Below are 288,358 nucleotides of genomic sequence, written 5' to 3'. Positions count from 1 at the left end.
TTTGCCAGGCACTGTTGTACATGACTATGTGAATTATTTTGCATGTACTAATAAAACTGTAATATGCGAACTGGTTCTGAGGTACATTGCACCTTGGAGACGTTATAATGCATCACATTTCCAAAGTAAATGTTGCCCATAAAACAAAACTTTTCTACCTCTACTGAGGCATCTATTGATCGTTCATATCCAACTTAATGAATCCCCATTTTCAGAAGCAGTTAAGCTAAGTCTTCTAATTCTGTTTAAGATCCAGGGCTGTCTTTACCCAGGGATGCAAGGGGTGAGGGGCACCTGGGCGCCGAATTCTGGGGGGCATCAAGTGCCTGCTGCTCTTAACTATCTACCTGTTATGAAATAATAATTTTGATCAAGCTAGAAAAACAAAATATACATATACCTAGGTATTACCAAAATGTATGCCTACTGTTTCACTAAAGGACTTTCGACTTTGTGTGCTCATTTACCAAAGACGTGCCGTGCCAGCGGCAGCGCTTGTCATTCACAAAGGCGCATTTTAATTTCCCCACTTACAGTTCAAAATTGTTTTGATTTATCGTTAAAAAATAATGTTTATTTTCGCTAATTGTCAGCATTTTCTTTGACTACTTAGTACTTAGGGCTCTACTACACATGCGTTTCAGCATGCAATTTTAGTTTTTCATTTCCACAAAAACATGCCTAGAGCACACATCACTGGTCAACAACAAATTTGTTGTCTGCGTTTTTTCAGCTGATTTAGGACGAATCTGATGTGCTGAATCCAAAAATCACGTTGGTTTTGCTCAATCAGGTCAAGTTTTTGAGCTATGGCCACATGTTTTTTTTTTACGTTTTTGTTCACATGTACGCTTGTGTGGAGCATTTTAGAAGAAGTTGGTGGGGGTAAAATGCCATGTCGAATAATTGTTTTGATTGGAAATGATTATTTTAATGACAAGAAGTATTCAGGTCCGATAGTTCTGGGTGATTATGTCGAAAAGGGATCAGTTTGAAGTCATAAAACCTTGAAATCTTCTATAAATTGGTGCGGCAAAGCATAAAGTTTGGGGATCAAAACTAAGTTAATGGGGCAGCCGCCCCACGAAGTGTATAGGAAACTCCACCCGCACATGCACCAACTTATAACTAATTTGTACCTAGTTTTGTTTTGCAGGTGAATGAGATGACTTCAGCCAGAAGATCGTGCAGAAATAAGCCCAACGTGTTCTGCTACATATGTGGAGAATACACCATTGCTCCTAATAGGAAGCCAGTCACAAGTTTCATAAGGCGTGCTTACCATGCTTGGTATTAAACTTGGTGACCAGGATAAAGCTTGGGCACCACACATGGTGTGCAAGGCATGCACTGAGACTCTACGTGGGTGGACCAATGGCAAGAGGAGTCTGAACTTTGGAATTCCCATGGTTTGGAGGGAGCCGACAAACCATGTCACTGACTGCTACTTCTGCGCTGTTGATGTGACTGGGATCAACAGAAAGAACTGGAGCAGCCTCAAGTATCCTGATCTTCAATTAGCAGGTCGTCCTGTAGCTCATTGTGATGAAATTCCAGTGCCTATCTTCGGAGAACTTCCTGGCATTAGTGACGAAGATGCCTCCAGTGTTGAAGGACATGAAGAAGAAGTGGTTCTTGAAGATGATGCTCCACATCCATTTTCCCAAAAGGAGTTGAATGATCTAGTTCGTGACCTCAGCTTGTCAAAGGACTCTGCCGAACTGTTGGCATCCAGATTGAAGGAAAAAAACCTCCTCTCTAACAGTGCTCGCATCAGCTTCTTCCGCAACAGGCATCAAGAGTACCTCCGTTTTTTCTCGGAAGAGAAGGACTTGGTGTACTGTGCAGATATTGCGCAGCTTCTGCTCAAGCTTGGAGTGCCACAGTATGAACCCAAAGATTGGAGACTATTCATTGACAGTAGCAAGCAATCACTGAAAGGTGTTCTGTTACACAACGGCAACGAGTTTGCCTCTATACCCCTGGCTCACTCGAGTACACTGAAGGAGAACTATGAAGCGGTGAAGTATGTGCTGGAGAAAATTGGTTATGATCAGCATAAGTGGTTTATTTGTGTTGACCTGAAGATGGTGAACTTTTTGTTGGGACAACAGTCTGGCTTCACCAAGTACCCATGTTTTCTGTACATATGGGATAGTAGGGACCGTGCTCAGCATTACACGAAGAAGGACTGGCCTGTGCGGGAAGAATTGGTGCCTTGCAGAAAAAGGAACGTCATCAACGACCCTCTAGTGGACAGAGACAGAACACTCTTCCCACCGCTGCACATCAAGCTCGGCTTAATCAAGCAGTTCTCCAAGGCTCTGGACAAGGATGGTGACTGCTTCACTTACTTGTGCCAGGCTTTTCCAGGATTGACCATGGAGAAGTTGAAAGCTGGCATCTTTGACGGTCCTCAGATCCATCAGCTCATCAGAGATCCAGAGTTCGGAAACTCAATGAACAAAGTGGAACTAGAAGCATGGAAGGCATTTGTTCTGGTAGTGAAGAACTTTCTTGGCAACAATAAGGCCAGAAACTACACAGAACTTGTCAACAACATGCTGACTGCTTTCAGAAACCTGGGCTGCAACATGAGCGTCAAGATGCACTACCTATTTTCACATATGGACCGGTTTCCTGAGAACCTGGGTTCAATGAGTGACAAGCAGGGGGAGAGATTCCATCAGGACATGAAAGAGATGGAGACCAGGTATCAGGGTCTCTGGGATGCAGTCATGATGGCTGTCTACTGTTGGACTCTGAAGAGAGACCTCCCTGCCACTGAGCATTCCAGGAGTTCCAAGAAACGGAAGTTCAAGCCCTGAAGTTTGAAAAATGGTGAAGCAACATGCAATTTATGTGTACTTACCTTTATCAATGCCCACTATTCAGTTTACAGTAATCAATGTTTCTATCAGGTAATCAATATATGTTGTTGGAAAAACATTTTTTTCTCTTAAAAACATATTTAGGATGATATGTGTTTACAAAAATCAGCTGATAATGCCACAAAAATGTAATCGATTTTGTCACAAGATCTGATTTTTTTCAAATCAACATAGCACAAAAACCTGACCTGATGGAGAGAAACGGATGCCATTTCCTGATTCAGCAGTGCAAAAATACCCTAAATCAGTTGTAGAAATCTAGACAGCATTCAAAAAGTAAAAAATTGTTGCCCAGTGTTATGAATTCCGCTTTGCTGTGTAATATGCAACTGTCAACCGAATACTTTTGGGGTCTTTTGTTTTGTTTTGTTTTTGTTTTTTAAGACATTAGGGTGTGCTGGTTGGTCTGAAAGCATCTTCAGGAATGGCAGTGAGAACTATGTGAGTTATTTTAGCACAGACTTTGTTTGGTCAAACTACTGCTTGCTGTTTAAAGCAGTGCACATATGAATGGCACTTGTTTTCCCCTGTATTGGGTGACAAACACTCTGTTTCCTGTGTCAGTTTCTGCCAGAATGTTGCCTCTTCCTCATCTCTGAGCAACAGAAAGTAGATTGATGGTCAAGTCCAACACCTGTGATTGACTGAAGAATATGCTTCCCAAAGTGATGGCTGTGTTCGGGTCTCTGTACCAGCACATCCACGGGAATGAAGATCAATTCCTGCTATTAGGAAATTGATAGCCTAAAGTCAGCTTAGAGGCCATGGGGCAATAATGAGATTCTCCCTGTGGCTGTCTGGAGTCATACTAAGTGGGGGAGGTTCAACTCCCAATATTATGGCTGCCCTAGCCAAAGAAAGATAGGCAATAAATCACAATGTGCTCGCATTTCTGGCCATGTAAACTATCTACATAAGGCCTTGCATTACACATGAAAGGTATAGATCAGTGCTTGCCATTTGGCCAGGGCTTTTCCTCCCAAGAAGGCTCTACCATTGCTATTTCCTTCCTCTGGCAACTTATTAGCATCAGCAGTTCTGCTAGGACATTTCAAGACGACGACAGGTGGTAAAGGAGAACCTATTAGAAATGATGGTATCAGCACATCAGAGTGTAGGTGAGAGAGTATGGGCCACATCCACACTAGCATGTGGCCTTTGGACCCAGAAAGGTTTACCACAAGAGCTGAGGTGAGAACACTTCCAATGTTGGCCGACTTCTGATGAAACCATTAGGAAGACCATCAGGACTTTAAGAAGATGGTTGTGTTCAAGGGCACAGGGCCTTAACAACAATGGTTTAGAATTAGCCTCAGTTGTTTGCTTATGCATCTGAGGTGGCTTATGCATCTGAAGTAGATGAATAAATAAATGTGGCTAGGAGACTGAGCTATGAATCAAGATTCTCCTATCACCTCTTGCCACTTTTGGGCTGGGGAAAACATTATCTCAGTGAGCTTTGCTCTGCAGTCTGGGGGGTTGTAACTCCAACCTCTCTTACAGGGTTGCTATGAAAGACTTACAGCTAGATAATGCTTGTGAGGTGCTTGGAATATTCAAATCTTAAGCATTATTTTCTCTCCAATGGGTTTGTTGCTGTTTTGGCCTCTACTGCTATGCCAGGCCAGGTGAGGAAGAAGAAGAAGAAGAAGAAGAAGAAGAAGAAGAAGAAGAAGAAGAAGAAGAAGAGGAGGAGGAGGAGGAGTAGTAGTAGTAGTAGGAGTTTGGATTTCATATCCCGCTTTATCACTACCCAAAGGAGTCTCAAAGCGGCTAACAATCTCCTTTCCCTTCCTCCCCACAACAAACACTCTGTTAGGTGAGTGAGGCTGAGAGACTTCAGAGAAGTGTGACTAGCCCAAGGTCACCCAGCAGCTGCATGTGGAGGAGTGGAGACATGAACCCGGTTCCCCAGATTACGAGGCTCTTAACCACTACACCACACTAGCTGGACAGATCTGGGGAGTTCTTACCTGGTTCAGAATATGATCTGAGATGGAGAAGAAGCTAGAGGCAAGAAGGGAAAGAGGAACAGCACTGAACAGCAGGGCTTGACAAATTTGTATCTCAAACCACTCCCAACTTTCTCTACTTGAAATGTGCAATGGCCATGCCACATATGCTGGGCTGGCATATCTGCAAGGCAACCTACTCTCACATTAATCTGTCCAATAACTTAGATCACCATCTGAGGCTCTTCTCTTTGTGCTGAAGGCTGCAGAGGTTAGTAGGGTGGCCATTGGACAGAGGACCTTTTTAATGGTGGGACCCTGGTGATGGAACTCCCACTCTAAACACAGGCAGGGAACCAGGCAGAGGGCCGTCTCGGTAGTGGCACCCACCCTGTGGAATGCCCTGCCATCAGATGTCAAGGAAATAAATAATTATCTGACTTTTAGAAGACATCTAAAGGCAGCCCTGTATAGGGAAGTTTTTAATGTTTGTTTTTTTTTATTATGTTTCTGTATATGCTGGAAGCCACCCAGAGTGGCTGGGGCAACCCAGTCTGATGGGAGGAGTACAAATAATAAATTTCTTCGTCTTCGTCTTCACCTGGAATCTTCTTTAAGTATTTTCCCCCCAATACAAGACTTAGTCCATACTGTTTCCTGTTTCCTCACCCTTTTAAGAGTAATTGTTTTTATTGACTGTACACCATTTCTTACTTGTATTTTCTACTGCCTTTGATTTCTACAGCATGTTGCTGCTTATTCAGGTTAAATTTTGTGCTTAATGATTTACTGTGATATTTTAGATTGTTTTTTATCGATTTGCGGACCACCTTGGGGGTGATTGTAGCAGGGGGAAAATTGTGGGTTTAAAGTTCTTAAGTGAAATAAATATTTGGACCTGGGAGTTCTGATTTCAGATTCCATTGCAGCCACATACACTGGGAGCCCTTGGAAAGTTGCTAACTTTCCAATGCAGTTCTCTTCTAGAAAGCAGAAAATATACCTGTTCATCCTTTTTAGGAAAACTCGCCTCACACAAATTGAAAATGATTACCTGTTTCTTGTGTCCCCACACTCTCATAGCTGGGCACACAACTTGCATGATCCTTCCCCATTTCTTTTTACACCAGGCTGAGAGTGCCCTCAAGATATAAACTCAAAAGTATTTAACTTTATTGCTCAAATAATTCTTTACCGAACAGTCAGGTTTTGATTGTACAATCTGTTTAAAAACCTGCAATTATGGGTGATGTTGGTTGCTGTTAGCTTTGAAGAAATGCAATTTCTGCAGAGGACCTTAATAATTTGTTCGGTGGACATTTTATGGAATACTTTACAGGAATGTGTGTGGGAGAGCAAGCAATCATGGAGGCGGCTGCACACAAAAATGGCATACCTGACTCTGTGCTGCTCATGGATCATAGAAGCAAACCTGTTTAAGAGATGCAGGCTGCCTTAGAAATGCCCACAAGATCATTTTAGGTCATAAAACTCCCTAGAAAAGTTGCTGCTCTTGCTGTACACACTCAAAGCCAATTTGGAATCATAAGACCCGCCACTCAACAAAACAAAACAAAAAAACACCTACAGTTGCATTTGTGGGATACTGCTGGAAAAGCTATGTTATTTATTTATCAAGAGCCAGTGTGGTGTAGCGGTTAGAGTGCTGGACTAGGACCCAAGAGATCAGAGTTCAAATCCCCACTCAGCTCACTTGGGGGGGGGGCATGGACCAATAACTGTCTCTCAACCTAACCTACATCACAGGGTTGTTGTGGGGGTTAAATAAGAGTGGGGACAACTATGTGTGGCACCTTGAGCTCTATAGACCAGGAATGGGGAACCTGCAGCCCTACAAATCCCATCATCCCTCACCCATTTGAACACATTGACTACAGCTAATGGGAGTTAGAATCCAATATTATCTAGAACACCACAGGTGCCCCAGTCCTGCCATAAACCTATGTCTAATCTAAAGTTTTCTCTCTCTCCCAATTGATTTAAGAGGTTTCTGCTGTAGTTTTTGTCTTTTGTACTTTTACAAGGCCATTACCCTTCCTTTGCCTACTGTTACAGCATGTTTCCAGAATTCCCATTATTGGAAAAAAGAAATAAATCATCTCACACAATATCTTTCAGAGGTATATACCTTTGCTTTGTCAGCAAGGCTACTTTATAGTTTTTAGCTTCAGAAGTGCATGTAACCAAATGATTGAATTTCCCCCTCCTTTGGATGTGCTATTTTTCTTCTAGCTTTTGAAGCATGCCTCATTCCCCTTATAATTCCATTTATTCAGTATGTTGGTTGCACTGCAGGAAGCTACTAATGTTGAATTACAAACTCCCGAACTGCTCTGAAATATTTGTAGCATATACAAAAGGCAGCTCTTGCTTCCAAGTCAACTTAATATTTATCTGAGGCTACACAGAGAGTGCCAATGTGCATGGGCTCCCTTATTTATTTCAATGCATGCAGTCAATTTGCACATGCAGTGGAATTTATACATAGATTGGTTCTTCCATTGAAATTGATCAGGAAACCCCTGCAATTGTATAGTAACAAAGGCTTTGTGCCCACGAGGGGAGGTTGCTTTATGGTGAAAGTACGATAGAATTTAGCCAGGCAGGACTGGATGGAACAGGACCTAGGACAGCTCCCAGAAAAGATGGGTGTTGTTCCAATAAAGACCAGTGCTCAACGAGTTTCTAATTTGTGTAGGAGGTCTACTGAATATCCAGCCAGGACAAAACTGAAAGGTACAATATCCTGGCTTGAAACCTGGCAGTCCAGCATCACTTGATGTTAACGACTGATGGGATGATGAGAAGTGGTGGGAGACTCCAGTTGGAGTGCCCCCTAGGGACGTCTCAGAGGAGGAAGAATCAGAGCCAGGGGAGTGGTGGTGGGCCACCAACGACAAGTCAGGGGATGAAGGGCAATGGAAAGGGGGCAGAATTATAAGCGTTTTTGGCTTTCTGCGCTATCTCTGGAAGTAAGTCCGCGTAAGTTGAGAGTTGCCTGTAATTCTACAGGTGTGTTTTAATGGCCTAGCAAGGGAATGAAAGGATAGGGCAGATGTGCAAAAAGCACAATAGCTAATATATTTTTAAATGAGCCAAATTGTCAAGGGGTTGTCACTGGAATCAATAGACTGATTCAGCCTGGAGTGATTCACAGGTATTTGTACTTCCCCCTGCTAAATAAAGCTTCCATACCTCACCCAAGAATTATGTACTGTCAGCCGAGAGAGAGAGAGAGAGAGAGAGAGAGAGAGAGAGAGAGAAATACAAATGTACAACAGAAAGTATATAATTTGGTTGCGGGGGAGGGAAATGTTGCAATAAGCATCATTATACCTGAAATGCAAGAACCTTGAATACTTCCATCTGTTTGCAACTGGTTAATATTTTTCTCAAGTTTCAGGTTGCATTGCAAGCTGCTGTCTGTGCAATCTTTCCTCTCTTTTTTTTGCCTATTTTTCTGCCAGCATCCGGACAATAAAGCTGTCAGTATCATTACAGGCCCATCTTTCTTGGCTGGCAAATTGTCTAGTGAGGGCTATAACCTTCTGACTGCTGCTTTGTATAACATAAGTATCCTGTCTTAACCAAACAGAATTTAAATATTTTTGCGATACGAAGCATGCACAAACATCTACACGGAAACAAGCTCGATAATATATTTCCCGAATACCTGCTTTAGCATCAATCTTCCTCCAGTGACAATAACACAGATATCCATTTGTTGCTGGAAATGTATTGACATATTTGGGTGCGGGGGGTGGAGTGGGGCTGTTATATGGCTGCTCAACTGAATTATCTTCAGGGAAGATATGGCTGCTGCTTTTGGAGCCAGGAAAGGGTGATTACAAACTGGATTAAGACAACTGTGTACTATAGCACAACTTTGGGTATCCCTGGGATTTAGGGAGGGGTTGAATGTATGGAGTGCAGAGGTTGAGCCCCTCTCTCCCCATGTTTCAGACCTATATATCTAGTTATTATGGAATAAGCACAACTAATACAGTCCTGAACCCTCCCGGCACCCCCGCTTTTGCAATTAAGTCTTGAATACACCCAGCAGTAGAACCCGTGAACCTTGCTATTGAGGTAGAAGGGGTGTCTGTGAGCTGTTTCTCAAAGTTTCTCACCCCCCCCAATACTCTACAACAATTTGTGATTAAAAATATATATACAGTCATACCTCAGGTTGAAGTAGCTTCGGGATAAGTATTTTCGGGTTGCGCACTGCAGCGACCCGGAAGTAACGAAGTATGTTACTTCTGGGTTTCAAGCTCACACATGCGCAGACAGTCAAAATTACGTCACGCGCATGCGCGGAAGTGGCGAATCGCAACCCGGGCACACACAGACACGGGTTGCGTTCGCTTCTGGATGTGAACGGGGCTCCGGAACGGATCCTGTTCACATCCAGAGGTACCACTGTATATTCATGGAAATTTGTCAACACTTTAATGCAAATTTCTCCTAATAAACATTTTTTTTTGTATGCAGTTTTGACTAATATACGCAACAGGCATATTTTTGCAAGCAATTTCCCCTAATACAATGACTAATTGGACCGATTAGCCTGTTTTACAAACCTCCTTCACACTGACAACAGGGAGGGATTGGGATCCAGTGGAGGCTTCCCTCTGCCCAGCCTTGCTGGCTTCCACCAGCCTGTACCCATGGAGTTACTGTTGGGATACTGCCAGGGAGATAGAATCCATCTGAGCCCCCAAGCTCGGTGCCGGACGATCCATCGACCTCTGGTAGTCAGGCAATATCAGCAATTCAGCGACACTAAGCCTCAGGCTTAGTGCACACTCTGACAGCAGAATTCACACAGCAGGAAGTTGCACAGCGTGAGAGCAGAACATGCATATTTACAGTTTTATTTGGCGTTGGTCAGAACAAAGAAGGCATGACCGTCTGCTCCGACTGCTCAGGCAAAACAGGCAAAAACGAAACGAACTTACAACATAAACATCCTGTGAGACAGGAACTTACGCAGGCTGTTATACAAACATCCTGCTCCCTTTTAAGGTGGAACGGAAATATCCTAACATCCTCCCCCTTTCCGTGTAACCTGTAGTACCTGTGGTTCAACCCAATTGCAACCTTTGTGCGTAAACCTTCAGTTGTTCTCTGTTAACAACCTTAGACAACAGATCAGCAGGAATTTCATTTCCTGGCATGTAGGACACCTGAATAAGTCCTTTCTGAATACACTCTCTTGCACGATGTAGCTTAATCTGCAAGTACTTGGTTCTTTGCTTGCAACTCTCTGAGTTCAGCAAAGCCAAACAAGATCTATTGTCTTGATACACTTGTATAGGACATTTCACAGAAACCCCAATGTCCTTAAACAGTTGCATCAACCATTCACAATCCATGAGTGAAAATGACAGAGCATTGAGTTCTGCTTCACAGGAACTTAGGCTAACTGTCGTCTGCTTTTTGCACAACCAGTCAAACAGGCAGTGGTTGTACATGTAGCATACTCCAGAAGTGCTTGTACCATCCGTGGTGTCACTTCCAAAACTTGCATCTGCAAAGATTTCAAGACCTCCAGTCTTCTGACTGGTGAACCTCAGCCTGTAGTGCATAGTCCCTTTCAAATACCGGGCTATGCGCTTCAGAGCTTTCCAATCCTGAACAGTAGGATTGTTAGCATGTCTGCTAAGCAGGTTAGTGCTTACAGCAATGTCAGGTCTTGAACATCTAGCAATGAAATTCAACTTGCCTAGAATGCATCTGTACAGCGTTGTGTCAGAAAATGCTTCAGCAGTACTGTCTACCTGGTAACCTGTCACCATCGGTGTGTCTGCTGGGTTTGTATCAACCAAATTCAACCTGGTTAATACATCAGCAATTTTCTGTGTTTGGTGTACCAGAAAATTACCTGCTTGGTCTCTCTCCACCTGCAGAGAAAGATAGTTGGATACCTCACCAAGATCCTTCATGTCAAAGTGCTCCTTCAGCTGAGCTAGGGTGCTTTGGTAAAAAGCCTGATTCTTCCAAAACATCAGAAGATCATCAACAAAACATAAACAATACAGTTTGTTTTGCCCCTCCTCCTTGACAAACACACATGGATCAGCTTTGCCCTGGTGAAAACCTAGAGAAAGCAACGTTTCAGTGAGTTTTGTGTTCCAACACCTGGCACTCTGCTTGAGACCATATAAGGATTTCCGCAGTTTACAGACCATTCCCTTCTGTATCTGCATCCCGTCAGGTGGAAGCATGTACAGCTCCTCCCCCAAAATCCCGTACAAAAAAGCTGTATTTATGTCATGATGGGAAACACGCAGTTTCTCCTCCGCAGCGATCTTGAGCATCAGCCGAATGCTCTCATATTTGACCGTGGGTGAGTAGGTCTCGTGGTAATCCTGCCCTGGTACCTGTGAAAAACCTCTGGCAACCAATCTGGCTTTGTGTCTGACAACCTTGCCATTCTGGTCTGTCTTGGCCTTGAAGACCCATTTGCTGCCAACCAGTCTCATTCCTGGGACTACCGGTACCAGCTCCCAAGTCTGGTTCCTGTTTAAGGAATCAACTTCAGCCTTCATGGCATTAAGCCAAGGCTCAGCATCTTTAGAGGTTAACTCCTGGACCTCTTTGAAGCTTGAAGGTTCCCACACCTTCTCTGAGCTACTAAGAACAGCAGTTGCCATCTTAGCAAACTCATCAGCAAATCTCTTAGGAGGTTTGCCTTTGGTCGCCCTTTCAGACCTGCGAACCAGACGCAAGTCTTCTGGACTCATCTCCTCCTTCTTAGGAGAAAAACGACCAATGGTGAACAGTGGTTCTTCCAGTTCATTGTCAGACTCATCAGATGGTCTGACTGAGGCCTTTGCGCTCTTGTAGTCTGCTGTGTCATCACTGTCACTGACAGCAGCAGCAGCGCCGCCCACTGAACTGGAATCCGAACTCTGATCATCATCATCATCATCATCCTCATCCTCAGTTTCCTCAGCTTTCTCAGCATGATCTGGTTTCTTCACATCACCTTCATCCTCCTCTGGGTAACTCTGGAAAATTCCCACATTTTCCCCCCATTTAGGATTGTACTCAACACTCCTTGTGAACTTTATGGATTTAGAGTTAGTCATCCATACCCTGTATGCACCTTTTTCGTACCCCATGAACAGACCATGTGCCCCACGCTTCCCAAGCTTGTTGCTTTGTGGGGTGTGTACCCACATGTCAGAACCAAAGATTCTCAAGTGCTTGGTGTTAGGTTTCTTACCAAACATTTTCTCATAGGGAGTGCAGCCAATAGGTGATGACAGTCTGCGATTAAAACTGTAAACAAAATTCGAGAGAGCCTCCCCCCAAAACTTCTCAGGGAGGTTGGCATCATGCAACAAGGTTTTTATTCCTTGCAGCAACGTTTGATTTGCTCTCTCCGCAAGCCCATTCATCCATGGCGATCTAGGCGTTGACAAGTCATGCTGGATTCCCTTCTCAGTCAGGAAAGCTTCAAACTGCTGAGAAGTGAATTCCCCGCCTCGATCAGTAAACAGACAACCAATACGTTTACCATGAGCATTCTCCAACCAAGCACAGAATGCCTTGAACTTAGGAAATGCTTGCGATTTCTGCTCGAGCATAAACACATGAATGTACCTGGAAAAAGAATCAATTAGAACCATGAAGTACCTTGCTCTACCCAAAGAGGGCGCTAGAGGACCTACCAGGTCTGCGTGAACTAGCTGGTAGGGTTTGGAAGCCTGCCTGCTAGACTCCTTGCCTTTTGGAGCAACCTTCACCTTGTTCTCTGCACAAGATACACATTTCATGTGAAATTTGCAAGGTTTGATGTCCAAACCTTCAACCAACTCAGGCATCTTGGCTAGCACTTGCCAAGAGAGGTGACAAAATCTGCGATGTGCATCATGAATGCATCCTGCATGAAGAACCTTGTTAGTTTGTGCAACACAACAAGAATCAGCATTAGACACAGCAACATCATCATAAGTTAGACAGAACAAACCATCCATCAACTTTCCATGCCACATGTCCTCTTTGCCTTTTCTGATGACACAGATAGTCCTCTTGAAGGAAACCTCAAAACCACGCCCAGTCAGCTGTGGTACACTAATCAAATTGTCCGCAGCTCCTGGAACAAAAAGTACATTGCTAATGGTCGTATTCAGACTTGCAAGTTTCACAGTTCCAACTCCTGTAGCTTGCAAAGTCCTTCCATCAGCCAGCTGGACCTCTCCATCTTGAGGTGTGAAGGAGATAAACAGATGGCGGTCTTTGGTGAGATGGCGCGTGGCCGCAGAGTCCACAATAAACCTGGCCTTCCCCTTCGAAGCAGATTTGCTGGCAAACAAAACCTTGTTTTCCACCAGCGTGGGCTTTTGCAGCTTGCCTTTAGCCTTTGGTGAAGCTGTGCCAGCAAACATAGCCGTGTTTTCCACTGGCGAGGGCTTTTGCAACTTGCCCCCCTGCTCCTGGCCATCAGACATGCCTTTAGCCTTTGGTGGAGCTGTGCCAGCAAACATAGCCTTGTTTTCCACTGGCGTTCCACTCCCCTTCTGCTTCGGGCCATCTGCAGGCTTCTTGCTCTGTTTACATCTGGTCTTCCGGCCTCTGCAAAGGCTCTGACCTTGGTTCTCACGGGAAACAGAGCTCTCAGCTGCCGACTCCTTGGCTCCCTCTGGAGGCTGGAATGCTGCCTGGGATGACATCACAGTCAGCTCCCCCTGCAGCTTGCAACCGGTGCCCTCGGCATCTCTGCATTCACTCGCATTCTGGGAAACAGCCAGGACCTCCGATGCATTCAAACACTGGGCTGGGATTATTGGCTGGTGGGCCTTTTTCAAAGCATCCCACATGTCACGTGCCGTGAGATTTCCAGCAAGCGTCTTTATTTCCTCCAGAGAGACGGACAAGACTATTACGTCTATGGCTCTCGAATTCTGAGCCTCCCATCTCCCTGTCAGAGGAACTGGAGGGGCTTCACAGACAGTATGCCAGACTCCAAACTGACGCAGCAAACTCTCACACCATTTTGCCCAGGTCTCATAATTGTCCCGATTTAATTTTGGGCACTCAGCAGCTTCAGAGGCTTGGAAAAACTCCATTCCACCTCTTAACGCCAGCCGTGAGTCTTCTTCACTTCAGAGACTCCTTATCTTGGCACCCATAAATCACGAAGCCTGCTTGGCTTGGTTCCCAGGCCAATTAGGCCAGCCGGACATCAAAGAGGCTGCCGCGGCAACAGAAAAGCCTCTGCTTTCGCTTTTCCCACACATACCTCAGCAGTCTGTCGCAGTCTTACTCTCCTGCAAGTGCCGTGAATCTGGGCCCGAAACCTTGTTGTTGGGATACTGCCAGGGAGATAGAATCCATCTGAGCCCCCAAGCTCGGTGCCGGACGATCCATCGACCTCTGGTAGTCAGGCAATATCAGCAATTCAGCGACACTAAGCCTCAGGCTTAGTGCACACTCTGACAGCAGAATTCACACAGCAGGAAGTTGCACAGCGTGAGAGCAGAACATGCATATTTACAGTTTTATTTGGCGTTGGTCAGAACAAAGAAGGCATGACCGTCTGCTCCAACTGCTCAGGCAAAACAGGCAAAAACGAAACGAACTTACAACATAAACATCCTGTGAGACAGGAACTTACGCAGGCTGTTATACAAACATCCTGCTCCCTTTTAAGGTGGAACGGAAATATCCTAACAGTTACACCAATCTTACCCCTCTGGTACAAAACTCTCCCTTCTGTCAGAGACATTACCTTTCTGACAGACAAAGAGGAATCAGAAGGGGAGGGGGAGGAACCAGAGAGTAGTAGGAACCTGATTCCTTCACAAAGTGAGAGTGAGATAGACTTATCTCACTCAGGAATGCAGCCTGACAGCTCTGAAAGTAACACAGAGCAGAGAGAACTGGATGCAACAGAGGAGGGGGGAGGGCTTGGAGGACCAGAGTCTCCATTTAGCAGAAAAGTGCATGACAGGGAAAAGGAGGGGGAAGAGGTGGAGAGTATCATACTTCCGCCGGAAAAAGAAGCTAGATCCGGCAACAGACTGCTGAGCCCATTAATTGCTGAATAAATCTGAAGTAATAAAACTGTCAGAGGTCGCGTCTTGTGCGGGAGAGACTACCAAACCTGACACCTTCTGCCTACCAAACATGCTGGCAGTAGCCCAAGGAAAGCCCTAAAACAGGGCATTCTGGGGTTGGTGGGTCCTGGGATCCACTGGCCCCTGAGCTGGGCTCATTGCCATCAATATGATGACATTGGACCCAATTATTGTGCTCGCTCCAGGATGGTGTCGCAATTTGCCTGCCTCTCGCCTTCCACCCCAGCCAGAATAAGCACCCACAATATTGTGGGTGGGGCAATATCTCTGCCACTTCGTGCCCTGGCAGTGGTTGGATTGTCCTGCTCAATTCTCAGATAAAATGGTCATAGGCCTTCTGGCACTGAGGCAGTGGCGTAGCGTGGGGGGTGCAGGGGGGGCCGGCCGCACCAGGCGCAACATCTGGGGTTAGGGCAAATCCACGGGTTAGGGGGCGCAAATCCACGGGTTAGGGGGCGCAAATTACTTGCCTTGCCCCGGGTGCTGACAACCCATGCTACGCCACTGCACTGAAGTACCCATTTAGCCATGAAACCACACAATCCCTCCTCAATCTAACCTGTCTCACAGGTTGTTGTGAGGATTAATTGGGGGAAGTGGGTGGCATCATAAATCCTGCTGTTTGGTGTCCAAGTGTATGGAAATCTTGAACTAATTATGTTGATAATGGGACCTACGTGGGATTTCTCCATTTCCTTGTGCGGATTTGTTGGAGTTTCTTCTGCCTTTTGATTGGCCCAGTTCTTCATAAACAAGGAGGACCAAACACCCAACCAATCAAATCCCAAAGAACTAAAATAGCCCTCAGGACTGTGCTATTGACAACTGTGTGACGGTTTGTGTGTGTGTGTGTGTGTGTGCATTCAATCCCTGGTACCTCATTTTCATGACAAAGACTGTAATGGAATCCTTACTCCATACAATATTATTCAGAAGAGTGACAAACTGCATAACTCGAATGATGAGTGGTAGGAGCTTAAAGCCCCTCTCAGATTGGATTTCATACCGGCAATATAACTGAACAGGTTATCGCAATTTTCACCCATATAAATTGTTCCCTCTGAAGCAAACAAATGCACGGTGCAGAATGCTGGGGCTCTGATGCAGAGTCTGTAAACAAAACTGAAATGCGGTGGCCAGCCTGAATTTATTTGTATTCCACTTCTCTATCTAATGGGATTCCATAAGTACCCAAGGTTTGACCAGGCTAGTGTTATCATCCCACAGCATCTTGAATCGAGGCACTATGGAAGCCAATCAAACACTGGCACAAAATCTAGACAGATAGATCTTAACAAAAAGGACATTTGCAGCACTGCCTGTTCTTGAAATAAAATGGGTGGCTGGTACATTCACATTTCCAAAGCTGCTACTGTGTACCTGAGATTTAATGGGTCTCTCTGGAAAAGCTGATATAGGGAATTTCACTCTGGTTTCATAAAAAAGTGTTAAAGCATTAAATGGGCATTCTTAAACAATCAGAAAACCTAATCACGTTTATGTTTGGTTTTTTAAAAGGGCAATCTTTCACATGGCAACAGTGTTAGAAAAAAAATACCTCTCTGTAATCATTTTAAATCATCGTCTGCTCAATAAAATAGCTGAAAGAGTCTCTTACTCCACACTTCTAAACACATAGGTTGTCAGTATTTGGCAGGAGGGATTTGAGTGCAAGTAAATTTAGGTTAAATTAAAGTGGATGAATATACTCTTGTTAGCCTAGTGTAACAAATCTACTTAAAAATGCAGAGACTGTTTGCAGTTAGGAAAATGAAGGGTAGATCATAGAATCATAGAGTTGGAAGGAATACCAGATGTCTTCTAGCCCAACCCTGTGCAATGCTGGAATCTCAACTAAAGCATCTAAGACAGATGGCCACCCAACCTCTGCTTAAAAACTACCCACAACCTCCCAAGGGAGACCGTTCCACCGTTGATCAGCTCTGAATGGTGTAGGATGGGGTCTGAATAATGAACAAGATGATGTCTAAAGCTGCACAAGCAAATCACGATGAATGCTCATCGCCGTATAACTTCCACACAAGCAAATCAAAACAAATGCCCGATAAAGTCCTGACATAGTCTAACCTTGGCATAAGCTTTGTGCGAGTAATTCAGGATAAATAGTCAACCAACAGGTCATCTGGAGGAGCCCACAGCGATGGGCTTACTTTAGAAGGATATTTGTAGAAAGAAGTTGTCACGTCAGCATTTCCTCAATGATCGTTTCTCATCTTGAGAAATGGGAATGGAATCAAATTGAGGCAGGGGCCTCAAGCCCAGTAACTGAAAGACAACACCCTTTTGCTGATAATGTTCAAGAGGGTGAAGTTCACAACACTAAATAAAGTTCAGGAAGATGGTTTGCTATCATTAAAAAAGGATACCTGTTTTTCAATTTTCTGTGTCTCCTTTTTTTGGCTTCCAGGCTTTTTCTGTCTCCGGAACACTTGATGAGCAAACTACACACAAAGTTAAATTCATATTTGTGTCAAGGATGCAGTTTTATTTGGGTTTTTTAAAAAAATGCAAATGGCATGAGTGGAAGAGACTGATAATTAATGGAACAGTAGTAGAAAGGGAATTGTAACCTTTCTACCTAGGGGCAGTCCTGAGGAATATCCTTCACATTTGCTTTCAAGTAAAATCTCTTGTTGGCACCAATGGAAGATTTCCCCCCAAAATAAATACCAGCTTCAGAGGAGGGATTTCTCTCATGGTCAAAGTTGAAGCAGGCAAGAGTTAAATTTCCCTCCAGGCCTGCTCTGGTCCCAGTAATTACCCTCACCCAGCTTATGCTATTTGCATTTTTAAACAACCCGGCAGATTAGATGCAAATTCAAGCAAATGGCTGTTGCCTGCACGTTCAGACATGCAAAGAACCTGCAAATGTAGTCTCATGTTTGAAAAATACAGTGAGTAACATTTACTGGCTGTTTTCAATATGTTGGATGCTGATATGATATATCACTTCTAGCCCCTTAAAGGCATAATTTACATATTACCAGTGTTAACAATCTTCTCATTTACAAACGTGAATGTGATCAAAGCTACCTTTCTTGTACAGTGGTACCTCAGGTTAAGAACTTAATTCATTCTGGAGGTCCGTTCTTAACCTGAAACTGTTCTTAACCTGAGGCACCACTTTAGCTAATGGGGCCTCCTGCTGCTGGACCTCCGCCGTGCAATATCTGTTCCCATCCTGAAGCAAAGTTCTTAACCTGAAGCACTATTTCTGGGTTAGTGGAGTCTGTAACCTGAAGCATCTGTAACCTGAAGTGTCTGTAACCCGGGGTACCACTGTAGTGTGAATGTGCTCAAATAGTTGGATAGTTTAAAAAAGTGATGTGGCTAATTAGTATGCTCATTTTGGAAATTAAGACCAAAATCATCTCAGTATTGTATTCTTGTTTGACCACTCCCCTTCCGGGGGGGTGGAGTTGTGGAAGGGCATCCGGGACCTCACTGTGACCCGACAGGGGGTGGGGTGATGCCGCCTGCATCATTGGGACTCCCAGCCGTGTCATGCCCCATGGCTGACCAATCGGGCTAGCCAGGGGGTGTGGCTGCTGCCATTTAAATCATGACGCAACTGGGAGGCAGCCTTCTTCGTTGGATCATCCAGCCCACCTGCCCTCTTTTTATGCATTGCTTGACTCTGGCCTTGCTATGGACTAATGTCGGTCGCCTTATTGTTGGGGCCAGGTAGGAATTTTTCCACTAGGCAAATTGTCACCAGCCATTTGGTTTTCGCCTACATTGTAGCAATTGTCACAACTTTGAAAGGTTAGGCAGTTAGGCATTGGACAAACCTTGTTGATGGGAGGGGAGGTTGCTGCCTCCGGCTGCCCCTCCTCGTTAAGGGTATCCTGTTAAATGGATCCGGGGGCGTGGTTCCTGTTCGAAGCCTGGGCTAGGGCTAGGGCCATGCCACAACCCCATCAGGAACCCTGGGGGTGCTCTCTATGATGTATATCATAGGGCTCCCCCTACTGGTGGGTGAGCCTTCAGAGACTTCCTGCAGACAGGCAGGAGTCAGGATATAGTCTGGTTTCACCCAATGCCTAAGCCAAACTGCTCACATCTGTAACCAATAAAGCTGTGGTCTTATTTATCCCATTAACTCAAAATATTTGTGTCTGTGTGTTTATTATCTAAGGGGAACTTTGAGCCCTGGGGCCTTGCCACACAAATGGAATCCTTCACATGGAGTCTTAGATTTAACTAAGATAAAATGTAATTAAGAGGACTCCTATTCACAGGTTCCAATAAGCCAAAAATAAGGCCAGCTGCAAGACTATAGCCAGAACCTATCCTATTATTTTATTTTACAATGAGGGTATCTCAAGTTTAAATCAGTGATAATAAACAATTTGCCCTTTATATCTGAACATTCATTAGGGCATTAGGTGTTTTCTCAAGCATCGTTATGCTCAAATGATTTAATCTAATCTCTAGCCTCATTCCTGCCCCTAGACTGCTAAAAGTAACACACTTATGGATCCTAATCATAGCTTGAATCTCCCCAGAAATCTTATCATTTAAAAACAGATGGATAAGGGTGAAGGTTAACAGAGAGGAGAAATATTTATTTATTCCATTTAACTAATTGCCAGGCCCCTTGTTATGAAACACTGGAGTGTCAGATTTTTAAAAGAAAGATTACAAAACAAAGCAGGAATGAAGCACTGAAACCACAGATCCAGACCAAATTTGGAGAGAATCTGTACCCATCTGTACTGATCTTTGGTGTAAGCAAAGCTGTGGAAAATAAGATCATTGTTTGGGCAACTACCTGCCCATTGTCAAAAGCCATGTGCAGACAATACTGATCACTGGGCTGTTTTAAATACGTTGCAACATATTTTAATTATTAACTGGCATGTCTTTATCATTCTGTATTTTATGATTAATTCTTTTACAGTGGTACCTCGGGTTAAGTACTTAATTCGTTCCGGAGGTCCGTTCTTAACCTGAAACTGTTCTTAACCTGAAGTACCACTTTAGCTAATGGGGCCTCCTGCTGCCGCCGTGCCGCCGGAGCACGATTTCTGTTCTCATCCTGAAGCAAAGTTCTTAACCTGAAGCACTATTTCTGGGTTAGTGGAGTCTGTAACCTGAAGTGTATGTAACCTGAGGTACCACTGTAAATGTAAACTACCTTGAATCCCAATTGGGGAGAAAGGCGAGATATAAATATATCAGACCAATAAGTAAATAGCCTGAGATCCAAAAAATCATTTTGACTTGAGGTCTAGTGTGTTATGTGTTTGTGTTTCTTCCTAGATACAGTGGTACCTCAGGTTACAGACACTTCAGGTTACAGACTCTGCTAACCCAGAAATAGTACCTTGGGTTAAGAACTTTGCTTCAGGATGAGAACAGAAATTGTGCTCTGGCGGCAGCAGGAGGCCCCATTAGCTAAAGTGGTGCTTCAGGTTAAGAACAGTTTCAGGTTAAGATCGGACCTCCAGAACGAATTAAGTTCTTAACCCGAGGTACCACTATATATGATGCGAGTCTTTGCACTCCACTGTTTATGCAGGCAATGTTGAGGCAATTTCTTAAAGTATGCCTCACCCCAAAGTTTGCTGCTTTTGTGCTCTCTGTATGTTGGCCTTGACCCAGTTATCCAATGGGGAAGAGTGGAGGAAACTGCCATTCAAGCACCATCTTCTGCTTTGTCTTGATGAGGTTTACAGGGTTGCCCTGGGCCAAGCAGCTTCTGTCTGAGACATTTCTAGTAGACTTCACTTGCAGGTTTCCCCACATAGACTTTTCTGGAGGCCTGCTCAAAAGCAAACCAAAGCTCACCTCTATATCAAAATTAAAAACAATCCTGATCCGGCTGAAGTTAGTTGTGATGAGCTCCCTCTGAAACCATTTCCCATCACTTCGTTGCAACTAATTTGATCCATTCACTTCATTGAAACTTAACAGCATTCGACAGGAACCCTTTAAACAGTGCAAATGATAAAACTTTATGCCCCCCTTTTTTTGGATACCAATGAATCGGGAGCCCAGCAGATGTATAATAAAAGGAAAAGAAATTGCCAATGAGAAGACCCGAGCAAAAGCTCTTAAAATACTAAGCCATTTTTATATTGGTGGCAAGTTCTTCATCCCATCATTTATCTAGGTAATGGGCCTTTATTGCTTGCAAGAGATGCTGTATTTGCTCACCGAAGATGATGAGATGTGCTCTGTTTGTATGAATATTTGGTCAAGAAGATACCGCTCCTCTGCCACGCGTCTTCCACCCACCGTTCCCCAGTCATAATGTATTTACTCTTGCAGAACACAGACAGAGCCCCACTTTCCTTCCTTAACAGCTATTCCTATCTGAGGGGATTGTGCAAACATAGACAGACCATCAGACGGTTTTAGCCAAGTGAAAGGTTAAGGTTGGAATAATTTCAGTCAGAATACATTTATTTCAGCAATGATGATGCTTGATGCTAAATGAAACTACCTGCCCACCCCCCACCCTGGATAATGCTAAAATCCTTCATCAAGGCCTAAATAATAGGAAGACTTAGAGGGGCATTGTGGATAAGGTGTTAAACTTAGCTTGGGAAGTCAGTTAGTCGCAGTCCTTTCCAGTCATGAATCTCAAGATACTAGTTGTTATCCTTCAGCCTTATATATCTTTAAGCCTAGAAGTCAGTCTCAAGTAGGGATGAGGAGAAATTCCTTGCAGTTCGCATTTCAGTGTGAGCTGAGCTACCTCTTGCTCTCTGGAACAATATGTGAACATGGCTGCCCTTTGAAATTCACACACCTCTGAATTTGGCGATGCTGTTCTCCAAACAAAAAAGATGTGTATAAAAATCTGTATATTAGGGAGAAGAGTGCAACGTGGAAATGACACACACAAAATGTATTATTTAAGGGGAAATGGCTTGCCAAAATATATTAGACAAAATTGCATAAAAGTGTGCATATTGAAAAAGATGCCCACTAAAATGCCAATGAACTTTTGGTGAGGACTTGTGTTTTAATGTTGTAACTTGCTCTGGGACCATAGGGTGAAAGAGAGGTAAGAAATTGAAGAAGGAGAAGAAGGAGAAGAAGGAGAAGAAGGAGAAGAAGGAGAAGAGAGAGAGAGAGAGAGAGAGAGAGAGAGAGAGAGAGAGCAAACTGATGTGGAAATGTGGCATCGTGGTCATAAGACTGGAAAAACAAGGAACTGAGACAAATGGGCATTGGCAAAGTCTTCCACCTCTAGTCTCAAGAGCCAAGCATCTATGCTGGCCCCCAGTACCAACTTGAAATAATGGCCCCATCCTGCACAGATAAGACAATAATAATAATAATAATAATAATAATAATAATAATAATAATAATAATTTTTATTTATATCCCGCCCTCCCCAGCGGAAGCCGGGCTCAGGGCGGCTAACAACAATAAAACAATACAAAAGTACAACACAAACAACACTCTAAAATCATTCGTTATAAAATTAATTAAATTCAAGCCACTGGCCACCATTGGGCCAGAGCTCCGCGAAGATTGCCGAGGGATGGAGTCAGGCTGTGCCCTGTCCAAAGGCCTGGCGGAACAGCTCTGTCTTGCAGGCCCTGCGGAAAGATGTCAAGTCCCGCAGGGCCCTAGTCTCTTGTGACAGAGTGTTCCACCAGGTCGGAGCCACAGTCGAAAAAGCCCTGGCTCTAGTTGAGGCCAGCCTAACTTCTCTGTGGCCTGGGACCTTCAAGATGTTTTTATTTGAAGACCGTAAGTTTCTCTGTGGGGCATACCAGGAGAGGCGGTCCCGTAGGTACGAGGGTCCTAGGCCGTATAGGGCTTTAAAGGTTAAAACCAGCACCTTAAACCTGATCCTGTACTCCACCGGGAGCCAGTGCAGTTGATATAGCACCGGATGAATGTGATCTCGCAGCGAAGACCCCGTAAGGAGTCTCGCCGCAGCATTCTGCACCCGTTGGAGTTCCTGGGTACAATAAGAAAGTAAGAAGAGCCCTGCTGGATCAAAACAAAAGCCCAAAGGAATGCAGCATCCTTTTCTCATAGTGACCAACCACATACCTTTGGGAACTCCACAAGCAGCACCAGTGCAACATCATTTCCCAATAACTGGTATTCAGAGGCATCCTTCCTGTGATGCTATCATGGCTCCGTGATGACCCCATCCCTATGTTATGAAAGTCAAGCTTCTATTTTAATTCTGAAATTACATTTTCTCTGTTTCTGAAATTGTATGGCGGTTCACACTGCTGCTTTTCTAATGTGCTCTGAAACACAAACATCCCCTTTGCCATTTTTGTTTAATAAAACATGCAGCCGGAGAAAAGCACAAATATAAATAAATGTAGACTATTATGCAACTGTTTAAGAATGATTCGGTTTAAGAACGATTTGGTTTACAAACTCCACAAAACTGGAAATAGTGTCTTGGTTTGAGAACTTTACTTTGGTCTAAGGACGGGATCTGAATGGTGGAAAGGCACCGGTGGCAGGAGGCCTAATTAGGGAAAGTGTGCCTCGGTTTAAGAATGGTTTCGGTTTAAGAATGGACTTCCAGAACGGATTAAATTTGTAAACCAAGGTACCACTGTAGTTGTCTTCGACCTTTAGGAACACAGGAAGCTGTCTTACACTAAGGCAGACTACCAATCCATCTCAGTTTTGCACATTGGCTGGCAATTCCTGACCTTTAACCAAGCTGGCTAAGACTGATGGGAGCTGGAGTCCACAGCTTCTGGAGGTCCACAAATACTAGAAAAAACCCCAAAACACCTTTGGGCTTTAGGTTTTATTTCAAAATTTAAAAAAAGCTTTTATTACTTGCTTTGAAGATAGCTTTCAACAGATAAAGCAAAACAGAAATGCGTAATCTTAAAAGTAAGGTTTCTGGCATATTCCTTTTAAAAAAAATGTGAAAGTTGTGGCCTGTTAATAGTTGGTTTCTAAAAGATAGCTTATTTTATCTTTAATCAGTATCAGGTTTTTTTTATGCTCCTTACCTCATTGATTGGCATGTTGCCATCCATTTTGGGCCGAAATGCAATTTAGACACGGATTGGCTGTGATTAGATTTGCTTCTGCTCGGATGGAAGGAATGGCTTCCACGTTACTCCTACTAATCCTGCATGAACTACAATAAAAATAAAAATAATAAAGTGTTTACATTAGTATGAGGCACCATGACGGCTACCCTAATTGAACTGAAGTTCTAAAAATGCTCATTGGTGTTATACATGCCAAGAAAAAGTGTCTTTCCTAATCTCCCCTGCTAAAAAAAAAAAGCACATGGAATTTTAGCAAATAATAACATGCCCCATTCAAATTCATGACATGCACAACTAAAAAAGCTCAAAAGAATGAGGACCCTGGCTATTTATTTGCATGAAAAAGCTTCAATATAGGATAAACTTTGGCTAAATTAGTTTTTAATCTAGGTGACTAGATGAGAGTTTGACCCTGAACTGTTTTCAAATTGACCTGGGAGAATTTATTCAGCGAGAAGGCTGTGATGCTGATGTTCCAGACTGGCATAGCTTGCTTTTTATTCATTAATCTCAAAGCGTCTCTTGCACAGCAGAAAATCACCCTTATTTTTTTAAAAAAGACTCACCTTATGTGAATTTTCGTTTGATGAGACACAATAATAATAATAATAATAAAAGGCTGTTTGAAACCTTAGCAGGAATGCATTCTTTGAAAATTTGAACAAGCAAGGAGGTAGAGGCATCGATTCAGCATTCATTGCCCTCGCTTGACCTGCATAAAAGAGAAATCTACAACTGTAGCCCTTTATGAATACATTAAAGGAAGGCAGCTCGCTGGTGCATCAGCACTCTATTACCCAGAATGATTGTTCTTCGCTTTTTAATAATAAATGATCTGACAAGTCCTTGACACAAAAAAACAGCTTTTAAAACACCATTGTTCAGGGGGCTGTCAGAGGAAAAGAGGAAATAAACACGATGCTAATATTTCCCATTTCCAGGTTGAGGAATAACCTTTGCACATCACCAGAGGTGAGGGATATTGCTAACTGCGCTAGGCCATTTATCCATGCTGTGTCAAGACTGTTCAAAACTTTTGGCTATGGATCCCTGGGACTCTGGCATACGGCACTGAGCTAAGACTAGGTGGAAGACGAGGTCACAGCACATGACATCTGGGATTTGGGATTGGATTGAACGCATGAAGTAACCTTGTTCCAGTATTATTCAACTTTTTCAGCTCCAGGACCCAGTTTTAACCAAAGCATGCATTTCTTAAGGGTTTAACATATACTTATATGGTGGCTGTGTGTTGTGACACACCTTAGATCAGACTGCAACCTGGCTATAGGTCCTGACTAATCAGTTTAAGACCTATCTCTAGGTCAGGCCATTAGCTTGTCCTACACTCGAGTAGGACCCTGGCAGAGACACATGCCCAACTGGCATGTTCTCTCCCTCCTGGTTGATTGTTCGAGAGCTTCAAAAGCTTTCTTCAGCCCAAACATCACAGCGACTGATGCCAACAGACACCGGCACACTTAGGGATCTGCAGAGTCTTTGCAGCTTGTGTAACAGACCTCAGCAACTCAGCATTTTGGCTAATCTACTTTATTTACATATAAACACACACAGAGCACTGCAACATGGCTCCCTGTCTCTCTAGTATCAGACAGCAAAGAGAAATGACAAAGGACAATAGTCCCACTTCACGGAAAGCAGTAACACAAACATCCTGTCTACGTCACTTCCCACTTTGTGGAGTCAAAACATACACCGTCATGTAAAAGACAACTATCCCATGACTGCAGTCACGGAGCAGGAATTCTAACAGTCTAGCACAGTGCTGCTTACTCCAACAGGTAGTGTTTCTATAGACAGAGGTCTGCCTAAAGCAAAGATGAGATTCTATGCAGTGCCGGATTTATGTATAAGCTAAACAAGCTATAGCTTAGGGACCCACTCTCTTGGGGACCCCCAAAAAAATTAAAGGAAAAAAACAACTGAATGTACATTTCCAAAATATAAGATAAAAAACAAATAAAATAAAACTTACATACAGCAACAGTGTTTTGGGTTGTGTAGGCTCCTATGATGTAAATAATGCGCCCCGCCTGCTCCCTAAAATATCACTGGTTTGCTCATTTCTATATATAGGGTGCCTACATTCTGCATGGACTGGTTGCAGGGCAACATGTGCAAATGGCTATTAGGTTCTTAAATTACAATATACTGTAGTATATATTCATCACAAAAAACAGCAACAATTTGTTGTTGACAAAGGACAGCTGAACATATAAAGGGCCCTATTGCCTTCAGTAGCTTAGGGCCTCATCAAACCTAAATCCGGCCTTGGTTCCATGTCCCTCCAGATGTAGCTGATATCCATTCCGTTCTGCCTCAGCCTGCATGGTCAAGGATCAGGTGTCATGGGATAAGGCAACAGAGCACAGGTGCCCCATCGCTGACCTCAGGTCTTTCAACTGGAAATCCTAGATTTTGAATATGGATGGGAATTCTTGCACTCAGCAAGTGTCATTTTAGGCAATATGAAGGGAATTGTGGAAAAGTGTGTTCATGCAAAACAGTCATAACCACAAATTAGTACAAATGGCATACAGGAATCTCAGAGATAGCTGTAGAGATGAAGCTGATAGAGAATTGCCTCCACTGACTCTCAAAATCTAACACATTCACCAGTCATTGTTTCTTCATTACTGGATGATAATGATAAAATGCAGCCAATTGTATTATTATTTCCCTTCTCTCCTCCCATTCCCACCCACTTGCATCTCGTTTCCTTATTTGATTCTGCTTGATTCAGTATTATTACATTCCTTACTTAATTTTGTGATATATATTTTTAATATTTTAAATATATCCAGCCCACATAAGATTGCTGCCTTATTGGTTAATAATTCAAACGTGTGCCACATGCATTACCCAAGATGTTATCTTTATTAAATTCCAGCCTATTTGTTTCGGGACGGAACTTCCAATTTGTTGAGGTTGCCTTGAACTATTGTTCTTATAACTGCTTACAACAACCTCTTCTGGTCTGGTGCCAACTCATACATTTTAGAAGTCTACATTGGAATATAGAATTGCCCAAGAAATGTTCAGTATCTACACTGTGTTGCTTGGGAACAGTTTCTTCCTGCTGTCACTTTTACAGGGTGTGTGAAACGGAGAGCAACATTAAAAGGAGACATGGTGATTGACCAGGAAAAATATAGTTGCTTGTTGTAGTATTTATGGTGCCGCAACAAGTGGATCTATGTGGATATTGTCCCTGTGCTGTAGAACACTGTGTTGCTAACATATAATCAATGGGTTAGATGCTATCCGGTGGCTTGTGTGGTTCAGAGGTAGCTAGATGTTGTTGGATTCCAGCTCCCATCAGCCCCAGACAGCATGGCCAATGAGCAGGAATGATGGGAGTTATAGTTCTGTAACAATCTGGAGGGTGCCACATCAGGTAACCTTGTGCACATGAACACCACATGCCTTGGAATTGCTAATTGCTTCTAGTGTGCAATGCATTGTCTCTACTGAGCAGATGGTCACCCTACTTCACTCAGTTACACATCCACTCCCTCCTCCTAGCTGAAAAGCAAAAATCTTGCACAAGAAGTTGCACAGGCTGGGAGAGTTCTTGCGGCCAGAAGTAGTGCTTAAGGCTGTTTGTCACATGCAACAATTTCCTGAACAGCTATAACTTTCATCTAGTCAAGCTGTGCATAGATAACCACAGTCATTGTAAAAGAAAGCCACCATATATGCACATAAATTGGGATGATATGTTTGGTTGCGGATTTTCATGTTAGGAGAGCAAAGTGATTGCTGCATACCCATAGCTCCCTCCTGTCTGCATAGTGATACAGAAACTGTGTTGGGATAGAGCCAAACAATATGTTTCCTTGTATGATACAACAACCTATCTTGTTTTCCCTTAAATAATTACATGCACAGTTGAGCCTAATTCTTACTGGAATAGCAGCACAGGTTAGGGGACTCTGATGTCTTCACTCCCCACAGAAATCAGATCTACCTCCACATGGCTTGGAAAGTTAGAAAAAAGTCTCCATTGGTTATAAATTAAATGAACCTCTAGTTTGACACTCATTCCAGCCTAAGGGCTGCTTCCCATGCTGTGTCTCAAGTATAATGGACTCTAGTCTCCGAAAATATATGTGTCTTAAAAAATTGTTTGTTTTTAAGATCCAGCAAGACTCTTTGATGTTGCTGGAATAACAAGCTAACAGGGCTACTGTTTTGAAACTCACATAGATTGACATTCTATAAGTCAACTCAATAGATGCAAGGATCCATCTGTCTAGACACAAAGCCCTTTTGTAATAGCATCAGTTCTTCTCTTACAAATAGATGAAATGAACGCACTTGCAACTTTCACAATCTTTTTATCTCTCAAACCTCTCCTCTATTGCGTTTTGAGAGAGAGAGAGAGAGAGTTATCTAACCCTGTCTCTTCTTCAGTGTTGTTCATGGAGATGTAGCCATAACAGTCAAGTCACTTTCACACAAAACAAAATGGAGAATGTAATAGGCTACCGCCCATGTGACCAAAGTTAACCAATCACACAAGAGTTACTGGGGAGCATTTTGGAATCGAACACACAGTAAGGCATGTAAGCATTCCCAATTTCAGTAAATTAAATCACTATGCTTAACACGATGTTTCACCGCGGATATTAATTATAGTTGCTATGATTATTACATAGCCATTTTAAAATCCGCAGAACACAATGTTTATGGATTGCACCATGCATCTGATTTTTGTGGGAACAAAAGTTGAGAAGTAGTGATAGTGTCCAAGGTCATGGCATAGAGGAGTGAAGAGGATCCAGTATGACTCCATCTCTGTCTCTCTGTTTGCATTCATATCTACTTATCTATCATCTATCTATATCTGTCTATCTATCTATCTATCTATCTATCTATCTATCTATCTATCATCTATCTATCTATCTATCTATCTATCATCTATCTATCTATCTATCTATCTATCTATCTATCTATCTATCTATCATCTATCTATCTATCTATCATCTATCTATCTATCTATCTATCTATCTATCTATCTATCATCTATCTATCTATCTATCTATCATCTATCATCATCTATCTATCTTTCATCATCTATCTATCTTACAATACACACACACACTCTGCATGCACATGAAAACTTATACCCAGAACAAACTTAGTTGGTCTCTAAGGTGCTACTGGACATTTTTTAAAAAATTTTTAAATTTATTTCGACTGCATCAGACCAACACGGTTACCTACCTGAATCTACTCCCTCTCTTCTCTCTCTCTCTCTCTCTCTCTCTCTCTCTCTCTCTCTCTCTGTGTGTGTGTGTGTGTGTGTAGTTTAGGAGATATGTTTCAAAAACTGCAGGGAAGAACTTAAAGTGGAGCCTAATGTGATGTCTCTTGGTGTTCCTTGAGAGTCTAATTGCTATGCAGCCTCATGTTTGGAGCCCGAACTGTAGGGGGAACGAACTGGAAGGTATGTGCCAGAACGACATTGTCTCATTATGCCACATGCTTCCTCACTTGGAAAAATCAGCTGTGACAAGCCACTTTCGTGGGTGAAGTGCTCAAAAGACATTGGGGAGGCTTGGGGCTGGATGAAAGGTATTTGATGTCAATAGCATTTGACATATGCAGGTTTGATATGTTCCCCGCTTCTAAGCGATGCCACAGAATGCAGCTTATGAGAATAATACAAAGAAAGAGGACACAGAGCTAAACTCCTTCAGATAATTGCTCTCAGTTGTTGCAAGGTGACCTTCCCTTTTCTCTCAACACACAAGCAACATATTGGGCAGAGCATGTAGCACAGCACATTCTCCTTCCCTCTCCTCATAAGGTGGTAGCTGTTCACAACGCATCAGATGTTGCAATTATGAAGCCCAAATATCTTGCTCAGAGAGGCAATGCAGATTATGTCCAGGGCTGTATTTTAAAACACAACTGTTTCTAGGACTGGAGGAATCTTGGATGCATGCATATATTTAAGAGCCAGTGTGGTGTAGTGGTTAAGAGCGGTAGACTTGTAATCTGGGGAACCGGGTTTGCGTCTCCGCTCCTCCACATGCAGCTGCTGGGTGACCTTGGGCCAGTCACGCTTCTCTGAAGTCTCTCAGCCCCACTCACCTCACAGAGTGTTTGTTGTGGGGAAGGAAGAGAAAGGAGAATGTTAGCTGCTTTGAGACTCCCTAGGGTAGTGATAAAGCGGGATATCAAATCCAAACTCTTCTTAAAGCACAGAAGAGGCAGTGGCCTTCAGTGACAGCACCAAACAGCTTCAATATAGAGTGCCCTTTCTCCAACAGAAGCTCTGCCGTCCTGTTCTCAGATAGTTTGCTAACAGCATCTGACTAAAGAGAGTCATGGAAACACAGAATTGTAGAGTTGGAAGCGATCCCAAGGACCATCTAATCCCACCCCGCCCCTCCGCAATGCAGGATTCAGAAATAAAGCATCCCTGGCAGATGGCCAGCCAACCTCAAATAAATCCACTACCTTCCGAGGTAGCCTGTTCATTGTTTAAAACTATTCACTCAAATCCTGAGGGTTAGAAACTTGCTTTTAAATCCAAATCTGGTACCTCTGAGAAAACAAGATGTTTTAATGCTATGAAGCACAACCATGGTCCTGCAGATTCTTTAGAACATGTGACGTACGTAGTTGTCTTCATTTTGTATTTTAGCTGCCTTTTCCATTTTGCCTCAGGTGGCAGAATAGGATGTGCTGCCCAGGGCTATGAGGTAGTCATAGGCTCAGTAGTGGTAGCAGATGGAACAATGTGGGGTGGGATGGCTTTCCTAGTTTCTCAACATGGAGCTCTCTGCCAAAACCCTAGGAAGAGGAGGGACGATGTCCGTGCAGTGTGAGTACAGCATTGGGAGTGTTGGATTCACACTGCTGCTGTGCCTGCACTACACTGACCTCCTCACTGCCTCACCCCTGTAGCGACCTCCACATTGGGAAGCCAGGTAAGCAACGCCACTCCAGCCAACTCCACCTTGCCAGCCGCTACTGGCTATAGGCTCAATATGATGGATTCCATGTTGGCCTCTGTAAGCTAAATGTATGGTACGATACAGCGACACGGGTGACGCTGTGGTCTAAACCACTGAGACTCTTGGGCTTGCCAATCAGAAGGTGGGTGGTTCAAATCCCCACGACAGGGTGAGCTCCTGTTGCTCTGTCCCAGCTCCTGCCAACCTAGCAGTTTGAAAGCATGCCAGTGCAAGTAGATAAATAGATACCACTGCAGCGGGAAGGTAAACAGCATTTCTGTGCAGTCTAGTTTCCATCAGTGTTCCATTGCATCAGAGCGGTTTAGTCATGCTGGCCACAGGACCCAGAAAGCTGTCTGTGGACGAAAGCCAGCTCCCTTGGCCTGAAGCAAGATGAGCGCCGCAACCCCATAGTTGCCTTTGACTGGACTTAACCATCCAGGGGTCCTTTAGCTTTTTCTACCTTATAGCCTCAACATGATTGATCCCATGTTAGCCTCTGTAAGTTAAATGTATGGTACGATACAGGTCAAAGCACCCCACCTATTAGTATTACATGCAGCAGAAATTGTGCTTCTTGTCCCCACCGATAGAGTCACCTAGCAATGTCTCGAGTCCAGATGTGCAGTCCTCAAGCAATACAAGTCCTCACTCCTCGCTTTGGATTACAAACATAGGCTATTCAGTGGTTCTCAACCTGTGGGTCCCCAGAGGTTGTTGGACTACAACTCCCATCATCCCTGAGCTTTGGCCTTGCTAGCTAGGGGTGATGGGAGTTGTAGTTCAACAACATCTGGGGACCCACAGGTTGAGAAAGGCTGGACTATGTGCACGCCAACAGCAGTGCTACGCTCTCAGCTTCACAGTGCAGGCCACAACCACCTTGTTTCAGAACCCATGACAAGAAACATCCAGCTTTATCATACGGAACACCCAACACTTTCGGGAGAAAATTAACGTCTGGCCATTTCCCTGGCCTTTTTGCCGCAGGCGGGAAGCTGCTTTCAACACGCCGTCGCCGGAAGCAGAAGCAAACAAAATGAAATAAATAAACAAATCCCCACAGCGTACCATTTTACAGCTTCATTTTACTCGAGTTTGAAACCTCAGTCAGTGGCAGAGACACTAGAACATGAGTAATGTTCTGTCTGAGGGACTGGAATGTTCCGGAGGCCCTTAGCCCCTTGTCAAGTGTGTGCATTTATTTTATTTTTTAAAAAAATATAAAGTACAGAGGCGATGAGAAATAGGCCTGGTTTATTGTTGTATTCAGGGAATAGTTCCTTCTCCACTCCCCTCTCTTTTTCTATATACAAGTCACCGCCACAGAATGTCCACGGGTAATTTATTTTCAAGCTCCAGCCAATATTAAGTTTGGTTCTGCATCACAGAAGCGTGGAGTTGGAGGGTTTCTCTTAGGCCATCTGCTCAAATATCCTCTGGACGTAGGGCAAAGTAACCCAGTAAGACAAAGTTGTTAAATTGTTATGCTGTGTCAAACTATATGCAGGTGCTGTCTGCAATCTTACTTATTTATTTCTATCTGAGTATTTATGTGCTGCTCTCTTGTAAATTATCAGGGCGCTGTACAACGATAGGTGTACAATAAAATATAAAACCCATTACTTTCTAGTTCTTTGGCTAGTTCCCTTAAAGCGATTATAAGAAGGTTATGAGAACTCAGGCTTTACATTTTTTTCAGCTCCATTTGCAGTCTTCTGCATAAACATTCGCAGGACTGCATTGCACACCGTGTTATGCAGCTTGAGTATTTGTCTAATTGTGCACATCCTACTTATTGTTTCCAAACAGACACAGTTGTGAGAATTTAGAAATGGCATTCCATTTGAAATGAAATGAAACACTGTGCTTAAATATGGGGAACGTTTAAGCATTAGTTAGGGTTCAGGGTATTTTACTGGAGCAGGCACGACACAAACACTGTTTTCTTAAAAAGAGAAAAACAAAAAAGCTTGGCACTGGTGGGGTGGAAGGAATCTCTACAGCCCCTCAATGCAAATGTTATATACTTGCATGTAATTATTTTTGCATGCTTTGTTCTGAATTTCCTATTGAGGGAATTTGAGGGTTTTTATAGAATTTGGAGAATTATTTCAAGGAATAAAGTGGTAAGAGCAAATCGTAATAGGAATCCTGCGTTTAAGAGAACTTGACAGGAGAAGCTTGCGGTCACAGTCACCCAACCCACCCCTCTTTTGCAGGTCTTGCTCTTGGATTGTCAGCCACTAGAAACATGTTTATTTTTATAGCATTGCTGGATACATTCAGTGGTGACAAACAATGGTCATCATATAAACATTTAATTGGTTGCTTATTAGTGGCAGAAAGAATATTGATAGCTAGAAATTGGAAAGAAGTGTAGAGTTTAAATGTATAAAATGCTATAACAAGGCAGCCCCGTATTGGGAAGTTTTTAATATGTGATGGTCTGTTGTGTCTTTGTACAGTGGTACCTCGGGTTACATACGCTTCAGGTTACATACGCTTCAGGTTACAGACTCCGCTAACCCAGAAATAGTACCTCGGGTTAAGAACTTTGCTTCAGGATGAGAACAGAAATTGTGCTCTGGCGGTGCGGCAGCAGCAGGAGGCCCCATTAGCTAAATTGGTGCTTCAGGTTAAGAACAGTTTCAGGTTAAGAACAGACCTCCAGAACGAATTAAGTACTTAACCTGAGGTACCACTGTATATTTGTTGGAAGCTGCCCAGAGTGGCTGGGGCAACACAGATGGACGGGCACACAAAACAAATTGTTGTAGTTGTTGTTAATGTAATTTGGGATCTGAAAACCAATGCAAAAACTTGTGTAGCTAGAGGGCAACAAACCTGAGACTTTCAGGGCAGACTGGAGCCATTCATCCAGCACACAAACAAGGACAAAAATGTACTTGCTTAAATTCCTTAATGCATATGGCTGTATTAACTGTTTCCTTCATATTGATATTAGCAATTTCCAGTCTCTTGCCACTTCAGTGATTGTATGAACTTACTGCTATTGTTTACATCTGAACCATGCCTTTGGGTTGGGGAAAAGGGGAAGGGAAAGTGAGGATATTCAGTTTGTAATTCTTTCCCTTTCCCTTTTTCCTTTTTCTAAAGCTAGAAACACAGCTATTTTTTAAATGAGCATTCATATTTCCAGGTACTATGCCAGTGCTGGATGAACCCCAAAATGTGGTCAGGTGACATCATTGCTTGGCTCCCACAGCTCCTGTACAGTAGAAGAAATGGCTCAGTCAATATGTAGCACATATGGTTAACGTATTTAAAGTGAATTATTGACCTGCCATTCTTGAGCATCAGAAGCAGAGATCCAGGTAACCAGCCAGTTCCTAACAGGATGCGACATAATACAATTAGGTCTCATTTGATTTTACCTTCGAATACTCTCAGCATTAAAGTTCATAGACATCAATGAAGGATATAGTTGAAAGATCCAGGAAAAAACAGGGTTCTTGCCTGCCTCTTTATTAGCAACTAGAAGGGAGAATTCTGTTGACTGCAGCTTCTCCTGTCAGAGCACTGGAGTAAGTGAAGGAGGCCCTGTTCAAACTCTCCTTTCTGTGACTTAAAGGAAAGTCCACTTACGTGTGGAAACTGTTGAGCATATATCCCACATGTTGTCTCTGAACGGAGGGCACCAGAAGGCATGGCCAATGGTCTAAGATGATGGGAACTGTAGCCCAGCAACATCTGGAGGGTACCATATTGGCTACCCCTTCATTCACAATATCCTTCTTAAACCTAACAATGATGCTGTGAATGGATGAGTAGCCAGTGTGTTGCCCTAGATTTTAGTTGATTGCCATTTTTTTTCTTGCAAACTGCTGGAGAACGGCATGGTAAGCACTTGTTTGCTTATGCTACAGCATTAGGTCACTTTGAAGACACTCAAACTCAGGACAAAAGGGAGAAACATGCTAAAAGGAAGGCACGTTTGGCAAACCCTCACCATGATCAACTTCCGCCCGGAAATCTATGTCCCCACTGTGGAAGGATGTGTGGATCCAGAATCGGCCTCCACAGTCACTTACAGACTCACTGTTAAGACTGTGTTCATGGAAGACAATCTTACTCGGCTATGAGTGATTGCAGAAGAAGAAGAAGAAGAAGAAGAAGAAGAAGAAGAAGAAGAAGAAGAAGAAGAAGACATCAGTTGGTTATTCCTCTACGTAAGTGCCTATGGATACAAATATTGCAATGTTTGCAAAATAATTGGAAATCAACACTAATGTGCCTGTTTATAACTCGAAAGTTTGAGACATATAATTTATTGTGCCTGATGTCAAAAATGATCATGCAGTGGGCCCTTTTTAGATATTAAAGCTGAATCCAACAGCTTCGTGAGACTCGCGCTTTACACATGAAGATCTGATTGGCGTTTATTATGGAGGAAAACTGGCTGGCTGAAAAGAATGATAAAATGATGGACGAAAATGGGGAAAGCAGTGGAATGGATCCCATTCTAAATGCAGCTTCAGGCTGAACAGAAATCTTAAAGAGTCCAGTCAAGTAGAAATATGCAAGAAAGGAACCCCAGCACTTCCCCTATAACAAATCAAGGGAGACTAAATCTTGCTTTACCCAAGCAGTAGATCTAGAGCTGCCAACTGACCAGAAAAAAGGGCCTGGCCTGCTCCTATGCTGCTCCTTTAACAGCAGCTTCATTTGCCAAAATGAGCAGATGAAACCTAGGATATGAGCATCATCACATGCAAAGGTCTGTTCTTAGGGAGCAGGGGGCTCACACAGACCAGCTACATCTACTGGCGGTGGTCTTCCCCAGAACTACTATCCTCTAGCTGGAGATGAAGGGAATTGAAAAGCATGTAGTCTTCCACTGGGCAGTGCCTTCAAAGAATTGTAGAGTTGGAAGGGACCTAAAGGGTCGTCTAGTCCAATCACAGTTTCCTTCTAAGCTTTCTCCACCCAGGAACAGTTTTGTCTCTTGATCTGCTAGTTGTGTAATGAATGGACTTTTTCGTCTCAGCCAACAAGTCCATGCTACATTCAGACATCAGTAGTCTACTCCTGGAGGCTTGGCAATACTAGACCAGTTGCACTCAGTTGTCTTGAGCATTCAAATGCAGTGAGAAAGTATGCTGGAGTTTCTGTTTACAAGGAAGAAAGTTTCTTAGAAGTTCATTTAATGGCCATCAATCAAGGCACAATATCTTTTCAAAGGAAGCCTTCCTCATCATTCAGGGTATTTCCCCCCTAAAAAAAAGAGCAGTGGAATAATAAATGGCTATTTCCGACCAGGTTTCTATTTGAGGCATGCCTTGTTGAGCAGCATTGCTCCCCCTTCTCAGCAATTCTCGCTCCACAGCACCAGTTTTATTTGCTGGGCCCTCCAAACAATGGTCTATCCATCCATGTCATGCATATAATATCAAATTTATTACAGCAGCTCCTCAGCATATTTTCAGCCGAGGCTTCATTCTTCTCGCACATTCTGCAAATGAACAACAGTTTTAGTTACAAATGTTTCCCGGCGAGACGGCGGACCTGACGGTAGAATGAAACGCGGTGCATTTCTTCCCGACGTCTGACTCCCATACAACCAATCATTATGACACACTGCTGAGAAATGCCATTCCTGCCCTGCACCTGATGTATTTCCACTCTAAAGCGAACAGTCGTGGAAACTGAGAGCTGCTGAGCCCTTGATTAGCACTTGAGCAGAGCCAACATATATATCTCTGCATCACTCTTAAGGACAGGAGAATTAAAGTCCCATGTGACCAGGAATCAAGGAGAGGCTGCAAATGGAGCGGATGATGGATCAGGAATCATCTCCCACTTTGGGACATTGAAATGCCATCATTCACAGAGACTGGGCTGTCGTGAACATGCTTCAACTGTGTTCTTGGCCCCACTAGATTCTGACTGTGATATACATTGGTGCATTGAGCTAACCAATAGTCTGGAAACTCTCCCTGTGGAAGTTCCTTCCATGCTTGATGAAGAACCTCTCCATGTCATCCATAGAAGTCCTGTGCTTTGTGAGGATTCTAAGGCATAATATGGGATGTACACAGTTTGCACATGGTAACTGAACAAGCTGGGCCTCATGTCACACAGTGGGTACTGAAAGCATGGTCTAGAACACGCCCAAAATGCATCTGAGGCTATGAATTTCACGGGCATATCAGGAAGCTCTTTATGATAGAAGGTTGTCAGGAAGCCACGCAGAGTGGCTGGGGCAACGCAGTCAGATGGGTGGCATATAAATAATAAAATTATTACTACTACTATCTTCTAACTCACAGATGGGGAACCTTTCTCCATCCTAGGGCCACATTCCCTTCTGAGGGCCACATGGCTGTGGTGGGTGGGTGCAGAGGCAAAAACAGGTGGAGCAATGAATATATATGTTACCTTTATATAGTACAATACAGTGGACACTCGGGTTGAGAATGTGATCTATGTGGGATGCATGTTCGCAACCTGCAGCGTTCGCAACCTGCAGCGGTGCGTCTGTGCACACGCGGGTTGCGATTTGGCGCTGCTGCGCATGTGCAACCACCGAAACCTGGAAGTAACTGTGGCGATCACACAAGGTCTCCGGACGTTTCACCGTCTATTGATCCCTGTGCCACCACTTTATTTCTCGCTGCCAACACCCAGGCCCTACCTGGTACAATACTGAGTCCAGTCAGGGTTAAATTGGAACATAAACTTTTGTTTATTTATTGCAGTTTAACGGGTGTGTGGTTTCATAAACTGTATCGGTCAATTACAATCATGGGGTGCCTATCCAGACCTATAACTTTCGCTACCTGCTCTCACTCACTAAACCACCTCTCAGATATTTACTTGTCTTCCTAGCTCCTAACTGTTCCTGACTCAGCTTATTTCTCTACACTTAACTCAACCTACCCACAGACTCTATCCCAATTCACTCCCACTCCAACCAACCACCCAACTCCCAACGAACTCCTCCCTTCACCCCTCCCAGAGCTGGTTTTATAGTTTCTCGGACTCCACCCCCCTGGGTTCTGATTGGGTAACCTGTTTAACCGGTCCAGTATACCTGAAGGAGTGTCTCCACCTCCATCATTCTGCCCGGACACTGAGGTCCAGCGCCGAGGGCCTTCTGGCGGTTCCCTCGCTGCGAGAAGCCAAGTTACAGGGAACCAGGCAGAGGGCCTTCTCGGTAGTGGCACCCGCCCTGTGGAACGCCCTCCCACAAGATGTCAAAGAGAAAAATAACTACCAAACTTTTAGAAGACATCTAAAGGCAGCCCTGTTTAGGGAAGCTTTTAATGTTTAGTAGGTTATTGTATTTTAGTGTTTTGTTGGAAGCCGCCCAGAGTGGCTAGGGAAACCCAGCCAGATGGGCGGGGTATAAATAATAAATTATTATTATTATTATTATTATTATTATTATTATTATTATTAAACTATTTCACCTCCAGCACTCTCATATGTTAACGTCACAGTAAACCATTCCGGTACTTCCGGGTTTTGGCGGGTGCGTAACCCGAAAAAATGCAATGAAGCAGCTGTAACCCGAGGTGTGACTGTAGTGTCTACACACACTCACACATCCCTCTCGATACTCCATCCAGTCAAGTCAGAGGCATGATCAGAGTTCAAGGATGGATTCCAGCTAAGCAACAACAGCCATAAGGGGTGTGCTAGGGAGGGGTGTAGCCTGGGGAGAGGGTGTGTGGCCTTAAAGAGTTGTATAGTAATAACTGGTTTTTATTTTCATTGTATTGAGTTATTTGTACACTGCTTAGGGATGATTAAACAGTATGAAAATTGTCGAAATAAAACAAAAAATAGAGTGGATTAGAGAGCAACATGTGGCATCCAGGCCTGAGGTTCCCATCCTTATTCTAACTTAACAGTGCAGACAGACTTCCAAGCAGAGCTTTTCCCCCTCAACCGGAACTCACCAGAACTCTGTTCTGGCACTTCTCAGGTGGGTACCATTGCCATTCTAAGAGAATGAGGTGAGTTCTGGCACTTCTTTTTCTTGAAAAATAGCACCTCTTCCAAGGTTCCTCAAGCTGTTGTCAAAACATGGTTTGGAAGCCACTCACATTAACTGGGCGATGCCACGATTTATACACTTATACAGGGCAAAAATTGCTACCCACATACAATATACAACTTAAGCTTAAGCTTGCACCAGCGCAACAAAAAAGACTCAATTTACTCAGTGAGCAATATAACAAATACATACAAAAGGCCTTGTAACTTTTGTTAAGCTTCACTGCATTTCTTTCCCACACAAAACCATCACGCTAGGTCAAAAACAACAACACACCAATCTGGGATTTTATTTTATTTTTTGCTGCCTTTATTTTATTTTTTTGCCAGTGTTACACTCATAAGATTTCATGCTCCACTGCTCTAATCATTTGCTCCAAACCAGTATTTCTTATAAAGTGCCTCAGATTCAGAGAAAGACATTAAGGTGATTATTAGCCCTAAATGAACCGAGGAAAATATCTTTCTGACTAGCGTGCATGTTGACTTGCTTTTCGTTGCACTCCCAAACAGGATAATACCCAGCGGGTGTTTTTTTTAACACTTTGCATTTCAAGAAACCAGGGACTGGACTTGGAATGGTGGAAGTCTGAAATACTTCAGTTTGAACAATGCCCAGTTTGAAAAAGTCCCAACTTCTCCAAATTCAGGTATAAGCTATTCTCTAAAGTACTTCATCACACAGGTCTTTGTTATGGAACTTGCACCCACAGGAGACAGTGATGGCTACCAACCTAGATGGCTTTAAAAGAGGACTGGACCAATTCATGGAGGAGAAGGCTATCAATGCCTACTAGCCATGATGCGTATGCTGGAGGAGGGGAGAGTGCTGGTGTGCTTGGTTCCTCCTTAAATGTTTCCCACAGGCATCTGGTTGGCCACCATGAGAACAGGATATTGGACTAGATCAGGCTTCCTCAACCTTGGCCCTCCAGATGTTTTTGGCCTACAACTCCCATGATCCCTAGCTAGCAGGACCAGTGGTCAGGGATGATGGGAACTGTAGTCTCAAAACATCTAGAGGGCTGAGGAAGCCTGGCCTAGATGCTCTCCTTTTATTGTTGAACTCCAACTTCCATGAACCCCAGCCCCCAGCCAGCATGGCCATTGGTCAAGGATGATGAGACTTGTAGTCCCACAGTATCTGGAGGGAACCACACTGGCCGTCCTGCCCCATGGCTTCATTTGGACATAACCCCTATCCATGGTTTAGTTTAGGGATCATGATGGTCCATGGAAATTTCTACCACTTGACAGTTGCCTAATTTTTGTTAGTATTGTAGATGATGCTTCGTTTTTGGAGTTGTTCTTTTAAAAAAACAAAGCTCAGAGAGATGGTTAAAATGCAACCATAGTTTTCAGAGGCATCTAAATGAGATAACTTGCAGATTACATCAAAAAGAGGACAAAGAATTCTAGGAAGCTTTTCAAAGTGAGAACTACCACGAATTTTTTAGCTCCTCCTGTGCTCATGCAATGACTGTGTGCGTTTGTTTTTAAATAAAATTCTACAATGTCTCCAACATTACTGAGGCACACCAGAGATATGAACCTACCCCCCCCAAAAAAAATGGATGAAAAGGAATATATTCTTAGTGAACATTGAATATTTGAGAGCATCCAGGATTCATATCAAGTTACCACCTTTCCTTCCAGGGAACTTAAAATATCCTGTAAAAAATTCATGGCTTCTTCAAAATGCTTATGCAGCTAATGCACAAGCTCCTCTTGCCTGTTCTTTCCGTTATCTGGCCCAGTCAGCCCATGTTTCCTGCCCTGTATTCCCCTGGGGTGTTGCAACAACACTCAACATTTTTTTAATGAGTTCCAATCCTGCTTTACAAGTCCCATCCTATTACAATGAGTGGCCAAAGAAACAAATGTCACAGAACACAGAGTTGCATATTCTGTGGAGAGAAGCAATCCAAACAAAGCGGTTCTAACCACAGGTCATTGAAATCAAAACAAAATATGCAAGCTACGGTCTTTTATACACATTTACCCTCTGCTTGGCAGGCTTCCTCCTTGGAGAGTGAAGAAATGGAGAAGACTTACGGAGACACCTGTCTCTTCTCTCCAGGGATCCTGTGGGCTGGTTCACACACCACAACAGCCTCCACAAAAATTGCTGCAGGATTGTGAGGAGGGGGGTGTTTGTTCAGCTAGCACAGGGATGAGGAACTTGGGGTCCTTCAGACGTTGTTGGACTCCAAGTCCCATTAGCCCAAGCCAGCTTGGCCAATAGTCAGGGATGATGGGTGCTGTAGTCCAGCAACATCTGGAAGAAGGCAGGTCCCCAGTCTCTGAGTTAGCAGCTCTTACCATGAACATAGAAAGCTGCCTTAAATGGAATAAGACCTTTGGTCTATCCAGCTCAGTATTGTCTAGACTAGCCTTGGGTCCCCAGGTGTTGTTGGACTACAATTCCCATCATCCCTAGCTAGCAGGACCGGTGGCCAGGGATGATGGGAATTGTAGTCCAACAACAGCAGGGACCCAAGGTTGAGAAAGGCTGGTCTAGACTCACAGCAGCCTTCCAAGTTTAAGATGGGGGCTGACATGGATTAAATCTGAGGCCTTCTGCATGCCAAAGTGATGCTCTATCACTGTGCAACAGCCCTTCTCCACAGAATTCAATTTTAGTTTTATTATTTATATGCCTCCCATCTGACATACGCTTCAGGTTACATACGCTTCAGGTTACAGACTCCGCTAACCCAGAAATAGTGCTTCAGGTTTGCTTCAGGATGAGAACAGAAATCGTGCTCCGGCGGCGCAGCGGCAGCAGGAGGCCCCATTAGCTAAAGTGGTGCTTCAGGTTAAGAACAGTTTCAGGTTAAGTACAGACCTCCGGAACGAATTAAGTATTTAACCCGAGGTACCATTGCACAGTGAAGCACTCTTTGTAGAAGCTGATGCTTCGGTGTGAGTGTATGTGACTGGGCCAACCCAGCCATTTGGGTGGGGTATAAATAATAAAATTATTACTATATAACAAAATTGTTCTGTAGAGCCGCTGAGCGCTGCATCTCAAAGAAACCAACTGATCACCTTTCACCATTGCAGACACCTTAGAGGAACAACACTGTAGAAGTATAGTTGTTGGTTCACAAAAAGAGCAGCCCTTTACAAGAGTGGCCAGACCAGAAGTTTAATGAAGACCTGGTACAGACCTTGGGCAATTACATGAGGACTGACATCATCATCATCTATTATTATTATTATTTTTTTATAAATTTTTATTGATTTTCCAACATAAATTATAACACATTACAACTTACAATACAAAGACAAACAAACATATAAACATGTATAATTTCATAACCTTTTTTTCTTAAACCCAATTTCAGCGACTTCCCCATGCCTCCCTTTTCTGCATCCCCATTTTAAAATTTTTTAGCAACCCCTACTCTCAATTACTTATAATTCACTTTCTTTAACCTTTTTCTCTTACCCAAATCATTCATCGCTGCAAATCTGCTTTGCCTTACCCAAGACATTTTAGCAGTCAATACATCATCATCTATTATTTATACCCCGCCCATCTGGCTGGGTTTTCCCAGCCACTCTGGGCAGCTGTTTAATAGGCGCAGAAGTGCCAGAAGTAGTGGCGGATTGAGGTTCCTTGTGATCCCACCCACTCCCACTTGCAATAGCAAAATGAACACTGCAAACAGCACTAACACAGGCAACTTCCACCAAGGTTGCACTTTTAATGTGCACTTATGGGCTAGTGATTAAACCTAATAAGACAATAGTATATCGCCACCTACTGGTTGGAGGTCCCACAGAGCTAGTCATTGCAATAAATATTTGGATAGGTCTGCGGCATCACCCCCACCCCCTGCCCAACCCTTTCCCCATAATGATGTATCGTAACTCCTTGGTTTCTTTTTAAAAAAATGTTCTTATTTATTGTTGCTCAATTCCTAACAGAATTGGTTCCATGAAACCAGTCTGGTTTCTATTCCTTTTTCTTTTTACGAGAGATAATTTGTTACCAGTTTCCAGCAGCCTAATTTGTATGTCATAATAAACTCCAGAAGCTTCACTCTATTAGCTATAGAGAGTAATACTGAAATATATTGCTTGAGAAAAAAGAGACCCAATGCTTCTTGGCTAAAATTTATCAGAGCAGATGTATCCCTTCTATTGGGCACCATTTGCTTCAATTATTCTTAATGCTTAACGGCAGAATAATTGGGACAAATATTGATGGATATTCTAATAAAAACACTTTCGTCAAATGCTTTAATTGCTGGATCCCGTAACTACGGCATAAAACATTTTGCTTTGCCTATTGACATTTGACAGACTGAAATACGAACCCATCACGTTCATATAAATCTCCAAGCTTGGTTTCGACAGACATAAACACTTGTGCCAACAGAAACACATCTCCAGCTGAAAATAGGCTGCAGGACTAGAGCCATAGCCCTTGGTGGGAGAACCGTAGCTCAGTGGTACAGCTTCTGCTTAGCATGCAAAGGACCAGCTTCTATCCCTGGCACCTCCAGGGAAATATTGAGGGCCTGTTTGGATGTAACAGTCCTGAGTTCCTAAACCAGGTGTAGAGGAACCTTTTGCCCAGAAACTGAATGGGTCTCTTTATCCAGACCATGGAATATCCCATAGGTCACACCATTAACTGAACACCCTCAGTTTCCTCAACTGTTTTGCCTGGCTAGCATGTGGTCTTGAATTGTGATGATGATAGTGTGTGTGGGTGTGGGTGAGAGAGGCCTCTGAATTTTGGAATGTCACATTCATTACCTACCCCACTTTTGCCTCAAGCCATGCCCACCACCAGCAGGTGACTCCAGGAAGGTCCTCGAGCTGAAAGTGTTTCCTCAACCCTGCCCTAGACCATGGTTTACGAAGCCAGAATAGACTGTCAAGCTGATGTACTCCTCTTAATCATATTAAAACACACACACATACACTGCCCACAGCTTTCTTGCAATGATAAGCTGAAAGGCCCACATGCACAGAACTGCTAAAGAAATTCTAATGTGCTCCGAGAAAAAAGCAGCAAAATGGAAGCCTTTTTCACAGGGGAAGGAATTGGACAGATTTCAGAAAAGCACTGGCTGTGGGCATGTGATGTCCCTCCTTAAGTACAGAGAGCTCCTTGTTTGCTCCCAGATTTTGCGCAAACTTATGATTATCTTCCACGCCCCTGTCCCTAGCAGCTTACGAGCTGAAATTTGACACAGGGTGACAAATGGAAGGGAGGGTATACAGGGGAATATGCATTCAGCACAGGATGAGTTTCAGTAGGAAATGTATTCTGAAGCCTCGGCAGAAGACCTGAGATTTGAGATAACAGCTTGAAGGTTTTCAGGGAGCTTGTTCCAGGAATAAGGGGGAGCAAGGGAAAAAGAATGGAGCTAAGCAGCAGGAGACCCAAGCACTCTGGTTTCAAACTACCATGCTGAAGGATGCAAGACTGGCGCCAACATTGTACTCTTTCCAGCACCAGATTACGGCATTTTTATTCGCCTAGGTTTTTCAGATTTTTAGCTTGATGAATAGCTTCTGGTCCTTACTTCTCAGACCTTGCTATATTTTGATTTTTGTTTATTAATATTGTGCTGATGTTTTAATGTTTATGTACACTGACCATGTTTGGATTCTTGAAATATTACTCTGTTTTGTAATTATACTATAGGAGTTTACTATAATCATTAAATAATTAAAAATAATTTGGAAAAAAAGGTTGGTGGTGATGCAATAGGTGAGAGAAGTTTGGAGGTGTCAGGAGCTGCCAGAGCTTGGATTGGGACCCTTCATGTGTGGCTGCCCCATGTGGTGAGTCCTTGAACTGCACCCTGTAGCAGCTCCCAAGGAAGCTTCGTCTCTTCAGAGCCTGGATTGTCCATCCAATCAGGACAGGTAGACTTCCTGTTAAGCAACAAGGTTTTCCTAAACCCTGGTGTGCTCCTGTGTCCTTTGGCCCTGAATTCTGGCCAACTCCTTGATCATGTATTGCCACAGGGAAACAGTAAAGAGTCTTAGAAGTATCCAAAACTGGCTGGTTTGGTTGTATTGGCCAACAACTCATTGTGTCCATTAAAACAGAAGATCTGTTGTCATCCTGGTTCCCTCCAGATGCTTTGGACCATAACTCCCATTAGCCTCAGTTAGCATGACTGTGCTGGCTGCAACTGATGGGAGTTATGCTCCAAAACATCTGGAGGGAACCAGGCCGGCCATTACTATGAAGGAAAGATCACATCTCTTTTTCCTGCTTGTGGAATTTGCGGGAGGAAGTCTGTCTTAACATGGATAGTCCTCTGAGCCTTGCCGTCCCAGAAGTGTTTACAGATGCTTTGTCACTGTCAGCCTGCCTCGCCATGACCTGCTTTTTTCCAGAAGCGTCAGTTTACAAAATGTAAAAAGGTCTGCCTCAAACTCCCATCATGTCATCTCCCTCAACAGCAGCTCATTCGCAGAGTAACCTACTTCTGTCACCGACTGGCCCCATTAGTTTTCAGAACAAATTAGTCTTGATTTCAATAGGAATTTAGTGTCAGATTATCAGACTACTTTCCGACACTGTTCCTGTACATCTGCCCTAGGGGAAAACGTTGGCTCCACTCCCCCCTCCCCCCTGTAAAATCTGGAGGAACAAACTGGCTATAGTCCAACAGAGTCAAGCGAGCTATTAATGGCAGGTACACTTTTTAGCTATGCAGATAATACATCCTGCATCAGGGCATTGGTCCAGGACTAGAAAACCAGTTAAGGTAACAGGGCTGCTACGCATTTGCAATTTTAAAGGGAATCCTTGTTGTCCAAGACTGTGATCAGAAGTGCACTCACTAGGAAGCTCTGTTGGAATGAAACTGCGATATAAATTAATGTTGGGGGAAAATGAAGGAGGACTGGAAGCTGCCTTATACCGAGTCAGGCCACATGTCAGAAGAAGAAGAAGAAGAAGAAGAAGAAGAAGAAGAAGAAGAAGAGGAGGAGTTTGGATTTGATATCCCGCTTTATCACTACCTGAAGGAGTCTCAAAGCGGCTAACAATCTCCTTTCCCCTTCCTGCCCCACAACAAACACTCTGTGAGGTGAGTGGGGCTGAGAGACTTCAGGGAAGTGTGACAAGCCCAAGGTCACCCAGCAGCTGCATGTGGAGGAGTGGGGACGCGAACCCGGTTCACCAGATTATGAGTCCACTGCTCTTAACCACTACACCACACTGGGTCTCAGGGTTGGAGTCAGGCATAGGTCAGCAACAAAAACCATAGATCACCTGCAGTTAAATCTTTATTCAAAGGAACAAGCCACAGCTCAGGCCTAGTGTTCTTAGCAACTCTTCCCAGGTCTTGCCCCAATGAAGCAGTTGCGAGGACTGAAGGTCGCCGCCTTCCCAGTGTCCACCTGGAGTCCTCCTCTCCAGGGTCTTTCCCATGCAGTCTCATGCTGTGTCTGTGCACAACCATCCTCTGCTCTCTCATTTCGTTTCTTTGTTAGTTCTAGGAGACCAAGGGGGAAACTCCCTGGAGCAGCCTGTCTCCGCTCCGTCTCCTGGCTGCCCTCCTCTCCAGCCTCAGAGTCAGAGTCTGAACCAATCTCTGCCACAGCCTCTTCCTGTTCACTAAACCCTGCTACCTCTTCAGCTTCCGAAACCACCTCCTCCCAGTCTGCTCTTTCTTCCTCTGACCACTCATCACCGTCCCACCACCAATTCCCTGGCTCTGAGCCTTCTTCCCTTGGGGGTTTCCTGGTTGGTGCATTCCATCACTCTTTTGTATCCCCCCAGTCCATGACATCCAGCCAGTCCAGACGTCAGAACGGCTTTTCCAGCCCTATATGCAAGAGGCTAGGACCTTCTGGTTGTGAGAAAAATGTGTGATCTAACATTAATGGTACAATTCTGTGGTGTCTGGGAGTGTGTCCCAGGGGAGCATCAGATTTCACAGTGGTGGTGGTGGTGGTGGTGGTGGGGAGAGAGAAAATAGAGATTTCCTCCCATCTTGCTAGTATGGGTCTAACACAGCTTTGGAATTGGCGGTTTGCCTACGACTTCATGAGAATCTTGTATAAAAAAAAAACAAACCCACTGCATTAATTGGAACTAATGAGATATTAACAATGAAAATTTTATTAGATAATTTTCACTTAAATTAGTTTCAATAGTCTTTCCTGAACATTAAACAAAAAAGTTCAGCACATGCATTTGTGGTTTAAGTTAGTTAGACAATGTGGCGCATACTTCTGTTTCCTTATTGTAGAACTTGTGTGAATTACCAGCACCAAAAACAAAGTAGATTTCAACAGTGAACATTCCAGTTGTTGTTCTTTTTAAAAAACAAATCTTTCCATTGTGAAATAAGCATAACAGTTATTGAATCAGTTCAACAGCTTCTGCACCTTTTTTGCATACATATTTTCCACAAATCAAAGGCACAATAAAGCCAACGTTAAGTACTTGAAAGCTCAATTTATTGCAAAATGAAAATGAAGCACATGATTAATACCTTCTTCACAATTAACAGAACTGGAAAGTTCTTATCTCAAGCCAGATTATGGCCTAATAATTCTCATTATGGTTTATATTTTTTTTCACATTCTTTTTAATGACGGCAGGTTCCCTGACAGCTCATACTAGGCAGGTTTGACTAATCTCAGTGGGATAACAGTATAAATGTTTGAAGAAATGTCATCCCCCCACAAAAAGATCTTCAGTACGCTATGTCGATTCTCCAACAACAATGCACATTGATTTAGGAAGGTCACAGTCAGTATTAAGTGGACACACAGTTATCAAAATAACATGGCACTATGCATTGCATTCGCCCTTCACTGCTTAAGTATTCACACGAGAAACTCATTCATTCATGATATGATATATCAGTATGGTTTCACACAGCTACATTTTTGAGTTTTCTTCTGATGTGAGGTATACAGTGGATATCAAAGCACAAACATTTAATTTTAAGGCATGTGTGAAACAGGTACACATCTTCTAAGTGAAATATCCAATTCCTGTTATTTTGGCTCAAATGACATAATATAAATGTAACCATTTCTCTAGCCCTAATTGGAAAAGCTTTAAAAAAAATAAAAATGGCCAAGATTCAGAAAGCTGTATCTTACACCCTGAAGGCTTTTGGGCATACCCAATTTGGAGTCTTTTTTTTTTTTGGTCTTTTAAAAATCCAATTGGCAAGTCTTGTCACAAATGGCATTTGCGACACTTTCAAAAGTTTCTTGCCATGTTGGAAGGCTGCTATTTTTGAGAAACAAAATTCCCATTTTGTGCTTCCTTGGATCCTGGCCATGATGACCAATAAAGACCGAACCATTCTCTACTATTCCTCCAGGACATTAAAGATGTACCAAAACACCTTACAAAAATTACAAGTCACTAACAATGGCATATTATATGAGGAAGAAACCAGAGTGGAAATAGATAGTGGTTACTCATCATATTGTACTCGCAGACCATTGTGAAAAATCACTGAACAACAGGAGCTCTGTGTGAAGTTCCAAACAATTTTTTTTTTTACACACCAAAAAACTCGTAATTTATTGTGGATAGGTTAGGCTGACCAAATAGAGTTTTACTCCTGGCCGGTTAAAAGAATCCTAAATATGCATTTGAGACAACTTGGGGAATGTTGTGTGTTATATAAAGTCCTTTGCTGGAAGTGTCTTCTATTTCTTCGTCACACTGGCCACTGCCTTCTTGGCAGCATCTTCAAGGTCACTTGCGGCAGTGATTGGGAGCCCACTTTCAGTCAGAATGCGCTTGGCTTCATGAACATTTGTCCCTGGTGGGAGAAAGAGGAGGGGAAAAGTTAACTTCTAGTTTTTGCCTTCTAGATTTTGCAGGTTCAGAAGAAGGAGACCAAATGGAGATCCTATTTTACACCTAATGAACATTTTGATGTGAAATCACCACACACACACAAACAACAACAACAACAACAACAACAACTCAGCAGGTTTCCAGTATTCATGACTGCACAGATAATATCAAAACACAAAGACGGGGTCTGTTAAGGTTTCAAGAGCCACAGAAATACAACTTCAAGGACAGTCTTCTGAAACTTGGAGAGTCCCTGCCAGTGTATACAATACTGAGCAAGGGGTAGAATAATAGAATCGTAAGGGTGGAAGGGATCCCAGGAGTCATCTAGTCCAACCTCTTGCAATGCAGGAAACTCAGCTAAAGCATCCATGGCAGACGGCCATCCAAGCTCCACTTAAAAACCTTCAAGGAAGGAGAGTCCACAACCTCCTGAGGGAGACTATCAAACAGTTCGTACTGTCAGAAAGTTTTTCCTGATGTTTAGCTGGAATCTCCAATGGCCTGATTTGGTAGCTGGATTTCGAAAGGGCAGTGGAACCAGAGACCAAATTGCAAATGTGCGCTGGATTATGGGAAAAGCTAGAGAGTTCCAGAAAAACATCTACTTCTGCTTCATTGACTATGCAAAAGCCTTTGACTGTGTCGACCACAGCAAACTATGGCAAGTTCTTAAAGAAATGGGAGTGCCTGATCACCTCATCTGTCTCCTGAGAAATCTCTATGTGGGACAAGAAACTACAGTTAGAACTGGATATGGAACAACTGATTGGTTCAAATTTGGGAAAGGAGTACGACAAGGCTGTATATCGTCTCCCTGCTTATTTAACTTAAATGCAGAATTCAACATGCGAAAGGCTGGACTGGATGAATCTCAAGCCGGAATTAAGATTGCCGGAAGAAATATCAACAACCTCAGATATGAGGATGACACAACCTTGATGGCAGAAAGTGAGGAGGAATTAAAGAATCTTTTAATGGGGGTGAAAGAGGAGGGCGCAAAATATGAAGCTCAATATCAAAAAAAATAAGATCATGGCCACTGGTCCCATCACCTCCTGGCAAATAGAAGGGGAAGAAATGGAGGCAGTGACAGATTATACTTTCTTGCGCTCCATGATCACTGCAGATGGTGACAGCAGTCATGAAATTAAAAGACGCCTGCTTCTTGGGAGAAAAGTGATGACAAACCTAGACAGCATCTTAAAAAGCAGAGATATCACCTTGCCAATAAAGGTCCGTACAGTTAAAGCTATGGTTTTCCCAGTAGTGATGTATGGAAATGAGAGCTGGACCATAAAGAAGGCTGATCGCCAAAGAATTGATGCTTTTGAATTATGGTGCTGGAGGAGACTCTTAAGGGTCCCATGGACTGCAAGAAGATCAAACGTATCCATTCTTAAGGAAATCAGCCCTGAGTGCTTACTGGAAGGACAGATCCTGAAGCTGAGGCTCCAATACTTTGGCCACCACATGAGAAGAGAAGACTCCCTGGAAAAGACCCTGATGTTGGGAAAGATTGAGGGCACAAGGAGAAGGGACGACAGAGGACAAGATGGTTGGACAGTGTTCTCCAAGCTACCGACATGACCAAACTGCGGGAGACAGTGGAAGACAAGAGTGCCTGGCGTGCTCTGGTCCATGGGGTCGGACATGACTAAACAACAAAAAGTTTTCTATGTTCTCGTAGAACCTTTTTGATTGGAGATGCCAAAGGTTGAACCTTAGACCTTTGGCATGCAAAGTATATGTTCTACTGCTGAGTAAAAGGTCTTCCTGCTGTATCTTCAAAACAGGCCAATATGTGCTCAGCAGTAAATTGTTTAGGTTAGGGCAGGAAACTCTTGGCCCTTTAGACATTGCTAAGTTACTACTCCCATCACCCCCAGCAAGCATGGTCAATGAGCAGAGACGCTGGGAGTCACAGTGCAGCAACATATGGAGGGCTAATTTTTTCCTACACTGATTTAGATTAAGGTTGCTGCAATGCAGTGCATGTTCCTTGGAACAACAGAACACACTTTTGAGCCTAAGGCTGCAATCCTGTGCACATTTACCTGGAAGTAAGCTTCATTTAACAGACAGTGGGACTTAATTCTGAGTAAATACGCACAGGACGGAATAGTAAGAGCCGCATTAGCTGATGCACACTTCATGTTCAGTCAACAGCAGCACTGCTTTCCCTTTGAAAAAAATATGCCATAAATTAAGAGAGACATTTCAGGGAAGTGTGCGTTACACTCTGTCAAGCTCCTATAAAAGGCACATGCATAGCTAAATGAGAGGAGATTAATTAAAAGAGATGACTGATTGCTGCTCACATCCTGTAGCTCTTTGCTCATTAATGCTGGAAAAAAGATAGGCGCAGTTGAAATGTTCTGGCAGAGTGATCATACAAATTCCAGCTTTCCCAAAAGCCTCCTATGCGCTTTGGGCATCTCCTGACAATGATGGCACCTTTCACGGGGTAGCAGAAAGGGCAATGCACAAGACAAAAAGGTCTGTCAGAAATTGAGACAGGTGCGCCCCCCTCCAAGCTCTGGAGGCTTTAATAAGCTCAGGCACTGAATGTCAATAAGGAAGATCAATACAAAAATGACAAGTGCCGTCTCGGAACCATCCTGGGAGTGGAGACCTCATTTGGGCCTTGGGTGAAATATCCACACGTCTATGTTGGGACTAAAGCTAGAAAGAGGACAGTCACCTTTATGTTTCATTCCTGGAGCAGTAAAGCGTGGCAATAAATCAACGGGAAGGGGATCAGTGTCTGGCTGTAGAACGTGGAACAGATATATTTCCCCCATGTAAGTCAGGATGGCAGGAACATCAGAGCTGTTTTAGTCCATTGTCTGCACTGATTGGAAGAGGCTCTCCAGGGTTTTGGACCAGGGACATTCCCAGCCATTCCTGGACATGCCAGAGGATGGACCAGGGACCTTCTGAATGGTCTACCAGTGATCGGCAGCTCTTCTAGTTAAGTAGGGCTGGCTGGCTAAGTCTTATGCAACAAGTGCAACAAGCATCAAAGCGGCTCAATAAATATGCACCAATGAAGTATTATTCAAATGCCTATGCCTTGCAGGAGCTGGTCTGCTACTATGCATTTATATTAGAGATGGGGAATGTGATCTTCCAGATGCTGATGGATCACAATTCCCATCATCCTTGCTGGATAGGGCTGATGGGAGTTGGAGTCAAACTGTCAGCATGGTCAATGGTTAGAGATGATGTAGTACAGAATATCTGTGGGGGGCATCATGTTGGGGGAAGGCTGGTTGAGAGACTTATTTTTATTCAGAGCGGATGCTCAAGAAGTTCAATTCTTGTGAGTCTTCAATTTCTACACCTGAACACAAAATAAGCAAAGGCTTACGCCCGTTCGTTAAGTAACTACATTTCAATTGGATGAAATGAGTTTCACATACCAGGAATATTAGTAGGTGGCTTAAATCACCACTAACCAGGGAGCTGAAGAATTATCTTAATTGTGGCAGATGGAAAAATTCTTGCAAAATCTTTCCCTCAAATTGCATGTGAGCGAGAACATTGATCTTTAAGTTTAAGAGCCAATGGTTTCACAGTCCCAACAGCAGGTAAAATCTCTCCATCTCAATTGCAGGAAGGCCAGTTCAATAGTGTTTACTCAGCTTCGAACTGTAAGTAACAAAACCACTGAAGACCACTTACATTAGTCATTTACCACCCCCTGTGATAGGTTTTTCCTGTTTCTTTGTTCAAAGTATCGCCAAACTTGCAATACTTCTTGTTATAGAATGTACTAAATGCACCTTTGCACTGAATATACCCATGAAAAGATTATCTTGATTCAACTCATTCACCTCCAATCAAAACTGCTTGATTGTGATGCACAGTTTTCATGAACAGTGTTTCAAAATGACATGTTTGAAACTAACCAGAGTTAAACCAAGATAAACCATGGGAAAGGGAAGAGGAAAGCTTCTGAATTTCTCCTCAGGAGGAGAGGCTGAGAGGGAGCATGGAAGCTCAGGAGGCGGCCATTTTGGACTGTGCATGAGCAGGGAATTATCCTTATGATTAATTGCTACAAAACACTCAGGAGTTATGAATTGACTTATCTGACATTTCAAAGACTGGGATAGCTCCAGCTTGAACAAAACTCTTGAATGTGTAGTGAGGCCCCGTGGAGTCTTAAAATGCAATCAGGCGACTTCAGGCCAGCTCTAGTTAAAAGGGACTTCTGACGCAACATTTTAAAGGGAAAGTGAACCTTGGCACGCAGTGCCGGCGCTCTGGAGAGGTATACATAAAAACCTTACAATAAGTTTTACTTTGATTATGCACCAAGTGTGCTGAAAAACACAGAAATAAGGTCACGGAAACTTCTTCCAAAGAAGAGCTTATCTGGGCCACTTTTTGTTGATAATTGGCAATCTCTGAAAAACTATCACTTGGCAGTGCTCAGAGCTTCCTTCTGCTCTGTTTTCTTTCTGCACACATAATGCAGTCCCAATGCAGCTTCCAAAAGACAAACACAGTTTTGACCTTAACTCCCTCTTCCTTTGCCACTAGAATGTAATTAATGTCATCTCAATATTTAACAATTTGTGCTGCTTCAGCCCTTTTAATCGGAGATAATCCTAAATGAGAGCAGAAGGATGTTAGTCATTCTGGAGACTACTGCTTATGCTCATGAAATGCCAGGACGTTTCCACAGAATGTGAAGATAAATTATAATCAGGTCACTTCAGGACGAGAATGGGGAATTTTTAAACGGGATAAGATGCTGAACCAATTTAAGCTTCCAAATTGCATCAAGATCATTTTAATCTGGGTGTGTGTGCCAAATTCTTTTTATACTTTCATAGAGGGATTTTAAGATTTTATTTTCCTGCTCTTGATATCCCCTTTGCCAACTTTTGTATCAACAATACAGAATCCCTCCTGCAGTATATTGACTTTCAGTGTCTTCAGTTCACGTAAAATCTTAGGTGAACTTTTCATTCACTAGGTAAAGTGGTTGACGTCTGCAAAAGAGCCACAAACGAGTAGCTTTTAGGTTTCCGGTACACTAATTTCTCTAACTTTTCATGTTTGAGTACTCAGAACATTGAAAATTGCAGAGGCAACTGCAGCTGATAATCATGAAACTCCTCTGCTCCTTTTAGGGAATGAACAATATGCTCTGAGAGAAAAAGATTCCGCAAATACATCCAATGTACTGTGTGAAATGTCTTCCTGCGTTCCACCAAGATATTGAAGCAAGTTTTGAAATGAAATTGTTGAAAAACTGGAGTATCACAGATCAGTTGGAAAGCATCTCAAAAGCCAAACTGTCCATCCCCCTATCAAAGTAGGAAATACAGCTTCCCTGACAGGTGACCACCCAGCCTCTGCCAATAAACCTCTAATAAAAGAGTCTATCACCTTCTGAGGCAAACTGTTCCGTTGCTCAATAGCTTTCCCCATCAGTTTCCCCCAACGCTTCGTCAAAATCTTTCTTCTTCTGATTTGAACCCATTGTTTTAAGGTTCTGATAGCCCTGGGTTGGGACGCAGGTGGCGCTGTGGGTTAAACCACAGAGCCTAGGAATTGCCAATCAGAAGGTTGGCGGTTCAAATCCCCACGACGGGGTGAGCTCCCGTTGCTCTGTCCCAGCTCCTGCCTACCTAGCAGTTTGAAAGCACGTCAAAGTGCAAGTAGATAAATAGGTACCGCTCCGGTGGGAAGGTAAACAGCATTTCCATGCGCTGCTCTGGTTCGCTAGAAGCGGCTTAGTCATACTGGTGCGGAAGCTGTACGCCAGCTCCCTCGGCCAATAAAGAGAGATGAGCGCCCCAACCCCAGAGTCGGCCACGACTGGACCTAATGGTCAGGGGTCCCTTTACCTAGCCCTGGGTTCGTCTTATGACATGTGGTGGTGTTGTGCTAAAATAGTGGTCAGCACGTTCCACCTTGAGAAATTGTTTGCTAATGCAAATAAGGGACCCCTGATAGTTAAGTCCAGTCACGGACGACTCTGGGGTTGCGGCGCTCATCTTGCTTTACTGGCCGAGGTAGCCGACGTTTGTCCACAGACAGTTTTTCTGGGTCATGTGGCCAGTGAAACCAGAGCAGCGCATGGAAACGCTGTTTACCTTCCCGCCGGAGCGGTACCTTTTTATCTACTTGCACTTTGACGTGCTTTCAAACTGCTAGGTTGGCAGGAGCTGGGACAGAGCAACGGGAGCTCACCCCATCGTGGGGATTCGAACCGCTGACCTTCTGATTGGCAAGCCCTAGACCACAGCGCCACCCGTGTCCCTTTGCTAATGCTAGCAGGCCTCAAAACTGAGGTGCATGGCTACAATTGGCGATACATTGAAGATGGTTGCTGGAGCTGTCTTCAGGGAAATGTCACTGAGAGATCACTCTGAGGTTATCACTCTGGTGTATTACAGGCTTGGCACTTTTGAAACATCATGAAACATCAAGCCAGGACATCTAAAACCATACTAGTGCCTTGCTCCCTCTTTAATCGGCAGCCTTCCCTAAACCAAATTCCTTGTTCATTTTGCCACATCAAAATGCTTAAGGGAATGTTAATGAGATCCTCCTAAAAGAAAGCTAATTATACTAGCAGCTTTCTTCTAATGACACCCCTTAGCTTTTAACCATAAAGGATTATTTCTGCTACATAGATGAGATATTTCTAAAACATGTGGGAGAGCAATATGAGCAGTGCAAGAGACACCCGGGCTTGTATGCAACTAAGTCACTGCATGAGCGAAACGGCATTGTGCAATGGAAAACCACCTGCACCCACCCCAAATCTGCTCTGAGATTTTACTTAACCTTTTTCATAGAATCATAGAATCATAGAGTTGGAAGAGACCACAAGGGCCATCGAGTCCAACCCCCTGCCAAGCAGGAAACACCATCAGAGCACTCCTGACATATGGTTGTCAAGCCTCTGCTTAAAGACCTCCAAAGAAGGAGACTCCACCACACTCCCTGGCAGCAAATTCCACTGTCGAACAGCTCTTACTGTCAGGAAGTTCTTCCTAATGTTTAGGTGGAATCTTCTGTCTTGTAGTTTGGATCCATTGCTCCGTGTGCGCTTCTCTGGAGCAGCAGAAAACAACCTTTCTCCCTCCTCTATGTGACATCCTTTTATATATTTGAACATGGCTATCATATCACCCCTTAACCTCCTTTTCTCCAGGCTAAACATGCCCAGCTCCCTTAGCCGTTCCTCATAAGGCATCGTTTCCAGGCCTTTGACCATTTTGGTTGCCCTCCTCTGGACACGTTCCAGTTTGTCAGTGTCCTTCTTGAACTGTGGTGCCCAGAACTGGACACAGTACTCCAGGTGAGGTCTGACCAGAGCAGAATACAGTGGCACTATTACTTCCCTTGATTTTTTTCCATAGCAGATTTGAGTGCGGGACAGGGGGCACGCAGGAGAAATAAAGGGAGGGGAATTCTGTTATGTTATCCAACTACTTAGTTTGCTAAATGACAGTTCTGACCCAGGCATGCAAGTATATCTCAAAAGTTGCCAAGGGACAGCAAACTCATGCCCAAATGGCTCAGTCGGTACAGCATGAGACTCTTAGTCGCAGAGTCAGGGGTTTGTGCCCCACTCTGGGTGAAATATTCCTGCATTGCAGGGGGTTGGACTAGATGTCCCTCGTGGCCCCTTCCAACTCTACAATTCTATGATTCCCTTGCCCTTCTTTCTTTGGAACAGGAATGATTATACATGTCTTTCCCCATGGGGAGCTGGTTGGCCACTGTGGGAGCAGAGTGCTGAACTAGCAGGGCTCTTTGTATGTCTTGTTCTAGCTGTATGTGGAAATCATTCGCAAAATGCACAGTGACTTCAACAGTGGTCTCCTAGTGCAGGCAAAACTCTTGGAAGTTCTGCATCTACAGAGCAGGCAAGGAGGCCAATACGGATAGTATCTCAACAGGAAGCAGAAGGGATATTCACTGGAGCTGAAATTCATGACGACACAAAACTGGCAGTGTGAGTAGGTGCAGTAGTGTAAAGTATTAGAACTTGGGCCATGAGGATTCTTCAGAAAACATTTAGATTTCTATAAAAGCTGAAGCGAGGCTCCTCTCGGGGTCTCTGCCATGGGAGCAGTGCTTTACCAGTTGCAGTGGCTCCTGGTGGAGTATAGGGTCAGGTTCAAGGTGGTGGTTTTGACCTTTAAAGCCCTTTGTGGCTTAGGGCCCTCATATTTATGGGACCGCCTCTTCTGGTATGCCTTGCAGAGGACCTTAAGGTCCATGAATAACCATAGTTTAGAGGTCCCGGACCCTGACAAAGTCAGACTATCCTCCACCAGGGCCAGGGCCTTTTCAGTGATGGCTCCAACCTGGTGGAATGCTCTGTCCCATGAGACTAGGGCCCTGCAGGATTTAACCTCCTTCTGCCGGGCCTGTAAGACAGAGCTATTCCGCCTGGCCTTTAATTTGAATTCAGCCTGATCATTTATTTCCCTTCTCTTCCCTCCCTCTCCCCTTTTATGAAGATTACCCGCTCTGAGACCCCACAGCTAATTCTCCCCTGGCCTCCTCGCTGGCCCATGTAGGACTAATTCAGCCAGCTAGCCCTGGTGACTAGCTAATGCTTATTGGATGGATTTTCCCCAAAATTGATTTTTGAACTTTGAATTTTATTGTTATTCATGCTTTTATACTGCATTTTATGCTGCTTCTATCTTGTATTACAATTAAGTGTTTAAAATTTGTTGTTAGCTGCCCTGAGCAGGGCGGGGTATAAATAAATTATTATTATTATTATTATTATTATTATTATTATTATTATTATTATTGCCATTAAAATGAGTGAAAAGGGAAAGTAGTAAAGATTCTCACTAATGGCAAGGAATAATCAGCGGTTTGTTTTATCCGAACCATTTTTTTAAAAAAATCTCCTCTATGGTGTTTTGGTTTTCTTTTTTTCTTTCTTTTTTTACTCAAAAGTTACATGCATCTCTACAAAGGACAGTAAACAGAATTGATGTGAGTAAAAGTTTCCATGCAAAAAAGTAAAATGGACAAAGTCGTGTGTTCTCACGAGGAATATAAACGCGTGTGAGTAGTTCATATGATTATCAGTCGCACAAAGCAAACACTTGAATTAAACTGTCTTGCAGAAATGAAAGGAAACAGGCAAATGATGTACAGGCAATAGATAGACTTTGAGCAAAATTAACTATGTACAGCATGGTGAGGTTTATTTAAAATCAGAGGAGACATTTCAAGGATGTCAAGAAACAGAAATGTAAGCTAAAAGCCTTCCATGAACTAAAACAGGTGGAAGCAACCAATTGTTTGTGCCACGTTCCTGCCAGAAAGCACAGGAATTTGATAAACCTTGCTTATTTTGAGACATGAATGAGAATATCACAAGAAAGCATACCAAAGACTGAAACATTTGAAACCTAGAAAGCTCAAGAAGCAGGCTTTTTTTTTTGGGGGGGGGGAGAAGCTTCCCCCTCTAAACTAAACCAGCATTAACCTCCTGCCACTGGATGGTGTTAGAGAACTGTAAACAGGTTTCCAACGCAAAGCTATCAAAATAATCTGCACTTCGCTTGCACGAAAGCAAGTTTGGCAGAGAAAAGGCATGGGATTTGAAGAGAGATTTATACTGCCTTACTCCAGTCACACCGGATAATAGGGAAGATTTCCCTCAAATTTTAACTCTTGCAAAGTGGGGCAAAATGATGAACCGTTTTATTAAATACGCTGAGGAGCTGGGCACCAAACAAATTTGGGCCACTGATGGCCTGACAAATATACATCTGTTTTCTACATTATTTATTTACTATTTTTATATATCAATTTTACTTCTAGAAGGCACAGTAAAGTTATTTTTAGATGCATACTTGCATCTGAAGATGAAAGATATGGCAAATGTCTGTGAATTTTCATTTCTCAAGTTTCAGATAAGTGTCCTGAATTATAAGAATAGGTTCCCAAACATTTATTGCAGATCCATGGAGAGATTGAAAAAAGAAAAAAGGAAAACATGTCAAATTTTCATGCAATATGCTGCACAGAATAAAACAATTATACAAAAACAGGGGGAGAGGCACAAGATCGGCAGTGCAGATCCATATACACTTAGGTTCCGCTATGCAAACCTAATTCGTTCCTGAGAAATGGTTCGTAGGGCAAATATTTGCATAACGAGTCGAGCATTTCCATTATTTCCTGTGGGGAAAATTCTAATGTGTTCCCAACCAAGGAAGTTTAATTCTCAAATGATTTTAAAAAGTCCAGCAAAACCCTAAACAACAGTATTATTATAAGGAGAGATCGTACTCACATTACCACTGGCAGAATTATTCAGGATGCTGAACAATTTCTTGCTGATTTGTACGAATGCAGGTCCCATCGTTCAGACCGGGGTAGTCAACCTTTTTATACCTATTGCCCACTAATGCATCTTTCTTGATGGTAAAATTTCCTGACCGCCCACCAGTGCTTGATGGAAGCTGTAGAACCCCCTACCGCCCACCTAGAACTCTGAAACGCCCACTAGTGGGCGGTAGGGACCAGGTTGACAACCCCTGGTATACGAACTGAAGGTTTGTAGAATGAGTGTTTGCATAGTGAGACCTGCATGTATGATGATATGTACCATTTGCACAAGGCAGATGTATGCCCAATGGCTAGCTGGCCCTTGTTTTGAATGGAGGACATGGGGGAACACAAGTTAAACTGGATGGATGCACATTAGGTAGCTGAATGGATGATTTGATCAAATGGAAGAAGTTGGGTAAGATATTAGTGGATAGTGCAAAAATATGGCCTGTTTTATTTTGGGCGGTATGATACTGTGCTGAGCACTGTGGCACTGGGAAGTAGTCAAGAGTCTTATCTAGGCATTAACACAATTAGTATCATATACGGGGGAAGTGGGTATGCATTGTTTAGCTCCGCCCCCCTCCACTGCATCCCCATTACATAGTTTTGCGGTGGGAATCCCTTTCAGGCAACTGCAGTGCCTAGAGACAAGCAGTCAAGTCACATACTGTATTTTTTCCGTGTATAACACGCCTCCGTGTATAACACAACCCCTATTTTTGGGGACTCAAACTGAAGAAAATGGGGAGAGATTGCCCAGAGCTGTTCAGCTTTTCTTTTGAGGATGATTGACCAGAGTTGTTCAGCTTTTTTGGGGTGGGGGCGGTGGACCAGATTTGTTGAGCTTTTTTTTAGGGGGGGATATTGCCGAAAATTGCTCACCCATCTGAGCAGCGCTGCCGCCCACACTCCACAAAAGCCACCTATCAGCTGTTCCTTCCCCACCCAGAAATAGAAAACACCAGCCCTATTACCGCGGCAAGAGCAAATAGACGCCAGACCTTGTTGCAGCCACCAAAGACACTGCAGACCAACCAATCCCACATCAACAAAGTGCACTGAGCATGTATAAGACGACGCCGCCCCTCTAAACATGATGTTTTGGGGGGGGAAACCTCGTCCAATACATGGAAAAGTACGGTATCCACAGGAGGAATGACTGCTGGGAGGAGCACAGAGAGAAGAAACACCACGGGCATCCAGCACAACTGGATGCCTTCATTTGCCCCAGCTGCAACAAAACAGCATCAGTCTCTACAGCTGCAACCTTCCAACGGTTTGACTTCACACTCCTCCATTGAAAGACGGATGCCCACAACAACATAGCCCTGCTACCCTCCATGTACTGGGGGGGAAGTGTCTGCAGCAGGGCTCTGGCTGTACTTGTGGTGGATCCCCAAGTGATCCAGGAACCCTCCCTCTCGAGATCCTAAATTGTGCAAGGAACCTCTGTAAGCACAACAGGCTCCCCACCTTACGTTTGTCTCTGCAAGGCGGGGAAAGTGGCTGGGCTAGGCAGGGGGGTGCGATGGGGCTTGATCCTCACTACGCCTCGTGGTGTGTGCTGCACACCTGAACAGGGCTAAAGAGTAGCACAGCTGCTTGCCTAGCAATTAGTCCTGGGATTCGTCATCTCTATATCTGGCTGCCATGAAGACACATACAAATCTATGCCTTACTTGATACAGTGGGACAGTTAGTAACATCCCTCGGCTTGTTTTCATTAGAGCTCCCCTACTCGTATTCCACACTCCATCTTTTGTAGCATGTATCCGAGTCCAAAAGGTATACCTTCACTATTAAGCATGGATTACTCAAAAAGGTGACTCTTAAATCAGGCTTCCTCAACCTTGGCCCTCCAGACGTTTTTGAGACTACAATTCCCATCATCCCTGACCACTGGTCCTGCTAGCTAGGGATCATGGGAGTTGTAGGCTAAAAACATTTGGAGGGCTGAGGTTGAGGAAGCCTGTCTTAAATCAATAACAAAATTTTGATGTGGAACAGCAGGGAAACGTGCTCAAAGGCATTTTCACCATGCTTGATTCAACCATTTATTCTGGAGCTGCACATCTGCATTTGTCAGATGTCAAATTTTAACTGCCTTGTAGTGTCTTCTGTGGGAATCTGGTATCTACATTCTGTAATTGGTGGACGTTCATCATCTGCATATGTTGCACCAATGCATGGTGTAAGTGAGGCAGAAATGGAGGTGGGATGACAATGATCCTGGTGTGCCACATGCACTGAGTTTATGTGAATTGGTCCCTAACAACAACAATTTATTATTTATACCCTGCCCATCTGGCTGGGTTTCCCCATCTGGCTGGGTTTCCCCAGCCACTCTGGGCAGCTTCCAACAAAATATTAAAATACAATAGTCTATTAAACATTAAAAGCTTCCCTGAACAGGGCTGCCTTCAGATGTCTTCTAAAAGTCTGGTATTGTTTTTCTCTTTGACATCTGGTGGGAGGGTATTCCACAGGGCAGGTGCCACTACCAAGAAGGCCCTCTGCCTGGTTCCCTGTAACTTGGCTTCTCGCAGTGAGGGAACCGCCAGAAGGCCCTTGGCGCTGGACCTCAGTGTCCGGGCAGAATGATGGGGGCGGAGACGCTCCTTCAGGTATACTGGATCTAGGCCGTTTAGGGCTTTAAAGGTCAGCACCAACACTTTGAATTGTGCTTGGAAACGTACTGGGAGCCAATGTAGATCTTTTAAGACCGGTGTTATGTGGTCTCCTCAGCCGCTCCCAATCACCAGCCTAGCTGCCGCATTCTGGATTAGTTGTAGTTTCTGGGTCACCTTCAAAGGTAGCCCCAAGTAGAGTGCATTGCAGTAGTCCAAGCGAGAGATAACGAGAGCATGCACCACTCTGGCAAGACAGTTTGCGGGCAGGTAGGGTCTCAGCCTGCGTACCAGATGGAGATGGTAAACAGCTGCCCTGGACACAGAATAACTAAAGAGAAAGAGTTTGTGGTTTGTTTATTCATTCAGTGGTGTATTGAGGAGATTTCCTATTCATTTAATACGAGGGAACAGGTGTGTCCCTGCATAAAAGTACACCTGCAATCAGAACTACTCCTTTCACTAAAACGAATGAAGATATAGGAATTTTGTGTGTTGTGTGTGTGTACACAAGTATGGAACCCCAGCCTGGAGACAGCGACTTACAGAAAGCTGGTAACAGTGGGTTGTATCTAATGCCATTCCTACTCAGGGTAGACCCACTGAAGTTAATGGAGATGGCTAACTTCTACTCTGTGTAGAACTTAAGTTGGATACAACCCAGAGCATCATGACTGAGGAAAAATCCTGTATTATTTTGCAATTGTGTCTATACTTTGTGTGAGCAATGCATATCTGGCTTTAATCCAATACTTTTAACTATTTGCTATGAAAATCCTGTTAACAAAAAAATGCTAACCAGGAGCTGCTCTCTCCCAGCACAAACGACTACTTCAAGTTAAAATGCAAAATACACAGTTCTGGCTCCTAAAAAAAAAAGGAAAAAAAAGAAATGGCTTTTCTGCTGGAAAATTCATTCTCTCTCTCTCTCTTTTATCAAGCAAGAAAATACATGTAATTATAAAGTTACCATTTTCAAACGGGAGAATAATCCTTTCTTTATCCACTGGTAAAACAGCTGGTAATTATTATATAGCTGGGAATAAAGATGTGTCCAGAAAATCCAGCTAAATCAAGACAGATCTGACTGATTAAAACTTTACTCATCCAGACATTTGTAATACATTGCATGTGGGCAAATAGTCTTTAAAGTCCAGGGCACAAATCTGTAAAGATTTATGGGAATAATCACGAACCTTCGGTTAGGGGGAAATGTGCCAAATGGAAAACACAAACCACACTAGGTCCCTCTTCACCATCGTATGAATCTGTATTTTATTGTATCTGTGGACTCCAGTCTCCCCATAAAAAAATAAGGAATTATTAATTTTAATTAATTTTAATCTTGTTCCACGCGTTGGGAAGTTCAAAGAAGAGCAGATAATACGATTAAGGGTCTGCGATGGAGGATCAGCTACAAGGGAAGATTAAAGAAACTAAATCTACATGCATCTCAGCCAATGATTACGAAACTTGCGGGTGGATGTTTGGTGTCACACGATTTTGGCCTACAAGTATAGTGCTGTTCAGATGCAGATTGTAACAAAACGCTGCTTCCAGTAATCCGAAAACCCAAAATAAAAATGAAATATAGAAGGAGTAAAACATTGGAGATCTTTAAATGTGGGACATCTTTCCTCAATGAAAGGGATGTTCTGGAAGACCAAGGACCTTTTTCACAAGTTGTAGAGATGGCCACCAAGATGGCTTTAAAAGAAGATTAGACGAATAAAGGATAAGGCTATCAATGGCTAAAAGTTATGATGGCCGCGCTCTACCTCCACTGTCAGAGGTTATGTTAGCCAGAGGACAGAGCCCTGAATGCTATTTGCTGGGAATCACAAGTGGGGGGAAAAGGCTGTTGCACTCTGGTCCTGCTTGTGGGCTTCCCATAAGCATCTGGTTGGCCAACTGTGAGAATAGGTTGATGGACTAGACAGGGTTTTTGTCTGATGCAACAGGACTCTTCTTACATTTCTCACCCACATCTGCTCTAGGATGCTCTCTACAGGACGCACACAAAATTAAACAAGTTATGTACAGTGGTACCTCGGGTTACATACGCTTCAGGTTACAGACTCCGCTAACCCAGAAATAGTACCTTGGGTTAAGAACTTTGCTTCAGGATGAGAACAGAAATCGTGCGGCAGTGGGAGGCCCCATTAGCTAAAGTGGTACCTCAGGTTAAGAACAGTTTCAGGTTAAGAACGGACCTCCAGAACAAATTAAGTATGTAACCAGAGGTACCACTGTACTGTTCCTTCTGTGTTTGTGTGTGTGTGTGACAGAGAGAGAGAGAGAGAGAGAGAGAGAGAGAGAGAGATCTCATTTCAAAGGCACACACACACAAATCTGGACAGACTTTTCAGTAATTTGTCAAATTTTATCCACTCGGAAGGGCTAATACGCTTGCAAATTTTATCCACTTCTGTCAAACAGAAATAAGTTATGGGCCATAGTGAATGGGGGAAGTGTGAAGCTTCTTTTCATCTGAATCAAACTGAGACCCTGAAGTTTCTGAATGTTGCTCCTTTCTGAACCACTGAATTGGAGTCAGAACTGAATGTGTGGTAGGTGTGCACAATGTTGTAGATTTCAAACTTACCTTCAAGCCTGACCACTAGAGGCACTTTCAGTTCAAGCTCTCGGCAGGCTTTGGTGATGCCATTGGCTATAATGGCACAGTTGACAATCCCACCAAAAATATTGACCAGAATTGCTTCAACCTAGGGGAGAAAAAGAAACATACTGTCAAATTTGTTAAAACATGTGCCTTTTAAAATGGAGGTGTAAGGCAGTGGCAGTTGATGCAGCTACTACTAGAAGTGGATGGATATGACCTGAGCCAGTGGAAGCCTGTGAGATTCAACATATAGTGTGCTGGAAAAGTTAATGTAGATTTCTCAATATTATGCAGTAATGGGTGAACTCCCCACAGTCTGAACTGGACAGGCTTAGATAGAAGTTTGGCTGCTTTCTCAAAAGTCAGAAGCTTATTTTCTGAGCCAATTCGACTTCAGAAGTTGTCCTCACCCTTTGTCCTATTTGCTGCCAAAGTGGCCCTGGGAAAAACTACAGTTCTCAAAAGCCACTTTTGCTTTTGGAGAAAAAAGATCACTTCCTCTTCTCTTCTCTTTCCCTATTGCAGGGATGTGGAACCTATTCTTCCACCAGATGTTGCTGGACTACAAATTCCATTATCCATGACTACTGGCCATTTTGGCTGGGAGTGATGGGATTTGGAGTCCAACAACAACCACTGCAGGGGACATAGGTTAGCCACCCCTGCTCGAAGAAATGTAAAGCAGTGACACAGCTCTGTTACACTGCATAGGGGAAGGCAGTGATTATTCTTCAGGTCCTATTGAGAGGCAAGCTTTAACAAGCAACTGACGTTTTTTCTGGTCTGGCATCTCTAATTGGAAGGGAAGCGGGGAGGGATATTGAGAATTAGGGAGGCAAGCCAAGAATTCTTTTCTAGCTTGGATTAAAATCTGAGCTGGAAAAGCTTGCCTTTTCTTTAAGGAGATCTTTATGAGCTCCAGAAGCTCATATTCGAGTATCAGAGCACTTCACTGGCTTTTGTCGCCAGACTTAAAATCGAAGAAAAACTTTCAGATTATTAGGGACCAGCTGGCATACTCTTGATGTGAAAGGTCTGGGTTCTTGGTTTTACAAAGCCTTGAAATGTTTGAGTTCTGGGTTCAGATGAGTAGCTGTGGGAAAGCCAGATAATTTCAGATGTAATTTTCCACGAATAAAATTGTTGTAATATTGACAAACATCAGCAAACGTGTGATGAAAATGCATAAGGTAATGGACCGAAGTACTTTGAAACATATAGTATAGGCTGAGATTTGAGAATGGTGATTAGTGACTCAGCCAGACCTTCTGACTTAAGATTGCCCTGTATAAATAGGTTCTTAAGAGGCCTTCAGTGCCATCCATTTTGGTAATCTGCATAATTTTCTCGTTTGCTGCAGAATATGCACCTATAGGTCACACTCCTGTTACTGGGAGATTTGCATATCCAGCAGTTAGAAACATAGTATATAACACCTGTGAAAATGCAAAACTTTCCCGAAGGTTTTGCCATCTACTGCTTATTGTGATTGCTTTGTGGAATGAGATGGCGCAAGTGTCACGGACAGCTGCTGGATAATGTATGCCACGATTAGTGAGCAGCGGCGATGTCCCCTGCAATGGCTCTATTTTGTAAACTCCCCCCCCCCTTTTAAAAATGCTTATTCCTCTTCAATTCTTTTGAGGTGTTAACACTATAATTATAGATCTCATCCAGTTGTTAGATGAAGGATTCAGGAAGATAAGCTTTCAAAACAAATATCCACAGTTATGTGAACCTTTTGCTCATTAATCATATTAATATAATATTATTATTATTATTGAATAGAAGTCATCTACGCTGCCTGCTCCATGCACATTGAGTCAGGTTTCAGAGATGTGGTTATGCCAATCCAAGAAAGCTATCCTTTCTCACTCTATAATGTGCGAGAAAATATACCATGAAAGCCAGAAAATGGGAAATTGCAATGGTATTCTGCAAAGTATAATATGTGACCAGGTTATGCTCTGAGTGCTTCTGAAGAAAGGGCCATCAACAGACAGCTAGTTCCTACTCTTTAAAAGCAACAGGAAAATGTCCACAAAGGAACTCAACAGCAGGAGAGCTCTTGCTATCAAGGGGATACCTTTCCAACACTGCATGGGGCTTATCAACAATTCAGGTCAGAAATTCCACATCAGCCATTCATGAAGGCACAGCATGTTTCTTAAAAATAAACTTCACTTTTGGTCGGCCTGCCTCATACTTTTTAAACCTTGTGATCTGTAACACCTCTCAGGTGTGGACACTGATATAACTAAATAAACATGTGAGATCTGGGTAGCTGATAAGCGATGTTTGTGGCAAAAAGATTTATTTTAAAAAACCCAGTACAGTGGAACCTCGGTTTTCGAACATAATCTGTTCTGGAAGATCGTTCCGACGTCTGAAACATTCAAAAACTGAAAGCGGAAGCCTCAATACAATAGGGAAACTCAAAACGGAAGCTGTGTAGCATGTTCGGCTTCCGAAAATGGTTTGAAAACCAGAGCAGTTACTTCTGGGTTTTTGGCGTTTGGGAGCCGAAACATACGGTAACGGAGGCGTTTGACAACTGAGGTTCCACTGTACATCACTTGAAACGTAATAAAGGAGAAAACATAAAGGCCAGACCTCTTTTCCTTCTCTTTAGTCATTTGCCTGAATAATCTGAACCACAGTATTTAGCAAGTGGATTTTTGCAGAACTCACTGGGGCATATTTCATATTCAAAACAGAGGAGACTCACAGAGGTAAAGTACTTGTCCTGACGCGATAAACAGGGTAAGAAAATCCTTTACAATCAACAAGGAGAGGTAAGTAATAGGGAGTTCATCACAACAGATTAATAGTTAAGTCCCACCAGGAAAAGGGCTGCCCATCAACTCGGAGGAATCAAAATTTCTGGTATGTAACTTACAATCAAATTGCCCTATGGAAATTCCCTTCCCATTTGACTTCAGGCCATTATTTTACTTGGACGCATGCGCATAAAAAGTTTCCCTGTGGCCTATCTGCACATCTCCATGGAAGCTGCCTTAATTAACGCCACACATTCAATTTTACCACAAAGTTTATGTGCACCTGGGAACTATGTAGATCAGGTGAGTTCAACATGGTACCACAAGTTCCTTGTTGTGACATAAGTGAAAATTATCCAGTGTGCTTGGTGACACAAATAGTGTACTCCATGAGAGATGAAGAAATAGGCCCCTAGCTAATGTGATGGTGCACAATAATTGCAAACATTCAAACAACTTATGGGGAACATCTTTTAAGGAACACTGAAAATGACTAGAGCTCCAATGAGGAAAACAAAAAGCGGAGGAGCCATGGCCAGGAGAGGAGCTAGAGGCAGGAGAAGCCATGGGCTGCTGGGAAAGCCTCTCCTCTTCCCGGAGGAGAGGGGTTGTGAGCGGGAATCGCTTCCTGTGCTTGCAGGAGGGGGGGCGTGGCCAGCCCCCCTGTGTCACTGGAGCCCTGTGCCCGTGTCATGCACCCTAGCCAGCCAATCCGCCTGGCTGGGGGTGTGTGGTTTAGTTGGAAAAACGGCTGTGGGCTCAGGACTAGACCCACTGAAAGAAATCAACATAACTTAGTCGTGTTCACTGATTTCAATGGGTCTACTCTGGGTAAAGTTCACTGGAAGGACAGATCGTGAAGCTGAGGCTCCAATACTTTGGCCACCTCACAAGAAGAGAAGACTCCCTGGAAAAGACCCTGATGCTGGGAAAGATGGAGGGCAGAAAGAGAAGGGGACAACAGAGGATGAGATGGTTGGACAGTGTTCTCAAAGCTACCAGCATGAGTTTGACCAAACTGCGGGAGGCAGTGGAAGCCAGGAGTGCCTGGCGTGCTCGGACACGACTAAACGACTAAACAACAACAACTATGGGTAAAACAGAATACCACTAAATGTAATTTTGCCTGACAGCAGTAAAACAGAAGCTCCTTAGCATTAGAATGTTCTTCTCCGTATTATATCTGTAAAACAATCCTTCCATGCCAGAAATGGATTCACTAAAACTCTTCAGTGCTCTCTCAGATCAGGACCATTGTTTAGGATAAGCATATGCAGAATTAAGAGTGCAAGGGAATGCTAAGCTTAGTGTCATTTTAATATGATCAAGATGGCACTGGTATCTTCTCATTAACTTCATTTTCAACTAGTTTTTACTATATTCTTTTTGTGCTTCCCTTTCAGTCTAGAATAGTTTATATCTTGCTTTTACATTTCCCTGCTAAATACTGCATTGAAGACCACACTTGATGGCATAGAAGGATTACCACAGTGAAGCTCCCCTAGTCAAGAAATAAGTGATTGGAGCCACATAAGACAAAATGTGTGTAAAGGGATTTATGAAGGATAAGAATGCACTATGAATAGTCTCTGCTGATTTTGACCTTTCATTTAAAGGGAAGAAAAGACTTGCTTCTTAATCTCACAGTTGAGATAGAAAAACTTGAAAACCTTTTATATAGCTTCTTCAGAAAACGAAAACAAATAATCCAGAGATAGATGGAGCTGAAGTTACCACTGTTGGGAACCACTTTAATTAGAAAAGATTCAATTTCTGGACCTTCAGCAACATAAACTAATCCCACCTTCCTATTTCTCTGCAGATCACATATTTCGCCTTGGAATAGGACCATAATACCTTTTACTCTGGCACAGTTGGAAGCAAAGAGACTAGCTGGGGAAACTCAGCCAGATGGGTGGGGTATAAATAATTTATTTTTATTATTATTATTATTATTATTATTATTATTATTATTATTATTATTATTATTATTATTATATTCACCAAGTCCATGGAAGAGCAATGAACAAGGCGCAGCATTTGTATGTAGGCTTTCAAATATATAGAAGTTTACAGGGCCTTCTTGGTGGCTGCTCCCAGACTCTGGAACTCCCCTAGAAAAGCTAGACTGGATCTCTCCTTGTTGTCCTTTTGCCAGCAGGTGAAGACTTTGTTGTTCCAACAGGCTTTTGGGAATTGACTGCTTTAAGGGCTGGTGCCGTGCTGCTTTTATTGTACTCATTGGTATATTTTAAACAGATTTTATATATGCAGATAGTTATGGATAATATGGACAGATTAGCTACATATGAACGAATTGCATGTCAACGCAAAATAATAATGGATAAATATGAAAAAATCTGGAACGAATATTTAAGCGATAAGGAGGATAGTGGTGGGAAGTAGGGGGAGGAGAGAGAGGTGGGGAAATATTGTTAAAAAAGGTGTAGTCATAGGTATATCGGTGTATTCAAATCTGAATTGTCAAATTGTGTTATTATTGTTATTATGGTTTTTGCTGTATGTGTCTTTTGCGGTTGTTGTTTGTATCGAAAAAACCATTAAATATTTTTTAAAAAAATCTATCAATGTTTAATTGTTTTAAATGATTGTGTTTTTTCTATATTTGTAGCAGCTCATATTTAATCTATAAGCTGCCTTGAGTCAAGGGAAAAGGCGGGGTATAAATTAAAATAAAATAAAAATAATATTCTGAATGTGAAACTTGTAATAAGCACACAGTTGCAGTTTTCAGCTAGGTGTTTAACTTCTCTTTGTAAGAATCAGTAGAGCTTGCCAGGCATTGTGATGTCACAATGCTCTGCATTTCTCCATCTCCACTGCCCACGTCTCTGGTTGTGAGGGGCAACCAATGTGGACAAGTAAACTTCTGTTATACACTACAGACAGAAGAGAGGAATGAAACGTGATTTCCAGCAGCATATGCATGTTTAAAACCTTCTGGTTTAACTAACATGCCAGCAGAGACATATTCAAACATCACATTATCTGATCATCCAAAACAGGCATCCCCAAACTCGGCCCTCCCGATGTTTTGGGACTACAATTCCCATCATCCCTGACCACTGGCCGTTAGCTAGAGATGATGGAAGTTGTAGTCCCAAAACATCTGGAGGGCTGAGTTTGGGGGTGCCTGATCCAAACCATGACTTGGAAGAGTGGGAATAAGCTGTGCACACACATACTTTATCCTTCCCTTTCCTCCTACCATTAATAGAAATCTTCCTGGTTTGTCAAAGTTTGCCACAATATCTGAACTGGCGAACTGGTTGGAGCAAATCTTCCAAGCCAGCTCTCATGATGAACCAGGAAGTGTTCTATTGAGCCAGTTGCTTGAAGAAAGGAAGGGGGGAAAGAAGTGTGTGCGCACACAACTCAGTCATGATATTCTAAAATGAATCCACTGAAAAGAAGAAGAAGAAGAAGAGGAGGAGGAGGAGTTTGGATTTGATATCCCGCCTTATCACTACCCGAAGGAGTCTCAAAGCGGCTAACATTCTCCTTTCCCTTCCTCCCCCACAACAAACACTCTGTGAGGTGAGTGAGGCTGAGAGACTTCAGAGAAGTGTGACTAGCCCAAGGTCACCCAGCAGCTGTATGTGGAGGAGCAGGGAAGCGAACCTGGTTCACCAGATTATGAGTCTATCGCTCCTAACCACTACACCACACTGGCTCTCCAGAGCTCTGTTGCCAACACAACTGAAAACCTTCAAACTTTTTTCTCTCTAACATGTTCCTCTTGTTGGGGCACTGGACCAGCTACATGACAGATCCACTTAAGAAAGCGTGTTTATATCATTAAAGATAAGGAAGAGGATTTTATGCCCAATATAGACACTTTAATTCCTAATGCAGCCCCCTCATTTAAAGATCTGCCTTTTCAGTTTCCAAGCTGAATTCTAATCAGCTCCATTGACAACCACATGAAGAAGAAAAAAAGTATTTTGGAAGAAAATTTAATTTGGCACTGGATAACCGACATTACGTGTGCCTGGCTTTAATAATAACGACAACAATAATATAAATAAAATCAGCTAAATTAGAGAGGAGCCTGAATGAGTTCAATCAGTAGGAAACTGAATCAGGTGTAGAATTTAATCATGGGCTTTATTATAATTTTATAAATAAGCCTAAAGACCGGTTTAGACAGCCAAGAGATTCCGTTACGAACTCTGCTGAAAATTGGTGAACATTGTTTATCACTTCTCTGCTGCCCTAAATGGATTTTGCAGTTTTTAACATTCAGGCAATGCATTCTGATGAAGGGGGTACGTTCTGGTATTCTTGTGTTCACAGAAGAAGGAAGGAGACTGAAAAAGTGCTCAGTGGGGGGAAAGAAAAACCACCCACTGCATATTGCAAACAGGTCTTCATTAACATACCCAGCATCTGAGGACACAGAACATAAAATGTGCACAGAGAACAGAGTACCCTGCCTGCAGAAAAGAGCGATTTCCTCGAATGGCATATTAATGATTAACATTTCCACCTTGCTTCATGCCTTGCAAGGCAGAGCTTTATCTCTCGGGTAGCCTTTTAGTAGGAAGTATAGATGCAAGCATCTTTGTCCGGTAACTGTTTGCTTTTACTGACACAGCAGACATGAAATATCCATCAAAGGGAAGCCACGGCCGACGGCAACAGCTAATGCTAATATGTAAAGACATCCACTGATATGGCCAATGCGCAGCTCATCAATACGAAGGATTAATGTTGGGAAACAGGTGCTACATGAGGACTGTCAGCGTTTTGCAACAGCCTCTCACAAGCTACTCATACAATACTGTGCATCTCTGGTATCTGCAAGTCGAGAATGACGTTTAGCAGCCAGAACCCTAGGGGGTTAAGAAGGGGGCTAGTTAACTTCCTGCCTGTCTGGAACAAGGACCTCCATGCAATTCATTCACATTAGCCAATCACATTTACACCCTTACTGAGTTGCCTTCAGTTGCCTTCAGGACCCATTCTTCATAAACTAGTTGCCACAAAGTGCCTGCTTATTGTTAATTTATTAATCCTGTCAAGAGCTTATTACGGCTTATTACCAACCAATATACAAAATACGAAGCACAGTGGACCCTCCGGATACGAATTAAATTCGTTCCAGGGGTCTGTACATAACCTGAAAATTCCATAACTGGAGGCGCCGCTTCTGCACACGTGCATGGCGCAATAGAGAGCTTCTACACACACACGTGGTGCGCATAGTGCTTCTGCGTATGCATAGTGCTTCTGCGCATACAACGAAACCTGGAAGTATACACTTCCGGGTTTGCAGTGTTTGAAACCCGAAAGTTACGTATCCAGAGCGGTACGTAACTCGAGGGTCCACTGTACAAAACCACAATGTCAGAAGAATGTTATTTTGTTTTAAAAGACAACCTGAGGACCAACTGTCACAGAGAGAGACAGAACCACATTCAGATATTTTGCCACCTGTTTGATTGTGAATGTATTGATCCCCTCAAGAAAGATGTTCAGAATGGACTCTGAAGGTCAACTAGGAAACTATCTCATAAGAGAATATATTACGCATTCTCTAACCCCTTGATAAACAGCAAAATAAAATGAAAGGCCATTTCAACCTGTGAGCGGTTGTACAGGCAGCATATTATTGTTCAAAAATGATATTTTAAAAGATAATAATAATAATAATAATAATAATAATAATAATAATAATAATGCTATCCATAGGTGAACCTATAATAAAGTTCTCAGGTGGCTCAAAACAAGAAAAAATCAAGGGCTAGCAGGGCCTTGCATCTTGTACAGGAGGAAAGCTCCAGGTTTGGAACCCGAATTAAAACTCACAGATTTTCTCCCAGCAGATATCTACACCTAATGCTAGGTTCATATATGGATTAGGGGCTAAGTTCTCTAATGGATACATAAATGGTTTAAAACAACAACAACAGGAAAAGTAGTTTACTTATTTACAAATGATGTGCAGTCAGGGATAACCAGAAAAAGAGGCAAATCTATGGATGACAACACCAAATGATGGCAATATAGGTGACGGTGGTACTAGTCATGTTTGTTTGTCCATGGGTCTTTCATGTGGAGTGGGTGGCAATTTCATCCTAAGGGGTGCATGGGTGAAGGGAGCCAAACCTCCACCTATCATAATCACCATCATGTTAGTTAATTATCCACCCTTCACCCTAGGTTCCCAGGGTGGAACCTATCAATTTAAAATGCGACAGTAAAAACAGTATAAAACTAATTGCAATCATAACAAGAATAGATCCTTAAAACATACATCTCAAGCGTCAAAGATCAGGGTAAAGAGGTGTGTCTTCAGCATTGACCAGAAGCTGTATAATGAAGGTGCCAGACACACCTCCGTGGGGAGTTCTACAACTTAGGGGCTGCCACAGAGAATGCCCTTTCCCAGGCCACCCCATTACCTCCTCTTGTTTCTGGGGGGTGATGGAATGAAGAAGAGAACCCACTCTGCTGATCTTAACAAGCATGAAGCTCTATAGGGAAGGAGGCCATCTTTCAGATATTTGGCACACAAGTCATTTAGAGCTTTAAACACTAATGTAAGCACCTTGAGTTGGGCCCCCAAACAAGCTGGTAACCAATGCAGAGCTGTTTTAGTAATTTGGTTGCTGCATTTTGGACCAGTTAAAGCTTCTGAGACAGCCCCACTGCAATAATCCAGTCTAGAAGTTATCAGAGCATGGAATACAGTGGCCAAAGGGACCCCAAAGGGACCAAAGGGACCCCAAAGGGACCATATCTGGTGAGCCAGCCAATGCTGGGAAAAGGTCTCCTAGTTGGAAAAGGGTACTGAGGCCATCTGAGCTTCTAGGGGCAGGGCTAGATCCAGGAGCAACCTCAGCCCTGCTCCTTCTAAGACAGGCCATCTCCCACTACCCAGACATGAGAACTTGGGACACATAAAACCTCTGTCTTTACAGGATTCAGCTTCAATTTCTCGGCCTACATTTAGTCCACCACACCCCTTAAGTACCAGTCTAACACCTCAACTGCCTCCCTCAAATCTTGAAACAGAGAGATAGAGCTGGGAGCAACAGCCCAAGCTTAAAGAGTCCATGGTCAGGGAAAGGAGTTCAGAAGTACATGGAAGCAATGGAGGTGTTCCATGGATTGCTGCCCCACCAAGACAAGGCAACACATGCTTATTTTTAATGCATTTGTGCCTTACAAGATGTGCACTGTGTCAGGAAGGATGCAACAGGAGTGTCACTTGCTTGTGGGTGACTGGGCTGTGCCCTCCCTTTCTGGCTGTGGTTCTTTACTCCATAGCGGTGGTCTGGCACCCTTCCCAGATTCCTTTGCTATGCTTCTCCCCACAAGAGGGCCTAGGGAAGTCCTTCTGTTTCCCAATAATCTGAGCTTCTGTCACCCTCCTGTTCCTCCTCCTTGCCTATCTCAGTCTGCCAATCCATTGCTGAGCCTGGTTATGGCTCTGTACATGTCAGGGAGCGAATGATGTCCAGTGGGCAGTTGGAAGTCGGGAAGAGGGGAGAATTCATCTCTGCTCACCCAAAGCTCCCTTTTAAGATTAGAATCAGAGGCTCCCACCTCCTGCTTTAGACATTCACATAAGGAGGTGAACAACAAACATGGCTGCTGTTGCCATGTCTACGATGGCCCCTATACACAGTCACTCTGAACTAGGCAAAATCTGCTAAAGTATCTATGTGTTTCAAAAGGAAAAAAGCAAACGAAAAGCCCTACCACATGCAGAGAACACATCTATAAATCTATATACAGTCTAGCTGTTTGATGCAGCAAGAATCTCACCTATCACAGGTACCCTTTGAATCCTACATCAGCAAAATGAATATTGCACATAGTGGTTAAAAGGATTTGTTCATGCCAATGTAAGAGTTTTTCAAAATGGCTTCTCAGATATGGAATCCTCTTAGAAAGCACTGAACAATACAATGGTGTCCATATTACACCTTCACAGACTTGGGATACATTTATTATTAGCAGCACAGGACGAAGAGCAGAATTCGGCATCGCCGTGAGAAAAACAACCCCAGCTGCTTCTGGACCGGAATGCCAGAAACACTGATTAATTCATAAGGCAGCATCAATGTTGACTTAAAATGAGAGATTGCAAATGTACTTTCTGATACTTTTATAGGCACATGTTAATTCAAAATAAAGACCTCTCCAAAACATAATGGGTCTTCTCAATATAAAGTGGGAAATAATTTTAAAAACAAGTCCCAGTCTCCCTTTCTTTCTCTCACACACCGAGTATGTAATTGAGGGGGCTAATTAACAGGAGTCCTTAGATCCCAAGAATCAAAGCTGCTGCTAATGTTCTCTTTATGAGATGCTTCTATTGAAGACAAATTAAATGTTATCTAATCTTGCAGCAGTAGGAAAACCTAATCTTCTGGGTTAGTTTTTCATCTGCTGCTGGTGTCAGATATCTCCATCAGAAAACACCAGCACAGGGAGAGAGAGAAAAAAATCTGTTATAAACAATATTCTAAAATTACTGATATCGCTGTCTGACCTTGCTGTAATCTGTTGCTCTGTAGCTTGATCCATTTATTTTAGCTGAAACAAGCAGCTCAGTAACTGTCAGTAAAGCCGTGTCTGCAGTGAATTAAAAGCTACATATTGGCAGAGAGCTTGCCTCAAGCCTGAGGTGATTGAAATCTGACAAAACCCTTTTACACCTGCAGGTAGCTCAATGCATTTGTTGAACACTCCTCCTTCCCAAGGCAAACAAGCTCTGCTTAACCCTTTCACTGGCTGCAGTGGTACCCAAAATCCTGTTGTTAAAGAGAGCATTTCCCTTCTGATTATTTTACAAAGATGTTACTGTCACAGTTCTCCCAGGCACAGGAGAAGCCAAGTTAACACGGGAACTAAGGAACATTTTTAAGTATCTGGGTGTTGCTGCCGTGACCTTTTGCATCAGCCATAGAAGGGCTAAAATCTGTGTTCAGATCTCTTCAGCGACTCTGTTAGAAATAAGTCCCAGCATCTCTTTGGGATGAACATGGAGAGATTTAAGATAATGTTACCATAACAATTGCTTCAGACTTCCACTAGAGGACAGTATAAATTCAGAATGGGAAGGGAAAATAAAAATGCAATGGGGGCTTTAGAAAGCAAAAAACCTGAAATCAGTCGTTTGTTTCAATACTTTGGGGTGTGGATTTTTCAAAATCCAAGGAAAGTAAACATGCAAGGTAATTTAATATGACCACCTCTCCCGTCAGCCTAAGAAGGATAGTTACAATTAGCCACCGTGGGCCGAATTTAACTAGCTAACTGGTGCGACTCTTTTAGGAACACAGGAAGTTGTCTTATACGGAATCGGACAATTGGTTCATCTAGTCTAGTATTGTCAACACTGACTGACAATGCCTCTCTGTGGTTTCAGGCAGGGGTCTCTCCTAGCCCTTCCTGGAGTTGCCAGAGGTTGAAACATGGACCTTTTTCTGATGCAGAGCATGTGCTCTACCACACAGCTGTGACCTTTCCCTCAAAGTTGCTTGTGATGCCTTCAATGAAGTATCCCTTTGGACTGGTTCTGTGGGCTGGGGGATGTTCTGCTCTTAGTTGCAGGACCATGACCAGAAGGCAGGACTAAGGGACTACTGCTAGGCCCCATCTCTGCTATGAAATTCAGGAGTTCCATCCTGTTCTATTTGCTTTTTCATATCTACAGTGGTACCTTGGGTTGCAGATGCTTCAGGTTACAGACGCTTCAGGTTACAGACTCCGCTAACCCAGAAATAGTACCTCGGTTTAAGAACTTTGCTTCAGGATGAGAATAGAAATCGCGTGGCGGCAGCAGCAGGCGGCCCCATTAGCTAAAGTGGTACCTCAAGTTAAGAACAGTTTCAGGTTAAGAACGGACACCCAGAATGAATTAAGTTCTTAACCCAAGGTACCACTGTATATGAAACTGTTGGGCAAGATCACTGGGGGACTTGGGATGCAATGTCAACAATAAGCAGGTGACATTCATATATTTCTCCTTGTCATCAGAATCAGGTGATGTGATAGATGTACTTAATCCAGGAACTGGTTTTAGTAATGGGTTGAATGATGGCCAGTAAACTACAGCTTAATTCTAGCAAGATGGGAGGTTCTGTGGGTGGATGGTTCCTGTGCCCTGGGAAATGGGGCTCAATTTGTTTTGTAAGGGGGTGCACTCCATGTGAAAGTTCAAGTTTGTAGTGTGGATGTGCCCAGAACAACTGTGTGAGCTGGTTAAGTTGAGACCATGGCTGGCCTAAAGTCATCCAGTGAACTTCATGGCTGAGTGGGGATTTGAACACTGACCTCTCAGGTTCAACAACTACAATGGATCTCATAGGGTGCTGCCTTATGCCAAGTCAAACCACTGGCCCACTGAGCTGACTACTGTGCACCCCACACAGACTGGCAGCATCTCTGCATAGTTGCAAGCAGGGGACCTTCCAAGCCGTACTTGGGAGATTCCAGGAATCAAATCTGGGACTTTCTGGAAGTATGTGCTCTGTCACTCAGCTGTGGCCATTCCTCTACAGGTGAGATTCATACGGGAGGTGGTCATGTTTTAACTGATTAAAAAAAATATTAAAGGAAAGGAAAGATTTCCTTAAAAATCAAGGAAAGATAGTGGTGGTGATGGGGAGATGTCTGAATACTAAGTTGGGTCTCGTTAGAAACCTGTAAGTCTCTCAACACCACTGCCCTTATGATTGAAAATTTAATAACAAATATAGGAATGAAATGGCAAGGAGCCCCATTTTATCATGCTTGCCCCTACCGAAGTCATCATAATTCATTGTTTTCCCATTTCATAACTTTTTGAGGGGCTGGCTCGATTTTATTTTTCTTAGCTGAATTTAAACAATTCCAGGACGTTGCCAGGGCAAATGAAAACCCATCTCTATTATGTCTTGGCATCCACCGTCCAAGCAAATGAAGTGGAAGCACTGCCGTTTTACAAGGAAGATAACGCAAATGAGTCGCTTCCGTCAAATGCGCCACTTATTTCAAGGGTGGCCTGAAGAACCCATCAGATCCCATAGCAAGGGTTTAGCTGGCTCATGCACTAGGACTGCCTAGCTTGGCTCTCAATCGGAATCAACTTGAAACGTTTTCTTCTTCCTTCCAGTTTGCCCTCTCTGTGCCCAAAGTGGTCATGTTATGTGGAGAGGCTCAGGAATTAATAGCTTGTTTTCCTACTTGGCCACCGTATCAGGGAAAAACCTCGTAATGAACTGACTAGCATGTGAGCCACAGTCCCCGCTCAGTGTGGTATAATCAGTATCCTACCGTATAATTGGTATAATCAGTGCAGTGATTAGAATGCTCAATATAATCGTGGCTGCTGGGACGCGGGTTGCAGGACTTCCAGCGATAGCAGCTGAAGGAGAGTTTCCTTCAGCCAAATTGCCGGAGGCTTCAGCTACTGTAGGGGGGGAAAAAAGGCTAAAGGGCTATCCTTCCTTGCCATCATAAAGTTCAGGACATGGTATGTGGCCAAGTGACACCTGTCAGTGCTGCTCATCACGTCAGCTTCAATCTCCGTTTTCTAGTAAGACACCCCAGGTACTGGCAGGGCTTAACGTGGTGCCTTGTTTACAGGACAGCTTTGGCTTGAATCATCGGGAAATAGATGGTAAATAAGATGCAGCAGCGCTAAATTCATTCCTGCACAGGGTGAATACATAATGCCATTTTATCGAGCGGACACCACATCTCAGGAAGCTATCTCAATTTGTGTTTATTTTTATGATGTATGGAAAACGGGGATTTCTTTCTTTCTTTTTTTAAAAGAAAAATAATAACAATAACGAAGCATGACTCAAATTATTTATTATTTAAGCCAGTGCAACAACAACATGTTGCATGTTCCTCTGCAATTAGTCTGTGGCACTTTTAAAAATGTACCGAAAGCTCCAGTGACATATAACAAAACAAGAATTATGCAGTGATCTGAGAAGTAAAGCGGGTGGTGTGGAAGGGAAAGCAAGCGTAGGATTAATAATTTAAGCAATGTGACACAACAGGTTGTGTATTTCTCCGGCGTTTTACCAATGCGCTGTGACAGAGAGCGCGTTTCTGTACAACCTCATCATGTTCTACGTGGCGTTACAAAGCTAAAGGGCTGAGCGACTTTAACCACTTGAAGAGGACGATAATCTTCTGAAATGACACAATCCCATGTATGTGTGAATGTTCTGAAGGCAAGAGAATGCCCAACGAAAACAAAACTAGAGGAGTTCTTCTGCCGAAAAAAGAATCTTATATAAGAAATAAGGAGGTCTATTTTAATCAACCGCAACCTTCCAAATTAGCAAGCGTTATGTATCACCATGACATATCATGTAAATTTCTTCCAAGGAACCAAAAATTGCAGCTGCTTCTCTGAAGATGGTTCTGTGAGTTAGGTTCAGGGGAAGCATAAATCTAGGCCTCAGTGACTGGCTCTCTCAGTGACTGGCTCTGTCAGCTTGTATTTCGGCTGAAGGGCCTCAGCTACTCTGTGAGGTCCAAAGTGTGGCCAATGCTGCCTGTATTTACACCACATACTAAACCATGGGTAGGCAAACTAAGGCCCAGGGGCCGGATCTGGCCCAATTGCCTTCTAAATCTGGCCCGCGGATGGTCCGGGAATCAGCATGTTTTAACGAGCAGAATGTGTCATTTTATTTAAAATGCATCTCTGGGTTATTTGTGGGGCATAGTAATTCGTTCTTTTTTCTTCTTCCCAAAATATAGTCCAGCCCCTCACTAGGTCTGAGGGACAGTGGACCGGCCCCCTGCTGAAAAAGTTTGCTGACCCCTGTTAACTAAAGCAATACGACACCACTTTAAACTGCCATGGCTTCCCCAAAAGAATCCCAGGACTTGTCATTTGCTATTGGTGCTGAGTCATTAAGAAACTCCTGTTCCCCCTCACAGAACAACAATTCTCAGGAGCGTTAAGCCATTCTGGGAACTGTAGCTCTGTGAGGGAACTAGGGGGTCTCCTAACAATTCTCAGCACCTTTAACAAACTACAGTTCTAGAATATGGAGGTGGGGAGAGCCATGCCTATTTATAATATTAAAGATGTGGCTACTGTTGACATACAGTGGAACCATGAGGTTTGGGTGAAGGATTGAGGGCCGGTGGCTGGAAGCAGGAAGCGACTACAATGATTCTGATGAATCTTCACCCAAGTCCGACCCTCAGCTCTAGGGCTGCGTGGAGATTATTCTGGCATTGTCTATCTGTATAGTCTTGCTTCTCTCAGAACTGTGTGGGCTGAAAGTGGGGAGAGGGGCGCAAGTAAGCCCCATCCTCTGCATGCTAGCTCCAGTTCAGACCTTTCTGCATTGATGGGGAAGGTCGGAAGGGAAATCCTGACTTGCAATCCTCTTTGTGGAAAAGACCACTGTCTTATCAGGGTTCCCGATCTCAAGGTATCAAAGTGCATTCACCCAAACAGAAGAGGGCTAATGTATAGGTTGGAAAGCAAAAACTGTTCTTTCCACACTCCTACTGCGACCTTCTGAAAATCACACAGAATGCTGAATTTTCTCTCTTTTTGGCTGACATTTATTGCTGTCTCTTTTATAGGCAGAGTTCCATATTTTCCTTAGGGCGCAGGGCAAGTGCTATACTTTAAAAGGACATACAACAAGGGAACACCAAAACCTCACCCTGAAGAAACATCATGCCCTGCTAAACAGCATTCCCCAAATATATGCTGCCTTCACTTACTGCACCTGTCAAAACATTTACTTTTGATACCCACCCACCAGAATAAAAACAGACGAAGAAACAGTTAGTCACCAGCTAGGAGAGATTTGGGAATTTTTAGCATTTTGTCACCTGAGAAACATCTTTGGCATTTATTCCCTGTGCAGGAGAAAAAAAGCAGCTTCTCAGTAATTCCTATCTAGGTCAAGTCACTTTTTAATTGATAGACAGACGCTTCTAGGATTCTTAATAATAAGAGAGTAATTAACATATAAAAACACAATGTCAGGAGTGCCGAATTGCATCTGTTATGTCAAATATTTGCACCTGGCAAATAATTTAAAAAGGGTCTTTTAGCAATGAGAACATAGTAATCAAAAAGGGTACTTTAATTGTGGCATTTTTTAAAAACGTATTTTTGATTTTGTTGGCTGAGGGTGCAATCCTAATGGTGGTGGTGAGAGAATTGAAGATGGACTAACCACAACATTTTCTCCTGCCCTGGAGGGTAGACCAGAACCCAATAGATTCAAGTTACAAGAAAGGAGATTCCGACTAAACATATGGAGAAAATTTCTGACAGTAAGAGCTGTTTGACAGTGGAAGGGTCTCCCTCAGGAGGCTGTGGACTCTTCTTCCTTGAAGGTTTTAAAGAAGAGGCTGGATGGCCATCTGTCATCGATGCTTTAGCTGAGATTTCTGCATTGCAGGGGGTTGGACTAGATGATGCTTGGGTCCCTTCCAACTCTATGATTCTGTGATTCAGCAGTCTGTTGGGCTCCCACAGAAGTGAAGTGCTATTACTTGTGCATAGCCACTGGGGAAGTTGTCTTTGGGGTGGGTTAGGGAGGTGAGTAGTTCTAAAGGACTTGTCAGGGTTAGTAGTCATTCAAAATGGAGATCTGGGTTGCAGATGCCATTTGGTGAATTAATTTTGCCTTTTGAATGCTAAATTGCAGTGAATGGGTCCTCTGGTTACGTTTTGTTGGCTTCTAGCCCATGTGGGAATATAGCTGGATCAGGAGACTCAGAAGGCATTGGAACACGACACTGACTTTGTCTTGTAATTGCCCTCTTTGCAAGTTAAAAGTGGGGTTATGGGGAAAGTGATGGGTAAGTAACAAAGATAGTGCAAACGTCCGACAAGAGCGTGGGTTGAATATGTAAATAATTATAGTACACACGCTCCTAAGAAAAGCAGACAAAATGTTACTTCAGAGTAGGATAATAATGAAGCAATTTAGAATACCAGTAAATATGGTCCCTTGCTCACTTTCACTTAGACTTAAAAGGTCTTAGGGAAGAACTTTTGTCCTTAATGTTATCTTCAGGGACTGCCAGGTTACTTGCTGAGTATATTAAAGGCCATCCATTGTGAGCAAAGTTTTGGGAAGATGAATGTTCATTTTTATCTTCTGCAGGGTTATATAAAACTAATTTGATTTTTTTTATAAAAAAAGAACCTGAATAACTGTGACAGTTTAAAAATTAATGATCAGTAATAACGTTCATACAACTAAAGTGCTAACTTCGGAATTCACATTATAGGATGAGCTAGATGGCTCACAGGCTCGGTAATGAGTTTGAAGTCCTTTTATCACTGCCAATTTGAAGCTATAATATTTGTAAATTTGCCGGGCAGCTTTAAAACAAATCACATTTCAGATGTAATGCTCTAGTCCAAATCTGAAGCAGGCATAAAAATGAAGGTGTCCGCATTTACATGTGCTATGTACCTGATTTATTAGCCAAAACAAAGTGTGGCATGCAACAAATGAACATGGATCCAGAGATCAGATGTGGGTAAGGTATTCTCATCTGCATGGCAAGAAGGACTGAGACGCATAGCCTAACCTGCAATGTGTGGCTTCAATAAAGATGCATATTACCATCATTATGTGCTTGTGGACCCCCCCCCCCATCAGTGCTTCTTTCCATGCATATCACTCAGCTTGCATGATTACAGAGGTTTCAAGAGCTGGATGTACATGGCATGCAGATATACATCTGGATATACACCCGAGACTCGCTCCATCCAACTCAGCAGACTTCTCTGCGTGTACACAAAAGATAGCCTACTATAGTGTGCATCCCAGTAGTGATGTGTGGAAGTTAGAGCTGGGCCATAAAGAAGGCTGATCGCTGAAGAATTGATGCTTTTGAATTATGGTACTGGAGGAGACTCTTGAGAGTCCCATGGACTGCAAGAAGATCAAACCTATCCATTCTGAAGGAAATCAGCCCTGAGTGCTCACTGGAAGGACAGATCCTGAAGCTGGGGCTCCAATACTTGAGCCACCTCATGAGAAGAGGACTCCCTGGAAAAGACCCTGGTGTTGGGAAAGATGGAGGCCACAAGGAGAAGGGACGACAGAGGACGAGATGGCTGGACAGTGTTCTCAAAGCTACCAGCATGAGTTTGACCAAAATGCGGGAGGCAGTGGAAGACAGGAGTGCCTGGCATGCTCTGGTCCATGGGATCACGAAGAGTCGGACACGACTAAACAACAGTGTGTATCTCTCTTATACAGGGCATAGAACTTCGTTTTATGCACTTTTGAGCGGTGAGAGCATTGCTTGATTAATTGCATATTTTCCCATATACTACTAGCCAAGTTCAAGGTTTTTGTGGTAATACGTAAAGCACTAAACAACTTGGGCCCCTTGATACATTAAGGCAGTGCTTGTCAAAGGATGTGGCAGAAGCGGATGGCAAGCCACAGTAGGAAGATTCAAGGACAATCACAGAAACTTTTAAACATTTCAGTGTAGTGTAGTGTAGTACAGTACACACACACAACCAGAAATACTATCCCTAGGTCTCTTCAAGAGCACTGGCTATTCTTTTACAGTTCCCCACAACATATTGTTGTGAGCAGGGATTTTCAACTCTGGCAAATATGAAAGAGCACTGCTGGTTGTTCCCTGTGTTACAGAGGCCCAACCAGGAGTCTTGCTGCTGGTTTTGGGCTGTGGAACACTCTTCCTCTGGAGATTCGGCAGGCCTCTTTGCTGCTCACTTCCAGGAATCTCTTGAAGACCATTTTATACTGACAGCCCTATTTGGTTGTTCATATTTTCCTCAGGATTAGTCAGTCATTGTAACAATTATTTTGTATTGCTTTTACAGCCTTTTGTGTTTTGTTGCATTTGCATATATTGATGTGCAGCGCCTTGATATTTTATATGAGTTGGCAGTATAGAAATATGTATTTTTTATACAAATAAATGAAACAGTTGGCAAAACAAGCTTGCTTTTTTCTCAAGCTGCATGGGACATCAAAGTGCCGTTATCACAGTTTTGTTGCAGTTGTATAATGTGCCCAAAGTGTTTTGGGATCACTTGGATAAAGAAAAACTAAGGGGCAGGTGACGTGAAGACCAAGCTGAGAAAGATGAGAGGCTGTGACAACAATCTAAATTTTCCCAATGGTATAGTCTCTTCTTTGAAAACAGAACAACAAAAGATCTAGATACCTAAAAGAACTGATAGTTTCCATCTTACATAGGGCTTTTCTAGAATTATGCCTACAGATTTGCCTTCTGCTACATTGGACGGTAGCTACAAAGAGATACCTGTCTCCTAACATATTTGCATCTGTAATTTGAAGAAGGCGGAGAATGCAATCCTTTGTGTACTGGAATTCCCTTTATTTGATGGTCCAAAGGAAACATTCTTGAGAAATATTTTGTCTAGTTTAACAACCCGTTCTAATGAAGAAACTATCTGCTTTCTGTTAGAAGATATTTACCAATTTGTGACATACAAAACAACATTACATGCTTTAGCTGCAAGGAAACGTCAGATGGAAAGAACCAGCTAAGGAACCAGCTGTTGTCTGAGAGTTTAAGGTTTATTCTCCTCAGTTATTTCAGAATGGTTTTGTTCTTTTTATTATGCCATGTAATGGTTCTTAGTGTAATTATACCATATATTCGCTTTTATCTAATTTTACCTTTAGCTCATTGCTTAAGCGTCAAAACCATATTAGAAATTTATTTTTAAAGTGGCCAAGATCACTTCAAGGCTAGTACAATAAATGTGTCGATTTAAGCAAGCCTAGTGTCACCATTCTGCTGTCCTCCCCCCCGCCCCGACTTCCAAGTAGTCAGGCCAACGGTGTGGCTGCAGGGAACCTGTTGAGAGGAGGGCCCTGCTGCAACACAAACCACCAGAAGTGTCTTGCCCGGGTGAGGTGAAACTGCTGTGCTGGCTTCCCAGCACATAGGTTGCTGCTGTTTTGCTGGGGGAAGAAGGGCGAGGAGGTTGGCAGGGTGTAAACGCACCAGTAGGAGCACTGGATTACTATTATTCATAATACAGTGGTACCTCGGGTTAAGTACTTAATTCGTTCTGGGGGTCCGTACTTAACCTGAAACTGTTTGTATATAACCTGAAGCGTATGTAACCCGAGGTACCACTGTAATGATAATACAATCTTATTACCTGCCCTTCACCTTAAGGTCCTGGGGTGGGTTGTTGTTGTTGTTGTTGTTGTTGTTGTTGTTGTATACTCACAGGTCTCAAGGCAGTTCACAACAACATCAATCTAAAGTTCAGTATTGACACCAGTTTAAAACAAATTACAAACACAGGAATAGGGCCTGTCCTGAAAATATATACAGCCGACTCTCAGCTTACGCCTGGGTAACGTTCCGGGTACAGTGGTACCTCGGGTTACAGACGCTTCAGGTTACAGACTCCACTAACCCAGAAATAGTACCTCGGGTTAAGAACTTTGCTTCAGAATGAGAACAGAAATCGAGCTCCAGCGGCGCGGCAGCAGCGGGAGATCCCATTAGCTAAAGTGGTGCTTCAGGTTAAGAATAGTTTCAGGTTAAGAACGGACCTCCAGAACGAATTAAGTTCTTAACCTGAGGTACCACTGCATAGTGCATAAAGCCAAAATGCGTTTGGTCAAAACAAACACTCTCTGCTTCCCCAAGGCCACATGTACTCTACCAAGATACTCTCTGCACCTCCGAACGCTCTCTGAAGTCGAGTGCAATGGCGGGTGGGACAGCCGATGTTTTTACCCCTGGAAGCCCAACCCCTCTATTCCCCCCCCCCAGCCAACTGCATAAATCTGAATTCGGAGTCAAAGGCCAGGGTAAAGAGGTGTGTCACGATGCAACGGAAACCATGCCAACCTCCCTCCAACCAGCCCCCACCCCCGGTGAGTTGCATCTGCACACCGCTCTCTGCATGGTGGCGCCCCGAGAGAGCGCTCACACAAAAAGTGCAGACTTTCCTGCTACCCTTCGGTCTAATTAAAATGTTTAAGAACCATTTAATTACAACGTGCCAAACTATACAAATGCAAAGATCTTTCCTACAGAGAATACTGAGATGAACTGAATGTTGGGATTTTTTGAATTTTTTTTAATCAAATCTTTAGCGAGTACGCGACTTCCTTGTTTGTAAACAGCTATACTAATGCTAAACATATTTATTCATGACTTGACAAGAAATATAGCTCTGCAATTAATCATTTCCCTATCTAATTCAGACCACATAGAAAAAAGCACAAACAGAACTTGTAGCCCCTCTCCCATTGTGAAAGTCAGCTATATACAAATGAATGATTATCTGCATTATCAACTATCTACACATGTGCGGCTCTTTTCAGCAGAAACAATACCATACCCTTGATGCATGTTGCTAATCTCACCCGCATTCACTCAGCCTTTGTTTTGTTTTAAACTAAGAAAATCCCCTCACATATTAAACGCTCTCTATCATGGGCTATTAAAATTATTGTTTTAGGTTATCTATTAATTGCAGGCTTCTCCATCTGCATTCAATGCTAAGAAGCTAACCCTTTATTAATTGAAAACTCTTTTCAAAAATCTGGTGGCGCAGAAATGTTAAAGGTCAAGGGTCAAGATGAATTCTTTGAGAGAGCCGCCATAACTCCTTTAGCTTCTGAGGAAATTAACTTGCTTTGAAAATAATAATAATAAAAAAGACTTGAGTTCTTACCGCACAAGCAAAAAGAAAGAAAGAAAAACGTAGCTGGGAATAAACAGAACAAATATTTAGTAGATTAGAGGACGTTATTAAAAGAAGAGTTTGATACTCTGTTTCAAAGTTCTTATGCACTTTGCGATATTATCACTGGATGCTATATTGACAACATCCAAGAGGAGGAAGGAGTGGGGAGGTTGGAGGTACCAGTCCTTCTTCCAAGTGTGAACTAAGGAGGTGGCGTGCCCCATCCATTTGGCAGTGAAACAGAGCCAGCCAAAAATAAGGTTGTGGCTCCTACATAAGGGACTATCCCACGTATGCAGAAGCACGACCTCCTTCTTCCAGTTAAAAGACAGTACAGTGGGACCTCGGGTTATAGAAGCTTCAGGTTACAGACTCCGCTAACCCAGAAATAGTACCTCAGGTTAAGAACTTTGCTTCAGGATGAGAACAGAAATTGCATGGTGGCGGCGCAGCGGCAGCGGGAGGCCCCATTAGCTAAAGTGGTACCTCAGGTTAAGTTTCAGGTTAAGAATGGACCTCCAGAATGAATTAAGTTCTTAACCCAAGATACCACTATATGCTTCAAATACCAGTTGCTGAAAATCAAAGGAGGGGAGAGTGCTGCTCTGCTCCACTACTGCTTTTAGGCTTCCCATCTGGTAGGCCACTGGGAGAACAGAATGTTGGACTAGGGGTGTCACTGGCCTGAACCAGCAGGCTCATATTATGCTCTTTATATAACTGAATATTTATTTATTCTTAAGACCCAATGGGCCTTACGGGGACCTGTAAGATTTTGAGACTTGTGCAAGGAGAAAAAACAAGGGTGCGGGGCAGAGTAGGCCATTCAAGCCCCCAGCAGCTTATAGTATGTAACCTGGAGGGGCAGAATGGAGGTTGAATGATGTGTGTAGTGAGGTTCAAAATCATCATCATCATCATCCAGATTACGCCTCCCATTCCCACACTATACAAGGAACAAAATTTTAAAAGGGCAGTTTTCCTTACACCGTAGAAACGATCCTCTCCCAGCCAAAATGCTGGACTACGCCAAAATGGCAAAACTAACTGGGAGACTCAGGAACCAAGACTTCGTTGTAAAGTAACGAAGATTATGGATACAGTGGTGCCCCGCAAGACGAACGCCTCGCAAGACGGAAAACCCGCTAGACGAAAGGGTTTTCCGTTTTGGAGGCGCTTCGCAAAACGAATTTCCCTATGGGCTTGCTTCGCAAGACAAAAAAGTCTTGCGAGTTCCTTCGGGTTTTTTCCCCTCCCCCCCTTTTCCTAAGCCGCTAAGCCGCTTATCAGCTGATCCACTGATAAGCCGCTTAACAGCTGATTGCTAAAAGCTGCTAAACCGCTAATAGCGCTAATCCACTAAGCTGTCAATGGGCTTGCTTCGCAAGACGAAAAAACCGCTATACGAAGAGCCTCGCGGAACGAATTAATTTCGTCTTGCGAGACACCACTGTAACTTGGAAAAATGAAAATTGTGGAGAACGTACTGATATGTAGTTTTAAATATTGTAATAAGGACCTATGTAGGGAATGTGGGGGGGGGGGAGAGTCATGAGATTCAGAGAATCTCACAAAATGATTACATAAACTGTTTGATTGTAAATTTGTATTGATAAAAGGAAATAAAAAATATTTATTAAAAGAAAAGAAACAATCCTCTCTCTGCTAAACAGCCATAAAATACTCAGGTTCAGAGCTGCAAGGCAGCCTCCAACCAGCCCTCTAACATTACAGTGGTACCTCGGGTTACATACGCTTCAGGTTACAGACTCCGCTAACCCAGAAATAGTACCTTGGGTTAAGAACTTTGCTTCAGGATGAGAACAGAAATCATGCAGTGGCGGCAGCCGGAGGCCCCATTAGCTAAAGTGGTACCTCAGGTTAAGAACAGTTTCAGGTTAAGAACAGACCTCCAGAACGAATTAAGTTATTAACCCGAGGTACCACTGTATATAGAACTGAAAGGGTAGCATGCCAATTCTTTCCATTCCCCTTCCTGAAAATCTCCAACAGCTTCTGAAGTCTTTGCAGGAATACTCAACTCCTGTACAGGGAAGATGGGAGCCCTGTATAAAAGCATTCTCCTTCAGGTGTGTGTGGGGCATGCTGCATTGTATTGCAGGCCTTACCTGCCACGTATAATACAGACAGCGACTGATTAATGGACATCCGAATGCTGCACGATTGCACAATCACGCATGGCACCGAACCCGGAAGTGACCCAAAAATGTCGCTAAACAAGTCATTAAAAAGGTGGAATGGCAGCGGGGCAGACCGGGGCATAACAAGCTTATGCACACTTCTCCAATCTGCATGGGGGCCGGGTATGGAACCTCTGTGCAAAATGGTTGTCGACTGCACACATCAATACCACCGAATCCACACAATATTTGCTATTTGTGGTGGCAAATTCACATGCAGCCCTGAACACCCTGCATGCCGATACTCATCCCGGGCCGAAAAAGCCCTAATCTCACCCAATGGCCATAGGGTGCCTTCAGCTTTTTCCAACAAATAAGCAGGCTAAATAATAATACGTGAAAAACAAGAAGTGTATTTGTGTCATAGAGGAGGCCGGGATGGGGAGGGGAAGAGAAGAGCATCAGTTTAATTTTAGAGCTCTGTTGAATTCTGCAAAGGACGACAAAATTATTCTGGAATAACTGCAGATGATAATACATTCATTATCATTGTTTCACATTGTCATTTGTCTAAGTGTCTGCAACCGACAGATAGACCCATTTATAATCCCTTGCCCGTCAGAGACGGGAAAATTCTTTTGAATTAGCTCCTAAACTTGAGCTACCCAATCCAATTCTCTCCGCGAATGACTGGGCAACGGTTCAAAACTTTGCTCGGTGCTGGTGTGCATTATTCAGCCTCTTCAAAACAAACAAACCAACCAACAATCCCCAAATTAGTAAACAGAGAGGAACTGATGGGATTTTTCGAAAACGTTTGCTCGACTACTAGCTTCAGTTTTGTTCTGAAGGGAACAAAAGAATATGTAAAAAACCACACAAAATATAAAAGCCTCGATATAGCAGACCCCAGCAACACCTGCTTCTCCACCCCCTGGACTGTAGAGACCGATACGGACACTCTAGACAAAACATTAACACATTGCTGCCTGACATGTTATTCTCCCCCTCTCTTTCAAGTAGGGATTGAATTGTATTGGCATCCCAGTCTTAGTGGAAGGTGTATGCCATTTCCCTACTACTATTTCTACTATGCCAGTGTGGCGTAATGGTTAAGAGTGTTAGTCTAGGACCTGGGAGAGCAGGGTTTGAATCCCACCTCGGCCATGAAGCTCATTGGGTGACCTTGGGCCAGTCAACAGCTCTTAGCCTCACCTACCTCACAGATACAGATAGGTAGCCGTGTTGGTCTGCCATAGTCAAAACAAATTTTTTTTCCCCTTCCAGTAGCACCTTAAAGACCAACTAAGTTAGTTCTTGGTATGAGCTTTCGTGTGCATGCACACTTCTTCAGATACTGAAGAAGTGTGCATGCACACGAAAGCTCATACCAAGAACTAACTTAGTTGGTCTTTAAGGTGCTACTGGAAGGAAAATTTTTTTTTGTTTTGACTACCTCACAGAGTTGTTGTGAGGATGAGATGGGGAGGAGGAGAACCATTTTATACCACATAATAATAATAATAATAATAATAATAATAATAATAATAATAATTGTACCCCACCCATTTGACTGGGTTGCTCCAGCATCTTGAGATCCTTGGAGGATAGAGGTGGTATATGAATGTAATGAATAAATAAATAATAATAATAACAATAAATCTTTAGCAGACAGCTCCTGTTCCCTGCAGTCACGATCTGAATCTCGCACCCTCCAGCTGTCATGCAATTGCTATCTCATATTTTTTATAATCAGGACAGGCAGTTAGTGTGACATGTTTTAACATCACATCGAGTTTGGACGTGAATGTGGTACTGCCTGGTACAATGCACTACCCATTACACAGAATTCCAGTCTTTTCACCACAGCAGGATTATAGAATGTACTAATGGATTACTTAAACATTTCTGACCACGGCAGTGGAAGAGTGAACTTTATGCTTGACAGGTATGTGGGGCTGGGGCAGGAGGCCAAAAATGCGGAAGCTTTTATAGAAAGAGAGAGAATAGGAAACCATGGATGAATGCATTAACTAAGCGGGACCCATGTTGTTTTGTGGAAATAGCAGCAAATGGAAGTGGACCGTCTGAAAATGTATTGACGACAGGAAGACATTCTACAATTTGCCAGGTATACAAAAATGGCTTCTGATAAAGTTGCATAGTGAAAACTGCAGGTATGCTAAGTGGACCTGGTGAGCTAAATAGAAAACGTGGTCTAGACCTTTGTTTGCAGTTCTTTATGAATGCATTAGTGACGTCTTCAGCAAGACACAGAGGCAGAGAAGATAAGACTGTGAAGGGTAGAGCGGAGAAGGAAGCTCCTTAGGCATTTTTAGACGAAAGTCCACCCCAATTTAAAATGTTGGATGTTCCGCCTCAGAGTGCGTAATACATGGCAACCTAAGGGCACCATGCCAATCACTGCAGTAATAAACGGAATGACAAGTTTGGACCTAGAAAGACAATAGGGTCTGAATGATCGACAAGCTTATAACTTACACCCATTCGCTCCTCTCTAGCTAGAATCTCTTCCTTGAGGTAGATTTCCCCTCAGTTATTGTTTTATCGTGACTGTTCAGTGGTCACTTGTGAGTTGGAAGGTAGTGGGACCTCCTCCCAGCCCTAGTGCTGTGCTTGTCAGAATGGAAATGGGGCAGTGAGGTCAGGGAAGCTCTGGAGCAGCAACAACATCTATGCAGGGCCACAGCTCCCCTTATCCTAAATACCAACTAATATGGGCCATGTTATTATTAAAGGTGGAAAAAACATTTATCTACAAAGCATTTCTGTACTGCCACATCAGAATATATATCAAGACAGTGTACGCTATACACTATAAAACCTCATTTAATGTTAATCATTCAGATGACCAACTGATCAAAAACTGAACATCTGCAAAGGACTGTCGGCTTTTGTGCTGTAATCCCCTTTTTTTCTGATCATGCTTGTTTGTGGGTCATGTTTTCCCCATCAGAACAGCCGGTGACCCATCTAGACCAGCATTCTCTTCCCACAGTGTCAGGCTTCAGGGAATCCGATTCCTCCCATGGTGGCCAAGAAGCAGAAAAACAAGAAAAATTCTTACCAAGTATTTTATTTAATATTCACAGAGAACGTAGAAATGCAGTCTATGTTAGATAACGCTGTTGCTCCAAGTAAAGTCCCACCCCCTCTGTCTCTTCTATTCTACGTCATCCCTGTGATGGCTTATCTGTGCTTTCTGCCTCTGAGCTTTCTGTTCTACTACTCTCAAAGCATGCCAGGTCCTGGGATGGGGGGGGAATCAGGAATGCTTTCTAAAATCACTGAGTCTGTCAGCTGTCTCTCCCCTGGTGCTTCTTCTTCCTGCTGCCCTCCCAACATTTCCCAGCGTCTCCCCTCTGAAACCTCTGAACTATGACCTGTTGTCAATCTATATAGTGGTACCTTGGGTTACAGATGCTTCAGGTTACAGACTCTGTTAACTCATAAATAGTACCTCAGGTTAACTTTGCTTCAGGATGAGAACAGAAATCGCACAGTGGCGGCGTAGCGGCAGTGGGAGGCCCCATTAGCTAAAGTGGTTCTCAGGTTAAGAACAGTTTCAGGTTAAGAACGGATCTCCGGAACAAATTAAGTTCTTAACCTGAGGTACCACTGTGCTGTCCTCCTCTTCTCAGGAAAGTTCAGCAAAGGGGGACGGGGCAGTCCCCACCATTCCTCCTCAGTCCAGCCCGTGACACATAGTGGCCTATCAGATGCCTGTGGTAAATCTGATCAAATTGTGGTTTTTTGCAACTGGTACTCTTGACTGCCTCTGACAGTGGAAGTAGAACTTAGCCATCAGGTCTAGTGGCCATTGATAGCCCCATTCTCCAGGATCCCAGGAGAAAGATATAATCAATGATGAGAAGACTCACGTTGTGCCTTTCACTGCTGTTTCAACTACCAAAAGCAACACAGGGAGACGAGTCCAGTCTTGTGTAGTGGCTGGGTATTGCTCCAAATCTTCCCATCTGGAAGCAACTTCCCTGGAGATGCATTTCTTCACACCTGGCTTAACGCTAAGTGTTACATCAACTAACCAAAGGAGGAACCAGCGGCTGGACACTCTCTTGAATATGCTGGAGAAAGAAGCATGCGGCAATGAGATGTGGGTATGTCCCAGTGGCTTTGAACCAATGATTTCCAGAACAACGTCATGATTTTACCTGCCCATGGTTTGTTAGGCAACAGTCTCAGAGTATCACAAAACTGTAGCACGTCTACCAGCTGTAGTCTGGGCACTCAAATTCAAAGCCTGATGTTGCCCTCCAGGCTCATGGCATATTTTTCTTTCTCTCCCCTACCCACTGTTCATAACTCTCTTAAAATAAAAAATAAAATAAAAAATGTAGCAATCGGAATTAATGCTTGAGGAGTTTGTTTTATCCCATTCTCGCTGCAGTCTGAAAGGCAACTGTATTAGCACTGCATTACCCTGACATCCTCTATGTTGATTAATCAGGTTATCAGCAAAGCCAGTGATGCTGATCCCTTTTCATACCTGTTGCAGCTATAAAAAGGGCTCCCTTCAGAGAAAACAGTAGAGGGCTGCTACAATGGAGGAACCATGCCTTTTCACTTTAGGTGACACACCAAACAGGGGCGAGGGAGGAAAAAATAATAGAAGAGCTATACTTTTCGTGAAGAGTTAATCTCTGACAGATCCCCATTTCTCTGGCTTCTGCACCATAGTACCAATATTATGAATGCTGATGCTTTTCATTTGGTAAGAGGGGGGTTGTCTTCAGAAATCCTGTGGTGTTATGCAGAAAACACACAGTTTCCCAAATGGGAGTGAAGAATTGAAGCCAGATTTAGCTGAACAGCAGCCACTCCATAAGATGAACCAAGAACGCACAGTCTAGCCTGGTGGGGACATCTGTGTTGGAGCATCATTTTTGCACATATTGTGTGGGCAGGGACTGTTAGGGTTTTGCTATTATAGTCAGGTCATGAAACGTATTCATGAAACGGTTGCTGTAACCATGTTGTCCCATCTGTGCTGAAATCTATTTCAGAGCACACAACATCTTAACCATGCCAGACACCCAAGAGCACGCTGTAAAATCTTACATTTGCAGGCAAAACCTGAAAGGAAGAGACATAATTCTTCTGATTTGTTGGATAACTGTGTGGGACTTGCCATTACTGAAAGGCTCAGCTGCCTTGTTGCTCATTTCCCCTGTAATTCTACTCTCTGAATCTAAAATCTTCTTTAGGAAGCATTATAGGAAATGTTCAAACAGAGCATCCTTTGTGATGCTGTTGATTGTTCTCCCCCCTCTGTTTTTAATTCCTTTGTGTGGTTGTCTGTGGAACTTTGCACAATCAGCTGTGGCAGGAGAGAGTGTTTTGCACAAAAATAAAATAAAATGTGTAACTGGCATATACCTGGGGCACTCGTGGTAAGAAACAAGTCTTTCCAAAAGAGACGAGCTCTTAAGAGATGCTCCTATCCCTGACAAAACAAACACAGCAGAATCCAAGGAATGTCCAGGCTTCACCTTGTCATATTTGGCGTATGGTGTAGTGGTTAAGAGCGGTAGACTTGTAATCTGGGGAACTGGGTTCACGTCTCCACTCCTCCACCTCCAGCTGCCGGGTGACCGTGGGCTAGTCATACTTCTCTGAAGTCTCTCAGCCTCACTCACCTCACAGAGTGTTTGTTGTGGGGGAGGAAGGGAAAGGAGAATGTTAGCCGCTTTGAGACTCCTTAGGGTAGTGATAAAGCAGGATATGAAATCCAAACTCTTCTTCCTCCTCTTCTTCTGTGATGCTAATCTAGCCCATGGAGCCAAAAGGGTTCCTTACCTCTGGGGTATACTATGGGGAGAAATCCACGCATGCCAAAGCTTTCCCTGGACTATACAACTTCATGTTGCAGGTGTGGTTAAATGCTTCTATCATTTGGAGATGGGAGGAACCTGCATAGCTAGGCTGAATTCATGACATGCTAGCTCTCTCTATATGAAGGGAGCTTTTTTCCGGATGGAGCAAACATGCCTGCACTAAACACCTCTAGCCTAAAGAGCTCCAGTCTAGATTCACCACGAAACGCACTTGATTATGTGAACTGGCATCAACTGAGCCTCCCATACTGTTCAGAATAAGGAGTCACCACTTCCACTAATACCAAAGAGGGCGTGTGTCTAACCAATTAAACTTGACGGATGGATTACTTCCATTGAGGAGGCATTTGCATAATTGGTTCCATTTCAGTCTGTTTGCTGTGAACCTATAAAATGTGACTTTTACTTTGGATTCTCCCCCCCCCCCACCCCACAATAAAGGTGAGGGGTTGCTTGAGGATAAAGTTGCAATTGGATTCCCCAAAAATTAACGAGACACAATAGCAGATATTCTGCCATGGAAATCATCTTAGCTCCAGCAATTTCTCCTGAGTTATGCTAATCTCCATCAGCTGTGGAGCCAGTCCATGGTGTTTATTTCTTTTGTTGATGAAAATGCACCACTTTTTCATGTAATTCAGAAACTATGCACACACACAAACACACAAAGAAAGAAAAGGAAGGGAAAATGCTGAAAAGAATGGCAGAACTTTAATCCGATAGATGAAGACAGCGTATCCTGAAAATCAAAGCGGGTAGAGGATCCCTTAGAATACACAGACGCCTGCATGGAATTGCTGATCTAGTCCGGGACACTGTTTGCCAAACTAAGAGACAATTAGGAGAGCTACGGCAACACAGGCAATGATGGTGCACGAGAAGGAAACTGAAAAGGACATGGTAATTTCAAGGTCCATTAGAGACACGGAGGGTGGGAAGGAAATCAATGTTTGCCAAATAGAAAGGGGCAAAATCGGTAGGAAAAGGAATTTTAATTTCAAGCTACTAAGCCGGTATTATGAATAATGCAATGCGAAAATAACCCATATATCTATATATATATGTAATATTTGCATTTTAAGAACTGGGGAAAAGGTAAAATCCTGAGAAAATGAAAAGACAGGGCCAGCAGCACCAAAGCTAGTTGCTGCGCCCAAGCCTGGACTACTGTACCGCTGAGAAAAGCCCTGCTGGATCACACCAAAGGTCAATCCAGCCCTGTGAAGGCTACGCATTGATCAGCGTGCACTGATGTCCCACACGTAAAACAAATTCACACACAGGCTTCTTCCAAAACCCATCCTGTTTCTTACAGTGGCCAGCCAAGTGTCTATGGGAAGCCCACAGATGGGGCATAAGCTTAATAGCCCTCTCCTGCTGCTGTTCCCCAATGACTGGTATTCAGAAGCTGGCATGGTGCCTCTGATCCAGGAGGCCATCATGTCCAGGAGTGATTGACAGCCTTATTCCCCAAGAATGTGTTTAAGCAGTTTTGAAAGCCAGCCAAGTTTCTGGCCATCACAACGTCTTACGGTAGCAAATTCCACAGTTTTACGATGCACTGGGCGAAGAAGTATTTCCTTTTGTCTGTCCTGAATCTCCTACCATTCAGTGGTACCACTGGATGACCACAGGTTCTTTTTTAAATAAAAAATAATCTTTCTTAATTTAAATTATACACATACAAAGAATTTACAGTGGTACCTCGGGTTACATACGTTTCAGGTTACATATGCTTCAGGTTACAGAGTCCGCTAACCCAGAAATAGTACATCGGGATAAGAACTTTGCTTCAGGATGAGAACAGAAATTGACTCCGGTGGCGCGGCAGCAGCAGGAGGCCCCATTAGCTAAAGTGGTGCTTCAGGTTAAGAAAAGTTTCAGGTTAAGTACGGACCTCCGGAATGAATTAAGTACTTAACTCACGGTACCACTGTACAATCTCATACTACAAAAAGAAAATTAAAGAAAAAACAATTAAGAAAAAACAAAAGAAGAAAATACAGAAAAAAGAAAGAAGAAAAAGCAGATTTATGTGCATAAAAAAACTCAACCTTCCTAATTAATACTTAAATAAACACTTAAATAAAAAAGACTTCTGACAAAAAGAGTCTTCCAATCATTCTCATTGTACTGTTTATACTGTCGTTGTTTTCCCCGCACAGTTTTATATTCTTTAATATTGTTCCCGTCTACTCCACAAACGGTATTTGTTGTGTTTACAAGTATCACTCAAGTTCTGCTAATATGGTGTGGTTGGTACAATATGATCTTATATAATCCTTAAATATTCTCCATTCTCCGAATATTTTCTGGTTCCATACTTCTCTAACTCTTCCCATCAGTTTTGCTAGTTGTAAATATTCTCTAACATGAGTATCTGCCAATCTGTGATTGTCGGTATTGTAAAATAGATGTGGGGTCATACTACCACATGTGGTGGACTTGTGCAATCATTAGGGAATTCTGGGATAATATCTATAATGAATTCAAGAAATTATTCAGACTCACTTTTAAAAAACCCCCAGAGATCTCTCTTTTAGGCATTTTACCATTAGAAATTAAAAAAGACACAAGACCACTGTTGATGTATGCCACCACAGGAGCAAGAATTCTTGTGGCGAGGAAGTGGAAAGGATGATCACAAGTTCTAATATGAGACATGTAGGGAAACTTCCTCCAACAGCAGTGTCTCCTGGAAATCTTCAGGCCACGTAACAAAGAAAGTACCACAAGAAAATAGCCAAAACATTTGAGTACTTTTTGTGTGTGTCCAGGGATGGAGGACATCAGAATGTGGATTCTGGAGTTCCAGTTGAAGTCTCATCCAAAAAATAATCATTATTATGCATGTATGCACACGTGTCTTTTGGGGGAAGGTGTGCTATGGTATGCCCCATACTTTTTACAGGTGAAACTCGGAAAATTAGAATATCGTGGAAAAGTTCATTTATTTCAGTAATTCAACTTAAAAGGTGAAACTAATATATGAGATAGACTCATGACATGCAAAGCAAGATATGCCAAGCCTTTATTTGTTATAATTGTGATGATCATGGCATACAGCTGATGAAAACCCCAAATTAACAATCTCAGAAAATTAGAATATTAAATTAAATCAGCAAAACAAGGACTGCAAATAGAGCAATATTGGACCTCTAAGAAATAGAAGCATGCATATGTACTCAGTACTTGGTTTGGGCCCCTTTTGCATCAATTACTGCCTCAGCTGTATGCCATGATCATCACAATTATAGCAAATAAAGGCTTGACATATCTCGCTTTTAAGTTGAATTATGGAAATAAATGAACTTTTCCATGATATTCTAATTTTCTGAGTTTCACCTGTATTTGCAACAATGAAAGAACCTACACTTTTCAAAACAAAACCATGACTAATGGTCTATAAACGAGAATATGAGAAACTATGGGGCGGCTATGGAGGAGGACTTGTGGTATGAAAACCAGTAAGGAGCTCAGTGTAGTTAGTTCAATTGCAAAGTAAAAATGGCTGCTTGGGTGGCTGCAGCATGCCCATCCCCTTAAAGGACCAGGAGTGGCACACGCCAGAGTGCTCAGCTATCACCCTGATATTTATTTTGTAATAACGAGGGTGAGCTGGATGCAAGCCACTCCTTGGAGACTGATAATCAGTTGACTTTAATTGCCCTTAATTATACTTGAGCCATCAGCTCCTCCCCGCTAGTCATTAATCCCTAAGAAATGTCTTAATGCCTGAATTGTTACTGCTTAGGCATCACACTTGTTTATTTCCCAGGCCTTAAATCTTAAAAAGTAATTTTTTCCTCCTACTTTATAAGACTGCATTTCACTGCAGTTGACAAGCTGGGTAAGACCAAAGTGACTTGACCAAACCGCAGCCCCTACCTGCCTGTCAGCTTTCTCCTCTTTAGTCTCAGTGCTGCCCTTGTAGGTGGAGGATGGGACCAAAACTAGAACTGGCTGACTCTGCCTGTCTTTGGCTCTAGCTGTGCTGTTTGGGGTCTCTGTCTTCTCCCCTCCTAGTCCAAAGGAGCACAAGCCACCACTGATCATCATATCTGGTTTGCTAATCAAAATGCCTACTGTTTCGTTGTGTGGTTGCATGTAGGTAAAGGTAAAGGTACCCCTGCCCGTACGGGCCAGTCTTGCCAGACTCTAGGGTTGTGCGCTCATCTCACTCTATAGGCCGGGAGCCAGCGCTGTCCGGAGACACTTCCGGGTCACGTGGCCAGCGTGACAAAGCTGCATCTGGCGAGCCAGCGCAGCACACGGAACGCCGTTTACCTTCCCGCTGGTAAGCGGTCCCTATTTATCTACTTGCACCTGGGGGTGCTTTCGAACTGCTAGGTTGGCAGGCGCTGGGACCGAACGACGGGAGCGCACCCCGCCGCGGGGATTCGAACCGCCGACCTTTCGATCGGCAAGTCCTAGGCGCTGAGGCTTTAACCCACAGCGCCACCCGTGTCCTCCACAGCGCCACCCGTGTCCTCCACAGATGAGGCTAACACACACACACAGCTTTTCTGGAAAAGGAAAAACAAAATCACATTACATAGAATTAAACACATATGCAATCACATTAATGGTCCTTCTACAAGGCAAGAAACCAAAAATAAAGGATCGAGGCGGTTGGGGAGAAAGGAGAACCATAAGGTATTAGGCAAAATTCAATATTCAAGAAGTGGCCAAAAGAGGAGTTCTGAATGAGACACAGAAGATCAATACCTGGTTCTGTTACTCACTTGACATGTGTCCGTAGAGAAATCATTAGGGTTTACATTTTCCAATTTAGCCTTTGATATTGAGTGACCTCCTTGGTCCTGATATTTCAGAGGGGAAAAGGAATGGAAGTGCCCATCGATTTCAGATAAAAATGGTGGGTGCCGAAATGCTTTGGGGGGGGGAGGGAAAAACCAAATGCACACAAAGACACAAAAGAGGCACAGACAGAGTAGGCAGCCATAGGCGCCCATCTCATGTGAGCACAGCAAGCTGAGGTCGATAATGACAAGGAGGACTTGCTTCAGTGTCCCAAATCATCACTCCTACACAAAGGACTCTTGCAGAAGGGCATGTAAGCAGCCCCTTGAGAAAAGCATAACACTATTCCTAGACAAAAAGCACTGCTGTTAAGAGAAAGAGCAAGAATCTTTATAAGGCTAAGTAGGATGCCTCTTTGTCCATGTGGCTCAGCTTGAGCTTGGCAGATTCAGGCAGGTTCATTTGGTTTTCCATTGCTTTGACCCTTTCTCTTTCAAAGACACACCTTCTCATCTTTGCACACTGAGGGAAGTGGCCTTTTGGAGCAGGGATGGAGAAAGTCTTGTCTTCCAGGTGTTGCTGGACTCCAACTCCCATCAGCCATAACAAGCGTGGCGTATCATGGGACGAACGGGAGTTGTAGTCCAGTAAGTTCTGGAAGACCACAGGTCATTTTGTTATGGCTTGGGCATTTGCAGTTTCTTCGAGCTTTCATATAAAACAAAAGAAAGTTCCTAAACACCAGAGTCATAAAACGTCCAACAGAAACCAGATAGTGATCTCGAATATAACTTCCGCTAGGAAAGTCAGGGGGACGCGGGTGGCGCTGTGGGTAAAACCTCAGCGCCTAGGGCTTGCCGATTGCATGGTTGGCGGTTCGAATCCCCGCAGTGGGGTGAGCTCCCGTCTTTCGGTCCCAGCTCCTGCCCACCTAGCAGTTCGAAAGCACCCTTAAGTGCAAGTAGATAAATAGGTACCGCTTTATAGCGGGAAGGTAAACGGCATTTCCGTGTGCTGCGCTGGTGCCGGCTCGCCAGAGCAGCTTCGTCACGCTGGCCACATGACACGGAAGTGTCTCCAGACAGCGCTGGCCCCCGGCCTCTTAAGTGAGATGGGCACACAACCCTAGAGTCGGACACGACTGGCCCGTACGGGCAGGGGTACCTTTACCTTTAGGAAAATCAGGAGCAGAGAGCTCGATCCTTGCAGTGGACCAGATCCAGTGGGCCCAAGTTTGACAAATGGACAGTGTTGCCCACCTGACATCACAATGACAACAAAGGAACAATCTGCAAAGCACCAAAAAACAGCTGGCAGTCAGAGCTTGTGGAGAGCTGTGCTCTAGGCTTTGCAAGACCTGACGGTCAGTGAAGCTCCACCACAACACCCATCGCTTATGCACAAAGATGTCCATATTTGTTTATACAGATAAATAGGTGCAGCCTCTACAACCCTTCCCCCTCCCAATGTTTATGCAAGGAAGTTTTACTATTTGTCGAGACAATTCTGGGCAACACTTTGGAAGCTGAAAAGCAAGTTGCGCGCACAGTAAAGTTTAATGGCAAATATCAAATTCGCCCTGACCTTTAAAAATATTTACAAGAGGGAAAAATGGATTATTATTATTTTTTAAGCCTAAGAGAGAGTAGCACTGTGATATAATTCAGGGAGAAAGGGACACACACACACACACACACACACACAAACACACACCAACAAATCATCCGAACTGGATAATAGCTTCAAGGTAAAGTTTGCTTACACTTGTTGTGATAAAAATACGCATATAAAACATGTGTGGAAAATTGGTTATGTGGCAGAGGGAAAATTATGGGAGAAGTATGAAGTGGAACAGCACAAGGCCCTAAAGAGATTTTATGAACAGAGCTCTTGGTATGACTTCTAAGCCCAAGGGTGTCCATACAGATGAAAACTATGTAGATTTTCTCTGCACAAGTAGCAACAATTTTATGCTTTCCCACATCTTCAAAATATTTTACTGATACTGTTTCTTCTGTGTCATTTTTCCTGCTGCGACGGCTCCCCCCCCCTTTTTTTACTCTCACGGTTCCTTCCTCCCTCGCCATCTGGAACAAAGGTTTCCCTTCTTGAAAATATCTTATCTATGCTACAGTGAGTGTTCAAACCGCCAGATTGCTGACAGCCATGAAGGAATGCTGCTGGCCCTCATACACCTGGTGAATGCCCTGGAATGTCAAAGGGCAAACACGGCCACGTGCAAAAATGGTACATGAAAGTCCATCACGGAAAGGACATTTCTGTCTGATGCTGGGGATGGGTGGGTCTAATGCACCCTGGCTTTACCATATGCAAGTGAAGGGCATGACTGGAGAATGGATTCTGGACACTTTTTTTGGATTCCATAGCCCACTACAGAATTTCAGTGCCCATCCCTAATCCTCATGTTGCCTACTTCTAATCAGTGGTGGAGCTCCAAGAACTTAGGTAGAGGTCCTCCGCTGGATAAAGGACCCCTGACCATTAGGTCCAGTCGTGGCCGTCTCTGGGTTGCGGCACTCATCTTTCTTTATTGGCCGAGGGAGCCGGCATACAGCTTCCGGGTCATGTGGCCAGCATGACTAAGCCGCATCTGGAGAACCAGAGCAGCACACGGAAACGCCGTTTACCTTCCCGCTGGAGTGGTACCTATTTATCTACTTGCACTTTGATGTGCTTTCGAACTGCTAGGTTGGCAGGAGCAGGGACCGAGCAACGGGAGCTCACCCCGTTGCGGGGATTCGAACCGCCGATCTTGTGATCGGCAAGTCCTAGGCTCTGTGGTTTAACCCACAGCGCCACCCGTGTCCCTCCGCTGGAGAGAAGATATATAAACACATGAGCCTTTAAAATGATTGTTCGCAATATGCAAACAACGCCATGCAGCACCCATATTATTTCAGTTCTTATCTAAGTCGGAGCTGACCAGGAATCCCTTTGATACCGGGACACAATCTCAAAGCAGGTGAGTTCAATAAGCTGTGCAGTTATTTTTTTACTTCTTTTTGAGAGGGGTGGGGGCATCACTTTCACCGCATGTTTGAAGCAATTTTCTCGAGTGACAGGCTGTGTTTTGTCTTACTGAACATTTAACCTCTAGATTTGGACAGCACACATTTGGCTTAGCCACATTTCTTTAGGGAACACTGGAGTGGTTACTTCAAGTGACAGTTTTCTAATTATTCTGTCAAGCATCAATCTGTGAAGTTCTACATTCCTCAGAGCACTGACTGACTGGGCAATCAGCACCTTACTTATAGCCTAAGTATCATCTCCCCTGGAGCGCCTGCCTTGCCAAAGGCTTGGGGGGGGTGTGTCCGAGCATACACACGGCAAAAGCTGCCAGTGCGTATCATAACATGCTGCCAGTGCGTATTCGCACCCTAAAACCAGTAGCTTAAGATAGGCTGTTTTGCATATGGCCGCTGGCTGAAGACTGATGCGAGATTAACAGCAGCAAATGGACATCGCTAGCAAGAGCTCCAGATGGATGCCCTTGTGCCTGGATACCACAGAAGACAGAACGCTGAAACAGATGGACCATAGTGTGTCTCAGCATAGCAAGTATGATTGATTATTTAATTTATATACCGCTTATTATTTAACGTATCTTTAACCGGAGTACAAAAAACGAAAGCGACAACAGACAACTTGAACAAAATATTACAAAAATACACAGCAACATATAAAAACGTTATACTAATACAAAGTCACACACACACAAGTTCATTTTCCTTCTGACACATTAATTTCCCTTCCTCTCTCTTAGCTTCCAGGTTCTCATCCAAGGTCCAAACAAGCTCCCTGCTCACCCACAAAAGTCTGACAATGAGAAGAGTTTCTGGAAACCGCAGGCATCACCCTAGAGTCTCATTCTAGCCTTGTTTTTTATGGGCAGGCCCAAGGTGGATGGTACTTCCTCAGGCTATGCTAGAAGCTTTGGTTCTCCAGTTGTTGCTTGGCTCCTTTAATAGATTTTTGCCACTGACTATTCTGGCTGTAGCTGATGGGAGTTGGGAGTCTAAGAAAGTGTGGGGAGCCACAGGTTCCCCCATCTTAGCTTACACAGAATGTACATAGTTACTGCTTTCTATATAATTTTGTACATCTGCTTATCTATACTGTGGTACCTCGGGTTAAGAACTTAATTCGTTCTGGAGGTCTGTTCTTAACCTGAAACTGTTCTTAACCTGAAGCAGCACTTTAGCTAATGGGGGCCTCCTGCTGCCGCTGCTGCACAATTTCTGTTCTCATCCTGAAGCAAAGTTCTTAACCCGAGGTAATATTTCTGGGTTAGCGGAGTCTGAACCTGAAGCGTATGTAACCTGAAGCTTATGTAGCCCGAGGTACCAAAGTAATTCCACCTGCTTTTGTAACATCAATCTTTCTATAGTAATAACTCATTTTGCAAAGTATGAGGTGAATTTTGACTCTCAGTGGTTCTGTGGCCACTGCGTAGCTCATCTGTGGCTCATCTGCGTAGAGCAGGGATGGGGAAAATTTGACTCATGGGCCTAATCAGGTCTGACAGGCCATTTTAGACAAGCCACCGTGCTTTTAAATCCTGACAACCAGCTGAGAGGGCTTTAAAGTATGTCAGGCATAGGAATGGGGAGATCCCTACTCGGCCATGAAGACCACTGGGTAACCTTGGACCACTCACCAACGAGCAATCTATCCTCACAGCATTGTTGTGAGGATAAAATGGTGGCAGAAGGTGACAACATACACTGCCTTGAACCCACTGAAGGAAAGGCAGGATACAAAATGAAATCAACCAGCCAAATCAATCAATCAAAGGCTGTAGGTTTGAGGAGACTCACATCAGCCGCTTCTTCCAGAGCTTCTAGTTAAAAATGGGGACAGTCAGAGCATCTTGTTGCTTGATGTGCCTGAGGCCTAAATCACAGTTAGGACAAGATGTATATTGGGAAGTATATTGGTTTGAAAACAAAATGGGTAATCAGTTGTAAACTGAGAGCAATCGTTTGATGAAAATTTTTATTTTGGAGATCCGCTTTATACCAGACCAGGAAATCAGGCTCTTCCCCTGATCTGGTGGTTTTATTGTTTTTGTTTTTTTGTAAATAATTTTATTGAGATTTTTCACAAAACTTTAACATATTCAGAAAATTCAAATTACACTTTACATTTTCAGTTTAACCCTCCCCCCCCAACGACTTCCCCCAACTTCCCTTTCTGGTTTAGAGTATATTATTTCTGTTCTGCATATAATTTTATGTACCTTCCATGCTAAAATAAATTTATTTCCTAATCTATTCTTAACCTCTTATTCCCTATTTGTATTTACTATTTGTATTTGTTCATTGTAAGTGTATTACTCAAATCCTGCAAGTGAGTTCATTTCAATGTATTGCTTCTGTATATATATCTTAAAAGGTTCCCAATCCTTTTAAAAGTCATTATTGTTAATTATTGTGTTAATTATTTGTTAACCACCTTCAAAGGGTTATATACTGGTGAAACTTAACAGTGTAGATGGTTCTGGTTTAGTAATTTTTAAAAACCGTCATTAGTTCAAAGGACTTCTGTGGCTTGTGATAAAAACAAAATACCCCGCTGCCAAATAAGGTTTTCTTCTAAGTATCGCACAATACGAAAAAAGTATATAAGGCTATATGAAAGTTTTGATTAAAGGCAAATCTTTCACAATCCACAGAGCACATACTCAATCAGGGGCTGAAGAGGAAAACCTCTAGAGAGCTGGAGGAACTAAACAATTCTGGTAAGGTTTCTGTGACTTTCCAGCAAATAGTAATTTGCTCTTTTATATTTCTTCAATGAAAAGCCATGCATTGCAGTCCCAAAACCTTTAAATCAAATGATTTTCTGGGCATCAGGCATTCAAGTTTCATCACCTACTATAAAATATTGACTCTGCACATTCGTTCCCCTCCCTATACCCTCTCTCTGACTTACTCTTAACAGTAATTGATTTCTTTTTTCAAAGACTTGCCTCTGAAGAGTCCTGCAATAGGATCCAGAAGGCCTAGCTTAATCGGGACTTAGTTTCAACAAAATTAACTTTGCAAAATAAAAATGTTGTCAGTAAATAATAATAATACTCTCAAAACAAACAAACTTAGAAAACCCAATTAGTTAACAAGCTCCCTTTTTTTGGGTTCAGAGAAATGTTTATTTTAAGAAATCTATCATTGTTACATGTTTTCTGTCTTAATGTGCTTGCTTTAATCACGTACAGTTGACATTACCTTGTCAACAAGAATAAAGCTTCACAAACTCTCACGCTTAATAAAACTCTCAGCTGGAGTTCATTTCTGAGCACAACTCAATCTGGCATGTGCTTACAAACCAAATTAAAAGATTTTTCTTCTCCCCTTTGAACATCGCCTTTTACTTTTCTGTAAAACGACCTTTGGCTCGGCCCAATATGTTCGCAACTTCGTGCAAATGCAAACGCCGTCCTTGGGACAAACGTGACCCGGTAGCCTTGCTGGTAAACTTATCAGGCTGGTTGATGCCGTTTTTGTAACGGAGGCGGGAAGACGCGGCACTGCCCACCTCCACCACCGCACTCCCAAAGCCAGGCAGAGACGCTCTGTGTGGGTGGCCCGCAGTTCAATTCTAATTGAGGGGAAAGAATTGCACAATCAAGCCTTCACGCACACAGGCCTCAGCATGGATCTCCGAAAGGAGGGCTGTGTGCCTGCTCCGCCACCACTTCAATTGCTCTGCCACCCAAGTAATTGTCTGAAATGGCTTCTGCAGAGCCACCAACTTCCTCTCAGATAATGTGCCTTCCCTTTACTGCGCAACAGGGATTTTGCAAAACGCGCCGTAAATGTCTCCCGAACATCCGTCATCAAAATGCACAGGACCTGCATACAGTCACGCTTTTTACACAGTGACTATTCAGTTACCAAAGAGGGCGCAGGGAAGAAATGTGTTTTTACTCTCTTCTAAATGGTTACACCCCTGCCTTCCCTCTCGCCGCACAGCGAAGACTAATATATAAGGTACAATTCAGATTAACAACAACAGCAACACAGAGAATAAATTCACACAAACATTACCTGGCGGATTTGAGACCCGCTATGTCACTCTTTTGTACATTAGCTTGCATTTTTGTTACATTGCCAGTTTCTGGAAACTTATAGAGCAGGGAAGGGAAACCTGGGAACCTCCACATATTGTTGGACTACATCTCCTATCAGCCTCAGCCAGCGTGGCCAATGCTCAGGGATGATGGGAGTTGTAGTTCAGCCACATCTGGAAAGCCAAAAGTTGCCCATCCCTGCTTTAGATCTCCAAGCCAGTTCTCCCCCACAAAAAAACCTCCAACTCCTGACAACAAGTCAGAACCCAAATATGAAACTTTCTATGACACATGTGCAGATAAGTCCCTGAAAATATTCACCTGCCACAGAACATAAGGCTTCTCCCCCCCCCCTCTTTTTTAAAGGTATTTACAGTGCAACTCTATGCTTGGCTGTGCCATTTGATTCCAAGATGTCTTTCTCAGACGTGTTTCTCTACGGTTGTATCCTTGATCACTCTGAGCACCCTTCCCCAACCTGCTGCCCTCCAAACAGTTTGAACTAAACACAGAATCTAATTTGATGCCACGACTTCAAAGAGCTCTTTTTAAATTTAATAAACAGAGAGATATTTTGTTTGTTGGAGAACAGAGCACACAGCCTAACAAGTTTTCTTTCCTTTTCCCAGAGCGAACAACAACTAATACAATGCTGTAATTAAACCACCATCCCTGAGTTGCTTCAGACGTCTTAGAAAGATGCATCCTTTTGCCCGGGTTTTCCCTGACCCATAAAATTGGACTCTGCTATTGCTGATTTTCTCTTTTCGTAAAATACTGCTTTACTGGCTTTCATGTTGTATCTCTGTTTTTATGAAACTTCCTTCCTTCCTTTTATGCTTGCATCTCTGTATATGGGCTTAGAGATTTTTAAATATAAAACGTTTCTGAAATGCTTTTAAACAAACAAAAAAAAGCTTTGGTAGTAGAACAAAACTGTAGCCAGCACTGATATCCTTATGAAAAATGTAGAAAAGGGAAATGGATTTTCAAGTTACTACACAGTTCATATAACATGGCTCTGAAACCTTCCCCTAAATCAAATGCTCTCATTTCCCCTATGTAAGGCAAATGCCGTTTTCATCTTTCTCAAGTTGCCCCCACCCACGCTCCTCTGTCATCCCCTTGCCACAAACACTGCTTACGTTTTGCTGTTCCTCAGAGGCAACCCTGCTGTGCACATTGCCACATACCACAAGGGACTTTGACTAAGGGCAAAATCAAATACATAAGAAGAGCCCCGTTGGGTCAGGCAAAGGGACCCACCTAGTCCAGCATCCTGTACTCACAGTGGCCAGCCAGTTGTTCATGGGAAACCCACAAGCAGGACCTGAGTGCAACAGCACTCTCCTTACTTCCCCTCCCCATTGCCCTTGGTGCATAACACGCGGGTGGTGCTGTGGTCTAAACCACTGAGCCTCTTGGGCTTGCTGATCAGAAGGTTGGCAGTTCGAACCTGCACAAATGGGTGAGCTCCCATTGCTCTGTCCCAGCTCCTGCCAACTGAATAATAATAATAATAATAATAATAATAATAATAATAATAATAAACTTTTATTTGTATCCCGCCCTCCCCGGCCGAGACTGGGTTCAGGGCGGCTAACATCAACTATAAACATTGATATAAAATAAAACAATAATTAAATCACCTCTTAAAAACCTAGCAGTTTGAAAGCACACCAGTGTAAGTAGATAAATAGATACCGCTGCGGCAGGAGGGTATACAGCGTTTCCATGCGCTCTGGTTTCCATCACGGTGTTCAGTTGCACCAGAAGTGGTTTAGTCATGCTGGCCACATGACCTGGAAAACTGTCTGTGGACAAACGCTAGCTTCCTCGGCCTGAAGCGAGGTGAGTGTCACAACCCTATAGTTGCCTTTGACTGGACTTAACCTTTCAGGGGTCCTTTACCTTCTAACAAAATACACACAGATTAACTTCATTCATACAATTCACATTTTCACTGATGGTTCTATCTTTATGCTGGAAAAATTGGGATTATTCATTCAATGGGAACAACTGCCCATACTCCTCTCGCACTGCCGCCTGTGTATGCCCTTGCCTGAAGATCATGTGCTACTGCTCCAAATTTTGTTATTTTAGAAAAGGACAGATTTCCTTCAGTCTAAGAAAAGACTAAAGAAAGTGGAAGTGGACAAAGACTGGATGATGATGATGATATTAAGTATTCACACACAGAAAGTGTGTGAATGCAGAACAGCAATTTCACCCTAAATTCCTTGTCTGGAAGCAAACCAAATCAGGCCCACAGGCAACCACCTGTATCCGCGCTCTGTGGTTAAGCTGTTCATACCTATTTCAAAATAAAAGGGATTCAGCACCTGTAAAGAATTTTAATGGTTAATTAAGCCTTGATGGCATCAAGCCTCGTGTTAGCATGCTTCTGCTAGTGCAGGACTTTGTGGCTAAGTTTGACGAAGCCTCCATTAACACCCCCCACTCTAAGCAAACCATTACATCTCCATTCATCAAATAAAAAGGTATTAAATCACTTCTCCTTCCAATGGCTTGAAAAATGCCCACACAGCAAATGAAGGTTCTACCTTGTAATAAGGAAGGACAGTGCACTAAATCATGGCAGAAAACGCCTGCTCCCCCAAAAGGAGGGAGGGGTTGGGAAAGGGAAACACTGGAAATTAAATGCACTAAATGCAACAATACAAAATGAAAACCGCTTGCCTGAACACCCAGTTATTTGCCGGTAAAACAAGAAAGCAAACAGAATTAAGACTAAGCATTGTGGCAAAATCGCAGATTAAGTGTTTTCTATTGTATTTTAGTATTTTTATTGAGTGCCGTGCAACAAAAGATGGGTTTAAAATGCTGCTAAAAATAAAGTGTAAATCGGAATGTAAAAAAATAGTTTATTTCATTGCCCTTCTCAGGGCTCAGTGGCCAAACTCTGAACCAGAATAAGCCCCCTGAAAGCTCTTCCAGCAGTGCTTCACAATCCACACAAGTGTCTCTTCGTGTCTTGTGGCCTGGGCCTAATGACAACATCCTTATTCTGACCCATAAGCGTGGTGTCTCCTTCCAACAGGAACCCTTCCAACAGTGGGTGAAGAAAGAGCTGTGAGTGGAGCAGGGGCCTTTCCCCATCCTTTGGACCCCCCAGGAAACTCAACAAACCTGCTAAAGCTGGAATTAGGTGTGCAGAGTGCAGCTGAATGCAGCTAAGGGCAACCTGAGGAAGGACCATCCACCTTGGGCCTCCTATAAAAAGCAAGGCTAGAGTGAGAGACTAGGGTGATGTTCACTGTTTCCAGGAACTCTTCTCATTCATTGTGAGACTTGTGTGGGCAAGAGTTTGTTTGGACCTTGGGTGAGAACCCAGGGCCTAAGAAGGAGGAAGGAAAACGATTGTGTCAGAAGGAAAATGAATTGATATTCATTAGTAACTTGTATTAATATATTTTTATATGTAACTGTATTTTTTGTAATGTTTTCTGTAAGTTGTCTGCTGTTGCTGCTTTCTTGTATACTGCTTAGGGATATTTTTAATATATTAAGCACTATATAGACATTAAATAAATCAAATATAATATGAGAAGGCCTTACATGGCGTATATCAACTAAACTTGAAATTATGTGCCCCAGATCATAAAGGCTTTTCCAGGGCCAAATTCTGAACATTTTCCACATATGGTCTATGAATTTTGTATTCAGATATTCCTTTGATGATAAGGTTTAAAGCCTTGTGTATGTGGGTGGGGGGCTGCAATCTGCGGCATGTGAGAAAAGTCTTGGTTAATATTGCCTCAAAAATCCACAATGCACAAAAGTCTGTTTCCTCTTCCTGCTCAGTTTCTGGCTCAACCTGTCTTAGAGTGAATCTTCACCCTTAAACATGGCTGTATTTCATTGTATTCCAGGGCTGAACAACCTCTCTCTCTCATACAGAAAGGAGGTACAAAAAGCTCACCTCACACCATTTTGTGTGATTCTATCCTTTTTCTGTCCTTTTGGATGTGGCGGCCATTTTGTGCTATGCCACATGTCCACAGCAGTCACTTTGTGATATGCCACCTACCCCATGCCAGCCATTTTCTTACTGGTACCCACAACCTTTTCTCGAGATTTCCAGTGTGTCCACTGTCCTCAAAAGGTTGCCAACCTCATCTGTATCATCTCTGTTTGAATTTATGAACCCTAGAACTATGTGGAGTCACACTGTTGGACCACCCAGCCCAGGAATGGATGCTCTCTTGCATCTTAGACAGTGGAGATGCTAAGGGCTGCATGTAAGACATTATGCACAGCGTGACCTCATCCTAAGCGCAAGTCCCTCTGCAGGCCAGGTGATGTGGGCCATAGTTTAATCGTATTAGCCCTATGCCCATGGGTAGGCAAACTAAGGCTCGGGGGCCGCATCCGGCCCAATCGCCTTCTCAATCCAGCCTGCGGACAGTCCAGGAATCAGCATGTTTTTACATGAATAGAATGTGTCCTTTTATTTAAAATGCATCTCTGGATAATCTGTGGGGCCTGCCTGTTAATTTTACCTGAGTAGAATGTGTCCTTTTATTTAAAATGAATCTCTGGGTTATTTGTGGGGCCTGCCTGGTGTTTTTACATGAATAGAATGTGTCCTTTTATTTAAAATGCATCTCTGGGTTATTTGTGGGGCATAGGAATTCATTCATCCCCCCCAAAAAAAAACATAGTCCGGCCCCCCACAAGGTCTGAGGGACAGTGGACAGGCCCCCTGCTGAAAAAGTTTGCTGACCCCTGCCTATGCCTTTGTTGAAATAAACTTTCTTTTCTTCGCCCCAGCTCTCCTCCAGCTTCCCAGGAACTTCATACCGCGTTCCTTGCATCGGGGGGGGGGGGGGAGAGAGCAAGTCACAAATGAAAGACGCTTTCATGCTGCGCAGAGGAGAACTAGGCAATGAGGCGTGTAAAAGATGCATGGTTATTTGAATCGGAATGCAAAAGGCTTGTTAATGACCACAGAAAAATATGGTTGCTTCTCTATTACCTAATGACATGCAATCTGACAATTCAAATAAATCCGCTGCTGACATACCGCGTTACATTGAGAAGCGAAGGCCGTTGACATTTTGCTTCATTCATTACCGTCTGCCAGCAACGGTATACCGGACAGCGGGGGGTGAGGGTGGGGGAGGGACGCATCCTCTTAAAACAAACAAACAAATAGTAGAAGTCTTTACAGAGTCATTGGGTGTCAGGAAGTGTAATCCATAAAAAAAAAAGCAAAGGCATTCTTCAGTCCTGCTACATTCAATGCAGCTCAAGCGCCTTGATGTGGACTGAAGTCTCATTGATTTCAATGGAGCTCAGGCACTTTTATCTTATCTGGACTACGCCCAAGAAATGCAAAAGTCTTTTATGAGAGATTGATTTAAACATAGCAGTAATGAAGAACCCTCTTTAAGGCTGCCTCGAATTGCCTTGAGCCAAGCAACTTGGAACAGTAGTTGGAGCTGCCATGAAGATTCACCCACAGTGGGGAGGGGAGAAAAATATACTTTGGGACAAAGCTCTTCCTACTGCAGACAGCGCCAGAATGAGCCTCAGTCAGGAATTGGTACTGTTAATGTACATGCGAGATGTAGAGTCCATGGTTGGATCTTCTAAGGTTTTTTGATCTTTTAACAGAGACTGGATTGGAATAGCAGCGCTAAAATAGGTGGTGTTTAACCCTTCTTCAAATGCAATTCTCTTTACCACCCCACAAAACTGGGTCTCCAGACTCATCACTGCAAGCAGCTTAATGTATTTTAATGGAAGCCAGAGGTTTTCTAAATGGGAGTGGGGGCAGGTTCTTCCAACTTCTACGTCAATTGCAACAGCATACTTATTTGTGATGCTATATTTCTCCCTCCTCTATCTCCACTTTCTATTTTTTGTTTTGTTTTACTAAACATCTAAAATATCATTTATTTCCTCTTCCGCCATTTGACCTCTTCTGCGCTTGATAATCAGAAAAGCTGCCCATTATGCTGCAGAACAGGCTGCAATTTTAGGGAAAGAAATCCAGAAGAATTGTTGCTTCAAAAGGAAAACAGCAGTGGTAAGAAAGTATTTTTTAAAAGGACAACTGGTATTATTTTTATACCCGCAACAGCTCCTGAAATAAGCAAATAGCAGAAATATTTAATGATACCTTCTTTTCAGGATTCTGATCACTGCCTGAGATGTTGAGAAAATGGAAAGCCAAAAGATCTCCAATTCACACACACACACAAGATAATGGCATTGATGTTCCCCTGCCATTATTTTACCTTCGCTGCCTTAGACAGAAGTGATTCGTTGGACAGGAGTAAACAAGCTTAAGAAAAGTGACATGAATAAGAAATGCTTATTCCATATTCAGAAAACAACAGTCTGTGTTTGGACTGAGGCATGGCTGCAGAAGAAAACAAATTAAGCTTGTCATCAATTATTCCATTTATGGGAGCTAACAGATGCCAATAGCCAACATTTTACAGTGTTGGAGAAATGTCAGTCAATATAATCTCCTCTGAATACGACAAGTAAACAGTTATTAATAATCAGCTGGTTTGATTAAAGGTCTAATGTTACTATTGACCATATTCTAAATATTATAAGTAGAAGCTTCTGTTCCGTTAGCAAGAGATACAGTGCTATTCCTGCCTTTTCAAACCTACTTTTAAAATAACATTACCTCGTTTTAAACAGAGAAAATTTCAGAACCCACCTAGTCCTATAGTGGTCAACCAGAAAGATTACAAGAAAGAGATGAGGGCAATAGCTCTCTCCCACCATTGGTACCCAGTGACTGCCTCTGATCCCGAAGATACTATAAAGCCATCATGACCAGTAGCCATTACCAGACTAGTCCTTGATAAAATTGTCTAATCCCCTTTTAGAGCCACTGAAGCTCGTGGTCATCACCAGAATGATCAGTTAGAGGGATTTGCCTGACCTCCAGATAGGTGGGTCGATACTGTTTACTGGGGTGGGTGTTAGGAGGCAGCGAGGTCTGTGCAGAGCAGACACACCAGCGGAGACCATCTGGCACTCCTGCTGGGGTGTCTGCACTCCACTGACCTCCCTGCCTCATTGCTTCTCCTTCCAGTAAAGAGCAGTGACTCCCCTGTCAGGTGGTCAGGTAAGCACCTTTGCCCCACCATGCTGTCCACTACTGGCCATCACCACATGTTGTGGTGGCAAATATGCAATGTTAACAGGCATAAAAAAATGTGACATAAGTTTTAGAAATCAATAAATATTAGGCCATGGGTAGGCAAACTAAGGCCCAGAGGCCGGATCTGGCCCAATCACCTTGTAAATCCGGCCCAAGTACGGTCCAGGAATCAGCGTCTTTTTACATGAGTAGAATGTGTACTTTTATTTAAAATGCATCTCTGGGTTATTTGTGGGGCATAGGAATTCATTCATTATTTTTTTCAAAATATAATCTGCCCCCCCACCAAGGTCTGAGGGACAGTGGACCGGCCCCCTGCTGAAAAAGTCTGTTGACCCCTGAATTAGGCTCTTCCTTTGTGTTCTCTGATGCTATGAAATGGGGTGGGTATTCACATAGAGATTTTTCACTGGTTTCTCCCAGACTCTGGAACAGGAATGATGGATTTCTGGCTCTCCAGTTCTTGATGAACTACAATTCCCATTGGCCATGCTGATTGGGGCTTCCTCCCTTTTGGTTTTTCAGTGGAGGATAAAGACCGCCTCATTTCTGCAGGCATATGATGCCATGGCAGTTTGGCTTCCTATACGGCTATCTATCTACTTATTTCACTTCTTATGCTGCTATGGGTTTGTTTGTTTTTTTAAAGCACCACTTTAAATTTATTGATGTCATGTTTTAATTAATTGTTGTTTTGGTAGTTATTTTGTTAGCTGCCTTGGGTATTTTATACAGAAAAGATTGATTTTCTTTTTTAAGCAAATAAAGAAGGACTAATCTAAAGCAGATTTTGGTCCAAGGGCAAGATTCTAAGAATTAAGAATGCGCAATTGACCACAGCCAAGCATTAGACACGCTCAACATAACCTGAATCAATCACTTGTCTCTAGTAGGAACTCCACTGCTATATGAGTGTAGAAGAACAGCCCTTCTGGATCAGGTCAAAGGTCCCAGCTTGTCCAGCGTTTTGTTCTCACCATGGCCAACAAGATTATGGGAAAGCCTATAAGCAGGACCCAAGCTTAGACCAAGCCTACAGCGAGTGTGTTGCAGTCACATGCAGAGGTTTGTGTGATCCTTTTGCCTCATGGAAAGGAAACAAGAGTTCACACAGGTCAGTCCTGAGCAGAGCGGACAGCCTCCCCTGCTATGCTTACAGAGGAGTTGTGTGAGATCTATGTCTGAACTTGATCACAGAAGCATCAGTGACCTCGAAGAAACTTCTTTTATTACTCAGTTTCTTGTTTACAGAAAACCATGCCCCTGAAACAGTGAGGGTTTGTTTCAACATGACGGGCTTTCTGTATACTGATAAAAATGTAAAGGTAAAGGGACCCCTGACCATTAGGTCCAGTCATGACAGACTCTGGGGTTGCAGCGCTCATCTCGCTTTATTGGCTGAGGGAGCCGGCGTACAGCTTCCGGGTCATGTGGCCAGCATGACTAAACTGCTTCTGGCAAACCAGAGCAGTGTACGGAAACGTCGTTTACTTTCCTGCCGGAGCGGTACCTATTTATCTATTTATCTACTTGCACTTTGACGTGCTTTTGAACTGCTAGGTTGGCAGGAGCAGGGACTGAGCAACGGGAGCTCACCCCGTCACAGAGATTCAAACTGCCGACCTTCCTAGACTCTGTGGTTTAACTCACAGCGCAACCCGTGTCCCTTCTGTATACTGATACCATTGCTCAAATAATCAGAAGGAAAGAGGAGAGCAACTTACAGAAACAAATTACAACGCAAGAAGTGTCTAGAAATAAATGGATTGTGAAGTCTGATTGTCACAACAATGTCAGGTTATTATTTTCCCACCCCACCATACCAGATATATAAAGATTTCAATTCTTGGATGCAATTAGCCATCCCCATTCAGTAATAGCCACTGAACATTTTATCCTGGCAATGTCAACAATGCTTCCCAGAAGGGAATGCCTGAAAGTCTAATGACAGCCCGTCTTCAACCTTGATGGATATGGGGAAGGATGAGAGAGGCGTGGAGAACGTTTAGCCAAGCCATGCTCTCCCTCTAGCTTTCTAAAAACAGCATCCAAGGAAGTCATTACAAGTAAACTTCCCCACCCACACCTGCCCTTCTTGTCATCTGGACGCTGCACTAAAGGTGAGGAGAGGTCTTGCTGCAGCTGTGTTTTGAGCCCTGAAGCAACTGGTGCCTGGAATGGTGCTCTGCTGCTGCCCTCCTGACAGCAGCATCGCTGTGGACTGGGACGGTGTGGGGCAGAGGCAAGATCGGGGTTGTGCAGGCATGCTGGCAGGGCCAATCGGGTGCTCTCACTACTGCACAGCTCTGATCTTGCCTTCACTCTGCCCCCGCCCCATCCTAGTAAGTCGTAGCAATTCTGCCATCAAGCAGAGCAGCAGCACCCCTCTGTGCTGTTCACTGCTGCCTTTAGGGGTGGGAAAGGCAGAGGAAGAGGAAGAGGAAGAGGAAGAGGAAGAGGAGGAGGAGGAGGAGGAGGAGGAGGAGGAAGAAGAAGAAGAAGAAGAAGAAGAAGAAGAAGAAGAAGAAGAAGAAGAAGAGTAGTAGTAGTAGTAGTAGTAGTAGTAGTAGTAGTAGTAGTAGTTTGGATTTGATATCCTGCTTTATCACTACCCGAAGGAGTCTCAAAGCACCTAACATTCTCCTTTCCCTTCCTCCCCACAACAAACACTCTGTGAGATGAGTGAGGCTGAGAGACTTCAGAGAAGTGTGACTAGCCCAAGGTCACCCAGCAGCTGCATGTGGAGGAGCGGGGAAGCGAACCCTGTTCCCCAGATTACGAGACTACCACTCTTAACCACTACACAACACTGGCTCTGCAAATATAATAATACAGTGGTACCTCAGGTTAAGTACTTAATTTGTTCTGGAGGTTCGTTCTTAACTTGAAACTGTTCTTAACCTGAAGCACCACTTTAGCTAATGGGGCCTCCTGCTGCCGTCGCGCCGCCGGAGCACAATTTCTGTTCTCATCCTGAAACAAAGTTATTAACCCGAGGTACTATTTCTGGGTTAGCAGAGTCTGTAACCTGAAGTGTCTGTAACCCGAGGTACTACTGTAATAATAATAATAATAATAATAATAATAATAATAATAATAAATAAATAAATAAATAAATAAATAAAAATATCACTGTGGACTGGGACGGTGTGGGGCAGAGGCAATATTAATAATAGTTTTCACTGTACCCTCAGTGTACATGGGTGTGCTTTATAGAGTGTAAGAGTCCAGGCCCCTGCTGTGAAGAACTTACAATCTAGAATTTGACAAAGGAGGAACAACAGAAGGAGGGAGGTTGGTAGAGACAAGGCTGAACAGGGAAGCAACATGCAGTTGTTTCAGTAACATGTGCTTAGGCTTAGTTGCACACTGAGTCACTGAAGGGGATGGGAGGCACTAAAGGATAGTACCAAAGGCTTCATGGAAAAGGTGGATTTTGAGGAGGGATCTGAAAACAGGAAGAGGTGGCTTCACACAGGTCTACGAAGAAGGAGACCTTCAGGTGTTGGGTGCTGGTGGAGCTGGAAAAGTGAAGACAGGGATGTATTGAGATAAATCAGCAAAGTAAGTAGTGGAGGGTAAGTCCACGGAGGGTTCTGAAGGTAAGGACAGGGAGCTTGTGCTGGATCTGAGAGCAGATAGTATAGGGATTTGAGGAGTAGCTTGGCTACAGCATCTCAAGACTACAGCATCTCAGGGAATGAATGTCCTGATGCTGTCTGTCCCAGTCTTAAAGGGCCAGCGGTGGAAGGCCAAACAGTTCTTTTCAGCAACATAAACACAAGGTGATTTGAGACAGATGAATGGGCAGAAGAGACAAGAGGAAATGTAAGTGGAGCAGGAGGATTTTTAGAAAGGCTTTGCGTTCTTGCCTGTTACGTCCCAACAGCTTATATGGTGCCTTGACAACTGTCCCACGCTATTGGAGTGGTGATTATGAATAAGAGGCAATCTGTAATTCTTCTTCTGAAACCATGCATAGCTGATGCATGTCTGCATTGAACAGGAGACAGATCACTTGAAATGTATTGATGAAAATCCCAATTCGGCTCCGCCTGCAATATTCCTCATAACTTTCTGTGTAAAGGAAAAAGTGACGTAATCTCTCTGGTGTGCACAACCACAGCAGTGGCACGAGGGGCAACACTTAAGCCTCACTCTGCAGGGCCAAAGGGACAGGCAGCTCAGATGCACCTGATTTAAACGGAACTGCAGCATGAATATATTTAATATATATTTAATATATATTTAAAAAGCAGCAACTCAGGAAGCATTGGAATGGTATACAGAGGCATACAGTCAAAGCCAAAGAGGTTAATATTTTTCCTTTTTTTTAAAAAAAGGATGATGGCAATAATTTCTGTCTGATTTGAAATCTACAGTGGACAAAGCCACAGGCTCCAATTGTACCTACCTGTCAAGGTCTGACATTCCTATTAGCAAGGCGCCCAAGGGCAGACACCGCTTTTAGCAGGGCACTTATTTTACAAAGGATGGCAAAAGCCCAACTTGTCCAGTGGGATGCTTTATGTACAAAAAATAAAAGTGAAAGTGAAAACTAAAAAGACATATTCTGAAAAGCAGCAGGAGGCAAGCTGGAGGAAGAACCGAGAAAGTAAAAATGGAAAGAGTGAAAAAGAACAAACGTGGCGAGCGAGGGAGAGAGGCAAGCTCGAGGTGGCCAAATTCCCTCCAACTTACAGAACAGGAAGCATTTCTATCAGAGAGCCAAGTGGATAATATTAATTAAAAGAGATAACATGAAGCAGAAAAAAACAAAAGGAGCAGATGAAAAGAAATCAGAATTATTAAATAAAATTGCGACGGATTAAAAAGAAAAAAGAAAAAAACCCCAAACGGAATAGACACTATGATCAAATGCACCAGGCCCTTTGATTCATTTGCCACAGAAAGTCTCCAGCAAAGCCAGGAATTGAAACTTGATGTTTCTGAGATGAGAATCATAGAATTGTAGAGCTGGAAGGGACCACGAGGGCCATCTAGTCCAACCCCCTGCAGTGGAGGAATGTTTCGCCCAACATGGGGCTCAAACCCACAACCCTCACGTTCTACCAACCGAGCTGTTTGGCGAACAGTGATATTAACAACAAGTACAAAAATCCAGTTGTGGTGTTGTTTCTTTGGCGCCACTCACATTGAATCATGGAACGATGCCAGTCATTGCTGCAGTAATAATCTGAATATGGGAAAAAATGTAGGCAGAGGTAATTACACTAGTCTTTGCTGCCCAACTGGCTCAGTTCATGCCCCTTTTTACATACAGTGGTTTGTTTGTTTAGTCATTTAGTCGTGTCCAACTCTTCGTTACCCCATGGACTGGAGCACGCCAGGCACTCCTGTCTTCCACTGCCTCCGCAGTTTGGTCAAACTCATGCTGGTAACTTTGACATACAGTGGTACCTTGGGTTAAGAACTTAATTTGTTCCGGAGGTCCGTTCTTTACCTGAAATTGTTCTTAACCTGAAGTACCACTTTAGCTAATGAGGCCTCCTGCTGCCGCCACGCGATTTTCGTTCTCATCCTGAAGCAAAGTTCTTAACGCGAGGTACTATTTCTGGGTTAGCGGAACCTGAAGTGTCTGTAACCTGAAGCGTCTTTAACCCAAGGTACCATTGTACTCATCTAAGAACAATGGAGCTGCTTTTCACTGCATTGTGATTCCAGGCTGTTGGGAAATTTATAAATACCCCAGTCATATATTCCCCATCAAGACTCCTGTGCTTCTCTCCTTCACGCCATTAGAATATCCACATAAGCTACCCAATAAAATGGCATTACATGACTGGCATGGTGAGCAAGTGTGAAAGCAGTCTGCATATATTCTGTATTCAGATGCTCATTGGATTGCAGTGGTGCAGGAACTCAATGGAAGGGACCCCAAGTTTCATCTGGTACAACTCCCTGAAATGCAGTTATTGCAGCTAAATTCCTGACAGATGGTCATCCAACGACTGGCTAAAAACCTCCAATGAAGGAGAGCCCACCACCTTCTGAGACAGCCCCACAGAAATGGCTCCCACACAACTAGTAATGCATAAAAGTGTGGCTTTGGGAGATAAGACTTACTGGGCTTGCTAGCTTCAAAATGCGATGGCTGTGGTTGATATGGCCAAAGGCCTACTCAGTTTTATGACACGACTTCTTCCTTACAGTTTGCTTACATTGTGATACAATCAACATTCATCTGCCTCAAAAGACCATGGAGTGTGCCTTCAAGAGTGAAGTCAAACCCCAGCGTTAGCAGCACTGAAGTGACCTCCCCAGGGTGCAAGCCTGGGCAGTGTGTATGGAGGTCCTGGGCTGCCCAGGTGACAAGACCCTGCTCCCAGCCTCGCTGATGTGGTCCAAAGGAAAACAGAACACTAAGTTTAGCATCAGGAGTTGCTGGAAGGAGGCCTACAAGGAGCCATCCAATCATCTTAGGGATTCTACTCTGGATTTATGTAGGGTTTACTCCTTAGCCCTTTCTCCTCAAAAGATATCCTGCAGAGCAGTGGAGATTTAGGATCAGAGTTGTCCTTCTCCTACATGGGTGACCTTCCCAGGTTGAAGAGCCCCATCTGCCCCTCATGCAATCAATATATTTAAATATTTAAAATACAATAAAATCGTGTTTGAGTGAAAAAGTGCTTGGTGTTACTTCCAAAGGAATCAGAACAATGGGATCACAGCTAGATTTTGTGTTAGACTGTGAACCTGAGCTGAAGCTTTACAGAAGGTGGTGACCTCACTCCCGTGATGAAGCTGTGGTTGTGAGCGGCCCAAGCACACATAACAACCTGGGGCCAGATGCATGTCTCCGAAATCAAAAGGGGTGTTGAGACAGATCAGTAGGGCTGGGAATAACTTTGTGCATGCACAAATGGGAGATGCCTGGGACCTTGTGCATGTGAAGCTACCAGTCCACAGAGCTATGGCATTTCCTCTCAGTGCAGGAGCTGTGCTTCCATGAGCTCTGCTACTTTGGAGCACTGCCACTGAGCCATTAAGGCCCTCCTCTTGTAGCTGAACAGGATTGAGCCAAGGAGACTCAAACTGTCACAACTTCAGAGAGTTGCTGCATTCGATGCTACTCAGTGCACACTTTTTGGCTTTATGAAGACAAACATACGAGTGTGTCGAGAAAGCGTCTGTGCAGAGTCAACAGGCTTTACCTTGGGATCAGCAGTGAGCAGTTTGAATGCTTGATATACTTGTGCTTCTTTCACGCCTCCACCAAGATCCAGGAAGTTGGCAGGCTTTCCGCCATTAAGGGAAATGATATCGCACGTTGCCATAGCAAGCCCAGCGCCATTGACTGCAATTAAGAGAATCAGAGTTGTGCATTTTAAAATGGCGAGATGCAGACTCGTAGGGATGTCGTTTAGAAAGTGCCACTACCACTACCCAGAGAAGTTACAGTTTAAGAGTGGTAGGAAAACGCTGTAACTAATAATACAATAAAGAGAGAGAGAGAGAGAGAGCAGGGAACAGTGTAAAAGAGATGGACTTTCAGGTTTAATGCACATGGATACAAAGAAAGACATCAGCAATATTTGGTGTCTGGCATTCTTAGGCTGCTATTTATTGATTCATTTCTCCCCAGTGATTATGCAGAATTAAATGGACTAAGACATGTTTCACTATTGGGGTGTGTGGGGGTGTGGGTGTGTGTCAGAAAGAAAGGCCATACAGCAACTTCCTGCTCTCTGCTGCAATTGCCATTTATCTCTGGAAACAGAGCAGCATTATTTGCAAGTGTACTCCCCCCGCCTCCGTTAAAATATACCAGTGAGAGCCCAAATAGACCCAGCTGACACCATTGGGCCTGTCTGCTGTTGACTCTCCAATTGCTGTTCTCTGAGTGGTGATTTGCAGAGTCCTGGACTTTGGCCTCATGGTTCAACGCTAGCTGCAAGCCTAGATTCAAGGCCCAATATAGTATGGCGGGGTGGAGAAAATGGGGTGCTAAGAAGTCCGAAACAGTGGCACAAGGTTCCTGTCCAAGGCTGGCTGAAGAGGAACAGTCCCTTTTAGAGTCAGGAAATATACTGCAATGTTTTGTTGCAGGCTCCCCACTGGTTTTGTATAGAGATTGAGAGGAGCCCTGACAGATGCTGGGAAGAAAACATAGAGCAAACCTTGCTTGGGGATTGCATGTGACTTGCAGGCTAAATTATGCCCATTCATAGGGTAATTTTAATTGATTAGTACTTAATAAATGAGGCATAATTTTAATTGTGCATAATACAATGATGTTTTCACAGTTTTATGTTCTGAACTTGCATATACTTTCCCAGGGAATTAGGAGCAAAAAGCATATTCTGAAACCAGCAGAAACCCCACAAAACGTCTCCTTCACTTACCACTGATCCCTTAATTCCCTTGGCAGTTTTATGGGCCATGTCTAATTTCATTAACCTTGGCATAAAGCTAACATCCTGTTGGAAAATATTTAAAAACTCAGTTCTCCTTTTAACCAAACTCCCACTGGATATTCTTTTGATGACAATGCTTTAGATTTTATCTTCTTTTTTTTAATGGTTGACACCTCTGCTATGTTAAATGTTGCCTGTGTTGCAAATACATTAACTCACCTGGGTAAGAGAGAAGAAAATGCTTTGGCATGTTAAATTGATTGCTTCTCTACAAAGTAAGCTTTTAGTTTAAAAAAATTCCTTGAACAGGAGCCTACAATCCGGATGGGATGTTTCAGGCGTATAATTTGATGGTGCTATTGGTTTAATGAGCTACAAATCCTTTTAAAAATGTTAATTCCAGTTAGATTAAGACCTCAGTGCCAAAGCTACAAATTTGTTCTACCACAATCTCTGAATCTCGCAATTAAGCATGGAGAGAAATCTACATGCCATAAACTGTGAGGAGCAAAAAGCTACTTCTCTACATTTTTTTTTTTAATTCCCATGAAGGCTTAAAAAAAAGTGCAAATGAAATGTTTATGTCAAATATAGACTGGTTCAGCTCTTATTTCCATTTTTATTATGAATTTTCCTTGTATATCTGAAACTGATTTTTATGTGTAATATTTATTTTGATACTAAAAATGATGCTCTAGTTGTTAATAGTGTTTTGCAGAACGTAAAAATTCCCTGGGTTGTTTTTTTCTTTTTCTTTTTTGTATCTCCTGTTTATTTCAGATGTTTTAAGTTATGTTATAAAGCACTTAAGAGTTTTTGCTTAAATATAAGTGGTCCAGATAAATAATTTAATCTTTTATTTCCATTCACTGAAACATTTTTCAAACAATACAGGATCCCAAATTTACATGGTCACGCATGTACATTCTGTTTATCAGGTTAGGCTTTTAAAATGCTGGGGAACCGAAGTATAATGTTAACTTACACTGAAACCAGGCAGAGGGCCTTCTCGGTAGTGGCGCCTGCCCTGTGGAACGCCCTCCCATCAGATGTCAAGGAAATAAGCAACTATCTTACTTTTAAAAGAAATCTGAAGGCAGCCCTGTTTAGGGAAGTTTTTAATGTTTAATGCCGTATTGTGTTTTTAATATTTGGTTGGGAGCCGCCCAGAGTGGCTGGGGAAACCCAGCCAGATGGGTGGGGTATAGATAATAAATCATCATCATTATTATATATAACCTAATCAAACTTTTTAAAAAGAAAAGTGAACAAGAATTGTAAGGAAACAAGAGACAAAAATCCAAAGGCAAAGGTTTGGGTAGGAAGATTCTGTGTGTGCAAGAGAATCTTCCCCTCGCCCTCTCAAAAATAGTCCCATGCTTCTCACTAAGAGCCAATCCAGGCATGGGTCACATCCACACCATTCATTTGAAGAATAAAGCTACCCACAAATAATCCTGGGAACTGTAGTTCACCCCTCACAGGGCTACCATTCGCAACGTTCTTTGAGGGAAGCCATGTGCTTTAAATGTATGGTATGGTTGTAGCCATGACATACCTGAGATCTGTGATCCTTTTGTTGTTGCTTAGTAACAAAGCAGCTGCACTGGGGCTTCTAATATGATCTCGAGCAGGGGTCGGCAACCTGCTGCCCACGGTGGGTCGTTTAAACGGCCCACGACCCGCTCCTGGACCAAGCCCCCGCAGCGCCGGAAACCAGCCCATGGAGCGATCTCCATGGGAGTGAACTGGCCCAGGCAAGGTAAACCTTGCAGACCCCTGATCTAGAGCAGTGGTTCCCAATTATTTATTTATACCCTGCCCATCTGGCTGGGCCTCCCCAGGCACCCTGGGCGGCCTCCAACAAAATACCAAAACATAGCAATGCATCAAACATTAAAAGCTTCCCTAAACAGGGCTGCCTTCAGATGTCTTCTAAAAGTCTGGTAGTTGTTGTTCTCTTTGACATGTGGTGGGAGGGTGTTCCACAGGGCGGGTGCCACTACCGAGAAGGCCCTCTGCCTGGTTCCCTGTAAGTTGGCTTCTCGCAGTGATGGAACCGCCAGAAGGCCCTCGGCGCTGGACCTCAGTGTCTGGGTAGAACGATGGGGGTGGAGATGCTCCTTCAGAGGTAGCTTTTTTTACGGAAATGGCGCCACGGACCCCCTGGGTCAACAGACCACCAATTGGGAACTACAGATCTAGAGACTTATCTACCCCCACCCCCAAATTGCTAATAGCAGCTTGGGGAGAGAGGCAATTTAGACTGGGGAAAATTCATGGGAGGAACCAGCTAAAGTCCACTCCCCATTCGCTGATCCATTAATAGTCCCATATGGCTATTTCAATGTTTTTAAAAAGTGAAAGATTCTGATCAGGGATTGCTTGAGTGACATCTAGTTGAGGTCTCAACTGTTCTAAAATCTTGCCTGGGTGGTGGGTAGGGAGCCTGGACTGGCGTCCACCAGAACATAATGACTTGCTCCAGTGGATAGGTCTATCATGTGCAGAAGAGCATGAACCCTTAAAAAGGCCCCATTCATTGTCTGTAGTACATTTTCTTTGATGGTTTTCCATACAGGAAGCAATACAGAAAACACTGATTCTAAATTCAAATGATAGTTCTGGGTATGCAGTCGAAACATTCTGCCCAGATTCCTTGGGGCAGCAATTACTTTTCCTTCCATTATTTAGAATTCATTTCTATTCAAATGTTGACAACTTTTTGGATACATGGCTGACAATTCCAGTAACACAGTTGTGGAGTAAGTAAAACACCCACCCGCCATCATTTGGCATCTTTGATGTTCACAGAGCGCGCATATGCCAAGAATAATGACTGCATGCAGCTTAAATGTGAAGAACAGCTCTGCCGCACATTTTTAATGTTACTAAGTGGCCGCGTTTGGACGATCATATTGCAGCTTAATTAGCCAATCTATGAACGAGCCTTTGATTTCAACCTTTGAGCTGGCAAACAAACCAGGAAGTCTTCAGTTAACTATAGTTTCCTGTTTCGTCCAACCTGGGAGACTGGGGTTAACAGCTTCAGAACAAGCCAAGATATTAACTTCAATATCTGAAGCTGTTAACCATAGTTTCCTGGGAAAGCCAAGTTTACTGCAAACTTTCTATTTTGTTCAGGACCTTGTGCAAATGGGATGTAGATGCAGCCATGAGGCTTAGTCATACCTTGGCTCATTAAGCTGAGATACGATTATTTGAATGCAGCCTCCATGGTTGTTAACGGTTATGTCAAACACATGGCTGGGAATCCAAAAGACAACCTTAGTCATGAGCCAGTGTGGTGTAGTGGTTAAGAGCGGTAGTCTCGTAATCTGGTGAACCGGGTTCACGTCCCCGCTCTCACCTCACAGAGTGTTTGTTGTGGGGGAGGAAGGGAAAGGAGAATGTTAGCTGCTTTGAGACTCCTTAAAGGGAGTGAAAGGCGGGATATCAAATCCAAACTCTTCTTCTTCTTCTTCAAATACCTGCATGCAACCAGAATTGTTGACTGGTTTTCATTGGACTGCATACCTCTATGACCTATTGCATGGTGCTTTTGAAACTCCCCCAGTTTCCAAATACCCCCTATCTTTTAACACATAAGGTCTTTGAATCAAAGTCAGAAATGTATAGTATGAACATATTTTTGCTTACCAAAACAGGCAATGTTTCCATCCAGGCCTATGTACTTCAAGTCATAATGGGCAGCTTCATTTTCTATTGGCTCATTCTCAGATTTGTCATCCATGGCAAATATCTCTTTTTGCCTGAACTCAGCATTGTCATCAAAGTTTATCTTGGCATCAAAGCACACAACTAAATGAAAGGGAAATGAAATCAATACATCAGAGCTATTGAGTGGTTAGTTCCAAATGTGAAATAGAGTTGCATAATTTTTAAGCACCACACTTTCCAGTATCGAGAGTGCACAGTCCTGATCTCTGCAAAATCAATGTAACTCCCCACCCCGCCCCCCAACAGAATTATACAGAAGCAGGCCTCAGGGACTTAGAACAGCAGACATCAAAACTCAATTTGCCATAGGCCTACCAGGTGTCAAGAGTCTTAAATTAAGATGTGGAACGCCAGCGTGGCGAAAACACACAATGAAAGTCAGGGCAGAAAAGGGAAGCTCAACAGAGCAGTCTCCCATAAATGTTCTCAACAGACCGACGTAACAATGCATGTGTTTAATTACAAATCTGTAATAGCTGTAGCTCTTACGCGTTATGTTAATAAAGCCTTTAAGCGATTGTTTTAATATGTCCTGCACAAACAAACACAGTCAGAGAAAAACAGGGGGATAAACTAGGGAGGGGGAGAGCCACATATGCCTTGAGCTTCCTGGAGGAAAGGTGGGGTATAAATGTAATAACAAACAGATCTGAAAACAAGAGGAAATGCAACCTAAAATCAAACAGAAGTAACAAACAACAAAGCAGCTAAATATAAACAAGCTGCAATTTTAGAAGCAGATCACACACACAAGGAGCCGTGAGATTGCACTCTCCTGTCAGGAGCTTGTCCTACACTCGAGTAGGACCCTGGCAGAGACACATGCCCGACTGGCATGTTCTCTCCCTCCTGGTCTTTCTTTCGGGAGCTTCAAAAGCTTTCTTCTGCCCGAACATCACAGCGACCGATGCCAACAGACACCAGCACACTTAGGGATCCACAGAGTCTTTGCAGCTTGCGTAACAGACCTCAGCAACTCAGCACTTTGGCTAATCTACTTTATTAACATATAAACACACACGGAGTACTGCAACATGGCTCTCTCTCTCTCTCTAGCATCAGACAGCATAGAGAAAGAACAAAGGACAATAGTCCCACTTCACGGAACACAGTAACACAAACATCCTGTCTCCATCACTTCCCACTTTATGGAGTCAAAACATACACCGTCATGTGATAGACAAAAATCCCATGACTGCAATCATGGAGCAGAAATTCTAACATCTCCTTCCTGCTTCCGGCTCCAAACTTAACCAGGGTTTGCTCTTAACTGAGATATGAAACCCTGATCCATGCCTGCACCGCTAGCAGGACTCTCCTGGCAGACCTTTCTAAAGTCACCGTGGAAATCTCATTTCTGCAGAACTTTCACCATTAACAAGAGCAACATTGCAAAACAGCAGGGAAACAAGCCCACCTATTAATATTTATAAAACATTTTCTGCCGTCAAAAGAATATTGTTACATACATGATAGATTATACAAATGCACTTTTTTTTTCTCTGAACAAATATCAAAGAGAGCCCCGGCACTTCTATTCTTGGAGTGCTTTCCCTCTGCTTTTGCTATTGACATGAAGCTGTCAGAGATGTGCGAATTCAACAGCTTATGCTAAGGGGCAAGGAGAACGCTGGCAGTCCTTGGGGCCATCTAGGACAGACATTTTAATCTTCAATTTAAGCATGAACTGCAACAACACTTGCAGACTTCTTCGCAGTTCCTGTTCACCTACTCTAGAATGTACCTGTTTATACCCTCGTCCACCTGCAATATACCGTATTTTTCGCCCTATAGGACGCACCGGCCCATAGGACGCACCTAGATTTTTTTTTGGGGGGGGGGACAAAGAAAATTTTTTTTATTCCCCCCCAAGGCGCAGGGCTGGGGCGGGGGAAGCCCGAGCTTCCCCCGACCCCAGCCCCCAGAATGGGTCACAGAGCGCAGCTTCGGCATCGCTCTGGGAGCTTGCGGGGCTGGGGGGATAGCTTCCTGAAGCCTGGAGAGCGAGAGGGGTCGGTGCGCACCGACCCCTCTCGCTCTCCAGGCTTCAGCGAAAGCCTGCATTCGCCCCACAGGACGTACACACATTTCCCCTTCATTTTTGGAGGGTAAAAAGTGCATCCTATAGGGCGAAAAATACGGTATATTGAAAGCAGCAGGGTTAGGGTTATGGCTTCGCCCAAAGAATCCAGGGGGTGAGGGGATACATGTGGACAGTGGCCACATTTATGGCACCACTTTAAGTAGGCATGGCTCCCCTGCCCCAATATTCTGCGAGTTGTAGTTTGTTAAGGGTGCTGAGATTTGTTAGGAGACCCCTATTCCCCTTACAGAGTTGCAGTTCCCAGAGTAGCTTGATGGTCAATTCCACTTCCCAGGGAACTCTGGTAACTGTCGCTCTGTGAAGGGAACAGGGGTCTCTTAATATGTCTTGGTACTCTTAAAAAACTACAATTCCCAAGAATCTTTGGGGGAAGCGACCATTGCTTAAAGTGGTATGATACTGCCTTAAATACACAGTGGGGCCTAAGGTGAAGTTCTCCTATTTCACCAACAGTTATTTCTGCATTCTTTGAAGACTACCGATTTCATTTCAATGGAAAATATATATATTAATTTAATCCAGGGTTTAATGAGCAGCGCCGGTGTGTGTGGGTGTATGATACAGGAGGTAAACAAATTGCCTACTTGCTCCAAAGCAGCAGAACATTCAAATCCTATTCATAACCGCACTCATAGATTGAACGTGGATATACATCTGGATGCAAAACACCCAATACGATTCCCAATATTAATGCAGGATAGTTATATGGGCTTCTGTCATCCGTCTTGAAATCATAGAATCGTAGAATTGGAAAGGACCCAAGGGTCATCATGTCCAACCCTCTGCAATGCAGGAATCTCAGCTAAAGCATCCATGACAGATGGCCATCCAACCTCTGCTTAAAAACCTCCAAGGAAGGAGAGTCCACCACCTCCCGAGGGAAACTGTTCCACTGTCGAACAGCTCTTGCTGCCGGAAAGTTTTCCCGTATGTTCAGTTGGAATCTCCTTTCTTATAACTAATGTAAACAAAGATCACTATCCTAGGTTCCTGGTGACATGTTACATAACAATTGCAAACTACTGTATCCGGACTGAGGCCAGGATCACGGGATACAATAAACCCACCACTATCTAATGCAGGGGTGTCAAACGCAAATTCATCGGGGGCCGCATCAGCAGTTTAGTCACCCTCAAAGGGCCGGTTGTATCTACAGGACTCAATATGCGCTCAATATAAAAACAAGTGGAGGTTTCCTGAATGCATGTAAAGTGGAGGTTTCCTGTGTAGAACGGCGCTGCTAGAGGGCAGATGTTCTCTGGCTTGTAGGCTGCCGCGCATGCGCTGAAGAGGCGGCTTTCTTGTGTCAAAAAAAAAAAGTGAGAATAAAAGGTGAAGGCTGGCAGCCGGCGGCCGGCGGCGGCTACACGGGCCACATGACGAGGTCTGGCGGACCGGATTCGGCCCGCGGGCCTTGTGTTTGACACCCGTGATCTAATGCGTCGGCTTCCATTGAAAGGAATGGGAAATATTTAGTAGTGTAAGCATGAGATTGAAATCTCACTTGGTTGTATGGCTGATAATTTCCATAGATGTCGATGGGGCTGCTCACATTTAACTGATGAGGATCCACTCTCAGACATGGGCAGAATTTCCTGATTATAACGCTGGCACTTCTGTTCCATTGTCTAATGTTCCTCTCATACCTGTTGTGTTACGGAGATGTGACTTTTCACACCAGTGATTAATATGTCACGTAACAACATGGCTTCTCCCCCTCCCTTGGTGCACATGCATGCTTCTGTCTCCCAATGAAAATGGTAGGAAAGTATGGTGTGCTGTGCTGGGATCCTGCCCCAAATATTGTCACTTTACTCGCACAATTTCCTGGGTTAAGGGAGGTGCGAATGAATTTTTTTTCTGGAATCAGGTCACATGGAAACGAGTGCTAAACGTGTGCCATATTCCATTAGTTTTCTGGAAGTGTCTTTTACATTAGGTGTAAGCTCAAATACAATGAAGAAATAAACAGTGAGGGAAACATCAGGGAAATGGAATAAACTGCTGTGTGGCTGCAGCCCTAATCTGCATGCAGTTAGTATAACGCAAAACACCTAGAATCCAGCTAGAAAGTGTAATACAATAATTTACAAATAATACATCTTTCTTTTCCAATTTTTTTTTTGAATCTGGTTTCTTTTACTGTTCTGTATGTAGTGCCACAAATCTATTCAAAATGCCGCAGGGAATTTTTTAGAGGCGAGGGGAAGAGCAGCAGCTCCTGCACAGAGGCAACATTTGTAAATTCTGATCATTAATCATTTCCCCCAATAATTCAGTTTAATTTGACTATTGTGTGTTACGGTCATAAAACAAACACACACTTGATCATGACTGTAATTCAATCTCTGAATTATTGCCATGTGTTACTATAAATGAATTATTTTTATGATGTTTTGCTCTCTTTTTTTTAAAAAAGTCACATTTTGTGTGTCCAAAGGAACACAATCTTGAGGCAAAGGGAAATGTATCTTTCCTGCATCACCGAAGATCTGTGGCTTTTAAGAGAGCCATTAAGTAACCAGAGATTTTCGCTCTAAGACTCAAAACATTCTGTTTTATTCACTAATGTGGCAAGTTCTCCTTACTGGGTTTATCTGTTAGATACAAATTACTGGAGAAGATTATGCTATTTGCTTGTAACTGTGTGGACTACAACTGATGGCAACTTGCTGCATTTTGACAACCAAGATGTAGGAAAAAATATGTCGAATCAATTGAGCCATTAAGGGTTTCTCATTTATTTGGGTTTCTTTATGCACAGATATATTTCTTTCTCCGTTAGTGAATCAAATCTATGGTTCACATCCACCAGGAAGAAAGGGTTCAGCTTTGTGGGCCTGATTCTGTGGAACTCCCCTTTGCAGTCAGATATGCCCTTCCCTGCTGAATTTCAGGTTCTGGGCAAAGATATTTCCATTGCAGCAGGCATTTTATGAAATTCCATGAGCAAGCATAATACAGCTTATGTTTTTACTTGTGGGTTTTGTTTTAAACGCTGAATTATTTTGATTGATGGGTATCTTCATTGAGGGTTGTGTACACTGCTTTTGTGACTATCTATGGTGCAAAGCTCTCCCAGAAATATCAGAGGTAAAATAGAATAAAAACAAGCTTGTTCACCCTAAAAGCACTGCACTATTTAGACTTCAATCTAGTCCACACGTTTCTTGGGATTTGGACGGTCTTGGGATACTGTCTGTCTGCCGAGAAAGAAAGAAACTACTGCATTTTTTGCATTGTCTCTCATCCCTGAACATTCCTTATGACAAAAATGAATCATTACAAGTTTCACTCACATATTGTATCAGAAATGGGGAAAATAATCAAGTAAAGCAACAATAGGGCGGAAAATCAATGGAAAATGAGATTTTGGCTGCTTGAAATGTGACAGTAACTATGCTGGAAGCTGTTACAAGAAGAGTTGTGTATATAAGCCTCCCATAAATAAACATCTGTTAAGGGAGATAAAGATCCTGTTGAGAGTCTAATTGGCCTTTAACTCAATGCCATGTTAGCCAGATGAGGCGCAAGCCTAAAGTGAGTTTCAAGCTATGGCTATGAAGGCTATTCTGTTTAGAATTAGCCACCGCCCTAGCCACGAGCGTGCATGCATTTAGGGTGCTCAAATGCAGCAAGAGGATCAGGGACGTGTTTCTGGTCCCCCTCTCAATGTCACAATCCCAGTGGTCCTGTCAGGATCAGGCATGCTCAGACTCATGAAGCAGAAGCAGAACTCTGGGTGGTAGTGGGCGTTTGTGGTAACCAAGGATGGAGGCTTTCCCCCTTTCGCCTCTCCCATGGAGCGTAGAGCTTCATTTGAGCTGGAAGCGGCAGAGGCTGTTGTTGTTTAGTCGTTTAGTCGTGTCCAACTCTTTGTGACCCCATGGACCAGAGCACGCCAGGCACTCTTGTCTTCCACTGCATCCCGCAGTTTGGTCAAACTCATGCTGGTAGCTTCGAGAACACTGTCCAACCATCTCGTCCTCTGTCGTCCCCTTCTCCTTGTGGCCTCCATCTTTCCCAACATCAGGGTCTTTTCCAGGGAGTCTTCTCTTCTCATGAGGTGGCCAAAGTACTGGAGCCTCAGCTTCATGACCTGTCCTTCCAGTGAGCACTCAGGGCTGATTTCCCTAAGAATGGATAGTTTTGATCTTCTTGCAGTCCATGGGACTCTCAAGAGTCTCCTCCAGCACCATAATTCAAAAGCATCGATTCTTCAGCGATCAGCCTTCTTTATGGTTCAGCTCTCACTTTCATAGATCACTACTGGGAAAACCATAGGGAAGGACGCAGCATTGTAGTCAAGGACCAGGTGCCACTCTCCATAGATGGGAAGAGTGTGCATTTATAACCTCACGGTTATAAGCCGCACGGCAAGAGAGCCATGCAAACAAGCACACCAGAGCTGGCCTTTAAAAGCTTGGTGGGAGGAGTGTGAAAATTGGTTGGGGCATCTTGGTTGCTCCTGCTCAGTTCTGAACTTCTTTGCCTGGCTCCTGAAGTTCTGACACCTACTGCCAATTTGGCTGCTGAGCCTGTATTATTACTTATGTGAATGAAGATCTCTGTAAGAGCCCCGTCGTTGTGTTTTGGGCAGGAGTCAGGACTTGCTCATGCAAGGAAACATGCAAACAGGACAAGAGTTTAGCATCGATGAGCGCAGAATCACACATTGCAGTCAAAGCTTGGGAAGGAGGTGGGGATTTTGAATGTGACAATGGTGGAAAAGAGGCAGACGGTGTGCCCATGGCACATTTTCTTAGAAAATTAGGGAGGTTATGTTGGCACAAGGGTGTAGTATAGAACTCCCATGCATGTGAGTTCATCTAGAAATTCCTATTTCTCTGCTAGATCAAGGTGCTTTTTTAAATCTTTCTTTTTCTCTTTCGTACCTTGTCCTTCTGGAGTTTCGCCAAAGGGATTCACTTCAACTTGAGTGGCATCAATTTTCAGGAAAAGGTTGTACAGCTTCTTAATTTGATCGGCAGCCTAAAGTTGAAAAAAGTGGTGCATAATTACACAAAAGTAAACCAGCGGAGGCAGGCAGAGAATTATCCTGAATTAAGATGCTAAAGATGTTTGTATTTTCTGCATCAGTGTAAAAGCAGCTACAAAAAGTTAATGACATAATAACCTTCCTTTATGAAACACTAATGCTATCTATTGCTTTTAAATCAGTGGCCGATTATTTTAGCCAGGAGGAAATGGAATGCTGATTTGAAACGTCAAACATTACAGAGGCTCACTCTTCGCAGTGCACTAAATAGAACTTTGTAGTTAAAAAAAGAGAGAGAGAGCAGTGTCATTAATTCAAACAAACTTAATTTAAGCACAATGAACCAAGTTTGAGAGTTGATAATGAATACATTATGCTGATATTGAAGTTAAAGTGATTACCTTAATGAGACTAAATTCAGAAACTGTGAAGCAATATGCAGCTGACAAATGCAGATTAGTTGCTGAATTTGTTTGGAAAATGTATAAACCCTCCCTCCCAGCATCAAAATGCAACTCTGACTGAAGAAACAATTGTTGAAAAATTGGCTTCTTTGCTCTCTAAACTCAGCTCTTATCTGTTTTCTGGTAAGCAGCATTGACACACGATCAGAACTAACTAAATAACTGCTGCATATTCCTTAAATGTAATTGTAAAAAAGCAAATAGGGAGGCCACTATTTAGAAACGGCATTAACTTCATGATCTGCTGAGCCTTTTATAATCGCCCACAACCGGGAGCAACTGAACAGGGGCTGGTTTATCTAACAGTTTGTTCCTCTGTGTCATTATATTGGGGAATCAACAACTGCACATCAACAACCGCAAGCCTCTAAAAGAATCAGCTAGCCTCTGGTTGCCAACTCCAAGGCTAAACAGAAGTATGGACAGACTGATGTCTGTAGCTGTCTTGGGGAAGAAAGAGCGTGTGCCCCCCCCCCCATATGCCACATCATCCCTCCAGTGGTCCTACCTTGAAACAAACTGCTGACCTGGTAACAACATAGAGGAAGCTGTTCATAAAATAACTGCATGGGGAATCTTAGCCCTTGGATCCTCGTCTCTAAAGCAGGGATGGGGAACTGGTAACCCTCCAGAAGTTGCTGATCTCCTATCAGCTTGGCATGCAGAAGGTGCCAGGTTCAATGCAGAGACATTTCCAGGTAAAGTTGGAAAAACTCCTGCATGAAAGCCACTGCCAGTCAGCTTAAGACTGAGCTAGATGGATCAGGGTCTGCCGCAGGGTAAGGCAGCTTTCTAGGATGAGAGACGCTGGGCAAAGTACTCTCTGGTAGGCCTCATCCTCTGTTGGTGGAGCTGCTCATTCAAAATTTATTTGATTGATTGATTTCTATACCGCCCTTCATCTAAAGATCTCAGGGCGGTTCCCAAGATAAAAGCACAGATAAATAGTTAAAACAGAAACAACAAAACAATAACCCCCGCTTCACACAGACACAATTAAAAGGCCATAGAATCAGCCAAAGGCCTAGTTGAAGAGGAACATTTTTGCCTGGTGCCTAAAGATATATAATGAAGGTGCGAGATGAATCTCCCTGGGGAGAGCATTCCACAAACAGGGAGACGCTGCAGAAAAGGCCTGTTCTCATGTTGCCACCTTCCAGACCTCACATGGATGGAGGAGGCAATGAGAACCGTTCTTTAAAGGCCTTGACTGATGTTCTCTGCACAAAAGGTGGCTTATATAAGTGAGAACCAGTGGCCTAGGGAGTTTTGAGGAGAGCAGTAATTGCCGGAGACAGCACTAGATGGCTGAACACCGCCATGTTAATTTCCCACAGTGCCCCAGAGCAACCGTACGATGATCAGGGACATTTGGGGGGAATTAAAATGGCAGATGGGTTTAGCCATGTGGTGCTGCTCAAAGCATGGAGCTGGGGGGGAGGGCAGGCATCAGCAGTGGGTTCTCCCGGCTGCCCAAGGATTCCACATGCTGATACCATAAGTGATTTAGTGACTACTTGTAGCTGTTCATAGTTTACTTCATCCCAACGGCGTTTATGGTTCTCACTGACATAAGCCACTTTTGTGCACAGAACATCAGTCAAGGCCTTTAAAGAATGGATCCAATTCTAATTTGAATGAACTGCTCCACACGACCAAAACTAAACCCCAAATGTTTTGAATCTGAAGAACAAACGGCAGTTCCCTAACCATACGTTTTATCAAATGAAGTATTTACTATGTTTATAGTAAAGTTCTCCACATTAATGTTTGAAATAATTTGGATACTAATGGATATTGTTAGTATAAACTGAAATTTAGCCCACCCTGCAAAAAACACACCCTACAAGGCAGTCGTCAAGAAGTATTAAGATTTGTCACAAGGACTCCACAGTATGTTAAACGGAAGAATTTCACTGTCGTACTAACTAGAATTCTTCTGGCATCTACCTACTGGGGAATATAAACGATTATGATAAGACCAAATTAAATAGACCTTTGATTGTACTGATGTAGCCATTATGTTTCTATGCTCCAGTAAATCACACTGCAAAGGTTATAGCACATGGGAAGAAATGTATTAGCTGTTGTTTAGTTAAGCAGTTCATGCATTGTGCTAATAATTAAGTGCTAGAACATGCAAAGCTAGAAAGATTTAATAATAATTCTCTCTCATTAAAGATACTGCTAAATCTTCAAATGGGTGTTAATCATCTTAATGATTATGCATTTGTTAATTGCACAGTTGGGATAGAAATTAATTAGAAGTGGTGTATTAAAAATTCAAAGGTTTTACAAAAGTGGCATTTTGATGATATGGGAAATTCTGTGCAAAACCCCTCACAAAAAAACAATTTATCATCCTTCTCTTCCCAGAGCAGTAAAATAAAGATTAAGCTAGTTGCAAAACAGGCCTGGTGGCTTGCATTTTCATGCTCCCATTTTGGAACATGAATGATAAATTTTAAGAGGAGTGAAATGCATGCTGAGAATCTACCATCTACAAAATGGCAAGCTTTTGCTTTTCAGTAATAACCTGAAGAAAACTGCAGGGGAAAAATTCTGTAGAAAAATTGCAGAAGAGAGCTGTGTTGGATGGTAGTGGCAAAAAGATCAACACTGCATTCCAGAGCCATTTTAATCAGCAGGCATCTTCACATTGGTTTTTCAGGATTGGCTACCCTGGAAGGGATGGCCAGGGACATTTCTCTTAAGCATCCAGTGGAAGACTGAAGTGCTACCTGTTTATATATTTGCATTGTATTTGTTATTTTATGGTTTGCTGCACTGGGCTACTTTGGGAGGAAGGGCAGAGTAGAACTGAAATTAAAATAATTAATTAATATACAGTCGTACCTCGGAAGTCGAACGGAATCCGTTCCGGAAGTCCGTTCGACTTCCAAAACATTTGGAAACCAAGGTGCGGCTTCCGATTGGCTGCAGGAAGCTCTTGCAGCCAATCGGAAGCCGTGTTGGACGTTCTGGTTCCAAAGAAAGTTCACAAACCAGAACATTGGCTTCCGGGTTTGCGGTGTTCGGGAGCCAAAACATTCAACTCGCAAGGCATTCAGGATCCAAGGTATGACTGTAATTTATAATAATAATATAATGTAATGTAATGTAATGTAATGTAATGTAATAATATAATATAATATAATATAATATAATATAATATAATATAATATAATATAATATAATATAATATAATAAAATAATATAATATAATATAATAATATAAATCTCCATTGCTATGGAGAGTAAAAAATGGACAGTTTGTATACTGTGGATGCATGTAATTTTGTACAGTGGTACCTCGCATTCGTTCCGGAGGTCCGTTCTTAACCTGAAACTGTTCTTAACCTGAAGCACCACTTTAGCTAATGGGGCCACCTGCTGCCGCCGCGCCGCCAAAGCACGATTTCTGTTCTTATCCTGAAACAAAGTTCTTAACCTGAAGCACTATTTCTGGGTTAGCGGAGTCTGTAACCTGAAGCGTATATAACCTGAAGCATATGTAACCCGAGGTACCACTGTACACTCTACATACAGCCGTTGGGGTACCTCTTGGCATTGTCCTCATCATAAAGCTGCACCCAGGAGCAGGGATTTGCGAACAATTACAAATGGTGGAAATTCCTGTGTACTGGAGAAAGTAAAGCACCATCCCTTCACCTACATATGGGCCACTGATGCTGTTTCTTGGTCATGGGACGTGATGGAATTCTGGGAATGAGCTTCTGGAAAGACGGACGGGGAAGCACAATTCAAGGTAATGCCTGAAGAAAATAGGAGGTCATTTCCAGTAAGCAGTGAAAGGCTTATTGGGTTGGGTTCAAACTTAGTCCAGCTCAGAGTAGATCCATTTATTTCAACGGTTGTACGCTCAGCAAGCCTACATCTAGATCCTACCTATTTGTTATCCCAAACCAAGTAGGCATGCTCTAAGAACAGATTCTTGGGATGAAGCCAACCAAGTTACACTCAAGAGCTGAACCACTGAAATCAATTATTGCAATCAACTTAAGTCCGTGGATTTCAAAGGATCTGCTCCAAGTACAGTGGTACTTCGGGTTACATACGCTTCAGGTTACAGACTCTGTTAACCCAGAAATAGTACCTCAGGTTAAGAACTTTGCTCCAGGATGAGAACAGAAATCGTGCAGCGGCGGCGCAGCGGCAGCAGGAGGCCCCATTAGCTAAAGGGGTGCTTCAGGTTAAGAACAGTTTCAGGTTAAGAACGGACCTCCGGAACGATTTAAGTACTTAACCTGAGGTACCACTGTATGATTTAGTTGGAACCCGTATTTTGAACACCGATTGTTTGCCGTAACTCCTAAATGAGAAAGGAAACCAGAAGCGGTGGTATCCCATGACCTCTGATGCCACCAAGGTCACTGCCACACTGGGTGCAATCCTCCCTATGTATGAAAAGTTACTGGAACTCCAGAGAACTACTGAGTGGAAAAGGGTCCCAGACATCTGAATGCAGTCATGGTTTTGCTCCTGGTAAAATTTACCTGCTGTTGCAGAGGTCCCTTGAATCCCAGATTTTCTGCCAGCCGTTGGGCCTGAAGATCCTTCACCCCTTCAAAAATATCTATTTCCTCCTGTTGCAATAAAGTGCACAAAACAGAACTAAGATATTCAGTTTGAAAACAGACCCATAACTTCAAAAGCACCCCCAAAATGCTTAATATATATTTGCAAGTTATTAATTAAAATGTGGCAAGTTGCCAAAAGTCTGAGACTGAGGCTATAGCAGCTGCCTATAGGGTATGTTTTAATTACTTTGCCAGCCAGAGAAGAGAGTCCCTCCAAAAAACTATGTAATTCTTCAGGGTGGCATGCTGACAAGACAATCTGACACCAGTTTTCACTTTTAATTACTGTACAGATGGCATCGATGAATACTTAGTCTGTTAATTTTTGTGACTGGTTCTGGCAAGGAACCAGAGCACTGGTGTCAATGCCCGGTAACGTTTCTCTGTTTGTGTACATTTCAAATGTGCATTATGGAACTCTGCATGCATGTACCGTTAGCTCACCAAATATATAAAAGGGATCCTTGTTGCTAAGTGACTGTCTCATGATAAATACTTTTAAGACAGTAACCACTATTAGAAGGTCATAATACAATCAAGCATTCCAGTACAGTAACATGAAATAACAACTAGCTCTAATGTGAGGGAAAACCGGCATTTCATAACAGCAAGTAAACCATTTGTATTGCTAAGGAGCGAAAGAGTAATTTCTTGCTGAGGGGGCAACAGAGGCTAATTTATAGAGGAGCAGAACCAGATAGATAGCTACTGCTGGACAATACACTTCAGACTATAAGGGAACAATACTTGTTTGTTGGGATGCTCCCCTCATGAAATTGCCTCTATGATTGTGGAAGCCAGGCACCTTGACACTCCAATTTTCTTTTTCCTCAGAGGTAAGCCCCACTGTGTTCAACCTAAAGTGACCATTCTCTTTAGGGCCAGTTTGGAAAACCAGCAGAATCCGGTGGCAAATATTCTCTTAGAATGAGCCCCTTTAGGCTGCAGGTGGGGTGTGGAATATTAAGAGCTTTGTTTTGGTCCAGGAGGAGATGGCTTAACTGTATCTTGGGTTCAGATGGCATGCTAAGCTGGAAGTTGGCTTAGCTGCCATGCTGAGCTAAAGTAAAAGGACTGGGAAGGAGCACAGCGAGTGTTAAGCTCCTCTCAGGGAGCCATCAGATTTGCAGTCCTGGGAAGTCATCGTTTGACTTGCTATGACACTCCTCTGTCAGGAGAAGTGTCTGTGAACACATGAAGCTCTGCAATACATTGTTCAGACCACTGGTCCTATCTATCCCAAAAGCTGCTCTGAGTAGCCGAAACTATTCAAAGTCTCTGCAAACTGTAATCTTTTCAACTGGAGATACCATAATTTCAGCCTAGGGCCATCTCCACGCAAAGCACCCTGAGCTCTGACCCCTCCAATACAACACGTGTTTGGCACATGAACAGCCCATTCTGCAATGCGCCATATGAACATATCTTGTACGCATGGAGACTGCGAGCCATATAATTGCAAACTCTGAAATGGCAGGGTTCTATGTGGGCCACTGTGTGCATGGTCTCTGTGAGCAGCGGGTGAAGCTGGCCCCTGCACACACATTCACTGTACACACAGAGGACCTGATCTAATAGTGGCAAAGAATAAATGGATCAACTCAATCTGCATTTGAGCACTGGTATTGTAATAGATATATACACAGTTGAAAGACTGCAAAAGAAGTGATAGTTGTCAGGGATGTCGTAACTTAGCAGTAGGGAACTTCCAGACCAGGATCTTTGTTAGATGCTCCAGTCCTCCGCATTTGACCAGTGAGGTGATTTCATCCAAGGCAAGCCATGCCCACCTTCCCCACACATGACACCATCAGCTGTACTCATTGGTGGGGATTGCAAAGAACAATGTTTTTGCCTGCATGATTTGGGTCAGAGCTGCCCACCAGCCAAACTTGGTTGACAGGGGAATGGGAGATAATGATGTGGATCCAATCCAGTACCACAGCCATAGCTGACAATCTCCAACACAGTTTCCCATTTGTACAGTACGCCGCCCTTTGCTGTTCCTAATGAAACCAAACCAAACCAAGTTAGACCTGTTATTGTGTGTTGTATGAACCTGGCAAAAGGAACTCAACACGCCCAGTTTGCTTTTTCATGACATTGGAAGAAATTTTCATGCTGGTGTCATGGGAAGCTCCAATTTCCCATACAAGGTTTGATGCTGCTGCTGGTGGTGATGATGATATAATAAGAATAAGAATAAGAATAAGAAGATTTTTTAAAAACTTATGTCACCAAGTTTTGAAATGTACCTTGAAGATGAGTTCCGGGCTTTTAGCTGCCACTTCTTCTATATCAACCCCACCTTGTGGGCTGCCAACCAGAACAGGTCCATTGCAAGCTCGATCCATTAATATTGCAAAGTAAGTTTCTCTTGAAATGTCTAGTGCTTCTGCCACCATGACCTGCAAAGTACAATTTGGCAATGTATTATTAGCACGTCTTTGCTGGCAATATCCAACGGAGACAGTATTTCGTTAGCTGCGCTGGAAATTCAGGCTTCCGAGTGAGGAAGTGGCCATTATTCAGAGAGAACACATTGTACTGTAATAAATGTGCACTGGAGTTCGACTCACATTCTTGAATCCATCATTGATTTCTCTCGTCACGGAAGAAATCAATGACTTCATTAGGACATTGGTATCATACAGTTCCTTTCCATTTCATTTTCCTCAGGATTATGGAAATAACCCACAATGGAGATGAGAGAACACGAGAGGAGAAACTACCACAAACTAAGGAGGGATGTTTTCACAAGTTATTTGAAACAAATGCAGGAACAGTATACTTACCTTGGTCCTATTAGCAAGCCCTTACATCAAAGGAAATAAAAATAAGAGAGAAATTTAAAAGGGGCAATTTTAACTTTGTCCAAAGCTGAGAATGATGGGGAAATTATCTTACATCTTCTTCTTTTAGAAACCTGAGGGTTTCCTGTGCGAGTTAGGTTAGGCTGAGAAACAGTGACTGGTCCAAGGTCTCCCAGTGAAGTATTTATGGCTGAGCAGGGATATGAATGAACCCAAATGGCAGTGTTTTGTTGATATCCCATATATTTGTTTTTGCTATTTTCCCATTTCTGAGAATCTCTCTCTCCCCTTCCTCCCCTGACACTTAACAAGGGCTTTTTTTCCAGCCGGAACTCAGTTCTGGCACCTCTCAGGTGGGCGCCATTGCCATTATAAGAGATCTAGGGAGGTGTTTGTGGTGAGTTCTGGCACTTCTTTTTCTTGAAAAATAGCACTGCATGTACTCCTCTTTTTATCTAGATTTTGTACCCCCTTCCTTCCTTTCAAAACTAAAAAAGCACACAACCATTTTTTAAAAAGCCTTGGTAATTGAAGAAATTAATATAAATACAGTATGCTCTAATTTGTTGCAGTAATTCAGGTACAGATTTCTGGGCAACTTTGAACAGAATTCAGATCTTTAAAAATATAACAACAACAATTGCAATAATAATAATAGTGGTTTGTGCATGACATTGCATATATCCATTTGTCCCTTGCAATCCTCCTCTGCTGTGCTTTCTGTTAGTGGCCGCTTATGATGGCTCTGTTCTACTTCAGTATGCCTCTGAATGCATAGGAATAACAAGTGCGAAGAGTGCTATTGCGCTCAGTTCCTTCTTTTAGACTTCCCACAAGCAACTTGTTGGCCACTGTGAGAAGAGGATGGTGGACAAGATGGGCAATTGGCCTGATCCAGAAGAGATCTTCTTAGGCTCTTGTACAGGCTTGTGGTGCTCTCCTTCTCCACACTATGCTGTTTGAATACAACTGGCCTGTGGCATGCAATGTTCAGCCAGCTCATAACCATCATTTCTGTATTGGTCCCTATTACTCTGTGGTTGCACATAGACAGGCCCTGCTCATGGGCTTCCTAGAGGTATCTGGTTGGCCAGGGTGTAAAACAGGAATCTGGACTTCAGAGGCCTTTGATCTGATCCATATCAAAGGTTCCCGAACGGCTTAGTTGTCAAAAAATTGGCTCCTGAACACCGCAAACTGTAAGTTTGCGAATGTTTTTCAGAAGCCGAATGTCTGATGTGGCTTCCACGGCTTCTGACTGAGTGTAGGAAGCTCCTGCAGCCAATAGGAAGCCGTGCCTTGGTTTCGGGAGTCGAACGGACTCCCGGAATGGATTAAGTTCGAGAACCAAGGCACCATTGTAATGCCTTATGTTATTCTCCTAATGCTTTGAGAAGAGATGGAAACTCAGCATTCTATTCTAAATGCCAACATATCCCTTCGCCTCAGTTGCTTTTGAAAATCAAACAGGTTTTGACTCAATATATACCCTAGATTAAGGAATAAAGAGGGCATGAAAACACATTTTTAGTGGCTGCCCCATAATGACAGCACTTCCACCTCTTAGAAATCTTAGCATCTTTCAGGAGCTCTACAAGATATATCCGTGTAGACTGGCTTTTGTGAATGCTCTTTTACCTTGCACTATATTATTTCTGCTCCAAGCCTTCAAGATGAGGACCACTATGAATTTAATTGAATTAATGGACTCCTGTATTTAGAACCCATTACTGAGCGGTTGTGTAATATCTTCCAAGGATCTACCATGACATTGAAGTCTTTCTTTTTAAAAAAATAATCACCAAGATCTTTAATTCAAACTTTAATAAAGTTAATTCCCTAATTGCTTGGAGAAAAGGGACAGGTAGTGAGTTGTGATAAACGGAAACTGTCTTTGCAGATAACCAGGTTCTCCAAATGCCATGAGGCCGTAAGAGAATTTTATGTAAACCTATAAAATAGCTGCCAACTTCTGAAGGAGCCGAGGGGAGTGCTGTTTATTTAAGACAGATTGATCTTGCACCAACATATTAAGCATTACTTCAGGGAAAGGAAAGTCTTTACCTTCTAAAGCTCATTTGTTGATAAGGACATCATCTGTACTCAGGACATAAACCACAATGTTCCTAGTTCCTCCCTCCCAGCAAGCCTCAGAACTGTAGTTTCATTGGGTTGCCGAGAATTCTGCATTCGTGGTTCTTGCTACCACTTGCAGGATCACATCCCCAGGCTTCTGGGAGCAGGGGTGGAGTGGGTATAAAACAGAGGCAGCAATAGAGGTAGAGAGGAAGTAAGCCCAATATTTCACAATCCTCGCTACACAGTGAATTTTATAGTGTTTGACAACTGCCAAATATGTCTAACATTTTAAAATAATGATTGTGGTGGGGGGGACAATGGCCCCAAACACACACACATGCATCCAATTCACGGACTACAGAGGGTTAACACAGGAGACTGTGCGCCATTTAGCACATGGCAGCCAGTGTGGCGTAATGGTTAGGGGACTGGACTATGACCTGGGAGACCAGAGTTTGAATCTCACTGGGTGACCTTGGCCCAGTCACCATCTCTTAGGCTAACCTACCTCACGGGGTTTTAATGAGGATGAAATGGGGACGAGGAGAACCCTGTGTACCACCTTGAGCTTCTTGGAAGATAATGGTGGCATATAAATGTAATAAACAAACAAACAACCATGACATGCTTCTGTCCTTGTAAGCTTCAAGGAAAGCTAGGAAGGTGAGATAAAAGAAGGGGAATTGTTTGTTGTAGATAAATCCACATGTATTTGCAATGACTAGGGAGTGCGCAAAATGGACTTCAAATATGAAATAGATTGTGCTCCATGTCTTTTGAAAACAGGTCAAAGTAGTTGCTTTGATTCTTTCTTTCTGTACTGAAATGGCCATTCCAATGAAGGAAAGCAGAGATCTACTTGTACAGGAGCCAAAGAACTTGCAATTATCTGACTCGGGGCAATGAGTTTAATCTATTGCCAAGTTCCATGAGGTGTCCTCAACAGACTTGTAACCTCTGCTCCTCATATTTATGATCATTTTAGTCTGAGCAAATGGTTTTTTACAGCGACAGACCAAATCATTTTAGCAGCAATTCGCTTTTAATGTTCCAACTTGTATTCATCTTTCTTCAAGTATGGTTGAGAAATTAGACACAAAATTCAGATGTGTCAGCAGGACAGAGACACCCTTCTATGCCATTCAATGGACTGAATTTGCCCTCTTTGAAACTGTACCACTTTGATGGCTTATAGTTGTTAACGAGCACGGCTTTGGAGCAAATCTACATGCTTGATGTTGGTGATCATCCCACAAGCTGTGCAATGGGAAGGGGGAAAGAACTGTCTCATGACAGAAATAGGCCTGAAATAAGCCTGTATTGAGGGCAGAAATGTTGAGAAGGCCTTAGCCAAGCTCAGACAATACACCAGTGTGAATAAAAATACGTTCTAACTTTTCTAAGTTGCAGTGTGTTCACTGGCCTTCTGAGGTTGTCATTAAAACAAATCTTCTCCAACAATTGTTGGCCTTTGGAGTCCTGTCTAGTCAATATTGTCTCGTCCATTGGGACACTTTAAAAACCTCCTTTTCGATAGCCATCTTGTGATGGCTCATAGTCATCTTGTGATCCACGAATAAATACCATTATCTTTCCCCCTCGCCATTCCCACCCAGCTGATTTGGTCTCATCTCATTGCAAAAATATTCAGCGTTGGTTCCCAAATTACTTGACATTGCCTCCTACCTTAATGTCATCTGCAAATTCCATCAACATGCTTCTCCATCCCTTTCTCTCACCCACACTAGTCATTAATAAAAACTGCCCACACAGTTGGGTCACTTAAACATTTTTTTTCAGCTGCGCAGGAGCTCTTGACAGATAAGCAGCTTCCACGCGGTTGGGAGAACATCAAAAGGGCACTTCAGTGCACATTCATTTGAATAATCTGTTCTAAACATACAAGGCTTTCATTTCATATCGATTTCAGAAGAAAAGCAGAAAGCCTGCTTTTCAAGCCTAACCATCTAATAATGGTTGTGCAATATTTCAATTGCAAGTGAAAGAGAAACATTTCCCTGTCGGTGTACCAAAGGCAGTTTTTAAGCAGTAACTGGAAAGATATGGGCCCTTTTTAGAGCACATGCATTTAGGAAAGATGGGTGTCATTTTCATGCACCTAAAACATCCTGGCAACGATTCTGCGCACAATTATTACAGATCCAGTGAAATCAATGTGACTTCTGCACATAAAAGGGAGCAGTTAACTGCAGGCTGGGATAAACGTTTTAAGTCAAGAATGCTTTATTATTATCTGCTTATCACATTTAGCATTCATTGGGCATAATCTAGTTCCTGCTTTTTCTGCTAGATCATTGCTTGTTATTAACTTCTATTTGCCAAGCCTCCCTTCACACTCTCAAGCCCTCTTCCTGAGAATCCCACCATATCAAGTCCATATCAGCCCTGCATCCATCAGACAGCTAGCTTTCCTGTGAAAAGGATGGGCAACTGTTTCATATTCCCAGAATCTCCAGCTAGGGCTAGAAAATGCCTGTCTGAGACCCTGGAGGACCAATGCTATTCAGTGTCAACAGTACTGAGGCAGATGGACCAATTGCCTCACTCAGCACAAGACATATTGCAGTGCGTCCACTAGCTTCAAGCTACACCTGACAACATTTATTATGATTTGCAGGTGGGGGACTCTCTTACCTTCTGAACTTTGACACCACCCTTCGGAGTTTGCTTCGTGGTGAGATTGTATCCAATCATCTGTTCAGCAAGCTCCCCTACCACTTTAGGGCTAGAAAAGGGAGAGAGAAAGGCAAAAATCTACATTAAGATGGATGGCTTAAAAAAACAAACAAATAATATTGCTGTAATTTCCCAACTTACTCCTTGGTTAGATGCACGCCTCCTTTCAGCCCGCTGCTGAAAACACCTTTTCCTCTTCCTCCGGCCAAGATTTGAGCCTTCAACACAATTTCTGTAGCATCTGTGAAACAAAACGCAAGGCACGTTGTTGTGCAATCCAAATCATGTTGTCGTGCGACCTGCCACCACTGGGACAGCCCCAAAGAGAAACGTCCACTTTGGGTCACTACTGGTCACTCCATCAGACTGCAATGAGGGTGAGGACACATCTCTTGGGAAACTGTTTGTGGATGGGCACACACCTAGATGAGAAATGGGAGCAGACTGGGAGTGGAGGGGGTGGAGATATGAGTTAACCTGGCTTCTAAATGCAATGCTTGGAAGCTGTGTCAGTAGTGAGAGAATGAAGATATATTCATTCAATGTACAAATGTATATTCAGTGTGGTGGGTGGGTGTTAGGTGACTTTGCTATTTTATGTTTCTTTGATTGGTCTGTTGTATTTTTATTGTATTTCTCTTTCGGATTGTTCACTGCTTTGGGGCCATTTTGGTCAAAAAGTGACATATAAATTGTAACGTAATACAATGTACTCTTCTACCCAGCTATTTGTTTCCCTTGCTCTTTACATTTTGCTGCTGTGCTCTGTCCTTGTTCTACTAACCGATGGTGATTTTATAGACAGGCTATTTAATGGTTTGAGGGATTTTAATATGAATGCATTTTGTGAACGAATTTATTGTCTGAGTCTGTTGTGCACCACTCCGAAAGGCAAGTGGTCAACGATTTTTAATAAATAAATAAAATTTGAAAATTAGTTTTTGCCTTTTCCCTAGACTGTCCTTCATCCAAAGTATAGCAGGGTAGCGCACGCAACCAATAAAATAACAGAAAATAAGAGCGTCAGTTCAATAATTCAATAATTAAAACAGCACAGTGGTTTTAAACAAGCTCATCTGAGTTACAGCCCTCACTCAAATGCCTGTCTGAAGAAAAGTCTTTTCAATTGACTTTTAAATACCCTCAGTGAGGAGAACGTTGTATTTCCACAGGGATGGAGTTCCAAAATCAGGAAACTGCCGTGGAAAAGGCCTTGCCCCTCCCCCGGTGATATTGGGCCTTGCCCATCAATGGACCATGGGGAGAGCATTCCTGACAGAACACAAAGTCCTAGGGCAGATATGAGATAAGGAGCTTCTTTTTATAGTGGGGGGCCTGTGTAGTATGGGTTCGTACACTAACATTCGTATTGGTCTTTGTAGCGAATGGGCAGCAGGTGCAGCTGCTACAAAATAGGTGAATATGGGTTCACCAGGTAGCCCCACACAAAGCACATGACAGAAGTCCAATCCTGAAGTCGCATGAGCATGGATCATTGTGGCCGATCAACCCTAACTCAGAAGGGGCAACCAGTCTACATTGGAAATATGCACACACGGCCTCAGAGGCCACCTGGACCACAAGTAACAAAGCTGGATCATGGAGTGCCTCCAAACTGTGCGACTCCATCCAAACGGAGATTCCCACTAACCCCACCCCACCCCACCCAAGCTGCTGCTATAAAAGAAGTGGGAGATCTAAGATTCAACATTCCTGCATCATATCTGGCTTGTTACTGAGAATCCTAGGAGATCTATGCATACAGAGCTTGCAACGGGATTGATGAGTTAAATTTTGTGTGTGTGTTTTCCTATTATGAAAGCATCAAATTTAAGCCAGAAAAAGAAATTACATTCTCCCCTCCACAGAGCTTGTCAGAGGTGTGCACTAGAAAAGATCTGCTTCCCAAGCACTTATTTTTTGACACCTATCACTTTGAACCTTAAATCCTTCCCCTTGAAGATCTGCCGTGCATTCCAATACCCCCCCGCCCCCCGCTTTCCCCCATCCCCAGCTTTTCTATAATTCATGCCGCCAAAAGGCACATAACAAGGAAATTTAAATGCAACCAAAAAAATCAAATAAAAAATGAATCCAGTTTCATATCTGTGTTGTCTAAGCATACAAATTATTAAGATGATTTTTTAAAAAATAAGCCACTTTCCAACTGACGATAGCAAAAGCCAGGAATTGCTCCGTCCGCTGTGATAAAACATCTATTTTGGCATTGTTAATAGACGCTACGAGCATTTAATTAGATTACTTTGAGTCGCTAACCATCCCGACAATGAAAGCCTTGTATGCACCATGGTAAGTGCTGTCAATTATGACTGCGATCATTACCCTTTGTGCCACAGGCTCTTCAGGCCAAGTCAGTTGCATTCATAGCCTGCATACTGATTACTTTTTACTTGGCAACAACAAATAAGGAGAGAAGACAGACTGAGAGAAAGGGGTAAGGGAGGGATGAAAGAGGTGGTTAAAAAAAAAACAACAACCTTCAGTGAACCTGCCAAAAGAGCATCAAGGCCGTGAAAGAACTTTCACGGCAACAAGTATGAAAGCCATAAATAAGTGCATAAGGAAAGTAAGCATAACTATGGAAAGGTTAGACCTCAAGTACTAATCAATATAGCGACTTAGCGGAACACTTTACAAACAGGTTCCTGACACCCTAGGGGAAAGTGACATGGAGTAATTTAATTCCACAGTTATTTGCCCAAGCTCTGGAAAATGAAGTAAACCAGCCAAATCTTATTTTACAGTAACTAGGCCTGATGGTTTAGTATTTACCAATCTGATTCGCTCCTCCAGTGTCGCCGTTTCCATTTTATTTAAAGATCCGACTCTCACAAAGCGCACCACAACCAATTCCTATTTGCCGCCGCGCTTTCTGTGTTGTCTCCTGCCTGAATTCCCAGATTGCGTTAGGAAAGAGTACCTCGCACAGGAAATTTAATTGTGTCAGAAAATATATACATGGTTCGACTGTCCTCGCAGGATGATGCACAAAAGAAAGGCACAGCTTCTAACAGGCTTTGTATGGAAATGAAATAAGCCCATATTCAGGAAACGACATTAAAATGGATCTCTTCAGTTAACGTCTATCATTCAGCTCCAATAAATCTACAAATAATTGCAAGAGAGAAAAATCTTTTTCTAACTACATACTAGATGTCTCTCTCTTTCCCTGCATGTATATGTATGTCTCTGTGTGAGAAAGTGGGGAAAATCCCTATACTGTATTGCTATTTAAATAAAAAAATCAGGTGCCAGAACTCACAATTGTATGCCTCCCTTGTTTTCTTATATAGTGGTACCTCTAGTTATGAACTTAATTCGTTCTGGAGGTCCGTTTTCTTAACATGAAACTGTTCTTAACTAGAGGCGTGCTTTTGCTAATGGGGCCTCTTGTTGCCACTGCGCCACCGCCACACGATTTCCGTTCTCATCCTGGGGCAAAGTTCTCATCTTGAGGCAACTCTTCCAGATTAGCGGAGTTTGTAACCTGAAGCATTTGTAACCTGAGGCATTTGTAACTCAAGGTACCACTGTAATGGCAATGGTGCCGAACTGAGAAGTCCCGGAACTGAATTCCGGTGAGCTCCAGCTGGAAAAAAGCCCTGATTTTATGTAATTTTAGAAAGTGGCTGGCACAACTAGTGTCATATTGATATTTACAACCAGGCGATGTGCTACAGTGCAATATAATGTAGCATTCTCAACACTCCTTCACTTTGCAATTAAGGCCTCTCAATCAATTGCTAGTCCCGTCTTCTGGCCGATAAGACATACTGTGAAACACATTAGTGTGTTTGTAGAGCTTCAAAGTAAAAAACAACAACAAATTAGTAAGATAAGTCAAATGCTTGTTAGAAGTGTGTTGCTTTTGTAACCAATTCAGTCATTAAGTATTGCACCAGCAAATCTTAAAAATGCATTATTAGCCATGGAAAAACTTTCCTGAGAATTTATATTATATTATTACAACAGGATGATTGGCTAACCTCATATATATGTGAATCTCCACTGAATTAAAGGGAAATTTGTAGCCCTGCCTTAAGATGGGGTTGTCTGAAGGGAATTCAGCAGATTCTACAGCTTATGGTTAGACTAGGGTTGTATACATCCGAAATTTTCCAGATATGGCAGAAATGATGTTCAGGAAAGTATGGACGTGTGGCAAGACATGTTGGCAGTGCTGTTTTTGTTGATTTGCATAAATAATAGCTCAAAATAGGCAATTATTTCTGCTCAACAACTTTTTTTGGGGGGTGGGGGGTAGGAAAGCTCAACAACTTTTGGCTCTGGATTTTCACCTAGGTTAGAAAAGGATTTGGGTGACTGATTTGAAACTTGGTAGTGCACAAATTGGAGGTTTGAGGCTATCCCTGAAGCCAGGAGAGCAAGAGGGACCGATCCCTCCTGCTCTCCTGGCTTCAGTGAAAGCAATGCGAAGCCTCCTGAGCACAGCGAGAAGCAATTACACAGTGAGAACAAGACAGGGACTTGGAGCAGGGGCTTAGGCAAAAGGGCCCCTGCAGAGTCTGATAGGTAAGAAATGGCCTTTGGGGGTCAGCTGGCTGAACAACACTCTTCTCCTTCTTTGGTGATCAGTTGTAGCTGAGTAAGATTGTCTTCCATAAACACGGTTTTAACAATGAGTCCGTAAGTGACTGTGGAGGCCAATTCTGGATCCACACGTCCTTCCACAGTGGGGACATTGGTTTCTGGCCAGGAGTTGATCACGGTGTGGATTTGCCAAGCGTGCCTTCCGTTTCTCCCTTGCGTCCTGAGTTCGAGTGTCTTCAAAGCCCATGACACCTTTGGTAAAGGCTGTTCTCCAACTGGAGCGCCCGCAGGCCAGTGTTTCCCAGTTGTCAGTGTTTATACTACATTTTTTAAGGTTTGCTTTGAGACACTCTTTAAACTTCTTTTGTTGACCACCAGCATCATGCTTTCCATTTTTACAGTGGTACCTCGGGTTAAGTACTTAATTTGTTCCGGAGGTCTGTTCTTAACCTGAAACTGTTCTTAACCCAAAGGACCACTTTAGCTAATGGGGCCTGTTCTCATTCTGAAGCAAAGTTCTTAACCCGAGGTACTATTTCTGGGTTAGCGGAGTCTGTAATCTGAAGCGTATGTAATCATCAGGCATCCACACAACATGACCAGTCCAACGAAGTTGATATTGAACAATCATTGCTTCAACACTGGTGATCTTTGCTTCTTCCAGTACACTGATATTAGTTCGCCTGTCTTCCCAAGTGATGTTTAAAATTTTCCGGAAACACCGTTGATGGACTCTTTTGAGGAGTTGGAGATGGCATTCATAAGTGGTCCATGTTTTACAAGCGTATGGTAAGGTTGGTAGTACAATAGCTTTGTAAACAAGCATTTTGGTTTCCCTGAGAATGAACAACACTAAGGCAGGCTGGCACTGCTGCCAAGGAACTGTCCCCCAAACAGAGAGTTCAGTCTGCCAGGTTTGCAGTGAAAGCAGAGCACTTGTGGCACAGGACATAATACACAATGTTCGTTATGCCTCCTTTGAAAGTACATTTGCCTGTTATCTAATTCAGCCTTGACAACAAGAGATCTGATCTGCACCTCATTCTTACAGTAGGCCAGGCTCCTTCCTGTCTCTGCACAAAGGGCTGGTTTGTATTTGTCTGTCTACCCTGTGCTACACCCTCACTCAACCCATGAGCTAAAGGTTTGAGAGAAATGTAGCCTTGGATGCCATCGTTCTAAACCTGCTTGCTTCCTAGCTCTAGTTCATTTCAGTGGCAACTAGATGAAAGGAGTGCTTGTTTGGAGGATTGTGTCCAATTCAAAAGACTTGTACTCAGTCTGGGCCGACCCGTCGCAGCAAATGAATTAAATCTATACAGAGCAATTCTTTCAAGGGACAAAACCTTTGGTATTAGATTTTACAATACATCTCCTTGCGTTTTAGTGTTGTGAATACAAATTGAAGTGCTGCACCTTGAAATTGCAACAGGACTCCATACTATAATGAAAGCTTATTGTGAATCAATAAAAATTGGACCTACTTTAGCAACTATGATTGCTCTGGTCCACTGGAAATGCCTGGAGCAGAAACGAGCAGCTTGTTTTCAGCCCACTGCTGTGTCTATTTAACTGCTGGATTCCTGATCACGAAACAATATGGTTGGGTGAGAACAGTGACTGAGGTTTTGATGTGGGATTGCTAATTTTACCTACCTACACATTGTTCTAATATTCCATTCACACTGATGGGAGTTTACAGTCTGCTGCAAGAATAGTAACAAAAATATTTTGCTCTCTACACATAAATAACATCCCATGATATGAGTGTGTTATTGGGCTATTATGGGGGGGCACTTGTACTAAAATAATCAAACAACTATTAAAACTTTTAAATAAGCTCTAATGAATGCTTGATCCAGTTATTTATTTAGGGATTTATATTCCCCCTTTTGTACAGACCATACAATAGCTAACAAAAAGAATAGGGTGATACAGTGGTTTAAAGCATTAGACTAGGGCACAGGAGAACCAGGTTCAAATCTCCACTCAGCCATGAAGCTCACTGGGTGACCGTAGGCCAATCACAGTTTCTCTGTCTAACCTACATCACAGGATTGTTGGGAGGAAAAAACGAGGAGAGGGTAGGAGGAACCAAGTACATTCGTACCTTGGAAGTCAAACAGAATCCATTCTGGAAGTCCGTTCGACTTCCAAAATGTTTGGAAACCAAAGCACGGCCTCTGATTGGCTGCAGGAAGCTCCTGCAGCCAATCAGTGGCCACAGAAGCCACATCAGACATTTGGCTTCCAAAAAAACGTTCAAAAACTGGAACACTCACTTTCGGTTTTTGATTGTTCAGGAGCTGAAACGTTTGGCAACTAAGCCGTTCGAGATCCAAGGTACGACTGTACGTCACTTTTGAGCTCCTTGGGAGAAAAGGAGGATACAAATGTATTTTAAAAAACAGCACTCCTGGGCCTTTTATTTATATGAGCTATATTCCTAGCACAGAAATCTAGCAGGTGAACAACTGGCATAGAGATCCAAGTGGCAGAAGAAAAGCCTCCTCTGCTGTTATAGGCAGGGGACTGGGGCCAGAATAAAGGACGACAACCTAACCTGGGAGCTGATGACCCTTCAAGTCACAGAGAGATTGAAGCACCAATAACATTTCAAGAGGAAGTGGCAATTCTTTTTCCCTCCCCTGCTCCCCTTCCAAGGAAGAAGATCCAGAATGGTGGCCAAGACACCTGCATGCAAAAGCAGCCTCTGTTTTTATAAAGATAGCACTCCCACAAATAACAAGTGAATAAATGAAACTGAGGTGTGAAATTGAAGCTTCTCTACAAGACAGAGATCAGCCTCCCACTCACAAGCAGAAATCGGCAGTGTCATATTTATGTTAAATGCCTACGTAGCAACTTACACGGTTTTTTATTTTTAAATCGATGCCACCCACATTCTAAGCAATCCCACTTACGTTTCATCCCCCACAGATGCAGCCAGGCCTTTCCACACAGGTTTCCAGATCCTGCCCCATACATTCTCCCCTCCCTCGTTTCAGAACTGAAGACAGATTAATCATCTTTTTTATATATATATAACTCCAACCTCTTCAAAATGTTGTGTATTTATTACAAGATCGTAGGCCTCATTAAAATCCATAATGATAAATTACCCAGTCTCTTGATTCCATCAGCCAATGTTATTAATTGTTTTCATATCTGTTATTACACACTTCACTAATATTAAAAACTGAGGAGGGGAAAGCTAGATAAAATTCAACTATGGTGTACCTTGACTGCCGCAAAGTACCTCTTCTATGTGGCAAAAAGCTATGTGTACATGGCAACCTTCTGGGGTCATGGATTCTAGCACAGGAATGTGCTTAATTAGTTGTCTGGTATATGAAAGCCTTCTGCAAGCTGGTGCCCTGATCTATAATTTCCAACAGCTCCAGTCAGCCTGGCCCCAGTAGGATATGATGTCACAACCTAATATTATAGCTGTGGGTGAAACCAAAGAGAATATGTACAAAAGGATATGTACGGGAACCAGGCAGAGGGTCTCCTCGGTAGTGGCACCCATCCTGTGAAACGCCTTCCCATCAGATGTCAAGGAGCTGAGTAACTATGTAACTCTTAGAAGACGTCTGAAGGCAGCCCTGTATAGGGAAGCTTTTTAATGTGTAATGTTTTATTATGTTTTCATATCTGTTGGAAGCTGCCCAGAGTGGTTGGGGCAACCCAGTCAGATGGTCAGGGTACAAATAAAGTAGTAGTAGTAGTAGTAGTAGTAGTAGTAGTAGTAGTACTCTAACAGTGCTAATGCTTTCTTCAGCTATCACAGATGTGGCATCAATGATGTAAGGAACACAGTAATAAGGCAAACCTTACCAGAAGGCTCACACTGCCATCTTGAATCTTGCAAAGAGGGACTCAGCAGCTATGCTGGTGAATACTGAAGATACCAATATTTCATTTTGGGGCAAGGTACTGGAGAGTGTGGTGGCATCTCAGCTCTAGGGGTTTCTGCAGGAGACTGATTATCTAGATCCATTTCAATCTGGTTTCATGCCAGGTTCTGGGGCAGAGATGGCTTGGGTTGCCTTGGTGGATGACTGCCAATGAACTAGGCAGCAGGAGTGTGTCCCTGTTCATTCAGCTGGACTTCTCAGAGGCTTTCGATACCATCAGCCACGGTATCCTTCGGGCCAACTTGCTGGGATAGGACTTGAAGGCATTGTTTTAAAGTGGTTCTGTTCCTTCCTGGAGCGGTTAACCCAGAAGGTGGTCCTGGGTGACCCTGTTTGATGTCTTGGCCATTGGCCGGTGGGGTCCCTCAAGGTTTCCCTATGCTATTTAACATTTACATGCAACTGCTTGGAGAGGTCGTCCAGAGAGTTGGGGCTTGGTGTCGCCAGCATGCTGATGACACCCAGCTCTATTTCTCCTTTCCACCTAAATCCAAGGACGCTCTTTTGGTTCTAAACCAGCGTCCGTTCTCAGTAACGGACTGGAAGAGGGTGAACAAACTGAAACTTAATCCTGACAAGTCAGATGTGCTCTTGGTCAGTCAGAAGGCAAAACGGGGAATCAAGATTCAGCCTGTACCGGATGGGATAACACTAACCCTGAAGACACAACAGTTTGCATGTACTCCTGGACTCAGACCTGAGCATGGTGATGGCCATGGTTTCTGTGGTGGCCAGGAGGACATTTGCACAGTTAAAGCTTTGCACCCGCTTTGAGCCAGTGTGGTGCAGTGGTTAAGAGCAGTAGTCACGTAATCTGGGTAACCGGGTTCGCGTCTCTGCTCCTCCACATGCAGCTGCTGGGTGACCTTGGGCCAGTCACACTTCTTTGAAGTCTCTCAGCCCCACTCACCTCACAGAGTGTTTGTTGTGGGGGAGGAAGGGAAAGGAGAATGTTAGCCGCTTTGAGACTCCTGAAGGGGAGTGAAAGGCGGGATATCAAATCCAAACTCTTCTTCTTCTTCCTTGAGATGTCTGATTTAGCAACAGTGACACGTGCCTTAGTTACATCCTGTTTGGAGTACTGTAATGTGTTCTACATGGGGCCACCTTTGGAAAGTGCTCAGAAACTCAGGGCTGTCTTAAGCATATGCGGCGCCGGGGTGCAAAGATCCGCAAGGCGCTCCCCCCCCCCCGGTTGCCCAGTCCCAGGCACACAGGGGGGCGGAGCCGGCCGGCTGCCTCAGTGTGTCGCTAGCTCGGTTGCCCCCAAACTCTCAGCGCAGAGCAGAACAGCCCGTCGAGGCACTCCCACTGACGGTGGGCTGTTCCCCAGGCTCAACTCTCAGGCCCCGGACTCTTGCCCCGCACCCCTAGCGCCTATGGGTAAGACGGTCTTGCAGAAACTTTAGCTGGCTCAAAGAGCTGTAGCCTGATTGTTGACTGGAGCTGGTTATCAGGAGACTAGGTAAAGGTAAAGGGACCCTTGACCATTAGGTCCAGTCGTGGCTAACTCTGGGGTTGCGGCGCTCATCTCACTTTATTGGCCGAGGGAACCAGCGTATGGCTTCCGGGTCACGTGGCAAGCATGACTAAGCCGCTTCTGGTGAACCAGAGCAGCACACGGAAACACAGTTTACCTTCCCGCCGGAGCGGTACCTATTTATCTACTTGCACTTTGACGTGCTTTCGAACTGCTAGGTTGGCAGGAGCTGGGACTGAGCAACGGGAGCTCACCCCGTCGCAGGGATTCTAACCGCCAGCCTTCTGATCGGCAAGTCCTAGGCTCTGTGGTTTAACCCACAGTGCCACCTGCGTCCCATCAGGAGAATACAACTCCCTTATTAGAACAGCTCTACAGGCTGCTGATCTATTTCCAGGCACAAGCCAAAGTGCTAGTTGTGGCCTATAATGTCCTACACACCTTTGGTCCAACCTATATGAGATTGCTACCTGAAAAACCTGCCCAGGTATTAAGATATTTGTGGGAGGCGCTTCTCTCGGTTTTGGGTTCTCTCACAGGCACGCTTGGTGGGCGTGCAGGAGGGGGCCTTCTCGGTGGCTGCTCCCAGGCTCTGGAATTCCCTCCTTGGAGAAGCCACACTGGCTCCCTCCTTGTTTTCCTTCTGTCAGCAACTGAAGACTTTCTTGTTCCAACAGCCTTTTGGGAGCTGCCTATTTTTTAATGACAGGGTAATGAAATGCTGTTTTTATTCTAATTATGTGTATATTTTAAACACACACACACACACACACATACACACACTTCTTTTTTCTGGGGTTAAACATTTTTACTGGGGGTAAACATACCCCTAAACATTTTTGGCCTCATTGGGGGGCAATATATATATATATATATATACACATAGAGAGTGTTTTAATTCTATTAAGGTTTAATTTTTTTTTAATGATTCCCCCTCCCCCCATGTTTTTAGTGATTCCTCTTTTTATCTATTGGCTGCCTTGAGTGTCATCCAGGAAAAAGGTGGGGTATAAATAAATATATTATGAAATATAGTAGTAGTAGTAGTAGTAATTTCAACAATCAACAAAACAAATTGGTGCTGTTGTTTTGTGGTTTGGGATAATACTCATTGATCTGTGTCAAGCCAAACTCCAGTGCTTGGGGTACAGATTCCCGCCAATGCAAGAACTCTTGCCCTCCCTCCCACCTAAGTATGCTCTCAGGATTCTTCCAACCTTCCAGAGCAGGTGTGGGGAGGACATGGGGTATGTGCAGGAGGAAGAAAGTCCTGTTGCAGAAGCAGAAATCCTTGCACTAATGAGAGACATTAGCTGAATGCCATCCCCTGCCTCCAACCTTAGCTATGCCTGCTTAGTACTGCTACTAAACTAATTTTCATGGTGGTCACCATAATATCCTTGTCGCATTGAAACTCACCTGCACATAAAGCATTTAGGTTCCAGCAAGAGATGTGATAAACAGGTAGAGGTGCTATGATCAGCTACCATTGGAGGCTATGATGGACCCAATCGTGCTTGGGAAAACGGGTAAGCCAGTCCCCTATGTTTACCCATAACAGCTACATGAGCAGACAAAGGGAAGTCACACAGGAGGTATTCCCCACCTTCCTTCCTTCGTTCTTTTAAAATTATTATTATCATTAATGCAGATAAACGTTAGCAGCGAAAGACTGCTCAGCTGTGTCTTCAGATTCATAATAGCATTTATTATAATGCAGCTTGGAGGATAACTTTTTTATGCATCACGAAGTAGGCAGTGTTGAAATCAAGTAGTCATTAAGAACGAAATACACAGCTCTTGCCCCTAGCAGCAACAATATGCACACCTGTGCTCCTGGACTGATTTCTTTCTCCCCCCCCCCCTCGTCTTTTGTAATGATGGCAGAACAGAGCTGGGAGGTGGGAGGGGGAGAGAGAACCGTTGCTTTTTAGCCTGCTTCTTTATGCATGGCTGAACTGCGGAATTCACGGTGGGAATTTTTATTTATCTCCAACTCTAGAAAATGAAGAATTAGAATAGTTTTGTGAATATACTTCTTTTTTCCCTTTCTATTTTTTAAAATAAAAAATAGAAGTAAGTTTTCCTTAAGAAAGTACATACCTCGTGTTACGTTTGCTTCACATTGCGGCTTTTCAGGTTACGAACGCCACAAACCCAGAAGTGTTTACTTCCAGTTTTGTCGCACGGCAGAAGCAATCTGCGCACTTCACGCACTAGCGCTCTATCGTGCTTCACGCACGCGCAGTAGCAGCACTCTACTTACGGACTTTTCAGGGTGCGAACGGCACCCCAAAACGGATCGTGTTCGTAAGTAGAGATACCACTGTATATGCCTGAGAGAGCACTTGGGCCCTACTGTGAGGATGGCAAAGCGTAACTGAGGCTATAATCCAACACACACCAAGTCCCATTGATGACAATGGGGTTCGCTTCCGAGGAGACATGCACTGGATTGCAATGGGAACCTCTTATCCATGGCAGACAAGTTTGGGAGCTCTGGTGGCCAGAAACCTCTCATCGTAGTCCAAGCGAGGAGAATAGACCACATTGCAAAAGCTACTGCTATGTAATAAATCAACACACTCCAATAGATTGGGGCAGGTGCACTTTATAAAGTCCAAGCAGACAAGACCCTGCACCCAGAGTCTAACAATCAAAATTCTGACATAGGAACAGAGTGGTGAGGGGAACACAATTTTTTTTAGTGCTTTATTTTTCTACAAAACAAACCAACCAACAAACAAAACACGGCTGTTTCATAGGTTCATTAGTAACAACACATGGAAGCCAACTGAAAATAAAAATAAAAATAATATTTAAATCTTATTTAAATATTACGGAAGCTTGGCAGTTTCAAATATTCTAACTTTGTTTACCAAATACAATAATATAAACATGCTGAATTAGATCACTCATTAGATAAGGTTACCAATTTTTTCCCCAATGAATCCGGGGACACTTTTTAACTTCAGTAGGAATGATAGAATTTTGTATGGGGACTGATTTGTAAATCCGGGGACTGTTCCCAGGAAATGGGGACATCTGGTAACCTTACCTTAGAGCCCCAGAAAATATCCCAGTGCAAACTGAAAATATTCCAATGCAATTCTAGAGTTCCTAGAAAAACTCCTATCACTGCATAGAAAGGCAACAAAGGAAGGAAAGGGTGATGCGGGCAAGCATAGCACACGCATGTTGTTTCAGCTACAGTTATCTAGGATTGTAGGGTATGGGGAGAAAGGAATTGTGCCAAAGGTGTCGTGGGAAATGTGAGTTCTGAGAAGGGATTTGAAAGTAAGAGAGGTACCATTGTGAAGGTGTTCTGGAGGAGAGTCCAAATTGCACAGGCCAGGAAAGAAGGAAAGAGGGGGTTAGTTTGGAGGAGGAAGAGGAGCAGATTACAATATTTTTAGACTTGAATTCCAAACCTGGGTAGAGTAGTTCACCCACCAGCAGGAGGGAAAGAAAAAAAACACTACAAAACGTGTTCTCCCTAGCAGAAAGCACGTGTTGCGGTGGGGGATACAAGCCACCCCAGTGTTGCTGGGCGGATTTGTAGAGGGACCCAGGCAATGAATTGGTTAATCGGGTCACTGGGGAGAACTGCTTGTTGCCAATTTTGAAGGAGGGGTCAGAGGTTTTAAATACTGGTCGCCCAACTTTGAGCGTTCTCTTGGCTGCTTGCACCGGATCACCCGCCCAACCTCCCTGTATTGGGGGGGGGGGGGTTGTTCGCTTGACCTTGCTATGCCTGTCATGGGGTCGTCTGCTTTGAGGCAGGGGCCTGGTAGGAATTTGTCCATTTGGCTGATTGGCTGGTGCCATTTGGTTTTGCCTACTGCGTAGCAAATTGTCACAACTTGTAAGGTTGGGGGTTAGGCATTGGTTCAAATTGGTTGGTGGAGGGGTAAGTGCCTACCCCTCCAATGGTGGTGCGGAAAGGGAACTCCGTTAAAGGAATCCAGGGGCTTGCCATTCTTTTCGTCCTTGTCCCTGGCATCGGACTTGGGCCGTGCAAGCCACCAGGAGCATGAGGGTGAGAAGTGAGGGACTGAGGCCCAGCTTCATTTTCTCCCCAAAATTTGTTACCCTGACTGGCTTCCGCTGGAATCCGGAAGTCAGTCCTGTCCCCTGGGCAAGGACAGATAGTCTGAACCAATGCCTAAGCAACCACTTACTTGGATGTATTTAAATAAAGTTGTGGCCAAAATTGTGCCAAAAACCCAAACCAAAATTGGTGTGTGATGTGTGAGTTATTGGGGGGTGGCTTGGGGACCTCAACACGCAACAGAATACATTGAATCCAACAAGCAAATGTTCTATGGAGAGAAAGCTGCTTATATGAACAGCACAGGAGGAGGTAGAAGACAGGGCAATGTTTAAGTAAAGATGTTGTCATCACCTGCCCGGCTCTTTCACACAAGGCAAGTGACGACCCCCCTCCCCCCAAAAAAAATCACCTGTGGAGTCTTGGCATCCATTTGATAGATGTGAGGACGGAGCCCATCTCTGTGCAAAGAGATTTGTGTACTATTCAAGTCTTCTTTGGATGATCTAAACAGAACTAAATTGGCTTGCTGTCCTTGTGCTGACCTTTCTGCTTAGGGGCAAATTTCACACAGAGATACAAGGAGAGCAAAAAAATAAATAAAAGGAATAAAAATGAAAGGGATTGGGGAGGGGAGGGGAAATCTGACGGGAATTCGTTATGATGTTTCTTTTTTGTGCAGTGAAGGCTGAGTAATTGGAAATTGCTGGTCAAAAGCTTATTTTCATGTCTAACGCCATCGAGAATCGAGGGAACACAGTTCACCCAAGCTACAGAGGGACACTCCTTATAGATGCCACTGCTTAGAGATGCATGGGCTATATTCAAAAGGAGGAAAACAAAACAAAGAGGGGGCAGGGAACCGCAGACTAATTATATACAGAAACACCACAGAAGGAAAGTGAGGCATATATTTATTTCTGAACGCGTCTTATTGCCCTGTTTATTGAAGGGTGTGAGGGGAATCTGCCAAGAGTTTTTATTTGCTAGCATTCACAGCATTGAGCTCCCCCACTTCACCATTGAAAAGTGACTGCATTAAACAGTACAAGAGAGAGAGAGAGAGAGAGAAATATTATGGCCCCGAGGCAACTGGTACATATTAACTACTGCAAAGAGATGAAGTCTCCTCAGAAGCAGGCGCCACCATTTTATAATTTAATATACACCAGAACAAATAATAAACTGAGCACTGGTAATTCTGCAACATACAAATTTTGAGCCCATCTCCAAAAACTGTTTTAAAATAAAAGACAGCTTTGAGGAGAGCATTCCGGTGGACGTAATGGGTACATGACAGTGTATTCATTACAGTGGTACCTCGGGTTACAGACGCTTCAGGCTACAGACTCCACTAACCCAGAAATAGTACCTCGGGTTAAGAACTTTGCTTCGGGATGAGAACAGAAATTGTGCTCTGGTGGCGCAGTGGCAGTGGGAGGCCCCATTCGCTAAAGTGGTACCTCAGGTTAAGAACAGTTTCAGGTTAAGAACAGACCTCCAGAACGAATTAAGTTCTTAACCCGAGGTACCACTGTATTGTAACTTAAATGCCTAGTTCTATTTTTTTTAAAGAGTTTCATGCATATAGATCATTAGAAATGTTAAAAAGAAGGCTAGGTTACAACTCTTCTCCTTTATATCCAGGTTGGGTTCAAACATAAAACAAAACTATGGTTTGCTTTAGCGTCTGAAATCGGTTAAGCCCACAAATTGTGGTTTGGTTTGGTGCTGCTTGGGAATCTGATGCTGCGGTTTGAAACTTGTTTGACACTACAATTTGTGATAACTATGTTTTGCTGCTATTTCGGGGTTGCTGCTATTTCACTGACAAACCATGGTTACACAAACTGCTCCACTCAACAGGCTGCTTCACCATAGAGATGGGAGCAAACTGACAATGCTAAGCACTGAGCAGATGGGGAAAATCAGGAAAACAACTCAAAACTATGTTTTTCCTGTTTTACACAAGGAAGCTCAAGTAAGGTGTAAGTTCTTAATAGAGGTTGGCAAAAGCCATGGTTTTCTGTTACACCTGAACTCAACCCCATAACATGCAGAGCAATCATCTTGTATGGAGGACCATTCAGTCATGGCTGCCCCAATCTGCCATATGAAGTGAAATTTGGAAATTGTTACTACAGACACACCCCATCTCTTGTAATGCTATCCATTTTGCTAAGTACCGTAGATTCCGGTGTATAAGATGACTTTTTAACCCCGGAAAAGAGGTTAAAAAGTCGGGGGTTGTCTTATATGCCAGGTACGGCTTTCTCCCAGCGTGGAGCTGCCCAGCGTATTAGGCGACTGGCCTTATAAAACAAACCCCCAAATTTGCAGCCGCCAATTTGGGGGGTCGTCTAATACGCCCAGTCACCTAATATGCCAGAATCTACGGTAAATAAGTATCACACTTTTATTTTAAACATATAATTACTAAACTTCTGAATTGTTCCTTAGAAGCTCCAAATTTCTAGGCTGAAAGTGGGGGAAAGGCAAATTATTTTTGCCACCTCAGATGTCTGCAAACAAGAGGCTTGCAACATAAACCCTTGCAGATGACCACAGTGCTGGAGACAGACAGTCAGGTCGTGCATCCATAGCAGGGGCCAGAGGAGGAATGACCACTGGGAGGAGCACAGAGAGAAGGAACGCCACAATGAATCCTCAGCAACTCAACCAGATGCCTTCATGTGCCCCAGCTGCAGCAAAACATGGCTCCCCCATATCAATCTCTACAGCCATAGCCGGCGTTGTAATTCTCCAACGGTTTGACTTCACTCCCATGGGCGCACTCCTCCATAGTCTCCCAAGACAGATGGATGCCAGCAATAGCTGATGAGCCCCTAAGCTAATGAGCAGAAGGGATTCCCCACAACCTTCAGGCTTTTATCCTACAAACTGGGAACCTGCCATCAGACTCTCTCCAGTCACAGTGTCAGTCTATCCTCTCACAAATGTGTTTGCACAGACCTTGGAACATGTTCCCGAGCAGTGTGACTCGTGGAAGATAAACAGTAGTGGTTGAAAACTACTAGTCAATCTCCAGGATCCCAAACGATAAGGGGCTTATTTTAGGAAGCTAATGATTGAGGGTATGGGGAGAGAGATAAGCAGGACACAATATAAAAATAGGAATATAAATTCAACATCTAGCAAGCCTAACAGTTTGAGCAAGCTGCCAAGTTCCACTTATATGCCAGACGTATTAAACTAGCAAACAAAAAGATTACCTCACCTATATCTTGTTTGACACTGAGGTGGACAGGCAGAAGCCAAACCAATGGGGAATCTGGATCAACATGAGGTAGAGCACCAAAGTCTTCAGAGATGGGGATGTGAGGGTGATTGTCACTGCCCAGAGTAGGAAAGAGGTACAAACTGGAAGGATCTCTGTAAGTTCCTGTCAGACATATTAAACTGAAGAGAAAATACTAACGTTTGGCAGCCCTGACTGGGACTGAAGGGAATAGTAGTCTGAAAAATCTGGAGTGTACTAGTTTGAGACTGGCTGTGCTATTGTGTATTAGAAGTGTAGATGGTTGAGATGTGTCTATTCCATATTTGAGCAAATGAGTCTTTGCTCTAAGGCAATGGCTCTCCAAGTATTTTTCCCATGGACCACTTGACAATTGCTGAGGGTCCAGGCAGGCCACTTCATGATATTTTCCTGGCTGCTGTAGCAACTGTTAGATGCTGCATGGGTTCTAGTTATATGTTTATTGCTTCTTTGTTTTCTTATATTGCATTTTATTGCATTCTAATTTGAATTCTACAGAATTCTTTAGAATTGAAATTGTAAGTGTTCTTTACAAACATGCCACGGACGACCTGAAGGGAGCTCGTGGTTCGTGGCGACACGTTGAGAACCCTTGCTCAAAGGAAATCAGGAACCGCGAGAAAAGAATTCTCACAACTTGAGTCAGCTAAGGGACAGTGTAATGCATTCACAATTTTCTGCAAGGTGCAAGGGAACGGAGGAAGAGAAAAATATATATAACATTCAATGGCAGCCAGCGTACAAATAAAAATAAATAATCAAGTATTAATTGCAAAAGAATGCTGAAGTCTTGCTAGCTCTTTAACAATACTACATCTTGTATTTTTTTTTAAATGCCACATTTCTGTAGCACAGATGTCAGCCTTAAAACACTCATATGTTGTTGAATTTATTCTAGAACCACACAGCTACAGAATGCTAAATAAAGACGAGAGATAGGAACACCTTATGGACTCCAGTTATAAGAGCTGCTTAAATATTTGTAAGCATTTAGCATAAAACAATAAGAGAATTCAAATGATCTTGTACACAAGCCCACTGCATCCTAGTGATATTTCAGCATCAAACATATATAGTAGCTGCAATTCACTTGTGGGCCACCGACTTTCAAATACAGCTGTACCTTGGATCCCGAATGCCCTGGAACTTGGACCTTTTGGCTCCCAAACACTGCAAACCCAGAAGTGGCTGTTCCAGTTTGCAAACGTTCTTTTGGAACCTCAACGTCCAACGGGGCTTCCGCAGCTTCTGATTGGCTGAAGGAGCTTCCTGCAGCCAATTGGAAGTCGCGATTTGGTTTTTTGAATGTTTTGGAAGTCAAACGGACTTCCGGAACGGATTCCATTCCGACTTCCAAGGTACGACTATAGTTGACAGAATGCTAGCACAGGAAAACAAACCTCGGTCTGATTGAGCAGGGCAAACCTGATGTTTGCTTACGCTGAGTTCCTTCTCAAGATCACTTGACCAGTTTAATTATGCCTTAAATGCAAACAGTTCCTGAGCCTGCACTTCATATACTTCATAAAGCTAAACACATATTGATTATTCAAGGGGATTCTAGTGAGGCAAACACAAAGCAGACTGCATGAGAAGCCAGCCCAATTCTCCCTGCACACCAGCCTTTCTTACTCATGGGACTACGATTCCCACCAGCCCTAGCCATTGTAGCCAGTGGTCAGGGATGATGAGGAGTTGTAGGCCAGAACTTTTAGAGGGCTCCAGATTGGGGAAGCTGATATACAGGACCTAATGGGCTAGCATCTCAGCCTTTGCAGACTGCACACCACTGTGTTTTCAGTCCTCAGCTTCAAAGGAAATACTGCTGAATTTAGTCAAAGCTGCTGAAAGGGTTTTTTGTGTGTGATGTGTGCAGAGTTAATTGCAAAGCACTACTTTGGATAGAAATGATATCTACCTTGTAGACTCTCTTTCTTGACCTTTACTCCCCATGTGTGTCAGATTTCCTATGCGGCTTTATAAATAGTGGCTTGTTATCATAAACAATTACATCACACAGTGTACGAAGGCACCCTACAAGCTGCCAGCTTTATTAAGTTAATAATAGATTTCAAAGTGTGAATCCTAATTAATTTCATTTTCCATACGCACACAAGGCTCCATGGGAAGCCAAAATTATAGAGTAGCCATATGGTGCCTCATAAGTAATAATTAAAACTAATTTCCTAATCTTCACTCGGCAAAGGGGGGAAAAATACAAATAGTTTTCAGACAATGGAGAAAATGAAACTTTGGTGGTCATAACTTCAGTCATCTTCCGGAGAGGGAATCTTGCTATCCCCCATTTTTAGTTTTTACTTGTGCCGCGAGCCAACTTCGGAAGTTGATAAAATTAAAATAAACAGCTGCTCCGATTCTGACAATGTGAGCTGGTGATAACTTAAAAGATCAAAGGCATTAGGCACAATTCAGAGAATAAGGTCATAAAAACATGGGAAGAACATAAGAAGAGCACGCTGGATCAGGCCACTGGCCTATCTCGTCCCTTCATCCTGTTCCCACAGTGGCCAACCAGATGGCCGTGGGAAACTAGCAAGCAGGATTCTCCCCTCCTGTGGTTTCCGCCAGCTGGTATTCAGAAGAATTGCTGCCTCCAACTGTGGCTAGCAGCCATTGATCACCCTCTTTGTCTAATCCATCTTTTAAAGGCATCTAGGTTGGTAGCAACTGGAATGATAGGGTTCCAGTGGAATCACCAGGACTTCAGTGCTTATACAGAGGGTGTTCATATGAACTTGTTGCTAAGGGAGCAGGGTTGTGCCCAGTTTCCACCCCTACAACACAAGAGCAGCCATGCCACCCAATGGTTGCACATTGGAAGAGTGTACAGTGGTACCTCAGGTTAAGAACGTAATTCGTTCTGGAGGTCCGTTCTTAACCTGAACCTGTTCTTAACCTGAGGTACCACTTTAGCTAATGGGGCCTCCCACTGCCACCACGCAATTTCTGTTCTCATCCTGAAGCAAAGTTCTTAAGCCGAGGTACTATTTCTGGGTTAGTGGAGTCTGTAACCTGAAGCATATGTAACCCGAGGTACCACTGTACCAATATACACCAATATACCAATATTCCCTGTTCAGGGAAGTTTTTAATTTGTGACATTTTAATGTATTTTTAATCTTTGTTGGAAGCCGCCCAGAGTGGTTGGGGAAACCCAGCCAGATTTGCGGGGGGGGGTTTACAAATAATAAATTATTATTATACATACATAGACATCCTCCATGTGGGAGAGATCCTCACCAGGTCTTCTGAATGTGTAGATCAGTGTTTCCCAAACTTGGGTCTCCAGCTGTTTTTGGACTACAATTCACATAATCACTGACCACTGGTCCTGCTATCTAGGGAAAATGGGAGTTGTAGTCCAAAAACAGCTGGAGACCCAAGTTTGGGAAACGCAGATGTAGATGTTGGTAGAGTGGCTGCCACTCCCCACATCAAAGCTTGAAGAACAATCTTTATATATCATAAAACTTGCACCATTCTTGCATTTTGCCCAAGGAAAGCAAGTGTGCTCCTGTCATGCAGCACAGTAAGTCAGATATTAGTTTGTACAGTAAGTGTGATATATACTCATGAGTTAATGGCACTAAGCTTCTATTATTACAGCTTTTAATGTAATCAATCATGAGCTAGATGAACAAGTGAATGCTGGAATGAATATTATCTCTGCTTAAACTGCTGGAAGCTGTTAATGGCTATCTCAAATAAACCGGCTTTTGCCATGGAAAAACCAAGATGTGAGCTACCATCCTTGGAAGTTACGAATCAGCATAGTATAAATTGGGTGAAATCACGCAGTCAGGGAAGTGGTCTTCTTGGAAGGGCAACAGCATCCTGTTAAGGCCAGAGATCCCTGTACTCATGATCACAACATGCTTGCCATTAACTTTCAGCAGAGGAAAGAGAGAAAGGTCTGAGTAACTTCCCAGAGGGCTGAACAACTAGATGCAAGAAAATTGGATCCAAACAACAGGAAAGAAGATTCCACCTAAACATTAGGAAGAACTTCCTGACAGTAAGAGCTGTTTGACAGTGGAATTTGCTGCCAAGGAGTGTGGTGGAGTCTCCTTCTTTGGAGGTCTTTAAGCAGAGGCTTGACAACCATATGTCAGGAGTGCTCTGATGGTGTTTCCTGCTTGGCAGGGGGTTGGACTCGATGGCCCTTGTGGTCTCTTCCAACTCTATGATTCTATGATTATAAGAACTTTGGGGACAAAGATGTCTTGGGGCAAAAACCTCTGCAGCATCCTAAGAAGCAGTCCATCAGCATCCTATTCCACCATTCCTCTGTACAGTGGTACCTCAGGTTAAGAACTTAATTCATTCCGGAGGTCCGTTCTTAACCTGAAACTGTTCTTAACCTGAAGCACTACTTTAGCTAATGGGGCCTCCTGCAACCGCTGCACTGCCGCTGTGTGATTTCTGTTCTCATCCTGAAGCAAAGTTCTTAACCCAAGGTACTATTTCTGGGTTAGCGGAGTCTGTAACCTGAAGCGTCTGTAACCCGAGGTACCACCGTACTGCCAGAATGGCCATCTAGTTAGTCAGAAGCCCAGTCTTCGGAAACTCTCCTTTGATTATTTTTTAAGAACTTTAGCTGCAAATTGCATTACAAAACATAACAAACAAATTTGAACACCAGAGTTCCTTACGGAAACACTTAAGGATGTTGGCAGAAAGCTTAACAGTCATGCATTTTCCTAACGGGCACAACAAAAAATATAGATAGAATCTTTCATCATCCTTGCGAGATATTACTGGGTGAGGAGGCCTAAGTACATTTCTAGTTACAAACATTTGTCATGTTCAGTCTTTATTTGGACGTTATTCCATAGATGTTTACATGCAAGATGTTGCATACTGTGGTATTGTATTATGAACCAAAGCTTCCAGGCTTTCTGTAACACTTTCTAATCTTATGGGTTTATTCAGCCCTTCACTATGCTGTTGTACACTCTAGTTCTCGCTATATCTCAAGGATAATGAAAAAATAAGCCTTTGCCTCTCTGGGAATCTCATGTGGGGCAGTGAATTTGCCGGTTGCAGAAGTGTAGTCGGCTTCCACCTTATGGTTAACAGGTCAATTTGCAAATAACCAAAGACTGCAAAAACAAGATAAAGTATCCAGTGAGCACTTATTCCGAAGAGATGAAAGCTGGGTAAGTGCTGCCCTTGAACTTCTCACTGCTCAATTAAATGGGGAATGTGAAATTTAGCATCCTCATACTTCTTGAAATCATAAAGGAGAAAGAAAATAGACCAAACTATGGTGTCCCTGTTCACTTCCACCCTCCTTTACATTCTGATATATTGCTCTCCTCTTCCATCATGTTTCCCTTTCTTTGTCTGATACAGAAAATGATAATAAATAAAACCTCTCCCGGCTTCTGTCAGGGGACAAAACGGGGAGCACCGTGGCCTTTGTGCCCTAATTTAACCTGAAGAGAAGAAGATGGACCAGATGAGGAACAAAAGAAGACTTCCCACCTGGATCAGGCCAAAGCCCACCTAATCCAGCATTCTGTTCTCGCAGTGGCCAATTGTGATAGGAAGCCCATAGGCAGGACCTGAACTCAACAGTTTTGAATGGGTGAATTGGACAATTTCAATTTTCCATTTTTCAGTCTTAAATTTGGTCCTCCACATTTCCACCTCCAGGGCATGATTTCAGATATTTTTTAAAGGCCTCATGAAAATTTGTCAGCATTTTAGCATCAAAACAATGCTTTGTAAAGCAATTTTGCCTAAAATACACACATGTTTAGGGAAGTTTTTAATTGTTTGATTCTATTTTTAATATTCTGTTTGGAGCTGCCCAGAGTGGCTGGGGAAACTCAGCCAGGTGGGTGGGGTATAAATAATAAATTATTATTATTATTATTATTATTATTATTATTATGCAAACCAGTGCTACCTAGTTGAAACGTTTTTTTACAAAGCATTTTTGCTTGCATAATGGTTCCTGGTTCATTAACGCAGACTTGTTTTCAGTCCGATACAGCCCGTATTGGACTAGACCAGTGGTTTCCAACCTTTTTTTGTCCATGCCCCACCTAAGTATCTCTAAAATCCTGACACACCCCCCCCCGGTGACATATAATTCTTATTATTCAAAAAATGAACTCCTATTCACATGGAGGAAGCCTAAAAGGCCATTCACTGTTAATAACACATTCTTGAATTGCCCCCCGCCTTAAAAATCAAATTGCCCCCCTGTGGGGCATGTGCCTCATGTTGGGAACCATGGGACTAGACAATCGTCACCCCTAATTTATATCCTGCCTTTCACAACATGGTCCCAGGGTAGGGCACAACATCTCAAAATGCATTCAACAAAGTATCAAGAAATTACACTAAATAATAAAATTCGATTTAAAACAAAGCAGTACAAATTAAACATATGCCTCCCTTACTTGGGAACAACTGAGGGCTTCTTCACATACCTTATGCATGAGGGGGCTCCACGATCAGAAGGGGAGTGGCCCAATTCCAAAGTCATGCCACGCTGCGCCCATTTTCCCTTCTCCTAAATGCTCACAAAGAACTAATATTAAAACAGCTGCTCTCCTATGGCTTTGAATCCACTCAATTGCCCTCCTCCCCCCGCCCCCCCAGCTACGGTTACACCAGATTAATAAGGGACAATATTGTGGTTGGGGAGATATGAAAAGCGTCTTGGCGAGTCCTCGCTAGATTGCTCTTCAAAGCAAATTCGACACACAGCCTTCAGGACTGGTGTTTTAAAGCCAATTTTACTGGGTAAATGAGAAATGAAATGAGATAATGTGTGCAATAATTGTCTTCTAGTTCATTACCGCTCTTCAGAAACCCAAACGTGTACAATCAAGTCATTTTCTTGAGCCAGTGAGATTGCCATGTTAAATGCCTATGTGTTTCTCCCCACCCCCACCCCGCTCCCACCGCCACCTAATATTAACTCAGCAGACACTTACAGGACCTGGTACATCTGCCTATGAAACATATAAGCAGCAGGAATTAAATTGAGGTTAACTTCTTAGTTACAGCCTGAAGCAATGTTGGGAGTATCAACACAGTCCTGGTTTATTTTTTATTTATTTTTCCTACAAAGGGAATTGTATTAAAAAGAGAAATGGATTACTCCTCTCCTAAAATCCAGCCCCCTGAGCATTGAGGATTAATGGTCCGTGTACAGTGAGAAACTCCACCCTCTGAGAAAAAAGCTGCAGGTCTCTTATAAAGGCCAGATCTGAATTAGAGGAAAACAAAGCATAAGAACTGGCATGCTCAGAGAAACAGCATTGGCTGCAAACTTGGAACATGAAAAATGTGTGTGTGTGTGTGTGAGAGAGAGAGAGAGAGAGAGAGAGAGCGCGCGTAGGAAAATCAGAACATGTGTGAGGTTGAGTAATCATCTCTCCTAGAATAAAACAGCTCTCCTAGCCCTCTCCAATGAAGCGCTAGATAAAAGCTTTAGCCAACCGTAAAGAAGTAGCAAAACAGTGGCTGGCAGAAGCACAGCAAGTGACAGAGGTCGCTGCCAGTTGCATCCACGTGCGATCGTTTCTCCCTGCATTTGTGCATGTGTCGCATGGAGGACATAAGCGGGGTTTGCACTGGAAACTCTAAGCCTCCCATGACTTAAGCATTTAACTGTGCAGTTTAATCCCACTTACGGTAGTGGGACTTAGTCATAACTGACTTTCATTGTGCACAATGAGCCTAAGCCAGTGTGACCCCAGCAAAAGATTGTGGGCATCACGCCAAGATATCTGTGTGTCTCCTAGCTCAGACACGGACAGGGCAAACAGCTATCCCCTTCCTACCTGTACTAACTTCTCACCTGTAGGCACCTGTACTTTCCCAAACACCTCTCCAGAGTATTGGAGTGAATGAATTTTATTATTTCGGTCACAGCCCAGTTCCAGCCCACATACAATATCAAGGAAGTCATAAAACACAACAGGGATACATGTGAATTTGCAATTAGGTATAACAGGGACAATACAGATATAGCAACAGTTAAAAATATATAAATTAAAACTTAGTCATTAACATATAACGTAAAATTATCATTTAAGGCCTTAATCATTATGATAGCACAGCTTGTTCCCTAAGTTTTATGGCAATCACACAGAATTTAAAAATTAATATAAAAATTAATAATAATAATAATAATAATAAATTTTATTTATACCCCGCCCTCCCCAGCCAAGATCGGGCTCAGGGCGGCTAACAACCAATAATAAAAACAAGTTGATTAAAATACAATTTTAAAAACAAGATTAAAATACAACATTAAAACATTAGGATGCAGCCTCTTCACAGGAGGAGAAAGGGAAAAGAAAGAGGAGGAGGGAATCAAACTGATTCTAAGCCAAAGGCCAGGCGGAACAACTCTGTCTTACAGGCCCTGCGGAAAGAAATCAGATCTTAGTCACTAACATATAACCTAAAATTATCATTTAAAACCTTAATCACTGTGATAGCACAGCTTGTTCCCTAAGTTTTATGGCAATCACACAGAATTTGGCTACCCTTAACGTGATCTCAGGATCCTTGTCCTCTACCAGGGATTTTAGACACTGAAGTTTGGATTCAGAGTACTTACTAAATATTGAGCTGTATGGGTTCATACTGGGAGAGGCTGATAGCCTCACAACAGGTGCAATAGTTTTGCACAAACAGAGCACATGATTTCATCTACCTGATTTGGGGTGATCATTCCCTCCTCCTGCAGCCCCATATGTTTCACAACATTTGACAAGCCTTCAATTATCATGAGAAGCTTTCCAAGACGTACAGGGGGCTGTTGGTGGAGGAAGAAGGTCAACCTGTTACGTTGCACGACCAGGCCTTTTCCTAGTGCAACATCTGGGAAGGCGAAATTACAAAAACAACAGAGCATATGATTCCCAACACATTTTGGGTGAAGGGAGATTTAAGGATCTGCTTTCTCTTTCCATGCTGCCTCGAAGGATGAGGCAGGAGATAAAAATTTTAAATGAATCAATAAATGAAAAAGGCCATTTATGAGCAGAAATAGAAGCGCAGACACAAAACATGATAATAAGCCTAAACTTTGATTAAGACTTGTAAGCTTACCACTGTATGATTAAACATAGATATCCTGGCTCATAAATAAACAACATTTCAGACTGCAATAAAATCATTCATTCAACTCTCAATAATTCAATATCTATCCTAACATGTTTCTATATATAACAATCAAGATCAGATACATGCCCACCACTTTAATGCATCAAAAATCAAATGGAACACATTTCCTCTGGGAGTGGGGGTGTAGCTATTGATATAACTAATACATTTGTAGGGTGCCTTCTAGAGCCTATTCTGGTTTGACACAAAAAGTTGCCCTCATCCTTCTCTTCTTTCTCAAAGAGTGGCTTTCCAGCTGGCCCTGAGGACTCCTCTCAACAAGCATTCAGGAGAGGGGAAAATAAAGTGAGGGTTCCTTTAAACCGAAAGAAATGCTAACACACTTTTGCTGGTGACATAAAGCAATGAAATATTACAATGTCACTTCCTTGACATCGCAGACCAAGGGGGCACAGTTGGCAATTTTCTGCTGACATCTCCAAGGATGCTATCGAGGGATCGAGTCGCCTGAAACTACTCAAACAAGACCAAAAGCTATTCTCCTCTCCCAAACAATTCCCCGAGCCAGAATGATGTTGTTTTCTAAGACCAGGATCCAAAGTAGAAAGTTGACCCAATGCAATTTTCATTAAAAGAAACAAGGAGACTCAATAACTGAGGCTCTGAAGAGGTTGGATACGAAAGCTGGGGTTCAAAGAGTGGTTTTAGGTACCCTCCCCCAAAAAACGTTTATCTCTATTCAGTTACATTTGAGGCCCTGGGTAGCCAAAGTGCATCCTTCAAATGTTGTTGGACTACAACTCCCATACTGTCTGGCCACTGGCTATGCTGACTGGGGCTGATGGAAACTGGAGTCCAGCAACTTCTGGAGTGTACCATGTTGGCGACGTCTGTGTTAGAGAATTTTTTTTAATATATATTTTAGTATTTAACAGTAGGCGACATACCTCACACCAAACACACATCATGTTTATAACCAGCTCTTGAATTTTATCAGTATTTGCTATACAATGCTGTGTGTGTTTGCTGCTCAAGAAACAATTCCAAAGCCTTCAAGAACAAATGATAGACATCTTTGGATTCTGGAAGTCAAGATTGGCCCAACATCTCCTCCCTTCCTCATGTGGAGAACCTTGACACCAGTGTTTCCCAAACGTGGGTCTCTAGCTGTTTTTGGACAACAATTCCCATCATCCCTGACCGCTGGCCATGCTGGCTAGGAATGATGGAAGTTATAGTCCAACAACATCTTGGAACCCAAGGTTGAGAAAGGCTGCTATAGTTGTTTAGGTCTACAATTTCTATCAAGCTGGCTGAGGCTGTTGGAACTCATAGCTCAAATAGTAGGGCAGAACAGTTATGTAGGGCTATCCCAAAGTTCCTTGTGCTTTCTATGGTAGAAGAAGTCATATTTACTGTGAAATGGGGAGTGGGGGAAGTATTCTAATTTTTGCATAAATATTTTTTTTGTCTCCTTCACTTTAACTCTTCTCTGTATAAGTAGCATTGTCCTCAATGAGGTATGTATGATACACTGTCCCAGTTCACACATGACACTAATCCAATCCAAACCATGGTTTAACATGAATCAGGAAATGTGTGGGTTCCCAGAATGAAGACCATGACTGCTGCACTCAGCCCTTGGTGCTGCTTCTTCACCAACTGGGTTTGAACATAAACCACGGCTTAGCCGGATCGTAGCCACTGTGCTGCTCCTCTAGTCCTGCCATGGTTTGGCTTAGCATTATGTCTGAACCCAGGCTCATGGCTTGTCTTACTCTAGATAACCCACGAGCTATAACCAACATTTGTTCTTGGTTTACTGTTTATGGTTTGCCTAGAGGATACAAACCATGACCTTCAGTCTGGACATACAGTGGTACTTCGGAACTCAAATGGAATCCATTCTGGAAGTCCATTTGACTTCCCAAATGTTCGGAAGCCGCAGAGCCACAAGAGATGTGCAGGTTCCAAAGAATGTTCGCAAACCAGAACAATCACTTTCGGGTTTGCAACATTCGGAAGACAGAACGTTCGACTGGCAAGGCGTTCGACTTCCGAGGTTCGACTGTAATGCTAAGCCAAATTCTAAACCATAGCTTAGCCTCGGGTGGTGTGGCAGCATCAAGACTAGGAGTGGAGAGCTATGGCTATGAGCTTCACTCCAGGAACCTAAACATTTGCTCATTTGTTATAAGTTATGGTTTCGCTTAGTACTGCGTGTCAACTTGCACCTGAAAACTATTTGAATAAGCCTCTGTATGTCATTTTTCCAGTCGCAAGAAACCTAGAAATGCCATAAAAATTAATCTAGCACTTGATATTTTGAAGCTCTTTTCCATTTAAAATTCTATAACTCATAACATTATTGATTTATGGGAGGGTGTGTGGCATAAACTTTATTTTTCAGCAAGTGCATTCTGCTTAGAGAAATGCCTAGATAAAGCTCACCAGGGAATAGAGAGCAAGCAACGCTTCACACCTTGCCCTTTGTTTAGATTGTCAGTTCTTCCTTTTGATCTCTCTTCTGCACTTGAAAAAACCCAAAAATTGATTTTCCCAGATGAGCGAAAAGTAGAAAAGGGACGATGTTTTATTAAAAGATTCTTCATTCTCCCCACAAACTCTTATTTCCTTATTTATACACAAAGAATACCAATCATCTTTGTTGTTTTGGGAAACTCGATTACAGGAAAGAAATGCTCTCAAAAATTCATTCATTGCAGAATAATTCACAGAACAGCTGTTTCTAATCACTCAAAGTTGCCTCAATGTGGAGATTTTTTTTTAATATCTCAAAAAAACGCACAAAATGAGCCTTGTAATGGCATTCAAAACAGAATCTCAAAAAAAGAAAGAAAGAGGGAAATTCTGCACTGTAAGACCATATAAAAATGTCTTTGGAGGTACTCAGCTTTAGCTGAAGAACGGAGCGATGTTATGGAGTGGTGATGAATGTGAGCATATGAACCTTCCTTACTCTGTGTCTATCTTGTTACTTGAGGTCCATCTAGATCTTTATTGTCTACCCGTTCTCCACAACCACTTGCAGAACTCTTTCCCAGTCCTGCTGCTTGAGACCACCTAAAGAAGGAGATTCCTTTTTCCCATGTTGTGCTGAGCCAAAACATGGCTTAGTCAGAACTTAGATTGCATCTGCTTTGCTATTACCTGGTAACTGCTGCTGCACTAAGTGAACTAAGTCAAGGTTTGCCTCAGCATGTAGTCTGAAATCAGGCTTATTGTATAGCTCTCCCAGACAAACCACAAGCTGAAAACCATTGAAAACCCCTTGATTATAGCTCATGACTTTTGTGGAGAGAGCTAAACTATGAGTGCAGCACAGACGGACTGGGGAGGAGCAAAGTAACCACAATCTACTCTCCAAGGGGTCATATTTTTGTGCAAGGCCATGATTTGCCTTGGTGTGACACAAAAACCAAACTCCTATATCACGGAGATGTGCCTCCTTCCCATTTTTTCTCAGGAACAGAGATGGAACCACAGAAATGATCTCTGACATTGTCATAACTGCACAAAAATAATGGTTAAAAATATGGACCAAGAGATAATAGAAAGAATTCAGCAACAAACAGATATGGAAGTGGTTAAGAAAGTTAAATATCTTGGGATTATATTAACTCCCAAGTGTATTGATCTTTTTCAAAATAATTATGTACCAGTTTGGAACAAAATTAGGAAGGACCTGGAAGTGTGGGGAAGAATGAAGTTGTCATTTTGGGATAGAATTGCAACGGTAAAAATGAATGTGCTACCAAAAATGTTGTTTTTATTTCAATCAATACCAATAATTAAAGGTGTTACGATATTTAAAGAATGGCAAAGAGCATTATCAAGATATGTCTGGCAGGGCAAGAAGCCTAGAATAAAATTTAAGATTTTAACGGATGCAAAAGATAGAGGAGGCTTTGCTCTGCCAGACCTAAAGTTATATTTTGAGGCTGCATGTCTTTGCTGGGTGAAAGAATGGATAAAGTTGGAAAATTCAGAACTTTTGGATTTAGAAGGATATGATAATAGATTTGGTTGGCACGCATATTTATGGTATGAGAAAAAAAGAGTGCATAAAGGTTTTGAAAATCACATTTTCCGAGGTCCGCTGATTGAAGTATGGAATAGGTACAAAAATTTATTAGAGTTTAAAACTCCATTCTGGCTGTCGCCATTGGAGGTAATGAGTGTTAAGAAGATCAATATGACGGGGAGTTGGATTACATATGAGAATTTAATTATAAAAGAAGGAAATAAATGGAAATTGAAGCCATACGATAAAGTTAAAGAATATGTGTTTGATCGGTTACACTACTTCCAACTGAATGCGATGTTTAAAAAAGAGATGCTGGAAAGAGGTTTTCAAGATGAAAAATCTAGATTTCAAAAAGAAATTGTGAATAATGATGTTAAAATTTTATCAAAAATGTATAAATTACTACTTGAGTGGCATACTAAGGATGAAGAGGTTAAAGTTGCAATGATTCAGTGGGCCAAAGACTTTGGTTATAATATTCAATTTGATGATTGGATAAGATTGTGGAAAGAAGGAATGAAATTTACTGCATGTACTACAATAAAAGAAAATGTTATGAAAATGTTATACAGATGGTATGTTACACCAGTAAAACTTGGAAAGATGTATAAAGTGAGTAAGAAATGTTGGAAATGTCAGGAGAAAGAAGGAACATTCTATCATATGTGGTGGGAATGTAAAAAAATGAAAGGTTTCTGGGAAATGATTTATAATGAATTGAAAAAAATGTTGAAAAATACCTTTGTTAAAAAACCAGAAACTTTTCTGTTAGGAATACTAAGAAATGACATAAAAAAGAAAGATGAGAAGTTGTTTTTATATGCAGTAACAGCGGCAAGAATTTTGGTGGCACAAAAATGGAAACAGGAAGAAATCCCGACGAAAGAAGAATGGAGAATGAAGTTGATGGAATACGCAGAATTAGACAAGCTAACGGGGAGAATTCGGAACCGGCGAGACCAGAGATTTACCGAGGACTGGAATAAATTTTCAGAGTATATTAAGAATATATGTGAAGGTCAATTAACATTTGTAGGTTTTCAAGAAGCTCTGTGATAATAATGGAAATAAATATTGTTTTATAATAATTGTTAAGATTAATTTGGTTAAAAAAAACAAAACAATATAGATGCAAGAAATGTGAATAACTGTGAAAACATGAAAATTTCCAGATAGACTGAAGGAAGTCTGAAAGTGGAAAGATTAGAATTGGATGTATAATTCAAATGGAATATTTTTTGTTTTTTTTTATTGTTAAATTTGAAAATTTTATAAATAAAGATTTTTGTTCAAGTGAAAAGGGGGGAAAAAGACATTGTCATAACTGCATGTCTTTGGGTAGTGGTCTTTTGACAAATTTCTACTTAACTGGGTTGGTGGGGGGAGAGAGAGAATGAGTGAACACTGTCCACATTCAGGCATCCCCTCCAATCGTATGTTAAACACGTGAAGAAGGGAAGCTCCTAACATCTGTGCCTTCAATGGGACGTCTGGCAAGGGAATCCAATGAGTGGGACTCCCAATTTGTTCCACAACTGAATTGCATGCTTCTGTCTGCTGCAGTTTCTTCAATGCCAGGAAAATTGTGGTTGTCAGTTGCAAGCTGTCATTAACTCACACCCGTGCGGCCAGGGGAAAGAGCAGAAGACCCTACCCTGGGGAGGTCATGGGTTCAATTCACTCTCCAGTAACCAGGCTTCCATCAGTACTTCCTAACATAACTTGTAAGTCAGCAAAAGGTAAAGGAAAATGACAACTACAGTGATACCTTGGGTTACAGACGCTTCAGCTTACAGACGCTTCAGGTTACAGACTCCGCTAACCCAGAAATAGTACCTCAGGTTAAGAACTTTACCTCAGGATGAGAACAGAAATCGTGCGGCAGCAGCGGGAGGCCCCAGTAGCTAAAGTGGTACCTCTGGTTAAGAACAGTTTCAGGTTAAGAATGGACCTCTGGAACGAATTAAGTTCTTAACCTGAGGTACCACTGTATTTAAATCTGACTGTGCCTATAACAAGTAGGTGGAGGGTGAAAATATATCACCATTTTGGTTTGCTACCTGAGAGGGAAGAGTCAATGACCAGACAGAAGAGAAAAAAGGATATTACCTGGATTAGTTACTTCATGATTAGTTATTTGGGAGCTATCACAACCCTAGCAAGATATTGTAATCAAGTGCATAGTGCCTATTTCTTTTAGTAGTATGGAAAGAGAACTCCGAAAATACTGTGTTCAAACTTTGAACCAAAGGAGTTTCTGACTTGTAAGTTGACAGGTAGATCTTTTATGGTTATGGTCTGTTTAGGAATCGCTGAGTTCAGCTGCGTTGTAGTTAAATGACAGCTGTTATGAACCAGCAAACCTTTAGACTTTCCTGTCACCTCAACAAACAGGGAAATGGCTGATTAGGAATTTATTAGAAATGTGCTTGGTTTTTTGTTAGCACACAAGGACTTTTACATCAGGTTTCAGTTCTCATATACCAAAGAACTCCAGAATGTGGAATATTAGGTAATTAGTAATGATAATGGGCTGCATCCTACAATAGGAGTAGCTCCATTGGAAAAAATGGGCATTTCAGTAACTTATCCACAGGGGACTTAGATTGCTGCCCTTGTCCTTACAGAGACTATGGAATACTGTGCTGCAAACAGATAAAGAAACATAGACAGTGGGAGATTATCCTTTACTCTCTCTCCATCATTACAATTAAGTTAATGAACTAAATGTTCCTGTCGGAGTGTTCTTTATACCAGTACCCAGCTTTTCCAATATCTCCCTTGATATTCAAGAGTAACATGCAGTCACGATTTTGCATTCCTCCATTTGTCTAGGGTGCCTTAAAATCCTTAATTTTCTGTGTAATGCTGTTTCTTCTAACTACATGCTGAATACTAAAATCTTAAGTAAAAATTCAGATTTAAAAGGTGAATGACGATTAAATCTTTGTCCGCGCCTAACAAGAGCAATGAGAAACTGTGAAACAAGAGAAAAAACCACAGAGAGTAAAAAAACTCCAGAAGGACAGCACTTTGGAGATACACCACATAGGCACCTCTCTCTTTGTACACTCACATTATTATTATGGTAGTAGTAATAGTAGTAGTAGTAAATTAATTAAATGTATATCCTCAAAGGAGCCAAGGGCAGCAAATATGCCAATACTAAAACAACCCTATAAGAACTGTTCAAAACTTATTAAAGCAGGCACCTATTCTCACACCAACAATTCCAGAGTTGCCACAGAGAGGACTTTTATTCATCAAATGCTTCAGAAAACAGTTTGGTTTTTTTAAAATTACTAAAAGTTTAATCATGCATGCACAAGCACACAAGGCAGAAGTTTTATTCTGCATATTTATTTTATTTATACTCTCTTTCATAGCACTCTAGAAGGAACACTTGCCGTTGTTTTTCTTTTGCCAAAAATAGAAGCTGGCCATTGTTTTATAGATTTAGATAAATGCTAAATTACGAGGATAAATATGTAACATTAGAAGTGACCTAGTTTGCTTTCTTAGCAGCAAAATTTAGACAGGCTTTTCTAGATAAAAATGTAGGAGAATGTTAATTGCTAATTTTATTTTGTGCTTTTGTACCAGCTCTTAATACAGTCATAATTCGGGTTGCGAACACGGTGGGTTGCGCGTTTTTACGGACCATGCTGAACCCAGAAGTACCGGAACGGGTTACTTCCAGGTTTCAGCGCTTTGCGCATGCACAGAAATGCCAAATCGCATCACACGCATGCGCAGACACGGCGCTGCAGGTTGCAAACATGCCTCCCGCACAGATCACGTTCGCAACCTGAGGTATGACTGTAATACTCAGTGGCTCTCACGGCTATTATTACTCATTTTGAATACTTTACTAATATAGCTATATACATAAAGTCTCATTTAGAAGTAAAAAAGAAAAGAAAGAAAAGTAGGAGGAGATTGCAGAAGCGATAATCTGGATACCTAAACCGTGTTTCATTTCTGTTTCCCCTTTTCATCCCTCTATTTTTTCAATTCAGTGCATTATTTTCTGTAGAAATGGCTCTGCTTTGTAAGTGCATTAGTAACAATGAATGGATGCTAATGGCAAATACAATATTAGGCAAGCTTGGCAGTTTCATAGTTGCAATTAACGTTTTTCAGGTGATTAGCCCGAGAAAGTATGTGAGTCAGCATATTGTACACAATTCTTTGGGTTGCTAAAAATTTGTTGCCGTGTCAACAGTTTTCAGTACATTTGCGTTTTTTATTGAGATTTAAACAATGAAATGGTTGTCTGAAATGCTGTTGTCTTTAAGTAGTATTCCAATTAAAATTTCTGTCCAATATAATATTTATAATCACATAAAGTATGTTTTAGTTCCTTACCCGCCCACCCCCTCCAATATTCATGATGAAATATTTGCAGTATGCTGGGACAGAAATTAATACAAGTGTCTTTTTTCTAGTTTTGTTTACTAAATACAAGTCAATATGCTAAATTTTCTAATGCAAATTACCCTATGCAGATTTTCAGGAAAACCCACATATCATCGTTGTTGACACACCTAAAGGCTTCCATGGGATCAGGCAATTTACCTCAAGCAGAGGTCAACATGGGGCTTTGCATAGGGAGGTCCAGAATCCCACCAGATCCCCAGATCCTGTGCATTGCCCAACTGATGGATAAATATGCTTCCAGAATGTCCTAAAATCCAACCAGATCCACATCTCTAGGGGCAAATCAATGTAAATCCACTAGTATCTAGCACAGCTCCTTCCAGGAGCTTCCAAACCTCTGCTGAAACTGGGCACCTCTGCCTACCTCGAAAAAGTCCCACCTCTTCCTCTGGCATGGTACCATTGCAAGGAAGTCTTGGAGGTTCAGGAAACAGGGTGTACTGCTTCCTGTTTCCTGAACCTCCAAGACTTCCTTGCAATGATGCCATGCCAAAGGGAGAAGGGCCAGAGGGAGTAGATCAGGGGTGAGCAAAATTATTCAGCAGGGGGCCAATCCACTGCCCCTCAGACCTTGTGGGGGGCCGGACTATATTTTGGAAGGAAAAAAAAAAGAATGGATTCCTGTTGTTTAGTCGTTTAGTCGTGTCCAACTCTTTGTGACCCCATGGACCAGAGCACGCCAGGCACTTCTGTCTTCCACTGCCTCCCGCAGTTTGGTCAGACTCATGTTTGTAGCTTCGAGATTCCTATGCACCACAAATAACCCAGAGATGCATTTTAAATAAAAGGACACATTCTACTCATGTAAAAACACGCTGATTCCCAGACCGTCCGCAGACCGAATTTAGAAGGTGATCGGGCCAGATCTGGCCCCCGGGCCTTAGTTTGCCTACCCATGTGGTACACCTTCTCCCTTTCCCCACCCCACCCTGTGGCAACGTTGGACCAGGAGAGTGCAAGACTATTTATTTTTATGGTCTCCTCCAATGGTACCGCTATGAAGTTCAAAGCTCTACGGTCATGTAGCTGGGGCTGATAGCAGGGGCCTTTGCCACATAATTTGATATGGTACCTCTCAGAAAGGGTAGCGTTACAGAACCAAAGGGTTCCTCTAGGGATCAAAACATATTTTGGGAGCTTCTGTGGTAAAACCCAACACAGACCTGGAACTGTTTCACTTCCCCATGCGAGGTCTGGCCAAACAAACCCCTTCATTTGTTCAAAGCAAGTGTAAGGGTGCTTGCACCCCCAACACTGTCTATTCCTCCACCAACCATTTCTTCTCCTCTGCTGGCTGCATACTTGGCTAGTACATTCTGCTTCTCTAAATGAGGGGAGATCCTGAATAGCGCAAGGGCCACGCCTCCACATGGAGGTGTGTGTTGCATGTGCATTGACACCTGAACACAACAACCCTTTCCCACTACTCAGTGAAGTAGCAGATTTAGCAGCAGTGGGGCAGAGCTGACCCCACAGCTCCCTCTCGTTCACTTTAAATGTGTGAGGGGGTAAATCTGAACATTCCTGAAGAGACCAGCTTTTGCCTGGTTCCCTTTTTCACTATGCTGACAAATGAGTAGAGAGTATTATCAGGAGAGCATCCCTCAAGTGTATAAACACAGGCTGGTGGGTGGGTTGGTGGGACAGCAAAGGTTGTTCTAGGCAACTTTCTGTTTCCAGGTGAACAAAAACAGACATTGCTTTCGCAAGCAGTTTAAGGTATGATTTAAAACATGATATGTGAAAATCAAAACCAAATTGTGTGCATGTAAAGAAGCGTTAACGAGATTGGATTTTAACACTGAACTATCGCTGGAAAGCGCAATTAAACTCCATTACCTCTATGTGCTGTGCTCTTTTCCCTAGCTAATCTCTACCTAAATTGGGAAAGCTTTTCGTACAGCTGAAGATGTTCTGGCATTTGCTTAATCTGCTGCTTCAGATTTGAGAAGTTGCTATGACTTTCAAATCTCTGTATTACTTCCAAAATTTGCAGATTTTACTTTTTTTAAAAAAAAGAGTACTTAAACACGTCTAAGAGTGTATCTCTTTATAGAAAGGGAGTTGCACCTTGGTTGCTGAACAGCTTAGTTCCCGAACGTTTTTGTTCCTGAGTGCCACAAACTCAGAAGTGACTGTTCTGGTTTGCGAACTATTTTTGAAAGCCGAACGTCTGAGGGGATTCCATGGCTTCCGATTGGCTGCAGGAGCTTCCTGAAGCGAATGACAAGCCACGCTTTGGTTTCCGAACATTTCAGAAGTCGAATGGACTTCCAGAACGGATTCCGTTCGACTTCCAAGGTATGACACTATTGGATTCAGTTGGAAGAATCTAGCTTTTGCTACATTTACTGATTATTTTTAAGAGCTGCTCTTAAAAGTATCTCCAACATAGTGACCATCAAAAAACAAATGTGCTCTTCGCATGCGTTCACCAAGCGGCCAGCAGTAACTCCAGATGTTTTTCTAGTGAACACAATGCCCATCACAAAGTGAGATGCCCTTCCTGTTTAACTCTCTGTGCCTCACAAAGATCTGAGAAGAGGCTGGTGGGTGGGTGGGTGAATGACAGACCCTGCCCTCTCTTGAGCCGTCTGTCATGTGCTCAGAACATAGGAGAAGAGAGCGTCGGACTTACACTTCACACTTGGGCTTCACAGACACCCTGAACCAGAGCAGAGATTCTCACTTCTCATAAATGTCTTAAACGTCTGGAACGAAGCGAGAAGCTAAATTGTCTCAGCATGACAGGAAACATGGGGGAAGGAGTGCAGTCTGTGGTGACCACGAATAATTGCTGACATCAAGATCAGTCAAAATCTATTGAGCAAAACCAAAACAACCATTCTCCTGGATCAGGCCAAATGTCTATCCATCCTATCAGACCAAAGCTTCCAACGGTGGCCAACCAGGGCAAAGGCAATAGGCCTCTCCAATTGTGACTCCCCAGCAATGGGCATTTGTGTATGTGTCTATGTTCACATAGGTTTAAGGAGAATCAGTGTAAAAAACATTCTCTATAAATGCCAAGTGCACAATATGCTTCTTGTATACTATAAATGGGATGTGGGTGGCGCTGTGGGTTAAACCACAGAGCTAGGACTTGCCATTCAGAAGGTCGGCGGTTCGAATCCCCACGACGGGGTGAGCTCCCGTTGCTCGGTCCCTGCTCCTGCCAACCTAGCAGTTCAAAAGCACGTCAAAGTGCAAGTATATAAATAGGTACCGCTCCGGCAGGAAGGTAAACAGCGTTTCCGTGCGCTGCTCTGGTTCATCAGAAGCAGCTTAGTCATGCTGGCCACATGACCCAGAAGCTGTACGCCGGCTCCCTCGGCCAATAAAGTGAGATGAGTGCCGCAACCCCAGAGTAGGTCATGACTGGACCTAATGGTCAGGGGTCCCTTTACCTTTTATACTATAAATACAGACGATAGGACAGCATTCCCCATAGAACAAATGGGAAAATTGAGGCTAAGAGATTGGCTTGCCTAAGGCATGTCGGATAGCTTAGAAGGCCAAGGTGAATTTCCTAGTTCATCCCAGTCCACAGCTCACTCTTTTAAATCACTAGGCAGCACTAGCTTATTATGTAATTTCTGTCTTCATGCTGCAGATTTTGGCTTAAGAAATGAAGACTGTTCTTGCTATGCATATCAATATGAGGTAGGCAGATCATATAAGTGACAGGGTGTGTGTGTGGAATGGCTTCTCCTATGAATTTACATGGCCCAGTGCGTTGCAGCAAGATCATATTTGCAGAACAATGGAAATAAATTTCTGATTCAGGGGAAATGAAATAGCTAAGGCAACTACAAAACTGGTGCATTCCAGTTAATATCAGAATGTAAGAGGTGTTTGGAGTCCAATTGCACATTTTATGATGACGGAATTACTCGCCGTAATGTCTTGATATTTTATAAATGCTTATCTAAAATCCTTACTAAATTAAAGGGGAAAGAGAAAGCAAATACAGTCGTATCTTGGATCTCGAACACCTTGGCTCCCAAACAAATAGGCTCCCAGACGATTGAAACCCGGAAGTGAGTGTACCGGTTTTGGAACGTTCTTTCGGAAGCCAAACATCCAACGGGACTTCAGTGGCTTCCAATTGGCTGCATGAGCTTTTGAACAGATTCCGTTCAACTTCCAAGGTACAACTGTATATGTAAAGCTTAAAGGTAAAGGGACCCCTGGCCATTAGGTCCAGTCGTGACCGACTCTGGGGTTGCGGCGCTCATCTCGCTTTATTGGCCAAGGGAGCCGGCGTACAGCTTCCGGGTCATGTGGCCAGGATGACTAAGCCGCTTCTGGCGAACCAGAGTAGTGCATGGAAACGCCGTTTACCTTCCTGCCGGAGCGGTACCTATTTATCTACTTGCACTTTGACGTGCTTTCGAACTGCCAGGTTGGCAGGAGCTGGGACCGAGCAACGGGAGCTCACCCCGTCGTGGGGATTCGAACCGCCGACCTTCTGATCGGCAAGTCCTAGGCTCTGTGGTTTAACCCACAGCGCCACCCACGTAGGAGACAACTAAATACTGAAGTTACAAGTGGACCTTCAAGTCAGCAGAGAGCTTATTTTCTGTCATATTCCAGGTTACTTGAGTAACTTCCTTTTGTTACACATCACATGGTGGCAGTGGACATCTCTAAATTCACGGGGAAAGTTAAAATACTAGCAGTATACCCGGCACGAGGAGCTATAAATAAGACCATATTCTTTCCCACTGCAAATCCTCCCAGCTATCTGTGTCCCTTGGGGCTTGTTAGTTTCATTTCTAGACCCGGGGGACAAAGCACTTGCTGCAACTACCTGCAAAGAGAGGGCTGGAGACACATTCCTTCTTTGTGACTGGGAAGAATTAAAAGCATTTGGAAAGGAGGGAGGGTTAATAATGACATCAGCTGTTGTTTTTTAAAGTGTGTGTGCGTTTGCATGCAAAATGAAATCTGACTTTAATACAAATCTACATGTTAAAGCTGACACACAAGTTTAACTGCATCCATGACCTTCCATTAACAATACGGGATTAAAAGCCAGCAGGAAAACAAACAACGAATGTGTGTGTCAATTTCAGCAACACACATTAAAGACGGCAAAGACTGTGAGTGGCAGTGGAATGTTATTCCCATTAATAATATCATTCAGGGCACAATCAAATGAAAGTTTAGCAATCTTAATTATGAAAATTAAGGAGAACCCTGCCTGATGAGACCAAAGGCTGGATCCAATGGCCACGTCTGAGCAGGAGAGCAGATGTTTCGCAGGCCAAAGATCCCTGATTCAATCCCTGAAATCTCGTGGTAGGATGGAGAAAGATTCCCTGTCTGAAACCTTGGGAAGTTAGTGTAGAACCAGGGAGGCCCATGTGGTATTCTCCAGATGTTGTTGGACTCCCATCAGCAGAATCAATAGGTCAGGGATGATGGGAGTCATTGTCCAACAACATCTGAAAGATGCCATGTTTGCTCCACCTGGAAGAGACAATAGATAGCTAGATGTGTCCCACCTGATTTGGGTGCCCCAACCTCAGCTGAATCCCTGTTTCTCCTCCAGCCTCCACTTATCTCCCCAATGATGTTCCTCTGTTTTTGGCCTCTCTCCCAGCTGCCCTTCCATGCAGCCCAAAGGCAAGTACAAGGAGAAGTCTTTAACTAATCAGCTCCTTCCTTCTGGCAGCTTGTCTCCCTAGAACCCTTTTTTTTGGGGGGGGGTAAAACTTGTTAGTTTGTGAAGAACTAAGAAGCTGGGCAGAAGGGAGGTGGGCAGAAGAACCTGGAGCATGCTGCTTTTCTTGAGGGAAGAATGACATACACCATGCTCATAGTCCCGCTAAAGAAAACAGATTTCAGGCTCCTGCTGGGATGAGACTTGGAGCATTCAGTAGGAGGACCAGAACAGAACAAAGAGCCTTCTGATGGCAGAAGCAGGAGGTGGGGGAGATGTGAAGAATGGGAGTGCTTTTTGTGCAGGGCTGCTGGAAGGGAGGTGGCGGTGGTGGGGAACCCAAAGAAGCATTTTGGGAGGGAAAGGGACTAAGCTCTCTTGTTACGTACAGCAAGCTGACAAGTCCACCAGGCCACTGACTAGCTTTGAGAAACTCCTCCTAACAACAGAGGGGTGGTCTCTACAATATATAAAATACTACTCCAAGACACTGCAACCCCTCCCCCCTTATCACGATTAAACATGCAGACAAACAAGGTGACAGTGTTTAAGCTTGTGGGCCATGATTTAATCAGGAATAACTGGTTCGTGTGAATGGTACCAAAAGTGAACTGGAGGTTGAAGGAAGCGTGACTTCTGCAGTTAAAAGGTTTGAGGGAAGGCACCCTCAAGGTATGTAGAAGCTCAGTGCAGGAGACAGTTAAAGTGATGTTGCTGCTTAAGTTGAGTACCTTAAAGTAAAGGGACCCCTGACCATTAGGTCCAGTCGTGGCCGACTCGGGGGTTGCGGCACTCATCTCGCTTTATTGGCCGAGGGAGCCGGTGTACAGCCTCCAGGTCATGTGGCCAGCATGACTAAGCCACTTCTGGCAAACCAGAGCAGCGCACGGAAACGCTGTTTACCTTCCCGCCGGAGTGGTACCTATTTATCTACTTGCACTTTGATGTGCTTTCAAACTGCTAGGTTGGCAGGAGCAGGGACCAAGCAACGGGAGCTCACCCCATTGCAGGGATTCGAACCACCGACCTTCTGATCAGCAAGCCCTAGGCTCTGTGGTTTAACCCACAGTACCACCCGTGTCCCATTGAGTACCTTGGGTGGTATCTAACTAGTGTTTTGTGCTAGTCCAAGGATTGTCACTTGTGCAATGTGCAACTCAACAGAAAAAACAAACAAACCAACAAAAACTGTTCTCCATCTCTTCTCGAGATGTTCTCACTGTCCAGTAGAGCTTCCTACAACCTTGCAATTTTACTTTCTCATTCCCTGCTCCTACGTTCACACCATTTTTCACTTGCAAGCCAAGATACAGAAAAACTGGTTACTCAGCATCCCAACACTTAGGGGCTTTATCTGTTAGTCATGCTGAGAGTATACCCAATAAAATTAACGGACATTAATAGGAGCAAGATAACATTATCATTGCGTTGCGACCCACACAATCTCCGACTTTTGCAAAAAGCCTAACAATACAATTCCCACCATTAAAATCCATTCCTCTACACTTTACTCAACATAAAAACTGCCCCCCTGAATCACATAAGAAGTTGACCCAGCCTAGCACTCTAGCTTGACTCTCATGGGCAGCTGCCAGCAGGGAGAGGATACAGATTAAAAGCCCCCTGCCGATCCTCACATCTGACCGAAGAATCAATGCCTTTTAATTGTCACGTCTAATAGGCATTGACAGACTCGACCTCAGGGATTTATCCAACCTTTTTGAAAGCCACTCAAACCAATGGCCACACTTTATGATACAGTTATCACAACACAAATTCTATTAATTAGGTGTTGTGTGAATCGAGGCCTTCTATTTTTATCATTTACTGTTTGCGATTTCAATTTCATTGCACGTCATTAAATTCTATCATGCTTAACTCTTCTTTCTCCTTCTCCTTCCAGAGCTGAGGATCCCCAACCTATTTAGGCTTTCCTAAACAACCCAATCCTTTTTATCAGTTTAGTTGAAATATGCCACAAAACAACAAGTAGGGTGTGGCCTTTGAGCCCGGCTTGTGGAATTCCCAGAATTCCCAGAAGCCTCTGGTTGGCACCATAGGAAACAAAGATACCAAACAACATGGACTTTTGCTCTGATACATGATGAATCTTCTTATGCCCTTATACTGTATCCGCCCGCATTCTTTTGATATGGAGCCTAGTGCATGCTAAACAGGGGCATGTCACAGGAATGACATTGCGACCCTCTATTGATGCTTTTGAATTATGGTGTTGGAGGAGACTCTTGAGAGTCCCATGGACTGCAAGAAGATCAAACCTATCCATGCTTAAGGAAATCAGCCCTAACTGCTCACTGGAAGGACAGATCCTGAAGCTGAGGCTCCAATATTTGGCCACCTCATGAGAAGAGAAGACTCCCTGGAAAAGACCCTGGTGTTGGGAAAGATTGAGGGCACATGGAGAAGGGGACGACAGAGGACAAGATGGTTGGATAGTGTTCTTGAAGCTACCAGCATGAGTTTGACCCAGTTGCGGGAGGAAGTGGAAGACAGGAGTGCCTGACATGCTCTGGTCTATGGGGTCATGAAGAGTCGGACACGACTAAATGACTAAACAACAACAACAACACTGCTGTTTTTAGTTCCTTTCCTGATAACACCATAGCATTCGCTTCCCGCACCCCATCACCCTTGAAAATTATAAATTTAATGAAGTACCATAGAAAGCATAGTATTCCTTAGAACATTCAAGAGACAGATGGTTCAAGAAATGTGAGCAGGCGTATGCACTCAACGTCCTACAGAACAGACACCAGAGTCAGTCTACGCTGACCTACTTTCAAAGTTGGATGTTGCATTTCCAAACATTTGCTTGCCAAAAAGAATATTTCACTGATAAATGAATCTCTTTTCCAACTGTTAGCCACCTGGTTACTGTTCAGAGAGATTGGGTGTGGGGATTGTAGCTCACAATATAGCACCCCATCTTTCCCAACCTGGGGTCCTTGCATTTTGGCTCCCATCAGTCCCATTCAACATGGCCAATGGTCAGGGACTATAGGAGTAGTAGTCAAAGCATCTGGAGAGCTCCAGGTTGGGGAAAGCTGTAGCAACGTGTTTTGCTTCTTTGTCAACCCAGATCTCTTCTATGCATGCAACTCATCTGCATGGCCGCTATTTGGAAGTAACAGACACCTGCTGCAAGCCACAATGGCAATTTTAGGCCAGGCGGACCTCTACCTGCAATATGGCATCTGTACCAGATGTACCTGTATTGGTGCTGAACTAGTGCCTGGAGATGGCAATGAATGCCTATACATTCTCACATCCAGTGTGAGGACATTAACATACAAAGCTCTCCATGCCTGATGGAGCACCTCTACCTGCAGCAGCCTTCGGTTTTGAAGCCACAACTCCTTCCCACAAGGAGTTTAGACAAGCACTATCCCTACTGAGTTTCAGACACCTGGACAAAGCTGCACCCTGAATGCTTCTCAGGTGTTTTACTTAAAAAGAAAGAAAGAAAAGAATTTAAATTATTGAACGCTTTAAATTTTGGAAGTTAAATGTATGTTTTAAGTTTCGTATATTGCCTAATTATTGTACAGCCATACCTCGGTCGAAGAACAGTCCTGTTAATGAACAACTCGGGCAATGCACTCCGGAAAACCGCAAGTAGGTGTTTTGGCTAGCGACCTTTGCCCCGGAAGACAAACGGAAGCCGACTGGTGGAAGGGCAACAGCGGCGGGAGGCCTCATTTGGGAAAGCGCGCCTCAGTTTAAGAATGTTTTCAGTGTAAGAACGGGGTTCTGGAATAAATTAAGTTCGTAAACGGAGGTACCCCTGTATATTTTATATGTTATTATTATTCACCTACTGAGTAAAAAGTGTGATTTAAATAAACAAATAAATAAATAGTTAGTGTCAAGGAGTGGTTGGGAAAGAAAGAAAGAAAGAAAGAAAGAAAGAAAGAAAGAAAGACCTTTTTCTGGGGTACGCAGGGGTACTAATACCCCTAAACATTTTGCAAATCTTTGTCCATTTACTGTATTTATTTTTCCCAATTTGAACTATAAAATGGTGATTTTCTTGAGTCAAAATGAGAGCACCCCTAAACGTTTTTTAAGGGGAAAAAGCACTGCATACATGCATGCATGAATACATAGCCAGATAGCTGTTCTCATACTATTCAGCATACTACAGCGACATATCAGAAGTAAAAGAAAAAGTCTGGAGACATGCAGAGGACTAGAAACGTGGATGTCCCTTCTCTGCTACAAAGCAGCAGAAGGGGAACATGGTTCTGTAATGGACATGCCATTTGCAGGGGAGGAGTGGCTTATCCCTAACCGGATGGGGGACTGCCAAGGACTGAAGAAACAGCGGTCCACATTCTGAGATCCATTTTCACCACCAACCATCTACAGCCTAAAGCTCCACCCCTCCAGCCTATGGAGAAGTGCTCACAGGAAGCTGTACTGGATCCAACTGAATATTACTAACCCAATCTGTGCTAATGAACGTAGCAATATTAACAGGTAATTTCTGGGGAAGCCTTTGTGATGCCAGTGGTCGACATCAGGATAACACTGTTTCTGGAAGGAAGACAAAGTTATGGCAATCACACGTTATCTGGTTTTTCAACCGTGACTATTATTTTACATCTTGTCTGAGTATTTCAGGAACATGAAAGTGACAGCAAAATTAATGTCAAAACAAACTGACAGCTCTTGCTATACTAATGCATTCCATGCTATTGGGAAATTCTGATTCAATCATACCTAGCCTGTTCTGACAGCAAGAAAAACAACTAGAAATGACGTTCTTGAACTTTTTAAGCCGAGAAACAAGAATGCCGCACTATTCCTCTATCCTCAGAAAATCAACCGAATAGCAGATTAAGAGGAACGGTTACAGGCCACCCTCCCTTCTCCCATTTCCCTTTAAAGGGGGCCTTTCCAAATCTCTGATGGATCCCTCTTTCGGGTTATTCTATAAGGGCCATTCATAGAAAGATCCAGCAGCCACTGGGAGTCCCACCCCAACCCTTTAACTATGGATATTTCCCTGGTCAAATGGGCTTACGACAAGGGAACCTTCTGTTTTCCATTTCTATGGAGTTGGCTTGTAGTAGCAAGTAGAGGTCACTACTGGCAGTTGAGTCTTCCAGGATTTTCCCAGGCCCAACAGCTTGGAAGCAGTGAATTTCCTCTCTACAACAGCAACTTGAAATGAACTTAGCAATAGCAATTTCACTCCTCCGATGCTACATATGTGATTGGTGTAAATCACATGCCTGTCTGAGAAGAGTGTGGGGCAACCTTGGGTCTCTCTCTCTCTCTTTCCCTAACCTACTTCACGGAGGTGTTGTGGAGAAAAAAATGGGGAGAAGAGAACATGTGAAGCATTCTGAGCTTCTCATTGAAATTGTGGGATAAAAATTAAACCAACAACAATACCTCTATGGACAACGTGTAGCTCTCCAGATGTTACTGGACTACAACTCCCATCAAGCTCCAACATGCCAGTCTTGTTGGCTGAAGCCAACAGAGTTGGAGCCAAACAACATCTGAAGACAACAAGTTGCCCAGCCCTGTCACAGAGGTTAAGCAGTGTCTTAAGTAGGCTATCCTGCCTTCACCAGAAACTGCTGTTGACATGGAATATAGGTTAGAAATCTCACTACAGGATGCTGCTAGCTATTGTATGTCTTGCGTCAGAGAAGAAAAAAATTCAACATGGAACAGTGGTTGGGTGGGCATGGATAGACTCATGCCTACATAGTTTCCTCAAGTGAGAACACTGGAGGACTTGAAGTCCGTAAAGCATGTGTCAAACTGCCGTACATGGAAACACAGCCCATGTTAAGCATGCAATAGTTCTGTATTTTACACATTAGGAAGGTGGAGTTACTCGCAACACATCCTCGCTTGCACGCCTAGTTATTTTCACAGTTGAAGAATAACAGTATACATCACGATAAATTAGAAATAAAGAACCCAAATTATCCTTGTGCTCGTGTTATTTGTAATACAATCTGGCTTTTTATCACATTTATATATTAGGAATTGTGCCTTCTGCGGAAAAAGTCACCAATCAAACTCCCTTAAAACAAAAAAAACAAAAACAAACAAACCACACAACATAGCCAGGATTAAAAAGAATGGTTTCTACGGCATATGCTAACTATGAAATTCAGTACTCAATTTATAACAATATTTTGTTTGTATTTTCGTCTCCATTCCCACTTCCAAGTGGCAATTTTAGTAATTTGATCAGAAATCCAACACGGAGAACAGTAACTCAGCACAACATTAGTGTCAAACAGCTGAAATGAGATTTTGATTTGCTGGCCCCCTATCCATTACTCACATTACTATAAATCTATTTGATTCAAAGACGTTTGGTGGCAGAGAAGGGTTATAAAATAACGAAAGGTATGCTGCAGCTTGCACTCACGTCCTTAGTGAAAGTTTCTAAAAGTATAAATGGATACTTCTAAGTGCTGGAGGGCAGGGGAATAAGGGAGGGAGGGAGAGTAATTTTCTTATTCAAGAATTTCCCTATCAACACTGCTTTATTAATTAAGCTTGATTTGTTTGGAGACCACATGTTACTTTGAGCTGAGGTTAGGGAATCCTGTAGCCCTCCATATGCTGTTCGACTCCAGCTCCCATCAGCATAACCAAGGCTCAGGGAGAGTAGGAATCCAGCAAATTCTGTAGGGCCATGGGTTCCCTACCCACTGACTTAAAATATTATGAGAAACACCACCAACACTGAAGAGGTCCTTGTTGACTGACAGCCAAGCTGGAGGCTTACATACAAAATCTCTGCTCGAGTATTTATTTTCTCAGTGGTGTTGGGCAAATGGCTTACTCTTTTTTGTCTGTGTCTGTAAAATCAGCCAACATGAATAAATCCACCCCTTAATTTCACAGACTCTAGAGTACATTCAAGGTCCTAAGGGGCAAAATTTGGGTAAAGGTAAAGGGACCCCTGACCATTAGGTCCAGTCGTGGACGACTCTGGGGTTGCGGCGCTCATCTCGCTTTATTGGCCGAGGGAGCTGGCGCACAGCTTCCGGGTCATGTGGCCAGCATGACTAAGCCGCTTCTGGCGAACCAGAGCAGTGCACGGAAACGCCGTTTACCTTCCCGCCGGAGCGATACCTATTTATCTACTTGCACTTTGACGTGCTTTTGAACTGCTAGGTGGGCAGGAGCAGGGACCGAGCAACGGGGATCCCATCGCGGGGATTCGAACCGCTGACCTTCTGATCGGCAAGCCCTAGGCTCTGTGGTTTAACCCACAGCGCCACCCATGTCCCTTATTTGGGTACCCCTCCCCAAAGTCTATACTGCCAATTTATGCACCCTGGAACGGCAAAAAGAATGCTTTAACGGCATGGCAAATGGAAAATTCAGAAGATCTCGCTAGACTGGAAGTTCAACACCATATTAATTTCCAGCTACAAAACTGCCCTCTGGCTCAGGTGCAAAAAAGAAGATAGGTGGTAAATGAAACATATTAAGGAGGGATGGAGTAGTGATGATAATTAGCTAGCATGGAGATTAATTAGTTATTTAGCAGAGGAGGTGTGAAGGCAGCCTTTGTTCATTTACCTTAAGCCAAGATCAGTTCTTACCGACATACTCAGTTTCTTTGTTTGCAGCTCAGCTTCAGGTTTCCGAGTTGGTATAAAGGGAGGGATAATGATAATAAAGCAGTAATAAAAACAAGTTGAATGAAAACAACTTAAAAACAAGATTAAAATACAACATTAAAATATTAAAATGCAGCCTCATCACAGGAGGAGAAAGGAAAAAGGAAAAAGAAAGAGGGGGAGGGAATCAAATTGGCTCCAAGCCAAAGGCCAGATGGAACAACTCTGTCTTACAGGCCCTGTAGAAAGAAATCAGATCCTGGTGTCATGAGGCAGAGCGTTCCACCAGGCCGGAGCCAGAGTGGAAAAGGCCCTGGCTCTGGTTGAAGCTAATCTAACTTCCTTAGGGCCCAGGACCACTAGGGTGTTGCTATTTATGGACCTTGAGGCTCTCCGTGGGGCATACCGGGAGAGGCGGTCCCGTAGGATGAGGAACCTTTCACGATCTAGAGATGTCATTCGCTTTGGGGCAATCTTCAGTGGGCATGGCCAGAGGCAAAAGTGGCTGGAGCAACGAATGTAAATTTTACCTCTGTACAGAAAGCTGTTTTCTATAGACACACTCCTCTCTTCTCCATCCAGATAAAAAAAGAGGCATCATCAGGTTACAGAGACACAATTACAAGGAGACAAGAGTACAGGAGCATGGAGCTGTGGGAGTTCTCCTTCCAGCAGGGAGAATACACCAAGATCTGCATGTCCTCCGATGATGAGGAAGTGACTGTAAAAATTGGCGGAGACCAGGCGGTCAAGTTCCCTGATCGGTTGGGGTGAATTCTGCAAAATTCTGCCCAGTGGAGGGGAGACATTGCGATAAGATCAGTCAAGTTTGACTGACGTTCAGCCATGCCTTGTTCGTGTGTCAGAAGAAGGAAAAACAGAAAATAAAACATGTTACTTGACCTTGTCTGCCTTGCCAGCTTCTTGGGGATTCCTACTGACCCTGGGAGGGAGAATTCTTAAGTTGGTTTTTGTTCTTAGTTTTACTATGTATTTTCTGTTTTTTATATTGTAATTTTATCTTATGAAGCGCCCTATGGATGAAGGGTGGTATGTAAATTGAATGTATAAGAATAACAAGGCAAAAACATTCTGGGGTAGTGAAGCAGTAACAGTAAGTCTGGTCCAGGAGCAAGGGCCAAGGTTCAGGCGTCCAGAATTAGCAACAAGAGTTCCAAGAATGTGTGGCACTTGCAAAGTTGTTCCAATGAGTTTCCCTCTTTTTTCTTGATGCGCCACCTCTTCTTGAGGTTTATGTAAATTATGTAAACTATGTACGTGCAAATGCACATCGATAAACTCACTGAAAAACATTTAAATGTATGTACTTTAAGTGCATATTTTTCGTTCTGTGCACACAAAATGCGTACAATGGGATGGATTGGCGGATTGATGGAGTGTTAAGGAGATCAAAATTAGCTGCTTAGCACATCCCCCACCCACAGGGTATGCTGCTTTTTCAGCAAAAAATGTCTGCTTGCAGAAACATCTATTTGAACCCAAGGAACTACAGTGGTGCCTCAGGTACTTAATTCGTTCTGGAGGTGCGTTCTTAACCTAAAAATGTTCTTAACCTGAGGTACCACTTTAGCTAATGGGGCCTCCCGCTGCCACCGCATGATTTCTGTTCTCACCCTGAAGCAAAGTTCTTAACCTGAAGTACTATTTCTGGGTTAGCGGAGTCTGTAACCTGAAGCGTCTGCAACCTGAAGCATCTGTAATCTGAAGTGTATGTAACCCGAGGTACCACTGTACACAAGCCCGCGCAGAGCTCTCCTCTTCTTGACAGTGAATGGGAAAGTTTTCTCACACAGCAGAACCTTCACTCACCCCATCAAATGAAATTCTTGATCAGGGATATGTGGAGGTGGGAATCCAAAATACACAACAATTACTAGCATAGCTCACATCCTATTATTAAATTCCTTTGTCACAAAGAACTAACTGAAGGCAGCCCACCCCCCGCTGCCCCCTTCCAGAGAAACCTGCCCTCAGCAAGTCAAAGCCATAAAGGGAAATCTGATCTTACTCTGTTCATGCAGCAAAACCAAAATCTAGCAACTTCAAATGCATCTGCAGCTTGCAAATGTGGATGTTTATTCACGTTCATTAGAAGTCAATACCAATGCCGATATTTTTAGGTTGCTACCTTAATCCCATCTGTCTCCTCTCTCTAAAGAAGTTCAGCCTCATACCTGACACCAACTGAAAGCCCCGTGCAAATACTAACGATACATTATGATCGTTCCCTCACAGACGAATTTGGAAGCAAGCTCTCAAATCTCTTGGCTTGTTATGCCATGTTAAATACAGATATAAAAAGACAAAATTGTTTATTTTGAGCTTCTATCATAAGGCAGATTGGGCATAACAGAGTACTTTCATGATTATACAGAATGTGTTATTTCCTTATTTGTTGGATACTTGCAGGCTCTTGACCTGGAGCATAAAATGACTTAGCGCTGACTTATAAGCAGTGCTTCTTATAAAGTCGTTTCAACTAAGAATTGCTTGGCAATGTGCAAAGCCAAAAATCCTTTGGGTTCTGTCTTTTACTAGACAGAATCCCCTTTGCAGGCATGCATTAATGCCATGACTTTAATTTTCTAGTCATCCGCTTTGCTTGGGGTGGGGGGAGTCTATCAACTCCATTAAGCATGTTTACAAATCCTTTTATGTTCTTTCCCCCTTTTTCACTAGCAACTTCCAGCAGTTTTTGACATATTTTTCAGGGAAACCGTTAATCAAGAAATGTACTAAACACATAGGGCATTCTAACATTGCCACCGACTTTAGTACTGCAGAGGCTTGTGTCTGAAGGAACTGTATCCACCAGTAAAATTTTCATTTGCAAACAGAAACTTTTGGAAGCTGTTTATTAACTGCAAGCACTGGCAGTCAGGCAAACTATTCCAAGGCTGTCTCTCCCTGGCTCAATGCAGATGCAACGCTTCCCAATCTCTGAATCATGATGAATGAGAGATCATGAGCTAACAGGCTCCCCACGCCCCTCAAGCTGGGATGCTATGGTCAGTTAAAACAATAATCAGAATTGGGTTTCAAATGCTGATTTATATCGAATTAGCATTCGGGACGTGGGTGGTCTATACCACAGAGACTAGGGCTTGCCAATCAGAAGGTCGGCGGTTCGAATCCCCGCGACAGGTTGAGCTCCCGTTGCTCGGTCCCAGCTCCTACCCAACTAGCAGTTTGAAAGCACGTCAAAATGCAAGTAGAGAAATAGGTACCGCTCCGGCGGGAAGGTAAACGGCGTTTCCATGAGCTGCTCTGGTTCGCCAGAAGCAGCTTAGTCATGCTGGCCACATGACCCAGAAGCTGTACGCCAGCTCCCTCGGCCAGTAAAGTGAGATGAGTGCCACAACCCCAGAGTCGTCCGCGATTGGACCTAACACTCAGGGGTCCCTTTACCTTTACAGTTAGCATTCAGCATGGTGAAGATCATGCAGGTAGGGAGAGATTCAGACCAGAGAGAAAGGGGAATGCAAGCCCAAGAGGAAAAACCCAAATGAATTCCTTGTGAAGAGACTGAGAATGGCCACATCTGCCCCCAAACCATTAAAGACCTGATGGACACTCACACATTGTGATCTATGCCAACAAAGACTCTGGAACAACCAGTGCTGTCAAGTGCGCATCCTCATGGGGTTTTTTTCCAATGCCAAGAGAAAACCTTTTGCTTCATCCAAGTATTTTTAAACAACTCCTGTAGTTCAGTCCTTTTAGTTTTAAATCTGTGTTTTAAACTTTAGGGTTGTGGTGAACATTATTATATTATATTATATTATATTATATTATATTATATTATATTATTAATTTATTAGATCTGTATGACACCCTTCATCTGAAGATTTCAGGGTGGTTCACAACATAAAATTACAATATAAAGAAACACAAAATACCTAATAAGAACAGTGATAAAACAATACCCCCCCAAACGAACACATTTAAAAGGACATAGACTGTTAATCAACTGAAGGTCTGGTTGAAGACATGAACACAACTAACCCAGGTTTCTTACTGGTCTTTGTCTGTCTTACCACTTCGTCTATCTTGTGGGCATGGGGAAAGAGAAGACACCCAGCTAAGATGATCTTTCTAGGGAATGCCAGGGTTTTTCAACCCCAGGGTACAGCAGAGAAGCACATGGCTCTGTATACCATCTGGGAAATCTACAGAAGTGCAATGGTGGTTTCTGTTCATGTAACTATCATGGCGTCGTATCCTGCAATGGCCCAAATGACGTTCTAGATAACTAAATGAAACATACGTTGGTTTGCAGGGATAAGTAGACGAACAACATATGAATTTTGAAATGCATTATTCAGACTGAATTTAACTAAACACAACAAAATGATGCCCCAACAAGCAAGTTAACTACAAGGACTGTGTTAATTAACGGCTTAGTGGAGCATGGCAGTAATTTCATAGCTCTTGCAATTCCCTTTACACTAAAATTCAAAGATGTCTTAAATAATCCAGTTAATTCACTGTGCACTTGATACACTTAAATAAAATGGAACATTATCGCTGCGAATGATGGAAACATACTTTCAAAGATGGAAGATGCAAGGCAGTTCAATGAATGAATCATAAACGTTTTTCCACCACCATGTGTTTTACTGACATAGTGATGGAATACTAACAGCAGAATAAGCAGCAGCAGCAGCAGTATAAATAAATTTATATATATCTTAAAGCTGAAATGGGCCCCTAAGTGGTTTACAAAGCGCAAAAAGCCACAAATATTTAAATATAGGCACCCATAAATAAAAGAGGCAATGTTGTTGTTTAGTCGTGTCCGACTCTTTGTGACCCCATGGACCAGTGCACGCCAGTCACTCCTGTCTTCCACTGCCTCCCGCAATAAAACAATCCAATTAAACAGAGCAATTTAAAAGGTCGGGAGATCAAGGGAATGCCTGTGTAAACAGGTCCGTTTTCCAAAGCCAACAGAATGCCAGTACAGATGGGGCTATCGTACTTCAGCAGAGACACCCTCCTCCATCGTTCCGTATCATGCTTGTTTTCAGAACTGTTCAAGCCCACATTGGCTAGGCTCTGAAACTATGCATTCCCACTATGCACTCCAGTTTCATACAACATTGTTCAATCACAGCTGGGCACCTGACTTGCTCCAGTCCATGAACCAACCATGACCTGCCCAGTGCTTTAGACGTGAACCCCCACTTCAGAGCCCAGTTTGGGTCAGGTGATTCTCAGGAATGGGGACCAGCAGAGAGGTAGGGGAGCTGGCAGAAACTTGTGCAAGCAGAAACGCATCCCATGCTTGACAACTCCGGCCCCTTTGTTATTGTTGTTTGCTCCATGCTTTAAAAACACAATATGCTTCCCACCCCCCTCCTGATATTAATATCCCTGTAATCATACACTGCAATCAATGGCAATATCATTAATAAACCATGGAAATGCCGAACAGTGAGAACATTACTCAGTCTAGAGATCCGTCTCTTTTTATTATGACATGCATACAACTAGTTTTCTTTTCAGTCCTATTTATAAAAGCCCTTATCTTATTAAGTAGTATCACATCTCAAGTTAAAAGCAGCGAGTAAAGGTACGCTACAAGATCTTTTTCTGGGCTCAGCAGTCCTTAAAGTGAGCTGATGAGAGAATGAAAAGGGAGAGATTAAATATGATGAGTTCAGAGCCTCACAGGAGATAATTTTCATTTAATCTGCTGAAGTGGCACACGCTGCATTCTGCTGCCTTATTGTCATTGCAATCTGAAGGACTATTACCGAAACAACTTTCACCTATGGAAGAGCAAGGCTGCATATGTAGAGCTTAGTTCTTTAATTTGGAACGCAGCATTTACTGGCACTAAGCACAGAGTTACAAATTGACTTTGAAGTCCCATTAAAGAAGGCATAGGCAAACTCCGGCCCTCCAGATGTTTCGGACTACAATTCCCATCATCCCTGACCACTGATCCTGTTAGCTAGGGATGATGGGAATTGTAGTCCTAAACATCTGGACGGCCGGAGTTTGCCTATGCCTGCATTAAAGCCAATAGGTTTCCAACGGAGGTGCGGGGCTAAGAGAAGCCCATGGAGCTCCTGGATACCTCTGCCACTCTTCCAGAATGTTGTATGTGGCTTGAATGGCCTGGAGCCAGACCTGTCCCTGGCTCAGTTCTTAACTATGAGTGCCTGTGTGTCTTCCCAATTGACCTGAATTAATCATATGACAAGAGCACAAAGCAGCCAAGACAGATGGCACTTGCCCAATCTTGCCACACACATGTGTGACAGGCTGGGCAGAAATCATGTTGCCCTTCATAAAACAGGGAAAGGAAAGGTGAGACTTCACCACAAGACTTCACTCCGCCCCACTCCTTTGCCCCAGAGGTGCTCAGTAAAAGCTGCTGCGCAGTATGTGGTGGCCGAAAGAACATATAAGGGAAGACTCATTATACTATGAGAATCTTTAGTAAGCTACTTTGGAGCTATAAAGCAGGATAAAAGTGGTCAATGAAATATGCCAGGATTCCAAACCAACTACAGTGGTACCTCGGGTTAAGTACTTAATTCGTTCCGGAGGTCCATTCTTAACCTGAAACTGTTCTTAACCTGAAGCACCACTTTAGCTAATGGGGCCTCCTGCTGCTGCTGCACCGCAGGAGCACGGTTTCTGTTCTTATTCTGAAGCAAAGTTCTTAACCTGAAGCACTATTTCTGGGTTAGCAGAGTGTGTAACCTGAAACGTATGTAACCTGAAGCGTATGTAACCCGAGGTACCACTGTACCTGACTGATTTCAGAAGGTTCCCCATGACATTATGGTACTGGATTCTGCACGTTTTGTGCACAAAACATTTTGTTTTGTTTTGTTTTTATTTGATTTCCATTCTGTTTCATGTCTACATGACGCATGCAGCTATTTGGGGATTTGGAGTGATGCATCAGACATTAAGCTCTGTTTCCCCTTTTCCTTGAACCCAGGTGTGACTGTGGACATTCTAAACAGGTATCAGGAGTCAGAAATGAGATGGCTGAAATTCAATTACTCTATCAATATATTTCATTTCCTGGCTTTTAATTGCCTTTGGTGATTTTGATGGTTTTACTGTTGGAACATTTTTATTGCTATTGTGTAACAGTTTATTTACCTGGTTATCCAAGGACTTTTACGTAGAAATGTAATGAACATAAAATAAACTACTTAGCAATGGCTGGCAGCGCAGTCCTATGCAGGTTTTTGCAGAAATAAGCCCCAGAGTCTGAGGAAACTTGCTACTTAATAATAGTAATAATATTTAGATGTATTAGTCACTTATTACCAAGGTTTCCAAGTGACTTACATAAACATAAACACATTATACCATTAAAAATTCATATAAACCATTAACATTAATACTGCAAACACCTACAATTCACACATGCACAGGGAGACCACCGCCACCCCCTGGCATAACAGCCAAGGGGAGTTTTGGCAGCACACTAACGACATAACAAAATCAGCTCAGTAAATAAGAATGCAGAGATGTAGACTTGCATACATATCTAGTAACCAGCTAATGGCATCTGGCAGCTTGGTCACCATGCAGACTAAGCAACAATTCCTTCCGCCAGCCAAACTTTCTTTTTCATTTATTTATTTTTTAAAGTACACGTGGGACCTGGCAACACAAGATTGTAGTGCCCTCATTATCTAACAGTAAGTTTCTTGCTTAGGGGCCTAGGCAGCCAGCCCTGCCCCATTCTGGAATGCCATTCCATTCTCTCCTACACACTACTTTCTTTTTCCAACTGATAGTCAACATTTCATAACTAGCGAGCATGTTCATTCCACATTAGGGGGTTTTTTGGGGGGAGGTTGCCCCCTTTGGTGGATTTTTAATTTTTATATTTTTTAAGATTCTGCAATACTGGGGTCCCCAGCCCTATCCTAAGTATAGGACTAAAAGGTAAAGGGACCCCTGACCATTAGGTCCAGTCGTGACCGACTCTGAGGTTGCAGTGCTCATCTTGCTTTTTTGGCTGAGGGAGCCGGCGTACAGCTTCCGGGTCATGGGGCCAGCATGACTAAGCTGCTTCAGGCAAACCAGAGCAGCACACGGAAACACCGTTTACCTTCCCACCGGAGCGGTACCTATTTATCTACTTGCACTTTCGAACTGCTTTCGAACTGCTAGGTTGGCAGGAGCTGGGACCGTACAATGGGAGCTCACCCCATCGCGGGGATTCAAACCACCGACCTTCTGATCAGCAAGTCCTAGGCTCTGTGGTTTAACCCACAGCGCCACCCGCGTCCCGCCCAAGTATAGGACTACCCCTCCTGTTTATCAGTGATCCCAGTTTGTCTACAATCCTGTCAGCGCTCACTATCCAAGTTTGCTGTTTAGCAGGACTGATAGCAAGAAAGGGAAATGAAATTCTGGAAAAGTCATATTGAGCAACTGCATCCGCTATTCCGCACTACACTGCACGTTCCGTTATATATGTATATATGCTGACACTCAGAGCCTCTGGGACTAAATGGAATAAAGATTGCATATGAAACCACGTTCGTTATCTTTATATATTTCCGATCCCTAGAATAAAAACGTGTCTTCGCTTCAAAGACCGTATGCAACATGTATGCAACAATATATTTGCAGCACAACGTAATTTTCCAGGCTGGTTTACAGCCTCTGCAGGTTTCACTTCATTACTAGTCAACTTACTTAGTCTCTTAGCAGCCTCAAGAGCATCATTTGCAGTGTCAGCCACGAAGAATCTCTGAACTGTGACCCCGTGATCAGCCATCAGTTTCTTACTCTGGTATTCCTGCAGGTTTAGCCATCGTCTAGGGGCCAACTGAACAGCCTACAGAAATGAGATGGGGAGGAGATCACAATGTTCATTATGAGCAGTTCATGCAGCAGTCAACAGAGGTATTAAACAGCCTAGTTGTGGTCACCTGCAACCCACAATAAACAAGGCTAGGAAATAACTCTTTAAGATTTTTGCATAGAGTACACTGTATGCATGTTTATGAGCAAAATATTCCGCATCCTTAGAAGAAGGCATTTAGATGGCACCAGTGTATGGTACAGTACTTCTTAATTTTATCCAGGTGTGCTCTAGCTTCTGTGAAATAAATTGCATCTTGATGGTTTCCCTCTCCCAAGCTCCCAAAGCACAAAACATCGTTATCAGGTTATTAGATTAGGTTGTTCACACTTCCATCCAGACAAGTCCCAGTCACAATATTGGGGTTTATTCTTGTGTAACTGTGAGATTTTCAGTCTTAATTTCAGTGCAGTTCTCACCTGAGTTTCAGACTTTCCAAGCATCCCCAAATGAACAAGAAACGTACATTTTTTTAAAAAAAGGCATCAGGGCCAAACAGGTTCTAAATAAAATCTATATTAAAAAAAATGAGCGCCACTGTGATCTAGCAGATATTTCATCCATATCCACTGATGGATATCTAGCGGAGTACTGGTTAGGGAGCCCTGTGCTGCAATCCTTCATCAGTCATGAATTTGTTATGTGCTCCAAATCTGGCTACTTCTCTCCTCAGCTATGCCCCTAACTGAATTGTGGCTGAATTGTGCAGAAAGAGAAAAAGAAGATGGGGGGAGACAGAGAAACCTTTGCATGGAACTGGAGAGGGTTGAATTGGCTGTTAAATTTCTATTTCCTATACAGCTGAAGATCTGCAAATCTAAGGAACGGGGCAAGTTGGCCCTCAGTGCTGAACACGCTTAAGATCTAGCCTACTCTTACAATCTTGTAACAGCATGGATTCTTCTAGCACCACAACTGTTTCAGATTTTGCTGCTATAATCACTTTCAAGTTGACCTAAAATTAGAACCTGATCAGCTTAACAGCTTCTTCAAGCCCTATGATCCTGTGCATACTTACTTTAAAAAAATAAGAATTATGCTATTTAAATATTTGTGAGCATGGCGACATTTTACACTAGTTCAAACCAAAATGCCAAGATTAAAAGGTGTCATAGATCTTGAACCATGGTCCCTGGGCCTCATCCCCTTTGCCACTCAGGCATTAGTCAGGCCATATAACCACAACACATTATCATGCTGGGATAGCTCAGTCGGTAGAGCATGAGACTCTTAATCTCAGGACTGTGGGTTCGAGCCCCACGTTAAGCAAAAGATTCCTGCATTTCAGGGGGTTGGGCTCAATGACCCTCATGGTCCCTTCCAATGCTATGAGGGGCTCTGTGGTGCAAGGGATCAGTATGTCTGTCTGTTAACTAGAAGGTTGGCGGTTCGAACCCATCCAGGGATAGCTGTGGGCAAGATTCCTGCATTCTGGGGGTTGGAAAGGATGACCGTTGTCTCCTCCAACTCTACAGTTCTATGCCCTGGAGGCCAAAATTGTGAACTACACAAACTCAAAACTCCATCCAACCACTGCCTGCTCCACCTGGAAAACCAAACTTCAAGCTACACCACACGCAACCCAGTGTTCAACATATACTATGTAAGGAATGGGGATAATAATAATAATAATAATAATAATTTATTATTTATACCCCGCCCATCTGGCTGGGCCTCCCCAGCCACTCTGGGCGGCTTCCATAAAAACCAAAAATACAGTAAAATATCACACGTTAAAAACTTCCCTGAACAGGGCTGCCTTAAGATGTCTTCTGAATGTCAGGTAGTTGTTTATCTCTTTGACATCTGCTGGAAGGGCATTCCACAGGGTGGGCGCCACTACCGATCCTGTGGCTCTCCAGATGTTGATCAACTCCCGTTTCCGTCAGCGCCAACCAGCATGGTCACTGGTCGCCAAAAGTGGGAGCTGTAGTCCCAACAACATTTGGGAGAAGAAGAAGAAGAAGAAGAAGAAGAAGAAGAAGAAGAAGAAGAAGAAGAAGAAGAAGAACAGGAGGAGGAAGAAGAGTTGCTGTTTGGCTTTGATATCCCACTTTATCACTACCCGAAGGAGTCTCAAAGCAGCTAACAATCTCCTTTCCCTTCCTCCCCCATAACAAACACTCTGTGAGGTGAGTGAGGCTGAGAGACTTCAAAGAAGTGTGACTGGCCCAAGGTCACCCAGCAGCTGCATGTGGAGGAGCGGAGACGCGAACCCGGTTCCCCAGATTACGAGTCCACCGCTCTGAACCACTACACCCTGCACTATATGAAAGTGTCTAAGTGGCTAGCTGTCTAAGCAACTCAGAGGTCCTGGACAAGCCTGCCACAAATTCTCACTTGCTTATCCATCCTGAAACCTTGCTAACTCAATGTGCAAGGCGAACCCGCCTTTTGGCCCCAAACGCTGAGTGTGCCAGTTCTTCCTTTGTACACATGTTTGCGTTATCCAGCATAAGGGTGCAACCCTGCAAAGGATCGGCCCCATAATGAGTTACTGACCATCATGTTAGAAGTCAAAGTAAGGGCATAAGAACAGCCCTAGTGGATCAGGCCAGAGGCCCATTGAGTTAATCACCCTGTCTTCACAGAGGCTTGTGGGAAGCCTACCAGAAGGACCCAAGTACAACAGAATTGTGATCCCCAGTAGCTGGTATTCAGAGGGGTGCTGCCTCCAACCATAACCAGTCCTCCATCCATTTGTCCATTCCTCTTTTAAAGCCAAAGAAGTTGGTGACCATCGTGGCCTCTCATGGGAGCCAGCGTCATAAGGATGTCATATGACCATGTAAAAGTATTTCCTTTGGTCTGCCCCGCATCTTTCAGCAGTCAGCTTCATTGGCTGCCCCTAACTTCTAGTATCTCACTGTAAATAGCCATGAGAAGTCAACCTAAGCAACTGTAGTACTACCCAGCCGTGCTGTAATTACATTCTATGTCCTGTGGAAGACATCCTCCTTATGGAGAGATGAACTGTGCCCCTCTGGCAGCTAACCTGCTAGAATCAAACAGCTGTTCATCAAGCAAAAAACCACTATTGGTCCACCAGCTGAGACAAAACAGACACACAGGAATTATTTATTAGATTAATACTGCAATGTGTTTATATCTATCTATCTATCTATCATCTATCTATCTATCTATATCTCCACACACAGAGAGAGAGAGTGGAGAAGCGGGTTCTTCCTCGACAGCTTTGCATTACAGGGGAAAAAAGTAATTATCTCACAGCTATATACGTATATGGCTTGCATGCAATATTAAAGCCTTATATCAAAAGCAGCCGCCCATCTGCTGCTGCCTCTACTTTACAACTGTACATCATGGACCACGACTATCAAAACATACAAGTTTTGTAGGATGCAATAAATAGGCAGTGCCACAAAAAAGTGAATAACACAAAACAGTAAGAACTTCCCTTGCAATAAACTGGCGTTTAAAGAGTATATTTGGAGATTTATTTATTTATTCAATCTACACAGGAGGGCTGGAGCTGCAACGAAAAGCTTTGTTATGTGCAAGGAACGCTGTATGAGAGAGAGAGAGAGAGAGAGAGAGAGAGCGCGCTCTACAGGCTCTCAAATGCCTGGGAATGCTACACAGAGTGAATCTTCTACGGAGGGAGCACTTTATGGCCCAGTTGGAATGTACGCAGCTCAGCTTATTCAAGCAAGCAATGAACAAGCCTTGAAACTGCCTTTTGTGTCCTCAGCGCACCACAATTCAACATTTCCAAAAATGTTCCTCCTTAGCCAGGCCGTTGGTTGGCTGACATTCAATGCCCTTTAAAAATGCCGGGGGGGGGGATAATTGGGTTGCTCTTGTTTTTAATTTTGATTATGTATTTTGTGTTTTTATATTGTGGTTTTATCCTGTGAGCTGCCCTGAGACCTGCGGGTATAGAGCAGTATACAAATTATTATTATTATTATTATTATTATTATTATTATTATTAATTTCCCAGGCTAATTGACCATCGTTTCTTATGCCCCAATCAGGAAACTTCTGGTTACCAGGTTCAGAGCATGCCAGGATTTTAAGCCAACTCCAAACCATGGTTTATGATCTTGGCTCATTCTGGTCTTACTAGCTGTAGTCTCCCTAGCTTGGACGTAAATGGAACTATGGTTCATTAAATCAAGAAACACTGAATCACAACACATGAGGTTTCCAGCAAATGGTACCCAAGAAGCATTGCAGCCTCCAACTGTGGAGGCAGAGCATAGCCATCGTGGCTAGTAGCTAATCCTAGCTCTCTGCTCCATGAATATCCTTAACCCTCTTTTAAAGCCATCAGAGTTTGTGGCCATCTCCGGTAGGTGCAGGTTCCGTGGTTAAACTATGTGCTGTGTGACAAAGTACAGTGATATCTCGGGTTAAGAACTTAATTCGTTCTGGCGGTCCGTTCTTAACCTGAAACTGTTCTTAACCTGAGGTACCACTTTAGCTAATGGGGCCTCCCGCTGCTGTCGCACAATTTCTGTTCTCATCCTGAGGTAAAGTTCTTAACCCAAGGTACTATTTCTGGGTTAGCGGAGTCTGTAACCTGAAGCGTCAGTAACCTGAGGTACCACTGTACTTTTTTTCTTTGTCCTGAATCTTCCAACATTCAGCTTCACTGGAGGTACAAGAGTACTAGCACTATGAGAGAGTGTAAAAAAACCAAAAAACTTTTCTCTATCCAACATTATAAACTTCTAACATGTCACCCACAACTTTAAGCTAAAAAGTCCCAAATGAGATGCCTCAATTGGCTCTTGGTTGAAGAACCTGACAAAGACAGGCTGTGCTGCTAACTTCAAAATGACCCAGAGATATACAGACTTTGGCTTGCCTTTGGCTGGCCAAAAATCCTAATGAGCTTCCAAGACTCAGAACCATTCTGAGATGCACTCCTCCCAACAAGAAGAGGTCTGGACCTTTTCCATATCCTGCTATTCTTACAAGATGCCTCTGTTCAGCACAGTTCAGACTAGCCCCAGTCCAATGCTAAAACTCGAAGCTAAGGAAGAAAGTGAGGGGGAAATGGCCCTGGCTTTGGGTTTTTTATTTCAAAGACAGCTTCAGAGGCCCAATGCATCTCAGAACAGGCTACATACTGATTCCCAAGACTGAGGCTGGAAAGATACATCCTCGTCTATGAAGTTGACATGTGCTTGCAAGGCGCTCGTAGGGCTTCCTGGATGCAGTTCCTTACAGACAAGCTCTCCTTCAGCCTTGAGGGCGTTTAGATGCAAAGCTGGGAATCAACACTCAGGAGAAAATGAGCTCAGGCACTTCCTCAGAAGCAGGCAAACCACCTCTCAATGGAAGAGGAAGCCTTTGACCAAAGGAAGGAGGCATGTGGCTTAAATGACAGTCAGTGGTACCTCGGGTTACATAGGCTTCAGGTTACATACGCTTCAGGTTACAGACTCTGCTAACCCAGAAATATTACCTTAGGTTAAGTACTTTGCTTCAGGATGAGAACAGAAATCATGCTCTGGCGGCACGGCAGCAACAGGAGGCCCCATTAGCTAAAGTGGTGCTTCAGCTTAAGAACAGTTTCAGGTAAAGAACGGACCTCCGGAACGAATTAAGTACTTAACCTGAGGTACCACTGCAATAGGCAGTTGCTGTCTAGTCAACAGAGAGCCCTTGTTAATGGGTTGGAGAAGGCACCTCAAACCCTCCAACAGCAATTTGCAAACCTGGTGAGAGTTATAAACCTGCTTATTTAGGTTCGGAAACTCCCGGCTGCCATCTTAAAGGCAAGAATAAAATGTGTAAGACCAAAAAAAAAATTAAAAAAAAAAAAGCAATGCACATTTTTACTATGATATTCCTTTCTTTTCTATTTTTTGACCTTTAGATGATGGCTCAGCATGCACAGTATTTCCCGAATACCGGCTGAAAATGACATTTGCTGAAGCTCTCGCAAACTAAGTTATTTCCTTTCCGCCCCACTCTGGGTAAAGAAGCGCAGCTTGGCTTTGTGCATGGGCCCGTGCATGGGAGCCTGCCAACGTCCCCCCTCCGCGTACAACCGCTTTGAGCAAACGCCAGGCTCCGCGCTGCAGTAGGGGAATGGAGTTGCACAGATGCTTAGAGCTGTCAGAGGTGACCTTGAGGCTCGCAGCCAAGTTCGCTGCACAGTTAGCTGGGGTTTGTGACAGGCTCTTTGTTTGCCTCTGCAACTAAGGAGCAGCAGGAACGAGGACCTCTGGGGGCAACTAACAAATGGGGCTGGAGGAGCAAGATGCATTTGAGGCAGCGGTAGAAGAGAACGCATCGCTTAACCTCAAGTCACTCAAAGTCTTGTGCGCTGGGGGGACAAAGGAAGCAAAAAAGAAAGGTCCGTTTTGAAAATCTCGTCTCCCTCTCTATAAAAACTGCAACACTAAATGAACATGATGAGATTGCAATAAAATGGGAGGGAATGAAGGGAACAGATAATCAGCTTTTTATCCTTTCACTACAATCGTACGGGTCAGTTTTGGCATTCTGCTCACTCGGGTTTCTGCAGGCGCCTTTCCACGCCTGTATTTGTCTTGTTTTGTAAACTTTTTAAGATCATGACTGCTGCCCAGTTATTGTTCATTTAGAAACATTCATGAGTCCTGGAAAAAGCTTTCTAAAACAGAGACCAGCTTTTCCCAACCTGGTGCGCTCCAGATGTTTTGAACTACAGCTCCCACTGACTGTGTTGGCTGGGGCTGTTTGGAGCTATACAGTGGTACCTCGGGTTACAGACGCTTCAGGTTACAGACTCCGCTAACCCAGAAATAGTACCTCAGGTTAAGAACTTTGCGTTCTTAACCTGTGTGATTTGTGTGAACAGAAATCACACAGCGGTGGTGCGGCAGCAGCAGGAGGCCCCATTAGCTAAAGTGGTGCTTCAGTTTGAGAACAATTTCAGGTTAAGAACGGACCTCCGGAACGAATTAACTTCTTAACCCAAGGTACCACTATAGTCCAAAAACGTCTGGACGGCACCAGGCTGAAGGTTGACACTGGCCATTACTATTAATGTCACAGATGTAAAAGCACCATGCACATCTTCAATGTCATTAAAACACCACGGGAATATATTTAAATTATTCTTGCATTGCAGTGGGTTGGACTACATGACACTTGGGGTCCCTTCCAACTCTACAATTCTACGATTCAATGAAAACATCTTGCAAATTTTAAACCTATGAAACCTTAAAATGAGCTATGTGGCCCTGTGGCCCTAATTAGGTAACCAGGTCTCCTCATTTGGGTCATAATGTGGCTTACGCTAAACCACACCAACCTGACACCGCAGGACTTCTATGGAAAGTGAAATTCAAAAGGAAGAACCAGGAGAGTGTCTCCAAATTCCTTCCAGCTACTCAATAACTTTTTCACTTTTTGACATTTTTCTTGTCACCAAAGCTGTCAAAGTGGCCCTTCAGAGGGTGGGATATTCCGGATCCAGCCTCTGGCAGGATTCCATTTCTTGGCCCTGCCTTCTCAAACAAGAAGTTAGCAACTATTTCTGCATGGTGAATATCGCTTTTTATGTGTTTATTGGTTGATTGGAAGTAGCCAGCTCTAATGTTTATACTGTGCTGCAAATCACTTTGAGACGCTTTTGCGAGTAACGCTATTGATAAATATAAATGATCATAGGTCCTTTAATTATTTTAAATTACAATTCAATAAACAAGAAAACTTTTCAGTTTATAAGAAGTTGTGCCAGGCCTTTCCATGTTCACTCAATGTTGGGAAATTAAATCTATGAAAGGGTATGCCCTTAACATATGCATTTTTTAGACAGTATTTCTACGACATCCAATCCTGTGGTTAGTTCCACTACCTTGGTGCTGGGTGGCTTGCAAGTGACAGGGTTGCAATCCCAGATTTGTCTGCTCTCTGAATCAGACAAACAAGAGTTTATGCAAATGAAATTCCCATTCCAGGTTCAATGCCGAACTGAAAAGCGATACCATCCACGGCAAAACATCGTAAGGCGTCTTCTCTTTGAGCCAATTAAGTGAGAGAATGAACAGGATGGAGACTAACACTGTGCTAGTGCCAGAACGATGTCACCCAAGAAGTAAGCTGCTGTGATTCCTCAACCCCAGGCCTCCCTAGGATACAGGTGAGGAGAAAAACAAGCAGTGCTGCTTGGGGCAGAGGGTCCCTCTGTACCTTCCACAGAATAGGGCAAGCTCCAATAACAGCCACATGCCCTTTTCACGATAGACGCAAACACTTGCAGAATCAGACAAGGGCCTTTTAAGACAGAACTTCTTCCAAGATGCAGGACCAAGTACAATATAATCCTAACATAATCCCACATAAGACTTCAGGTGGCCTCAACTCTCCACTGAGAGAACATCTCTCCATGGCAGAGGTAGGGGAGGCTCACTGGAAGCTGTCCAGGGTCCTGATTTCTTTCACCTCCGCTTAAAGAGACCTGACCAAGCTTTGCCTCTGACCTTACCTGCTTCACTCTAAAGCTATTGAAATATCAGGACAACTAAAAAATAAATAAATGCATTGCATCATATAGGCAATAAGTCCTTGTTTCATCACCAAATAGGACATAGGATAAATCAGAAGAGCTGATTAGAAGACAACAGGTGAAAGCTATTTTGGAAGGTAAAATATTATGTACAAATCTGGATGCGAGCCATTTTGCAGCTACATTCAAGAAATATGACTTCTTGTCAAAGCCCACAGCCATAGCACTTTCTCCTTTCACAGATTTTCATTTAGTCATTGGCCAAGTTCTTAATATATGCTCAGAACACACAAGTGCACGCTCACGTTCACAATGAACAATGAACAAACTTTGCAGATTAGTTGCTAGGCATGGGATTCTGGGAGAGAATAAACCCAAAAGGAAGGTACAATGGAGGGTATGTAATGCACATGTTGAGCTTGCACAGGATCGCAAAATAAACTAGTTTTCCTTTTATTACTTACCAGTAAAACAATTATATCACTTGCCCATTTACCCATGCCCATTTACAATAGAATCTTACAGCAAGTTTAGCAAGTTGAAACATTTACTTGGAAGTAAGGCAGGCAACTAATCTTGAGAATGACAGTATAAAGAAATCATCAGAAGTCTTAGCACATTGTCAATTGAAAGACAGAAACACACACACCAGGCATTCTTATTTATCAACATTTCCCTTTGTGGACCATAAAAAAAATTCCAATCGTCAAGCAAACACTTTCCATCCTGAATTTCAACTGAGACAGGATTTCAATCAGGATTTTTCACAATACACAAACTCCTTGTGATAAATGAACTACCGGTGAAGATGAATGAATGCAGCCTACCCCTGCATACAACAGTCATTGATTATCTGTACACTTTGGAAATCGCTGGAAATTGACTGTGTATTAAAAGCTCTGCAGAGCTAAAGAAAACATGTTTAAAAGTTACATTACAAGCTTCAGAAAAATAGAACCTCTCTCTGAAGAGAAGAAAAATATCCCTCCTATGAAGAACAGCTATCCAAATGGTTTACATTGCGGTTTTCACATCTCATCGGAGCAAGTAATATTAAAGGATTTTTATTTTATTTTTTAAAAGTGGGTGAAATATTTAGGAAAGCACAAAAATGATTTACCATACCTTGAATGTGAGGGAGGAAGCTCACTATTTTGTCACCAGGCTGTTTCAAATGGGCACTGCAAATCTGATTTTCTTTCTTTTCCAGATATATTTTATTAAATGTCCAGAAATTTCACATACATAACACATTTTTCTTTTGTTTTGTCGAATTCCCATCCTATTTTCAATGCTGTTTCCTTATTTCTCCCCCTTGATGCACCCTAACTTCTCTCTCTTATATCAAAACAATACTACACTAAAGCAAACCTGATCTTCAATGTAGATCTTCTTGGCACTCAAAATCTGTTTGGTCACTGCAGGACAAGGATGTTGGACTAGGTGGGCCACTGGCCTAATCCAGCAGGCCCTTCTTATGATCTTATAGGCCAGTGTGGCCAAAGCATCTTGCCGTCCTCTCCAAAAACAAACAAACACCTTTTAAAAGATATTGATGGTCCCTCATAATCAATGGATCAACCAATCATCATCTAAGGGCACATTCCAGCATGGTAAAAAGCATGTGAGAAGGTTGTGGAGCAAAGCTGGTGAGAGGGTCTGGCTTTCAGAGAAGGGGTGTGGACTATCAATGGGTGTGGCCTGAGAAGCTTTAGGGTTGGGTACAGGGTTCCAGGCAGCCAAATTTAGCCACAATGCCTGAGGACTCCGCACACCTGATCCAGGAAAACAGCTTTCCGCTTCTTTATATTGATTAATCCAGGCATAGGCAAACTCTGGCCCTCTAGATGTTTTGGAACTACAATTCCCACAATCCCTAGCTAACAGGGCCAGTGGTCAGGAATTATGGGAATTGTAGTCTCAAAACATCTGGAGGGCCGGAGTTTGCCTAGCAATGTATATCTGAAGGAGCGTCTCCACCCCCACCGTTCTACCCGGACACTGAGGTCCAGCGCCGAGGGCCTTCTGGTGGTTCCCTCATTGCGAGAAGCCATGTTACAGGGAACCAGGCAGAGGGCCTTCTTGGTAGTAGCACCTGCCCTGTGGAACGCCCTCCCACCAGATGTCAAAGTTTGGTCACTGCAGGACAAGGATGTTGGACTAGGTGGGCCACTGGCCTAATCCAGCAGGCCCTTCTTATGATCTTATAGGCCAGTGTGGCCAAAGCATCTTGCCGTCCTCTCCAAAAACAAACAAACACCTTTTAAAAGATATTGATGGTCCCTCATAATCAATGGATCAACCAATCATCATCTAAGGGCACATTCCAGCATGGTAAAAAGCATGTGAGAAGGTTGTGGAGCAAAGCTGGTGAGAGGGTCTGGCTTTCAGAGAAGGGGTGTGGACTATCAATGGGTGTGGCCTGAGAAGCTTTAGGGTTGGGTACAGGGTTCCAGGCAGCCAAATTTAGCCACAATGCCTGAGGACTCCGCACACCTGATCCAGGAAAACAGCTTTCCGCTTCTTTATATTGATTAATCCAGGCATAGGCAAACTCTGGCCCTCTAGATGTTTTGGAACTACAATTCCCACAATCCCTAGCTAACAGGGCCAGTGGTCAGGAATTATGGGAATTGTAGTCTCAAAACATCTGGAGGGCCGGAGTTTGCCTAGCAATGTATATCTGAAGGAGCGTCTCCACCCCCACCGTTCTACCCGGACACTGAGGTCCAGCGCCGAGGGCCTTCTGGTGGTTCCCTCATTGCGAGAAGCCATGTTACAGGGAACCAGGCAGAGGGCCTTCTTGGTAGTAGCACCTGCCCTGTGGAACGCCCTCCCACCAGATGTCAAAGAGAAAAACAACTACCAGACTTTTAGAAGACATCTGAAGACAGCCCTGCTTAGGGAAGCTTTTAATGTGTGATGCATTACTGTATTTTAAAATTTTGTTGAAAGCCACCCAAAGTGGCTGGGGAAGCCCAGCCAGATGAGCGGGGTATAAATTATTGATTGATTGATTGATTGATTGATTACCTATGCCCGAATTAATCTCACAGCAGTATGTTTGTGCAAATCAGTGTGCAGGAAACATACAAAGCTAAGCATGGCCCACGCTACAAATGTGCCAGATATTTGCAAAGACCACGAACCAACCTTCCTCGCATGAGAGCTGTGAAATAACTTTCATGTTTGAAAAGAAGCCCTACATTTCTCAGACCATCCCTCTGGCAGCGTAGCCCCCCGGAGACTTACTAAACAGGCTGCTTTCATTTGGCAGGGAATCAAAGCAGCATGTGAATCCAGCTTTTGCATCAGGTACCTGCCAGCTGTACTACTCATTCTGACAATCCCTTCCTGCCACTGCGTGCTGCTGTCAATAACCACTATGTCCCTTGCAGCATTATGCCAGAGGTAGCCATGCAGTCTGGCCTGGCCGTGACAGATGGACAGCAGGGGAAACCAGGGTTCGAACAAGGTTCATTGGATGTCACCTGAGATTTACTTACAAGAGAGCAATGTGTGTCTGTCTGTGATATATCTATATCTATATCTATATCTATATCTATATCTATATCTATATATATATATATATGCATTTCCATTTCATTTAAAACAGAGGACACCATCTTCTCACAGTGTGTTTTTATTTTAAAAACATTACGCTGAGAATTGATCTTTTGCTTCTAAGTAGAAAATTCTAATAATAATAATGTACATAATAATGTACATAAATATTTAAAGGTCTATGTGGCGTATTTGGTTTTTTTGCACAAAGATGTGGTATTTTTATTTTTATTTTTTGCCGCTTTACTGCTTAGTTAGAACTGTGTGATTCATAGAAAGGCAGGATATAAATATTTAAAATGAGATAAATGTTAGGAAAGTCACTTAAATAACAGAGTGTACAGGGAGTACAGAGAGAAAAGTCCCGGTAACACTTTACTGAGCAAACTGAGCCAAAAAAGGAGTATAATTCGAAGAGAAAGGAACAGAGAGGTTTCGTCTCAGGCCTTGTACACAAGCAAGGAGATGTTCAACCAAACATACAGCAACATATCTACCCATCTCCCTCTTGGCTAGTTGACTGTAACACTAACAAAATTAACCCTTACGTCATGCACAGAATGATCCCTGCTGTTGTACTTCCAACAATTAATAAAAAGAGCTTTGCTGGATCACCACAAAGGCACATCTAATCCAGAATCATGTTTATCACAGTTGTCAACCAGATGCCATTATCCATGAGGCTTTGTTCTACAGCTTCTCTCTGTAAAGACTGAAATAAAAAAGGGCGGCAAGAAACTTTTCCTTGGCTTTATACTCTCCTGGGCAACAAGTCAGGAGCCGCCGACAGCATCCTGACATTCATACATGTATCCTCCATGAATTTGTTCAAGACATACGTGCCCCTTTGGCAGCTGTAAACATCCTTCTCAGAGGATCAAGGCTGAATTTCTGAAATCTTTACATTCAAGCCTTCATGTGCATTTGTTAAGAATATAAACCTGGGGTGGAGACTATGGCCCTTCAGATGTTGGACTCCCATCAGCCCCAGACAGAGTGGGCAATGGTCCTAGGCCAGTGACAGCCAAACTTGGCCCTCCAGCTGTTTTGGGACTACAACTCCCATCATCCCTAGCTAACAAGACCAGTGATCAAGGATGATGGGAATTGTAGTCCCAAAACAGCGGGAGGGCCAAGTTTGGCCATCACTGTCCTAGGCAATGGCAGCATTTGGGTTTCCCCAGCCTTGATATAAACCATGAGGGCCAAACCCATAAATTGTGCTGAGCTCCATATTATTTCTGGACACTGCCCTGGCAGACAGCCCACACAGGTGCAACTAAGGGGGCCCTTGAGGTCTGAAGACTACAGGACTCAGTGATCAGTAACTGATGGGACTGGGATTTGATGGGATTTGTCTGCATGCACCAGCACATGATACAAGGAAGACTTGCACTAGTATGACAGGGAGACCTTGTGTTACACACACACACACACACACACACACACACTGCAATGAGGAATGTTATACTGCCTGGTAAAGCATCAACATTGGGGAGAGGATTTTTGTAATTTTTGTTTGATTCTCTCAAAGACCATTTAAAACTTGCGTTCAGGATGGGGAATCCTGCACTTTCTGCACAATTGCCTTTTTAAAAAAAAAAAAACTGTGTTTCTTTATATGCAGCGTAAGAAAAAAGAAGTATCCATTATGCGTGAAATGGTCTTTAATAAACAGAAACAGTTTTATCGACATTCATCTGGTACCTATTATTCCAATATAAATAAAGGCTATCCATCTTTGAGCCAAGTCATTAGATTTTTTTGTCTTCTGTCCTGAAGATGAACATAATTTGTTGATTCCGACAAGGCTGCCATTTCCCATAATTTGTTTATCCACCGACTTTCCAATAAAACAGTCTCGCTATGACCATTATTACAAACACCAATTCCCGGCTTTGTCTTTTTATTAGCCCATTTATATAAGATGGCAAAAGCATTTATGGATTCCTAGGAACAGGCCAGCCATACATTTCTGCCACTAGAGCTGGCATAAGCTACCTCTGCCTCATTCCCTGATTCCTTCCACCACACAATCTAAGCCTTTCCCAAGGTTCCACAAAACCTTACCAAGGGCACAGAGCATTGCAGCTAGGAAGAAGGTTGAGGAACTCCCCTTGCATGAACACACTGCATAAGCACTGCAGTGGATCTGACTCTACCTAGCTGCTGTGGTGAATAGTAGATTTAAGCTGTATTTGAGATGATTTAGACCCACTCCCCATAATGTGCAGTTTTGTTTTATCCAGTCACTCCAGAGCCTTTCATTGAAATTCTCTCATCACTGCACACACAGGGAAGGTGTAGCATAACGAAGAGCAGCTGATACTACCCTAGCGGGGGAATACAGTACTTACTAAGTGACTTTCAGATCCCAGGTTTTCTTCCAGCAAACTCAAAATAATGTGCGTGGGTGGGGACTGATGTGCAAGGACCTGAAAGCTCCACGGCAAACTATGGCAGGTTGTTAAAGAAATGGGAGTGCCTGATCACCTCATCTGTCTCCTGAGAAATCTCTTTGTGGGACAAGTTAGAACTGCATATGGAACAACTGATTGGTTCAAAATTCGGAAAGGAGTACGACAAGGCTGTATATTGTCTCCCTGCTTATTTAACTTATATGCAGAATTCATCATGCGAAAGGCTGGGCTTGATGAATCCCAAGCCAGAATTAAGATTGCAGATGACACAACTTTGATGGCAGAAAGTGAGGAGGAATGAAGAAGAAGAAGAAGAAGAAGAAGAAGAAGAAGAAGAAGAGGAGGAGGAGGAGGAGGAGTAGTTTGGATTTGATATCCCACTACCCAAAGGAGTCTCAAAGTGGCTAACATTCTCCTTTCCCTTCCTCCCCCACAACAAACACTCTGTGAGGTGAGTGGGGCTGAGAGACTTCAAAGAAGTGTGACTAGCCCAAGGTCAACATCAAAAAAACTAAGATCATGGCCACTGGTCCCATCACTTCCTGACAAACAGAAGTGGAAAAAATGGAGGCAGTGAGAGATTTTACTTTCTTGGACTCTATGATCACTGCAGATGGTGACAGCAGTCATGAAATTAAAAGACGCCTGCTTCTTGGGAGAAAAGCGATGACAAACCTAGACAGCATCTTAAAAAACAGAGAAATAAATGTGCGTATAGTTAAAGCTATGATTTTCCCTGTAGTGATGTATGGAAGTGAGAGCTGGACCATAAAGAAAGCTGATCGCCAAAGAATTGATGCTTTTGAATCATGGTACTGGAGGAGACTCTTGAGAGTCCCATGGACTGCAAAACCTATCCGTTCTGAAGGAAATCAGCCCTGAGTGCTCACTGGAAGGACAGATCGTGAAGCTGAGGCTCCAATACTTTGGCCACCTCATTAGAAGAGAAGACTCCCTGGAAAAGACCCTGATGCTGGGAAAGATTGAGGGCACAAGGAGAAGGGGATGGCAGAGGATGAGGTGGTTGGACAGTGCTCTCGAAGCTACCAGCATGAGTTTGACCAAACTGCGGGAGGGAGTGGGAGACAGGAGTGTCTGGCATGCTCTGGTCCATGGGATCACAAATAGTCGGACACGACTAAACAACAACAATAAATGATACTTCCACACTGACTCTTAGCAACTGAGCAGGATTCCCATACATTAAAAAGCAGCAATGATGGGAGTTAGAATCCAACAACATCCCGAAGAGCCACAGGTCCCCCCCCTCATCCATTTTTTTGAGGAAACCGCAGAGAAGGGATATCCAAGCCTTATGGGTCATGTTGATGGTTGGCATCCATCTGTCTCTGGAGACAATGAAAGAGTGTGCCTTCAAATGCAAAGTCAAACCATTGGAGAGTTACAGCGCCTGCTATGAAGACCAATACAGGAGAGACATGTTTTGTTGCAGCTGGGGCAGATGAAAGCATCTGGGTCTGCTACTACAGGTGCAACACCGAGTCTCCCTATACACCTCCCTGCAGTCATTCCTCCTCTGGTCACTGATGTGGATACACAACCTGACTCGCCTCCAGGCACTGTGATAGTCTGCAAGGGATTCCCACCCAGCAGGGTTGATGTTGCCTGTCTTCATGTAACATTTTCAGACAACTTTATAACACAGAGTTGGTACTCGCTCACTGAACCATCATTTCATGTTTTCACAACCTACTTTAGATGTTTCTGCTTACACTCTAAATCAGCTTCTTGAGGTTTTTTTTTTAAAAAAAATGCAAGCTGCAAGCTCGCAAGCACGTTTTTGACTGGTACATAGCTGACCGCCCCAAGTGGTCAAGTCAGCTTCCAGCTGTCCACCTGCCCACGAACCATTAAAAACTCTGCCAGCTCAATGGGCAGGGAGTGTGCTGCTGCATAGCTGGAGACGCTTCAAAAACTATTTCAGGAGGCCAAAGGAGATCATGTCATACACACTCTCAGCCACTTTCCATCCCGGTTTACAAGACAAAAGAACTTTAAATCTTTAAACACTATGTGTATTCTTTAAATATTGATAGCGCAGAGGTTGTTTCCGTGGTCTGTAAAACAAATACGAAGCATGGATGCAATGCAAATTGCTGCAGAGAAGTACACTAGGAAGGATGGATCTGATAAACATCTGAAATCTTAGACGTATGCCTGCACCAAACACTCTAAGTTGTCCGTGCTTTATTCAAACATTAATTCTGTTTGGTTAGGGGTACTGGAGGAACTAAAGGAGAGAATGCGCCAAGAGAAGGGGGATGAAAGATACCTCAAGGGTGCAGAAAAACAAATGTTTTACTGGGCGAATGCACCAACACCACTTTGTGAGAATATTCACAACCTGAATATTCGTTTTGGTTCTTCTAGAAGCTGCTATACATAAACACACACAGAGGGGGGGGGTGGGAGAGAGAGAGAGAGAGAGAGAGAGAGAGAGAGAGAGAGAGTGTGTTTCTGCTAGTTTTTTCCTTGTGTATTAGACACATGGGAATCAGAGAACATAGTGAATGGAACCATGTCACAGTGCTACAACACTAAAGTGTTCAATAAGATGAAAGGTCTACCAATGGCTATACAAGTAAACAGCAATATGTGAACACAAAGAAGTAGGCTTCAGAAATAAACTCGGTACATGCAGCAACCACAGGTCCTGCCGAAGAAGAAAACACTAGTTCCATGACACACAGTATGTAAAAGAAATGGAAGGAAATGCCCTCTCCCTCTCGCCATGCTGCCTCTCTGAACTGACATTGTTTGCAACCTGGGATCACAGATTTCCTGCTGGTGTTGGAACAGCTCTAGCATTGCTCCCTGTTAGCGCTCGGATATGGATTCTGAAGATCCATTATTGGTTAAAACTTACCTTTTTCCCTGTTGGGCTGGCACCCTTAACCCTACTGGATTCCTACCAATCCAAATGGAAAGCTACACTGCATGAAAAGCTAAGAGGCTTGGGGTTTTCCTCACAGGCCCTGATAGCTGTAGGTTATGAGAAAGCTAGAGCAATAATCCGCCAACGAATTTGGGATGTGGAACTACAATGCCATGTGAGCGAGATGAATAAACACCCAGCAATAAAAGATAATGGGAGAGGATTTACCCCGGCAAATTATGTGTCAAAATTACAAATACCTAAATACAGGTGGTCATTTACCCTTGCTAGATTCAACGTGCTGCCATCTGCCTTATTGCAGGGCAGATTTGAGGGTAAACCATACGCAGAACGGGTCTGCTTCTGCGGCTTGATGGAGGTAGAAACTGTCTCTCATGCCTTGTTACGCTGCCATTTCTACGGGGATATACGATCGGTATTTATTACCCCTGCTATGCAGAAATCTCCAAATGAACCCGAACTTCAATGTCTAAAATCCCTGGTAGAGGACAAGGATCCTGAGATCACGTAAAGGGTAGCCAAATTCTGTGCGATTGCCATAAAACTTAGGGAACAAGCTGTGCTACCATAATGATTAAGGCCTTAAATGATAATTTTAGGTAATATGTTAATGACTAAGTTTTAATTTATATATTTTTTAACTGTTGCTATATCTGTATTGTCCCTGTTATACCTAATTGCAAATTCAAATGTATTCCTATCGTGTTTTATGACTTCCTTGATATTGTATGTGGGCTGGAACTGGTCTGTGACTGAAATAATAAAATTCATTCATTCATTCATTCTAGCATTGCAAATTACCAGACAATTATCTACCAATCACTTAGACTTTGGATGGGGTGGTAGAAATATGAAATATCTTTTTTAGGGACCGTGGGTGGCACTGTGGGTTAAACCACGGTGCCTATGACTTGCTGATCGGAAGGTTGGCGGTTCGAATCCCCGCGACGGGGTGAGCTCCCGTTGTTTGGTCCCAGCTCCTGTCAACCTAGCAGTTCGAAAGCACCTCAAAATGCAAGTAGATAAATAGGGACCGCTCTCCGGCGGGGAGCGGGAAGGTAACGGCGTTTCCGTGTGCTGCTCTGGTCCGCCAGAAGCGGCTTAGTCACGCTGGCCACGTGACCGGGAAGCTGTCTGCGGACAAGCGCCAGCTCCCGGCCTCTTGAGCGAGATGAGCACGCAACCCCAGAGTCGGTCACGACTGGACCTGATGGTCAGGGGTACCTTTACCTTTACCTTTATGTTAGCAAAAGTAAACTTGATTATGTGGGTGGATGTGAGAGAAGCATTTAGAAAACAGTCTTTAACAGGAAAAGGCAGATGAATTGGGAATCCATTGCTGGGGGAAAGAAGAGAGTAAACATATACTGCCTTTCTCGCTGTTCAACATTTTATTCGATTTACTTGTGTGCTATGACCTGTAATACAAAGCATTCTTTGCAATTTCAAGACTACGTGAAAGGAAATACGCCAAGTTGTCTATAATGAAAAAGGGTACAATTCATCAATAAAATGAGCAGAGCTTTTCTATTGCAGACTCTGAATTATTCAATAAACATAACTGACAACACCTTTGTTGCAGCTGTTCATAGCCAAAGGAGTATTAGGTAAGTTAACTTGAGCCAATACAATTTTCAGATGAGCCCAACGTAATGCACATTAGGTCACAGACTATAAACTAGTGCCTGGGCCCTGGGCAACCTAGGAACAGCTTCTCCTCTGTGCCCCCATCATGAGATTTTGTCACCCCAAGCAAGAACGCAACTAAAAGAAGCAGAGAACCTAGTCACATTTAACAAAGACCTACGTCAATGTCCCTTAGTATTGAAGATGGCAAGATAAATATTGCTTCAGCGGCAGGGGGCACATAATATGACAAAAGATTAATTATCAACTAGCCCATGTTTTAATTTCTGTGGGGGAGCCCCATCTTGTTGCCCCTTCACTAGCAAAACACTTATGTGCTGGGATATAGGACAAGGCCTTCTTGGTGGTAGTGCCCTGATTTTCAAACACCCTCCCTTTCAGTGATAGTGCTCCCACTTTGTACACCTTCCCACTGAGGTGAGAGGGGCACAGAAGCTGCTGGCATTTTGGCACCCAGGCTTTTCAGAGGGACCCAGGAAGCTGCCTTGCACAGTATAAGACCATTGGCCCATCCAGGTCAGCCCTGTCTACAAAAACTAGCAGTGGATCACCAAGGTTCCAGACATTGGTCTTCTCCAGCTTTACCTTATGATGCTGGCGACTGAACCTCAGACATTCTGCATGCATAGCCTGTATTCTACGACTGAGCAAAAGTCAATTTGCTGCTCTGCAGACAAGTGAATTGAAGTGCTAGCTATTATATTTTAATCTGTGCATTTTATTGTAGTTTGATTCTGTTTTGTAGTGTCCCTTGGAATCATGACCTGATGCAGGCCGGGAAAGTTACAGAACAAATATTAAAGTTAAGAAAGGCACAGTTCAACTCCAAGACCTCTGAGAATTACAGGCAAGTTTACAGAAGTATTGTTTTGTTTGTTTGTTTGTTTGTTTGTTTACTATTAGAAGGGTGAGAGACAATATTAGGGGGCAGGGTTATCATTAGTAATAAAAAAGGAAATAAAAAACTCTATGTACTATCACTCTTTGTGTAAAAACAGGAGCACCTGATGGTCTGATCCAAATGTTTCTGCTGTATTTGACAAACGTCCAGCTATGTCATGTTCCTTTCACCAGATTTGTTCACTCTGATTATATACAGGCCTAAATTCATGGCAAATACCAACATCCTACCTCTGTCTTTTTAAAGGGATACTTGCAGTTACTTTGAAGACACACATGACTCTAATAGGTAAAGGTAAAGGTAAAGGTAAAGGGATCCCTGACCATTAGGTCCAGTCGTGACAGACTCTGGGTTGCAGCGCCCATCTTGCTTTATTGGCCGAGGGAGCCGGCGTACAGCTTCTGGATCATGTGGCCAGCATGACTAAGCTGCTTCTGGCGAACCAGAGCAGCGCACGGAAACACCGTTTACCTTCCCGCCGGAGTGGTACCTATTTATCTACCTGCACTTTGACGTGCTTTGGAACTGCTAGGTTGGCAGGAGCAGGGACCGAGCAACAGGAGCTCACCCCGTCGTGGGGATTCGAACTGCCGGCCTTCTGATCGGCAAGTCCTAGGCTCTGTGGTTTAACCCACAGCGCCACCCGCGACCCAATAGGGGGTCTATTTATTTTAAATATTTTTGTACTGCTTACTCTCAAGGAAACTCTCAAAGTGGTTTGCAAGATTAAAAACAGACATTAAACCACTTCAAAAATATTTTTAAAAAACAGGACCATAGAATCCACTGTTAATAATCAGAAAACATCAGAGCAAAAGGTGAGTGTTTCAGATAAAGGTTGGAAACACACTGCGGTTGATGTTTCCTAAATAATATGGGAGGGGAGCATTCCAGAAAACAGGCACCACTACAGAGAAGGCCCATTTCCACATTACCACTAGATCACAGAATCATAGGCCCATAGAGTTGGAAGTGACCATGAGGGTCAGCTAGTCCAACCCTCTGCAATGCAGGAACCTTTAGCCTAACATGGAACTCGAACGCATGACCCTGAGATTAACAGTCTCATGCTCTACTGAGATATCCAACATTCAACACTGTAGGTCCACTGGTGAATTTGGGGATCTGGATGACTCTGTGGACCCAGTTCTCCCACCCAAAAACCTTAATCTCTTCAAAACAATATCTGACTAACCCAAGCTACTCCAAAGGTGAGGCAGATGAGGTAATTGGTTTTCCGTATGTGTGGAAAAAATGACTAGAAGCAGTATCTTTATTATTCTTTCAATTAAATTTTTATCATGTATTCACAGGCAATTTCTTCAAGAGGGATAAAACATTATTTTCTCATTTAAATTTCAATGGTCTGTTCGTCCTGCACAGATGCAAAATCGGGCATTTCTGCTGCAATGCTCTGAAGGCATAATGATTAGACTTAGCACCAAAATATTCAGATATGAACATCCATACATTTATGTAGAAAACTAAGAGATGATTAAAGGTTTCTCGTTTATCTGATTAACTGAATTTCAATTAGTTGATCAAAATGTAAAGATTTCAGTATAGAAAACTACAGGATGACAATAGGTTCATCCAACACAATTGGCTTCAAAATCCAGATTTATTTTTTGAGACTTTTGTAGAAACAAAACAAAACAAAACAAAAACCTGGAAAGTGCTGGCAGCATCGGGACCAGTGTGCTAAAGTTCCTGCAGGTTCAGGGCCAACAATAAATGGACAAAGGTGACATGCAAACTCCTTGTCATTTGGTACTCCTCCAAAGTGTGTTGAAGGACATTAAAGAAGGATAGCAGATGGTAAATGAGAGCAAATGAATGATTATGGGAGGTGCAGACAGCCTGGAAAGATTGAGGCGCGGTTACCCAAGGCAGGAAGGCTAAGACGAAATACGGAAGACAACTGCCAAAGCAGATGTCTTGCCTACAAGTCCCCACAAAGAAACTATGAAAAGTATCGCCAGGACAGCACTCTCTCGGGCTGGAGAATAATAAGGTGACCCAAAGGGGTCTGTCGTAGTATACATGCAGCTTTCCAAGCAAGACAGCTACTCTAAAAGCAGACAATCTCAAGACCTTTCGCCTCTAGTTTCCGTAACAGATTAGGTCCAGTTTCATGTTTCCATCCATTCTTTTGAAACATTGCCTTTAAAAAATATAACTCATTTTGGCAAACGTCTAGATCCAGGATGGAAGAGCAGGCATCATGAACCGCTGTGGCATATGTTTCAAGTCTTTAGCAAGGAGGAAAAACTCATTTCAAGAGTCTAGAATCATAGCATGGGATCTCCACAACTTTGCAAGACGGTCCATTCATAAAAACAGCAACAATCCACTGCCCTAGTCTTCCCAATTCCAAACATCTTACAATGATCCACCCGGGGGGGGGGGGAGCTTGGAAAAACAATGCAAACCACATGCACATCTCTCCTAAGCAACCTAATCCAATTCCTGCTTTCATATATTCTTGTATTCACATACCCCACAAATTCCTTTATTGGCTTTAACCAAAGATGGCATCAACTTTATTCTGATGACTTATGAAATTAATTTATGTTTGTGCCAGAGACCTGTACTGAGAACTCATAACCAAAGTACAGTGGTACCTCGGTTTACAAACAGCCCGGTTCACGAACAACTTTGAACTCGAACACTGCAAAGCCAGAAGTAGGTGTTCGGGTTTGTGAACTTTGCCCCGGAAGCAGAACGTGCTCCTGAGCTTCCGTTTTCCCTGTTTTCCCTGTTGCGCAGCAAATCTGAGTCCCCCGCATAGTAATCAAGCCTTTCCCCTACCGCTTCTACCCTTGCGCAACTCATTTAAGCCCCCCCCCCATTGTAATTAAAGCCTTCCGTTTCTGATTGCAGTGTTCTGAAGTGATATTTGGTGCTTTTGTTTTTGCTAATCTTTTGCGTTTTTGTTTGTGTGGCTTTTTCATTTTTGTGACTGTGGCTTGTTTTTCATTTTATCATCATTAATTTTAATTTTTATCATCTGCAATACTGTCTTATTTATTTTATAGTACAGAACATTGATTATTGTTTTCATTTTATGGATCAATGGTCTTGTTAGATAGTAAAATTCATGTCAAATTGCTGTTTTAGGGGTTGTTTTACATCGTCTGGAACGGATTAATCCATTTTCCATTACTTTCTATGGGAAAGCATGCCTTGGTTTAAGAACGCTTTGGTTTAAGAACAGAGTTCTGGAATGGATTAAGTTCGTAAACCGAGGTACCACTGTAGAGGATTCTCCCCATTTCTCTCATGGGGGGGAGGCCCACTGTTCTCCATCCAAACTAGATCTAAGGGAACAAGGTCACGCTTCATACAACCTGTTAGGAGTGGCTCAGAACTTACAGGGTTAAGAGTTCTGAGTGATGACGCCTCACATTCTGAGGGCGGGCATAGAACACGGAAAGGGAGTGGTTTCTCTGTGTGCCTTTCAGTCTGCGTGTTTGCTCCGTTGAGCAAGCAAGATGGGTGAACTGTCTCCAGGCAGGAGATTTATAACTGTTGTGTTTTGCTAAGGAATAAAGACTTTAAAGATAAGGAGACTGCTAAGTGTCAGCCTGAGTTACTGCCACCGCACGAAGAACGTTCAAGCTTCTGTTCCGCTGTGTTTTACGCTCTGCTGAGTCAAAGGTCCCGGGGGAAAGACCAGAGCTGCGCATGAGGAAGTGTGCCGGACCCCCCTGGACGTAATTGACCCGAACAGGTTATGGAGGTCAGCAATAAAGATAAGCAACGTTCGTGCGTGTGAGAGGCCAGCAGCCAAAGGCCAGCTAAGGAGTAGCTGGAGCCAGCTGGTGCCAGCCAGGAGTTCGCTGGGAGGAGCTGAGATCTGCCGGACCGGGAGGTACCTGTAAGTATGCTGGGCCCCCGGGGAGAGATGGCAGACAGCCAGGAGTCGTCAATCCCTTTTGAAGAGGCAGACGGGAAGGAGCCCTGGGTCGGTTGGCAGGCACTGAAGAGAGTGGGAGCCACACCAGAGGGGGCTAGACGCCAGCCTGAGGGACGCCCAGAGGGGGCCAGATGCTGCACAGAAGCTGGGGAACGCCCAGAGAGTCAAGGAGGGGCTGTGGGACGCCCTGGAAGCCCAAAGTGGGCTGGAGCCGTGTCTGAAAGCTGCTGCGATGCTTTGACACGCCAGAGAGACTGGCAGCCGTGTGCTAGAAAGCTGCTGGAAGCTGGGAAGAGGAAAGCAGAGGCAAGCTGTTCTTCTGGAGGCTGTGCACCCAAGTTTGGGGGTGCAGGCCAGAAAGGCCATTCCAAGGGTCTTGAGAGTGCCCAGGCTGTTTGGCAGGAGCTGGAGGGGGTTTGCAGAGAAACCACAGCAGAAGCCAAAAGCCATTTTCCCAACGGCAGAAAAGCCTCAAGGAGGAGGGCTGCTGGAAAGGTTGGGGGGGCAGAGAAGACCAAAGGCACGTTTGAAAAGTTTTCCATTCGTTGCTGTTTTGTTTGCGGTTCTCCGGAGCACCTGCGCCGAAGCTGTCCACAGCGAGACAAAGGGCAGGAAAGTCCCAAGGACATTTCCCATGGGAACCAGCCGGGTTTCCATGGCAACAGAGGGAGCAGGCGTGAGAAAGTTTATCAACTGTCTGCTTCGATGGCTATTGTGGAAAACACCACCTGCAACGAACGCCCCAAGGTCGGGGGCAGCAGGAAGTCAGTTGCAAAGGCAACAAAGAAGGACAACTCCGGAGGGGGGAGAGTGCTACGTTGGGTTGTTGACTCGGCTGCGAATGCCCATTTGGTAACAGCGCCACCTGATGGACAAATGTGGAACTGCAAGGCTGTTTCAACTGAGAAAACAGTTAGATTTGCTACAGGTTCACAGGGACGTGTAACCCATGTTTCTAACATGTTTGTCTCTTTTTTGCAGGCTGAATTGAAGGTTTATGTTCTCCCTGAGATAAAACATTGCCTGCTGTCTGTACCTTGTCTTTTAAAGGAGGGATATTCTGTGAGTTTTGAAAACAATGTTTGCACAATTTCCAGAGATGGAGAGCAACTGGTACGTGTTGAGAAAAATCAAAACAACCTCTTTGTTTTGGAATCACCTCTCGAGGGTGAGGGGAATGCTGGGAAAGCCACTGACCACACTCATGTGTCGTGTGCTTGCGTGTGGCACAAGAGGATGTCACATGGGTCCTGTGAGGACGTCCAGATGTTATCAGAGTGCACCAAAGGTTGCAAGGTAAAAGAATGTGGTAAACCTTTGAATTGCAAGGCTTGCAGAAAAGCCAGAAACAAGGGATTTAGCCATCCCAGGGTGGAGAGAGTAACCACAAAGCCTTTTGAGCTTGTGCATGCAGACCTTTTAGGTATGCCACAGCCAAGTCTGGGCAAGGCCAAGTGGCTGATGGTGCTGACAGATGATTTTACTAGGAACTCCTGGGCTTTTTCTCTGAAAGCTAAGGAGGAGGCAGCGCAACTGATCAAAGATTGGGTTGCTGAGGTGGAACTGAGGTTCTCCACCAAGGTGCAAGGTTTCCAGTTTGACCGTGGTTCAGAGGTCACTGGGTCTGCTCTAAAGGGTTTCTTTCGCCAGAGGGGGATACGTCACAAGGTGACTTCGCCTCAGAAGAGTGGCGTGGCAGAGCTTAGGAGTAAAGCTCTGGTTCGAGCATCCGAGATTCTACTGGATGACTCTGGTTTGCCCCACAGTTTTTGGGGGGAGGCGGTAAAAACGGCCAATTTCACGATGAACAGGTGCTACAATGCAGTGGTAGGTGACACCCCGTATTTCCTGCTTCATCGGCAGAAGCCGCTTGTGCATTTCTTTCGCACTTTTGGTAGCAGGGCCATGGTGCCTGTACCAAAGTGGTTGCAGCAAGAGGGTGGTCCAAAGTACCAGGAAATGATCTTCTGTGGATATGAGCCTGCGACAAAAGGGTGGAGATTCGCATATCCAGAAGGTGATCAGACCAAGCTTCTGGTCAGTAAACAGGCTGAGTTCTTTGAGCAGGATGGTTGGGCAAGGCGCAAAGTGCGCTCTGACACTGTCTCAGATTGTCTGTCTGACTCTGAGGAGGAAAGAGAGCCAGAGCCTGAACCTGCTGGTGGAGACCAGGTCCCTGAACAGAGTAGGGCGTCTCCACAGGTTGTTAAGGGAGTGTCCAAGAGTGAGCCCTCATCTCCTGTGCGCATAATGGAGAAAGCTCACAGAAGTGTCAAGTCAGAGGGGGAGTCTTCTGATGAGGAAGACGCACATGCTGGCCCCAGTGGGTCGGGAGGAGCACCCCAGTTTGTGCCCAGGCGATCTTCGCGGGCTACAAAGGGAATTCCACCTGAGAGGTTTCAGGTCACAAATGCGTGGGTTGGTTTCGCACAGTGCGAACCTGAGGTTTGTGAGGTTCAACAGGTGCCTAACAACGATGCCAGGAAGGGGCGGAAGGCAATGGGGAAGGTGTTGAACACTCAGAAGTCCTCTCAGAACGTGATTCGAGAGGGGGTGTTAGGAGTGGCTCAGAACTTACAGGGTTAAGAGTTCTGAGTGATGACGCCTCACATTCTGAGGGCGGGCATAGAACACGGAAAGGGAGTGGTTTCTCTGTGTGCCTTTCAGTCTGCGTGTTTGCTCCGTTGAGCAAGCAAGATGGGTGAACTGTCTCCAGGCAGGAGATTTATAACTGTTGTGTTTTGCTAAGGAATAAAGACTTTAAAGATAAGGAGACTGCTAAGTGTCAGCCTGAGTTACTGCCACCGCACGAAGAACGTTCAAGCTTCTGTTCCGCTGTGTTTTACGCTCTGCTGAGTCAAAGGTCCCGGGGGAAAGACCAGAGCTGCGCATGAGGAAGTGTGCCGGACCCCCCTGGACGTAATTGACCCGAACACAACCTTCCTATCTGCAACACCATTGTCCATATCAGAACTCTCTGGAGTCAAGTTGATCACAACTAGTCTGTGACACAGCAGAGAGTGTGTATCAGTGAACCCACTCCCAGACAGATGCCCAAAGTTTAAAGGCTCCCAAGGAAGGTGCAAATGACTTCCTGGGAATATTTTCTGGTCTGACTTCAGATAGGTAGGGTTGGTTTTTTCCCCAGGACCCAGTCACCTGCACTGCAGGCTACTGTGTGTTCTTTATTACAATCTGCAGTGTCCTGGGAGAAAGCCTCTTTTTATCCGCTAGTAATTCTGGCTGTTCTAGAGATCCTCCCCAGAAACCAGAAGATAAAGAGAGTTGAAATTAATCGGAAAGTCTTCATAAGATAAGATTGAAGTCAAGAGAAACGAGAATCCCACAATTACTATTTACTCGGGGGGTAGGATCGGGGGAAATGAAGCAACTTGACGCAAAGGTTAACAAGAAGCGGGGACAACACAGCGAAAGTGAAATTCATCACGGAAACTTTCCCCCACCCTCTCTCGCCCTCTAACTCAGCCTTTCTGGTGAGTTTAATGTTAAGGTTCTAAATATACAACCCGTTAGCTTTCCTTGTAAATAATCACATTGGAATGATAAAAGGTCAGAAAGTGAGTCAAATCAGGAGCTTACTGATGCTTAAATGAGCTTTGAAAAATTGAACTGGCTCCCAGCTTGCCCTTCATAAAGCCCCTTCATTTTGGTAAGAACATTTAATATCTTTGTGCTATTTATCCTGTGTGAGTAGAGTTACTATGTCATATTACTGAGAAGGCAAATCATATAAGGAGTCAGGGCATATGAGAAACTTGAACTTAGGGTCAATAAGCTGAGATACACTCCAACAGCAGAACAAGACTAGGATTTTCTTTTGTCCCTCATGATATGAGCCCAGATACAGTTCTTTCTGGCTCAAAGCAGGCTGCCATTTTCCTTCCATGCTTACTATATGTTTAATTTTACTCACTGTCTTTGAACAGCAAAAGCTAGAAGACCAGGCAGTGTGCTCCTATCACATTCCATGCACTAGAAACTGAGGAGAGTGGTTTGGGGGTCTCAAACAGAGAAACAACAAACAGAGAAAAACCACTTGGCTTCACTGTTAACACTTAATCTTTGCAACCAGGGAAGAGCGGTGGAACAATAAATTGGTTCATTAGAATAAGGACACTGAAAGCTATTTCAATCCATAGGAAATGGGATAATCAGCATGGAATATTACAGAAACCCTTAATAGCCTCTGACCAAAACAAAAGCTAAGTGTCAAGCTACACAAAGCTCATCTCCCAATAAACCCACTAACTAGCAAAAAGCTAAAACACTGGAGGGAAATCCATAGAACAGAAACTGTATTCACTAATCCACCAGAATCGCTGGATTATCTACTTAGCACACCAAAATAAAAGAGGGAGGGGAAGGGAGGGGAAGGGAGGGCCCCCCTTTAATTTCTCTGCTTAATTACAAGTCAAGTTTTGCAGGACATTCAAAACATTATAAATGAAACAAAACCCCTTAAACAGCTTACTTAACGCTGAGCTGTGAATCACTTCCCTCCCTCCGCCAAAAAATTAATTTAAACGCATCTCCAAGTATTTATTCTGCTTTTCTTCAGTCTGTCTTCATTTGTTCAGCCTTCAGCATTAACTCACCAAAACATTTTGACTCAAAAGAAATCTATCCTCTCATTAGAGCAGAGAAGAAGTTGAACAACTCCATTTAAGCTTGATAGAAGTTACAAAACCTTAAAGGAAGTTTTGCAGCAAATGAAACAAACAGATTTGGTTTAAGAAAGGGAAAGGGAGATTTGGAGGTTCATTTAGAGCCAATGGAAGGCGGCATATCTGAAAACTCTCCCAGTACACGAATCCAGAAAACAGGTACAAATTTTCCTTTCTCTGCAAGCCCCTTCGCCGCCACCCCATGCTGTTCAAAAGCCGCCCCCCCCCCAATTTGTAGCAGATTTGGGAGGTCCAAGGAGCAGCTGGAAGGAAGGGAAATCACTGAAAAATCACCTCACCATTCTACTGACTGAAGCTTCTATATGACCTCCATCAAAGGAGGGATAGACCCCTATACATTTTGAGTGGTGAGTAACATTGTTCATGAAGTTTATTTAGGAACAAAAATGCAAAATTGTCATCCTGGAAGCCTTCACAATAGAAGGTGCTGATTTAAGAGAAGGTTTAGAAAAAATACAATATATCTATGCTAAATAATGAGGAGTATATTCAAGTAGTTGACAGTTGCAGGGAGAAGATCAGGCAGGTCAAAGCTCAGAATGAGCTCAGGCTTGCAAGAGAGGTTAAATATAATATAATAAAGAGAGGTTAAATATAATAAAAAGGGTTTCTTCAGCTACGTGAGGAGTAAGAGGAAGAACAAGCAAGTGGTAGGTGCACTGCATGGAGAAGATAGAGAAATACTATTGGGTGGCAGAAAGAAGGCAGAACATCTCAACACCACCTACTTTGTCTCTATCTTCGCCAAAAAGGAAAGCAGTGCCCAACCTGGTGATAACAGAATAAACGATGCAAGCAGAGAGCTGCAGCCCAAGACAGGAAAAGAGGTGGTAAGGGAACACCTAGCTACTGTAAATGAATTTAAATCTCCAATGTCTAAGGGCACGCAAGGAGCTTGCAGGTGTAATCTCAGAGCCTCTGTCTATAATCCTGGAGAATTCTCAGAGAACAGGTGAGACTCCTGCAGACCAAAAATTAAGGGGAAATGTTTGTGCATCCTATGGAGCAAATGCAGGCTCCTTGGCTTCAGCGAAAGCAACGTGAAGCCTCCAAAGCGCAGAGGGAGCACTCCCTCCGTGGTCGGGAGGCTACGCGTTGCTTTCGCTGAAGCCTGGAGAGCGAGAGGGGTCGGTGCGCACCAACCCCTCTCGCTCTCCAGGCTTCAGGGATAGCCACCTGAAGCCTTTGGAGCGCAGTGGGACCTCGTGCTGCACTCCAAAGGCTTCGGGTTCCTTTCACTGAAGCAAAGCTAGACCAGCTAGACCAGCGGCTATCCCAGAAGCCAGAACAGCAAGAGGCTATCCCAGAAGCCAGATCTCTCTTGCTGTTCTGGCTTCTGGGATTCAGAATTTTTTTTTTCTTGTTTCCTCCCCACCCCCAAACTAGGTGTGTCCTATCGTCTGGTGCGTCTTATAGAGCGAAAAATACGGTAACTGCCGGCCGGTGAGCTTGACATCAATACCAGGAAAGGTCCTAGAACAGATAACTAAACGGTTGGTCTGGGAGCAGGTAGAAAAGGATGCTGTGATACTAAGACCCAGGATGGGTTTCTCAAACACAAGCCATACCAGACACATCCTTCTTTCTTTTTTAATAAATGCTTGGTGGATCAGAGGGATGCTGTGGAGATAGTGTACCTTGATTTCAGTAAGGCTTTTGACAAAGTCCTACATGAAATTCTTGCAGAGAAGCCGGTAAAACGTGGGCTGGACAAGGTAACTGTTAGGTGGATTTGTAGCTGGTTGACTGACCGAACCCAGAGAGCGCTCACTAATGCGTTGTCATCATCCTGGAAAAAGTGGGGTGCTGCAGGGTTCTGTCCTGGGCCCATTGTTGTTCAACGTCTTTATAGATAAAGGAATTGAGAGGATACTCATCAAATTTCCAAGTGGCACATTCCCTCGGGAGGCGGTGGACTCTTCTTCATTGGAAGTGTCTAAGCAGAGGTTAGGTGGCCATCTGTCATGGATGCTTTAGTTGAGATTTCTGCATTGCAAAGGGGTTGGAGTAAGTAGTCCTTGGGGTCCCTTCGAACTCTACAATTCTACGATTCTATGATTCTGTGACTCAGTTCCAATGTGCCAGCTATCAACAGAAATTATATGGCATATGTAATTAACTCAAGTCAATTTATGACTATTTTGCTTAATGAAAACTTCAAAGCTCTGGGAAAGGCATGCTTTCCTGACCTAAAAAAATAAGCACTTTGAAGTTCCTGATGAAAATAGATTCACACTGCAATATACAACTGTATAATCAATTGTATAAAATACTGTAATACATTCACTGCATTTGCAAATGAAATAAGATTGCATGTGATATGCATTAGCAACCCCAAAGTTAAATGAAATTATTTTCTCTCTATGCATTGAAAATGTTCTTTTTTATTTTAAGTACCTTAAGGGAAAGTTTAATGTTTTTGCTCTGATCTTATAAAATGCCTAACTTCATCATTTTACTACATTAAAATTATATTTATGCAAAACACAGAAGTGTTTTGCGTATTTAATACAGCCAAGAAAAAAGTAGATTTTATAGTGCACAAAAAAAGACTATTTTACTATCTTTGGTGTGTGTTTTCCAGTAGTTTTGCTGCACACAAAGCTGCTTACCTTCTCTGAGAGCTTAGTAAAGCCAACTTACGATCAATGATCTTGTCAAGAAGAACTGCTTTTAAAAAATCTGGTAGCTGACATAAATGTCATTTCTACTGCACAAGGAATCTTGACCCCAGCCACAACTGAAGTGTCTTTAGGAATATTGAACATAATACAAAATATAACTTGGGAGTTAACTTTACCTATTTTTTCCTCTTCTTTAGCGGTAACAAATTAAACAGAAGACAGCCGCTTTAAAAATATTCTTACTACTTATGACTAAAATTGGTCTCTAACGATCTCTGTGCCATCTAATTATCTTTTGAACTGTTGTGATTTCCAAGAGTAGGCAGTCTAAGTTTTCTGATAAATAATTACGTATCCATCCAGAATTTGTCCTCATCTTCTTTATAACCCATCCAAGTTTATGGCTTTCACTTCCTCATGCTCCAGTGAGTTCCACAGTTTAACAATGAGCTGTGTGAAGAAGCACTATCTTTTGTCTGTCCAGAATCTTCCAACTTATGGGCTGCCCCCAATGAGAAAAAGAAAGGGAGAGAAAATGACGGCGAAGAACAGAGAGGGAAAGGAGGGTCGACAGGGCAAGCAGCGGGAACCTGTCTAAAAAAGGCTCCTTCGTGCGCAATAGCCAGATTACAGATTGCATAAATAAGGGCTTATTTCAGAACAGAGGCAAACAAACCAGGGAATAAGCATGGCTGGAGAGATGGGGTCTTGAGGGAGAACATACAAGATAGGAATAGCCTGCTTTTGTGTGGCTTGAATCAGAGAAGACCCAAAGGTCAACTCATTCCACCCCAAAGGTCAACTCATTCCACGTGGCAGACCACGTCAATGACTTTCTGTTAGGAACCAAACTGAATATTGAATAGATTTTGTCATCAAAACAAAAAAAAAAATCTCTTTTAAAATACAAAGGCTATGAAGATCCTTTAGGAAAAGATAAGCATCTGGAAGGAAATGAGCACAATACTTTTGACACCAGAGATGAATATCATCAGGACTAACTCTGTGTGTGTGTGTGTGTGTGAGAGAGAGAGAGAGAGAGAGAGTTTTTTACAAGCAAAAGTTTTTAAAACTGTTTTTAATGTATTTTAAATTGTTGTTACTTGCCCTGGGACCTTAAGGTGAAGGCCAGGTAATAAATAATATCGTAATCATAAACATAATCATCTCAGCTGCATCCTATCACCTTCAGGTGGTTCAATGGGTCAGTGTGTCTGGCTGCTAACCAGAAGGATTCCTGCACTGTTGGGACTAGATATCCCCTTGAGTCCCTTCCAACTTACAGTTCTATGATTCTTTGAAGCAAAAAACACAGAGCAATCAAAGGATGGGAAACCTGCAGCCCTCCAAATGCTGTTGTACTCCCAACTCCCATCAGCACCATCCAGCACGGCCAATGGTCAGGGATGATGAATGCTTAAGTCCAGTATGTCCATGCATGTATGAAGTGGGAGTCGACAACATTCAAACTAGTCTACGGCCATACTACCCTGAACACGCCCGATCTCGTCTGATCTCGGAAACTAAGCAGGGTCAGGCCTGGTTAGTACTTGGATGGGAGACAACGTTCAAACCAGACTTTTGCTTTCAGCAGTGCAACAATGTGTGTGTGTGTGTGTGTGTGTGTGTGTGTGTGTGGCCTTAGCATATCATTTGCCCTTAATTCCAACACCTATGTTTCTTGTCTGCCCATGAGATTTATTGCTGAACGGATTTGTATGAAATCCTTCTCCCAAAGAGCATGGGGATGTATGCACGAGTCTTCTTCTATTTGTCATGGGCAGTTTGGATGCAGAGGAACGGCGGGAGGAACCAGCTGGGGAACCACCAAAGGAAGAAGGCTTAGAGCCCAGGGAGTGGTCGGGGGACAATGATGAGCGGTCAAAGGGAGAAGAGGGGAAAGACCAGGGAGCTGTTGGAAGGTGAGGAGGTAACATGGATTGGTGAGCTAAGAGAGTCTGGGGCAGAGAGAAGTCTCAGAGAGAAGCTTAGGTAGGAGAGGAGGGAGGCCAAGAGGCAGAGAGGAGTCCTGGTTAAGAGGTGTCTCCCCCTCCTTAAAAGGGCAGAAGCAGCAAGAAAATGGCGGAGGAGAGATTGGCGACGCCAAACACAGTCTCCAATTGCTTGGAAAAAACCCGGGAGAGGAGGGGAACTTAGGCAGAGACCTTCAGTCTCAGCAACTGCTTCACGGGGCCAAGACCTACTGGAGATGAGTCGCTGTGATCATTAGGCCTGACACTCCTGTGCAGATTGTGTCTCTGCTAATAAAGAGTTAACTCCAATTTGCTCAGTGTAATTTAATGCTGGCATGCTCCTGACACATTTTATTCTCACAAAAAAGTCTATGAGGTAGGTTTGGGCTGAGAAATAGTGACTAACTTAGCTTTCTGGCAGAATATTGATCTAAACCCAGTTCTCTACAGTCCAAGTACAATAGCGTGCTCACTACCACCACAGTGGTTCATTACAGAAGGTGTTCCACAACAAAAAGCAAGTGCTGTGTTCAACCTGCAATACGAGAATGACTATCACACTAGTAGGGATGGTTAATGAGTCACATATTTCTACTGTTCTTGTACATTTCTATAACACCCAGCCACTGCCACAAGTGTACACAATTTCCCTTAGTCTTTAGGTCATTGTCTTTTTTAATAGCATACTAAGAACTGCCAGAGGGTGGAATGGAAGTGGGGGAGGACAGAGAGGAACAGAACAAGAATGACAGATCATTTCAGCCTAAGAAGAAAATCTAAAGAAAAAGGGGAACAAATGTTTTTTGCAGCTCATTAGGTTTGCACAGCATATCAGCAAAATGCTCTAATGGTAGGAATGGCTGAGCAATGCAGCAAGTTGTAGATGTGATGAAAAATTACCTTTGCTTGAAGAGGAACGGATCCTAGTTGAGAAAACTATCAGAGAGGCTTCAGTAGCACCAACGTAGACACCCAACTGTCTACGTAAGTCAAGTACCACTGAAATTCTCAATGGCGCTGACTTCTGAGTAGATATGTACAGGACTGAACTTTAAAAATCATACCAATATATAGGTGACTAAAGTTTGTCTCGCAACTCGGAATTCTTAATTCAGAAATAAGAGGAGTGCATACTGGAGAATAAAAAATCCATCGCTTTTGCCAGCTATGATTGTATGATCTCAATTTGTACTTTAAAATCCCAATACGTTGGCATGCTGCAGTATGCCATCCTTACTGTCAGATAAACATGTTTAGGATTTCACTTTTGGAGTGTTAAGATCTGTAAGAAATGTTGCAGTTACAGTGGTACCTCGGGTTACATACGCTTCAGGTTACATACGCTTCAGGTTACAGACTCCACTAACCCAGAAATAGTACCTCGGGTTAAGAACTTTGCTTCAGGATGAGAACAGAAATTGTGCTCCAGCGGCGCGGCGGCAGCAGGAGGCCCCATTAGCTAAAATGGTGCTTCAGGTTAAGAACAGTTTCAGGTTAAGAACGGACCTCTGGAATGAATTAAGTACTTAACCCGAGGTACCATTGTACTTCTATTTTCCTCCACACAGTTCAAATCACCTTCAATTATCATATCCACATGACTGACACAAGATGATTGGAGAGGCACAGAACTGAGAACAAGCGAATTCTGAAAGCACTGATAACACAAGTCACAATGGCAAGCAACATCATCACCTACTCGCAATGATCAAAGAAGCTGGCCCTAAAGATCAAACATTCCAAGCAAATGAAAGCCTACAAAAAAAAAGGATGTTTGATTTCTTGCTTCCTGTAAATGCAAACATTGACTAGGCCTCTGGAACTTTTTCAGACATGCCCTAACGTTTACTGTGTGGTAAGAGCAAGATCAGGTAAGCGGAAGGCATGGTGAAGAGCAATTTTCCACCAAAACTCAGGAGGTCTTGAAGGAGACCCAGCTGCTGACAATATCAAATCAGGCTGCAGTATTAGAGGTCACTGCCAAAGCGACTCATAAAAGTAGCCAGGCACTCATAAGAAGCAGGGCGGCAATGAACAACATTTATAGAGATGTTCGGTGGATGATGGGAGAGCCCAGGTGTGCAAATCATCATAATAATAATAGGTGATAAGGTTAGGAAATGAGTCAGCATTTCACATTAAGTCCCCAAAAGGCACAAATGAAAGGTATAAACGTCTGAATTACACATGCATAAAGATACAGCAAAAGAAGCTGTTTCTATCTCAATAAACACCTGTGAGTTTATCCGTATAAGCATGCCTGACAACTTGGCTCCTTCTGCTTCAGGTGCCACACAACAAGTGCAAACCTGGGACACGGCCTTTTCCGTTGTGGCCCAACATCACTTCGGAGACCCACCTGGCCCCAGAGGCTTTATGATGGACCGAGAAGACAGTTTTGTTTCATAGAACGCTTGCAAATTACTCCCATTGTATTGATCCCACACTACAACAGTCTTTTCAGCCATTTTCGGTATGGTTTATTAGATTGATTTAGCGTTTATTATGCATCATTCAATTGTTACTATACAGTAAACCCCACCTTGAATAGGATATAGGCAACTGAAATATAGGTATGAAAAGACATTTTACTGTCCCCAGTTGAGAACCACCATTGCCGGCAAATTGGCTTGACTCCCACCTCTGACAAGCTACTCCTGGGATCGTGTATCTGCGGCAGGGTTAGGCCAGCTGCAACCTCGCAGAACTACCAATTCCCAGGACTAAAATTGACTGAACCATTTTTAGAACGAATGCAAAAGTTCAGTCCTCACACAAAAGCAAGAGATCATCACACGGGTGATGTTTTACCATGGGATTTCACAAGATGAATAATGGCGCGATCCTAATCATGTTTGCCCAAAAGGAAGACCTACTAAATTCAATAGGGCTTCCTCCCAGATAAATGGGGCGAGGAGTGGCGCCTCAACTACTCTCCCTTATAAATAGCTAACTCAGGTGGTGGTGTTAAGTTGTGGGTGAACATATCAGACGACACAGGCCAGAACAGACCTGAACTGAAGGGTTCAGCCAGCCTGCTTATATAGAGCTCCACTACAACACAACAGTAACCATTTTCTGTAACTATCCAATCACTGAGCATCACTTTCAATCCCTTATTTGCATATGTGGACCTGAGTTAAAACTATCTACAGTATCCCCCTGCTGGCCCTAGGTGAAAACTTCAATACATAACACCGGGTACCAACAAAATGGGTCCCCTGAGAAGCAAGAGGTAAGCACGAGCAGGTAGGGACCAATTCAGTAAACCCACAACTTACATGGGGGTTATGTTCCAGGCATCACACCGAAAGCCCATAGTCAAAACATATTGGGTGCAATGGTGAGCAGCATTGCCAAAGTCTTTTTTTCCAGATGCCCGCCCCCTTAAATTTTTTTTGCCAAGCCCATGAAACTGAATGTGCATAAGTTGCAGGTTTCCTGTATATATTTAAAAAGAAACTCTAATGTGGTTGAGAAGGGAAGCAAGACTAATGGGGACTGAGCATGCCCAGCAGCCACAGAACAACAGAAAAAGAAAAATGGAAAATTGGCAGTGGTGGAATAGCCTGGTTGGAGGGAATGGCTGACAGAAACATTGAGGAGGAGAAGCTGCAGCCTTTTGTTGCAGGCCCCCTTCGCATTTAACGTGTCCCTAGTGATGACAGGTGATTTTTTTTTTAAAAAAAAAAAGCTCATGCAACAAAACAGGCTCCCGTCACCTGGCAGGTACCAACTGTCATCACATAAGGACACATGTAAAAGAAATATTTGCCATGTGAAACTGACCAGATTCTAAGAAAAAGATATCTCTCTCTCCCTCTAGCTCTCTTTTATGAAAGAGATGGATGTGGGAAATTGGATCCAAGTTTGCAATGCAGATGCACCTCGCATTCTGAGCCACTAAAGCACAATGTGTCAGACGCCTTGCTTCCAGGTAGCCTGTTGCACATCTCATCTGCATCTCCCCCAGCCCTTGAAAACAGGTGCAGCGAATCACATGAATATTCGAGCTCCTTTCCTCCTGCTCTTTACAGAGCTCTTCTCACAAGGAAAGTCTTATCTGAATCACCCCCATCCCACCCCCCTCAAAAGCACACTAACTCCCAGAAAAGCCAATCCTGTTGAACTGCTGGCCGTGAATATGATGCAGTCCAAGCAGAAGAGGGAAGAGGAGGCCCCCGTGCGCCACAGTTGCATGGATTAGCCCTGAGGGTGACACAAACCATAATCTCTTATCATTTTTCACCTTCCCCGGTTATTACCATCATCAGGCTTGCTTATCATTCCTGAATTACTCAGGGCACACAACATCCGAACGAGCGCTTTTATTTAAGCGGCTGAAAGTGATATGCCGAGAAGTAACCATTCATTTTCTGGCAAACATACTCTTTCATTTACAGTTCAGTCATAAAAGCCTAATTCAATTTAGGGCAAAGCGGGATATCATTTAAGGTCCATTGAATCCTGAAGGTCAGTATTCTTTCTACCACACGCTCTTAAGATAAAGCCTAGTCTTCAGGAACTTAAAACCACTTGGACATTTTAAAGTCGCATATTCATCCTGCAGAGCAAAAGGCTGGCGTTGCTTGGAGACAGGGCATGCTGCCACCAACAGTTAAACCTGTACAGACCCACCTAACTGATAAGAAAATACACAGAACCTTTGGTCCTTTTCCTTTGCTTGTCTTGTTTATCTGCTACTGCTTCCCAATGCTAGTCGAACCACACTAAACCACTGAGCCTCTTGGGCTTGTCAATCAGGTCGGCGGTTCCATTGCTCTGCCCCAGCTCCTGCCAAGCTAGCAGTTCGAAAGCACACCAGTGCAAGTAGATAAATAGATACCGCTGCGGCGGGAAGGTAAACGGTGTTTCCATGCGATCTGGCTTCCGTCACAGTGTTCCATTGCTCCAGAAGCAGTTTAGTCCTGCTGGCCACATGACCCAGAAAGCTGTCTGTGGACAAACGCCAGCTCCCTTGGCCTGAAAGCAAAATGAGCGCCACAACCCCATAGTTGCCTTTGACTGGACTTAACCGTCCAGGGGTCTTTTACCTTTTTACCGTACCCAACCCGTGGGATTTGGGGCTGCTGTTTTTCCATTCTGAGAAAGAACATCCTAAAAATTAGATTTGTTACTGAGCTTTTTTAAAAGATGCCTGCAACTCCAACCCACCCACCCACCAAGACAAATTGTGCTTCTGTTCATGATTTCCTCTCCCTACAGGAACAAATTCTAGATATTAATCATGAAAACTTTTCTTCAGGCAGAGACTGTTACAATACGAAACACCTGTTGACATTTATCAGGAAGTTATAAGAGTTAGGTTCAACATTATCAAAATCCATTGCGGGGAGGGAGAAATAAGAGGCTAAAAGAACAATGAAACTTAAATATCCCTACAGGTAGCACCAGAAGCCTTCCAAAAGGAAGCCATAATCATAAGTGAAATTTTAGCAGAGAGAACCGCAGGGTGCCTTCAGATGCCATCAAATCAGATTAAATAACAAGAGTAAGGAACAGGTCAGGTCTGTTATAGGTTTAAAGAAACACAATTAACCTTGACCTTCCCAAACGATTGTAGAATACAGGTGCAAGTGAAGGGTTAGGACACCGAGGCTACAATCCCATACATTTTCAGGCAACTCCCACTGAATTTGGTGGAATGGTTTCAAAGTAGGCATGCGCCATATTAAACTGCAAGGATGCAATCCTACATTCGTTTATTCGGGGGCCAGTCACTGGGATTTGCTCCTGAGTAAATGTGAACATCTGACACCTAAGAATGACAATGAAGAATGTTAGAGAGAAGAAACCTCTGGTTTTTTATTGGCTGTACATCACCCATTATTCCGCCCACTTGTCCTTGACCCCATCCACTGTTGACCTCCAACCCTGGCACCACTATCTTGTGACTACCAGAAGCTGGTCCAGCCTGGAATGTAGCCCCTAGGCTGAGACTAATCCCCCCACCCTTAATTCACAAATTAATTTATTGTTGCGCCACTTTAAAAGGTTTCGTTGTTGTCAGTCACTGTTTATAGTATTCTAGTCATCTTTGTCTGAGTCCCATCTTCCCATGTTTTGATATTGTAGGGATTTTGTTTGACACCTTGCGTCTCGACTCGGGAGGGGGAAAAAGTGGGGAATCTTAAAATAATAATAATAATCTCCAGCCTTTTCAAGACTGCCCTTTTCTAAGCCGAGCATCTGCCTGTCTCTTTTCAATGACAGGCAGTCAACACTGTTAAACAAGATAGGAATAAAGCAGATGCAATGGAAGGTTGTTGAAGGGGGAGGTTTTTCTTTTGCTCATTAAACTGTCTCGGAGACCTCCACGGACTTCAAGCAGGTGTCTGCCTAGGCAAAGATGCTCAACTGCCGGGTACAACTTGCAAACTTGGGACCCGCGGCTGGTTTCCCCAAGGATAAGTAAGTAGGACAAATGTGTTGTGTTTGTACTAATAAAAAATACTTGACGAGCATCTTCAGGTCTCCTTGTCACAAAACAGAGAGACAGATTTAATCAAAGTGTCCGTCAAAGTGTCCAGGGAACTCAAAATTAGCAAAACCTTCAGATACCCTCCTTCCTTGTTTATTTGCCTGCACTGAACGTTCTGAGAAGGTATCTTATGTGTATGGTGCCTGCAGGAAAGCTCCATGTACAGACCAGGTGACCCCCGGGGTCCCTTCCAATTCTACAACGCTATGAGACGGAGGCCTGTTTTGGGAGGGCAGCAAACAACGCCTGCTGCCAAGCACCAGCAGATCAGGCCTCGCTGAGCACAGGCGACATGATCAGTACAAAAGCTCACTGACCTCCACTACTAAGTGCCCATTCTGCCCAGCCTACCAGAACTTGTGCCATGTTCACAGAGGCGAAGGAGTGTACAGGTAGTGCGGCTGCCTGGGACATTTTAAAATGTCACACGGCATTTTTGCCTTTGGGAGAGGTGACACCTACTTCTGGCCACACCCACCTGTTCACAAATCATGGTGGGGGTTGATATAGACCCCATGTCAACACAGTGGCTCAGTTAGTTCAAGAGAGCGGAACCTTTGTTGACCAGTGAGACAGATCTTTATCACCTCACCCCCTGTCAAATTTGACAAGTGGGGAAGCCCAGCCACCTGGCGTCACTATGCTGCCAGGCAATGCTGTGCTTCGAAGCCCAGGTTGTGGGGCCTTCCAAATAGGCTGTTTGAAAGCCCTGTTGCAAACAGCCCTGCACTGCTCCTTGATCCTCTGGTTTTTTAAGGTTTAAAGAGCAGCAGGGGGATGATTGCAAAATGGCTTTCAAACAGCCCAGCACACTGCTCTTTGAACCTTCAGTTTTCAGAGGTTCAGGAAGCAGCATGGGGACTGAGAAGTGGTTTCCCCAATGGATACTACTTCACCCTCCTGGTGCAAGGCAAGCTCATACCACCCATCAGTGTGCCTTGCTCCAGCAAAAGAATGATGGGATTCTCTCTTTAAGCTCCTGCTTGGTTGGGGGGGAGGTTTGAAGCCCTGCCCTCACCTGATGTCCTTATGACATCAGGTATAGGGCAGGTGAGTGTGGCTTACCCAAAGCAACCTGGGGAGACCTGGAAGACCTAGTCTGGCCTGTGGGGAGAGCTCCCCCACTCTTGATATAGATCAGGCATAGGCAAACTCCGACCCTCCAGATGTTTGGAACTTCAATTCCCATCATCCCTGAGCACTGGTCCTGTTAGCTAGGGATGATGGGAATTGTAGTCCCAAACATCTGGAGGGTCAGAGTTTGCCTATGCCTTATATAGATGGTGTCATTTTCCATAGCTTGAGCTGCAAACTGACCAGCAGCAAGTTTCACAGGCGATTACATATACATATATATAAAGCTACAATGGTATTAAAAAAATTTGCCTGCTTTACTGTCATTGGGCCAAATATGCAGCAATAGTTTTGAAAGCCGGAAATGCATTATGAGGTTGCTTTAAAAAAGCACACAGCCTCTGAACCACCTAATGCACAGCTTTACGGGGATTATGTTTGTGAAATTTTAATATGCAATGTCCAGCAGCTTTCATTCAAATGAGTTAATTTTCTTAACCTAGAAGTACAACATATTGGCTTCAGGCTTCAAAGCCTTTAACTGGCAATGAGCATTTCTTTCTTTCTTTTAATGTAACTCGTATAATGGCACTGAAGATATAGGTGTGTCTGAATTTCAGAATAAAGACACACATTGAAGGAGCACTAAATGGAAATACAGCATCATCTTTCACCTAGATGCAACTGAACAAAACTCTGTGTGCCCCTGGAGCAGCTATCGTGCGAAAGGGCCCTAAAAATTCTATTATGGTTATTCATTTACTTTCCGTGAATCCTAAACAAATTGGAGCAAAGGGGGCTGTGAGTCACACGGGTTTTACAAGGATGTGCTCCTAAGATTGGTTCATGCAGTGCCTTTAGGTTTGGGGACATGACTGGCAACGTTGCCAAAGATGTGCTCTTCACTACAGTGGTACCTCAGGGTAAGTACTTAATTCGTTCCGGAGGTCCGTAGTTAATCTGAAACTGTACTTAACCTGAAGCACCACTTTAGCTAATGGGGCCTCCTGCTGCTGCCGCGCCTCCGGAGCACAATTTCTGTTCTCATCCTGAAGCAAAGTTCTTAACCTGAAGCAATATTTCTGGGTTAGCGGAGTCTGTAACCTGAAGCGTATGTAACCTGAAGCGTATGTAACCCGAGGTACCACTGTACATGGAAGAGTTCCTTTTATGCCACTCCATACCTACCCTGCCACTTGAGGTGGGAGACGATTTTGTCTACCTGGGCTCCACCACAACCAGCAACCTCTCCATCGAAGCTGGGCTGTGTCAACATTTCTTGGCATGGCTACTGTTCCCCTGTTGTAATAAGAGAAAGAGCGGCCACTGTGTCCTAATGCAATCTCTGTGTTGGGAAACCCCTGGCTAACAGGCTTCAATTTGCTGGATCTTCCTGGCAATCATTTGGCATAATGACCCATTCGCCGTCTTGATCGCATTATGCTCATAAGAACACTTACCAGATTCAGAGAGAGTAAAGCAAGGAGCCATTAGCAAGCCCTTCCCTCGAAATATGCCACCAGAGGAAAGCCTTTCGAGGCTTGATGCCAAAGAAACAGATCACCCAGGGACCCGAATGCGGCGCATGAATCATCGGTACATAACAGGGGACCAAGCATTCTTCTTCAGCAAACACGATTACTGAGTGAAGGATTTGACACCAAGGATAATGAATTGGGAGAGAGGTTCTGCTTTGTGTCTGAACATAATCAGCACAACACAAGCTACAGGGAAGTTCTGCCAATTTTTTTTCCTCTCCCTCTCTCTCCTTCTCCAGTGAGACACACACAAGAGAAGCATGCCTCGCTCCCAAGTCACTAAGAGGGCCTTCCGTGGTCCCAATTTCAAAACAAGAACAGGTTTCCAAACTGAAGACTGTGAAAGAGAGCTTGCAAAAAGCTGCAATGGTTTACTGGCGTCCAAGAAACAAGAACAACATTTCTTGTACCCTATCCATCTGACTGGGTTGCCCCTAGGCACTTTGGGTGACTTCCAACAGATCTGAAAATATGAAACTTCAAACATTAAAAGCTTCTCGATACAGGGCTGCCTTCAAATGTCATCTAAAAGTAAGATAGTTGCTTATTGCCTTGACATCTGATGGGAGGGCATTCCACAGAGTGGACACTACTACTGAGAAGGCCCTGCGTCTGGTTCCCTGTAACTTCGCTTCTCACAGTGAGGGAACTGCCAGAAGGCCCTTGGAGCTACATCTCAGTGTCTGGGCTGAACGATGCGGGTGGAGATTCAGGTATACAGTGCCGAAGCCATTTAGGGCTTTAAAGGTCAACATACTGGGAACCAGGTTTTTTTTTTTCAGGGGGTAGTCAAGGATATGCAGTACTGGCACCTCTTTTAGTTGTTGTTGATAAGTGTGACACTGACCATAACAACTTCATGGTGAGGACCAGTGTTTTGTGGAATTCCAGAGGCATGTCTATATTGCCATTTGTGGTTTCCAAGCTCCTGCAGCAAAAGCAAGGGCGAGAATGGTTAATTTCCGCTTGGCAGTGCCACGGCTTTGTGTCAACCAAGAGGCCTTGTGGAGAGAGGGCTAACATGAGAAGAGCCCTGCTGGATCAGATCTGAGGATCAATCTGGCTTCCCACAGTGGCCAACCAGGAAGTCCACAAGCAAGTCATGATGACAAACATTTTCCCACGGTGTGACGGCCCCTCAGCAACTGGTATTGAACACAGAGGCTCCATTTAACCACAGTTGAACATCCATGGCATTCTACAATCCACTTCTAAACCCTCGGCCATCACCGTGTCCTATGGTACTAAATTTCATCGCTTATTCCAGTATTTCTCAAACTTGGGTCCCCAGCTGTCGTTGGACTACAACTCCCATCATCCCTGACCACTGGTCCTGCTAGCTAGGGATGATGGGAGTTATAGTCCAACAGCAGCTGGGGACCCAAGTTTGAGAAACACGGGCTTATCTGTTCCTTTGAAAAGTATTCCCCTTTTGTCTGCCCTTAATCGACAACCCATTAATTTCATTAGGTGGTGCAGAGGGAGAAAAGGGCTCCTTTATCCTCTTTCAAAACACCACAATTTTTTTTGCAAACTTCTAGCCCATCCTCCAAGCTGCAACCCCTAGCTCCACAACAATTTTATTTATTTATTGGATTTATATCACACCCTTCCTTCCCAAGGAGCCCACTCATCATCTTACATTAGAACCTGTGTAAACAATGCACCCACAATGGGATGTCGATAACATGTGCTTTTGTGCACAGTTATTGAAAGTTTTTTTGATTTTGTGGCAAAAAAAACAACACACCAACAAAACGACCCTTGCAATTTAAATGTAGCATTCTCAGACAGGTATTTCAGAGGTGGAGCTCTGTGAGGGCAGGAGAGAAGGAATTATTTCTTGCCGTAAGGTACATGTGTTATTAAACTCTTTTTTTCCCTGGTCATTGCGAATCCTGTATCTGTTATTCCAGATACGTCGAAAAACCCAAAGCATTTTTAGTTTGTAAGAAATTATATAAAAGGGACAAGTAAAATTATGATTAACAACCTAGACAGTTTCATATGGTGTGATGCAGTTAACTGAAGAATGTTGCCTTTGAGAAAGTCTTTTCACTTGTATGTAGTAATTAGACACTGAATTAATTGAACATTTTTATCAACACATTTAGTATTTCACATACCCTTTTGAAAAGGCTTTGGAATATTTGGAGAACAAAGAACATGCATTTTAAAGCACTAGCTCTTACTTCTTTCAGCCTCTCCCTATCCAGAAACTTTTAAAAACTTAGTTACAATTGCAACATCCCTTTGCAAAATTGAAAGCTTGTGAGAGAATAGCCGAAGTATGCTTGGCTCCACAAAACAAACCATGTTTAAGGAGGAGAAAAGGCATTTTGAAGTTTTGGCAGACAAATAAATAACAGAACTTGACAGCTTCTTTTATCCACAGCATTATTTACCGCTATTACTTTCAGCATGACTTAACTGGTTTCATCATACATGAGAACAAAATCATATTTACATACTAAGCCTTAAAAGCTACTTTTGTGTAAAGTCCAATTTTAATTTTGGTGGTTGTCGTTGCTGCGTCAATTGGTCGTGTTGATCGGCCGCTGCTGCAGCAATTGGGCGGGCGATTTGCAACTTCTGTTGCAACATACAAGATCTGGATTTTGTGGCGTGTGAGCGGTCTTTGGCACCCCCCCTAAAAAAAAGCTCAACAACCCTGGGTAATCCCCTCCGCAAAAAAAACCTCAATAACTTTGTGCCATCTCCGCCCATTTTCTTAAATTTGAGTCGCCAAAAATAAGTACGGTAAGCATTTTTATTTAAATCCACACTTGCGCTTGCTTGAGCACTTTCTCCCAGGAAACCTGCTGTGGAACAAACAACAATTGAGTTTTCCAATCCACAAATGGATTGCCATTTGTTCCAATTTAGCACTAAAGAATGGGTTTTCCAGGGCAAAGCAGTGGGGCAAAGGCAAAACCGCTTGGACCCATGCCTAGAGAGAACGGGGCAAGTGGAAAACAAGCAGACGAGACCTAAGGCATGTAGGATCTGTTAGGAGCTTGTTGCCAAAGTCGGGGGGCAGATCATGTTATCATGGCCAGGACCTGCTGGCCTTACATTGGTGACCACAGCTGACAATTTTCCATAATGCATTCACAGAAGAATTTCTGACTGCATAGGTAAAAAAGAAAGGACCCCTGGACAGTTAAGTCCAGTTGTATTCAACTATGGGGTGTGACACTTATCTCTGCTTTCAGGCCGAGGGACAGCAGACAGCTTTCCGGGTCATGTGGCCAGCATGACTAAACCGCTTCTGGAGCAACGGAACACTGTGACAGAAACCAGAGTGAACGGAAATGCCGTTTACCTTCCTGCTACAGTGGTACCTATTTATCTACTCACACTGGTATGCTTTTGAACTGCTAGGTTGACAGGAGCTGGGACAGAGCAACGGGAGCTCCCCCTCAATGTTCAAAATTAGCTAGGCGCCAGGAACATTTTGCACCCATCGCTCAGCCTGGACACTGAGGTCTTCCCCCGAGGGCCTTCTGGTGATTCCCTCACCGCAAGAAGTGAGGTTATAGGGAGCCAGACAGAGGGCCTTCTCAGTAGTGGCGCCCACCCTGTGGAACACCCTCCTTTCAGATGTCAAGGAAACAAACAACTATCTGACTTTGGAAGACATCTGAAGGCAGCCCTGTTTAGGGAGGTTTTTAATGTTTTATGTTTTGCTTTTACTATTCTGCTGGAAGCCACCCAGAGTGGCTTGGAAAACCCAGCCAGATGGGTGGAGTATAAATAATAAAATTATTATTCTGGTTGACCACTGTAAGAACAGGACGCAGGATTAGATGGGCCATTGGCTTGATTCAGCAGGCTCTTCTTATGTTCTTCTTATGTTTTTCCAATCCTTTAGCACCCACCAAGATTCCCATCTTACCTATTATTAGTAGTAGTAGTAATAGTAGTAGTTTAATTTGTTGCCCACCCATCACTCTCACATACAAAAGCAGGAAAAAAGTATTTGCAAGGCCGTAACATATTGATTCCCCTTGTATTATTTAAAGAACATACTGGTATGTTACACAGAGATCATCTGTGTTCCATTAAAACAGCTAATGGCAGTTTTAATTGAAATAAAGCTCTATCTGCAGTAAAGTAGCCTAAGATTGAATTGGAAGGAGGAGGAATTGACCTCAGAGAGCAAACTTGCAGCTGAAATTCTGATCACAAATAAATGCTACCCTAAAAACTATTAAAGACTAGTTTTAATCTCATTTGAAAACAATATTAGTATTATAGTTGATTCAGCATGAATATTCATTTTCTTCTCGTTAATTAGTAGAGAAAACAGATAAGGGCTTTGCTCAAAGGCCCTTTTATAACTAAAAATCTAAAATAAATTTAAAAAACAAAACCCAGCAACCTATGTTTATGAATGATATCAGAAACAATTAGTTCAAACTAAGCCAAATAACATTTTGGTAAAATGATATTAATAGGACTGCAGCCAATTAATTAATAGCTCACTCAATTCATATATTTGTTGGATAATTGGTGTGAGCAAAGACCAAATTTAAACAGTGAGGTTATCAATTAAGAGCACACACTCGTTTAAAATACATTATTTAGTTCAGGTGTGTTACTTTTCAAGCAGTAGCCTGACTGGGGAAATATTAATTAATTGTGTACGCAACTGTATTAAAAACCATTATTTCTAAAACCTGCTGACCAATTAATAGCAAAAGCCTGTTTTCTTGATCAAAATTTTGCAGCCCTAGTTACTATGCTTATGAGCTATGCAGCCCTGTACTGGTTATTATTATTATTATTATTATTATTATTATTAATGCCATTGAAGTTTGAAAATATCCAGCTTACTCTGCACATTTACCCAGCTTGCAATTCACAAAAACAGAGCGAGTTCCTTTGCCGCTGGTCTCCTCCGCACAATCAAGTTGAGACTTCTGGGAACATACTTTTGTTCCTGTGGGGTTTGCGTTCCAAAAACCAGGGGCATAAAAAAAACCCCCACCACTGCTGCTGTGTTTTTAGTTGCATATTCAGCCATTGCACAAACTGATTTCAACTTCTAACAATGCGCATGTCCAGCGTTCGAGATTTGCCAGGCACCAGGCGCATTTTGCACCTACAGTGGACGAAGAGGCAAGGGAAAAGGTACCACTTCCAGGGAAAGCCATTGTGGGAGCATCACATCATCGTGGCCCCAGCACAACATATTGTGGCCCAAAGCCGGACTCGCTAAGAGAGAACCTATAGAGAACGAAAGCTTCAAAATACGGAAGTGAAAGATTCTGAAGCTATCTTTTTTAATAACAAAAAAAAACCACACCAAATTTGCTTGAAGTGGAAATAAATACTCTGAGTTTAAACTCTCATTCAAGTTCACTACACAACTGGATTATGTCTTATGCTTGCTGCACATGCATAATGTATATATGGCCTTTATGAGCAGAAAAAACCCCACTACAGTGGTACCTCGGGTTAAGTACTTTGTTAAGTTGTGGGTGAACATATCAGACGACAGAGCGATTCTTCAAACAGCTCGTTTATTCACAGGCCAGAACAGAACTGAACTGAAGGGTTCAGTCAGTCTGCTTATATAGAGCTCCAGTACAACGTAACTGTAACAATTTTCTAAAACTATCCAATCACTGAACGTAACTTTTGATCCCTTATTTGCATAACTATCTACAGTATCCCCCTGCTGGCCTAGGGTGAGAACTTCAGTACATAACATACTTAATTCATTCCAGAACTCCGTTCTTAACCTGAAACTGTTCTTAACCTGAAGCACCACTTTAGTTAATGGGGCCTCCTGTTGCTGCCACGCCACCAGAGCACGATTTCTGTTCTCATCCTGAAGCAAAGTTCTTAACGTGAAGCACTATTTCTGGGTTAGCAGAGTCTGTAACCTGAAGCGTATGTAACCTGAAGCGTATGTAACCCGAGGTACCACTGTATTTAGAAAAATGAAATGTGACCATTAGCAGGGGCAGTGGGGGGAAGAGGCTTCAGGACTGACGAACCAACTTAAAAAAATTCACAAAACAAACCAATTTAGAAGCCAATCGTAATGCAAGATGTCATGATGCACAACATAGCTATGTGGAAAGGAAAGGGGTGTTACACAGTTGTCTAGACAACAATTTTTGCTCCACACAGCATGCACAAAAGGAAAATGCTACCCGGTTTAGAAAAACAATCTGTATGTCTTAAGATTTGCAGAGAGCATTCATAATTGGTGACCTAATTATGATTTGGGGAGGGCAGCTCAAGCATCACAAGAGGATAAAAAGGAAAATATTTTATTTTATTTTAAATAATCTTTATTAGTTTTTCAATTAGATACTCCACATACACATATTGTATTACATTTTACATTTATACTTGCTCTTCAGAGCTGACTTCCCTCCTTCAGAAAGGAAAATATTTTAAACAGCCTTTCCTTCTAAACAGATTTTAGGTTCATTAAATGGTAATTTACCTTCCTTCAACATTTCAAGAAGACAGCTATGTTTGGGTTCTGGTAAGTATGCAAATATACTTAAATGCAACTGACTGATCAGGTAAGAGACATGATTGAAAAGAAAAAAAGAAAAGCAAGATTTATTTATCGCTTCCATTTCAAAAATTTATATTCTACCCTTCAAGGGTCAATTGGGATTTCCAGGGCAATTTCAACCAGTTGACAGCTCCAGACATTAATCATTTTTATAATACGTTTAAAATGCAAAGACCTTGGCAATATTTTGCTTCTTGTCCATTCTTATATGAGGTTGCAATGTTATGCGTATTTATTTAGAAGTCCCGGTGAACAAAATAAGACTTGCTTCCAGGTAACGATTCAGAGGCTTGCATTGTAAAAGTTCTACCTTGACGGACGGGAAAACAAGAACGAAAACCGGCAATGCGGAATCATGGTATCATAGAAACTTAGGAGTTGGAAGGGACTCCAGGGGTCATCTAGTCCAACCCCCTGCAATGCAGAACTCTCAGCTAAAGCATCCATAACAGATGGCCATCCAACCTCTGCTTAAAATACTCCAAGGAAGGAGAGTCCACAACCTCCCAAGGGAGTCTGTGCTAAAAAACATGCCACCAGCAACATTTCTTATACAGTGGTACCTCGGGTTACATATGCCTCAGGTTGCATACGCTTCAGGTTACAGACTCCGCTAACCCAGAAATATTACCTCAGGTTAAGAACTTTGCTTCAGGATGAGAACAGAAATTGTGCTCCGGCGGCACAGCAGCAGCAGGAGGCCCCATTAGCTAAAGTGGTGCTTCAGGTTAAGAACAGTTTCAGGTTAAGCACGGACCTCCGGAACGAATTAAGTACTTAACCTGAGGTACCACTGTATTGTACCATTGATCCATCCAGTGAGATACTGTCTACTCCAGGCACCCCCAAACTTGGCCCTCCAGATGTTTTGGGACTACAACTCCCATCATCCCTAGCTAACTGGACCAGTGGTCAGGGATGATGGGATCTGTAGTCCCAAAACAGCTGGAGAGCCAAGTTTGGGGATGCCTGGTCTACTCCGACTGGCAACAACTCTCCAAGGTTTCAGGCAGGGTTCTTTCCCAGCCCAGGAAAAGACACCAGGGCCTGAACCTGGGGCCTCCTGTCTACAAAGCAGATTGCTCTACAGTCCTTCACACCACTTGGGCATGAGAAGCTTCCATTCGTCTAGTAAAAGGTAAAGGACTCCTGACAGTTAAGTCCAGTCGCAGACGACTCTGGGGTTGCGGCGCTCATCTTGCTTTACTGGCCGAGGGAGCCGGCATTTGTCTGCAGACAGTTTTTCCGGGTCATGTGGCCAGCATGACTAAGCCGCTTCTGGCAAACTAGAGCAGCGCGCAGAAACCCCCCCCAAAAACCCCCAACTCAGTTCCTCAACAGAATGTTTCCAGTCCACAAAATGGTGGCAGTTCCACCATTTTTAACAACAGTTGAGACCATAGGAGCCAACTTCTAGGGGCCAAGGTCCCTTTGGTCCCCCCAGTAAAATATTTGAGGGAGCTGCCCCACCAGGTTAATGGGCATTGCCATGCAAATGCTGTGCATGTGCCACGTCTTGTGATTTATTATGCAAGACGGGGTTTATCTGCCCCCCCCCATATATTTTGTTCAAGTTGGCATCATTGGCTGAAACTTCAGCGAGAGATTGCATGAAATATAAAGGTAAAGGTAAAGGGTCCAGTCGTGGCCGACTCTGGAGTTGCGGCGCTCATCTCGCTTTATTGGCTGAGGGAGCCAGTGTACAGCTTCCGGGTCATGTGGCCAGCATGACTAAGCTGCTTCTGGCGAACCAGAGCAGCGTACGGAAACTGTGTTTACCTTCCTGCTGGAGCAGTACATATTTATCTACTTGCACTTAGATGTGCTTTCGAACTGTTAGGTTGGCAGGAGCAGGAACCGAGCAACAGGAGCTCACCCCGTCACGGGGATTCGAACCGCTGACCTTCTGATCGGCAAGCCCTAGGCTCTGTGGTTTAACCCACAGCACCACCAGCGTCCCTATTTGTCTAGTAAGCATCCCTAATTCATCTTCCAAACAGGGCAGGCTATAGTGTGAAATGCTAATGTGGGGACTGGAAACATGGGACCCATCCAATGGCAAAAAGGAGGGGGGCAGGACAGAAAGAAAGAAACAGGGTAGTAGAGAGGGAAGCAGATGCCCCACACAACTTTGACTCTAGCCTCACCCACTGCCAATGAATTAGTAATTTGGAAAGGACAGGGAATGAGGAATTGTGCTCCCCCTCATCCTCTTCAGACATTCAGAATGAATTCACCTAGGCCCAAATACCCAGCTGATACGTAATCGCCATTAGGCTACCTTCCTTGCGTGTAAGGCTACCAACCCATTCCCACTCGCCCGAGTGCATGTTTACAGTGAATGCCTGAAGAGGGCTTCTGTGTTTTATCCTAAAAGGCAGCCGAGAAAATTAGTACGCAAATTCCAACATTATTATTATTATTATTATTATTATTCCACGTTTGGAAATTACTGCAGCTGGATGCAATAAAATTTTTTGGAGAACTGCGGAGCCCTAGACTGTGTACAGTGGTACCTCGGGTTACATACGCCTCAGGTGACATACACTTCAGGTTACAGACTCTGCTAACCCAGAAATAGTGCTTCAGTTTAAGAACTTTGCTTCAGGATGAGAACAGAAATCGTGCTCCGGCAGCGCAGCGGCAGCAGGAGGCCCCATTAGCTAAAGTGGTGCTTCAGGTTAAGAACAGTTTCAGGTTAAATACGGACCTCCGGAACGAATTAAGTACTTAACCCAAGGTACCACTATATAAGTTAACAACAGCTCCAAGTTTCCATAACTAATAAACTGGACATCAAAACTAAAGAGGGGAACAGGGAACTTCTGGCCAACAATCTCTCTTTTTAAAAACAAAAACAAAAACAAACCACAGACATACACTGTAAAATAATTTCATGTGAAACAATATCGGCATCTTTAAATAGGAAATGATCAACAGCGAGCAGAAGGCTATATATTCTGGAGTGCCAGTGAGGGCACGCTCTGTATAATACCATGGTCTTATAGCAGAATATAATGCAGAGTAATAACGTCTGTAATCATTTGGTACCAGCTGCTTTCAGGGACAACCTTGGCTCAGTAGACGAAGCTTCTCAATTAGCAAAGGAAGAGCCCTGATGCCACAGCTCACCTATGCATGCAAGGATCCAACCATGACGCTTCTTGTTTTCTGACAATGCTAAGAGCACACATGTCCTTAGGATTTAATGTACACCTGGGCTAGGAAGATTGTTAGACCTATAAGTCAATGAAGACCAATTAACAGCATTTGCGCCGCTCCAGGTGGTGCACAATTTTCAGCATCCTTTCATCCCGCTAAATGTTTTTACTTTACCATATGTCATCAGTTATGCATAAAAACCAACAGCAAACTATCAGCTTTTTACCTCCAACGGAACTGGAGTTATGTAGTGAAGGGAGAGTCACGTGTTTTAAGAAATCCAGCAGACGACTGCAAGAGAAAATATGGAGCAAACACACCTACAGACCATTATGTGCCCTTAGGGCAGGCATCTTTGAGATATTGTAGTGCAATAGCACCTGGGCCATTGTTGTAAGCATATACCAGACTAGTGACTAGATAATGTTGCAAGCATATTCTGGGAAGGCAATGGATCTGGCCAGCCGCTCCTATGAAAACCATCTTCCACAATGGAATATCCACCATGAATTCACTAGGTACAGTCATGGGAAAAAGAAAACGCACCCTCTTTGAATTCTGTGGTTTTACATAGGAAGTCATAATAACAATCACCTGTTCCATAGCAGGTCTTAAAATTAGGTAAATACAACCTCAGATGAACAACAGCACGTGACATACAGTGGTACCTCAGGTTAAGAACTTAATGTGTTCTGGAGGTCCGTTCTTAACCTGAACTGTTCTTAACCTGAGGTTCCATTTTAGCTAATGGGACCACCCGCTGCTGCCGCCGCACAATTTCTGTTCTCATCCTGAAGCAAAGTTCTTAACCCGAGGTACTATTTCTGGGTTGGCGGAGTCTGTAACCTGAAGCGTCTGTAACCTGAAGTGTTTGTAACCCAAGGTACCACTGTATTACATCGTGTCATGATTTATTTAATAGAAATAAAGCCAAAACGGAAAAGCCATGTGTGAAAAACTAAGTACTCCTTAGGATTCAATAGCTTGTTGAACCACCTTAAGCAGCAATAACTTGAAGTGATTGTTTTCTGTAGGACATCATCAGTCTCTCACATTGCTGTGGATGAATTTTGGCCCATTCTTCTTTACAACCTTGTTTCAGTTCATTGAGGTTTGCTGGCATTTGCTTATGCACAGCTCTCTTAAGGTCCCACACAGCAGTTCAATTGCACTGAGGTCTGGACTTTGACTGGGCCATTGCAACACCTTGATTCTTTTTCAGCCATTCTGTTGTAGATTTGCTGGTGTGCTTGGGATCCTGGAGCATGACCCAATTTCAGCCAAGCTTCAGCTGTTGGGCAGATGGCCTCACATTTGACTCTAAAATACTTTGGCATACAGTGGAGTTTATGGTTGACTCAATGACTGCAAGGTTCCCAGGTCCTGTGGCTGCAAAACAAGCCCAAATCATCACCCTTCCACCAGCGTGCTTGACAGTTGGTATGAGGTGTTTGTGCTGATATGCTGTTTGGTTTTCACCAAACATGATGCTGTGCATTATGGCCAAACATCTCCACTTTGGTCTCATCTGTCCAAAGGACATTGTTCCAGAAGTCTTGTGGTTTGTTCAGATGAAACTTCACAAACCTAAGCAGTGCTGCCATGTTCTTTTGAGAGAGAAGAGGCTTTCTCCTGGCAAGCCTTTCAAACAAACCATACTTGTTATCTTTTTCTAACTGTACTGTCATAAACTTTGACATTTAACATGCTGAGGCCTGTACAGCCTGAGATGTAACTCTTGGGGGGGTGTATGTGTGTGTTTTGCAATTTCTCTGAGCATTGCACGGTCTGACCTTGGGGTGAATTGCTGAGACGTCCACTCCTGGGAAGATTGGCAACCATCTTGAATGTTTTCCACTTTTGAATAATCTTCCTCACTGTAGAATGATAGACTTTACATTGGTTGAGAGATGGCCTTATAACCCTTCCCAGTTTCATGGGTAGCAGCAATTGCTTCTCTAAGAGCACTGTGTCGTCTCTCCTCCTTGGCATTGTGTTAAAACACACCTGAAATGCTCCACACCAGCAAACTGTTGAAACTTCAGCTTTTATAGAAGTGGGCACTCTTGCTGATGATCAATTAAGCAAGAGCATTTGATTAGCAGCGTCTGTCTGCTTGCTTAGCCTCTTAATTACTATGGAAGCAGTAAGGGTGCTTGATTTCTCAATTTTGGCTTTATTTCTGTTAAATAAATCATGGCACTATGTAATATGTCATGTGTCGTTGCTTATCTGAGGTTGTAGTTACCTAATTTTAAGACCTGCTAAGGAACAGATGATTGTTATTATGTCTTCCTATGTAAAACCACAGAATTCAAAACCACTTTCTTTTCCCCATGACTGTAGCTTTTGACAAACTCCCTCACATATCCTCACACTTATGCAATACAGTGGTACCTCGGGTTACAGACGCTTCGGGTTACGCGATTTTGGGTTGCGTACCGTGCCGAACCTGGAAGTACCGGACGGATTACTTCCGGGTTTCAGCACTCACACATGTGCAGAAGTGCTAAATCGTGCTTTGTGCATGCGCAGAAGCACCGAATCACGACCCATGCGTGCGCAGAGGGTTGCAAACGTGCCTCCCACACGGATCACATTTGCAACCAGAGGTTCCACTGTATAGGCTAGATATGCACTGCCCCATCCTACAGGTTTACAGTTAGCATTACTGAGCTTATGTATGTAAGTGCTTTAAGCTGTATCACTGCTACTGCTGCTGTTATTCTACTGTGAAGTTTCAATTTAGGCACAGAGCCAGAGCTCACTAGGCCTCTGTCACAGAGTTTTATCTGTGATGTCAAGGCACACCCTTAGAATATCAGAACTAATGAACTGAGGGTGCAAACTCCACACAGCCACATTTATTCTGTTAAACGAAAACGCAAGAGGTCAGTGGGCGTGTGCCAAGGCCACAGCTTAGAGGGCCACCCGCTGTCAGGCACCCACTGGCAACCCACAGCCAGGCAGAGGGTCAATCACTGACCTGAGGCCCCTAGGCTAGTTCCCTTATTTCTTGAAGGTAAAAGTGGCTGGCGGCAGGACCACTGTCACAGCCACGGCCCGAGGGAAATCACATTCCATGAGCTGCTCCAAAATATTATCAGGAAGAAAAATTAAAAACAAAAGGGAGCCCTGAAGTGGAAAAAGCATTAAGAGAGATCCAAAGGGAGTGGGGGATGGGGGAAGTACGAATGAAGATCATAGAATATGGTGACGGAAGACAGGAAGAGAGCTGTGATGTGGGGAGAGGGAAAATAAGAGAAAAATAAATAAAAGGCCAGAACTCTGGGGGCAAGGACAGGAGTTGTTTGCATGAGCTGCAATGGCAGAAGAGGATTTTAAAAAAGGAAAGGTTGATTGTGTGGCTATGTTGGCTCCTAGGAACATTGGAAACTGCCTCATTCCAAAAGTCAGAAATCAGTCCATCGAGTTCAGCATCATCTACCCTGACTGGCAGTCAGGATTCCCACTAGCCTCCCAGCTCTACCAAAAGATGCTGAGGCTTGAATCACAGACCTTCTGCATGCAAAGCAGGTGCCCCTGTACTGAGCTACGGCCCTCCTCAGAATAGCCCACCAGTACCAACCCCTGCCTAACCTGTGATACAGAAACAGTAGGTGCCGCCACCACAGATAAGAAGGCCTCTAAGGGCCTCGTTCTCTGCACAGTGAAGGTGGCAGGGTGGTCACTAGCTCTGTCTTCTATCCACGCACTAATTAAACATGCAGCAGAGGGGTCTGTTCTCTTTTCTAGCTACTGTGCAGTGACAGCTGAAACACTTCCTCCTCTTCATTTCCTTCAGTGAGCAAGCGTGAGTTCAAGGAAGCCACCAGCCTTTCTCAACCTGTGGATGCCCAGATGTTGTTGAACTACAACTCCCATCACCCCTAGCTAGCTAGCAAGGCCAGAGCTCAGGGATGATGGGAGTTGTAGTCCAACAACATCTGGGGACCCACAGGTTGAGAACCGCTGCTGGATGGTTTAGATCCTGCTGGGGCGAGCAAGCGGTTTCTCCTCCATCCACCCACCTGCCCTCTGGGCTGTGCAGCAGAAAGGGCCAGCACCACAGCATCTTAATGAAGTCCAAACCAACCTGATGGCAAGCTTATTAGCTGCAGCCTCCTGCACCGGATGAGCAAAAGGTAACAGAAGGCAGTTACAGGGAGCTCCACTGCCTTAATTTTCCCATGGAAGAGCCAGACTAGCACCAGCGAAGGTGCAAAGAGGTCAACAAGTATTCCTTAAACCACTTAAACCAGGGCTCAGCTGAGATTGCCTGTATGAGCAAGGCAAAGGGAACTGCACCCACTGGGTGGCAGGATGAGGCTCCTTTACGGGAGTCAGGGGATGGACACGTTGCCAAGAATCTTTCAAAGTCTAGCCCTGGTTCGTGCGGTGTGGTTTGAAAGGCGAGGCATACAGTAACTGCCATTCAAATCAGTGGGACTTGCTTCCGAGTATACACCCCTAGGATTGTGTATCAGAGCGAAAGCTTGCTGTTATGCGCTTCGAGTGTTTTGAGCATGAACAGAGTGCCTTTCCGTTAAACGGGTCCAGTAAAATATATATATCAGCACATGCTAAATAAGGAATTTAAACACGTTCCTAGAAGAAAAGGCCGAGAGGAAAGCCGAGCTCGCAGAACTGCCACCGGGATCCCTTGCCCAAGAACAGCAGCAGCAGCAGCAGCAGCAGCACCCAAAGGAGACCCAGGGCAGTGAGGGAAAGCTCCGCCTAAGCCTGGCCAGCCGCTCCAACCCTCCGCCGGGACGCTGCGGCGCCAGGGCAGGAAAGCCGGAGACGCCGGGAGAGGCCGGGCGCACTCACCGGGCTGCGCCTCGCCAGCAGGGAAGCTCTGAGCAAAGCCAAGTCCCGCAGCGCTGTCCCAGCCTGGCTTGCCATGGGAGACGCCATCTTAAGTCGAGCCACACGTGGGCAGCGAGGAGGGGCGGCCGCCTGAGCGGAGACAGCCCAGGGGGCGGCCCGGGCGAGGAGGCGGAGACGGAGGCGGCGGCGGCGGGCGGGGAAAGGAAGGCGCCGGCGCTGCCCGCGCGCCGTGGCTGAGGCGTCTGCTTGAGGGGAAATGCGCCCTCGCAAACCTTGGAGACCGCTGCTTGGGGACGCAATAGTGCACCTCTTTCCGAGAGGAGTAAGAAGCGGGGAGCGGCTTGCCTTCGTCTGCTTCTAGCCGCTGGCCCGCGGCGACCTTTGAGCCACTCCAGTGGCCCCGAAAAGCACCTAATTAATGCCAAGGTTGCACCGCCTCGCCGTGCTTCCCCCGCGCGTAAAAACCCACCCGCGCGTCATGCCCAGATTCAGGCGCCAGGGCAATTCTATGCTGCTTTGAAAGAAGCCCACTGGCGTGTCTAGAGTGGAGCTGAAGTGGTGATCTGCACAGGACACCTTGCTACTGCCGGAGTGATGCTCCTGTGCCCCCATTTATGTGGGAGCGAGTCCCAATGAAAACAAGCCGGTTTCAGGATGAGCGTCCTTAAAGCCGGCCCGGAGGCCCGGACAATTGAGATGTTTTGCTAGAAGCGCAGGCTACAACCCACGATACAGCTTCTTGTTCATTTCTATACCGCTTTATATTTTAAAGGAAAAATCTCAAAAGCGGTTTACAACACATTAAAACATCCAACAAGACAATCCATAATAAAAGAAATTCAAGCTCAAGGGAAATTTTTTCAGATCCTCCTCTTCCCCATATTATTATTATTATGATTATTTATTCAGTTTGTCATTCAAACACCACAGGACGATTCAGAGGACACAAATACAAAATGAGAACACAAAATACATGATACAAGAGAGTCAAACCAATAACCACCCTCGCACAATCACGTTTAAAAGGCCATAGAGTGTTCCAAGGCCGAGTTATAGAGAAACATTTTTGCCTGGTGCCTAAAAGAGATGCAATGAAGGAGCCAGATGAACAGGGACAGCATTCCACAAGACTTTGTAAAAAGAGGGCAGCGGGCAGCTTTGGGCAGCAAGGATGACTTTTCCTATTTCAAACATTAGAGCCACTTTGCGCATGACGTTTTCCTCATTATCTGCGACAAATCTCCCATGTGAATTGGGTGTGGCTTGTGAAGTATCCCAGAGCATGGGGGTCAATGCATGGACTTCATATGTGTAGTGACCCTTGTATAACGCTTTTATTACAAGCATCCCAGACCCCTTAAAATTAATCACCCATGAAGACCTTTTAACCAGGATGGCTATTAAAAAAGAGTAATGAGCAGGTGCATGTTCCACCCTTTTAATACAGTGGTGCCTTGGGTTACATACGCTTCAGGTTACGTACGCTTCAGGTTACAGACTCCGCTAACCCAGAAATAGTGCTTCAGGTTAAGTACTTTGCTTCAGGATGAGAACAAAAATTGTGGTCCGGCGGTGCTGCGGCAGCAGGAGGCCCCATTAGCTAAAGTGGTGCTTCAGGTTAAGAACAGTTTCAGGTTAAGTACGGACCTCCGGAACAAATTAAGTACTTAACCCGAGGCACCACTGTACGTACTTATTGATGCAATGGGGATTCCAGTCTGTGCTCACTATTGTAACAACAAGAACAACTCCCAAGAGGTTCTGCTTGCAAATTTTCCATGGGCATCTGCTGACCACTAAAGAACAGGATGCTGGACTAGATTGACCTTTGGACTGATCCAGCTGCTGCGCTCATCTTGGTGCATTCGAAAATTACAGTACCTTGAACCTTACTTCCTTCATTCCAAACATCTTGGTTAAGATTATTAGTTTGCAAAGCCTTTCGGAACCGACCTCGCATTTCCCCCCTCATTTCCTTTTTGTATATATACACATTTTTATTAATTTTTTAACATATCATTTCCAACAATCATTTAACATAAATTCTTATCTTATACAATATTTTAGACTTCCATCAACAACCGCTGAAGATTTTCCGTTCTTTATCACTTGTTCTGCATTTCTTAATTTCTCTATTACTTTTAATTATCATTAACTAATAGCTCCCTTTATAATCTTCCTTGCAATATTTCACATAATCTTCCTTACAGAACTTCCTGAAATCCTACTAGCGTTATCGGTTTATTACAGTTGCTTTTTAAATAATTCAAATATTTACTCCAGTCTTCTGAGAATCTCTGGTCCCACAGGTTTCTAATTCTTCCTGTTAATTTATCTAATTCTGCATAGTCCATTAATTTCATTTGCCACTCTTCTTTCGTCAGTAATTCTTCTTGCTTCCATTTCTGTGCCAACCCCTCATTTCCTTATACAATGGTACCTTGGGTTAAGTACTTAATTTGTTCTGGAGGTCTGCTCCAGAAGCACCACTTTAGCTAATGGGGCCTCCTGCTGCTGCCGCGCTGCCGAAGCACGATTTCTGTTCTCATCCTGAAGCAAAGTTCTTAACCCAAGGTACTATTTCTGGGTTAGCGGAGTCTGTAACCTGAAGCGTATGTAACCTGAAGCCATATGTAACCCGAGGTACCACTGTCAGTGCATGCTAATGCTAAAATAGCCTGTTCAGTCCCGATATCTTTTGTGTAGGTCCTTTTCTGATTTGTTTGAGATGAATGCCATGCCCAGCGCTTGGGTGGTGAGTGCCCAGCAGTTCAAGGAATGTTGTTTATCATTAAGCTTTTATATAAGCATTAAAAAAAAACTATTTAACAAATACAAACTCATTTTAACCACCAGGGCTGCATGGAGCTTTCAAAGGAAATAAATAAATAAATGCCCTGAATACCATCTGAGCTCCTGCTGGTACATGTCAAGAATAAAACAGCTATTACAGCAGTGAAGAAAAGAACATTTATGGCTTCGCGTGTTTTTTTTTTTTTTAATGGATAACAGATTCTAATTTAGAATGAAATAGACCAAGAGTAAATTCACCTTCACTCATTTCACAATGTTGTTGGTCCCCATTGACTTAAGTGGGAATTCTTCAAGCAAAAAGGAAAAGGGGGGGAAGGCGAGGAATCATTTTTCAGATTTTTCTCACTGAGAAAAACAAATGACTGATTTGTTTTGACACTAATTTATTTTATTATTTGCACCTACAGCCTGCCCTTCACCAAACGGTCCTGGCATATATAAACTGTTTAAACCCATAAGGTAGATTACTGTATTGGCCCGCATATAAGCCGCGCCCGAATATAATCAGCTTATATTTAAAATTCGGGGGGAGGGGAGAGAATACTAGAATATAAGCCGCTCCCTTAAAATTCTGCAGGAACTCACACCCGTTCCGTTTTACCGTTTGTCTGTTTCAGCAGCAATATTGTAAAAGCCCATTTTTGTAAGGTCGCGAATTTAAGCCGCACTTTAACTTTTCCCAGTCGGAATTGGGGGGGGGGAGTGAGGCTTATATTCAGGCCAATGTGGTATGTGGAAACTCATTCCTTGGCGATTTCCAAAAAAAGTCTGAGGAAATATCTTCATCAGTGTGATATGGTGGTTAGAGTATAGAACTAAGACCTGTGAGAACAGGGTTCAAACTCCTCAGCCATGATGCTGACTGGATAACCTTGAGACAGGTACTGCCTCTCAGCCTAACCTACAACACAGGGCTGTTTTGAAGAGTAATGAGCAAAGGGAGGAGAAGAAGAAGAAGAGAAGAAGAGTTTGGATTTGATATCACTCTTTATCATTCCCCTTCAGAAGTCTCAAAGCGGCTAACATTCTCCTTTCCCTTCCTCCCCCACAACAAACACTCTGTGAGGTGAGTGAGGCTGAGACTTCAGAGAAATGTGACTGGCCCAAGGTCACCCAGCAGCTGCATGTGGAGGAGCGGGGAATCGAACCCAGTTCATCAGATTACGAGTCCACCACTCTTAACCACTACACCACACTGGCTTACCCCATGAAGAACCATGCTTACCCCCCTGATCTTTTTGGAGAGAAAAAGGTGGGATATAAATTCAACCAATCAATAAGTATATGGTGACTTGCTGTTTATTATTTAGTGCACAATGCCAAAATAGGCTTCTAAAGGGTTTGGCTAGTATAAAAAAAAACAGTTACACCAATGTTTAGGGATAGATAATGAGCTGGTTTGGAGCAGGGGTCAAGCAGCACCCACCGTTGAGGGCCACATCCTTTTGGCAGTAATTTACGGGCGATGCATACTGGAGCCAGAAGCAAAAGACTTCGGGATTGTTCAATATAGATTGACCCAATCCTCTCAACCCAAGAGGATTTGACAGGGTTGCTCTCAGAATAGTTACACTACTTTCAAATAAGTAGCAGTGGTGCAACTCACCTGAACACTTCTCTGCTGGTCATGTTACCAGGAGGTAGAGGGGGTTGGTGGGGTTGGGATTGACAAATGCAAATGAGGTCCAGTGCTGAGGGCCTTCTGGCGGTTCCCTCACTGCAAGAAGCCAAGTTACAGGTAACCAGGCAGAGGGACTTCTCGGTAGTGGCGCCCGCCCTGTGGAACGCCCTCCCTCCAGATGTCAAGGAAATAAACAACTATCTGACTTTTAGAAGACATCTGAAGACAGCCCTGTTTAAGAAGATCAAACCTATCCATTCTTAAGGAAATCAGCCCTGAGTAGTCACTGGAAGGACAGATCGTGAAGCTGAGGCTCCAATACTTTGGCCACCTCATGAGAAGAGAAGACTCCCTGGAAAAGACCCTGATGTTGGGAAAGATGGAGAGCACAAGGAGAAGGGGACGACAGAGGACTAGATGGTTGGACAGTGTTCTCGAAGCTACCAGCATGAGTTTGACCAAGCTGCAGGAGGGAATGGAAGACAGGAGTGCCTAGCGTGCTCTGGTCCATGGTGTCACAAAGAGTCGGACATGACTAAATGACTAAACAACAACAACAAAGGTTATTGTATTTTAATATTCTGTTGGAAGCCGCCCATAGTGGCTGGGGAAACCCAGCCAGATGGGCGGGGTAAAAATAATAAATTATTATTATTATTATTATTATTATTATTATGCACTAGCAAGAGTGCAGGATTGGCTTCGCTGGTGCACCTGCAACACACCAACCTCACCAAACAATTTGTTGTCAGGTGGGTAAGGAAGGGGCTTCTTTCCCCCAAGCTATACAACTATGGTGTTTTTAAAAAATAAATAAATAAATTATTTTAATTTTTATCAAATCATAGAATTGTAGAGTTGGAAGGTTTGCCCAGTCAATGCAGGAATCACAGCTAATACTGCCCTTTCCAGTTGCTCTGAAGCAATGTAAAAACAACAAAAAACACTGTTAAAAGCCAGAAGAGGAGGAAATTAGGAGGAAATGAATAGGAAGGAAGGAAGTCTGATGGGATGGGGAAATGAGGCAGCTTCAGGAAGTGTGGTGAGCCATATGAAGTGAGGCCAGGAGCTGTGTGAGGCAACGGGGGCTGCGGGTTACCCCGCTGTGGTCTGGGTGGTCTGCGGTTGTGCCTTTCATTGCAAGCGATCTGAAGAACCCTGCAGTGAAATCGTAGCTTCAAAGAACTCAGGGACTAACCTTTCCACCTACCTCAAGAGAGCTAAAAATTTTGTTCCAAGGAAACACTAACGGTTCAAGAGGAAATAGCAAGCTGAAGAGAAACAAGAGCAAAAGAATGTGTGTGTTTGTGTTTGAAGGAAATTTACAACTGGTGTGGACAGACTGTAATAATCATCCCTCATTCTTTTGGTATCGGATGGTGTGAACTTCCACACACAGAGACGCAGACACAGAGGACAGTAATTATGATTGAAATGAATGGGTTGAAAACAAGCAGCACATCAGTTTACGAAAGGCATGTTTCATCTTTATCGAAAAGGCTGCTATGTTGCGAAGAAGAGAGGGAGCCCCAGTCTAGCGAGAGAGATTTGTTGCAAGACGCTCGGTTCCAGATAGGCAGAGCTGCTCTCTATTGCGGGGAGAGAGAGGCAATTTTATTGAGTTTCTGTCAGAGACAATGGAGGACCAAGGAGGTAAAAAGCGCTCAGATCTGAGCTGCGAGATCTAGTGGAGGAAAATGACTTCTCAAGAGGAAGGACCACCGATAAAAGGTGACTGTGACCCCTTCAAAGACGGCTTATGAAGCTGCTTGAAGGATAGGATGAGACAAGTGTAGTGAATGTAATCAAGACAAAGCAAAGAATTGTCCGGCATGGAAATCAAAGCGGACGCATATGCTGATGTTAAAGGAATAAGTGATTTCAATGGCGGGTGCACTCAGGCTTCTGCTGAGGCCTAAATAAGGACCAAGCCACATACCTATGGTGCAGGGTTTCCTATTCTTTTTCAAAAGCATTTTGCATCAGTTGAGGAAAGGTGATAATTCATGGGATCAGGGAAGTTATGGAGGGGGAAATTAACTCCTTTCTCCCCCGCGGTCCTGAAGAGAATCCCTCTTCTGAGGCCAATAGTATAACCTGTACAATGTAAACAGTTCCCAGTGTGCTCATGTGTGTGTGTCTCTCTGTGTGTGTTTGAACTGAAAATTAAAGGTGGGGAAGAAACAGAAGTGGGATGATCAAAATGGCCTCCCCCTCACCTTCCCCTCAGGAATCCTTTTTCTTACAAGGTGAACACAGGTATGTCAGAGAACAGGTGACCAACATGACACCCACTGGTGCACATGTGCCTAGAGGAACTTTCCTTGGCATCCACACTGTCTCCTCTGTGGTGGTGTAGAGGTTAAAAGCAGTGGACTCGTAATCTGGTGAACTGGGTTCACTTCCCCACTCTTCCACATGCTGGCTGACCTTGGGCTAGTCACACTTCTCTGAAGTCTCTCAGCCCCACTCACCTCACAGAGTGTTTGTTGTGGGGGAGGAAGGGAAAAGGAGATTGTGAGCCGCTTTGAGACTCCTTAGGGTAGTGATAAAGTGGGATATCAAATCCAAACTCTTCTTCTTCTTCTCTCCCTGCTGAAATTAGGCTGGAAAGAATGATTCTGTTGTAGCCAGTGGAACAGGATGTGATGCATGCTTTCTTGCCATATGCATGCAGTGTCCAAGATTTATTTGCCCAGCTTCCAAAGGTGCCCACAGGACCAAAAGGTTTGAGGCTCATGCAGTAGCATGATTTTGAGCAGACAAATGGTAGGAACAGAATGAAGCTGAATGTTGGAAGATTTAAGACAGATAAGATTTGTTGTTGTTTAGTCGTGTCCGACTCTTCGTGACCCCATGGACCAAGATAAGATTTAGGGCAGCGCATAGGGACGCGGGTAGCGCTGTGGGTTAAACCACAGAGCCTAGGACTTGATGTTCAGAAGGTCGGCGGTTCGAATCCCCGCGACGGGGTGAGCTCCCGTTGCTCGGTCCCTGCTCCTGCCAACCTAGCAGTTCGAAAGCACATCAAAAGTGCAAGTAGATAAATAGGTACCACTCTGGCAGGAAGGTAAACGGCGTTCCCGTGTGCTGCTCTGGTTCGCCAGAAGTGGCTTAGTCATGCTGGCCACATGACCTGGAAGCTGTACGCCGGCTCCCTCGGCCAATAAAGCGAGATGAGCGCTGCAGCCCCAGAGTCAGTCACGACTGGACCTAATGGTCAGGGGTCCCTTTACCTTTACCTTTTATAGTCAGACTATGGAACTCGCTCCCCCAGGAGGCAGTAATGTGCACCCATTTGACTGGCTTTAAAAGAGGATTAAACAAATTCATGGAGGAGAGGGCTTCTAGCTATTGGTGGCTGTGCTCTGCCTTCACAGTAATACTTCCAAATACTAATTAATGGATGCCATGGGAGTGAAGAGTGCTGGTGTGCTCATGTTTGCTCCCTGGTTTCCCATAGGCATCTGGTTTGCCGCTGTGAGAACAGGATGGGCCATTAGCCTGATCCAGGAGACTATTATTTCAGTATGTTCTTAGACATTGCTCTGCCATTCTTTCTCTACTAAAACAGGCTGGCTGATACATTGGGAGGCATTTCATGTGTATCCCATGGTCAGTGAAGGACCATAGCTCAGCGGCAGAGTGTCTGCTTTGAGTGCAGAAGGTCCTGGGTTCAATCCCCAACATCTCCAGGTAGGGCTGGGAATGTCCCCTAGCCTGAAACCCTAGGAAGCAACTACCAGCCAGTGTAGACCCTACTGAGCTAGAGGGACGACTGCTCTGACTCAGTGCAACACAGCTTCTTAGGTCTGATGTCTAGTTTGGCCATATATTACAACTGAAGAAGGATGTTGGCTCCTGTGTCTTGTAAAGAACTTTCTTTTTCTGAATCGGTAATGTACAATTACAGCTTTCTGAGTCAGACCTGTGAACTTCCAACCACTTCCAAGTGTTTTGAAGTTCAGCAGGTCTGGCTGGGAGCCACAGTGTGCATTATCCATTCAGCAAAACATTTGCACATCTTTTCAGACATGGGATTTACTCCAGAAAGTCATCCAGTCATCTTTAAAACATAAGGTGAGGTGCCTTTCTTAGAATTTAGCCAAAAGAGGTTAGAGAGAGGATGCAGTAATTCAGACATAATGAACCCGTGTGATGGAGGGAGAAAGGGAGAGAATTGAATAATAAAAGGACACAAATTGAGGCAAATTCATTGTATAATTAATTTCAAAATGAAACATTTTAAAGGCTGCGTAGCAACTACGCAGGTCTAAATTAGGGTTTTGCTGTAACTTTATCAAGTTCAAATGTTCAGTGAAAATCAAGTTCATACACATTACACATGCCTGCTTGTTTAATATCAGAGGTGAGGCTATTTTATATTGACTCAAAGTGCACAAAGCTGGGAAGTTGGAAGCTAAGGCAAAAATACCTTAGCAGCCATCCTGAAGTTTAGCAATGTCACAAATTGTGCTTGTTTACAACTTACCCTTCCTACAGCCACAGATTTCCTTAGCCTTTCAGACCCAAATCTTGATGGGAAGGATAGAGTGCCTGGAACCAGCAGAGATGCCCCATGTCATCCTGGACCTGTAATGCCAATTGAAGTATCTGAGACTTACTGCACTACTGGAGAAATCTCCAAGGGCTGCCACATGGGCAATGGAACAAGTTTGCTTTCTCCTGCTCTGTAGGGTAGGACTTGAACCAATGGCTTCAAGTTACAAGAAAGGAGATTCTGACTAAACAACAGAAATGACTTTCTGGCAGTAAGAGCTTTTTGACAGTGGAATGGACTTCTTCAGAAGGTGGTGGACTCTTCTTCCTTGGAGGTTTTTAAGCAGAGGCTGGATGGCCATCTGTCATGGTTGCTTTAGCTGAGATTCTGCATTGCAGGGAGTTGGACTAGTTGACCCTCTGGCCCCTTCCAGCTCCACAATTCTACAACTGTGTTTGTATAAGGATTTTCCTATCTGGACTACAGCAATCAATTCAACCAGTTCTGTATATCATAAAATATATCAGTTGCTTCAACTGGAACTTACTAAATTTTCCAGGGATGCTGGGTTTAACATACAAAAAGGTAAAGAAGTTTCAAATCACCGTGTGCTTCTTTAACAGAGTGAAAGCATCTCAAGCCACGACTCTGACTGTAGTAAAAGCTCAGAAAATTCCATCCTGATATTCTGCATGAAATAGCACATTTAAGTTAAAATTGCTCCAGGCTGCCAGTGGTTCTGCTTTCAGTCTAAGTTAGTAAAGGATCAGAGCATCTGTGAGTTTAACCGTGTGTGTGTGGTGTGTGGGTGTGGGTGTGTGTGTAGAGAAAGAGAGTGAGTTAGTTTACCATGCAATCAGCATACAGTTTAGTTCTCTTAAGCTTTAAATGCATAAAATGAAGTCTGTACTCAGAATCTTTCCCAATTGTATTTTTAATATCAATCTACTCTTGATGAAAGAGTCTGTGTTTTATCTTCTTCAGTGAAAACCCAAGAAGATTAAAAACAAATTCCTCACAAACAAGGTGATAAGAAACATATGACAGAAAATTCATATTGCCCTAAAAAATTCCAAGGGGAGAATGGAAAGTATAAATGAGCAGCTCATTGAAGAGTCAGTGGAGATTTAATGTATAAAATTCAGGTAATGTGCACTCAGCAATACCCTACATTGTGGAAGCTACCCACTGCTTTATTCGCTTATTTTAAATGCTCCTTATTTTAGACCTTCCATTTACTTTGATTGAATTTCCATCTATTAAAGCTTCTCTGTGAAATCTGCTTATCACTAAGTGGGAACGGGCAGCTTTGATGAGTGGGGAGAGAATCCAGAGTTTTCAGGTGCTCTTAAGCAAACTTCTAATTATATGGGGGTTGGAGGCCTTTTGCAAAGACTAGAGGCTGGAGGCCTCTACAGAGAACCAGCAAGAGTACCTGTGTTCCATTTCACAATCCCAAGTGCTTTCAAGAAGCTAATGGAACGCCTGTCATGAAGGGTGGAGCTTTTTGTGATGAGGAGGTCTGCAAAGACACATTTTGTCCCCTGCCCATGTGAGCTCTGTCAGCGAGGTTTTCAATTTTCGCTCCAGTTCTAGCACTTTATATCTCCTCCTATGAATGAGTGGCACATATTCATTTATATAACAGAAAGTAAAGAACTTCTGTTCAAAGGCATCACTGAAATAGTTCTGGCATTTGAGGTAAGCGTCTAGACGTTTATTTTTTAAAAAATCTTTATCTCAGATTTTAGCCTTTTTACTAAAAAGAAAAAAATTCTGTATGCATGACTCCACCCTTCTAACATGGTAGAGTGAGTGAGCCAGTGGTATAATGTAGACTGCAGACACACTGTACATTTAAATGCACATTTAAAACACATGACTTTCTCCCAAGGAATCCTGGGAATTGTCACCCTGTGAGGGGCAATTTGTTGTTCCCAGGATTCTTTGGGAGAAGTTGTGTGTTTTAAATGTATGGTTTGTACACAGCCTAGGTCCATATCCCACTCGGCCATGAAGCTCACTGAATGACCATAGCTAATTTCTCTCTCTTTCTCCCTCTCTGCCTCAGCCAAACCTACTTCACAGGGCTGTTGTGAGGTAAATTGGGGGGGATAATTTATGTCACCTTGAGCTCTTTGTAGGAAAGATGTCCTGCTCCCGCCCAAGGACAGTGGCAGATGCACTTTCTCATAAGAACCCAAGCTTTATTCTAGCAGACTAACAGTGCAAACTCAGTAACAGGAGAAGAGCAGAAATCAGCCCAGACTCCCTTAGGCAGCAGAGTTGTGGTAAGGAACAAGCCAATGTAGGACAGGAGCTTCAAGGGTCCCTCAGTTCAGGGAAAAGGCCTGGGGTCAGGAGTCCAGGATCAAGAGGTGCAATCTGAGACTGCACAAGAGTGTGATGTTGTTCCAAGAACAAACCCTACCTACCCATTCCACTTTTAAATAGCTTATCTTGGGAATGCCTATTTTCCCCGCCCCACCCTGAGAAATATTTGGCTGAAGCTGAGTGCTCTTCTTGTGGGGTCTGAGGCTGGTCCTGCCTCTTGATGTGCCATTGTTGCCTCAGAGACAAAAGGCTGCCTTTCCTCAGTGTAGTTCGTTTTGCCATCTTGATTCAAAATGGCATCCAGTTGTATCCAAGCACAGACAAAAAATCTTGATCTTGGGGACAACCTTGTAAAAAGTGGTTATGATATCTTAAGAGGTGCCCAAATGCCAGCAAGCAACTTGCCAAAATAGATAGTAGATTAAAAAATAATAATGGGGGAGCAGGCGCAGAGCCTGCTTACTTTGATGTAAGTCCTGCAGAGTTCAATGAATTCACTCTCCAATAAGTGCAATTAGGACTGTGGCTCACAGGTAGGGAATCTGCTCGGTATTCAGAAGGTCCAGTGTGGTGTAGTGGTTAAGAGTGGTAGACTCGTAATCTGGTGAACTGGGTTCTCTTCCCCGCTCCTCCACATGCAGCTGCTGGGTGACCTTGGGCCAGTCACACTTCTCAGAAGTCTCTCAGCCCCACTCACCTCACAGAGTGTTTGTTGTGGGGGAGGAAGGGAAAGGAGATTGTTAGCTGCTTTGAGACTCCTTAGGGTAGTGATAAAGCGGGATATCAAATCCAAACTCCTCCTCCTCCTGATGTCTCCAGGTGGGGCTGGAGAAAAGACTTGGCTGAAACCTGGAGAAAACCTGCCAGTCCTTGAACATAATACCGAGCCAGATGGAACAATGCTCTGGCATATTGCAAGGCTGCTTCCTATACAGTGGTACCTCGGGTTACAGACGCTTCAGGTTACAGACTCCACTAACCCAGAAATAGTACCTCAGGTTAAGAATTTGGCTTCAGGATGAGAACAGAAATCACGCAATGGAGGCAACGGAAGGCCCCTTTAGCTAAAGTGGCACCTCAGGTTAAGAACAGTTTCAGGTTAAGAAGGGACCTCCGGAACGAATCAAGTTCTTAACCGGAGGTACCACTGTATTCCTAGAATGGTAGCCCAATTCCAATGCAGAAATCCCCCCTCATATGGGGCTGCCAAGAACTGTCTTCAGGTTTTGAAAACACACCCCTTCAAATCCTGCTGCATAAGAAATCGTTTAGAGGGACGTACACAGCAGGCAGGCAGGTGTTCCAGGAAACTTTGTAAGGCCTATTATTCATTGTGAGCTGCTCTTGCGCTCCTTGTCACCTGACGGTAGGCCACATATGCAGACTCTGATTAATAAACACTGACAATGAACAGTTGGAGCTGCTGAGACGGGAGCAGTTTCAGTCTGGGGTATTTTCAAGGTAGGAATACACTTTGTTCTTCAGCATCTTCCTTTTGAGTATAGCGAATATCTGGCAGGCATTGCCTTTCATGAAAAGGCACGGACCCCTTCGCGTAACAATACGCTAATAATACCTCTCAGCACTCTATTTTTCAGAAGTCTTTCTCTCACTGGACTGAAGAGAATGAGAAAGAGAGAGAAGTCATGGATCTTATAAAGATGAAGAGAGAACAGATGGCATGCCCATTTAGGGGAGAAAGCTGATCTAAGGGTTGTTGCCAGAGCTGGTCCTACTCAGAGTAGACCCAGCGACGCTACTAGACCCGACTAACCAAGCATCATGAATTTCAGTTTGTCTACTCAGAGTAGGGATTAGCATTGGCTAATTCCGAGTGCACATTTGAATTGGCGACTCTTAAAAAACAAACCCTGTTTTCCATTTTGAACTTTCCAAGAAACTCTAAAGACAAGGAAAGTAATAGGAAAAGAAAAGAATACAGATTGTATGTGTTGATGGTACCATAGTATCAGAGTTTAGCTGAAATTTGTCTCTTTAGTTGGAGGAAAGGCTCACTAAAGTCCTGACATTGTCTTCCAGGTGATTTGGAGGGTGTTGCTCTCTCCTGTTCACCTCTATAAAGAGCATCGTATTTTATCAGTCTTTCACTCCCAGATCTGTAGGAATGGCTTGGGAAGATTATGATGTGCTCACCTTTGATTTGTGCATGTTATAAAGTCACACCATGTGGCATAAAAGTCGAAGCCGCCTGTGTGACCTTTTGCCAACCTTGCCATGTGAAAAAATTTCTCGATCAGGGCTATACACCAAAGTTCTGCATATCTAAATTGGCATTAAGAAAAAATGTTGGCTTTTCCAGGTTTTGTAGACACAGTTCTATGTATGTCTACTTGCATAGTTCAATTGGACTATTCTGTGCTCCCAGGTAAGCATGCAAAGAATTGCAAATTCAGGATATGCATAGACATGTGAAGGTAGTATTATAGACTTGTCATTAACATTGATACACATGTTTGTTTTTCTACAGCTTGTTTTCAGATCCTGAGAATATTAATGACACCCCCAACACTTAACCATCACTGTTCAAGTCGCACGTGTGGCTCAAAGTGCCTTTTATCGGAAGGAGTAAACATGTCTACAAACGCCATCCAGTTCTGCAAAATGAATGAATGAATAAGTTATAGACATTTTCTATTTTAGTTTGTTTTGAAACAAAATTTAAAGGTACCCAGTATGTCTCCCCTAGACCAATTTTCTTGTAATATGGCAGACGTAATCCCCTCAAGAATGGCTCGTATGCCTGCAAATTTCAACCACTTCTGTCAAAAGGAATAAAGTTATTGCAATGTTTCATTGTATGTGTGTGATACACACACACATACACACAGAGATTCTAATCCCTAATTTTTGCAAATGCCTGGGATTCCTTGGAAGAGGGTATCATGATGACCACTCGTATAGAAGTTGATATGAGAAGGAAAATTAGATAAATACATAGAGTATAGGTCTTATAGTGGTCACGATGATGTGATATAGAACCCCCATTGTCAGAGGCAATATACTTTGTTGCCTGGTGCTGAGTACAAAAAAGGAAAAAAGAAACAGAGTCTGGCACATTCCTTTGCTTGTGATAGGTTTTATTTTGTTTTTGTTTTCTTGACAAGGCTGCTGTTAAAGATAAAGTGATAGAGTTTGGATCTGGTCCAACAATAGAATCTTCTTCTTCTTCTTCTTCTTCTTCTTCTTCTTCTTCTTCTTCTTCTTCTTCTTCTTCTTCTTCTATACCCAGAGGTTTCAGGGCAGTTCACAGAATAAAAGTCAAAATATAGAACCACAAAATACATAATCAAAATCAAAATAACCCAATAACACCCATCCCCACATAGATGCAGAACGTGTCTTGTATTTTGACACAGGATACACACAGCCTCATGCTATGTGTCAGGTTATTTTACCAAGACAGTAAGGCTTCATGAATAATGTTTTCTTCCCCCACCTCGCCCCACCTAAATGGAGCAGAGCTTGATTCTCTGTTCAACTTGGATCTTTCAAAGTGGGTGGACAGTACATCATTCTATTGAATTACCTGCTCAGTCACTCAAATGTCACGGTAAGATAGATAGATATAGGTTCTATTTGGAGGAGCTTTTTATCGATCAACTAAGATGACATTTTTAGCAGGGGACTAATTTTCATTTGTAGAAAGCCAGCCAGTCCAATAATAATCCAGGAAGCCTCATTAATTAAAATCTACAGCAAAAGAATAAAGTGAGTTGAAAGAAGCTAAGCAGCTGGCGCAGTATAAACAGACAGAGTTTTTAATTGTAACCTTCATGGTAGGAAAGGCAAGAGTTAACGAGGGCAACTTAACTTCATTATAACACTTTCTATTTGGCTTTCAGCCTGAAGGTTTCAAAGTGTTCTGTCTTCCAAGAGGTAATTTTATTTATATTTGAAGTAAAGTTAGGAGCTTCACTGAACATCCTTCCGTTTTGGTTTGAATTTTGTGTGGAATCTAGCAATTATGATGGGACAGGTGCTTCCTAAAAATATATATATCCGTATATAAAATCAACAGCGTGAATATTCAGTTTGTATTTGACATCCTGATTAGGGCCTTGTTTTTCTTACAGTGCAACCCTTTACACTGAAACCTGTTCCCAGGTAACAATGCAATCCTAACTATGTCTACTCAGACTTTGAAGTCCTGTTGAATTCAGCGGGGCTTACTCCCAAGCAACTGAGGTCAGGATTGCAGCCTCAACCACCACTGATGCAATGCTACTACCTGCTCCGTAGGTGTTATTCCGTCTTCCTTTCTGGATCACTTGCATGAATGATCCTCCTCAATCCAGGATCCCACCATGAATCATAGGTGCCAACTCCCAGGGGACTGGTTTGGAAGTCAACAAACATGTAAAGTAAAAGAAGATTAAAGCATTTTCAATGGTTAGCATCTCCTATGTTCTACCTCGAGTGCCAGAGGCATTATGCCTCTGAATACTGCTTGCTAGGAATCGCAGGTAGGCAGAGTGCTGTTGCATTCATGCCCAGCTTGCAAGCTTCCCATAGGCATCTGGTTGGCCACTGTGAGAACAGGGTGCTAGACTAGATGGGCCATTGGCCTGATCCAGCATGCTCTTTTTATGTTCTTAGTAGTTCAGTATTATGGGATTATTGTCGGGATCTCCGCTCGGCCAAGCTGATGAAGCTCATCTTCCTGGATCGCCCTTCTGACGAATAATTAATGACCTGAGCCTTTGATGAGGCTCCAAGGCACGTTCCCCCATTCAGCAGAGAATCCAAAACAGCACGCGGAAGTGCTGAGATTTATGGCTACATTGCTATGCTTTATTACTAAGCTACGCAGACAGCAAAATACATCCTCTCTCTATGAGAGCAGAGAGCAACTGAAACAAAGGAAACAGGAAACCAGTAAACATCACATCCGTCTCCTGCCTCCATGAGACTTCCAACAGCCTGGAAGGTCTCTGGAATGTAAACAGAGTCCTGTGACTCCAAGCAGCTGCTCAGTGGCAAACAGAAACTAACAATTATGGGGGGAAATAACACATGCACACACGCACACTGCTATAAACAACATTTGAAACAACACTTGCTAGCTTAACCATGTGGGTATGTCAGATGGGCTTGATGTTAGTAAAGTTGTGTTTTCAGTATGTGCTTGTTGAACACAGAGGAGTTGAGAAAGTAGTCTGAAGAGCACCTTCTGAGCAGAAAATTCACAGAATTAAGAGTTATTAGTGAAGGAGTATTAAATGTAATACTGAAAATAATGGCATGCAGATTAAGTGATAAAGACTGAAAAATCTTCAGATGCAGTTGATGGAAGCCCAAAACATTTTATAAGATAAGAAAGTATGTTATATGATTTTTGGAAATTATTTGTAAAAATCAATAAAAATATTTTAAAAAAGAAAGAAAAAGAAAATGCATAGAAATGTAGAGCTGGGAGGAAGCCCAAGGGTCATCTAGTAGGACTCACAACTAAAGCATCCATGACAGATGGCCATCCAACCTCTGCTTAAAAACCTCCAAGGAAGGTCAGTTCACCACCTTCTGAGAGAGTCTGTTCCACTGTCAAACAGCTCTTACTGTCAGAACATTCTTCCTGATGTTTAGTTGGAATCTCCATTATTGCAACTTGAATCCATTAGTTTGGGTCTCAGCCTCCAGAGCAAGAGAAAACAATCTTCCTTCGTCTTCCATGTGACAGCAATGGAGATATTTGAAGACGGCTATCATATCTCCTCTCAGTCTCCTCTTCTTCAGGCCAAACATACTCCCTCAACTGTTCATCATAAGGCTTTGTTCACAGACCCTTGATCACCTTGGTTGCCCTCCTCTGCACATGTTCCAGCTTGTCAATATGTCCTCCTTAAATTGTGGTGCCCATAACTGTACACAGGGTGGATCTAGACACAGGTTAAAAATGCTATAAATAAGTCAAATCATTACAACAAAAGAAAAGAAAAAACCCTATGTAAAAATCCATATAATTTGGATTTAATAATCCTTTGTGTTCTCCGGTACCGTCTGGTGTTGGATGTTTATAGCATATTCAAAATGTATTGTGACGAATGTAGCTGAGTCCACAGTACTCTGCCGTCCAGTAATGATCCCATGCTCACACTTGAAAGGGAAGGGACATAGCACAGTAGTGGAGTGACCAAGGTCCCAGCTCCAATCCCTGATTATCTGGAAAAGCATCATCATCATGCAGATATAGGGTACTGAATCAAAATAGTAGAACATATTATAAACCTGATTTGAATTCTTCCTTCTCTCTTTTTTTTAAAGCTACACTTCATGTCTCCACGTATTCTGAATATTCTAATACATTGCGGGCAAACATTTTGTCTTTCATTGGATTTTTCTTCCGATGTGATTACCCTGTTTCTCCATTTAAAGCAGTAGACAGCTGCCTCTAGTAAGAACTCTTCCAAACACTAACTTTCCACACCAGTGATCAGGAACACATTATGGTTTAACCTGATTGTTAATGAAAATGTAAGATTCATAACCAACATGCTTACATCAAGACCAAGTATTCTGCTCATGGGCCACTAGGAAATTATGCAGAGTTTATTTTGAAGTTGCTAAAATAATAATAATAAACAACAAACAAACTATGATTATCAAAGTGGGATATATAAAACAAACAAATACCTTCCAGCCCCTAACAAGCTAAGTTTTAAGGGTGGTTTGGCTTGAATCCTAAAATAAGTTAGCTAAGAGAAGTTTATACAGTGGTACCTCGGGTTACAGACGCTTCAGGTTACAGGCACTTCAGGTTACAGACTCCGCTAACCCAGAAATAGTACCTTGGGTTGAGAACTTTGCTTCAGGATGAGAACAGAAATCGTGCTCAGGCGGCGTGGCGGCAGCAGGAGGCCCCATTAGCTAAAGTGGTACCTCAGGTTAAGAACAGTTTCAGGTTAAGAACGGACCTCTGGAACGAATTAAGTTCTTAACCTGAGGTACTGTACCACTGTAGAACGGTCATTTCCCCTCCCCTTCTACTCCTCCCTGATGTCACCTGTAAACTTACAAGCTTCTACAGAGGATGAGGTGGACTCCTGAACAATATGGCATGGGTAGACAGAATTGTCAGGGGGAAATAGCCCCAAACAAGGTGAATGCCCTGAAATTAACTTGTATTAGGATCCAAACAATTGTTTCCAGAACTTTCTATTGGAGTCATTAAAGGGTTTGGGATGTCACTTTGGAGCAGAGCTGGTGAACTTGTGCCTCTCTAGTAACTGGGCTCCAACTCCAGCACAGGAAATCAGCAGGGATTATGGGAGCTGTAGTTTAACCACATCTGGAGTGCCACAGGTTCTCCATCCCTGATTCTGGAGAGCTGGGGTGTGAATGATAAGCATACCTGAATGGCATTCCAGTTCTTGCAGCCAAGATCCAAAGGACTGCCCAACTACTTTTACATGCCCGAGTCATGGGGCTTATGTTTCTCAAAAACAGCTCATCCAGGCTACATAGCAAATTCCTTTCCAAAAGCAGTTTGCCACATGGCATGCAGGCCTGCTGTTCAAAGGGGGAAAGTCGTGAATCCAATGGTGTTTGATTACAGTAGATTTTTGGATCCCAGCTTGAATGTTTGCTGGAGTAGTTGGAATATGTAAATCCTAAACCTAAAAAGTGATCTGGGAATGGTTGTGACCACAGTTATTGGGAGACAGAAGAAAGACCAAGGGAAGTTGAAGTAGTGTATGGTGGGTAAGGGTGAGTAATAAATGTAATAATAACAAGAAAGGAGCTTGCAAGGATAATCGCTCGCCATATGAACTGACAAGATTCAATCATCATCTGAGGTCTTTCTTTATGAGCCCCCTCCATAGGAGGCTTGGAGGGAAGCAACACAAGATGGGGCCTTTTCAGTGGTGGCCCCCACTTAGGGAATGCTCTTCCCAGGGAGGCACACTGGGCACCATCTTGATCTATTTTTAGGCACCAGGCAATGACTCTTTACCCCTGGCCCTTAATTTGAAGGGTAGTGTTGTGGCTTCTTTTAGTGGGGTGAGATGTGCAAGCCCTGCCTTTTACCGGTGTTTTTAAATATTTTTTAATTGGATATTGTTTTAATGAAAGTTGGTTTGGGGCAGGCATTTTGTGGGGAAAGTGAGTAAACAACTTCGTCGTCATCAACAACTGCAACTATTAAAATCAGCAACGCAAGAAAATAAACTACCAGCTCACCACCCCAACAAAAACCTGCAGAGAGGACAAAATCTCAGTGTTACACCAAAAAACGAACAAACCCAGTACTGATTTTGTCTCTTGTCAGAAGCCAGCAGGAAAAAACAACAAGACTCCCCATGAAAAGTTAGGTGCAACAATGGAAAAGCCCCTATCTTGGTAAACATGCTGTTTGTGGCGAGTTCCCGCCCGCCCCCCAGTGGAAATAAAGACACATGACACAATTATTAAGGTTAATGGGCTAAATAAGGCCACAAATTTATTGGTTACAGGTGATGAGCAGTATTGGCTTAGGCATTGGTCCTAATTGACTATATTCGGCTTCAGCCCGTCCGCTTGAAGTCTGGGAAGGGTTAACCACCAGTAGGGGGAGTCCTGCTGATGCACATCAACTAGGAACTCCCCCGGGGTCACCACTTGGGGGCGTGCATTAGGCCCTCACCTCCATAGGCTTTGGACAGGCCCATGCCCCCAGAATCCTTTATTGGACTACCCTTCAATATGCGGGGGAGGTGATGGCGCTTCCTCCCCCCCTTCCATCTACAGAACAATACCAATGCCTAACCACCAATACCAAGAAAGTTGTAACAATTTGCTATGAGGTAGGCGAAAACCAAGTGGCTGGTGCCAATTTGCCAAGTGGAAAAATTCCTACCAGGCCCTCAACGGCGACCAACCAGGGTCCATAGCAAGGTCAAGGAACGAAAACCTTAAAGGGCAGGAGGGTGGGAAACACGATCAGCTGGAAGGGGCAAAAGAGGGAGATCCCTGGCCGCGCCCCCTTTAAATAGGTCAGGCCACGCCCCCAGAGCCAGCCAATTGGCTTGCCAGGGGGTGACATGGCCGGGGATTTCCCCAGTCACACGGGGGCTGGGCTGCAGCCACCACATGTGTGGTGGGAGTGTGAAGCCCACAACCCCACCTCCTCTGGAGAGCGGAAATGGCTTTATTGAAACAGCAAGGGAGGCTGGAATAGGTACACATTGGAAGAGATTATCCTTGTGTTGCATTGAGAACATTGAGGTGACTATTGTTCCCAGTGCTCACTGGAAGGACAGATCCTGAAGCTGAGGCTCCAGTACTTAGGCCACCTCAGGAGAAGAGAAGACTCCCTGGAAAAGGCCCTGATGTTGGGAAAGATGGAAGGAACAAGGAGAAGGAGACAACAGAGGACGAGATGGTTGGACAGTGTTCTCGAAGCTACCAGCATGAGTCTGACCAAACTGCGGGAGGCAGTGGAAGACAGGAGTGCCTGGCGTGCTCTGGTCCAGGGGGTCACTAAACGACTAAATGACAACAACAAAATTGTTCCCAGTGTGTTTCCAGGAAGCTCGTTATCTCAGGAAAATTTCTACAGCAACAAATACAAAATGTTACACATAGAAAACCAACACGAAATATAATGGATTGTGTTGCCTTTATACTTAGATTGTGAACTTTTACAACAATGAGCACCTGCCTGAATACAATGGTTCTTTGTCATCAGTTGCGTACATCATTACACAGAAATCAAGCTTTTCTTTTCTGTCCAGCTGGACCTCTGATAGCCTGGCAGCTTGATGCGCTCCACCCTCTCATTAACATATGCAAGATCTGTGTACAACTATTATTTCACTGTTTCCCTTGTTAACCTAACCTGGTGAGTTAATCTTTCTGACAGTGCCACCTGGCACCTACATGAAAACCAGCACCACAAAGTGACCTCTTCTTGATTTTCTGTACTTTGCCACTTCCAATCATTCCACCACCAATAGGCGCATGACCAAATCCTTATAAGGAATGTGAGAACCATCATGTATCAAAGGCAAAGTGAGCATAGGATTTCGAAACACAACCTGCTGAACTAAATCAGAGATTGCCGCAAAAACCACCGCACAAAAATCATGTATGGTGGAGCAGTCCCACCATATATGTATATATGAATTTTACATCCCCCTCCAACATAATCGGTGTACAATTTTGTATCTTTGTAGAGTGTATCATTTCTCACCTTGGGAATCATATTTACAGCTCTCTCCCTTTTTTGATTTTGTCCTCCCCCTCTATACATGTAATTGATTGCCTCTGTCTATGCACCCTTGTATCACACCTCTCCATGTGTTTGAGGTAAGGTTACCAGATTTTTTTTTTCAATGAATCCAGGGACACTTTTGAACTTCAATGCATTTTGTATGGGGACTGATATGTAATTCCAGGGACTGTCCCCGGGAAATGGGGACGTCTGGTAACCTTAGTTTGAGGTGACCTACAAAGCTACAAATCCCAAACACACAACTATAGCTTAGTGTTTAAAAAGAAATATCCTGCAATCATGATTTTAAAAGAAAAGGCATCTGAACACCATGCCATCTTTCAATTTTTTGTTTTGTTTTGTAACAGAGGCCCAACCTATGCTTGTGAAAATGGATTTAGGTCTGCCAAATGCTGTCCGCTGATACTTCAGCATGGATCAGATTGCCTTTTATAAGACGGGTGAAGGCAGTGGCTGCCAGACTTGGTTCTGGCCCTCCTTTCCCCCCTTAACTGCCCAAAATAAAATCTGTGGATGACAAACTCCCAATGCTGATCATCTATTTTACACCTGCAGCAATGTGAATGTGGCTGTAGAATTGTTCTCCATGACAACCTTGATTGGAATGTGAAAGGACAGAAAGTATTATGTGTTCTCAGGGAGGGTAATTCACAAACAGAAGCCCAGTTCTGCACATAGCTCCTCCTTGTATCCTGTTCTTCTGGGGCTTGGGACCTGCGGGGGGAGTGGTTGGGAATACCAGAGCCTCTTCAAGTCCAGGTGAGATTGTAGTAGGGCAAGGCAAGGCAAGGCAAAGCAAAGCAGGACCCTGGACAGCTCCTCCTGGGCTTTGCTACTGAGTTTGAAAAGAAGAGAGACTTTGGGCTCACACACACTTCCAATTGTCCTGCCACTTTCTCCTGCTGTTTACCACTGAATCAGAGCAAATGTCAATCAGGTTTTCTTCAGATTGACACTTGCTCCAATTTAGTGCTGAAGGATGGGTTTTCTGGGGGAAAGTGGTAGAGCAAGGCAAAACTGCTTGGACCTGTGCCTGGAAAGCATGGGAGAAGTGAAAAACTGCTCGGATCCATGCTCTCCAGGCATGGGACAAGCGGGAGTGCAGACGAGCCCATAGAGCATCCATCACCAACTTGTGCTGATGGAAGCTTCAGTCCCAAACATCTGGAGAGCATGAGCTTAGCGAACGCTGACTCAGAGTCACCTGAGACCATAAAAAGGCTGGAAGGCTCAGTCTACCTAGGAGAGCTGTCTGCAATATTTCAAGGGCAAGTAGACATAATTATTACAACCATTTAGCTATTCCATTAATCTCATTCAGTGAAACTGCTTAAAGAATTGTATAAAACAGATTTTCCCATCCTGGTGTCATCCTGATTTTTGAGACTATAGCTCCTATCACCCTTGACCATTGGTCATCCTGACTAAGGGTGATGGGAGCTGTAGTTCAAAATATCTGGAGGGCACCAGGTTGGGGAAGCCTGATTTAATATACCCTTCTATGCTTATGTACTCCTCTCCCCACACACATCTATTTATGCTGTTATTCTAAAGAAGGTCAAGAAGTCACATTTTGTTCTGAAAGACTATTATTCTGCTTTAGTTTTCAGTGTAATTTATTTATCTTTTTGTTTGCTCAAATTGTATGAGTTTTTCTAGACACATCTCTGGGATTTATGTATTAATATCCGACCCCAGATGAAGGAGCTTTTATCGGATAAACAATCTTGGTTGGGAGACATGAATGTTAACATTGTGGATGAAGAGTGGAACTCTATTCACCCTTTCACTAAATCCGATTCCATTTGGATGACATATTGGTTAGAATATTTTTATTTTATTCACTGGTTCTATTACTCCTTCAATAAACTACATAAATTCAGCGAGGGGGAGAAATGGTCTGTGATAGGTGGGAAATTCAATAACACTACACAGTAGGAACCAATGAACATATATTTCAGTTTAGCACTCTTTGGTGCTCAGATGGCTTATTGTCTTGTGTGTTCTTTCAGAAGCCTGGGATCAATATCTCACATGACTGTTAAAGCACAGCTGATATCTCTCCCATAAATGCATCATGGAACAGAAATGGCTAATTCCCAGGGCATCTGTTGGGTTTCAATCATGGCTCGTATCTCAGAAGGAGATTCATGGAGAGATTTGGTGGAAGTGTTTGGCTTCATACTGAGGATATATGTGTTCACACACACCCTTGTACTAGCCCAGGTGTTGATATTTCTCAGGTTTTTTCCAATGCACTGGATCAGTCTCAGCAATGCATCAACCTGGACCCAAATTGTGCTTCCTCTGTGACTATTCACACTTAAGATGTTTGCATGTGCACACAGTGGATCTTTGTTTCCTAAAAGACAGGTTACTACAAAGCTTCACAAGTGGTTTCCCCCAGCCTTCGGAGCATTCTTGAGACGGATTTATTTTGAAACAAAACTTAACACGGCCTCTGGTTTCAACTCTGTGCAATATCCTAAATTCACATAATGCTTTTTTTTTTTGGGTGGAGGAGGGGGGCATTCTGTTAAAGCACACAAAGACCCTAACCCTGCAAAAACCTTTGCCTTTTACCTCAGCAGAGTAGGGCACTCCATGAGCCCACAGGGTCAGGATTTATTGGGCTCAAAAGAGAGGGCCTTCTGAGTGGAGGCCCCTTGGTTATGGAGCTGTCTCCCAAGTACGGCACATACACAGGCCTTTAAATGAGCTTTATAGACCCATTAATTCTAAAGGGCTTACTTTCAAAGATGCTGTGCTGCTGCTAACTGAAACAGTGCTGGTTGCCATTGTATTGTGTGAGTCTGGTGTTACTTTTGCCATTATTTCCTTTCATTATTGTTCTTAAAAGTTGACTTTGAAGGTATTTTATGTTCAGAGATGCACCATGTTTATACAGTGGACGCATGGGTTGCGAACGTGATCCATGCAGGATGCACGTTCTCAATCTGCAGTGTTCACAACCTGCAGTGGCGCGTCTACGCACGCGGGTGTTGCAATTTGGCGCTTCTGCACATGCACGACTGCCGAAACCCAGAAGTAACCCATTCCGGTACTTCTGGGTTTCGGCGGTCCGTAACCAAAAAAAAAAGCAACCTGAAGCGTCTGTAACCTGAGGTATGACTGTATTGCTTTTTTAATGGCTATAGATGCTGTCTGGAAAGGCCTGTGCCCCCAAAAGCAACCTGATGATCTTTAAATAAATAAATGAAAGCAAGAAAGCAAACACAGCCCCTCACGTGTGTCATTGCCCATTTGTTGAAGGGGATCAAGCTTCTTGCATGCTCCCCAGTGTCTGGCAGGGATGGGAAACCCGTGGAACTCCAGGTGTTGTTGGACTCCAACTCCCATCAGCCCCAGCTAGCATTGCCAATTATCAGGGGTGCCTGAAGTTGCAGTCTAGCAACAGACGAGGAGTCATAAGTCACCCACCCACCACTACAGCTACGAATCAATCCGGTTTGGGGAGAAATAATTGTAGGCTGTTATTACCTGTGGTTTAGGCAGGGGTAATCATTTAAAGAGTATGTATGTATGTACAGTGGTACCTCAGGTTAAGTACTTAATTCGTTCTGGAGGTCCGTTCTTAACCTGAAATTGTTCTTAACCTGAGGTACCACTTTAGCTAATGGGGCCTCCCGCAGCTGCCACGCCGGCAGAGCATGAGTTCTATTCTCATCCTAAAGCAAAGTTCTTAACCCGAGGTATTATTTCTGGGTTAGTGGAGTCTGTAACCTGAAGCATCTGTAACCTGAAGCATATGTAACCCGAGTTACCACTGTATGTATGTATGTATAAATAAATAAAATAAGTGAAAGCTTTTGATTGATAGAGGTGGTGTTTTCCAAGATGCATAGACCTATTTCTCTCTCTCTCTCTTTCTCAAAAGGGCTTTGCAGGTTCTTGAAAAGAGAAATCCTTCAGCACCTGCTGGGAGAGGGTTGAACGTACGTGCCATGCACCATATTCTTCCATCCTTCCTCCCCCCCCCAAAAAAAACAAGACCTGCTTCTGTTACCAGGCCCAGTGTTCAGTACTTATGTCTTGCCACCATCATGGCACGATGCAACGGAATGTTCAACATCGTTTTTCGCTTTCCGGTTGCCACAGCATTTGGAAGACATTTCTGATCCATTTTCTTTGCGAGGTACCATGTTGTCAGAGTCATTTGTCACTGTCGTAAGATGTACAGGCTGTAAACCTTCCTCTTTTGACTGCATGGGATGATTGCTGTTTCCAAACATGCTCTGACCAAGGCTGCTTCATCTCTTGATTTATTTTCATCTGGTTTCCATTTGACCTGTACGCACACAGTCTGTTACTTGTTCAATAATGCTCTCATCTGTACAGATCAAAGCTGTCTTTTGCTGTTTGGTGTGATCTGGACTTTTATCCCAATCAAGATATTTTTTTAAAAAACTTCCCGGCATGGATTTCATTACAGCTGAGAAGTTTCAGAATTCAATTTTCCTGAGTTCTGTTTGAATGAAATTTTTATTCTGCTGTGCAGGTAATTAGACAATGTCTGTCAAGAATGGCTCAGGAATGTATATTATTTCATCCTGAATTTCAATTCCCACCCCTTCAAAAAACAAAACAAAATATAGTTTGCTCTGCAATCCCATGTGCTAGCTCAAAACTTGAACTTCAAAGAAGATGTAAATTATGTTGAAAGCAGAATTGTACATCGACAATAAGCATATTAGTGCATGTTTATTTTATTTTTAGTTCAGTCTGACATTTCTGGACACAAAACTGCAGAAAGCTACTGTAGAATAGTGACTCACACACTGATATTTTCATCAAGTTATGCTGCCAGTTGGATTCGATTCCTCCTAAATCTTCTTGCACTGCATCAGCAGAGCACACTATTTTGCTGGCAAGAAAATAAAAAGTTACACAATACCCTGGTGCTGGTGGGAGTTTGAGGGCATAACCCTTAATGCCACCGGGAATCTGCAAATGCAAGAGAGTAAATTAGGCAAGATGATGGGCGCATCAAGGAGGATCAGAGTTTAGTTGAAATCCTATGTTCATTCACCCCACCCCACCCCACCTATGTTCATAGACCCCATCTAGTCCTGATGGTGACACAACTAAAATCAGCAGAAGAGCTGCCATAACATTAACACTCCCAAAGGAGAAATGAAGCATCTCAGACTATTGTCCTCTAGCTCTTGCTGCTCTACCCTATAGCCACGCTGGATAATAAAGTTCAAACTCACTGTGTGGCCAAATCATAGCACAGCACCAGTGTTACGTATGTCCAAGCTGGATAAGACAAATATTATATTTCAAGGTGTGTGTGTGTGTGTGTGTGTGTGTGTGTGTGTCACTGGGCTACATTACTCTGGTTTCATGCTGTTTTTTTCCGGTGGGGAGGGTCTCTGCTGGAAGGTGTTTTAGCATGCAAAATACATATTTGGATTCCAAGATGGGAAGCAAGGCACAGTGGAACATTTTAAACTCAGCTTCAAGTAAGGCAAAATCAGGCAAAACAAATACACTTATGTGAAGGTTCAGTTCAGGGAGGAATGTGGACAACTACTGGGTAATAAACTGCATCCTTTAAAATGGAAAGCAATGTAACTTCAGAAGCATCTTCCTCGTTGACCTTTGGAGATATTAAAAGACATGTCGGGGGGAAGGAGAATGGAGCTCTAAAAGCTGGGAAGCTGAATGCTGCTCTTGTATGAAAAATCAAAGCTAAGATAATAAGCAGCTCCTCACTTTTTAAGACTTTTTGAAACACAATAATAAGGCTCTGGCCATGGCCCTCAGCACAGAGAAAGAAAATTCTAGGATGCTAAGAAATGAAAAGTTCTTATTACAGAAAGATGTGGATGAGCTGCATTTGCAGAATGTCTTACTGTGCCAATAAAATTGTCATAGAACTGAAAGCATTCTTGATAATAACATTTTAACTGCAATTGAAATGAGCACTCTTTCAGAGCATATTCAAAAACCCTTGGCACTGGAAACAGACCACTGCAACAGTTCTGGTCAACAGCCTGAGATTTCTGATCAACCAATTAGATGAACTATAAGGCAACATGTGAGCACTCCTCAGACTGCAGAACATGATGGAAATCAGCAAGATTACATATGAGTCTGTGTAGCTGATAATCTTGTTACACCAAAGGAAACTGCAGCAGATCACATCAATGCAGAGTTATTTGTGTCTCAGAAAAATATATCAAAATCAAGTGAAACAAATAAAATAGAAACAGTATTTGTCACAGATAAATTTACAAAAGGTAAAAAAGCAAAAAAAACCCTCGTTGACTCAACCTGCTCAGTAAACAAACTTTTCCATCACATGTCCCACCCCTGAAAATAATTCAGGTTACATATACCAGCCTCGATGCAGCAATAGGCAGGAATTGTAAAAACTATTTTGGGGTGGGTTCCTGTTTCAATATGCAAATATACATGTACTGTACACACAATACCTTATATACATTATAATACTATTAAGCTATAAACACTATAAAATTCTAAACATAACTATATAGCATAATACAGTGGTACCTCGGGCTACATACACTTCAGGTTACAGACTCCGCTAACCCAGAAATAGTGCTTCAGGTTAAGAACTTTGCTTCAGGATGAGAACAGAAATCGTGCTCTGGCGGCGCGGCAGCAGCAGGAGGCCCCATTAGCTAAAGTGGTGCTTCAGGTTAAGAACAGTTTCAAGTTAAGTACGGACCTCCAGAACGAATTAAGTACTTAACCCAAGGTACCATTGTATTTAACTTTATATTCCTTTATATCTATAAATAGACATTGCACTTTAAAAATACAGGATTGAAATACATTTTAACCACTTTTAAATTTGCATTTTAACTAACTGCATTTAAAACAATTACATCTTATCAAATAAACATTAAATAAGCATGACTGCCCCTGTACTTATCTAAAAGTTTCATGACAGGGCATCTGCAATCACATTATCCCTCCCTCTGATATGGGAGATGTCAAAATTGTAGTCTTGCAATTGCAAACTCCACCTTATTAGTTTGCTATTGGCACCTTTCACTTGGTTTAACCATTTCAGAGAGAAATGGTCAGTACAAAGGGTAAATGTTCTCCCCCACAAGTATGGCTTTATTTCCCCGCTAGTGTTTAAGACTAGGTTACGCCGTTCATAATAGGGTTTAAGCATA

General features: G+C 43.4%; 1 protein-coding gene and 1 non-coding gene across 2 annotated transcripts; one reads left to right on the top strand and one right to left on the bottom strand.

Moving 5' to 3' along the window:
- Window positions 1-47,090: 47,090 nt before the first annotated feature.
- SUCLG2 (succinate-CoA ligase GDP-forming subunit beta) lies at window positions 47,091-259,810 on the bottom strand. Its single transcript, XM_053378249.1, has 11 exons — window positions 259,683-259,810; window positions 202,720-202,861; window positions 145,948-146,047; window positions 145,765-145,855; window positions 140,473-140,625; window positions 138,134-138,223; window positions 133,049-133,145; window positions 125,969-126,130; window positions 121,106-121,248; window positions 64,398-64,518; window positions 47,091-48,780 (listed from the first exon to the last, which is right to left on the bottom strand). The coding sequence occupies exons 1-11, from the start codon at window positions 259,767-259,769 to the stop codon at window positions 48,665-48,667; spliced, it is 1,302 nt and encodes a 433-aa protein (XP_053234224.1). The 5' UTR covers window positions 259,770-259,810; the 3' UTR covers window positions 47,091-48,664.
- Window positions 204,085-204,157, top strand: TRNAK-CUU (transfer RNA lysine (anticodon CUU)). The gene has a single exon. It is a non-coding gene; the product is annotated as a tRNA-Lys (tRNA).
- Window positions 259,811-288,358: the final 28,548 nt, after the last annotated feature.

This window comes from Podarcis raffonei, chromosome 2 (assembly GCF_027172205.1).
Source record: "Podarcis raffonei isolate rPodRaf1 chromosome 2, rPodRaf1.pri, whole genome shotgun sequence".
Taxonomy (NCBI): Eukaryota; Metazoa; Chordata; class Lepidosauria; order Squamata; family Lacertidae; genus Podarcis; species Podarcis raffonei.
Note: the sequence above shows the minus strand (reverse complement) of the source record. Positions and strands in the feature narration are given on the sequence as shown.

Excerpts from the sequence above, each read along its gene's own strand:
- SUCLG2 (XM_053378249.1), bottom strand. The coding sequence starts at position 259,769 with ATGGCGTCTCCCATGGCAAGCCAGGCTGGGACAGCGCTGCGGGACTTG. Across the intron at positions 202,862-259,682 it reads TGCTGGCGAGGCGCAGCCCG|GCTGTTCAGTTGGCCCCTAG; the intron begins GTGAGTGCGCCC and ends TCATTTCTGTAG. Across the intron at positions 126,131-133,048 it reads CGAAACTCCAGAAGGACAAG|TTGTGTGCTTTGATGCCAAG; the intron begins GTACGAAAGAGA and ends CCTTTCATTTAG.